General features: G+C 38.3%; 1 protein-coding gene across 1 annotated transcript; it reads left to right on the forward strand.

The window, feature by feature from the left end:
* The first annotated feature begins 33,635 nt into the window (after nucleotides 1-33,635).
* On the forward strand, nucleotides 33,636-198,372 carry cdin1 (CDAN1 interacting nuclease 1). The gene is made up of 13 exons (XM_063006732.1): nucleotides 33,636-33,737; nucleotides 42,388-42,622; nucleotides 60,393-60,510; nucleotides 86,385-86,430; nucleotides 89,396-89,460; nucleotides 92,499-92,559; nucleotides 100,424-100,496; nucleotides 118,416-118,495; nucleotides 122,861-122,910; nucleotides 126,008-126,075; nucleotides 133,270-133,335; nucleotides 133,714-133,819; nucleotides 197,522-198,372. Exons 1-13 carry the CDS (start codon nucleotides 33,636-33,638, stop codon nucleotides 197,649-197,651), a joined length of 1,200 nt encoding a protein of 399 aa, XP_062862802.1. The 3' UTR covers nucleotides 197,652-198,372.
* Nucleotides 198,373-216,569: the final 18,197 nt, after the last annotated feature.

Here is a 216,569-nt window from a genome sequence, read left to right on the forward strand (position 1 = left end):
CCTGCAACCAATTCACCAGCTTATTGTGGAATGTTTCAAAACTGTACAAATTAAATAGTTTGTAAAAAGGGCTAATTACTGTTGAAGATATTAAATTCAACAATATTTGAGGCCCAGAGAAGTTAGTGATGTTTCAGTATGGAGTTGATATATGACTTTCTCAAATATTGTTTATATTTGCAGAATTTGTACAAACTGGTCAGTAAAAGTTAGTAGTAGTAATTTATTTGTATTTTTGATTAAATAAAGGTTAAATAAAGGTTCAAAATTTCTGGAAATGGAGTTTATATTATGCTTATTTGTATTATTATATTTATTGTATTATTATATACTGCATATACCAGGGTGCCAGTCATGAAGCAGAGGCTTCTTGCTTGTGCAACAGCCCCTATGATAATGCAAGCTTACCTGACTTAGTGCCATCTCAATCATGTTTCTAAAGCCTTTATTTTATGAAAGACCTGTTTTTGGTGGTTCTTGAATATGACCCTCGTTGAACAACGTTTCGTTCAACTCCGCCAAAAGTCAATTCAGACTTTTGTTCGTATAAAGTCCATGCAGTCAAACAATCCCTGTTTATATGGACACAGAAGAATCACCAGCTACAATCAAATATAATAACTAACTGGGAAGTAGGTGAATAGGCCACTGTAATGCCAGTGTGTGGCTGGCCAACATTTTATGTGAAGTCAGAAAAGTAGAGAGGGTTCAGGCGGCAAAGGAAATTGTGAACGTCTGGAAAGAAAAGAAAACATGCCACACTGCTTATTTTCTTTCCCCTTAACCTCATCATGTGAATCAGGAGATGAAACTGAAATATTGCTCATGCTGTGGAAGTGACCTTGGACCTAAAACGCCATTCTTACACTCTTTGATCATCATTGTTTCAGTTACACCAAAATCCTGTTGATTTTTAGACATGACAAAAAAAAAAAACCAAAGTCTGTTTTTAGTGCAAAGCCAACTCAAAACCGGACTCTCTCTGGAGCGTCTCAAAAAAACATCAAGTAGATAAGGGCACATGCACAGAACAGAACTGCTCTGTATTCCCTATAGAGGACTTCAAACTGACTGGACAGTCTATCTTGAACATGTCCATAAACTACTGGATGCAGATTTGGAGTGAAACCCAAGCCGAGAGGCAGTACAGCGCTACTCTATAGAGCACTCAGGGGAGAGAGAGCCCGGCTAAAGTATTATCACAGCCAAAGCTCGTTTACTGCCTCAACTCTCACACCGCACACAACAGGACCAGCTCAGTACAACACACACGACATGCAGCACAAATCACATTTACAAACATCTGGCTATTAACATCATCATCCAGCACAACTGAATAAATGCATGATTCTTTTCGGTTTCTTCCGTTTTTATGTCCGATGCCCCTTCTGATACAACGCTACTATTTATCTGGGCTTGGGACTGGCAAATCAGCCCCCAAAGTCTGGATTTAGTGCAAAGCCAGAGCAAAATCAGACTCTAGCCTCTCTGGAGTCCTACATAGACTGGAACTATACTATTTTAATAACACCAATACGACACATTGTTTAGTATAAGGGCGTCACGGTGGCCCTTATACTAAAGCACTGGGTAGCACTGTCGCCTCACAGCAACAAGGTCCTTGGTTCGATTCCCAGGTGGAACAGTCTGGGTCCCTTCTGTGTGGCGCCCTGTCCAGGTTGTTCCTGTTTGCCTTTTGGCTAACAAAATCAATCCACCTCTCAAACTTTGAGATCTTCCACAATTTTTTCTAAACCAAGGCTGACTCTAGCTCTCATTGTCCCTCAACAGACATGTCCTCCCCAATATTCCGATATGTTCCAAATACCCCCCAATATACTCCATATACATATTCCACTCACTAGATATGTGGGATTCATCAGTGTTTCAATCAATTGTTGATATGGCAGGAATGTTCTAGAACTAAACCAATCCCAACCAATCATGGTAGATTTGATCCCCACCAATGTTCAATTCATGGCTACATCCTTGCTGTAGACTCTTATTTATTCTTGATTCTTTATTCTTATTATTGCTCTTGACTGATCCTTAATAATTTAATTACTGTTTAATTCTTACTTTATATTGAGACTACACCTCCTGCACATTCATTCATTCATTCCTTATAACTACACTGTTTGCTACTACAGTTATCTATTATATGTGAAATACAGGAACCATTCAGTTTTAGATGTTGGGTCCATCTATGTACCATCCCCATCCATCAATCTTTCCATTCATTCCTCCATCCATCCATGCATCCATCCATGCATCCATCCATCCATCCATCTATCCGTCCATCCTCCCATCTATCTATCTATCTATCTATCTATCTATCTATCTATCTATCTATCTATCTATCTATCTATCTATCTATCTATCCTCCTGTCTGTCTGTCTGTCTGTCTGTCTTTCCGTCCGTCCGTCCGTCCGTCCGTCCTCCTATCTATCTATCTATCTATCTATCTATCTATCTATCTATCTATCTATCTATCTATCTATCTATCTATCTATCTATCTATCTATCTATCCATCCATCCATCCATCCATCCATCCATCCATCCATCCATCCATCCATCCATCCATCCATCCATCCATCCATCCATCCATCCATCCATCCATCCATCCATCCATCCATCCATCCAAACATTTATTGTCTCCATCCATCTATCTATCCATCCATCCATTTGTCTTAAAAGTATGGCTGAACAAGAATACATGTTGGGAGACAGACACATGTACTTCACCAGGGTACATAAAGTTCTGGACTTACATTATTCACCATACTGTTCCATAATGCATAGTCCAGTGGAAAAGTGCTGGTTCTATTTTTCTGCTCTTCAGAATCCTTACTTTTCAGCAGTTAATACAAAGGAAACACACACACACACACACACACACACACACACACACACACACACAGGTAAGCTGGAAGCTAGCCAAATCTTTGCGCTACTTCAATGGCAACAGTGTAGCCCCAGGGCAAGCTAAACATGATATACCCCTATCAAACCCAGGAGAGCCAAATGAAGGCCAGACTCATCCAGGCCTGAAGCTGGGGTTAATGCTGGGCCTCACCTCCTGCACCATCTCATATCCCCTTTCCAGTACTGTATGAGCTCGAACGTGTGTGTGCACGTGCAGGCGGCCAGGACTCGGAACAGACCGCGGCCTTGCCAGAAGCTGTGTTTTACCCGTCTCACTATCCATTTCATCTACTTTATCTTTTCACACTGTGAGAAGGTTTCCTCTACTTTTCAGAACAGACGCTAGCAAGAGATCCATGATGCGTTTCACCATCTGCTAATTTCTTCCAGTCCCGAAGTCAGACTGATCCTGGGCCTAAGACGTGACCCAGAGCCTCAGCCTTCCGGTTCCAACTTCCATAAATCTTTCTGCCTGAGCCAAACTCAGTGAGATCACCGCTTGACTGCTGCTTAGTGCCGCAAGGGACAAAATCTTTTCCAGTCCTGAGTAAACACAATTCTAAAAAAAACATCAGACCACGCTAATGCTAAAATTAGCAATAAGCTTCTTGGTTGTGATGACCATCTTTGTTTACTACACCAGGCATTTTGAATAAAGTTTGTCTTACTGAATGTTTGAAAAAGGAGTCATCGAACAAACTAAACTAAAGCTGTAGTTATGGTATGCATATACTTTTATTTTAACTTACCACATGGTGCTTACCTCCATGCTAATACATGTTTGTTAAGGTTTCATTTGAGTGTATTAAAAAAGTCATGCAGGACTTCGGATTGTCCGACTAATGTTATGCAGCAGAAACACTAATTATTCAAATGAAAGTTTAATTTATTTATTATTATTATTCATTTATTCATAAAATAAAACTTTTTTCACCCTTTACGTAAACATAGCCCAGCTAAAATACAACCTGACACTGACGTACAATCAGTTTGTGTGCTGGATGCAAGTGAAAATTCATTTATTTATTTCATTTATATATTTAATTCATTTATTTATTTAATTCATTTATATATTAAATTCATTTATTTATTTCACTTATATATTTTTTTCATTTATTTAATTCATTTATATATTTAATTCATTTATATATTTAATTCATTTATATATTTAATTCATTTTTATATTTAATGTATTTATGTATTTATTTCATTTATATATTTAATTCATTTATTTATTTCATTTATTTATTTATTTCATTAATATATTTTTTTCATTTATTTATTTCATTTATATATTTTTCATTTATTTATTTCATTTGTATATTTAAGTCATTTATTTATTTAATTTATATATTTAATTTATTTATTTATTTCATTTATATATTTAATTCATTTATTTTTTTCATTTATATATTTATTTCATTTATTTATTTCATTTATATATTTAATTCATTTATTTTTTCATTTATATATTTAATTCATTTATGCATTTATTTCATTTATATATTTTATTCATTTATTTATTTCATTTATATTTAATTCATTTATTTATTTCATTTATATATTTAATTTATTTATTTCATCATAATCATAATCAGTAATTTCACAGCACAGTCTTCTGATGCAAATTTAAATTCAAACCACATTTATTAATTAATTTGCACTAACAGCATCATCTTATTCAGTTGTGGTAGGCCCATCACCACCCCAAAACACCGGAACTTAAGGTAGGAAACCACCCTGGAAGTCACCTGAGATCTTATATTGGTGGAAGGAGATTAAAGTATGCAGAGAAAACCCATGCTAAACACTGAGGACATCCAAGACTCCTCACAAACAGGACCCACTGACCCATAGCATAGTCAGTGGGATTGCATTAACATGGCACAATAACACACATGTACACACACACACACACACACACACACACTTTCTAAGCCGCTTATCCTAATCAGGGTCGTGGGGTGGGTGCTGGAGCCTATCCCATCTCTCAATGGGTGCAAGACATACAGTAACACCCTGGACAGGTGGCATTCACACCTTAACATACACACACATCTAGGGCAAATGAAGTATCTCCAGTTAACCTGACTGCATGTCTTTGGACTGTGGGAGGAAACCGGAGCTCCCGGAAGAAACCCATGCAGAAATAGGGAGAACATGCAAACTACACACAAAAAGGACCTGAACCGCTCCACCTTGGAATCAAACCTTCTTGCTGTGAGGCGGCAGTGCTACCCACCAAGCCACCACACACTCACACACACAAAATCAAGTACAGCTTTAGTCAGCAAATATGTGTTGTTATCCAGTAGCAGAACTGCTTTGACGTCAGACCGGTCGTTTCTGGTGCAGGACAGTAGATCAAACGTTTAAGTCATATAATAAAATGGACTAATATTAGAAGTGAGGCATAATAAGGATTTACATACAGTATTTTCCAACCAACTTTTAATTAGTCCACAAAAAGTCCCATGGTTCACAGTTATTTGGAAAAATGGATTGGATGATGTGACTGTCTTTTACTTTTGTGTTTTTACTATGTATGGTTGACATTATTTAAAGTCAGTCTTGTCTTTGTGGTTAAGGCAAAGGGTTGAGGGTTCAAGCCACACCACTTTCTAACGGCCGCTGTTTTAAGACTTAATCTTCAGCTGCTTAGGCTGTATCCTGTGTCAGTTGTCCATTGAATTAAATAAAAGTGTCTGCAAAATGCTTACATGTAAGTAGGTTGGCAGTGAGTTAGTATCCCATAAATATATGTACAGTACATTAAACCATTAAATCATTACAAAGCTGCATTAACAGGAGTTCAGTCCTGTTTTTTTAATCATATTTTTATTCATATTTTATTTCTATCTATCTATCTATCTATCTATCTATCTATCTATCTATCTATCTATCTATCTATCTATCTATCTATCTATCTATATATCTATATATATATATATATATATATATATATATATCTATATATATATATATATATATATATATATATATATATATATATATATATATATATATATATATATATATATATATATATATATATACTGATCAGCCATAACATTAAAATCACCTCCTTGTTTCTACACTCACTGTCCTTCAATGTCCTTCACTGTGACTTCAATGGTCAGGACCCTCCCAGGACCACTACAGAGCAGGTATTATTTGGGTGGTGGATCATTCTCAGCACTGCAGTGACACTGACATGGTGGTGGTGTGTTAGTGTGTGTTGTGCTGGTATGAGTGGATCAGACACAGCAGTTCTGATGAAGTTTTTAAACACCTCACTGTCACTGCTGGACTAAGAATAGTCCACCAACCAAAAATATATCCAGCCAACAGCGCCCGATGGGCAGCATCCTGTGACCACTGAAAAAGGTCTAGAAGATGACCAACTCAAACAGCAGCAATAGATGAGCAATCATCTCTGACTCTGATCTACAAGGTGGACCAACTAGGTAGAATTGTCTAATAGAGTGGACAGTGAGTGGACACGGTATTTAAAAACTCCATCAGTGCTGCTGTGTCTGATCCACTCATACCAGCACAACACACACTAACATACCACCACCATGTTATTGTCACTGGAGTGCTGAGAATGATCCACCACCTAAATAATACCTACTCTGTAGTGGTCCTATTGGGGTGAAAAACAGGGTGAAAGCGGTTAAAAAGGTATGTAGAGAAACAGATGGACTACAGTCAGTAATTGTAGAACTACAAAGTGCTTCTATATGGTAAGTAAGGCTGATAAAATAGACAGTGAGTGTAGAAACAAGGAGGTGGTTTTATGGCTGATCAGTGTATATAGGCTTAACAATACAACAATACATGTCCATTCTCACTTCTCTTAGTCTCTTTAGCTAAATAGCTGAAATAGGGATTAACACAGTGCATCGATGCATCATATGCAACCTAAAACAAACTACACGGCTTTTACATCCAAAAAACATCACTGAGCTTAGGATAGCTTCCACTGGAGTCATTCCCTGGCTTTGTACTTCCACAAGTGGTCATATGATCCAATTTCTAGCAAACTGTCATCAATCTAACATACATGTTGTTTAATATATATATGCTCTTGTCATACAGTGCAGGAATTTAATGCACGATGACTGTAGTAACTCCTCGACCAGAGTTTATGTGAGCTGAGGTGGAGTCGGATTCCAAATCTCCTAAGTCTGATGGAGCAGAGAATGTGGAAACAAGCTGAATTGTTTCCATATATTAGTATGTACAGCTTAGTAATATGAGGATGACAAAACTACAGAGGGGTAGAAAAGTAATGAGGCTACGTGGTAATAAAACACGTACATGATGACATAGAAATCTATTCATTCTAACACACACAGGTTAACAAAATATTTAGCAAAAAAGTATTTCTGTTACCAGAGATCCAAGGCAAATAAATTAGTACATTCAAGAGAATCTTGAAGAATATCAGGGTACAGTGTTTTTCATTTACATTTTCGGCATATAGCAGACACTCTTATCCAGAACAACTTACAGAAGTGCAGCCATAGTACACATTACCTTACTTGAGCTTAAGTAGACGACAGTCCAAGGATATAAATCTGCTGAAACCCTGATAGAACCAAATTTTTTATTTTTATTTTTTTTGCAAAAAAATAAACAAGAACATTAGCAGGTAAGAACATGTCAGCTTAAGTGCTTAATAAAGAGGTGGGTTTTTGATCGTGAGGGGTTTTATTAGACCTCAAAGGTAGCTTGGGGCTGCTCCATTTTTGGCTTTGTAGGCTTGCATCAGTGTTTTAAACTGAATGCGTGCAACTACAGGAAACCAGTTTTTCGATAGCTTCAGAACTAGCATTAAAATGACAAAATAAAAACCTGGAATAAATTAATATTAATAGAATGCCTTTATTTTTTGTCATATATACAGTACATGTACAGGTGACATGTACATAAGCAAATACATACGGAGCATGTAAATCTGATTTCAGAGGTGCAGACCTGACACTATTGCAAGTTCAAATCTAAATGACCTTCACAAATTACAAGCTGACATTACTTATCAACTAAATAACCTACAATTTAATAGAGTTTTATTATTCTGTCATTCTGTAATTAATTTATTCTGCTTCAGTAACTGCTTTGTTATGACATGCTTTAAATATGTGTAAGTATGAATGAGTGGCACTTTGATTCGAGTCTTTGATTTGATTTGATTTGATTTGATTTGACTCTCCGGTCCTCAGAAATCTGTGCTGTTTGAACATGGACCTTCCTGGTGGTGCTTAATACCGTTGGGATCCAGAGTTTGAATCCACAGCTGTGCTATCTGCCAGTCGAGGGTCTAAATACATTTACATTTTCGGCATCTAGTGGGTGCGTTTATCCAAATCGACTTACAGTACTTTGACAGCATACTGTCTAATGGCACTCGAATCAGTGTGTTTTCCTGACACAGATCTCAGGTCCAACATGACCTTGTACTACTAGAATTGTTATTTTGTATTTATTAATACTACTAATAATTCTATAAAAATGCAATTGATTAATTCAACACAGCCCTACATTGTGTAGCGCCACATTATGCATCATATTTGCTGGTCATATTCAGGGGTTTCACCTAATCCATGGTACGAGTGTTCAGAAAATGATGATTTGTTGTTTGTTGTGGTCGTCTCTTCCTCTATGTTTAACTGGGACTCTCCGGTCCTCAGAAATCTGTGCTGTTTGAACATGGACCTTCCTGGTGGTGCTTAATACCGTTGGGATCCAGAGTTTGAATCCACAGCTGTGCTATCTGCCAGTCGAGGGTCTAAATACATTTACATTTTCGGCATCTAGTGGGTGCGTTTATCCAAATCGACTTACAGTACTTTGACAGCATACTGTCTAAGCAATTGAGGGTTAAAGGCCTTGCTCAAGGGCCAACAGTGACAACCTGGCAGTGGTGGGGCTTGAACCAGTGACCTTTTGATTACTAGTCCAGTACCTTATCCGCTAGACTACAACTACCCTATACGTGATTGGCTTCGTCTGAGGAGGAATATGGCTGAGGCCCCAAGATGGTTTGGAGTCCTGTTCTGGGTGTGTTGTTGCATTGTGCCCATTCATTCTCTTGCTCAAGGGCCCAACAGTGGCTGCATGGCAGAGCTGGGATTCAAACCCTCAACCTTTCAATTGATAGCCCAAACCTCTACCCACTAGGCTACAACTTCAATACTGTGGTACTGTTTATTTTATTTGTCATATATGCATGTGCAGGTGTAAAATACAATTAAATTATTTTTTTCACATATTCCAGCTTGTTTGGAAGCTGGGGTCAGTGCACAGGGTCAGCCATAGTACGGCCCCACTGGAGCTGAGAGGATTAAGGGCCTTGCTCAAGGGCCCAACAGTGGCTGCATGGAAGAGCTGGGATTCCAACTCTCAACCTTTCAATTGACAGCCCAAAGCTCTACCCACTAGGCTACAATTTCAATATACTCATTTAAAGTGAAACTTATACGAACATATTTACAGTCTCCATTCAGACGTGAGTGCAGTTTGATCAGAGACGGAACTGACGTGCGGCCAGTTTATATCAAATTTGAACGTACAAATCTTTTATGGCCGTTGCGATTACTGTACAGACTGTAGAAGAAGTAGATTACAGAGCAGCACATGTGCATGCCAGTTAATCATGAGCATGACCTTTGTGGTCTGTGGTGAGAGTTTTCTTCTAAGATCCATCTCACCACAGCACAGAGCCTGCATTCTCTCCGCCTTCGTCATCCTGGGTCTGGGGGACAGATGAGGTGGAGTTTCTGTGGCCGGCTGATTGTGAGCGGATCGCTTTTGAAGAACCGTCCAAACTGATGCCTGGCTGGAGCAAAACAAATGTACGGCTGGATTGTAAATGTCCGTTTCTGATATCTTCATCCACGGGCGTTTTCTTAGGGAATGTCTAATACACAGTGCAGTTCTATTGAAATAAGATATTCTAGTAAAAGTTTCACATTTTTATTATTGAGAAATATTTTTATACTAGTATAGAGGACAGCTGTAATACGAGCTCATCAGGGTGTATCTTAGATAACGGCAGAAGAAACAAATGAGAATTTCAATAAATTTTTCTAGCAAGACAGTCTGCACATTCAAAAATTACTCAATTACAACCAAAGATCCTATATCATTTTCATTTTTTAAATTGTCATCAGTGACTTTATTCTGGTCAGGGCTGTGGTGGGTTCAGTTTAACTGGGAAACACTGTGCACAAGGTATGAATATCCTGGACAGGGTGCCAATCCATTGCATTGAGGCAGTGATAGCCTAGTGGCTACCCATCAAAAGATTAAGAGTTTAAATCCCAGCTCTGCCATGAAGCTACTGTTGGGCCCTTGAGCAAGGCCCCTAACCATCTCGATTCCAGGGCTGCCGTACAATGGCTGACCCAGTGCTCTGACTCCAGTTGGGATACACGAAAAAAGAATTTCATTGTACTGTACATCTGTATGTGTATATATTACAAATGAAGACATTCTATACTTCTATTCTTCCGCCCTCCACTTAGATATAGCCAATCAAGTCTGTGTGGACACCCGACCAGCCTATAGCACCTCTGAAATTCAAACCTAAAAGCGTAAAAGACTGCTGCGTGACCCAAAAACCCATGAATGCTTGATTTAATGTTTTTTACTGAAGAGAATGTTTTCAATCAATTCAGTAGTTTTGTTATTTGAAGGTTAACCATTTGATTATTATTATTATTATTATTTCTTGTACTATTTATTTCATCTTGGTGAGGATCAGGATGGGCCTGGTACCAGAAACACCAGTCCATTAAAGCACAATACACATTCACCAACTAACTTAATCCTATGAGCAATTTGGAGCTACATTTTTGGAAAGACTGCCTAGAAAAAACCCACATGTATCCACAGAAAAGATGAGAAATTTCTCTCAGACAGTGACCGGAGTTTACACTTTGGTTACATTCATGACAGGACAGGTAGTGACAGGCTACACATGATTCATCAGTTCAAGTTCAGTGTGTTAAACACAGTCACAGGCAATTTTGTATCTACAGTTTACTTTACATGTTTTTGGACTGTGGGAGGAAACTGGAGCTCCCAGAGGACACCCACACAGACATGGGGAGAACATGCAAACTTCACACAGAGAGGACTCAATCTGCTCCACCTGGGAAGCAAACCAAGTACCTTCTTGTCGTGAGGAGACAGAGCTACCCACCGAGCCGCCCATCACTTTTGTAAGCATAGCATTAAACATATACGTGTAGTTTTAGAGTTATTGGGATCCTTGGCAAAATGGGTAAAAAAAGTCATGAACAAAATATCTTAAAATAAAAGAAAATAATAAATTAAAAATAATATTACACTCACTCACTTTCTGAACCGCTTAACCAATTAGGGTCGCGCGGGGGTCTGGAGACTATCCCAGCTTTTCAATGGGCACAAAACACACAGTGACACCCTGGACGGGGTGCCAGTCCATCGCAGGGCAGACGCACATACACACACACATACACACACCCATTCACCTATAGGGCAATTTAGTGTCTCCAGTTAACCTGACTGCATGTTTTTCGACTGTTGGAGGAATCTGGACATCCCGGAGGAAACCCACGTAGACACGGAGAGAACATGCAAACTCCGCACAGAAAGGACCCGGACTGCCCCGCCTGGGGTTCGAACCCTGGACCTTCCTGCTGTGAGGCGACAGTGCTACCCACAGTGCCACCGTGCCGCTCAAAATAAAATTACATAAAAATTTAATTTAATACATTTTAATAAAATTAAAATAATATTTAATAATAATAATTATTATTTATTACTATTATTATTATTGTCATCATTATTATTAAATACAAATAAGAATAGATATTTTTTATTATATAATAAACTTTGGGACCTATCAAGGCTCCCTGTTTGTTGTTCAAAAATCGTTGTGTACCTGTTATTTGATTCCCTTTAAAAAATGAGAACAGTCAGCCGTGTATGTGCTCAATTAAGTCGTTTAGCAGAAATCCAACAAATAAATCACTTTGTCAATCAATGTTCTCAATAATTAAATGCTGGGCAATAGATTTTCCGTTTGGAGACTGTCGATATGAACGAAATTTATAACTACGGCCAAACAGGAAGTCAATTTTTACTGCAATTCAATTTTCGACTGGAATGTGTTTAATGTGAATATGGCCATAAGCGGAAAATTACAGAGCAAGTGATCTTTTACCTTTTTTTCAGACAGACTGATCAATAAATGAAAGCAAAAGCATTAAAGCCCAGGCAGAAAATTCACATACTGAAAGTAAGACTGACTGTCTATTTAGACCCTTATTTATTATTTGTTTAAACAATTAAATATGATATTGTATTTATTTATTCATTGTCTGTTTTACCACCTGTTTATCCTGGTCAGAGTCGTGGTGGGTCTGATTTATTGGGCGAAAAGTGGGAAAGGCTGCCAGTTTGGTTACATTCATGATGGGGCAGGTAGTTACAGGTTACACATTATTCATCAGTTCAATATGATATCTTTGGACTGTGGGAGGCAACCACAGCTATTGGAATAAACCCATACAGACACGTGACGAACTCCACACAGAGAGAACCTAGACCATTCCATCTGGGAATTAAACTTAGAGCCTTGCTGAGAGGCAACACTTCTACCCACCAAGCCACCATGCTGCCCAGCTTTGGAATGAACTGGAGCATTAATTGAGGCTTTGTTGACCAACATAAGTACCCAGCTAAAAAAATACTCCTTTGACTTTATGTGCACAAATTCCCACAGACGTCTTGGGAGAGTGGCTATCGTTCTAGATAAAAAAAAATCACATAAAGTCCAACAGAACACAACATAACACACCCAGCAGTATGTAATGCAGCGAAATATGTGGAAGTAGGTGTAAAGCTACTGGCAATGCAGCTTGATTGAATTCCGGTGGTCAGACAGTAAGTGTATGTAAGTCAGTGTTAAACATTTCATAGAGCAAACAGTAATGCACAAAGGGTTTGTTTAAAAACCTAGGGAGCTGCCTTGCTGTCTTACTGCCTACATAGGCAGCTGCCTCAGTAGAGAGGATTCTAATACGTCAATGACTTATAAGACAGGTTATTCGAACGCGCTACTTAGACAGCGATTCCATCGGGTTTCGCATTTAGCATCATGCAATTCAAACCAATGGGATGGGGTGGCACAGCGCGCTAGCATGTCAACTAACATCTCCCTTCGTGTACCAAAAACGGATAAATTCACTGACAAGCCCAAACTTGCAAATAAAAACAGTTGTGCAAGTTTATACAAGTTAAAAATCAATAATAATAATAATAATAATAATAATTCAGCCATGGTTTTTTTGTTTTTTTTTTCTGTGAGAGAAGAGCTGCCGCACTGAATGCTGGGATTGCCTTGATCACTAAGGACGTTTCCGATGCTCACTCGTTCTTGAGTCAAAATAACATTGAAATTTTAACTAACTAGTGAGCATATTAAGGAATCTAGGATTTCGAACAGCCTCATACCCGGCAGCGCGCGTAGGATGACATAAAATGCTGTCTATGTAGAGAGCTCACAAGCTTTTTGAACACACCCATAGTCTCTGTCCGAATTCCTCTAGACAGTCAGTATACATAAAGCAGTTAGTAATAAAGCTAAATTGTCATTTTGAAGTGTTGGAGTCGGGACACAGATGTAGATCAGTTGGACGGTACTGCAGGGCTGATTGTGAAATCAGGGTATTTCTGTATCTCTCACTCTGTGTGCTCCTCTTGGGACATCTATTTGAAGAGGTGTAATATTATGATAACTGGGTGATTTACACGGTGCTGCGTCTGAAGTCTCGGCTCTGACAGCTTCATTGCATGTTTTTGTTTGTTCAGATTATTTGCTTTAGCACAAGCACTCGCATGAATCCAAACGTTTGTCATCACCTGCAGTTTGCTGGTTCTTTTAAGGGTGTCATCATCAGTGGTCACAACGTGTGAATTGTAGATAAATCAGGCTGATTTGAGATCAACACTGGGTGTGACGCTCTGGTATCAGTTTTTAAGAACTTTTAATGGCCTTTATTTACAATATGTACTTTGCTTTTTATAATAAGTGCTTATGAATAAACACTTTTTAAACAAAGATGCCCACGTCTGAAGGAGTAAATGGACTGGATGGCACTGATCCAGCCAATATGCTATTTAATGCAGGATAATTGGTTTTACAGTAATAAAAAGACTACTGAATAACTACAGTGTCTGACACGTGTACATGAACTGTACCTGATATTTCTTGTACTTAAACAGGACTCCTAATAAATAAAAATACCCATGTCCAAAAGACTTCAGCTATGATCAGGTTTGCCAGATAAAATCATCTCAAAAAGCAGACCAACGTTATTAAAACATCCTGCTCTCCTTAAAAATGACTAAATGACCTAGTATTTTTTTATTTATAGTCACAAATAAAGAATATTAACTGTTTATGAATAAGCAAAACAATTCAGGTATACAGTATTACAGTAATGTGTAAAGCTAATATTGATTAATGAGATGAAGTGTAACAGCAGAACACCCTGCAGTGCTGCTAGTATGTGTGTATATACAGAATTAGAGTAATTTTGCACCTGTAGCCACCATAAAAAGTTAAAAAGAACAAATTAAGATATAAAATATCTCCTAGCATTATTGCCATCATTGTCTAGCTTACTTTATACCCGCCTTTTGGGAAGCTGAAGAAATTTTGTGTAAACCACCCACTTCTTCAGCTACATCATCAATACAACCCATTTCTCTCTTTTTTTGAAATTTTAGTAGATGCTTTTATCCAAGCAACTTACAATTGTGACCATATGCAATCCAATTAACTAAAAGGATTAGGGGCCTGGTCTGATGGCCCAACAGTGCCAACCTGACAGTAGTGGGAATCAGTTATCTAAATCAGTAAACTAATGCAGTACCTACTACGAGTGACTTCCCACTTGTTTTCATTCTTGTTTTTATTACATGGAGGAAAAGAGCAGTGTGTTGGGGGGCTTTAACAGGTCAGGTGTACTTAGCTTGCAATAGCAATCAAGCAAATTAAAACCTAATTTGATGCCATCAGCCCATTTTCCCATTCCTATGTTATTATCTATCTATCTATCTATCTATCTATCTATCTATCTATCTATCTATCTATCTATCTATCTATCTATCTATCTATCTATCTATCTATCTATCTATCTATCTATCTATCTATCTATCTATCTATCTATCTATCTATCTAAGAATCCATGAAACTGTTGAAAGAAATTGTTCTTTAATAGTTTTATATCATGTACTTAGTGCTTTTTTATACCTCATATTCTCAGTTTTTTTATTATTTAAAATTTGAAATGTATACTACACAAAACATTTACAGTCTTAATAAATATTTCAGAATTGCTGCAGAAAAGATTTTCTGAATGTGTAAGACCTAATGTATGCACTCTTTGAATAAACTGTTACCCTCCTCTCTTACTCATTAGGCACACTCAGCACATCAGTGTTTCTAGTACGATGTGTTACATGACATTTGCAGAGAAAAATGTACGATAGCAATACCATTAAAATGACTAGAGGGTAATGCTAACCCCTCTTCACTTCTTATAACACCTTCATGACAAAGTCCTACAAAGTCCTGTATGCTAGTTTTATTCATAACAAGTTTTTGGAAGAATGCAGGATGAAGAATGCAGTCCACTTTTGTTGCTCATAAATGCAATCACATAATCACGAAGTTCTCAGCGCTGTCAGACAGGTTTTAAACAGTCAAGACCTGCATCTAAGACCCCGTTTTCAATCGTACTAGACACCTCATCGGGAGAGCAGACCGACGGGAGAAGAAAGAGCTGTTGATGGAACGCAGCCATTTTGCTGACCTCGTGGCCCTCCCTTGGAGGAAGGCCGGAGACAGGTAGATATATGGCCGGTTTGTTATTGTGAATTCCAGATCCTGCGATTATCTCAGACTCCACTTCTGGAGTTTTTTAATCTCAGATTCCTTCGTCGGTTCACCCAGGGTGCTGGAGCTGCCTCTCGCTCACCTTTCCCTGACCCACACACTTTTTTTCTACCGTCCTGCAGAAGAAAAAAAAAGCAGAGGAGAAAAAAAAGTACACCTTACAGATTCCAGGGCCGGGCTCGGGTTTCATTTTAATGTCCGTTTACATGTGGGTTCGTTGGCGGGGGGGAAAACAGGGAGGTGGGGAATTCCCCCTCGCAGCCATTAGTTTAACAGATGAGTGCTGATGTCACAGGCCCAGCCGTCGTCGGCTAGCTGACGAGAAGCAGCGGTGTGGCTGGTGCCAAGGAATTGATCTTCTGTGTTGACCCAGGCATCAAAACTTTCAGATGCTTTAAAAACGTGATGGGCAGGACAAACACAAAAGCCCTCTGACCTGAAATAGGCCTAGCGTCTCGACTAGACGAATCAGGGCCGCACTCAGACACAAGTGTGCTGATTGGAAGCAGATAAGGTAAAAATGGGGTGTAGCAGGGGTAATGAGATTCTGCTAGTGTATATTTGGATTAGGTGATTACAAACTCCTCCCACTTCTTCCCCCTCTTTTGCTCTTTTTACCCTCAGGCACCAGAACATGGGACAGGAGGTCAGGACAACACACATTCACATGAGGGCACATTCACATGAGAAGCGACAAAACCGCTTTTGCGCAGGCTGTGCCATTGTTTCCTATGGGGTCTGCCACTTTTACCGCATTGGGCTCACGATTTTTGTGCTTGCCACAGTGCTCAAATCTCACCTAATTAAACTTTGACCCAGTTTGCCACTAACCTATTTAAAGCGCATCTAATGAGCCAAACTGTTTGATATGACGTAGTAAAAGTGACTAGGCATGTTAAAATGTAAACAAAGCTTAACTTGACTTATTGTGTTGGGCCTTAACAATAAGTCACGTTAAGCTTTGTTCACGTTTTGACACACCTAATTCATGGCTGTGAAAATTGCGCCACGAACCGTGAAATTAGCCATTTCCCGTGTATTATGCAATTTTCTGTGAAATATAAAATTTAAGGTTTGTGTTTGGTGATTTAACCTTTTTTATTCACGTAGCATTCAAGTGCCTCACATTCACTGGTCAAGTTGAACTATGACGCGGTCCTAGCAATCCTACGGCAATTCAGTTAGTCAAAATGTCCAAGATGTCAAAGTGTAAAGCAGCTAAAAACACAACTTAGGCTTGAAAAACTCCCAACCAATTCTGTGGACACAGAGAGGGGGTGTGCCAAAACACGTCGGTGAATGTTTTGGCTTTGAGACAAATGCTTTAGGTTAACATTGAACCATTAAGATAGGCTGCGCTGTGTATTATAGCTTCCATTTATTCTATCATTTAATTAATGCGTGTAATTTAATGACTGCAGTGAAATGTGGCACTTTTGTTTAAAAATCTGTGATTTTTGAAAAACGAGGTCCTTGAAATTAAGCACTTAAATTTAGTAGGGCCCTAATTATTGTACTAAATCAACGACTGAGGAATTTCATTAGTAGAGAGAACTTATGAGCAGTAATAATTATATAGAAGAGTGTTCCTATATCATTCTTTTAGTACATTAAACCACACTTTTTTACTGATGGGCGTTTTAGACTCTCTCGGAAAAGCTGATTCTCACAATTTCTCAGAACCTTAAACTATAACACAAGTTTAAAAGTGAAACAGTGAGAAAAATCCAGCTAAACACAGATACATATGGACACTTTAAGAGTGAATTTGATGATTATTCCACACAAATGCAGATTCGACTCATATTCTCACTTTGATAACGTTTTACCACACTGCTCAAACCAAGCGCTGAACAAAGCGTCAGATTGCGCAGAGGCTCGCGGTAAGTGAAGCACAAAACGCTTCCCCTTATAGAGGGCCGTAGCTGAACAAAAGGAAAATAGGTTATGAAAATAGACACAGCTGGCAAGATGCAAAACAATAGGCCAGCTGTTTCTTTTTTGGGGTAATGGTCTTCAGATCCGACTAGACCTGATGAGGTCAGCAGAGTTAGTTCTGCTGTAAAAGTACCAGCAAGATTAAAAGAAAAGATGAATACAATAGCAGAGACTGGGTCAGAATGTCACCTGGTAGTAAAGCAAGTCTGCAGTTTTGGAGATTGTCTCTAAAAAGACTGAACCTTTTTTAGAATAATCAGATAAATCCATATATATATTTAGACATTAAAATATGATCTCTATCTATGTCACTGTTCAATTCCAGAGGTTATTTTTAGGCACTGAAGCTTGCATGAAAGTAGCATAAGGTTGCTCTTTGAGTGGCTGGTGCTAGATTTCAAATATCCTATCAGAATCCTGGATTGTTGTGTAATTAACGTGTTTTCATCGTATGTAGGCAGGCATACACATCTATTTCATATCTATACAACAACCTAATCAATCCTAATGAGAGTCACGGGGGGTGCTGGAGCCTATCCCAGCTCTCAATGGGTGCAAGGCACACAGAAACACCCTCGACAGGGCACCAATCCATCGCAGGCCAGACACACAAACACATTCACACCTTAACACACACACCTAATGGCAGTTTTGTATCTCCAATTAACCTGACTGCATGTCTTTGGGCTGGGGAGGAAACCGGAGCGCCCGGAGGAAACCCACACAGACATGGGGAAAACATGCAAACTCCACACAGAAAGTACCCACAAAGCTCCACCTGGGAATCGAACCCAGGACCTTCTTGCTGTAAGGCGACAGTGCTAACCATCGAGCAACCATGCCGCCCCAACATAAAATACAACATTAAAAAATAATAAATAAAAATAAACACTGCACTCTAACTAATAACTGGAGCTACAGAATGAGTGGTGCATTTATTAGTAAGCAATATTTACTGCAGCAGTGTGCAGTTTCATCATCTGTGCTCTATTTCATACACATACATTAAGATGATGAAATGATGGCAAATCGGTTAATAACATTAATGACTAAGAATTTGATTTGAAAAGCAGTGATGCAGCAACCTCACTGCACCCTGAGCTTTCCATTATCCCGGTGCAATAATTAATGTAAAACCAGATATCACATTTATCTGATGTTTGTACATGTAAACGTGCTCAGTGGTTGAGTATTAAAATGAAATGATTTTTTGATTCTTTTCGTTATTATGTTTTACCACCACGTTATCCTGGTCAGGGTCTTGGCCAGCCCATCCCCACATAGTCAATCATGTCTGTATGTAGACGGGCTAGTACAATATACCTCTGTGCCACCACAGTGCCAGAATCAAATGATGTGCATGCAAAACAAACAAATAAATAATAATGATGATGAGGCAGTGGTAGCTCAGCGGTTAAAGTACAGGACTGGCAACTGGAAGGTTACTGGTTCAAGCCCCACATCTGCCAGTTTGCTGCTGTTGGGCCCTTGTGCAAGGCCCTTAACCCTCAATTGCTTGCAACATATACAACCTCAATTGTAAGTCGCTTTGGATAAAGGCGTCTGCTAAATGCTGAAAATGGAATGGAAATGATGATAATAATTATTATTATATTAGCACTATTATTTTATTATGTTTTTATTATGTTATAATTTTATTATTATTGGCATTATTATTATATTATGTATTATTATTATTATCATTATTAGGATTGTTTTATTAATATTATGATATTATTTATTATTATTAGCATTATAATTATATTTTGTATTATTATTATTTTTAATATTGTTTTGTTGTTGTTGTTATTAATATTATTATTATTTTATTTTATTTCTTCTCATGATTACAACCAAGTAAAGGGTTTAACCTTTCTTATTGCCACAGAGTGGGTGTGTCAGTTTCGGAAAAGATTATTGATTATTTAACATCTATACATCTATGCAGTAATAATGTTTTATGACTGTCATAAAACATATATCTTTTTATTCAGCTGATACACCATATAGCCAAAAGTATGTGAACACCTGACCACAGTATTAATGCTGGAAATCTTATTCAAAAACTCACAGCATTAATTATGAAGTTACCCCACACTTTGACTAAAACACTCAACACTTAATTTTTCTTTAAGATTTTGGAGTGTCTGTGGAAATTTGTGCCCCATTCAATAAAAAAAAGAACGTTTGAGTGGTCAGGCACTAATGCTGGATGAGAAAGCCTGACTTGCAATAAACATTCCAGTTTACCCCAAAGATCGAGGTCAGTGTTGTGTACAGGCTACTGGAGTTCAACCCTACCAAACTTTTAAATTATGTCTGCATGAACCTTGATTTTTTGCAAAGTCAGTGTCGGATTTTGATAGTAGACAGCTGTAAACAATTTACACCCAGTTCGATACCTGCTCTACTTAATACAGCCAACTTTTCAGGATTAAAATATATCCTTAAAAAAATTTCTATTTTCTGCACAAAGCTAGCATGGGTTATCATGTGATTCACATTTTTTTTGGGCATTAGAAGCAATACATTGACATGTTTATGGTCTGTTGGCATATGTATGCTGAGAGGTGTGGGAACATGTTGTCTCCATTCTGTATACACAGGAACAACAGTGCGAGCAAGGCTCCCAGCACACTTCAGTATGTGCATGTGTGGGTATAGCTCTATTGAAAAGTTTGTCAGTGTGACAGCATAACTGGGGTTTTTGACACCGCCTGTCAGCTAAAAATCACGCCCGCTTCTGTCGCCTTCAGCTCTTATCAGCACTCATTCCTTAAGTTTGTGCTCGCAAATATTCTGCCAAATATTACCATCCCTCCTCCATCTGGGGGAGAGTCTGAAAACGTGCAATAATCTCGTTCTGAGTTTTATCTGAAAGCCATCCTTCATTCCAGCGCTCGACGTTCAGGATTTTCATCAGTCACTCGAATGAAAAAGAAGCAGGTTAATGTTTTGATGTTCATCTTCTTGAACGTGAACCAGCATGACAACCATACCGCTCTGATTCTTTTAATATCTCCTCGAATTATTTCATTTCACCTCGGGTTAAACGCTACTGTCACAACATGACTGCATGCGAATTTGCTGCATGCGGGAAACAATGAGGAGGGGGGTGCGGGGGAGGCGTACATGTGTGCTTTAATTGCATTACAAGACAAATATTTAGAAGCATAATACAGGATCGCGGAGGTGCGATTTTACACAGGACGCCCGCATAAAAAAGAAAGGGGAAGAAAGCAGCGTCTCCGATCGGTTTTGGCATATCCGTCGCAACGTCCTATCAGCGAGTTGCAGAGTAACCTGATTTAGGGCTGATTAATTGGATTTGTGGGAGGGACACAAAGGGGTGGAGGGCTCCAGACAAAAACAAAAGGACCAGATTAATCCCTCGTTGTGCCGTGACAGTGGTTAGAAAAGCTGGTCATGAAACAGTTCCTTGGCGAAGAAACGACGGCACAAATAGCATAGAACTGGCTGCCACCGGCAATGCTTTCCCTCCAACTCAGCTTGTCAGGTGTAATCATTTTGTTCAGCTTAATGTTTATGCAAATACACTCAGGGTAGGGTTAGGGTGCTGCTGTGTAGGGTGTTGGGAGGGTGGTAAATGCCTTGCGAGGGTGTTCTATTTTTTTTTTTCAAGCGCTTAAAAATATTTGCACTCTTTTGATGGCTGCCCTGAATATTTCCTGCCTGCATGGGGGTGGTGGAGGTGTGTGTGTGTATGTTGGGGGTTTGTCTTTGCAAACTATGTGTGTATTTTGAGAGCGTATTTTGGCACATGACAGCATTGTTTTCAGCATGGCTCCAAAGAACAAGCTACAGGATTACTACTTTTACACAAATATATATATATATATACATATATATATATACACTGATCAGCAATAACATTAAAACCACCCCCTTGTTTCTACACACACTGTCCATGTTATCAGCTTTACTTACCATATAGAAGCACTTTGTAGTTCTACAATTACTGACTGTAGTCCATCTGTTTCTCTACATACATTTTTTAACACCTCACTGTCACTGCTGAACTGAGAATAGTCCACCAACCAAAAAAATATAAAGTCAACAGCGCCCTGTGGGCAGCATCCTGTGACCACTGATGGTCTAGAAGATGACCAACTCAAACAGCAGCAATAGATGAGTGATCATCTCTGACTTTACATCTACAAGGTGGACCAACTAGGTAGGAGTGTCTAATAGAGTGGACAGTGAGTGGACATGGTATTTAAAAACTCCAGCAGCACTGCTGTGTCTGATCCACTCATAGCAGCACAACACACACTAACACACCACCTCTGCAGTGCTGAGAATCATCCACCACCTAAATAATACCTGCTCTGTAGTGGTCCTGTGGGGGTCCTGACCATTAAAGATCAGGGTGAAAGCAGGCTACAAGGTATGTAGAGAAATAGATGGGCTACAGTCAGTAATTGTGGAACTACAAAGTGCTTCTATATGGTAAATGGAGCTGATGAAAAGGACAGTGAGTGTAGAAACAAGGAGGTGGTTTTAATGTTATGGCTGATCAGTGTATATATATATATACAGTCCTGCTCACCATTATTGGCACTCCTTCATTTTTTGCATAACCTGTACAATATCTTCAGAAATAAATGGAAATGTACCAATTTTATATTATCAGGATTTTTTAATTGGAGGTCCAAAGTAATATAATGAAGAACATTGTTTTTCAGCTTACATGTTGTCATTTTAAAGAAGAAACAGAAATAAACAGCATGTGCAGTAATAAAGGCACCCCTCCTTAATATTTGGTTGCACACCCTTTGGCAGTGATGACAGCCTCCAAACGTTTCTTGTAGCCATCTATAAGCTTCTTGCACTTCTCAGCTGGTATTTTCTCCCACTCTTCCTTTGCAGTTTGTTCGAGCTCTTAAATGTTTCCAGGGTTCTTTTTCCCCAATGACAGATTTCAGCTCACCCCACAGATTTTCAATGGGATTGAGATCAGGACTCATTGCTGGCCATTTTAAAACAGTCCATTTCTTCCTTTTCAACCATTCCTGCGTGCTTTTGGATGTGTGCTTTGGGTCTTTGTCTTGCTGGAGGACCCATGATCTTCGACTCAAACCAAGTTTTCTTACACTGGGTAGGACATTTCGATCCAAAATCTCTTGGTAATTCTCCAATTTCATGATTCCTGTGATACGGTCGAGGCCCCCAGTACCAGACGCAGCAAAACAGCCCCACAGCATTATGGATCATCCACCATGCTTAACTGTAGGTAGGGTGTTATTTTCCTTATACGCTTCATTGCGCCGTCTGTAAACAAACTGTTGGTGTGCATTGCCAAAAAGCTCTATTTTTGTTTCATCGGTCCACAGAACATTTTCCCAGAAGGATTGTGGTTTGTCCAGGTACTCTTTGGCAAAGTTGAGTCATTCCTTTTTATGTCTTTTCTTTAGCAATGGTTTCTTTCTTGGCCTTCGCCGATAAAGCTCTGCTTGGTTTAGTGTGCGCCGTATGGTACTTATTGAAACCATGACCCCAGACTGTTCCAGGTTGGCCTTCAGGTCTTTGGATGTTTGACATGGTGTTTTTTCCACCATTCGCACCAAACTTCGAAGACATCTCTCATCAATTTTCCTCTTCCCTCCACATCCAGGGAGGTTCTTGACTGTTCCATGCTTGGCAAACTTCTTAATAACATTGCGCACTGTTGAAACAGAGATACCAAGGTCTTTGGAGATGGACTTATACCCTTTGGAGGTCTTGTGTTTGCTAATAATAGCACTTCTGATGTCCTCAGACAGCTCCTTAGTCTTCACCATTGTGACAAAGGAACAGGGAATAACATGTGGCTTTTTAAAACACTGAAGTCATCATTCATTGGGTAATTAATGTCACATGGGCACTGACAACTTATCACAGGTGATTCTCATTTGTGATTTAGCACAGGTGAGTCAAAATGTGTTTCCATACTGATTTACTGTAAAGGGTGCCAATACCAGTGCCACAGCAAGCTTTAGGTTTTTCAATTTTTTCTCTCCCATTGTTTTTAGTTTTAAATGTTGTTTATCATTTGCTCTTTTGTATCAAACACAAGTTCCCTATAGAAAAAAGCTGTTACACTTGATTCATTTTTTTCCAGGAGATATTCCACATTATGTACTTAAACTTCATGGGTGCCAATAATGGTGAGCAGGACTGTATATATATATTTGTAAACAAGGTTTGTCTTGTTTGCTACAATTTGCACAGTTAATACACTTTTGTTTGACAGAACTGGGTCAACAATAAAGAATCGTTCGTGCTGAATGATATTTGTGTGTTTTTGCTGTTCCACAACATACATTCACTGTAGTAATAAATAAAAATGTTGCTATAATGACACGTCAAGTCAAAATATAAAAGATAAAATACTGTTCATCCATATATAAATATTTTCTATACATTACAAATCAACATTGTATTTCTTCATGTAAGACTTAGTCCTCCTTAATCCTTAGTTAAATCCTCAAATGCTGCTTAAGTAACATTCAAAATTGCTTAATTGGTTTAACAGGGCTTTTATTTTTCATATTCAGTCCAGTCCACAATAAATAAAAAGCATAACCAGTTCAAAATGAGGAAAACATTTAAGGCATGCAGAAAATTTCAAATAGCCCCAGGTTCCTACACTGAACACCCACCTATCAGACCTTTACTAGCCCATATCTTTTATAGTTAATCACTATCACCATCATTATAGGGCTTTTAAAATCCAACAATACCACCGTCATGGAGGAAGCCCACCGATCACGACATAAAGTCCTAGCCTAGAGGTTTTGTTTTTTTCCATCCCCCTCATGCCAGGCCTAATTTGCTGCCAGGTGCAATAAAGGGATGAAGCGGATGGAAGGCGAGCGACTCTTATCTACAGAGTGATATTCTCAGCCTGGGACTTTTATCACCTTTAAAAAGCTGGCACTCTTTAATGTAGTGCGCTGAGCCTTATTGAGCCGGAGTTAAACGATTCTCTTTCCTTTTGCTGCACGTTCACCCTGCCAAAGCAACAGCATTTAAACTACTTTCTGCACTGAGTCTGACACTTTTAAATTATTGATCATCGTTTCATCTCGCTGGGTGATGTTGATGCCAGGCAGTTATGGGAAATTAAGTCATGAAATAGGTACTAAAAAACGGCTGGGTGCAAAGGCGTCACCTCTGACTGCGTTAAATACAGCGAGTGTCCTATATGATAGTAAGCTCGGTGACAGCTATTTTTTGAGAGAGAAAAGATCTGAAAGAGACAACATTCAAAGCTTACACTGTATATGTGACCTAAAGTTAAAAAACACAAATAAATTTTGCTTGCCTTTGTAAATTTTCCCAAATAAAAAAAGAATAAAAATGTGTATTGCATAGCATATTTAGCTCAGATCACGAGGACAATTAAAGAGGACTGCTTTACACAAAAAGAACATTTCATTTAAATATTAGAATCACACAAGCTGCTAATTATTTCCCCCCAGAGCATGACAAAGGACAGTAGGAAAAATGCAAAGTACGCAATTAAAAGCTTTTTTATGTTTGTTAGCTGGTGTCTGTCTGTCTCATTAGGACCTGGATGGGGCTCTCACTATGCTAAATCCCATTAAGATGACCTTTACTCATTACTCCGGCGTTCCACCGAGCTGACACATTTCTCTTTCTTTCCGAATCATAATGAGGAAGCCGATGTACAGACTAATACCTAATCTGATCAGGGGCCTGGCTGTGCAATTAAAGAGACCTTTTTAAAGTTCACCTCCATTACGAGTCTGAAACGCCGTGAATGATGCCTGGGCCGAGATGGGAACTTAATAACAAACAGGAAGCCATTAATTATTGTCAGTGTTTGTGTGGCTCTGAAATATCCTTCGTACGGAGATGCGCTGCCTCTGACACGCTCAGACTAAAACATATCTTAGTCAATTTAGAAGAAATCATAGACAGGTGGGCTAACTAAATCTAAGAGTGACACATTTGTGAGTTTTCCTTTAAACTGCTAGGAAAAGGCACTTATTACACTGTCAGAAAAGTTGCGGTACAAATCCGGCACCCGTCTGATAGAAAATGATTTTAAATTACAGGGGTGTCAAGCTATGAACATTTTTCACTGTCATATTTACGGATACAGGATTTAATATGCAAGCTGCAGTACCTGAGCTCCAGCACTGTTTCTACAGTTAGGATACACAGCAATATTACATATAGCTTTTTTTTTCTTTCTTTTGAATGCTCCTGTATTTAAGGGTCGCCACAGCGGATTTGGTCCGCCTACCAGATTTGGCATAGTTTTTATGCCAGATGCCCTTCCAGATTCCTATTTTTATCCAGGCTTGGAACTGGCACTGAGAGCGCACTGACAAGTGCACCTCCCAATGGTTGGGCTGTTTGGCCCAAGGAAATAAGCCAATTATGTCTGTGCAAACACCCAACCATCCAAAAAGACTACTGAGATTTGAACCCTGGATCCCCGGATCACAGCATAAAGAGGCTAATGTACTTTACTGCTATGCCACCAGAGCCCCCAATATTAGATACAGCCTACTGTATTCAAACACTCATCACTACACCAACAGAGATGCACAACAAAGCTGAATCCACAACATTTTTCTTCAAATCAGAACTAGACTTCTCATTCAAAAATGCTCATACAAAGGCGCCCAGGTGGCGCAGCGGGATATTCCGCTAGCACACCAGCGCCGAGATTGTGAACTCCTTGGTTCAAAACTCGGAGTTGCCACCGGTCGGCTGGGCACAATCTAGCGGGCATAATTGGCAGTGCCTGCAGCAGACACATCTCTGCTAGGGAGGGATGACCGGACTATGTGTGTGGGGTCTTCAAACACTGCGTAAGGACGCTGATTGGCAGATAGAGAGGCCTGTGCAGAATGCATGGGTGAAAAAGGGTCCGCTAAGGGCTGCACGTGGGTTGGAGGAGGCGTGTGCAGCAATATACCCACCTCGACTGCAATCAGGGATCCCCCAACAGCTGAAGACAAATTGACTATGCTAAATTGGGAGAAAATGGGAGAAAATGCATAAATAAAATAGGTGGAAAAAATGCTCATACAAACAGATTCAATTCTTACTGACACAGGCTTGATCTTACATCAGCAGTGACACACAAACCATGAGATATAAAAGCTCAAACTAAACTTTTTAAAGATATCCTTCATATCCAGGTTTACTCCTATTGATAATTATTCAAATTCTAATATGTGTACTAATGACAGCCTTATTTGGTGCTGAAATATCATATTTATATTCATATCATTCATTTATCTTCATTAAACAGCTCCTAATAAGTCCCAATGTGTCTGAAGCGTGACAGGGCACCAATCCATCACAAGGGAACAAACATTCACTCACTCATTCATACCTGGAAATAATCCACCTGCTGGTGTGTTTTGGGAGGTGGGTTGTGATCCTTGTGGTGTTTGAAATATCTGAACATTTTAATTATCTTACATGTGGGTATGAAAGGAAATTATAGCAGTGTTTTTAAAAGCTTGATATCAATATTTGGATTGGCTTGTTACTGTGTATGTGGAGTTTGACATGTTAGTGAGTGAGTAAGTGATGAGTGTGTGAGTATATGATCCTCTGTGACGGACAAGCACATTGTCTAAGATGTGTTCTCACCTTGTGTCCTGTCTTTCTGGGTTATGCATTGGACAGTTCCTATTGCAATTTATTGCAAATTATACTAAATGGGGTGAAGTTTATTAGCTATTGACTTCCATAAGAATCTATCTATTGATCGATCGATAGATAGATTCTTATGGAAGACAATAGCTAATAAACTTCATTCCATTTAGTATAATTTGCATGTTTACTTTTTATAAATGAAACCCAAGATGTAATATGTTCAAATGACTCAATAATTAGATGATACCATTTATACAGAAGTGTCAAGAAGACAGGACTCAACACTTGGAAAACAAGCATGGACATTTATGGAAAATTATTAGAGTATCTTTTATTGGTGGTCAGGTGGTGCAGAGGTCTATTATGCTGACCCATCCCTGCTGAGATATGGGATTGGAGGTCTACACGATTGGCTATGTCTGAGGGGCAACTGGTCAAGTACCTGTAATAAACTGGCACGCTGTCCAGAGTATTTCAGCAGTGCGTTCCTGGTGGAACCAGACCCACCACCACCCTAAGGATAATGAAAACGGTATTTTGGATTAAATAGTTCTCAACAGTATCATATGCTAGATGTTAAACAAATTCTTACTATAAAAAAGCTACACGCTACTTTGTTGTGCAGGTATTAGCAGGCTACATTTATTTAGAACTAAGAACTAGCCTTTCACTAGGATTTCACAATTAAGCTAGGATATATTAATGCTGTTAAAATGATCCTAGAGGCCATCTGCAGGGAAAAGAAGCACTAATAACATGCCGGTAATCAGATTTGTTCATTATTTATTCTATATTTGTTTGTAGCAAACAGAAGAAACTTTGCAGTAATTACAGTACTTCAGAGGCATTGATTTATTAAATAAATTTGTTGTTGTAGACTTTTTAAGGCTTTGCTTTACAGAAAACAAAAAAGCTATAGAATTAAATGAACGCCTTAGGATGAAAAAGCAGAGCTTTACTGTGCCTGAGGAAATACAGAAATAATTAAAGCTGCTGAAGTTATTAGAATTCCTTCTTATTTGCTACTCATTTAATCCCTGAATTTCATGACCCGATCCTATCATTTGCAACTATTGGTAAAGTGTAAAAAAGAAATTAAGTTTAAGGATTATCTTATTATCTTATCTTATTTTAAGAGGAACGTGTTATTCCTTTAGGTTCTCTTTAAAATACAGCAACTTCAATATCAAAACTATTAAAAGTACAGACTTAGCTATAAGCACTTATGGTCTTTACTATCAGTACTGAACACACAAAACAGAGGAGAGTAATCCCATAAGCATTAAAATATCACGATCGAAAGTGGGCTAAGCTTTTCTCAGCACCCTGATTTCAAACAATGTTGTAAGCTTTGAAGCTGGAGGCCCTGCTGAGGACACAAATGCTTTTAATCAAAATGTCTTCATGCCACACTGCTACCATTCAGTACGGTCCTGTAGACATCATGATGACGTGACAACCAAGACATTTCTCTGATAGCATGCAATAGAAGAAGAAGAATGCCTTTATTTGTCATATTTACGAGGGACCTTCAAACAGTTTCTGCACTTTTATATTTTCATTGGAAACGCTGAGGGGTGAGGAGTAGTAATTGGTCGTGTCTGCGAGACAGAGAGAGCTTATAGTCCGGATTTAGCATCATCTGATTTCCACCTGGGCGGCACGGTGGCTCGGTGGGTAGCACTGTCGCCCCACAGCAAGAAGGTCCTGGGTTCGATCTCCAGACAGGCGGTCCGGGTCCTTTCTGTGTGGAGTTTGTATGTTCTCCCCATGTCTGCGTAGGTTTCCTCCGGGAGCTCCGGTTTCCTCCCACAGTCCAAAAACATGCAGACACTGAATTGCCTTATAGGTGAATGTGTGTGTGTATGTGTGTCTGCCCTGTGATGGACTGGCACCCCGTCCAGGGTGTTACTGTGTGCACTGCACCCACTGAAAAGCTGGGATAGGCTCCACCCCCCCTCCGCAACCCTAATTGGATAAGCGGTTATGAAAGTGAGTGAGTGAGTGATTTCCACCTTTTTGGATGCTCAAAGAAGCTTTAAGGAGAAGAAGATTTTCATGTGATGATGTGAAAGCAGCGGTGCATCAGTGGCTACACGCTCAACCAAAAACATTTTTTGCTGATGGCATTAAAAAGGTGGTACGACGCTGGGAAAATGCATCGGAAGGTGACTATGTAGAAGTGATGTCATTTGTATTTGAAATTCTTAATTCTGTCGCCTCACAGCAATAAGGTCCTTGGCTCAATTCCCAGGTGGGGCGGTCCGGGTCCCTTCTGTGTGGAGTTTGCATGTTCTCCCCGTGTCCCCATGCCAACCAACACTTGTATTTTTTAAATAGAGTTTAAAAAAGTGCAGAAACGTTTTGAAGAACGCTCGTACATATACACATGTACAGTACAATGAAATTCTGGGGTCAGAAAACTGAGTCAGCTATTGTACGGAGCCCCTGGAGCAGACAGGTTTAAGGGCCTTTCTCAAGGGCCCAAAAGGGGCTGCATAGCAAAGGCAGGTTCAGATCTAAACTGACAATCTTCCATATGATATCCCAAAGCTCTACCCACTAGGCTACTACTGTCCCATTATCAGTGTTCCCAATATTAATACTGAACAAAACCTGATGGCATTTAATGAGTTTATTTCCAGTCATAGAGCTCTTATGCACATAAAAGTCACAGTGTTGCTCTACACTAGCGCCGATGCTAAACAACTCGAGGGAACATTCAGAAATCATCTTTGACGTTGCTTCAGCGCGTCCATTTTAAAGCTTCTTTCTTATGTTTATGGTGCAACAAATGAGACAAAACTGTGACCAAATTCTTCACACTTCCTCCTTTCCTCACCTCACGGACCAGTGGGATCAGCAGGCGAGCATCACGGCTGAGTGGAACAGGGGGAACTTTGGCCCTGTGCCGCTTCACCCAACCACAGGTGTTTCCCATTGCTGACTCGGTCCCTCTTCACACACACACACACACACTGAAGAGCAACATTGTTTTAAGTGTGAGGACTGCAGACCCCCTGCAGAAGGCACTGACAGGCCCAGAAGCCCATGTTTATCTGTCTGCATAAAACCACATTGCAGTGTCTACTCCACGCTGCCACGAGGGACGGCACGTGGTTTTAACATCGCCGTGCATTTAGGGGTTTTCCCCACAGCACTAAAAATAAAAACACCCGGACAGGTCTTGACAATCTGGATGGACATGGTGAGGATGCGACACTGCAACAGCGGAATTCCAGCAGAGCTGGTCATACACACAAATGCGTGAAAAACAAAACAAATATGATCATCTTAGTATTACTAAATCATACTGCTGAGATATTTTAGGTTTAGAGTGAACATTACTCAATTACAAAAAAAGATGGGACAGATGGAGACGCAGGAGTCTAATATGCTAGCCCACCACCACTAAGATCCGGGTTCAAATCTATCAACTGGGTTGGCATCTACTAGACATAATTGGCTATGTCTGAGAGAGGGAAAGGCCAAAGTCTCATGATGAATTGGCGCTCTGGGTAATGAACCCACCGTGATGCTATCTTTATTGATTTAAGTTCTGATGATAGCAATGTAAAGCTGTAAGTTAGTGTGCCAAGCCATATTCTCCTAGTGTTGTAACAGCATAGATTTGTAATAGGGAATTACAGGTGCTAGGCTGACCCTCCAGCAGCCCATATTTGTCTCCAAGTTAAAACATGTTGTGCATAATGAAGACATAAACCTGTTGAGCTGCTGTACAATTACAATTGGTGCCCTTAGTTACCAAATCATTACAGAACATTGCTTAAAGAATTGAATAGAATGCCTTTATTTGTCATATATACATACACAGATGTACAGTATGAAATTCTTTTTTCACATATCCCAGCTTGTTTGGAAGCTGGGGTCAGAGCACAGGGTCAGCCATTGTATGGCACCCCTTGAGCCGAGTGGGTTAAGGACCTTGCTCAAGGGCCCAACAGTGGCTGCATGGCAGAGCTGGGATTCAAACTCTCAACCTTTCCATTAATAGCCCAAAGCTCTACCAACTTGACTACCACTGTCCCTAACAGTAAACAGTAATGTTTTAAAGAATAGGTAATGTAACAGAGGCAAAACATGCATCTGTCCCAACTCTTTTAAATTGTGTTGCAGTCATTTAATATAGAATGAGCATTTAAATACAAATAACAAACATTAAATATATTGCCTTTTTGTTGATAGAGAACAGGTCAGTTGGAATTTGCCAATCGTTGTTGTATGTTTTAACTTTTAAATTTTTCTTACTGCCCCAACATTTTTGGAATTTGAATCGTCATCAGTTGTAGTCCCTTTTGCTCTTGCAACCCTTGCCACATGGCCAAAGAGCCACCAACTGCTTCTTAACTTCAGCCAGCAGTAGATTCCTACAGAGAGCTTTAAGGAATCCGAAGGAAATTGTGTTTATATGGGGAAATTGTCTGCCAGCGCTGCAAGGGGGTAACCTGGGGGGATAAGCTAATAATGAGAGTTTGCAATTGTGGAGCTAGGACCTTCTGAAGTTTCTGTAGAATGAATATAGAACGCCTTTATTTGTCATATATATACATATACACATGTACAGTACAATGAAATTCTTTTTTTGTGTATCCCAGCTTGTTTGAAAGCTGGGGTCAGAGCTCAGGGTAAGCCATCGTACGACGCCCCTGAACACAGAAAGGGTTAAGGGCCTTGCTCAAGGGCCCAACAGTGGCTGCATGGCAGAGCTAGGATTCAAACTCTCAACCTCTCAGTTGATAGCCCAAAGCTCTACTCACTATCAAAAGCTTTAATTTTACGCATTGTGCTGCTGCCACATGACTCTAATAATTCTGTGAATGACATGAATAAAGTATAGCTGTTTCTCATAAATTAACCCCTGTCTACACATACACCGATCAACATTAAAACCACCTCCTTGTTTTACACTCACTGTCCATTTTATCAGCATCCACTTACCATTTAGAAGCACTTTGTAGTTCTACAATTACTGACTGTAGACCATCTGTTTCTCTGCATGCTTTGTTAGCCCCTTTCATGCTGTTCTTCAATGGTCAGGACTCTCCCAGGACCACCATAGAGCAGGTATTATTTGGGTGGTGGATCATTCTCAGCACTGCAGTGACACTGACATGGTGGTGGTGTGTTAGTGTGTGTTGTGCTGGTATGAGTGGATAGGACACAGCAGAGCTGATAAAGTTTTTAAACACCTCACTGTCACTGCTGGACTGAGAATAGTCCACCAACCAAAAATATCCAGCCAACAGCGCCCCGTGGGCAGCGTCCTGTGACCACTGATGAAGATCTAGAAGATGACCAACTCAAACAGCAGCAATAGATGAGTGATCGTCTCTGACTTTACATCTACAAGGTGAACCAGCTAGGTAGGAGTGTCTAATAGAGTGGACAGTGAGTGGACACGGTATTTAAAAACTCCAGCAGCGCTGCTGTGTCTGATCCACTCATACCAGCACAACACACACTAGCACACCACCACCATGTCATTGTCACTGCAGTGCTGAGAATCATCCACCACCTAAATAATACCTGCTCTGTGGTGGTCCTGTGGGGGCCCTGACCACTGAAGAACAGGGTGAAAGCAGGCTAAAAAAGTCCCGAAGCAGATGAACTACAGTCAGTAATTGTAGAACTTCAAAGTGCTTCTATATGGTAAGTGGAGCTGATAAAATGGACAGTGAGTGTAGAAACAAGGAGGTGGTTTTAATGTTATGGCTGATCGGTGTATGCCTATATGTTTTGTATATACAGTGCTTAGCCAAACGTACATTGATTAATTCATGGATTTAGTTAATTCTATTGAACCTCATGGACAAGAAACAATAACTGACAAAATTCCTGGATGCTTTTTGTGTTTATAGTTTTAATAGCCCACAAATAACATCATAAACTATGAATCTTTATTAAAAGCTTTTATTTTTTTATTTAAAATGTAAGAAACACAGTTGAGTATCAAAGTTGGCGTCCTAATAATATCTCTAAGACAGCAGTAACTATACCTATAATCAACTAAAGACGAGTCAGCAGCTAATAGCACATTGGAATTACATTTTTGTTTTCTCTGCAGTTTGGGTGAATCATTAGTTCACCCCTGAATGCCTTAAATGTGGATAATTGCAGAACAGCTGTTTGCCTGACCCTAAAACGATGTCAAAGATACAAGTATCCTCGGTCGTCAGCCTGCCCCCGTTTCAGCCTTTACCTTTCAAGCGCATTCGCAACGTATATCCCAACACCTCTGACACGCTGGTGAAAGCGGGAGCGGCTTACTGAGATTGCTAGGTAATTCTGGCCACATGATTGACTTTATGATCGTTTTAGGAGCGCAACGGGTCGTTATGCTTTCAAGCCATGCCAAAAGTTTCCTGTGAAAAAGTGATGTGGAATTAGGAGAGGTGGGCTGGGGGGAATTCAAGCACGATGCAAGACGGGTGTAAAGCTATTCCTCGGTAGACCCTCCTCCGTACACTTTTAATGGCACGGAATTATTGGCCTGGGTGGAAGGCAAACACTGTCTTGGTTTAAAGCGCTAGACGTTGACAGGAGTGACACGGCCATTTTCTCCTGCTCCATTAGTGCAGAGAAAGGCCGGCCCTAGTGCTCTTAAAAGGCCCGAGAACAGCCGCCTGCACATCGCCTCCTTCGCTATTATCCACAGATGGCTGTTATTTTCATATTGACAAATTGGTAAAACTGTCAAAAAATCGGAGCACAAGTGTCACTAGTGTTTTGTATGCTGGGTGTAGTAAAAAAAATCTGGTGTTTCAATGTGTAGTTTTATTTATAATAAATAATAAATATGAAATCTATATTATTTAACAACGTTTTTGATGTGTCATACTAAATACACCGATCAGCCATAACATTAAAACCACCTCCTTGTTTCTACACACACTGTCCACTTTATCAGCTCCACTTACCATATTGAAGCACTTTGTAGTTCTACAATTACTGATTGTAGTCCATCTGTTTCTCTACATACTTTTTTAGCCTGCTTTCACCCTGTTCTTCAATGGTCAGGACTCCCATAGAGCATGTATTATTTGGGTGGTGGATCATTCTCAGCACTGCAGTGACACTGACATGGTAGTGGTGTGTTAGTGTGTTGTGCTGGTATAAGTGGATCAGACACAGCAGTGTGTCCACTCTATTAGACACTCCTACCTAGTTGGTTCACCTTGTAGATGTAAAGTCAGAGACGATCGCTCATCTGTTGCTGTAGTTTGAGTTGGTCATCTTCTAGACCCTCATCAATGGTCACAGGACGCTGCCCACGGGGCGCTGTTGGCTGAATATTTTTGGTTGGTGGACTATTCTCAGTCCAGCAGTGACAGTGAGGTGTTTAAAAACTCCAGCAGCATTACTGTCTTATCCACTCATACCAGCACAACACACACTAACACACCACCACCATGTCAGTGTCACTGCAGTGCTGAGAATGATTCACCACCCAAATAATACCTGCTCTGTAGTGGTCCTGTGGGGGGTCCTGATCATTGAAGAACAGGGTGAAAGCAGGCTAAAAAGTATGTAGATAAAGAAATGGACTACAGTCAGTAATTGTAGAACTACAGAGTGCTTCTATATGGTAAGTGGAGCTGATAAAATGGACAGTGAGTGTAGAAACAAGGAGGTGGTTTTAATGTTATGGCTGATCGGTGTACTGTGTCCTAGTATACAGTATACAACCCATACACAGGTTTTTTGTATTGTTTGAATTTTTAGTGGCCTGCACAGAGCCCTGACCTCAACCCTTGTGAATACCTTTGAAATTAATCAAGAAGTTGATTTTAAGCCAGACCCTGACTTTTAACGGGCACAAATTCCACTAGATACAATTACTAATATTGTATACTGTTGTATTGTATAAGCCTTCCCAATATACATAGTACAGGCTGTTGTTTTCACTCTGGCACATTTTGGCAAGCGAGTCTTTCGTCTGGCTCTCTGACAGACCGGCAGTTCTACACATGGTGCGTTCTGCTACTGTCTAAGGGGACAGTCTTCTGTTGCTTAAATCTTTTTAAGTTCGACTGCAGCATTTCAAGAAGACATCAGTTATGTTTTGCTGAAAACTCTACCTCGAGTCCAAAACCTGGCTCAGTAGTGCCATGACGTCATCTGTGACTATAGATCAGTTCTGCAAAGCCCCGACCTCCAGTTTCCAACTGCTTTCAGAACTCAGAGAGGAAAACTCAAGCTATCCCACAGTAGTGGTGCCCCTGGTGAGGCTAATCCTTCATTATTACACAAAAATGATTAGATACTCCGAAGCTCAATACATTTCCTTTCAGGCTCTGTGACTTGCTAAAAATGCACTTCTTGCTGCTAAGAAGCTTGCTGCTTTTAGTTTGATTTGGTATTTTTCTAATGCGACATTGTACTACTGTATACTGTACAGTGATTTATATTTTACCATATTGCAGATAACGTAAAACCCTCAAAACTGTAAACCAAACACACACAAATAAACAAACAGTGGATCATTCTGGTCTGCACACCTGAATTGGCACAGGGTTTACACCGGATGCCCTTCCTAATTCAACCCTTTGTTTTAATCTGGGCTTGGGACAGGCACTAAGAGTGCATTCACAAGTGCACCTCGCAAAGACTTGTTGTTTTGCCACCAGACACAGCCAATCATGTCTGTGTCATGCCCGACAGGCTGATAGCACTGCCGAGATTTGAACCCCGCATCTCAGTGGATCTGCGCTACCTGAGCTCCACAAAACAAACTGAATGTGAAAAATTGTAATAATACCTGTGATAATAAGTAACATTTATAAAAAGTACACCGACCAGGCATAACATTATGATGGGTGAAGTGAATAACAGATTATCTCTTCATCACGGCACCTGTTAGTGGGTGGGATATATTAGCAAGCAAGTAAACATTTTATCCTCAAAGTTGATGTCTTAAAAGCAGGAAAAATGGGCAAGCGTAAGGATTTGAGTGAGTTTGACAAGGGCCAAATTGTGATGGCTAGACGACTGGGTCAGAGCATCTCCAAAACTGCAGCTCTTGTGGGGTGTTCCCGGTCTGCAGTGGTCAGTATCTATCAAAAGTGCTCCAAGGAAGGAACAGTGGTAAACCGGCGACAGGGTCATGGGCGGCCAAGGCACATTGATGCATGTGGGGAGCGAAGGCTGGCCCATGTGGACCGATCCAACAGAGAGCTACTGTAGCTCAAATTGCTGAAGACGTTAATGCTGGTTCTGATAGAAAGGTGCCAGAATACACAGTGCATCACAGTTGCAGGGCTGTTTTGGCAGCAAAAGGGGGACCAACACAATATTAGGAAGGTGGTTATAATGTTATGCCTGATTAGTCATTTAGGTGTCATTTAAATGATTTAGTATTACAAGCTTTACAAATAATTACATGTAATTTGACATGTAATTTGACCTACTATCTTTATTTTAATTAATAAGAACTTTAATGCACAATTAAAATAAATTCATTAAATTATGTGTAAATGCAAAAATGAATACATGCATTAACTAATACACATTTGCTCCCACTGTTTATCTTTATAAAAGTCATTTAATCAAAATCCCAACAAAATGTATCTTGTTACATATAATACCCACTGAAAATAAACTGAATCATTTGACAATTTATTTTTTAAGTTTTTATCTGTAAGTATTACAAAAATGAATAGAGCTGAAAATGTTCAGATGGCCCTTGTAGGAATAAAAGGAGTCTGTGTATTCTCTGCTGAATGTGAGTGCTGTCATGCAGAATGGTTCAGCAGCACGATCTGTTCAAGCTTGTCTCAGACACAACACATGAAATGGTAATACGAGATTAAGAAGATTATTTAAATTAAGAACTTAATCTTGCGGTGTGGACGTAGCTTAAGCGTATCACAGCTGTGTTATATTCCATACTTACCTCAGATCTTTGGAAACCTTTAACCACAAGAGTACAAAAGCAGATCCTGACACAGTGTTATCAGAATAAACATGGTGAGTAAGAATAGATGGAATAAATTCCAGGTTCAGCTGTCTGTAATTATTTGGTTAGAATTTTCCATTATGTAAACCGATCAAGGGTGGAGTCGGGTACTCATTTAAAAGCAATGTATTTCTGATGACTTTTTTTTCTATTGTACTGTACATCTGTGACCATTAAACACATTGATATCAGAGCTATATTTAGTACAGACCAAGACAACTAGGGAAAATATTTGTTATTCTTTCAGCTGCTTCTGTGTTTTTATGGAGTAATTAATTCAGCACGGGCAACATGGTGGCTCGGTGGGTAGCACTGTCGCCTCACAGCAAGAAGGTCCTGGGTTCGATCCCCAGACAGGGCGGTCCGGGTCCTTCCTGTGTGGAGTCGGCATGTTATCCCCGTGTCTGTGTGGGCTCCAGCACCCCCTGTGACCCTAATTGAATAAGCGGTTAAGATAGTAAGTGTGAGTGAATCAGCAGTGGATCGTTCTGGTTCACATACCTGATTTTACAATGGATGCCTTTCCTGGCACTACAGACCTTATTTTTATCTGGGCATGGGACCAGCACTGAGAATGCACCAACGAGTGCATCTTCAAATGGCTAGGCTGTTCGGCCATTCCACCCCCCACAGACTTACTCAATAATATCTGTTTCGACTGTGCAGATCCCAGTAGTAGTGGGCTAGTGTATTTTACCACCACATCACCCACATACTGTAACTAAATCTGCAAAAATAAATAAATAAATAAAAATGTATAGACTTTTTTCCAATTAGGGGGCTTACAAAATGCTAACTGAATGAAAAGACAAATTTGATTCCAAATTTAATTAATGGAGTTGAGGTCTTGTTCATTGTCTAATACAGAAACTTTGAGAATCCTACCCTGTCACTACCCTCAGTCATTGTTTTTTTTCTGCTTATACACTGATATAATGCTTTAACAATGATGCAGTACATGCAGGATTTGAGCAGGTTGTTTTTTTTCGTTACCAAAAACAAATAATATACAACACATAAAAAGTAAAGCCCACTAAAACAAAAGAGCAAGAAAAAATGTTTTTATTATTGAAGACACTATGTGTACAACTGTGCATATGTCTATGCACGGTGTCTGTGCACAGCTGTCAGATTATGAAATTTCTATGACATTTTATTACAGTACTGGACACATATTGTTATCCAACTAAGCAGTTAAATTGGTTTTCTTGTATTGACTGCATCTCACATTTTGGTTTATAAGTTATGAACAGAGCCTTGTATCATAAGTTAACAATAAACAGTATACCAATTTCAAAATATGCATTTTCAGTATTTCTTTGGTGTATAATTTCATTCTTTTACTCTTTGGCTTGCGGAAGATAATTTGATATAAATTTAAGTTAACAACCGAGTATCATTTTCACCCAACAAAACCCTGTATACGCACTAAATCTCAAGCCTTACATTTCTCTGTTTTACCTAATTTTATTGTTTTTCCTCAGATTTCTATTGTGCTTGTAAATGAAAAAAGGTGAGCAAAATACAGCATGCAAAAGCAGCACTGATTCTTTAATTCAGTTATGATGTACAGTAAAGGCAGCATGACAAGTTTTAGTAAAGCAAGCTGGCTTGTCTTTTTTACAAGCGATGGCTCACTCCTACCTAAGACGGAAAAATTTTGGAGGAGAGAGGTTACCCTGAATGTTGATTCAACATCATTCAGACCTCGGCTGCAATAGGATCCCATCAAAACACGGCCATAGAAGCTTTTGGATTCTTAGTTTTGAATGTACATGGCACATAATATAAATCACTATCACACCCTGGATTTGCAAATGACCACAAGAGATGATGTGGTGACTTTATGTAACTAAATTACAAAATTGTATATTATATATATTATATTTTATATAAATTATATTACATACAAATTATCCATCATACTTAGCCTATCTACAAACTACATTTTGTAGGATCAGATGCCTGCCACAGTCCACACATTTATTTCTGGTCCACACATTTATTTTGAAAGTTTTCTGCATGTCTAAACTGTGAAATGCAAAATAATAAAAATAAATTAAAATAAATAAATAAATAAAATAAAAATTTTAAAAATGCAATCAAGACCAAAAGCCTATTTGCAATGTAAAATCATATTGATGTGTATTGGGTTGCATGTCCACTGAACGAACACTAATTTTACCATGAATTGGCTTGAATCATCAGTAAGTATAAAAAAAAAAATAATAATAATAATAATTTAGCATTTACATAGCATTCATATTTTACAAACTGAATTCATACTTTGAATAGGTATGTATGAATGCAGGGCATTTATATATTTATTATAAATACTTATTATATTATTAATAATATTTAATAATGTACTTAAATGCACCTATTTAGATCAGGGTTTCGGAGTAACAGTAATTTTAATATTTTTAGCAGCAAAAAATCATTTGTAAAGCTAGAGCTTTAAAACATAACATTATTTCAAGCTCTAATTGCCCATTAATAAGAAAAAAGCCCCCCCACACACACACACACAACAATAAAACAAATAAAATAAAAAAAGAAATAAACGAATAAAATAAAAAATGTAACAGTGTTGTGTCTTTATAAAATAAGTATAGAACTCAAGCAGATTCCTCAGGCACATTGATTCCGGGCAGTTTTCTACATAACACACAATTTAAATTTTTTTTAACACATACAGTTTAATTTAACTTATATTAATTCCGATATTACACAGTCTTTATTTGATTATTAATAATAACCAAGACAATAAAAACAAAAAAGACGTTTTTAAGTAGTCAGCTTTAAACCAGCCAGTTAGACACATCCCTAAGTTCCCAAAGAAAGAAAAAAAAAAACATGCAAATTGTGGCCTGTTTTATCTGAGATGAAATCTTGGTTAGCAGTGTGTGCTAAAGGAAAGTGACAGGGCTGCACTCCGAGCCTTGACTGACTTGTCAGTACATCTTGGCTCATTAGGAGATATGATGAATGGGCCACTGCAAGCTAAGTCATTAAATCACTGGGAATCGGGAGTGTACACATGTTTATAATCCGCTATTCAATTAGCAGAGTGAAACAAAAAATGTAAATCAAAAATCTGGAACATGGGCATGTTTAGCTGATCTGAAACGACTAAGAAAAATACTTTTCTCAAAATACTCACATCACATTGTGTTAAACTGACCATTTCTTTATTAATGACTCATGGTAACCAAAACGAAGAAATTCCATTGTGAAAGAACTTAGTCATTCGTTTGTTTTCATCAATGTCCTGCTCTTGGTGGGTATAACAGCATGCAGAGACACTGGTTGCAGAGTACACAGCTTAAACAGAAAGCCACACCAATACATTCACTCCAGGTCACACCAAGCAAATGAAGTGTACCCAGTCCAACTTCTGCATATTATTAAGAGGCTGATATACCTAAAGTGTATACACATGCACACAGATGAATTAAAAAAAAGAAAATCTTCACAGACAGTGCCAAGAGATAAGGACTGAACCCATATCACCAAGACTCATGTTGCTGTGTGACTTTTGGTTTGCACACACGCACGCACGCACACACACACGCACGCACACACACACACACACACTACACTACTATTTTATTTATGCATTTTCTCCCAATTTAGTGTCTGCTAATCAGTGTTCTTACACATCGTTTGAAGACCCCACCCACATAGTCCGGACATCCCACCCTAGCAGAACTATGCCTGCTAGATGGCACCCAGATGACCGGTGGCAACGTCAAGTTTTAAACCGAGGAGTTCAGAATCTCGGTGTTGGTGTGCTAGTGGAATATGTAGGCGCTTGTTTCTCACAAGACTCTGAAGTATGTCTGTGGGAATCTGTGCCCAGATAATAATAATAATGCTGGGCACTGATGTTGGTCAAGAAAGCCACAACTGATATTCCTATTCACTCCAAAGCGTAAAAACACACGCTGCAACGAGAGATGGGGTCTCGAATACATCGTATCGAATCTCAGCTCTGCCTTGCCGGCTGAGGCTGAGCGGCCACATGAACAACGATTGGCCTGTTGTTCAGACTAAGCGGGACTAAGCCAGATATGGGTCTCTCTCTGTCAGACTGGTGCAATTACGACTGCTGGCTGATTAGAGGCGCCTACACAGAGATGAGGAAAGAGTGCTCTTAGGGTGTGTCTCTCCGTACACAACGCTAGGTGGCACAACACTCGTCAATGTGTGGGTGAAAAGATGCATACGGCTTGCTGCCTATGTGTCGGAGGGGGCGTGGGTAGTCTTCGATCTCCTCGGTCAGAGCAGGGATCGGCATAGGCGGAGAGGAAGCATGATGCAATTGGGCAATTAGACGCACTAAAGGGGGAGAAAAAGGGGAGAAAATGCATTAAAAACAAAATAAAAACCCAAGCTTTTCATGTCTGGGGGGGGGGGGCACAGTCATGCTGGAACAGGAAAGAGCCTTCCCTAAACTGTTGCTGTAAAATTGGGTGCATATAATTATATAACTGGCTTATTACACCTGTTAGGAATTGTTGTGGCTGTAACACATGAATTCAAAAACAAGAACAAATGCCCCAAAAGATTTGTCTATATATTAAAGTCAGAAAAAAAAGATGTCCAGACAATTGTCCCAGATGTCCTAAATATGGCTTAATATTATTAATAAAAATAATATTAGTTTTTCACAACTCTGTTATTTAAATAAATGAGTTAAATCCGAAGTACCAGGTGCAAACACAGGTGCTATATTTATGGAAAGGTAAACAGCACATTATTAGGTATTGGAACGACACTCGAGAAAATGCTTTTTAGAGAGGTAATGTCAGCACTTTGGATTTTTTACCTGCCAATACATAGTTCAAATCATTTCTTTATAATAGGTCCATTTAGGATATAACACACTTGGATGTTGCCTATAAAATATACAAAATACATTATAAAAAATGACTAAAGGGACTGGGCATCAGGGGCATTCTCAAGTCGTTGCTCAATTGCAAGAGCTCAGCAGTGCCAAAACTGAAGATTAAGCATGACAGTGACGAGAGGAAAGAGCGACAAGAAGATCCGAGACAGAATAAGAAGACGGAGGAGATTAAATGGAATAGACATAAGGAAAACTGCTTCTTCATCATCAGCATAGTCGTACTCAGGCCGGCCGTAAAAAGTCATTTGGCTTCCCTGGAGACCAGTAATACTTTTCCGTAACTAGCAGTTATAAATCGCACCTGTGCTACAGTATTTCATCTGAGAATCAATGCGCCTTGAAATTCACACCCCAACAAAACAGAAAATTAAATTCAGTTATAAAAATTAACAACGTCTATAACAAGCATTGTAAATGAGCTGTAGTTGTACTTCAGCTGTATGTCCTCACGCATGAACATACAGGCACTGCACTAGTGCATCTATCCACATACTTCGCCCCTGAAAAAGGCAGAATTCAATTGTTTATTATTCCTACAAGAGCTTTCATTAGTGTACGGCACAGTCTGGAAGTTTCAAGCAGGTTCGAAAGTCAAAAATCTGTCCTTCACCTTCCCTGTAAAAACACTATATGGTAAAACTGTATGTGAACATGTCAGCTTTAACTTGCTGGACATCCAATTCCAAAATCATGACCATTAATACCAACCCCACCTCCCGTCCTTGAAACTACAACAGCTTTCACTCTCCTGGGAAGGCTTTCCACATGGTTTTGAAGTGTGTCTGTAGGAATTTGTGTCCAACCAGTCAAAAGAGCATTTGTAAGGTTAGTCATGTTGATGTTGGACTAGAACGCCTGGCTCACAATCAGTCTTTTAATTTAACCCAAATGTGTAATGGAGTTGGGAGCAGGGTCGGTGCAGGCTGGTAAATTTCCTCCACACTATACTCACCGTGTCAAACCACGACTTTATGGATCATGTTGTGCATAAGGGTGCAGTCATGATGTAACAGTAAAAGCCCTTTCAAAGCTGTTGCCATGAGCATTAATTGATTTTATAGAGTTGATTTTATACCTTTCAAAAAATGGGTGTGGCTGAATCACTTGGTGATCACTAGACATAGGGGGAAAAATCACACTCTACTAGCCACTTAGCCACTCACACCTATAGACAATTTACATTGAAAGTAATGACTTCATTAAACATAATGGGGTAAATCAGCTTTACATGCTCAGAATGTATTACATTAACACAACAGCCAAATAATAAGTGTGTAATATACACCGATCAACCATAACATTAAAACCACCTCCTTGTTTCTACACTTACTGGCCATTTTATCAGCTCCACTTACCATATAGAAGCACTTCGTAGTTCAACAATTACTGACTGTAGTCCATCGGTTTCTCTACATACTTTTTTAGACTCTCCCAGGACCACCACAGAGCAGGTATTATTTAGGTGATGGATCATTCTCAGCACTGCAGTGGCACTGACATGGTGGTGGTGTGTTAGTGTGTGTTGTGCTGGTATGAGTGGATCAGACACAGAAGCACTGATTAAGTTTTTAAACACCTCACTGTCACTGCTGGACTGAGAATAGTCCACCAGCCAAATATATCCAGCCAACAGCGCCCCGTGGGCAGCGTCCAGTGTCCACTAATGAAGGTATAGAAGATGACCAACTCAAACAGCAGCAATAGATGAGCGATCGTCTCTGACTTTACATCTACAAGGTGAACCAACTAGGTAGGAGTGTCTAATAGAGTGGACAGTAAGTGGACACGGTATTTAAAAACTCCAGCAGCGCTGCTGTGTCTTATCCACTCATACCAGCACAACACTGAGAATGATCCACCACCTAAATAATACCTGCTCTGTGGTGGTCCTGGGAGAGTCCTGACCATTGAAGAACAGCATGAAAGGGGGTTAACAAAGAATGCAGAGAAACTACAGTGGACTACAGGACTACAGTCATTAATTGTAGAACTACAAAGTGCTTCTATATGGTAAGTGGAGCTGATAAAATGGACAGTGAGTGTAGAAACAAGTAGGTGGTTTTAATGTTATGGCTGATCGGTGTATTATAATATATTGTAATATATTAATCTCCAGGCCACCCAAGAAGAATGGGGGTCCCTGTTGAGTCTGATTCCTCTCAAGGTTTCTTCCTGTAGTTTTAAAGGAGTTTTTCCTTGCCATTTTCGCACTTGGCTTGGGTTTTTTTTGTCTGTTGGTCCTGGATTCTATAAAGTTGCTTTGAAACAATGTATATTATTAAAAGTGCTACTCAAATAAATTTGACTTGACTTGATTTAATAATTGTGTTAATGTATCAGATTATTATTTATATGGCAAGATACACATTTGAATCAAAGTAAGTAATTCAAGTAAGTCATTTTAAGTGTAGAGACTACACACTGTATTTTGCTGCACCTTTAGCTGCCGTGTGGATGTGCTTCTCATTGTAGAATGCAAATCTAAAACTATGCTATAACCAGTGTGGATTAAAAAGGGCTCATAGTCTTTGGAAATGAGATGTTAATCCTTATGACATTTGAACAATGTTAGCTATAGATTTTATTGGCAAAACACGTATACTAATAGTTTGACTGCAAGACTGATTTAACATAAAGAAAAAGTGTACCTTTGACCAACAAACACTGAATATCTGCTTCACACACGTAACATGATTTATACGTTTTTACTCAGTCTGGACCTGCTGTACTGCCAGTACAGAAATATCCAAAAGTTTGAAGCAAGTGTATTAAGAACAGAAGATAGTCAGGAGGAATTAGTGATGGGATTAATTTGTTGCAGGCTATCTGTAGGACTGAAGGCTCGATGCAGTTTCAAACAGCACGTCCGAGGTCAGAGGTGAACGCTAAAAGCCAACCGGTAAACAGAAAAGAAAAGGAGCTTTGCATGGACAAATGGGACGCTAATCCTTATGACGTTTGATCAATCTTCGCTAATTTGGATCTTAAAGACTAAGCAAATATATTAGCCCTTTAAACACTAGCACAGGTGTGAGGTTTTGCCAGAGATCTATGTGAACAGAGCTGTTCACCAGCAAATACAGAAAAAAAATCAGGTCATTAAACCACAATTAATTAATATGTATTACAATAAAAGTCTTTACCACTTAAAATAGTAAGGTAATATTAAATATAAGTATAATAAGTTGTATTTCATTATAATATTGTATATTCACCACTCTAGAAAATATTACATTTATACATACAATTAATTCATATAATTTTACAAATGTTAAAATTATAAAAATATTATAATTATAATCTTACATAATTATAATGTAATAAAATAATTATATATGAGTAATACTTTATATATAATGTACATAAAAAATTTACATTCTAGCAAAATGTTACTTATGTTGCTTGTATATAAATTAAAATATTATGATTATTAACATGACATTATTAAATACATAGATATTACTACATATTTTTATGTTAATATGTTTTATAATGTACTGTTTAAAAAATGATCACATACATTTAAATACACCTTCTTTAACTGTCTCTGTACGCAGCATTGTAATGAATAATGATGGGGATTTTAAATAGTTGAGGTATGAAGGCGAGCATGTCTGGACTCCCATCTGATCGCTCTCCCATGAGGCTTTAGGCAGTAGAGGCCAGCATGCCATCCTCTATACTCCATTTAATTGGTCATTTGACATGAGTGACTTGACTTCACATCCGTGAACTGTCAGTAGACACGGTTAACCCTCTCCATTATTGAGGGCTCTTATAAAATCAGCACAGCAAAGTGGTGAAAAGGATTAATATATAGGAGTTTAATCAATAAAACCAAAATATTTAAGAACATATATTTACAAATTAAAGTAACCTAAAAAAAAATAAAAACTAACCTGGGACTGTTTAATTTAAAACTCTACTCTATTCTATTTGCTCTGCAGAACTGTGGGTGGATATCAGAGCTGCTCCCTTGTACCATTTACACTGGGCTTGTCCAAATAATCATAGGTACATTTTAGCACAATTATCAGCACGCCCTATTCCAATCGTCTGATAACATTCTCGCCTGGGTTTCGACGTGTCACTGGGAGAAAACAATGCCTTATTGACATGAGTTACAGCCCCACAATGGATGCCCAGCATTAGGGTTCCTGTTTTTGTTGACACTGATTAAGCTTCCCATTGAAAGGTAAAACATTTGTGGACACACACACGCATAATTGGACCTTTAGAGCCCTCTGACATGCAATGCAACAAATGTGTGCTTCAAATATTTGAGTTTGATAGCCAGTGGAAACACGGAAACACACACACACACACACGCACGCACGCACGCACGCACACACACACACACACACAGGCAGTAGAGCAGTAAAAGCACCTTTAACCAGGAGAGAAGAGGACGTGACCGCCACTAGGGGACAGTAGCAAGTCACGAAACAGAGAGAGGAGCTTTAAGGGGAAAACTGCAAACAAAAGCCTTTCTTTGTTGCACTCTGAAATAATAAGAGAATACAGAAATAGCTACTTGACTGCTTTGCAAAAGATTTTGACAATGCGCCTGCCCATAATGCACAGAAACGGCTCTGCATTTACATAATCACATGAAATGTAAACCGTAAAGTAATATGGCCGGCACTGAAAAGAAGAAGGTAGAAAAATATCTAGCTTTCCCTGAGGAATTAATATTTCCACTAAAATAGTATTATGCCTTATATACCTACTCACAGCAGTACAGACAAGCATCTTTAAATGATTTTTCCTCTCAGTCGAAACCGTTTATTCTACAGTTCTAGTTTTCAGTGATATAAGCATTCTGCAGTGTACTGGAACTGTATTTACATTTACTGTTTAGTTCCTTGACTTCACTATAAATACTTTTTTAAATATAAACATACATATTTTACAATATAACATACAAAATATATAATATATTACCACAAAAATATTAAAAACAGACCCAATATATTAAACATGGCGTACAGTGTGACATTGTCCTGCCACAGTCGCCACTTTATTCCCACCCGTTTTCGTACTGTCTCTCGAAAACTATTCGTTGTAAATAAATAAATAATTATTATTATTATTTCTTTATTTCTGAAGAGCGCATAAAAGCATTTAAGTACACTAAATCTATTTTTGAAATAATAATAATCTAAAAAAGATAATACAGTAATAAAAGTGTTAAACACCACACGTCACGTGACCTGCTACTTCAGCCAATTTATTCCATACGTTTCATTTATTTTATTTTATTTTTTATTTTATTTCTTTTTTTTATTTAAGTCAAACATAAATACTCTTAAAACACCTTATTTTGAAATTCTCATTTTCAGTCATTTTTATTCCAGTTTCTATTTGCATATACTGTATATTATGCTTATTACAAACATTTATTTATAATGATGAAACTTATGTCTGTTTAAGCACTAAAAGTATTCAAACACGAAATACTAAAATGACTTAAAAAAATAAGTACAGTATTTTATATATCCCAGACGGTTCTCTTGCCACCCTAACACCTTAAAAAATGACAAACTAATGACTTCAATTAAACAAATCTAAAATACATTTGACAAGCAAACATTAAATATCTGTTTGCTCAAACACGGATATTTACATACACACACAAGACATGATTTTTCTCTGAAACTGTTTCCCAACACGTGGCCTAACCAAGAGAGTTAACACCTCATACCTAATCCACCAGATAAACCTGTCAAAAAGATCCAGGGTCCCTATAGCAACAGAGCACATACGCTAAACATGCCTCCTTATCCTGCTATTACAAAAGAATCAGGGCTCTCTACACCAAAGTCTGCCATCATGACCATTGCCATAAAATATATATAGACTAAATATACTAAATAGTAACTATACATAAGCACAACTTAAAATGATTAGAAAAAGAAAGAAAGTTAGGCTTAAATCATGGAACACTGACTTTTTTACACCAGCAGTAAAATATAGTGTAACAACTCATTCAGGCTGTGAAAGAGTATACATAATAATCTGTAGACATAATCTTCAGCTGTTTGCACTTCTCTATCAGAAACATCCCATGTGTGGTTTTCTGATACTCTTGAGTGACATGTGGCTTGCTGGCTGGTTACAGGTTGCCTGTGGTTCAATTAAAATAATTACTATTCTATTATTAGCCCAGATATTTGTGTTATTGTTGTGAAGTGTCAAACACAGGCTCGAGCGGTGAGGTGCTATCAGCAGGAGTGTACAAATACAAACACATTTGTCAGAGTTATTGACCTTTATCTCTCCACTTTCTTGACAGCCTTCTCCAGTTATTGACAATACAAACACACGGGGCAAATCGTAACCTTTCATTTACCAAGGCTTCTCTCCCTCAGCCTCTTTCTCTCCCTCGCTGCCTTTTCACTCGCAATTTGTTTAAATAACACGCCAGACAATGGTACTGTTCATTTCTGCCATTTCTCTTTCTCTCCAAATTTTACTAGATAATGTCATTAGGCAGATACAATGGCGGCTATTCAGCCCCGAGATACGCAGATATTTCACGTCTTCAGTATGGCTTTGACATGGTGACATTAGCACAGAGTGTCTCTGCCCTATTTGTTTGCTTACAATGTCATAAATATATCATGAATGTTGGATCACTTAGCCGAGCCATCCATCCTGCAGTCCTAGCCTCTCCAGCTAACACTCCAACATGTATATTCCAACCTGTATATACACAAAAACTGAGGGCTTGTCATTATAAATCTGATCTTTCCACTGGTACGTACATAAAATCAAACTGAGACTAACTGACGAAAATCTGATCAGGGTGTGTAAAATCTGATATGCTCACTAAGAAGGCACTAAGGAAATTCATGCTTTAATAGGAAGCACCACGCTGCCATATATTCATTTACTGAGCAAAAAATGACAAGCACAATGATGATAAATTACATTCAGAACACTTTAATGATGCTCCTGGAAAATTACCAGGCATTTCTTTCATCGCATCCTCTTGCATTTTGCTGTGAAAAATAGCATACATTAAATATCTGAATCCCCACCAGTCAGATGCTCTCTGGGCACTTCAGAGATGAAAATTAAATTTTAAACAATCCAGACCAGTGTTTGGTGACCACGGTTAATCATCAAGAAACAAAGACATCAAACAATATTTGATAATGAGAAAAATGCCCCCAGGATATTAGCAATGGGGGAGAGAGAAAAAACCCAGCATGAGCTGCCGTGGCAGCAAAGGTAGTGGCAGCCCAGACACCAAGACATACACCCGTATCTCTCTCTTGCTCTCTCTCTCTCTTATTATCTCTTTCTATCTATCTCTATATCCAACACACAGAGACAGAGACAGACACCACATCAATTTTGTGGACTTTATTTTCTGGATTCTGTGTTTTAAGTTTCTTGTGAGATAATTAGAACTCAGTGTGAGAACTTAATGCAGACAGTTTTAAAGGATGCCGCTTCTTTTTAGACCACACACTGCATCCCAACTGGGCCCAATTATTGGTTAAAATGCCACGGTGATCACAGAACATTTATGTTGAATTAAAAAAGGGGAAGAAAAAAAACAAATCAGTTGGTAGATAAAATCTGCAACGTCCACATAGTATTTATTAAATTGTTGTTGAATTATATTTAATTTAAGTGTTTTATTTATCCATTATTAATTTATGAAATGAATGCTTTAATAACCTCCATTACTGTTGAATGTTCCCTAAACAAAATGTAAGGCAAACTCTCACAATAGAGTATTCTTATAGAGAACCTGTATAAACTCATATCTGTATTATAAAATCTCCAAACAATTTTCTAAATCCAAGTCCACAAGCACAACCATTTTTGCTCAATTTATCCGCAGTTAGTCAAAAAATATGCAAACAACTGTACACAAACACATCAAAAATACATACTCAAATAATCTACACTCTACTGTAACATTAGACAATGCTCAACTTCATGTCGCCTTATGTAAACATATCCCATTAAATATGTGCCTTAAATTTGCCAAAACAGTTTTTATATTTACACCCCTTCCTCTTTCTGAATGTGGACTTATCATGTCTGTGTTCGATCAGTGTCAAACTTTATTGACTGTCTCTTATACATGTTAGATCCCAAGCTCTGGGTTTTATAGTAACAAAATTTTAATAATAAATGTGAGAATAAAAAATAAAAATAAACAAAGGGAGTTTTTAAATTGTAGTTTATTGCTTTTTAAATGTAATAGGTTGCATAATTAAAATCTTAGGTCAGCCTTTTATATAGGTCCACATTTAAAATATTGCAAAATAAAATATGATTTTTCACACTGAGATTTATGTGCAATAAAAGCCATTCTGAGATATTTGAACACTGCAGCGTTTACAGTGTAAAAACTAAAAGTGAAACTGAAATGCTGTTATGAATGAAAAATAGGCAGGATAAAATGTAAAATGGTACCATATATTCTCTTACTCTTTCTTTAAGCTTTTTTATGTCAGAGTAATTAGTGCTGAGCAGAATGCTTGCTATTGAGGGCAGGAGTCGAGGGCTGGCCTTTTCTTTCCTCAGAGAGTGTATTACTAGGTTAGACCTGATTGACGCACCGTTAACAGTTTGGAGAAATCTGGGGCCGTTCTGCTGTGCTGCCACCTCACTCATGCAAATGGCACTGGAGCTTCCCTCTGACAATGATTAATGAGCCTGCGCTGCAGTCTTTGTTCCGGCTTTCTCCTATTTAGTATGAAATACAATCCAAAAGAATTATCTAGCCCCGATTAATCCAATAAATTTGTTCTGCATGTTTTTTTTCAGACAATTTACTGTGAAGGAGGGGGACAACGTGACCATGATTACGTTTAATTACTCAGCAACTAATTACAATCATTAAATGCTAATAAAATATGGTTAAAAAGCTGCTTTAAAATTACATTCTTTATGGTGTAAAATATGGCTTAGTAGTGTCACTGATACATTGTCAATAGTCTGATGTCCAGCTAATACTTGAGATTTAGCAGATTTTACCTGTTCAGAGCAATGATTTTTAACAAAACAGAAAATAATTTCTAAATGGAATAAAATAATAAATGTACTTTACTGGGCATACATCACATCACAGTATGTGTACACACGTATAGTATATATGTATACGTATAGTACATAATATACATACATATATTGTTTTTCCTGGTCATGTATTATTTGTCGTTATTATTAGTTGATAATTGTAGATACCTTCCTTTAGTAAACTAAGGCTATAACATAATAATATACGTATATTAAATAACACACATTAAGAAACACATACTATATAAAGTTCATCCCCTTATCAATTTTGTACAGGGTGAACTAATAAAATGCTTCTTCATACTGAGATTATTTTATGTACAATAAATGCCATACTGTGATATTTTAACACTGCAGCGTTTACAGTGTGAAAACGCTTGTAAAGTGAAACTAAAATGCTGTTACAAATAAAAAATAGGCAGGCTAAAATGTTAAATGGTACCATATATTCTCTTACTCTTTCTTTAAGCTTTTTTTTATGTCTGAGTAATTAGTCCTGAGCAGAATGATTGCTTTTGAGGGCAGGAGTCATGTATTATTTGTTATTATTTGTTGATAAGTGTAGATATCTTACTAAAGCTGTAACATTATATTTACTATATAACACACGTTAAGAAATATATACTATAATATAAACTTTACCCGCTTATCAATATTGTACATGGTGATGTATTTTTATTTTTTATTATTATTATTATGAATGAAATATATAGAATTCTGTATGTCACATTTCACATCACATACACACCTTCTTTGTGTAAACACACCATCAATGCAACAAAACAAAGAATATGGTGTCAGTATGGTACCATGAAGTGAACATTGGGGGACCAAATCTACCAGGGTTCTGCCATTCTAAAACATTTCTGTCATATCAACAACTGATGGGAACACTGAGGGATCCTAACATGACACAAAGCTAGTGGGTGCACTCTGTTTATTTATTATAAGTATGTTTGGGGGTGGGAGGGGGTCGGGTTTGATCATATATATATATATATATATATATATATATATTGCCATTATGGCCTTGATATGATGTCCTTTTGCAAATTATATTCATAACTAATCAAGGTAAAATATCAAGTGTTGTATACTTACTGGTTTTAGTATGTTACATTAAAAATATTCAGATAAATAAAACTACAGCTAATTTTTAAGCACCATGACTATAATTTACAATAAAAAGAAAAATCTACGTTTGAATTGCACAAATGACCGCAGAACTAAGCAGAAACCTTGCACCACTCGAACAGAACTTGCTATGATTGCATCAGGGGCGTTAAAGCATAGTAGTGCCATTAGGAGCTCAGTGCTTAGCACTACAATAGTGCAGAGAGCTGCAGAGCAGAGATCACTGAAGCGTCTCCTGGATATCAGAGGAAAACATCCTTTGCAAATTCATCTCCCACTGTGCGCAGGCTTCACAGCTGGTTAACGGCACTGTGTGTACCACTGGCCTGTTTACACACCGCCCCTCTCTCTTTCTTTCTCTTTTCCACCCACACAGCACAGCTTCTCTGTCGAGCTTGCCCCTGAACCCAGCACCTTTGATCCCTGCTTTTAGAGCCATTACATAGCTTTGATTTTTATCTTTTTTTTTTTTAAACCGTCCCAATACGCTGATCCCTTCATGCCCATTACACACACAGCTTCTCCGACCTCTGCTTCTCTGATACCTGGAAGGGGGAAACAGACTCGTTTCTGCCTGACCTCAGCCTTTTCATCCTTTATGCTGCCTTAACACCCCGGATTTTGATCTGCCGTGCTCAGTCCGAGAACAGACAGCCCCAACCGTCACCAAACACAGGATGATGGGTCTTACATTTAGGAATGACATGCCTTGCAGGAGAACGCCTTAAGCATGTAAGACTGTCTTTAAAAAACCTTCAGTACTTCAGATTACTTCAGTACTTTACGACGTTTGTTTTAATTTGCCTGCATTTTTGGTAAATTGTGTCCTGCGGAATTTCACATTTAAAAGAGAACACGTTTCTTACCTTGAACTGCGGCACTGTAATTCAAGCTCTCACGGACAGATTCTTTAGAGGGTGAGAAGTCTAAAGAGAGAGAGAGTAAAAAAAAACACATTAAATACATTATTACAGGAAAAAGACTACTTACACAATAACGTCCCTGCAAAAAAAGTATTGATCCCCCAGAAGGATTTATGACAAACCAGGCCTTAAAATAAAGAAAGCTCAGATCAGTGAGCTACTTAATTAGAGCTGGCTTTCACAGCTTTTTTCCTTCACTCAGCAAGCACTGTACATTCAAACGAAGAAAAAACCTGATTTAAACTCATTTCCTACACAGAATCACAAGGCACAGAAATGGGGCAATTCCCTGCATCATATACAGCATCATGAAATTGTTTACACCGAGGCAAGTCATATTAAAATCATTCAGTCACATTACCTGTACAGAGCACTTCTGCACATTAGCACTGATTCACATTATTGAGCTTCACTCCTGACATAATGCTTATAGGCAGGAAAATATTATACAGTGGAGAAAACACCAAATTATATTATTTTATATTAGTTCTTTGATGAAAGGGTTGTATAGTCTACAATTAGTTTAATTACATTTTCTTTTTAAATATTAAAATATTAGAATATATATTAGAATGGAATATATACTGTACATATATATATACACCGACCATAAAACTGATTATCTCTTCATCACGGCACCTGTTAGTGGGTGGGATGTATTAGGCAGCAAGTGAACATTTTATCCTCAAAGTTGATTTGTTAAAAGCAGAAAAAAATGGGCAAGCGTAAGGATTTGTAGCTTAAATTTGCTGAAGAAGTTAATGATACCACAGCACATCTTCAGGGGTCTAGTGGAGTCCATGCCTTGACAGGTCAGGGCTGTTTTGGCAGCAAAAGGGGGACCAACACAATATTAGGAAGGTGGTCATAATGTTATGCCTAATCGGTATATTATATATATATATATATATTAAAACCACCTCCTTGTTTCTACACTCACTGTCCATTTTATCAGCTCCACTTACCATACAGAAGCACTTTGTAGTTCTACAATTACTGACTGTAGTCCATCTATTTCTCTGCATGCTTTTTTAGCCCCCTTTCATGCTGTTTCATAATGGTCAGGACTCTCCCAGGACCACCGCAGAGTAGGTATTGTTTGGGTGGTGGATCATTCTCAGCACTGCAGTGACACTGACATGGTGGTGGTGTGTTAGTGTGTGTTGTGCTGGTATGAGTGGATCAGACACAGCAGAACAGTCCACCAACCAAAAGTATCCAGCCAACAGCGCCCCGTGGGCAGTATCCTGTGACCACTGCTGAAGGTCTAGATGACCAACTCAAACAGCAGCAATAGATGAGCAATCGTCTCTGACTACATCTACAAACTGGACCAACTAGGTAGGAGTGTCTAATAGAGTGGACAGTGAGTGGACACGGTATTTAAAAACTCCATCAGCGCTGCTGTGTCTGATCCACTCATACCAGCACAACACACACTAACACACCACCACCATGTCAGTGTCACTGCAGAGCTGAGAATGGTCCAACACACAAATAATACATGCTCTGTGGTGGTCCTGACCACTGAAGAACAGGGTGAATGCAGGCTAAAAAAGTATGTAGAAAAATCGATGGACTACAGTCAGTAATTGTAGAACTACAAAGTGCTTCTATATGGTAAGTAGAGCTGGTACAATGGACAGTGAGTGTAGAAACAAGGAGGTGGTTTTAATGTTATGGCTGATCGGTGTATATATATGTGGATTTATTGGGTGTGCAGTACATTAAATACCCTCAGCAGTACTATCGTGTTATACTTCACAAATCAAGCATATGGACACTATTTATGATCTGAACTTTCTGCGTGTTTGGTTAATTAATGATTAGTTAAAGACTGCTATATGTAAGCAAATACATATTACAAAAAAAAACTTATGAAATAGAAAGGTTAACAGTTAAATCATGATAGCATGTTGCCCCTTTCTCCAACATTTGATTAGAGAAATGTAGTTTCTGTAGTTAGTTCAAATAGATTTGAACTAACTACAGTTACTTTTTGTAATGCATTTCTCTAATGCTGTACAAAACTTCAGGCTAATTAACATCTGAATGCCATAGAATAATGAGCGTTAAGTAATTAAAAGTCATTTTAACAGCTATAGGCTAACAGGCTATAATGACACTAACTGCTATCATTAGCCATGGTATTTAGTCAGCATGCGGAGATGCTTTGCATAACTGTTTCATATACTAGAAAATCTCTTGTTTCTTACATATTTTAGAACATTAGTTTAAGACATAACAGATTTTTAAATACACTGAATCTACAACAGGACTGCTTGTATGTAGTAATTTGGTTTTTATTGTTGTGTAGTCTACTGATCCAGCCAACAGCTGTATACAGTTAAACATCTTTGTAGGGTTCTCCACAGCTCCACAGTGAGAACTGCCATGCAGTCGCTGCTCTCACTGGCATGAGCCGATGACCTAAATTGATGACTGGCTGATAGCACTCCAAGGCAGTGGGTCAATTCTATAGGGATATACAATATATGGGGAAGAATGCTTTTTAATAGGGAAGCACACTTTTTGTCAACGATAAGAATTTTGCACTGTTGGACTGATAGTGCCAGTCCTACAACTGTTTACAACATTTTAATTCATTCCTACACATATTCGAGTGCAATGTGTAATGAATAAATGTTAGTGGAACACTAATAACTAATAATGTATCACTTTTATCATTCCTCAATAAATTATTTAAACTAATAGTTTTTTGTTACTAAAAAACTATGCGTTTTTTGCTTCTGGTTGCTCAGGTGTTGTAGCGGTGAAATACCTTAGTGCATAAATTAGATAATTAATTAATTAATTAATGCATTAATAGTCCAAAATTCGAGATTCAAAACTAAACTTAACTGGTGCGATGGACCAGTCAGGCATCTACACTTAAATACTACACTTATAAAATAAGAGTCAGGAAGGGCATCCAACTAAAAAAACAAGTATGTGGACCAGAATGATCAGCTGTGGAGAACCCTACAAATATGGGAGCAGCGCAAATAAAAAAAAACCCACTCAACTCTGTAAAATTCTGGAATATTCTTCTAGCCATAAAATAGCTAGATTCTTAGTTTCCTATAAACATAATTTTTTATGTCAGATTTCATGAGTTTTTAAGGCTATACAGTGGTACCTTGTAACTCAATGTCCCCCAAACTCAAAATCTTTGAAACTCAACGCCCTTCGTCGAGAAATTTGTACCCTTAAACTCAACGTTTTCCTTAAACTCAACAGGTTCAGTTTGTTTTTTAAAAGTGTATTTGTTTTATTTCAAATTAACAATGAACAGTCGTTTTGTTCAGTGCTCAGCTTGAGCGGTGCAGTAAAACGTCATCAAAGTGTGCATATGAGACGAAAATGCATTTGTGTGGAATAACCGCGGATAACCGTGGATTCATTCTAAAAGCGTCCACATATATCAGAATCAGAATCTTTTTATTCGCCAAGTAGCAGATGTACAAGGAATTTCTTTTGGTGCAGGTGTCAACATACATACAAGTTACATACATACATACATATATATCAGTGTTTATCTGGATTTTCCTCACTGTTTCACTTTTAAACTTGTGTTACAGCTCGGGGTTCTGAGAAATTGTAAGAATTAGAATTTAGTGTGTGTTGTGCTGTTATGAGTGGATCAGACACAGCAGCCCTGCTGGAGTTTTTAAATACTATGTCCACTCACTGTCCACTCTATTAGACACTCCTACCTAGACGATCACTCATCTATTGCTGCTGTTTGAGTTGGTCATCTTCTAGACCTTCATCAGTGGTCACAGGATGCTGCCCACGGGGTGCTGTTGGCTGGATATTTTTGGTTGGTGGACTATTCTCAGTCCAGCAGTGACAGTGAGGTGTTTAAAAACTCCAGCAGCGCTGCTGTGTCAGATCTATTTATACCAGCACAACACACACTAACACAACACCACCATGTCAGTGTCACTGCAGTGCTGAGAATGATCCACCACCCAAATAATACCTGCTCTGTAGTGGCCCTGGGAGAGTCCTGACCATTGAAGAACAAAGCATGCAGAGTAACAGATAGACTACAGTCAGTAATTGTAGAACTACAAAGTGCTTTTATATGGTAAATGGAGCTGATAAAATGGACAGTGAGTAGAAACAAGGAGGTGGTTTTAATGTTATGGCTGATATATATAGGGCTCAAGTAAGGTTACATTTAGCAAATAAACCTTAATTGTACATGAACATGAACAAGTTTACTTTAAATCTACTTTAAATCTGTTTATTTTATGTATTTATTTATTTTATTTAATTAGACAGACAAGTATCACCAAAAGTGTCCAAACTTTATCATTAACGTTTCTCTGTGCCTTTTCTATTCAGAAAAAAAATACATTTCGTGTACACTTACCAAATTCGAGTCTGCATGACATATATATTGTAAACTGTTAGTTTGTAATAATTAAATGTAATAATTATTTTGTGTACAATATTAAACATTCACGTCATTAAACTAATCACTAGTTACAGCTGTGTAGCAGGTTCATGTTTCTGTCTAATCAGCTTCGACTATACTTGAGTCTCGCGAGCTCAACCAATCAGCACAGCGTTTTTTCGTGACGACACTGTTTCAACTCTTTCGCGGGAGCTATCCAGGAAGTCATCTACAGTTCTATACCCTGCAGTAACGGTGTTGTGTTTACTGTAAATTGGATGTTGGATAAAAGATGAATCAGATCTGATTGGATCATATAACACTGCTGTGCACTTGTGAAAGGTATATTAATACTTCATTAAAGGATTTTTGCTATTTGCTGTTTGTGGGAAGAACGCTAAACGTGTTTCTGTGGCTGTATTCCAAACGGATTTATATTGTGTATGCAGTGCACTATATCGTGGTTGCAGCAGGTTTACTGTATGTACTATGTAATAAACTACATAGGGAATATAGAACTATTTGAGTTCAGCCCTTGTGATACTGGCTAACGTGTTGAAAACTGATATACGTTGGTGTGGCATAAACAAACGCTATTTGTTTACATTCTGAACAAGCAATAACCACTTAACGAAGTTATTTTATTGTAAAATAGAGTGAGCTGTGCAGTGCGATGTAACATGTAATTATATTCCTATAACACACTCTTTCTTTAGCCAGATTGTAAAGATAGTCAGATATTCAAGTGGAACAGATTAAACATCATCTAAATTGATGTGATCAGTTTAATTGAGTTTATTGCATGGCAAGTAAATGCATTAGAAAAGTAGTCTAGCGGTTAAGGTCCTGGACTAGTAAGCAGAAGGTTGCTGGTTCAAACCCCACCACTGCCAGGTTGCCACTGTTGGGCCCTTGAGCAAGGCCCTCAACCCTCAATTGATTAGGCTGTATAATGTAAGTCGCTTTGGATAAAAGCATCTGCTAAATGCTGAAAATGTAAAAGTAAATTTTCTAAGACCAAGTATCACCCAGATGAAAGCAAAACATCCAATTGTCATCTTACAGGAGAACATGCTCCACGTACACACTTAGCACACTACCTATGTGTGCAATGAGCGTTTACCTTCTATTTTTATTTTTATAAAAGTGAGTGTTTAAAATCATAGTTCGGTGGTGAAGTGGTTGGGCACATCTCCTTTTTGCTTGCAAAGGCTGAGCCTTTGGTGTGTCCTTTTTTATAACCTCATGATTCCCTCACCTGTTACCACTTCACCTGCTGATTGTGGGAAGTTTGTGTTGCAAGCATTAAACTTTTAAATTTGTTAAATTTACAAAATATAGTGAAGTTTGCCAGCTTAAACATGTAAGTAAAAGTCATTTCTTTGTGTTTTTGTCAGTTAAATAAAGCTACAAGAAAATTAACAAATGACAGGTTTTTTTATTGTATTTTATAAAAGGTGTCCCAATTGAACCCAAGAGACTGGAACAGAATAGAGTGATGTTGACTTTCTTGAGGTTATGGGATTTTAAAAAATGTACCAAAGCCAACTGGATCAAAAATATACATTTACATTTTCGGCATTTAGCAGACGCTTTTATCCAAAGTGACTTACATTATTGTGACAGTATACTGTCTAAGCAATTGCTCAAGGGCCCAGGAGTGGCAACCTGGCAGTGGTGGGGCCTGAACCAGCGACCTTTTGATTACTAGTCCAGTACTTCAACCCCTGGGCTACATTTGCCCTTGCATGCATAAAATAACTTGGAAGATTAGATGGCTGATTCCTTGTTAGTGATCTAGTTTGTAATTTGTCTTTGTGCCCATATAAATGGGGCAAGGTTAACTATACCTTTTAAACGGTACATGAATTAGTGATCTCATTCCATGGTTGGAAAGAAAAGCCAAACTATTACCTTTTTATACAGATAGTTGTCTGTAATTCAAGAACCAGCAAAACTGGTTTACCTTAGTGGACAGTGGTAGCTTGGTAGCTAGAGCTTAGGGCTATCAGTTGAAATGTTGGTTTAAATCCTGGCTCTGCCAAGCCTCCACTGTTGGGCTCTTGAAAAGGCTTTTAAACCTTTTGGCTAGAAGGGGCACCGAACAATGGCTGACCCTGCGCTCTGACCCCAGCTTCCTAATGAGCTGGGATATTTATTGTACTGTACATGTGTGTGCATATATGACAGATGAAGGCACTGATTAATTCAGGTAGAAGTTGCTTTAACATGGATGACACTGACTGTAGTTATTCTTGTATCTTGGGAATAAAATCCTCTCAGCAAGGTGATGTTAGGACTTTGTACAACAGCAAATCAATAAACAAAGTTGCTTTACTGTGTGTATTTTTGACCTATCAAATCTTTAGAAAATCCAATTCAGCTGGTCATCATGCACAAACTACACTTACTGTTACTTTAAGACTTAGGGTGCAGTATTATTAATAAAATATGTGATCATTTTAGAAGTTATATTATCCTTAAAATTCCTTCTGTTGAACTGTATTCTTCCCTTTTCTTACTAAAGGTGGACTGCTGAGAAAAATGAAGATTAGTAGAGCAGAATACAGAACAATTGCAAAGTTCATCGAGCAACTTCGGCCGACCCGCCAATGTATGAAGATGCTAAAGGACCGATTCCCCAAGTAAGTGTAAACTCCGTCTTTACTCTGCCATCACTTCCAACCACATGTCAGCTAAAGTAATAGAATTCTGTAACTCCTAACCCTGAAAAAGTATAGAAATATTTGACAGAAGAAATATTTTTCAGTGGTCTGTAGGTGCCCCCTTGACTTCTGTTGTAAAGTATTTAGCTGTCAAAATAGGAAATATGTTTTTGTTGTACAAAACACTTTCAGTTTTTGAAGTGTGAAATGTGTAATGTAGCAGGATGGAATTTCACACACCAGTTGTTTCTTTAGGAAGATCAAAGTCAGTGCATTGAAATGATGACATTGTAGTGGGAAGGTGTGCAGTACTGTATATCACAATTACTAAGATTTAGAAGTTGATTGCACAGAATCATTCATTTACACTTAATTTAATCTTCCTCTAAACAGATTCATTTTGCATTGTAACATTGTCTTTTATTCCCATTGAGTGGTTTCTCATTGTGAAGGAGCTCATTCTGTCATGAGGCAACTATGACAAACCAAGCTCCTCAGAACTCATGTTGCTCTGCATTTTGGGTCTTGCCCCACTCTAAAAGCAAGCATATCTTTATTTTGTGTGATAACGTAAAGCTTGTGGGAAAACCTAGTGAGCTCTCCACATAGACAGCATTTGACATCATCCTATGCACTCTCCCAAGAGAAAGCCTGTCTAAATTCTTAGATACTTGCTTAAAATGCTGCTTACTGAGGCACCTTATTTCTGAGTGATAATCTGACTAAATAACAAGGGGGCATCCTATGTAGGGCTGAAACGATTTCTCGAGAAACTCGAGTAATTCGATTACTAAAAACCATCGATTCAAATTTTTCGCATCGAGGCATCGTTTAATCCATACATTTATATACAGCTCGCGGTGTTTCACGCTTTTGCACGACGCGTTCACGCTGTGGTCAGGTGACGTGAAGAAGCCGAGGGCTGCATCCGAAATCTCACACTTAAACAGTACCTAACACGACTTAAACCGGGTACTTTTCAAGTACACTTCAATGAATTCTACGTTTTTTGGACACGCTCCGCCGTTCAGTATGAAAGTGCGATTTAGGACGCAGCCGAGATTTGATAGCGCGGACTGCAGAATGGAGAGAGAGAGAAAAAAGTGAGGGGCGAACAGAGGAGACTGGACAGAGAAAACCACAGAAAGTTTGAGATCATTTTAAGCTGGAAAAAATTAATTAAAAAATATTAAAACTTTATGTTCTGCATGATCTGTAGCTGAAACCTTTAGTTCTAAAAGTTGCACAAATTAGAGGCTTATGTTTATGTATTATTGTTTATTATTAGTTATGCCTTAGTTTTAGGTTGCCTGTATACATTTTAAAAGTATTTGATGTATTTTTGATGTATTTGTTTTTGCATATCAAAATGTTCTCTTTAAACTGTCCTGTACACAAGGAATAAAAATGTACAGTTTGTTTTGAGAGACGCGTCTTATTTAATCTTATATGTATTTATTTTGTTCTTTATTAAAGCAAAAGTATTTCTTATCCGATTACTCGATTAATCGCTGGAATAATCGATAGAATACTCGATTACAAAATTAATCGATAGTTGCAGCCCTAATCCGATGCTTCCTTAGCAGTGAAGCCAATCCCAGCATTCAACTTTTCTCACAAAAAATTATACATATGGCAGACTGATGCAGAGCAACAAACGCAGTTCTTTTCAAATGTAAATAAATTCTCATTAATTTTTCATTTGTATAAAGTTGTATAAGTATCATTTATTTACAAATTCGGGCTTGTCAGTGACAATTTAACTGGTTTTGGTACGCGGTGGGAATGTTAGCTGTCATGCTAGCGGGTTGTGTCGTCTCAGCCCATTGTTCTGAATGGCCTGAGGCTAACTGTGTCTGAGTAGTGCGTCTAAATAATCTGCCTTATAAATTTGATGTCTTAGTAGAATCCTCTCTACTTAGGTAGCTGCCCAGGTAGGCAGTAGGCAAGAAGCTAGCTCACTAGGTTTTCAGACAGACCCATAATGTCATATAGTTGACTAGCAAAATTGACATAGTTTGTTTAAATGCTTAGTATATAAACTAGGGATGTTTTGATTCAATGAGTTTTGGTATCTGACTGGAATCCTGGATTGATAATAGCTCAGGTTTGACAGATTTATTTTTATGTAGTGTATCTTCCTTTAGCTAATCTCTCCAGTGTTGCTGAGTATCATTCATTAATTTATCTTCAGTAACCGCTCTTTTCTGGTCTGTTGACTCTATTCTGCAGAGACAATGCAGGCTGGACAGAGCAGCAGTGCATCATAGTTCAGCACACTTACATACTTCTTGAACCTAAAGATATTTTGCAGTAGTTTGTCCTCTACGTGCATGTTTTTATATGTGGCTGAAAACTCGCCGGTACTGATACTGATCTGATCCTGACATCCTCTAATTGCAGTCAGTTAAGAAAAACAAGCTCAGTGTTTGATTGGTACATCCTTATTAAAATATGATTAATTGTGCTGCCCTTATTAATGATACTGAGATTCGGACTGGTGCAGCCCTCTTAAGATGTAATTAATTGTGCTGCTATAATTAATGATAATCAGTATCATATTGGTACATCCCTATTAAAATATGATTACATGTGCAGTTTTCATTAATCATACTCTGTAATGAACTGCTGCTTCTCTGATGTAATCTGATTCATTCTGTAGCTCTAGTAAATAATACTCATACAGTATTATTAATAGTGCAGCCCTAATTAATATTACTCACTACCGCATTGGTTCATCCCTAACCCAAATAATGATGATCAGCATTTAAATGGTACGTCCCTGTTAAAAAAGGATTAATTGTGTAGCTCTGATAATGATATCCGATATTGAATTGGTACACTCCTATAAAATATGATTAATTGTGCATCCTTCATTAATCATACTCAGTACATTATGGTTCCTCCCTAATTAGGGAAGTTGTAGCCTAGTGGTTAAGGTACTGGCCTAGTAATCAAAGAGTTGCTGGTTCAAGCCCCACCACTGCCAGGTTGCCACTGTTGGGCCCTTGAGCAAGGCCCTTAACCCTCAATTGCTTAGACAGTATACTGTCACAGTACTGTAAGTCACTTTGGATAAAAGCGTCTGCTAAATGCTGAAAATGTAAATGTAATGTAAAATGTAATTAAGTCTGATTCATTGTGTAGTTCTAGAAATAATACTCATACAATATGATTAATAGTGCAGCTCTGATTAATATTACTCACTATTGAATTGGTACATCCCTGTTAGAATATAATTAATTATGCTGACCCAAACAATAAGAATCAGCATTTAAATGGTACGTCCATGTTAAAAAACATTAATTGTGCAGTTCTGATAATGATCTCTGATATTAAATTGGTACATCCCAATAAAATATGATTAATTGTGCATCCTTCATTAATCATACTCAGTAAATTGTGGTACCTCCCTAATTAAATCTGATTAATCGTCTCGTTCTAGTAAATAATACTCATACAATATGATTCATCGTTCAGCCCTAATTAATATTACTCACTATCAGATTGGTTCATCCCCATTAAAATATAATTAATTATTCTGATCCAAATAATAATAATCAGCATTTAATTAGTACGTCCCTGTTAAAAAGGATTAATTGTGCAGCTCTGATAATAATACTTGATAATGAATTGGTACATCCCAATAAAATAAGATTAATTGTGCATCCTTCATTAATCATACTCATTACATTATGGTACCTACCTAATTAAATATGATTAATTGTGAAGCTCTGATGATGATACTCTATCAGATTGGTACATGATTAATTGTGCAGCTCTGATAATGATACTTAATATCGAATTGGTAAATCCCAATAAAATATGATTAATCATGCGGCTCTGATAATGATACTTGATATTGAATTGGTACATCCCAAAAAAATCTGATTAATTGTGCAGCTCTAATAATAATACTCAATATCAAATTGGTACATCCCAATAAAATCTGATTAATTGTACATCCTTCATTAATCATACTCAGTACATTATGGTACCTCTTTAATTAAATCTGATTAATTGTGAAGCTCTGATAATGATACTCAGTATTGGTTTGGTACATCCCTATTATAATAGAATTAATTGTGCAGGCCTAATTAATGCTGCTTAGTACTGGATTGGTACATCCCTGTTATATTATGATTAACTGTGGATGGGTTCAGTAATTTTGCAGAAACTGTATCCCTGTAGTTACACTTAAGGATCAAAATTTTATATAAGCGGGATAGAAACGTAAGCGTGGACTTTAATGTACTGGTTAGTGCTAGTCACAAAAAACCTTTCTTTGTCTTTTGAACAATTTTAGTTGTCATATATAATGTACACGTGTACAGTACAATGAAATTACCGGTGCAGCTTTCTACACAAAGACTAAAAAACAATGCACAAATATCCCCCCACACAGCTCAATTTTTACCGCAGAAGCACAAGCAATTCTAATGGTTATAACATATTTCCAGAGATCAAGTCACCAGAAAGCCACCATATGCACAGATTCAAAGTCCTGCATTCAAGCCATCAAATCACTAAATATTGACCACCCCATCTTGGAAGAAATACTGCATAAACTGAAAGCACTGGAAGAATCAAATAAAATTCTGAGGTTTTCTTGGATACCAGGCCACAAGGGTATAAGGGGAAATGAGGAAGCAGATATCATAGCCAAAAGAGCAGCAGAACAACCAGTCACACCAATATACATACCACCAACAGACTTAAGACCCCTCATAAGGAGCTATATACAAGAAAAATGGCAAGAGGACTGGGATTTACAAGAAAACAACAAACTCAGGGAAATTCAACAAAGTGTACAACCAAACAAAATTACCTATACTCAGAAGAGGGAGGACCAAGTAGCCTTCACACGATGCAGAATAGGACACTCAAACCTTACACACGGACACCTACTAAAAGAAGAACAGGCCCCAAAGTGCTCTCATTGCTCAATTACTTTAACAATTAAACATATTCTATGTGAATGCGAGTTTTTTACCCAGGACAGAAATCTACACCTAATTGGATCAGATATAAAAGAAATTTTTAGAAAAACGGCTCCTTCTAAGATGTAAAAATTTCTGAAAAGCATAAAACTAAAACATCTTTTGTAATCTCAACCTCTTTAAACATCTTTCGTGTAGTTAAAGTGTTCTGAAAAACATACAAATGGCACGCCATAGAGGTGGCTCTAAATACAGAGCTTATAATGGCGATAAAACACAACTCAAAACAACAATGAAATTATTTTAGGCGCCCCTGGAGTTGAGAGGGTTCCTCAAGGTCCCAACAGTGGCTGCTTGGCAGAGCTTATTCAAACCAACTTAAATTCCTCCATCTTTATATTTGGAGAAAGTCTCTCTGCAGCGGGTTGACACTGACCAGTAGTTTTTGTTGGGTGGAACATTCTTTATTTTGATGACCGCCATATCCCACAGCATACCAAAGGGATGGTGTTACCTGGCTGGGATGGTGTTACCTGCCTTGTTAGATTTGTGCTACATAGTCAGCTATTAGTGTTATAAATGCATTTCTTTTTTTTCTTTTTGTGTTATGGATACTTCAGTAAATTGTCAAAAAGGCAATGTAACAACAATAGTTTAAAAAACTATTTTTATATATTTATTTAGTTTTGAACCTGGCTTTTCCATGCAGTCACCGTTGAACCCTTGAGCAAGGCCCTTAACCCTGTCTGCTCCAGGGGTGCTGTACAATGACTGACCCTGCTCTCTGACCCCAGTTTCCAAATGAGCTGGGATACATGGAGAAAGAAATTCATTGTACTGTAAATGTATATATGTATGTATGACAAATAAAGGCGTTCCATTATTTGTATTCTACTCTATTCTATTATTTTTATTTATTTTTTTATTTTAATTATTTTTCAAGTCACTGTGTAAGCTTGGGATGTTCATACTCTGCACTTATCTCTAGACTGTGTACTCTATTGTATATGGATTGTATAAGCCAGGGTTAATGGCTTTGTTTGTGTGTCTATTTGACAATGAGGGACCACTCTTTATTGAATGTAACACGTGTAATCCCCCAAGGCCTCGGAGGCGGCCCTGTTCCTTTAGAGGTCACTTAGACACTCGCATGAATTGGAAGCATCCTAGTTTCATAGTGCTGTAATCACTGCTCGAATAAGGCACAGGAACCCCCACGGGATGCACAACCTACACTGAACATGCCTTTGTTATTGGCGTCAGCATTTTATAGAATATGATATGTGCGAGGCTGATTCCCCCAGCCAGTTTTTTTTTTTTTTTTTTTCATATCCCATTGTCCTCACAGTCCAGCCTGATGTATGACCTAATTTTCATGTATTTTTGTTGTCCAATAAATCTGTTTTGTTTTAGTCAGCTAATATTTTTAGTTTTTTTTGTATTGTTTTGACTGCAGGAAAAAAAAACTCACTTGGCTGAATGTACATGGTAATAAATGCTTGTGTTAGCAAGCTCTGATTCTATTGTTCGTATTGTTCTGATTTTTAGCAAGGCCCTGCGTTTTAAAAATACGAATGTTATCTTAGAATGTGACAGACATGCACGGCGGTAGTGTTTTTCACAGCCGGCAAAATTATTCTGCTTGTCCAATCAGCTGAGCTGGACTCTGGAGGCTTGGTGATTGGACTGGCAGGAAATCAGGCTCTTAAGACATAACATATCGACTAGGCCATCCATCATCTCTTAGCATGCGCTGAGGCTCGGCAGTGAGAGGCTGTGATTTCCCCCCTCCGCTGTGCCTCAAAGCTCCCGGCCTCAGTCAGTGCAGGAGACGAGACAGGCAGCCGGCCTGAGTTTTTTGGCGATTTAGGGGAACGGCGTGTTCTGTCCTTCATTGCTTCTCGTGCAGCCTGTCCCTGCTAGGGATGCCATGCTTAGAGAATCATGGCGGAGAATCCCTCCAATCTTGCAGCCTATCTAAACATACCTTTTTTTGGCAGGGATGTGCATTTGGTGGTAATATAATAATACATTGCCCTGTCGTGGATTGGCACCATCTTGAGTGAATTACAGGAAAAGCTCTGGACCCACCTCAACCCTGATTATAATAAGTAGTTGCTAAAAATTAATAAATGAATGAAAATTCGTATTTTGTTCTAATATTGACACTAATAATGTTTGCAATTTTGCAACCAGTTATGATTTTTATTTTATTTTAATGTGTATAGCTAATTGCAAAAGTTTCCACGTCCCATTGATTTTTAAATGGCAAATTAAAAAATCTACATTTATTTTCCATAATATCTTAATAAAATGTTTTTAATTATTGTATTTATGCATTCCACCTTTTCTCCAAATCATACATGTCCTCTACTGCTGCAGAGCCCACTACCCTGACCAAGAAGTCCTGTACCCAACACATGCCCCTCCAACACGTGTAGTAGCTAACTGCTTCTTTTCACCAGCACAAGGAGAGTTCATGCAGGGATCAGTATCACCATACAAAGAGATATGCAGTGCTCTCCATTATTCATTATACTGTGAAAGGTGTCTTCAACCAGCCAGCAAAGGTCACACTTGCAGCAGCAGTAAGGAATCCCCTCAGCCACCCTCAGACATAGCCGATAATGTCTGTGTAGGCGCCTGGCCGGCCGATACCAGAGCTGAGATTCAAACTCAAGAGCTTAAAATGTCAGCCGTGGTGGGCTGGTATACTTACTTCTTCCCACCTCTCAAAAACATGTAGAAGGGGCATTGGCTACTAAGGGATTGAGTAAATATGTCAGTGTGTGTTGTCCTGTTCAGAGTGTGTACCTGGGTAGCCTAGGTCCCTCCACAATCCTGACCACGATGACGTAACTGGTGTCACTTAATAAACAAATGATAAATTATAAGGTTTTATTAATATAGCACAATTTTAATCACAACATTGCTTTACATCTAATTTAATCATGCAGTAACAAAACTCACAGACATCATAACAGGCACCACAATGCAAGACGCTTTTAACTCACAATGTTTGCTACCAAAATCCTAAATTACGTATGTAGTCATTGTGGACATCATTAGATCGGATGATCAATTTCCATTTCTGTGGTTGTAGGACAGCCAGAAAATATTTATTTAGTTAGTTATTTGTGTAGGACCAAGGACTTCACCTTTATTTTATGTTAAATAATAAAGTTGTGGGTATTTAATGTGAATAAGTGTTTAAAAAATCCAATTATAAGTTGTTAAGGATTTAAAAAAAAGGCCAAATTCTATTTTACTCTGTATTAACTTTATATTAATACGATTATTTGGTCTGTGCACTGTATAATATATTCAGAATGGGCAAAAGCCTCCTACATTCTTTGTTACTATTTATGTTAATTATTAACATTTTGTGTTCTGTAGCAGTGACATCCATCACTGACTTTTGTGTTGGATTTTGTTTGTTGGTGTTTTTGGTTGGTTGGTTGGTTTGGGTTAGGTTCTTTTGTTGGTTGTCTTTTTGGTTTTTTTTTTTTTTTCTTTTTTGGTTGGTTGTTTCTTTTGGTTGGTTGATTGCTTTGTTTTTTTTGTTTTTTGTTGTTTGTTGGTTTGTTTTTGTTTGTTTTTAGTTGGTTGATTGGTTTGTTTTTTGTTTGTTGGTTGATTAGTTGGTTTGTTTTTTTATTTTTGGTTGGTTTGTGTTTTGGTTGTTTTTTTATTTTTTTTGGTTTGGTTGTTTCTGTTGGTTGGTTTATTTTGGTTTGTTTTTGTTTGTTTGTTTTTTGGTTAGTTGGTTTGTTTTTTATTTTGGTTTGTTTTTAGTTGGTTGATTTGTTTGGTTTTTTTTTTGCTTGTTTGGTTGATTGCTTTGTTTTTTTGTTTTTTGTTGTTTGTTGGTTTGTTTTTGTTTGTTTTTAGTTGGTTGATTGGTTTGTTTTTTGTTTGTTGGTTGATTAGTTGGTTTGTTTTTTTATTTTTGGTTGGTTTGTGTTTTGGTTGTTTTTTTATTTTTTTTGGTTTGGTTGTTTCTGTTGGTTGGTTTATTTTGGTTTGTTTTTGTTTGTTTGTTTTTTGGTTAGTTGGTTTGTTTTTTATTTTGGTTTGTTTTTAGTTGGTTGATTTGTTTGGTTTTTTTTTGCTTGTTTGGTTAGTTGGTTTGTTTTTTATTTTTGGTTGGTTTGTTTTTTGTTGTTTGGTTAGTTGGTTTGTTTTGTATTTTTATTTTTGGTTGGTTGATTGGTTTGTTTTTTGTTTGTTTGTTAACTTAGTTGGTTAGTTGGTTTGTTTTTATTTTTATTTTTTTTGTGGTTGGTTTATTTGTTTGGTTTGTTGTTTGGTTTGTTGGTTGATTAGTTGGTTTGTTTTTTTTATTTTTTATTTTTGGTTGGTTGCTTGGTTTGGGGTTTTTTGGGTTACTAGATTTGCTTGCTCTAAGGTGCACATTTGCTCTCAGCTCCAGTCTTTCTACAGGTTTATAATCATAGCTGGTGAGCTTTAATAAATTACAAGAAGTTATGTGACACCCCACTTTTTAAATAAGACTAAAAATAAAATCTGCTTGGTATCAGCATCACAATACTGGCAATTTAAATCACATTTCCGCTTGGTGCTTGAGTCCTGTCTAGTTGGTATGAGTTTGGCTGTTGTGGGGAGGGTGGGATGCAAAGTCCCTCATCTGTATCACTCACGTAACACAGATGTTGGGAGTCATCTGTCAGCCTGGCCTCTCCTGCCAGGCTGGAGTCGTCCTGAAGGGAAAAGAATTGGACACGGTGCTGTCACTTTTCTCCCAGCTCACAATGGACGTCCATGCAAATCCAGCGCACCTCCTGCCTGGCCGGCCTGTCCTGCCACTACAATGAGACTGGAATTGAAGGTGGGGGGCTGATGGTGGCGTGATGGCCCAGTGGCGGGATGTGACATCAGGCCCGGGCCTTTTCTCCGTCTCCGTGCTGCATATTAGAATTGGAAATGAAAGTGTGCTCTCGGAGAGCTCGGCTGGCTGACTGGGATCGTGTGGGACCACTGTCATTCCCCCTTGGTCTTTGTCCCAAGAGTGAGAGGCCTCCGTTAGCCCTCTGCGCGCTGCTATGAATGAATTTGGGTGTAATGATCACTCCCCTTTTTTTTGACGCCTTTCTCATTTTGCATATGTCTGTTAAGTTTGGCCTGCCGGACTGGAGAGAGAATAGATGGGTGCAGATGCTCCCGTCTTGGATACGTTTTAAACGAGAGAGCGATCACCCCCAACCCCCCCCTCCACACTTTCATCACACGTCCATACACATCCGTACGCAGTCCCCGAACGTTTTCAAATCGGGCCCTAATGTGCCGTTTTCATCAGCGCTGAGGCGGGCTGCAATATGGTGCCAGTGGCTCGCTTGGGGAATATGAATGTTGATTAAGCATGCGCTCAGCCTTTTGAAATTCTGAAGAAGTGTCAGAATAATGGATGTTGAGCAAATGTCAAGCATTTGTTAATTTCTCTGTTATTGGGGGTTTATCTAGTGCACTCTTTGGAGTAAACCCGGGGCCGGTGTTGTTGTGGCATGCGCCATTGATATGCTGATTTTCTTGGCTGCAGACACTTTGTTTTTGATGGTAATGTTCAAGCTGGGCTTTGCAACAGAGGGACTGCTCATTGATTATTTATTGCAGTTATGGTGTTTATCTCTCTATTACATGCCTGTTAATCCAATAGAACTGAATTATACGTTAACCAGTCTCACTATTCTCCTGGTGACTGAAAATTCATGAGACTTTTCTCTTCATTTTTTTTCTAGCCTTAGTATGTTATCATGCAGACAAATTGTGTAATTAAAATCAAGTCAAATTTATTAGTATAGCACTTTTTACATTGCCTCAAGGCAGCTTAACAGAATCCAGGACCGACAGACCAAAAACCCCTGTTGAGCAAGCCAAGGGTGACCGTGTCAAGGAAAAAGTTTCAGACTCAACAGTGACCCATCCTTCTTGGGTGGCCTGGGATTTACACAAATCATACATACACAAAATATACATACTGCGTCTGCGTGGGTGTCCTCCGGAAGCTCGGTTTCCTCACACAGAAACATGCAGTCAGGTTAATTGGAGACACTGAGTTACCCTATAGGTAAATGGGTGTGTGTACGTGTGTGTGTGTCTCTGTGTGTGTGTGTGTGTGTGTGTGTGTCTGCCCTGCAATGGACTGGCGCCCTGTCCAGGGTGTTACTGTGTGCCTTGCGCCCATTGAAAAACTGGGATAGGCTCCAGCACCCCCCGCGAACCTAAATGGATAAGCGGTTAAGACAGTGAGTGAGTGGAAAGTTCAGGATACTTTCGGTTCTTGTCATAGCTAGCAGGAGCAGCATTGTTGGCACAGCAGTCTTGTGGGTAAAGAGCTCAAGTAAAGCTCATTAAGGATGAGATTTAATTGTCATGCTTTTTTTTTACTGCCAATATTATATAACATTTAAATTTGGTAATGGAATGTCCACCCAAACCTTTCTTTTATTCTTTTATGCATTCATCAATTTCACTTTATCTTGGTCACAGTTGCAATAGGTCTGGTACCACCGTGAGACACTGGGTGCTAGGCAGAAATACACCTTGGACACATTTATCCATTTACAGTAGTGTTCAAAATAATAGCAGTCCAACACCATTAACCTGATGAATCACTGTTTTTAGTAGAAGTGATATTTCTACATAGCAAATCATTTACTTGAAAGTGTAGTAGAGTAGTGAAAACAAAACAAACCCAACAATTAGGACATGCATCCCACTCATTCTGAGTAATCGAAGCATTGATTGAAAGGGGGTTGTTCAAAATAATAGCAGTGAGGAGTTCAATTGGTGAAGTCATTCATTCTGCACAAGAACGGGTGGCAGTTTTGGCCCTTATTTAAGGTAGGAGGGTGGCAAATGTTGCACAGGTTGGTCATAGCACATTTCCTTTTGAAATACTGGGGAAAATGAGTTGTTCCAGACATTGTTCTGATAACCAGCATACTTTGATTAAAAAGTTGATTGTAGAGAGAAAAAACATACAGAGAAGTGCAGCAAATTATAAGCTGCTCAGCTAAAATGATCTCAAATGCCTTGAAGTGACAACCAAAACCTGAAAGATACGGAAGGAAGTGTGTAACTACTGTTCAATTGGATCGAAGAATAGCCAAAATAGCAAATACTCAGTCAATGATCACCTCCAGAAAGATCAAGGAACATCTGAAGTTACCAGTGAGTACAGAAGATGATTAAATGAAGCCAATTTACCAGCAAGAACTCCTTGCAAAGTCCCGTTGTTAAGAAAAAGACGTTTCCTGAATGGGTTAACATTTGCCAAGGAACACATTGACTGGTCCAAAGAGAAATGGCTCAACATTTTGTGGACTGGTGAAAGCAAAATTGTTCTATTTCGGTCTAGTGGCCGTAGACAGTATGTCAGACGACCCCCAAGCACTGAATTCAAGCCAAAGTTCACTGTGAAGACAGTAAAGCATGGTGGTACAAAAAGATGATATGGGGATGTGGGGGGTGTTACGCCTATTTATCACATACGAGGGATCATGGATCAGTTTAAATATATCAGAATACTTGAGGAGATCATGTTGCCCTATGTTGAAGAAGAAATGTTCTTAAAATGGGTGTTTCAACATGACAATGACCCAAAACATCTTGGTTACAGACAAACAAGATTGAGGTAATAGAGTGGCCAGCCCAATCCCCTGACTTCAATCCCAGAGAGAACTTGTGGGCTGACGTCTGAAACACGTTTTTTTGAGGCAAAACCCAAAATTGCAGAAGAACTGTGGAATGTAGTCTAATCATCCTGGACTGGAATACCTGTTCAGAGGTGCCAGAAGTTGGTTGACTCCATGCAACACAGATCTCGGAAACAATTGTTATGCCACTAAATATTAGTTCAGTAATTTAAAGTAAAGTGAAACCTCAAAAAAATTTTCAGTTTATAGATACATTTTTTGAGTTTTTAAAGAAAAATGCTGGCACTGCTATTATTTTGAACAGCCTAATATTCATTTTTCTTAATTTTCTGTAAAGGATTGACACAAACTGACTAAATTTTGTTAATGTTTTGATTTAGAATTGAAAGTGTAGTATTTTCAGTGCATTTGCATTTATGGAAATAAAAGTTATTATAATGATTTTGTGCTTTATTCGCTTTTTTAAAATCACTGCTATTTTTTTGAACACCACTGTACATGAGGCCGCACAGGACACACCAAACTCACCTATACCTACCTGCTAAAAGCAGACTGCAAGGACTTAGCACTTAAAAAAGCTCTGCACCCAGGACTCAAGGAAGACAAGCATCAAGGCTCTTCTCTGTACTAGCACCCAAGTGGTGGAACAAACTTCCCTTGTCTGTATGAACATCTGAGTCTCTTGCTGTCTTTAAAAACGATTAAAAACCCACCCCTTTACTAAGCACTTAAGCTGATTTGTACTTACTTACTTACTTACACTCTTATTCATTTCTTGCAAAAAAACAAAAAAACAAACAAAAAAACAAACAAACAACTTGGTTATAACAGGGTTCCAGCAGATTTGTGTTCTTGGACTGATGTCTACTTAAACTAAAGTAAGGTAATGTTTACTGTGGAAGCACTTCTGTAAGTCGCTCTTAATAAGAGTGTCTGCTAAATGGCGAAAATGTAAATGTACACCCTCATAGTCACACAAACACTCTAACCACTACACAAGTAAAAAAGCTAATCGCAGCGGTTAAAAGACGCGCTGCAACCAGGGCTGGATTCTGAGTACCTGGTATCGAATCCAGCTTTGCTTCACCAGTTCGAAGCTGAGTGGCTGTATGAGCAACGATTGGCCGGTTGCTCATATGGGGGGGTGGGACAAAGAACCGGATGTGGGTCTCTCTCTGTCAGAATGCGATTACGTTCTCTGCCAGCTGATTAGAGGTGCCTGCACAAGAGATGAGGGAGGGTGCCCTTAGGGCGTGTCTCTCCGCATGCAACGCTAGGTGGCGCCAAACTCATCAATGTGTGGGTGGCAAAGATGCATCTGGCTGCTGCTCGTGTTTCGGAGGGAATATGGGTTAGCTTCGATCTCCTCGGTCAGGGCAGGGTTCGGCATAGACAGAGAGGGCGCACGATGCAAATTGAACAATTGGATGCGCTAAAGGGGGAAAAAAAAAAAAAAAAAAAAAAGCTAATCGACCCCTTACTCTGATGCTTAAAATCTAAATCTATTATTCAGCCATGATAATAGCCATTAGGGGTGGGTTTATAAAATCGATTTTTCGATTCGAATCGATCTTTATTTGAACGATCCGATATTGATTCATATAAACGCGAGATCGATCTTTTAAATACGCCCATTTTTACGGTGCACACGGAAATCTGTTACCCCCTTTAATTTCGCGTGACCAGCCAGTGTTTTTTCATGCAACGAGATCTGACCTGCACATCAGTTTAGCATGGCAGAAGCTCAAGTTATGACCACTACACAACTTTTTGCACTGATTTTCGCTCGGCATCGGGTCGGTGCTGGATTCGGGAGGAACTCGGTGTTCGCTCTGCGATCAAAACTCGGCTCTCAATCAATGTGAGAAACAGCGAGGGGAAACACAGGGGAGAGGTTGTAAACAGGTGGTGGAGCGCAATATAGTTTCTATCAGAATACATCAGCACACGCGAGTTTTATAGTATTTCTGACCTGATCGTTCTCTATAAAACAAAATATTTATTAACCTCCAACTCACTATAGAACAAGCCATGCTGCTCGTGTTGCCAAATCCACTCAGATTCATTTATTTCATCAGCGCACAAACTTTGATCGCTCGCTACTTGTTGATGTGCATGTTTGGACGTGGTATCATTAAACCTTTCATCACTTCTCACGTGTGTTTTCGTGACAAAACGTAGTTTTGGAGACCAGAGAAGCTCGCCTGTGATTCCCCCTGGTGATAGATGTTGTAGTGTAAAACCCCCCATCGCCGATCAGTCATGTAGTGTGAACATTACAGCGACCAGGTGTTAATCAGAGTGTCGTGTAGTGTAAACTTGGCATAAGCTGTTCAACAGCCAGGTGTATGTTTACATTACATTTACAATGTTGTAGCGTGTCAGACATATAAAATAATAATAAAAAATGAATGTTACTGTTTTCTGTTTTGGATTAATTATTTATGTAAACAAAATACACAAATATTTTTAATAATGAGTGTTCTTTGTACAATTATCACATTCGTTCTCTGAACATCTGTACATATTTAAACAAAACCTGTTAATGTGACTCAAATATGCCTAAATGTGTTGAATCGAAATTGAATTGAAAATCAAATCGAAAATCGAAGATCTAATCGAATCGGGACCTTGTGAATCGGAATGGAATCGATGCAGGAAATTAGTGGCGATACCCAGCCCTAATAGCCATAGCAGCTGACATGGCATTAAAAATTACAAAAACAAACAAACTAACACTTAGGTGCAACTGATGAGTACCCACCGTGTGTGGTCTAAAGAGGGACAAACCGCCGACAGGTTGTTGTGCGGTCGAGACTCATTGAAGCCAAAGGACTGTGACTCAAATTGCACATAATGTGTCAGAACAAGGTGCATCAAACTCCGCTGTGTACGGGCCAGCGTAGTTCCAGGCTGGTCAAAGTGTCTATGCTAATTCCTTCCACCATTGATAGCACCCAAACTGGGCACACAGTAATTAGAACTAGAGTCACAGAAGAAGGTTGACTGGGTTGACCAATCTGGTTTTCTCCAAGATCATGTGAACAGCATGATCTTGGTGGCACTGTCACCTCACAGCAAGAAGGTCCTGGGTTTGATTCCCAGGTGGAATGGTATGGTCCGGGTCCTTTCTGTGTGGAGTTTGCATGTTCTCCCCATGTCTGCGTGGGTTTCCTCCGGGAGCTCCGGTTTCCTCCCACAGTCCAAAGACATGCAAGTGAGATGAATTGGAGATACAAAATTGTCCATGACTGTGTTTGACATTAAAAACTTGTGTAACCAGTAACTACCGTTCCTGTCATTATAGTAACCAAGGTGTAAAACATGACATTAAAATCGTAATAAAATAAATAAATAATGTGTACAGCTGGGTTCTATTTTTGAAATTATATTTAAATTTTTCTGATGTTCTACATTTTTACATTTTATATATTTTTTTGTGTAATATATATTTTGACTATTTTGTAACTAATGTGGCTGAGCAGTCACTAAAGCATTTCACTGCCAGTTGTATTGTGTATGACTATGTATGTGACAAATAAACCTTGATTTGATTTGATTTTGAGAAAGGGATGGCACCAGGCGGCACCGTCGGATGATCTTTGAAACGTACACCAGTTGATTGACCTGCTGGTAATGTCCTGATACCAAATACCACAGAACTCATTCAGATGTCTTATTAAGACTGCTGGTCGACTAGTTGTTTACCAGCACAGTTTAACTATCTTATCCTTGTGTATGTTTATGTTTCCTTTTTGACTGGAATGCTAGTGCTTAGAGGTGATTGGTGTAGAGGTGATAATAACTAGCGACCATCTCCAAGAGCTACTGGCCAGCACTTCGGCATCTTTCTTGTGGAAGACCGTTTGTCTCTGTCTCGTAGTGCAAACAAAAAGTGGATCTGGCAGCTGAGGCTTGTGGTTTGGGTCTGGCCAGCGGAGCACCATGCTGTCAGAAATACACAAGGCTTCATCTCAGAACTGGGATTGTTTATGTGGTCAGGCTGGAGGAAGAAAGCCAATGGTGGACGGAGAAAGTTTTCACTTAGTTTACGAGAGCATGTCTGGAGTCGTCTTAATTTGGTTCGCTCAGAATAGAAGGTTTCCGTAGAATAGCAGCGTTCTGTTATTCTTCGCTAAGATGCTGTGTGTGCATCAGACTGTGAAATAATCTGTTGAAAGCTGTTAAAACGTTTACCTCAGCACGCAAAAATCTTTCAAAACCAAGTGGAGTCAGAAGGAATTAAAACGACTTTCTTAACATTGACACTGTGGGTTGATTGATGCTACAGGTTCGAGACCTATTGGCAGGAGGAAGTTTGTCAAAATCATCAGCGCTGTTCCTCACGATGACAGATGCGGTACTTTTTGAGATGTGGCACATTCCACTCGCTTACACAAGTCTCGGGGAATATGCTGTACTCGGTGTGGTGCAGTTCCACAGCTATTAAGGTACGTTCAGACAGTCAGGAAAGTGATGCGGCAAAACGATCATTTATCATTCATTTTCAATTAGAACTGACGATATCCAGCGATGGGAGGCGGAGTGAACGTTAGCAGTGCAGAGTGGGTGGAGCCGGCATTGAGCAGGAGGTCATTTTATGCTAATTAGGAGCGAATGTGGCGATTACCAATGGGAATTAAGCACTGAGCAAAGCGGTACGTGCATCATCTCCGCCACCATAAAATGCTATGCTCTTTTTTTGGAGGAGGTACTCATTACTAGCACACTGTCCAGGTTGTGTTCTTGGCTTGTGTCAATGATTCCCAGGATTATGAGTGGTCTGGGTTCTTTCTGTGTGGAGTTTGCATGTTCTTCCTGTGTCTGTGTGGGTTTCCTCCGGGAGCTCTGGTTTCCTCCCACAGTCCAAAAACGTGCAAGTGAGATGAATTGCAAAGCGACTTACAGTACTGTGACATTATATTGTCTAAGCAATTGAGGGTTAAAGGTCTTGCTCAAGGGCCCAACAGTGGCAACCTGGCGCAGTGGTAGGGCTTGAACCAGCGACCTTTCGGTTACTAGTCCAGTACTCTAACCGCCAGGCTACAACTGCCCCCACTCCTGTATTAATGCCTTAATTTACACCAGGGCAATTTAGAATATCAAGTTTTGTCTGTCATTGCTTTTCTTTTTTTTGTTTTTGGACAGTTTAAATGAAAGTAGTACTAAACACATAGTGGTTGAATACTTGTTTCTCCTCACTGTAAATATATTAATACACTTAAATTAAAACTTTTGGAGCTATATGACCTTTTGCAGAGAAACCAAGACCCACTGAGCAGCATGCAGGAATGTAGCAAATCTGCTGCTTCCGCACTCCGTGATGTTTCTTAAAGTCCTAAGTTTACGTCCTCTGTGCTGGTGGGATCTGGGACTTTTGAGGATATTAGATGACCGTGTAATACAGTAAAAAAACTAAATGATAAATTGAGCTGTTGGTCTGCTTGCTCTGTAAAATTCCCATTCTTCTGTTTTTATCATCAGGAAATGCACCAGTCAAACATCTGCATTAGCTTTATGCATTACATGTGTCTCTCTTGTCGCTGCCACCACCCCTTACCCTGATTGTGGAGGGCCGACCCTGTCACATTGCTTCTTTTTACCTGGTAGAGGCTGGATGTTGCAGAGCGTGGTATCCAGGCACTGCCATCCGAGATCAGCCACCCCCTGTGCAGGTGTCTCGACCAGTCAGCGGACGTCATAATCAATGTGAGTCAGGTTTTCTCTGAATTTCCGGGTTCACTGCAGTACCACACCCCAAACAGGATGCCAGTGCAACATGGCCAATTATTTCCAACCCCTCAGACAGGGCCAGTTATGTCTGTATGACACCTGACCGGCTAATAGCTCCACTGGAGATTTACATTTACATTTTTAGCATTTAGCAGATGTTTTATTCAAAGCGACTTATGCCAAGTTCACACTACACGACTTTCTGATTTGCTGTGTCGCTGTACAGTTCACACTACACGACTGAATCTCTTGCACTCGGGAGTCTTTTCAGTCGGTGTGTACTTCACACTACACAACTAATTGGCGATAGGGGGTTTCAAAACAAAGAGAAAAAATAAATGAATGAATTGCTTGGATTGCTCTATAGTGAGTTGGCGGTTAATAAATATTTTTGCAATGCAACGTTGGTGTTTTGTAGAGAACGATAAGGTCAGAAATACTGTAAAACTTGTGTGTGTGCCGGTGTATTATGATATAAACTATATTAAGCCCCTGTACAGCCACACTCCTCCCCTGCGTTTCTCCTCACACTGTATCCTGCGTTCTCATTGGCTATTCGACATAGCACTCATTGCCAGTTGTGCCACTCAGATTGAGATATCTGAAATGTTAGAAATCTCGATCCAGTCGGATCGAGTTGTTGAGTAGTTCACGCTTAGCGACTGAGAGCCGAGTTTCGATCGCCGAGCAAACGCAGAGTTGCACCCGAGCCGGCAAATCAAGCGCCGACTAGGCATTACAGTTGTGACAGTATACTGTCTAAGCAATTAAGGGTTAAGGGCTTTGCTCAAGGGCCCAACAGTGACAACCTGACAGTAGTGGGGCTTGAACCAGTGACCTTTTGATTACTAGTCCAGTACCTTAACCACTAGGCTACAACAGGTTTTATTGCTGTGCCACCCCAACATCCTGTGATTCAAATTTTTGCCAACATTTTGGTATTGTCACAACACTAGTCTGAATATGATGGAAACCTTCTTAGCTTCAACAGCACATTGCACATAAGTGCATATGTTAAGTCATATCTATCACAGTTGTGCATTCTCCTCTTCATATGGATGCTATTTGAGCTAAAACAGATGTTTCCCTGCTCTTATCAGCATGCATAATTAGGCTAATCTACATATGTTGAGCATAAAACAAATGTGAAAATTGCTTCCTTTGGTGCAAAATATTGATTTTAACAGAAGAAAGAAAAAAAATCACATACAGTAATGATTTTTAAAAAACCCCTGCATTTAAATAAATCATTTCTGTCTGTCAGCATTGTCCGAAGCCTTTGTTTGAAGCCTGTTCTTGTCCTTATAATAATAATACTGGGAAATACAATTTTTATGCTTCAAATAGAAATAGCGAGCGCTAATTGTTGTGGAAACATATCATAGAAATCATTAGCCAAGTGGCATTCATTTGGTTAATTGCTGTCATTTGTTATTAATAATCATTTGGAAAAAAGGGAAAATTTTGCAGTAATTCTGAAGTACAGTAAAAAAATCCCACTGATTTACCTTGTCAAAGTGTCATAATTAAAATGAATCGCAAATCAGTTTTGACTGAATTTATTATTATTAATAATGCATTAAAATGTTTATCTGGAAATGAATAGAACCTGTTTGAACAAATCTAACTTGTTTAGTCTATGGAAACAATAAATAGACGTCCTGGACCAGCCTAAGTGGGATATTTTAATCAAATTGGCCCTAATGCTATATTCAGCGGCATGCATATTAATGTAATGTCGTAGGTTGTTGAGAAGGGTAATTACGTTCTGAATGATTTTCAAGTCACTGATCTGATTGCAGACCTTCTGTTTTTCTCTGGTTAAAATTATAGGCTAGAGGCGATAGGCTTAACGCTGTTCTGTGACCTTCTAATAGCTGTCTTCATTCTTATTCCACTCAAGTGTTTTCCTAGTTTGCCTGATATTATTGTATATTGTAAATATACTGCTGTTATTGCAGCTATTGGTAATAGTCTTTATTTTGTCTCTAATAGTTCTTCGTTATTGTGGACATTTTAAAATGGTACTTTTTGTGATGCATCTTAAAAAATGCTGGATAAAAAATAATAATAATTGTGTAAAACAGTTTGGAAGAACAGCACAGTGGTTCACTGTATACTCTGTATAATAATTTACTTTTGTTCATTTTGTTCATTTGCTGTGTTCCTGCAGGAAATACTGCACTACAGTGTGTGTATATATATATATATATATATATATATATATATATATATATATATATATATATATATATATATATATATATATATATGAAAAAAATAAATAAAGAACATAATCATTAAAAACACACAAAAAATTTTTTTGGACATGTGTTGGATTGGGCATCAGATCAGGCATTGTGCTGGCAGCAGCAGATTAACTAATTTTTTCATTTATTGTTTGTTTTGTCTATTGTCCGATTTATCCTAGTTCAGGGTCTCTGTGGGTCTGATTAATTAGGCGAAAGGCAGGAAACACCCTGGACAGGTTGCTAGTCCCATGACGGACACAAATAAACACACATGCACATGCAATTTTTGTATCTCCATTTGACCTGACTGCATGTCTTTGAACTTGTGGGAGGAAACCAATGCAAACTCCACACAGAAAGGACCTTGGTCATTGGGCCAGAGAATCGAATCTAGGCTTTTCTTGCTGTGAGGTGACAATGCTACCCACTGCGTTACAATGTTGCCAGTAATGGATTCACAATTGGTCATTTGAAATGACTAAATTTGAAAGAAAATAAAGAGAGATTTACATACACCCTCCAAACACCAAACATTAAGTTATTGTGTAACGTAGCTAAAGCTGAACTTTGCTTCTGTTTTCGACACTAGAGAGTCTTTTAGCTGTAATTTAAAAAGTGTGACGTGGAATTCCCCTGCTGTTTGAAACAGATATGTTTTCACAGATATTTAGGGCAGTTTACCTCCCTTTAAAGTTAACAGGGCAAAGATTTAGCAATTAGGGAGTAATCATGATCATTATGGAGAGTAATCTATTTAAAACCTAACAGATGTCAGATTCAGCGCAGGGGACAGTCACATCTTGAGAATTGAGCGGTAATGTTGTTGAAATGTTCAGGTGCAAGGTTGAAGTTTAGAGGACTTTTTTTTCTATCCCCGTAAGTGTTCGCATGCTGACAGCTGACCGTTTAATGGCCCACTTAATTGCACTGACCCCTCGGCCTGTGCGTATCACTGCAAATGAATCCTCTGTCAGCCTTTTTTTTTTTCTAGAGTCATGCTCACAAGTGTTACTTTTTCCCCTCTATGAATCCTTGCTTGTTGTTGTTCAGCCTCATTTTTGCAGCAAACACCAGGGACACCGTCATGGGTATTTTCTTTCAGTTCTGTTTTATTGTATATTGTTTTTATTGAGTTGATTATCAGTATAATAAGGGGTTATAAATATGCCTGCGTCGAGACTCCTTTCCATTTGACCTTCTCTGGTGTTTTCATGTGTGCATGCTCTGATTGATTGCGTAGAGTCAATATTTCGCGGCAGGTAGGAAACCTGGCTTTTCAGTTTCTATTTACATTCTGTTCTCATGTGACTTATAAAAGAAGTACGTTAAATTTAACTGTCGCATATATTAAAGATACAGTGTGGAAACAAATCCACTAGAGACCAGTACAGTACCTGCGCACGATGAGTTACAACTGTTGGGGAGGAAAAACGCTCAGTGCTTAAATATTTGGGGGTTTTGAGAGTAATATAGAGGTTCAGTGGTAAAAGGGACAACAGCAATGGGTCAACAAGCTGTTCTGGAAGTTTCTCCCCCTCCCCACGGCCAGGTGTTTGACATTGAGCGACGCTGGAGATGAATGTAGCTCATGGCAAACCATGGAATTGACCGACTCCTGGGAGTCCCAGATTCCTGCTGTGAAAGTTTCCATTTTCAAAGCCCACCAGTTTCAGTGGGAATGTTCCACTGTGTCCCAAATGCCAGAACAGTGAGTGTGGAAACTCTGTCTCTCTCTGCCTGAAATTTCCTTCATCACCAGTGCGTTTTACCTTTCCATTACATTATTAGATTGGACTGTTATTGATGAAGTATCCTGAAAACTGCCTCCAGGCTTTCCATAGAGCAAACTTACACTAATTAGCCAAGCTATGTGCTAATGTCACCTGTGCAAGATCATGGTTGTGAAATATTATAGAATGTTGTGGCTACTTTTATTGTTAAGTCAATAAGTGAAAATTTTTTGCCCAAACAAGCAGTTTCAAAGAATGTGAACCCATTATCAAATATAATAAAAAAAACTCTATATACAGATTGTTTTTAATCAATGCCTCAATGTAAAAATATGTCCTATCACTAAGATGCAGAGGTTGCTGGCAGAAATGAGGCAAAAACTAAATTGACTAGTTATCTGGTTTGCTGTGTGAACTTAAAACCTTTATGCTATACTTTATTAGATTTATTTTTGTTCAAAAATAAATAAGTTAATAAAAATTAATTACATTAAATTAATTAGGACTGTGAAATTTCTATTTGTTCTAACATGTTCTAGATGTGCTAGGCTAATTAGGTAGCAGTCTGTTTGCAATTTGCTCCATAAAAATATCGTATATTTTTAAACATTTGTATATTTATTGTGGGTCACTCTATAATTTGGGGTACATTCCATGTCCAATGATAATAATTATATTTATTCTAACTATTTTCTTTAAAAATGTCATATTTTACCTATTAATGGAAAACATGTTGTAATATCACAAAAACATTATGTGCATCCTATGCTTCATTTAACTTGAAATTTGTCATGATGTTCCTAAATGAACAGTTTTTGCTGTGTCTGTTTTTTAAGTTGAGGGTACCTTGGTTTCAAAATAATGAATAAAATCATTAAGGGCAACAACATCTATTTTTTTATTTATTTTAAAAGTTTAAATACCAAAGAAAAATAATATTTTTTAAATTGAGTTTCTCTTTTAAATAATTTAAATATCTTTATTTATTAATGTCCGCAAAAGTTCTGTCAACTATGTTACTAACAGAACTCCACTCAGCAACTCAAAAATGGTTTGTTCTAAAACTATGTGACCAGCATTACATGATATCATTTTTCTCTGTGGAGGGTATATTGAACAAACTGTGGTGAATGTCCTCTTATTTTTTAAAATATTTTATCTATAATAGAACATTGTCAATGAGTATATTAATTGACCGTCAACTATGTTACATACATTGTTATGGTTACAATTTTTTTTATAATTTTAATTCAAACGTATGTTCAAATTAGACATTATTCTGTTCAAGAAATGACATGTGGTCAGCCAGGCAAGGTCTACCACTGAAGTTATGGGTCAAAATAGGGAAATTGTCAACTATGTTACCTGTCCACTAAGTTACCTAGTAGTCTACATCTACTGTCCCTTTAAAATAAAAATAAAAAAAATTAATGTTTAAGCTTTGCAAATAGTGGATATGTTATACTAAAGAATATATTAACTTGAACCACTGATTGTTTTATTGAGAGAGAACATTGTTTTTGTACTTTTTTGGTGATGTGAAATGTACCCCAAATTATAGAATGACCCTGTACATTTTAAAATATTTAGATACTAATTATTAAATTGATTTGATTTCAAATGCTATACAGTAATTTGACAATGCTGTGAAAATATTTCACTTGTTTCTCTCTGAGACTAATACTAAGCTACTATGCTAAGCTAACTAGTAAATAGCTGCCAGTCTGTTTGCTCTTTTTTTAAACATTATATATATGTGTGTATCACATTTGTATATTTATTGTATATTTTATTAGATTTATATATTAATTATTAAATTGCTTTGATTTTGAATTACATGCAGTATTTTAAAAAGACAATGTTTATGAATAAATTTTACTTTTTGCTGACTGAGACTGATACTAAGCTACTATGCTAAGCTAACTAGAAAATGCTGCCAGTTTGTTTTTAAACATTATACTGTATATTTGTGTGTAACACATTTGTGTATTTATTGTTTATTTTAACACATTTGTATACTTATTATTAAATTGCTTTGATTTTAAATGACATGCAGTAATTTGACAATGCTTCACTTATTTCTCCCTCAGACTAATACTAAGCTACTATGCTAAGCTAACTAGGAAATAGCTGCCAGTCTGTTTGCTCTTGTTTTTAAACATGATATATTTGTGTGTAGCACATTTGTACATTTATTGTATATTTTAACATATTTATATAATAATTGTTAAATTGCTTTGATTTTGAATTATATGCCATATTTTAAAAAGACAATGCTGTAAATACGGTACATTTCACTTGTTTCTCTCTGAGACTAATACTAAGCTGCTATGCCAAGGTAACTAGGAAATAGCTGCCAGTCTTTTTGCTCTTTTATTTAAACGTTATATATTTGTAACACATTTGTACTGTATATGTATTGTATATTTATATACACTATTAAATGTATTGATTTTGATTTATATGCAATGTTTTGAAAACACAGTGCTGTAAATACATTTTACTAATACTAATACTAAGCTACTATGCTACGCTAACTAGTAAATAGCTGCCAGTCTGTTTGCTCTTTTATTTAAACATGATATATTTGTGTAACATATATGTATATTTATTGTATATTTTAACATATTTATATACACTAATTATTGTATGCTTTGATTTTAAATGATATGCAATATTTGAAAACTTTTTGCTACCTGAGACTAATAGTAAGCTACTATGCTAAGCTAACGAGGAAATTGCTGCCAGTCTGTTTGCTCTTTTTTAAAACTTTATATATGTTTGTGTGTGGCTTGTGTTTAATAAAAGTGTTAAACATTAAATCGTTTAGCTTAATGTTCTAATGTTTTAATTATTAGGGTTAGCAAGCTGAAATGCTGAGTGAGCTGTTGTGATTACTCGGGTCTGTCTCAAATCACATATTGTGTTAACTATTAGTGCACTTTGGATTAGTCTACTATTATTGTTTGGAAAGGGGTCCTCAATGAACATCACAATGTGGATTGTATTATTAAGGGCACAGTACAGAGAGCATTGGAGAAAGATGACCCATCTGTGCAGCCAACCATCGCAAAGTGATGACAGCATAGTGACGTGATGTTAAGACATCCTGAGCTGTTTGTAATTTTCATATTTATGAATATATTTATAAAGAATAAATGATTTTTAGTCATAAAAGATACTAGATTTGTATTTATTCTTCGTAATGTTTTTCTCAAAGTGCTAAAGACAGATTGGACTGTAGCACTGTGCAGGGGAAACTGCTATGAGATATGGGCGTGCTTTTATTTTTTCTCATTTCACACCATCTTCACTGTCTGTAACCTTACCTCCCTCCCCTCATGACACGTCTTGGCAGGAACCCTTTGTCCGAGATGTTCATCTGGAACAACTTTGCCACACTTGTTTTCATGTTCTTTTAGATTACAGGGCAGCCGGGCTCGCCTTTGAAGCGCCCCTCTTCCTTTGTCTCTGTGCAATGCACTCTGGTAATTAACTTTGTCCTTCTTTTATTTGTTCCAGTCACTCGCAGTCCACTCTTCTGAGCATCTTCTCCCTGGAGTACCAGGTTAGAAGTTTTCTTCCTTTGTGAGGCCTGACAGGTGCCTAATTGAATGATGAATGTCCCCTTATTTCTTTGTAATTGAACTGCCAGCTTTCTGATTGGTTCGGAGGATGCCCCCCCCTTTCCTTCTCTCCCTTACTTGCTCGACAAGGGCCTTGCCTGAGTCTCGGTGGAATCCTGCCAAGCCTTCCCATCCATCTGTCTAATAACATCTAGCCCCTACTTATTTGGTGGACCTGTAATAAATTATGCTAAACCATTATTATTCTGACAATAATAATTTCCCCGTGTAGAGCGGCTCTGTGTGCTAAATGTTTGCTGACTCGCACTGTCACTGCCGCTTTCCCCGCCTGACAGCCGATGATGATAAATGGCCGATGCCGGGAGTGGCAGAAGGCTGCAGAGGCACGAAATGGAGTCATTCATCATCCTCCTGACAGGTGTCACTCAAGCGGCGTGTCCCGCTGGAATTAGATTTTTTTTAAATAAGTAGTTTTTAAGCCAAGCTCATTCCTTCCCCTGGTTAAGATGCCAAGTGAATTAGATGAAATTAGGAATCAAGCGGAAAGTTTTTATCGCTTGTAGATTCATCTCACTGAAAATTAATTGAAGGTTTGAGCCAAGACTCACATTGAACACGTCTTAGCTGCTTTCTCATTCAGAAAAGAGAAAAACGTCCACTTTATTCACTCACCAAGCACTTATTAGGACCACCTATCTACTACGTGCATTCATTATTTCAGAAGATCCACCTTTCATACACACAAACTTTGTCGGTATACAATTACTAACAGTTGCCTAACTATTGCTCTTTACGCTGTTATCAGTTACCACCTCCATTAGACCCCCTACTAGAGTGAACCACTCTCAGCACTGCAATCACACTATCATGGTAATAATATGTATGATATGGGACTGTGTGTTGTTCTGGTATGAGTGTATCATCTACAGCAGTGTTGTTGGGATTTGTAAATACTGTACTGTTTAAATCTACTGGCCTCTTTATTAGAAACACTTAATACCCTAATGTTCTCCTAGCACTATTCCTCTCCCAGCTTTGACACTGAAGTGTTCAAAAATCTCAACAACATTGCTACACCTATATGCAAGTACAACACACTATTATGTTATTACCATATTCATTCTATTGTGCTGAAAAAGGTCCACCACTCATAACATTTGGCCAGTGGGGGTGACTTTGATAAACTGATAAATGGTGTACAGGTGGGTGACTGTGTGTAAAGTCAGTTACTGAATGCGCAAGTTTATCGGTATGGTCGGTGTCTAAAATAATTTATGAATGTATGTACCAGTAAGTTGTACCCAATAAAGTGCTTAATTAGTGTAAAGATTAAACTCAGCATGAGCAGGTTGGACATCTGTTTTCAAAACCATACCGTAGGCATTAATATGGTGTGCCCCCCTCCATCCCTATGTGGCTATAAGAGCCTAAAATGTATTTATATAATTGATTTTAAACACGTGTTGGAAACAAATGTGGCTGAAATGCCTAAAATAACATTATATTAAGTTCAGGTGTTTCAGCCACGCACATTAGAGGATTTAGACGGGGTGTCCTCATAAATATAAAGCATTATATTTATAATAAATTATTTTAACAATTGTTCTGTTCCCACAATAGTGCTGGTTATTAATTGGAAATTATATTATGGACTTAATTGGTCTGGTAAACTAAAAAAAAAAAAAAAAAAGATAGTGAGAGAAAGTATGTTAATATTTTACTCATATTTTTGGCTCTTTTTTTAACAAAATTATCCTAAAAAATAATAATAATGATAGTAATAGCTGTTTTTTTTGTTGTTATTATTATTATTTTATTACGAGTTATATTAAAATAATGATATATTTTCATTTATATGTATATTTTTTGTTAGATATGTGTTTATGTTTATATATGTATACACAGTGTATATATACAGTATATGTATGTATATGTATGTATATATATGTATATATATGTATATACAGTATATACTGTATATATACTGTATATATACGTATATATATACAGTATATCAGTATGTAATCTTGGGCAGATGGAGAAGGTTTATTTGAAAAATTTGTGCTGTTATGAGTGGATCAGACACAGCAGCCCTGCTGGAGTTTTTAAATACTATGTCCACTCACTGTCCACTCTATTAGACACTCCTACCTAGACGATCACTCATCTATTGCTGCTGTTTGAGTTGGTCATCTTCTAGACCTTTATCAGTGGTCACAGGACGCTGCCCACGGGGCGCTGTTGGCTGGATATATTTTTGGTTGGTGGACTATTCTCAGTCCAGCAGTGACAGTGAGGTGTTTAAAAACTTCATTAGCAAGGCTGTGTCCTATCCACTCATACCAGCACAACACACACTAACACACCACCACCATGTCAGTGTCACTGCAGTGCTGAGAATGATCCACCACCTAAATAATACCTGCTCTGTAGTGGTCCTGTGGGGGTCCTGACCATTGAAGAACAGGGTGAAAGCAGTCTTAAAAAAAGTATGTAGAGAAATAGATGGACTACAGTCAGTAATTGTATAACTACAAAGTGCTTAAGTGGAGCTGATAAAATGGACAATGTGTGTAGATACAAGGAGGTGGTTTTAATGTTATGACTGATCGGTGTGTGTGTCTGTGTGAGTAATTTGTTTTTTACCTGCACATTCTCGACATTTTACAAAATGTGTTTATTCAAAGCAACTTACCATCATTGCATAAATACAACATTTTGAGGGTTAAGGGCCTTTGCTCAGGGACCCAACAGTGGCACAGTGGTGTGGCTTGAACCAGTGACCCTCTGATCACCAGTCCAGCACCTTCACTACTGAGCTACCACTGACCTACATGTAATCCGTGTTACCCAAACACACTAGGATATTTTTGTATAAAAAAATGTACCTCAATACTGATAAAATATTTAAAGTAAGTAATGATTCCTCACGCTCCTTTTCTTTAGAAACGAATGAAACGAAGTCTTGCGAAGCATCACGCCCCAGACGTCATTGAAGACTATTACCAGAGGTAGGAATCAGTCCACTCTATCTAATAATAAGTAGATGAGTGTGTACGTGTGAGTGGGTGTGCTTCACTGACAGATATAATCTCCTCTAAACAAATCACCAGACCTTCCAGATCCCCGCTTGCACCTGCTAAGCCTACAAATGAGCACACAGAGCCACACTGCAAAAAAATCGTGCACTTGGACATTTGCCTTCATTGTGCATATGGTGGCCTATTATCTTCATTATTTCTAAGAATTAGAACCAGGCTAAACAAAATGCTTACTTCATTTCAGCCAGTTTGCTCATCACAATTAGTGCAGCATTACAGAAGCATTAGTCTGAAATTGTGGTTTACACTATTGTGTAGAACTTTAAGAAATACATAACGGTCTTAAATGTAACATTTTTAACAGTTTGTGTAGTTTTTTGGATATGTAGTTTAATATATTCTGATAAGATCTGGAACCTTATGACTTTTTTTTTGTTAATTCTGATTATTATTATTATTTTTGTTCATTAATTCAGGGTGACAGTCTATCTTAGTGCATCAAACACTCACACAGAAGGACAATAAGGATAATTAAGGGCAGAGGGAATGCTTTTATTTGTCATATAAACCTATACACATGTACAGTACGTAAAATTCTTTATTTTCATATCCCAGCTTGTTCGGAAGCAGCCATTGTATGCCGCCCCTGGAGCCCAGAGGGTTAAGGGCCTTGCTCAAATGCTCAGCTGTGGCTGTATGACAGATCTGGGATTCGAACGCACAACCTTCTAGTTGCTACCACTGTCACATTGACTCTCGTTCACATTCGGGGCAATTAAGACAAATCGATCTGCCTTTTATTTTTCGGAATTTAAAAGAAATGTATTACTTAACTCTATTACTTACAAAAAACTCACACATCCATATGTAAGAACATACCAAACTCATCAGAGCTAGTGACCGGAGATGAGAATCACATCCAGGTCCTCATAAACCTGGTTCTTAGTGGCTTCCACACCACCTTCTGCTCTAATGTGCCTGATTCCTAAGTCGCTAACACACTTGTGTGGCGTGAGTGGATCAGCACCGCAGTTTCTCCAGTTGAAAATGATCAGCTGCCAGTCACATAATTTACTTTTCAATTGCTAGTTTAAAAAGAGCTGCTTAATGAAGAAAGATAATATTTAATATTTACATTTGAGTGACCAACTAGTGACACATGATGCTTTAGAACCTTGTATAAGGGCCTAAGAATGACAGCTTGAAAGTGCATGACATTCGTTATGTTTTAACATAAAACAATTATGTAAAGTCTTACTGTATAATGCAGAACAAGTACCACACCTTACTATCTACTAGGGATGCACATTTTGCCAATTTGCTTTAATCGATAATTGATTGTTAACTGATAACCAACAAGCATAAGGCATCCTATCAAAATATAAAACACATCACAGAGTTTCATATCAGCATATGAACAGAACCAATTCAACATCATGAATGTAGATTTAGCAAACATACATCATTTGTGAAATTCTTCAAATCACAAAAATCTGATGTGGTCATTGATGGCAAACCAGCAGATAACCCAATCTGCTAATGTGGATCCTGCTGATAACGATGGATGCCTGTATTTCCCTTCTGAATTTAACTATACATAATTATAAAGAAAAATGTCGTTAATAGTTACTTTACTGTTGTTTTTTTTTCCTTATATGGGTAGCATGGTTACTCTAAATCTCAACTCCGATCATGTTTTTTGAAAACAGGCCACTAAATTCTCTCTAGGTGTGAGTGGTTAAGTATGTGATGTTTTGTGTTGCGTCGGCCCCCTGCCCACTGTGTTTTTAACCTTGCACCCAACCTTGCAACCTTGTTACTGGGTTGGGCTTCAGATCCATAGTGACCCTGATCAAGATAAAACAGTTATTAAAAGTAAATGGTTTAAGGAATCTTTGACCTTTATTAAAGATTAAAGATCTTTATTGATTAATCTTTTATTGTTATTCTATTATTATTATTTATTATTATTATTATTACTACTCCGTCTGCGTGGGTTTTCTCCGGGCACTCCGGTTTTCTCCCACAGTCCAAAGACATGCAAGTGAGGTGAATTGAAGGTACAAAATTGTCCATAACTGTGTTCAATATAACCTTGTGAAATAATGAATCTTGGTTAACGAGTAACTACCGTTTCTGTCATGAATGTAACCAAAGTTACAGTGTAAAACATGACGTTAAAATTCAAATAAACAAACATTATTAATATTATTATTATCATTATTATTATTATTATTATTACTGGTATCATTGTTATTATTATTATTATTATATTGTATTATTATTACTATTATTATTATTATCATATCATTATTATCATCATTGTTTTTATTATTATTATTATCATTGTTATTATTATTGTTATTATTATTATTATTCATATTATTGTTATTATTATTATTATTATTTTATTATTATTATTATTATTATTATCATTATTATTTCCGCTACAGGCGGTCATGCTTAAACAATTTCTTTTTTTCATATTAAAATGGGACATCAAATTTTCTGATTGGCCTATTACCGTCCAATTAAAAAGTTTTGCCTAGTAGTATCAAATGACACATCATTAAAAAACTACAAAAGCTTTATTAATGGGAATAAACCTGGGATCTAAATTGGTTAAAATCTATTAACTTGAACATGCTGATACCTGCAGACACCCTCCTTCAAGCCTTTATTAAGCTTGTTTTGCAGAAAATGTGGTTGTAACCCAAAGCTACCAACAGACCTGATGCGCTAGCAGCGTGGGATTCTGGAAGGTTTTGTGGTTTGTGACAGGGAGGAGGCAGAGCCGGCTCGTTTTCTTAATGATCATGCTTGTCTGATTTGAGGAAAGTCTGAGGTTTCTGAGCTCTACCGTTTCAACCTCGCGAAACCCTTAGAGGCCAAAGCCCACGGGACATGAACATGTCTCTGCTGGCCCGTTCTTGTTGTCCTTTCTACTTGTGTGTGTTGACTCTCTCTTTAAGTTCATTATTATATTTTTTTGTGTTGTTATAATGAAGGTACCGTATTGAAGCCAGCAAGCATCCATCAGAGCCTGTCCTGCTCGAGTTAGCCAATGAGGTAATGATGTAAACTCTCTCTCTCTCTCTCTCTCTCTCTTTCTGACTTACTCATTTTCTTTATTCTTTTTTTCTTTCTTTTTACTTTTGTGTATTTTCTTCTCTTTAGCTTTATAGCTAGCTATTTGTTTTTCTTTTGAAGTGCTCTGGCAGGTCTGCCGCACATTTCGGCACAAACACAATTATCCCTGAATACTCCGTGTTTTCAAAGGCTAAATTGGCATTTTAAATTTTCCCCCGGCCTGTTAGTACTTATAAAAATTGGGCAAATGGTCCTACCTATTAACCAATTATTTAATGCAATTAGGCCGTATCCTCCTTCGACAGATGGAAAAATACTTTTTCTGTCATTTTCCTAATTGACATTCATAAATGCTGCATCTGTTTCAAACGAATGATTGACACACGAATGTAATCAGTCAATATTTAGATTTTAGATTACACTTTTATCACTGTTAACGTTTCACGCCAGCTGTTCACATATATTAGTTCTCAGTTCCCATTACTGAAAATATTGATACTGAATTTTTTTTTTTATGATAGTTTTTATACAGGGCTGGACAAAATAACAGAAACACCATTGGATTGATATTTGCCATTAAATAAGATTAAAAACGTCTTATGAAGCAAAATCTAAAATACTTACAGTGAGCACGTTCAACAGAATTCCAAACTGATTGATTATTATTATTATTATTATTTCTGCTACAGTCATGCTTAAACAATTTTTTTTTTTTTTAATTATGAAAATGGGACATTACACGTTCAGATTGGCTTACAAGCATCTAATTAAATAGACTTTGCTAAGTAAATTATTGAAAAACTACAAAAGCTATATTAATGGGAATAAACCTGAGATCTAAATTCTTAAAATCTATTAACTTTAACGTGATGATACCTGCAGACACCCTCCTTCACTCCTAGCACGTTTAACAGAATTCCGAACCGAGGACAAATTGGATGGACAACATCAGCAAAGGGGAACTTACTTCATTTGTGATTGCTGCAAGATTCACATCCACAAAACTTAAACACTGGATTAAATAGGCACCTCCATGACCCAGCCTCAACAAAAACAAATTTCATGAGATGTATAAAGTTCAAATTGACAGCAGAGATGCCATTCAGAAATCTGGCATGTGCCAATTTGTAAAGACACCTCAATAAATAAATACATAAATAAATAAATAAAAATACAGTATAATAATAAAACTAACATTTACAGCATAGATGAACTTATTTTGTTTGTGATTGTTCCAAGTCCCACACCCACAAAACTTAAACACAAGATTAAATAGGCACCTCTGTGACCCAGTCTTAACAAATTTATTAAAATTTATTTAGTCCCTGAAAAAGAACAGTTGCTTACATCAAAGAAATCCCAATTCTATTTTTTGGGGGGCATTTAGTTTATAGTAGTCTTGGGATTTCTTAGATGTAAGCAACTGTTCTTTTTCAGTGACTAAATAAATTTTAGTTTTATTATTAATATGTATTTGTATTTATTTATTTTGTGTACACTCATTTGTTGGGGCATTTAGTTTATAGTAAAGTATACACAAAAAATAATAAATAAAATAAATAAATAAATAAACACTGGGATGAAGTCAGGGCATACCCATGCCCCCCAACTACAAGATTTAAACCACATTAAACTTTTATTAGTAGTTCTCCACCTTCTTTATCCATTAAAGAATGAAAGTCTTCCATTAAGGCTCAAAAGTCCAAAAATACATCCATAAATCATTTAGGGTTCATGTAACAGCATTTACAGATGTTGTTCTAAAAACTAGAGGTGGTGTTACCTTACGTGCAACCATGATTTTACTATATTGTTAATACATTATATATTATTTTACTATATACATGTTTCCATTGCTTTGTTTAGCTCCTGTAGTGATACTTTTAAGTCTTGATGGTACTTGGTGGGCCTAGGTGGGCTGTGTGTTTTGGAAAGGCTTTTCTACTGTAGCATTACATGGTAACACATGACTCAGTTCACACGTTTTGCATTAATAAGAAGGAATGACTGCTCCCCTCGACCAGCCTGTTTCATCGATGCATTCAAGCCAGTCAGCAAATTAACAATTAACGTTTGTTTCCTCTCAAGGTTTAATGGCTAGTGAAAAGACCCTGCAGTGTCTCTAGTGTGTCCCATTAAAAATGTGCTCCCACCTTCCCCATCACAACAGTCTCTTAAAATCCTCCAATAAAACCCAGAATCTGATGTTTACTCTGATAATAACAGTAAGAATCAAGATGAACCGAGTTAATATTCTTTCTGTAATGATCGTGCCTGGCCTCAGATGACCCGTCCCTGCTGAATGCACATTAAACAAGAAATAAAACGTGTGTTCGTTTCATAAAGAGTCAAAATAATAATACGTTTTCCTGTTTTTGTGCATGTACTTATTTACATGCACAAGAGTATTTAGTTCTAGATTCTGTTAGGTTAAAATCTGGACTTTAATTGATCGGACCACTTTAAAGGTTGAAGTCTGTTTACCTTTAACTATTTAGATTTTAGCTTGCTTTTGTATTTTTTTCTGCTACATTACCCAACTTCACCTCAGCTTCATGAGACACATTCTCCTTCAAACTGATCTAATGTACAGTAGAATTCATCATTCCCTTAATAAAAGCAAGTCGTTCAGGTCATGTAGCACTAAAGACAACACATACATAAGGTTTGGAAATCATTTACACACACACACACACACACACACACACACACACACCTAGTGTTATAATGTAATGTCTTTCTATCTATCCATCCATCCATCCATCTACAGTATATATCCTCTATTTACAATGATCCATTACATATATATATATATATTGCCTGGTCTCTTTATTTTTTTAAGTAATAAACACCAACCTTAGCTGAAAATTGGTATAAAAAAGCACATTTAAAGAACAACACAAGAACAGCACTGAGCAATGAGAATTGTTTACCCTTCCTCCATGAATATAACCATGGTGAAATGCGTTAAACAGCTTAATAAATAAATAAAAATAAACCAACCTTAGCTGCGGCTACATTTCTGCAGTTATTTAGGTGTTGTTTATGTTTAGGTGCAGTTATTTAGGCATTTCTAACTTCCTGAATTGGTTGTCATTAAGCCCATGGGAAATTAAAGCCGGCAGACTCTCTGTTACACTCACCAGTGATCTAAGGTTTTTATTTGGTAATGATTGCTCTCAGTATGATTCAGTGGAGTCCTAGTGCTTTAGAGATGCCTTTGTAGCCATTTAAAAAATACATTTTAACTGCTGCTTAGCCATTCAGCACTGTGTTTCTGTAAGTCTTTTAAGGTGTCTGCATGACTTTCACAGTTAGATTAAAGATGAGTACGATTATATTATACATGGCTGGCTGAAGTAAAATCTGGCTTTACTAATTGGCTAAACTGTCTTACCCCAGATGGAGTTGTCCGGTGCATGTTCTCCCTGTGTTTGTGTGGGTTTCTTCCAGGAGCTCCATTTTCCTCCCACAGTACAAAGACATGCAAGTGAGGTGAATTGGAGATACTAAATTGTCCATGACTGTGTTTGACATTTAACTTGAACTGATGAATCTTGTGTAACTAGTGATTACCTGTGCTGCCATGAATGTGACTAAAGTGTGTAAAACATGACATTAAAATCCAAATAAATAAATAAATATTGCTCTCACTGTGGTTCAGTGGAGTCCTGGAGCTTTAAAAATCCTTAGTAACCATTTAAAACGAACACTTTTACAGCTGCTTACCCATTCAGCATCGTGTTTCTGTCAGTCTTTTAAGTTGACTGCCTGACTTTCATGATTAGATTAAAGATGAGTAAGGTTTATATTATACATGGCTGGCTGAAGTCTAATCCCAGGTGGAGTGGTCTGGGTCCTATCTGTGTGGAATTTGCATGTTCTTTCTGCATCTGCATGAGTTTTCATTCGGGAGCTCTGGTTTCCTCCCACAAATACAAAAAGTGAGGTGAATTGGAGATACATAATTGTCCATGACTGTGTTTGACATTAAACTTGTGAACTGATGAATCTTGTGTATCGAGTAACCTGTCCTGTTATGAATGTAACCAAAGGGTGTAAAACATGATGTTAAAATCCTAATAAATTAATGCATAGAAATTAAATCTGGCATTATTAATTAGCTTTACTGTTTTACCAATAAAATATTTTGTAAGGGGTAATATTAGTGTTGGTCTATAATCATTCAGACAGATTTGCAGCATCCAAAGCGATTAGAAAGGGGGGATTTTCCCTAACACAACTCTATTTGGCTGTTTGCTTTAGCAAAAAGAACCCAGTTAAGGTAGTAAATCCCTATAATCAGCGATACTGGTTGTACAATGACTTTTTGCCTTTTGCTGACCACATAAAAAAGTCATTTTGTGCACTGTTATTAGGGGGTTAAGGTGAAATAACTCCTAATTAGTTCACCTTTACAAAGACCTTAATTAATTACTTGGGTCACTTAGGACAAGGGCATGCACTGTAATTTTCTTGTGCATTCCATAATCCTGTGAATGTCCGGAGAGATTCGGGAGATGACCATTAGCATGCTGCAGTTAGTATGTTATGTGACAGCAATACCAAGGTTTTAGCAGACATGTATCTCAAGATAAAGCGTTTTCTTGTGGTTCTAAATGCATTTCTTGAATTGTAAAAATAATAAAAAAAAATTAAATAATGTTAAAAAACAATCATTTAGCCGCTCAGGTGGCGCAGCGGTAAGAACTCGCTGCAACCGGAGCTGGATCTCAAGTACGTTGTATCGAATCCAGCTCTGCCTTACCGGCCAAGGCTGAGCGGCTATATGAACAACGATTGGCCTGTTGTTCGGATGGGCGGGACTAAGGTCGGAAGTGGGTCTCTGTCAGAATGGTGCAATTACGACCTCTGCTGGCTGATTAGAGGCGCCTACACGGAGATGAGAAAGTAGTGCTCTTAGGGTGTGTCTCTCCGCACGCAACGCTAGGTGGCGCAACACTCGTCAATGTTTGGGTGGCAAGATGCATACGGCTTGCTGCTCACGTGTCGGAGGGGCCGTGGGTTAGCTTCGATCTCCTCGGTCAGGGCAGGGATCGGCAGAGGCAGAGAGGATGCGTGATGCAAATTGGGCAATTGGACGCACTAAAGGGGGAGAAAAAGGGGAGAAAATGCATTAAAAAAAACAATCATTTTAATTTTGTGAGGGTGACTTGAATAACTTGTTTCTATGAACTCATGGCTGTTAAAGGCTGCCATACTTTCCACTACAATGTGCACCACTGTGTTTTTATTCCAGCATAATAGCCCTGGGTCCATTTAAATTCTTGTCACCACTATGGCCTCCAGCCTCTCAGAGGCATGGTTTATCTACAGATGATGAATATGGAAAGCGTTTCGGGTTCAGGCATCTGTAAATGCTGCTCAGACATGGCAGGTGAGTGCCGGGGCCCGGCGTTAGAGAGGAGATGGGCTCGTGATTAATATGAAAATTAGGAGAATGCAAGTACCTGAACTAATCAGGCAGTCTTTATTCAGGCCACCCCACCTTGGCTAATGTTGCCATTTTTCAAGTGTCAGTCCTGATGTGGGTTAGTGTGGTGGCTGCGAGCTCCTTATCCAGTCCAGTGATATTTAAATGCGTGTCTGGGTCTGATAGGGAGGAAAAGAGGAAGATAATGGGAAAGAAAAGCCACAATTGTTTGTGGGTTAGAAAAAGAGACCCGCAGGCCAAAGAAGATGAAAGGGTACTCTGACTAAGAAACGGCTAATGAAGATGAATTGCGTTTTCTTATTGTTGTAATAATTATAGACATGTTTGGGCTGTTTTCAGGCTATGTTTTCAATGCAGAATTATGGAGATATTAAGAACCAGCACAAGCACTAAATCTCATCTCAAACGATCTCATCTCAAACGGTCTCATCTCTGGACCGCTTGAAGTGACTCCAGGAAGAATCACAGAGGAGATAAACAATTGCAATTGCACTATACACTGAGCAGCTAATTCACTGCTTGTGCTCTAATTATGCTAACCAGAGGAAGCAATGTGTTTTTGGCAATGGCATTTTTAATGTTAAAAAATACACAGTGAAAAATAACCTAAGGTGTTTAATAAATTAAAAACTCGGGTCTAATCTTACAAAATTATTATTATTTTATTTGCTTTTTCTCTCCTTTTAAATTCATTTAATTCTGTAGATGTTTACAAAAACACTCTTGTTGTTTTGTTCATGGCACTACGCTATACATCTCCCCCAGCTCGGCTTATGCACTAATTATTGTGCGACTACATCGTATTCTCAAAGCACTTCTAGAATCAAGTTATTGAAACCCATTAATTATCCACCGCATCACCTTAGTGCACAGGATATGAGTGAGAAAGTGAAAAGGCAGAGCGAGATGGGCTAGAAAAAAAAAACACAGATGCCTTGCCATTGGTGTCAGCGTCTCCATATAGAAAGCTTTTAAATGAGCCGTAGGTGCTGTGCTTCATGTCAGCCTCAGCCTTGATCTTCTCCTCCTGCTAGAAGTGGAAGAGGCTTCTCAGGTTCTGCCAGCAGCTCCAGCGTTAGCCACGTCTGGACTGCCTCACAGGGCTGGGTGATATGACGGTGTATATACCTTCTCACTATAAAATGTTTGGGATTTGTCTCTGCAGTTTATACCGCTGTAAAAACAGATCATTACAGTCGTGCTGGAAAGTCACACATACGCAAAATAATCTTACACTGACTGTACAGAACAGATTTATATCATTTTTGTGGACAGGAGATTTCTTACACCCAGGCTTTCAAATAATGTTTGTAATTAAAAGGTTCACCAGCTCTGCATTTGTTGACCAAAAAGATTAATTAAAGCCATTATTTCCCTAAAACGTCATGACAAAACATAATATAGTGTAATAGACATTTTTCTCAAGTTTACATACACTTGTAACTCACATACTTTTAATAATAATAATAATAACAATAATAAAATTAATAATAATAACAATAATAATAATAGTTGTAGTAATAGTGTAAATAATGATAATAATAATAACAATAATAGTAGTTGTAGTAATAGTATAAGTAATAATAATAATAGTAATAGTGTAAATAATAATAATAATAGTTGTAGTAATAGTATAACTTATAATAATAATAGTAACAGTATAAATAATAGTAATAGTATAATTAATGATAATAATAATAATAGTTGTAGTAATAGTAGAAATAATAATGACAATAATAATAATAATAATAATGACAATAATAATAATAATAATAAATTCTAGTTATATGGCGCCTTTCACATACCAAAGTAAATATTGGAGGAAAGAGCACGTAACAATATTAGTGAACAGAACACAACAAAGCTAAGGCATACAGAAAGAAGGATCATGTGCAGTAAAGAGAAAAGTTTTTAGTTGATCTTTGAAGGAAAAGATGGAGGAACAGTCGCAAAGAGTTTGTAAAATGAAGCTCCAAAATTTGGGGGCTGTGGAATTGAAAGACCTGCTACCCACAAACGCAAGTCCAAAACGGCGGACAGTATGGATCATTCTAAGCGCTGTAATGATGTCATATGGTAATGACATGGTAGTGAGTATTCTGGTATGGGTGCATCAGGTTCAGCAGTGTTGTTGGGATAATGATACATAGTTAATAGCCCAGTTTCATTTGTTTTCTCCTACAATTTCTGATTGAGGTTTTTAATACTCTTGCTTTGAAATAATTCCTTGTCTTGGTCTCCACTCAGGCTGTTCATGTTTAGATATATATGGTAATTAAATATATGTTACATGTATTACAGACTTGGAGCCCAGAGTACGTGTCACTTCATTGTAGTTAAATCTAAAAGTAAAGTTCTGTAACCAAACTCTGTCATGCTGTCCCTTAGGTGGACCTGTCCCCATCTCTCCTGGCTCGTCTGGTGCTTGAGCGCTTCCTGGAGGAGCACCAGGGTTCAGTTTGTGAGTATGCATGCTGTTTTTGCATCCCAAGCATCTAATATTAAACAGGTCACTGACAGCTGTACCTGCAGTACATGACTGACAGTTAGGTGTTCTACACACCACCTAGCACTTAACTGCTATTTAAGTCAATGCTCGTCCATTTCATCAGTGTTATTTATAACCCCTATTTACCCTCGTCTACCTTTCTGTCCTCCCTCACTCTCTGGGTAATGGAATTAAAGGGAAAGTAAGTGAAAATAGCTTTTTTTTAGGCACTGTGGATAGGCAAGGTAGAGGGATAATGCACTCCTAGTGGGGTATTTGTTTTTATTTCAAGAGGAAGTCAGGCTTTATATTACATTAGGGATGATTATGATGAATCAATAACTGACAAAGAAGTCATTGTTCGAGTAATGCTGTCAGTTAAAAACGTCATTTAAATTCATTTTAATAACTGACACGATTCCAATAAGAGTGCAACTACAGTCTGCAAATGTGGATCTGTATGTAACATTGTTTATTTTAGTTATTCTTTTTTAATTAACAAAATTGATGTGGATATTTTGCATCATTCTTTAGTACAAAGATATAACTCTACTTATCTTGCAATAACAACAGTAATGTTATCAGGAAAAGCTTTAATGTACCGACTACATTCTTATTAATTATAATTAATTTTAGCTCTTGTAAAATACTGTTTGCTAACAGCTACTGTATAAAATCTACATTCTGAAGGCTGAACTGGTTCTGCTCACAGTGTTTGTGCTTATCTTACTGTTCTGCATTACTGCCATGTTTACTACATTATACAGGTTTGCAGTAAATACAGTATAAAGACCTGCTGATATAAAACTCAGTTATGCATTTTATATTTTGATGGGACGCTGTAAGCTGGTCTGTTAACAGTCGACTAATGACATTTGGTTACTGGTTAAAGGAAACTGGCGAAAGTTGCATCCCTATAAGATATATGAGATTTAAAATATATGAAAGAACAGGCAGCTTTACACCACATTGCTATAGTAGCTTAATATTAGCTATTATCACTACACGTTATTAACACTACCCAGATATATGAATACTTTTACATATGCTATCTGTTAATCGATCTAATACACCAGCTAGGCGACTGTTCTTAAACTGCAAAAGAATTTGTCACAATTAGAAGTTCCACAGGTGGGATTTTAGTTCTGACTCTCCAGTTATTAAATAGAAGTTAATCCTACTGTATTTTATATGCCATTGTTTTTACTACTATACACTATTTGTATGGGGTGGCCCAGTAGCTCGGTGGGTAGCACTGTCACCTCACCGCAAAGAACCGTCCTAGGTTTGATTCCCAGGTGGAGCAGTCTGGGTCCTTTTGTGTAGAAGTTTGCATGTTCTCCCTGTGTCTGTGTGGGTTTCCTTCGGTAGCTCCGGTTTCCTCCCACAGTCCAAAGACATGCAAGTGAGGTGAATTGGAGATACAAAATTGTCCATGACTGTGTTTGATATTAAAGCCTTGAATTGATGAAGCTTGTGTAACCAGTAATTACCATTTTTGTCATGAATGTAACCAAAGTGTGTAAAACATGACGTGAAAGTCCTAATAAATAAATATATACATGGTTTGTATATCTTTATAAAATATATGATGGGATAATAGTGCACTACTAGTGATGTCTTTGCTATTCAGACATGCTATGGTGTATGTGGATTGTAACACAGCTGTTTGTCTGTTTGGCTATTTAACTACACACCTTTGTGGCACGGTGGCTCAGTGGGTAGCACTGTCACCTCACCGCAAAAAGGTCCTGGGTTTGATTCCCAGGTGGAGCGGGCTGGGTCCTTTTGTGTAGGAGTTGGCATGTTCTCCCTGTGTCTGCGTGGGTTTCCTTCGGGAGCTCCGGTTTCCTCCCACAGTCCAAATACATGCAAGTGAGGTGAATTGGAGATACAAAATTGTCCATGACTGTGTTTGATATTAAAGACTTGAACTGATGAATCTTGTGTAACCAGTAATTACCATTTTTGTCATGAATGTAACCAAAGTGTGTAAAACATGACGTTAAAATCACCTGGCTCACCTTGGATACAGAAGGGGTTACAGGACAATCTAAACAGCTAAATCTAACTTATGTAATAATAAGAATATTAATATCCCTAGAAGTCTACTCATTCTGGAAAGGCTGGGTCTTGCTGCCAATTAGAGACAACGAGACAACCAATTAGACCAGCCTAACACCAGCTTTTCCAGACAAGTAGACTAGTCCAAACCAGCCAAGACCAGACCACCATCCTTATACTGGTGTAAAGCAGGAATACCTTTCACTGCACTCTTATTGCCTTTCGGCTCATGTTTTCCCTGTTTTGTTTCTTGTACCTTGATGTCAGTAGGGTTTGACATGCTAGTTTTTTTTTTTAGCTTATTTGAATGCATGTGCTGCATAGTCTCCTCTCACACTGTCTCTACCTTCCACTCTCTCTACTTTTTTCTCATTTTCTTCCCCTCTCCTGCTGTCTCCCCTCCCTCCATCTCCCAGTCATTCCATCTTTCAGAGAACACGTATGCACGGTCGTCTGCATGCACCCCGACTCCGTATCAGTCTAGCAGACACGTCTCATCGCTGTAAGAAGCACAGGAGTCGCTGCTTTATGAGAGAAATAACACCGTGTCAAAACTGTGCGCTTTCGATTTAATCAAGAAAGAGATTAAAGTGGATGTGTGTTATTTTCAACTCGGCCACAGCACAGCCATTTGTCAACGTCAAGCCCGTGATTGTGTTGGACCCGCCGTTATCCGCCGCCTGTCAAAATAGTAGTCCTGCTAGCGTGGAGAATGGGGCGGTGTTCCAAAGGCTTTTTCAAGCATGGAAACACTCAGATGATCCAAAGACCTTGGCCAGATATCTTCGGGGGAAACAGCTGTTCTGAGCCACCTTTTATAAGGGAACCAATACTTCTAGGATTAGCATTATGGAATGTGATTGTTGGTTTTGTGATTATTTGATTCCTACCTGATTTATTATTATTGTTATTATTATACTTTTATTCTTTGATTAGTCTTTCAGTAAACAGTAGGGTGGCATGGCATCTCGCCTCACAGCAAGAAGGTCCTGGGTTTGATTCCCAGATGTCTGCGTGGGTTTACTCCGGCTGCTCCGGTTTCCTCTCACAGTCCAAAGACATGCAAGTAAGGTGAATTGGAGATACGAAATTGTCCATGACTGTGTTCGATATAACCTTGTGAACTGATGAATCTTGACGTGAACATGATGAACATGGCGTTAAAATGACGTTAAAATTAAAATAAACAGTAAGCAGTACTCTATTACTCTAATACCTTAAACTGAAGTAAGAAATTTGATAATGGCACCTAGATTTGAGCCAAATAATCAGATTATTCAGTGCATGCATAAATGTATTTTATATTTGTTGAATTGATACAAGGCAGCAATAAATTACACTAGCTCTAGCATACAGACATGATTGGCTATGTCTTGGGATAGGGAGGCTTGTGGCCGAGGCCCTGAGAATGAATTGGTGTCTTGATGAGTTGGGGTGTGTTATTGCACCCAGTGACTGCAGGGAAACTGTACCCATGCAAAACTGTGTGGCATGTATGTACCCAACTTAATAGATACATCTGACAGCCATCCAACATTTTGTTCACCAGTAGGGGAACATCTTGCTACTTAATAAATAGTATGTTCAATTTATATAAACTCTAAGTAGTGTATACCTACCTAATTTATAGCCATGAAAATCACGTCACGGATAGTGAAACGAGCCTTTTTCTGTGCAATAACGTAACTTTGTGTTCAGCTATTGAACATTTTTCATTCACGTAGCATTCAAGTTCCTCACGTTTACTGGTTAATCTGCTCTCTGAGGTGGTTCTAACAATGTACGGCAATTCAGTTAGCAATCGGTTAGTCAACCATTAAGGTAGGCTGTGTTGTGTATTGGAGCTTCAATTTATTTTATCGTTCAATTTATGGCTGCCGTGAAATGTAGCACTTTTCTTTAAAAATCTGTGACATCTGTGATTTTTGAAAAACTCTGTGAAGGTCTGTGAAATGAATCACATTTTTCCGTGAGTGTAGTAGGACCCTATATATATATGTATGTATGTATGTATGTATGTATGTATGTATGTATGTATGTATGTATGTATGTATGTATGTATGTATGTATGTATGTATGTATGTATGTATGTATGTATGTATGTATGTATGTATGTATGTATGTATGTATGTATGTATGTATGTATGTATGTATGTATGTATGTATGTATGTATGTATATATATATATACACATGTTGTTTTAGTTTTACATTTATAGTAACACTGTAAACTGTTAAAGCCTCAGTATGTATCTGGTGGAGAGTGGGGTATTTGGGGACCTCTCTGGCAGTAACATGCTACTGCAGCCACCTCATAAAAGAACGATTTATAATTTCTCCACAATCATTCATCTGATGGATGCAGCTGAGAAATCAAATCACATTGAAATTGTTATTGTAGTCGTTTGTTGTTTTGCTATTACAGTAGAAATAGTAGATGTAATTATAATAACAATTAATATACGATTAATAGACGGTAACCAGACTGACCTCTTATCGACCACTTGCGTGCTGTATAGTGGACTAGTCTTGCTGCTTTTGGCCAGTCAGGATGACTTCTATTTTGACATCAATAGCCTTTCCTCCCCCTTTCCCACCGCTGACCTGGCTGGCCTTGGGCAGTGAAATTCAGCACACACAGGCTGCGCGGTCAGATCTCTGAATCTCCCTGTGTATATATTAGACTTTTGTAATGCATTTCCATTATGAAGCAATGCAAGGATAATTGTCTTTGGTGGCAATTAGCTAACAGGTTTGTTCAGTGGCATTGGCAGACACATTTATCATTCCCTACCCCCACTCGCCTAGACTTCACTTGTATGTGTGTATATGTGTGTCTCTCTCTAACGGACAGCACGGATCAATAGACTTCTATATAAGGGACCTTGCTTCCAAGTCCGTGAGCGACTTACCATTACCCAACACCATTATTTTTATTCCCTTTCTTTCCCTGTTTGCATTTACGAGACATAGAAATTGTACCTTTGGGATGGTGGAATATATACACAATCACTTGGTTAGAATCGATAAAGAGTTTTAAATTGTTTCTCATCTCTTGCTGCCTGTTTGTTGTTCTTGTGTGATTTCCCCAAACTGCTAAATCGCTGTACTAGCAGGCAGGAACCAGGACTGACTGGTCGTGCTTGTAAATAAATCAATGCATTCAAAGCAGTTTTATCGTCTATTGAATATCATATCAACATCCATAATGCTTCTGCTCTGCCAAGAGTGCCATAGAATAGGAGCTTCTGGGAAAAAAAACTAAAACAAAAAAAAACAAAAAAAATAGCAGTTTGTTCATAAAAGCAAACAGCACAGACTACCAGTTATTTCATGAAATATTTGGGTAATGTTAAGCAGTGTAACAGTGCTAATACAGAATAATAATTGATATAATGATTATCAAGTCCCTAGAACCATCCTAAACACAAGATCAGCTAGTTATTTGCTAATAATTATGTTAGCGTACACTTCTCACAGGTACATCTGTGTGAAATTTCAATATCAGTCCTGATTTTATGTTGTCAATTTTTAAGTAGGCTAATTTATTTAATACTAACCAGACCAGTCAACAAATAAATTAATAGCTGATTAGGTGGTGTAGCGGTAAAACACGCTAGCACACCAGAGCTGACATTTTGAACTCATCGGTTTGAAACTCGGCTCTGCCATCCGACTGGGCTTGGCGGCTACATGAACAATGTTTAGTTGTTGTTCATACAGGGAGGGAGCCAGATAGAGACATCATAACTGATGCAATTACGACCTCTTCTGGCTGGTTGATGGTGCCTGCACAGAGTCGAGTGATAATGCATTGTTCAGGGTGTGGCTCTCCATACACAAAGTTGGTCCGCATATGAACTCGCCTAGTGCAGGTGAAAAGATGCAGTCGTGTGTCAGTCTAGCTCTTCTCAATCTGGATTGGAGATCAGCATTGGTAGAGAGGAAGTGTAATGCAATCGGATAATTGGATACAACTAGATTAGGAGGAAAATTGGGATAAATGCAAATTTTTTATATATATATATATATATATATATATATATATATACACAGGGGTTGGACAAAATAACTGAAACACCTGGTTTTAGACCACAATAATTTATTAGTATGGTGTAGGGCCTCCTTTTGCGGCCAATACAGCGTCAATTGGTCTTGGAAATGACATATACAAGTCCTGCACAGTGGTCAGAGGGATTTTAAGCCATTCTTCTTGCAGGATAGTGGCCAGGTCACTACGTGATGCTGGTGGAGGAAAACGTTTCCTGACTCGCTTCTCCAAAACACCCCAAAGTGGCTCAATAATATTTAGATCTGGTGACTGTGCAGGCCTGTTGGATGTGGTTTGTCCTTCTTGGTGGTATGCTGACATTACCCTGGATACCGTGGCTCTTGATACATCACAAAGACTTGCTGTCTTGGTCACAGATGCGCCAGCAAGACGTGCACCAACAATTTGTCCTCTTTTGAACTCTGGTATGTCACCCATAATGCTGTGTGCATTGCAATATTTTGAGCAAAACTGTGCTCTTACCCTGCTAATTGAACCTTCACACTCTGCTCTTACTGGTGCAATGTGCAATTAATGAAGATTGGCCACCAGACTGGTCCAATTTAGCCATGAAACCTCCCACACTAAAATGACAGGTGTTTCAGTTATTTTGTCCAACCCCTGTATATATATATATATATATATATATATATATATATATATATATATATATATATATATATACAGGTATATATATATATACTGTGTAAAATAAAATTATATATATATAGCCTCTTATATCCTAAACAATTTACATGGCAGTATATACTTCCAGTTGTCTTGGTATTCCGATGCTTTTTAGTAAGCAGTGTGTGATTTGAAACAAAGCCTTTTATTACAGTGCTATTACAGTGTATTAGCCCAGATAACTGACAATATACTGATTTACATCACAATAGTTATAAATAGAATAGAGCAAAAATGTATTATGAAAGAAATCTATCTCTATTATTATATTCTTTATTTATGTGGTTTGTGACACAGCACTTGTCGGCTAAAGCAGCGTCTCTACCAGTTTGATGCAGTTTTGCAGCTTGATGCAGTTTTGGAAATTAAATGCAAATGTTTCCTACTGGATCACTTCACACACCGTATACAACAGTTCTATTTTTTTATTATGACCTAGACTGCATTATTCAGAAGATAGTGGGAGTTTGTAATAAGTTAGCTGGATTTGTATAGGAAAGCCTTGATTTGCTAGTGGGTATTGTATTGTATATGGACCGATGTTAAATTGGTATCCAGATCCCCCAATTCAAAGACTTTTACATAAACACAGGATGCAAAATATTATTAAATGTGGAACCATCGAAACTCAGAAGTTTAACATATTGTGCATGCAGAGTCTTGGTTTGGCTGCTTTCAGGATGTCAGTTAGCAGCGTATTTGCGCTCATCGTCTGGAGGACATTGCTGTAACAGCCTTACCTTCAGCGAACTCCTACTTTTACAAGTACCCCTGCACATCTGGTACGGCGTGGATATGGCTTACCATATTGTACTGTAGGGTACCGGGCAGTGGAAAAGGGGCTCAAATTATCCAAAAAGCATCTTACTGAATGTTTGCCTCCATAAATGCTTGTCGGTGTTTAGGTCAGGTGACCATGTAGGACTATGAAGTCCTAGACAGTCAGCACTCCTTGATGTTCTTTGGTCTTGAAGTAGATGTTGCAAAGCTTTGAGGTTTAAATCTGACTTGAAAAACATGTAAAATAGAAGCAGTGTCACTAGTGGTCTCAGACTTTAAGTCCCTTCTGTATATATTATGTTCAGAAGTATTAAATAAGTGTCTGTTAAAATGAAAAGAGCAGTAAGCTATTTAATATCATGAATATTTGACACTGATAATGTCTGTAGGGTAAATCTGTATTAAAAACGTCTTGTGAGATTAGTATAGAAGTTAGCCAGTCTTAAAGACTATATGAAACAGCACTAATGGAGTCATTCCAACTCTTCTTCATTCTCTTTTCTCTTACTGGATCTCTCTCCACCTCCCTCTCGCTCTGTGTGTGCCTGACATGATTTGAAGTGCTGCTAGATTTAGCTACACTTTTTTTAGGAGGCAATTTTGTGAGCTGGTTGACCTTTTCCATTTTCCCAAGGCCTTACATGAGATTAGATCTCTCCTACAGCCTTTCTACCGATGTGATTGGACCAGTTTAAGATTTATCGTTGTATCGTGTTTGGTCACCTGAGCTTTATAGTACTGCAGTAATGGGGTGTCCTCACCGTGCAGTCCGGGCAGAAAAGGGCTGGAGATGTGACGTCGTGCCTGGGCCACCCATCATGATCGGGTTTGCAGTTATCGACAGCTACATGGCGATCAGTAAAACAAACCTGCTTTATCTGTTGCTGAATGTCTATGTTATCTTTTTCTGCCAACATGACCCTGACCAGAATACAGTGCTCTGTAAAAATGAATCTTTTTGGTGTATTTTGGTGGGTAGTGGTTGGTTAGCGCTTAAGGTGCTGAACTAGTGATCAGAAAACTGCCGGTTCAAGCCCCACCACCTCCAAGTTGCCATTGTTAAAACCCTAAGCAAGACCTTTAACCTCAGTTGCGCAAAGTGTTTTCAGTCATAATTGTAAGTCGCTTTGGATAAAAGCTTCTGCTAAATGCTGCAAATGTAAATGTGTTTACAGTACAAGAATGATTTGACAATTTTGTAAAAATTCCCCAAATTATAATAATATTATTCCAGAAAGATTAAAACTGGGTGCAAAGTGGTAATTTATGTTAACATTTACATTACATTTCCATTTACCTTTCCAACTAAATCACACAGTCTCTTCATGTGTTCAAAACTCTGCTGGTCGAGTTCTTTCATATTCTAAAATTCAGCTCATATCACCCCAATTCTTTATTAACAACACTGGCTACCTGTCCCACTTTGTATTCAATTTAAAGTTCTACTGCTAACATACAAATCCCTCAATGGTCTGGCTCCAGTCTATTTATCAGAACTTTTACCACCCCTGTTCAGGGTTTACTCCGGGTGCTCTGGTTTCCTCCCACAGTCCAAAGACATGCAAGTGAGGTGAATTGGATACTAAATTGTCCATGACTGTGTTTGATATAACCTTGTGAACTGATGAACCTTGTGTAACGAGTAACTACCGTTCCTGTCATGAATGTAACCAAAGTGTAAAACATGATGTTAAAATCCTAATAAACAAACAAACAAACAAACCACCCCCATTCTCTTGCACAATCTCTGAAGTCTTCGGGTAATGGTCTCTTAGTGGTTCCAAAATTCAGATGGGTTACTGTTTGTGGCAGATCATTTAGCATTTTGGCACCCAAACTGTGTAATGCGTTACCACAAACACTATCTTTTCTTTCAGTACTTCCTTCCTCCATCTCTGTCCTGAGTGTTTTTCCCCTCACCTTTTAATATGTAAAGTGACCTTATTCTTATTATAATAATTTTACATTTGTGCCATTTAGCGGAAGCTTTTATCCAAAGTGACTTACATTTATGACTCAATACAATTTAAACAGTTGAGGGCCTTGCTCAGGGGCCCAGCAGTGGTAACTTGGCAGTGTTCCAGCTTGACCCAGCAACTTTCTGATTACTAGTCCAGTATCTTAACCGGGTAATACTCTGAATCCATCACGGGGCTTCAGTTGTTATTTTGTAAGCAGGGTTTTTTAGATATAAATGGCTACTAGGGCTGGGCGGTATGACGGTACATTCGGTATACCGTCTTTTGGATTTTTTTAAATACCGCCATACTGTAGCATAGTTAATACAACAGCTGTAGGCTTCAGTAGGCAGCAAATCATATAATATTCCTCTATAGACAGTCAGGAAAGAAGCTATCAGAGCAATGTCTTACGGGGTGGAAATACTTCAGGTCAGTTGCTAAACCAATGTTGTAAGCGAACTGGAAACGGAGATATTTAAAGTCGTCCACTTTTCTACAATAGACCTGTGGTCAAGTTGTACAGTGGAGTTTGCAAACGTGGTTTTATTTGTTAAAGGGAGAGCTAAGGGTAATTGTACAATACTTAGAAATTCAATAAATAAACATACCGTGATATACCGTTAATCTTAAAAAAAATACCGTGATACCATTTTTTGGTCATATCGCCCAGCACTAATGGCTACTGTGAAAAAAAAAAAACTTGACTTTGACTACAGTAACTGAAGTAATATATTGACTTTGTAACTAGCATGCAATGCCCAAAACACATTATCCCAGTTGGGATAAATACACTTAAACATAAACCTAAACATGGTGCCAATCAATCGAAGGGCATCACATGCTGACTCATTTATTTACCCACTCATATTTAGGGGTAAATTCAAAGTAGTCAGTTCATTTTCTGCACAGTATTTTAGAAGGTAGGAGGTAACGACTACTCAATTAAAGACCCATGCAGACATGAGGCGAACATGCAAGCCTTCTTACCATGACCCAAGCTGAGCACCTAGTCTACCCGATGTGCCACAACATTTACTAATACAGGTGGGCTAAGTGAAAAATGTACTGTACTGATTATAGGTGCATAATTAAAATGAAATAGTTGATTGTATAATTATAGGCCATTTTAGGGTTTGATTAATGAGAGCCACATCTTCATTAGAGTAGCCTGTGTGTGTGTGTGTGTGTGTGTGTGTGTGTGTGTGTGTGTGTGTGTGTGTGTGTGTGTGTGTGTGTGTGTGTGTGTGGGTAAGCAGGAGTGTAGCACTCAGCTTGACAAGTATACTAATTACTATTGTGCAGGGGAGCTGGAACGAGGTGCAGTGCTATGAGAGGCTCTGACCCAGACCCGAGCTGCTAGCAACGATTGGGCCGAGGCGGATCAGTTCTGCCCCGCTAACCCTCCCCGAGACCCAACCTGCACCCCCAAGCACCAAGGTGGAGGAAGGCAAAGAGCTCCACTCCGCCTCCCCAGACGGAGCATGCACGAGGATAGATTTAAGAGAAGTAAATTGGAAAATCAAATGAGGGCTTTAGTCAGCCGGGTGAGATTTGCAGAACTGTCCGCCGGGCTCCGAGAGGCTCATCAATCATGTCGCACAAGTAGTCAATTCCTCTAGTATCTGTAAATGTTTTCAGATATTAGCCAATTTATATGCTCCGAGATTCATCATGGAAAATCAGCTTTATCGGGGTGCATTATCAGCGCCCCGTCTCTCCTTTGCACCATGAAGTTTGATGTACGAGCGACTTCTGCGGCTCAATGGGTTGTGAACTGGAAACCCCCTGTCATGCGAAAGGGGATGGGGTGTTAAAAAGAAGGAGGGTTATTTTAATTAATAAACAAACTTGCATAGGAGCTCATCAGTGTCAGAGGCAATAACGATGCTCATCCATTATTGTTTATTACAGTCCTCCCTCAACAAATGTTGCCATCTAATGAGGTTTCTTACATTTTTTTGGTGAGATAATGACTTTTTCATTCTGCTGGAGAGGAGATATGAACGATTGGACTAAGGGGAGAGAAACCGTGCAAGGTTACGCTCATTTCCCCAGCCCCATTCATCATTTTATCAGTTATATATGTGTAATCTAGGTGTAATATTGTAATATATATTTATATTATATATATATTATATATTTATCTACTCTGTAGTTCTACAATTACTGACTGTAGTCCATCTGTTTCTCTGCATGCTTTGTTAGCCCCTTTCCTGCTGTTCTTCAATGGTCAGGACTCTCCCATGACCACTACAGAGCAGGTATTATTTGGGTGGTGGGTCATTCTCAGCACTGCTGTGACACTGACATGGTGCTGGTGTGTTAGTGTGTGTTGTGCTGGTATGAGTGGATCAGACACAGCAGCACTGCTGGAGTTTTTAAACACCTAACTGTCACTGCTGGACTGAGAATAGTCCACCAACCAAAAATATATCCAGCCAACAGCGCCCCATGGGCAGCGTCCTGTGACCACTGATGAAGGTCTAGAAGATGACCAACTCAAACAGCAGCAATAGATGAGCGATCGTCTCTGACTTTACATCTACAAGGTGAACCAACTAGGTAGGAGTGTCTAATAGAGTGGACAGTGAGTGGACACGGTATTTAAAAACTCCAGCAGCGCTGCTGTTTCTTATTCACTCATACCAGCACAACACACACTAACACACCACCACCATGTCATTGTCACTGCAGTGCTGAGAATGACCCACTACCCAAATAATACCTGCTCTGTGATGGTCCTGGGAGAGTCCTGACCATTGAAGAACAGCATGAAAGGGGGCTAACAAGGCATGCAGAGAAACAGATGGACTACAGTCAGTAATTGTAGAACTACAGAGTGCTTCTATATGGTAAGTGGAGCTGATAAAATAAACAGTGAGTGTAGAAACAAGGTGGTTTTAATTTTATGGCTGATCAGTGTATATACACATATATATAATATAATATATTATATATTATATATATATATATATATATATATATATATAAACACAGATTTTGTGTTTATGACCAAGTCCCAGAGGAGGTGGTGATGCCACTTTGTTTTGTATTCTCTCCTGCACACTTCCTCAGATCTCAGATAAGAATACTTCAGTCAGAATTTATGCCACCACAGAACAATTACAATAAATTCGGTGTGTATTTACACTGTTCTGTTGTGTGTTGTGAAATCCCGCTGCAGGGTTTTGTATGGGTGGGAGTTTTTTTTTTTCTTTCTGGGGTGTGTGAGCGTGGATGTGAAAGGCGGAGGCGTATTTAATAAATGTATGCCGATGTTGGAGGCTGCAGTGAAGCGAGGATGTTGGATTCTGTTGTTATTTACTAGGCTGTTGGTTGCAGCGGCGGATCTCGGGCTGCACACGGCATTACGGCCGGTGATAAATGAGCATTAGGCTAAACTCATTTTAAAAGCAGTCTGATTTATTTGCACACCGGCCTTCGGTTTTCATCAGGTCAGATCAGCGCATGGGTTAAACCCTACAATGTCAGCGCCAAGGTCACCGTCCTTTCGACCTTATATCTGAGAAGATAGGCGCTCCTTTTAAATATCATCTTCAGCGCGGAGAAAAAAAAAATGCATCAGCCAAATGAAAAGCTGAAATGCGTCCTGATATGTGGTGTGTGAGGCACCAAAATTTGATGGTGGTCAACCTCCAATTATGACCGCTAGTAAGACAAGAGCTTTAATGGCTGCTGTTTGCCTTTAGGGAGGTTTATTACACAGTACTGTTTTGCAGGAGCAGCGTCAAATCTATAAAACTACCATTAGGAGGGAAAAAAATCAATCAAAATGCCATTAAAGTGGAATAAGTTGCCAATATTGCTGATGTGGTTGCGGCTCCTTTGATTTTCTTTCAGATTATTAGGCACAGTCGAGTAGTGACTTTGTTAAGGGAAACGAGTGTTGTTGGGGAGTAATATGTCTCGTGGCTTCATAAAGTTTGCTGCCTCATATTTCCAGCATTATTGATTATCCATTATCATTTGTCATGAGGTGTCCTAACTCAAGGGGAAAATATAACCCTCGTTCTTCAGTGGTGAGCAGCGCTGGGGCGCAGTATAGATCTGCTTGTGAGGGTACCAATCTCAGAGAAAAATGAGCGGAGAAATGAGGTGCCTCGCAGGCCTGGCCTGGGCTCCGGCGAGGAAGAGGACTGCTGACTAGGCTTTGTTCTGTCTTTCCGCGCGCCGCTACTTCTCTTTTCTCTTTTTAGCAGCGGCAAAAATAGTACCAAGATCACAGCGTACACCTCATATTTGTCATTTTTCCTTTGGGGTTTAGAATGAGACGTGAGAAGCGGCACCTCAGAGGGAGAGAGCAGAAGGTTTATGGGTAATAAAGGTTCATGTTAGAACCCAGTACATGAGGTGGTAAAGAAAAGGAATTCCACCTTATTTTTATTGTCCTTGCTAGTGCATATTTGTCACATTAAATGATTTCAGATTATGTTTATTTGGGGAACAAAAAATTCTGCATTCATGTCACCCTTGTGAAAAATAAATTGCTATCTTGGTTGCTTTATTAACCAGTTCACCAGATTTATCTAAGCCATTGCTGCTAATTGAAAACACTTGCTTAATTTCAGCCAGGTCTGTAAAATATAAATCATCAATGGCAAACAGTCAGCGTGTCAGCTACATATACAGTGGGTCTGTCTGAAAACCTAGTGAGCTGCCTTTTTGCCTGCTGTCTACCTAGGCAACTGCCGAATGCCTAGTTCACACTACACGACTTTTGTCCTGATTTTCGCTCACCGACTGGTCGGAGCTAGATTTGCCGGCTCTGGAGCAACTCGGCGTTCGCTCGGCGATCAAAACTTGGCTCTTAATCGCTATGTGTGAACTACTCAACAACTTGATCCGAGCGGCTCGAAGATAATTATTACAATGATTACTAAATGTAATTATCTAGCTTGCTAAATATCTGGATATGAGTCGGCCGACTGGCAATGAGTATGGTGTCAAACAGCCAATGAGAACGCGAGATACGGGGTGAAGGGAAACGCAGGGGAGGAGTTGTAATAAGGTGGGACAGGGGCATAATATAGTTTATATTAGAATACATCGATACACACACAAGTTTTACAGTATTTCTGACCTTATCGTTCTCTACAAAACATAACACCAACGCTGCATTGCAAAAAATATTTATTAACCTCCAACTCACTATAGAACAATCCATGCTGTTCCCATAGCCAAATCCACTCCGATTCATTTATTTTTCCTACTTGCTTTTACGCTGCACATCAGCGCACAAACGTTGATCGCTCGCTACTTGTTGACATGCATTTTTGGACATGCTATCATTAAACCCCTTATCACTTCTTGCATGATGAAATGTATTTTGGGAGACCAGAGAAGCTCGCCTGCGATTCCAGTTGGTGATAGATGGTGTAGTGTGAAACCCCCTATCACCGATCAGTCGTGTAGTGTGAAAGCCACACCGACTTGAAAGACTCCCGATTACAAGAGATCCACTCGTGTAGTGTGAACTGTACAGCGACCTGACGACTTGGGAAGTCGTGTAGTGTGAACTTGGCATAAGTAGAGAGGATTCTAATAAGACATCAACTTATAGGGCGGATTATTTTAATGCACTACTACTACTAGACAGCGATTACGGTGATTACGTCACAGCAGTTTCGCTCACTAAGCTAACACAATTAGCCTCAGGCCATTTAAACCAATGGGATGAGGCAGCATGGTCCACTAGCATGCCAGCTAACATCTCACGCCATGTACCGAAAACGACAAGCCCGAATTTGTAAATAAACGACACTTGTACACCTTTATACAAATTAAAGTTTGCATGGTGGCTCAATGGATAGCACTGTCGCCACACAGCAAGATGGTCCTGGGTTCGATCCCCAGTGGGGCGGTTTGGGTCCTTTCTGTGTGGAGTTTGCATGTTCTCCCCGTGTCTGTGTGGGTTTCCTCCGGGAGCTCCGGTTTCCTGCCACAGTCCAAAGATATGCAAGTGAGGTGAATTGAAGATACAAAATTGTCCTTAACTGTGTTTGACTTTAAACTGGTGAACTGATGAATCTTGTGTAATGAGTAACTACCGTTCCTGTCATGAACGTAACCAAAGTGTAAAATATGACGTTAAAATCCTAATAAAACAAATATACAAATTAAAAATGAATGAGGATTTATTTACATTTGAAAAGTAATCAGTTCGTTTTTCTGCACCATATTTGTAATTTTTTGTGAAGAAAGTTGTGCCGCACTGAATGTTGGGATTGCCTTCATTTCTAAGGAAGCATCGGATGCTCCCTCGTTATTCAGTCAGATTATAGCTTCGAAATATGGCACCTTAGTAGGCAGCATTTTAAGTGATCTAATAATTTAGACAGCCTCCTTCTTAGGAGCGTGTGTAGAGATAGCTCACTAGATTTCAGACAGACTCATTATGTTGTCTCTTTTTTACCAAAGCTCATTCATTTTTGTCATTTTTTCACTTTTTTTTTTTCAGTGTTGTCACCAGTCACCTTAAATACAAATGGAGAGGAAGAAAAACAAACTCACTTCATATTTAAACAGCACTAATTCATTTATTTATTTATTAGTTCATGGATTGTCTAGGTGGAAAGGTAGGAAACACCCTGGACAGGTCACCAGTCCATCACAGGGCAAACACACACACACACACACACACACATTCACACTTAGGGAAACTGTAGTATCTCCAATTAGCCTGACTGCATGTCTTTGCACTGGAGGAGGAAACCCGCACAGACACTGGGAGAACATGCACTCCACACAGAAAGGCCCTGGACTGCTCCACTTGGCAATCAAAGCCAGGACCTTTTTGCTGTGAGGCTACCCAGCAGTGCTAATTCAAAATTGAATATTTCCTTTTCAACTGGTGTGATGTCTTTGTCCTTCTCAATAACAGGCATTTCAGGCTTTCCAACCAATGCAAAATGACTTCTATTTTTCTTACTGGTCACTAATATTTTACATAGGCTTCCCTGGAAGCAAGTCTCAGATCAGTCCTCTCTCCCGTCTCATCCATCTCTCTTCCTTGGCACCGGCTGCAGATAGAACCATTCCTGAAAGTGTCAGCGCAGCAGCAAGTCTTCCTGACCATATGTATATATCATTAGAATGGTGTGTCTCCACCGTTTCATCACACGCTGATACAATCCATTTAATCTGAATCTGCGTGAAAAATGATTTAGGGATTTTTGCCATTGCGGTAATAGGAAATCAATCCAACAGCTTGCGGCCTTGATTTATAATGTTAGTGGTGCATGAATGGGCTGAGAGATGCAAAATATTCATCCTTCATAACGTAAGGGAGGCATTTATCTATGCAAAATCTCAATCGGCTCCGAGCTTTCACTCAATTGAGTAGCATGAAAGTGCTGCACATATCAAAGTAAGAGGTATAAAAGATGGCATTTGCGTCTAGATCATCACTAACAGCAATATGTTACTGCCATGACCTAGTCAGGTCTGCTTAAAAGGGTTCTTTACTCACTGTCAGTGAAGTTTAGCTTTAAGGACATGTGGCCATGATAAGAATTTTTTTAAATAGTTCAGTAAATATACCACACATAGACCAATCACACATTTTTAAAAACAGTATTATATATGGCAATTTTTATTTATTTATTCCTCCCTCCTGATGCAACCCTCATATTTTTATTTGGGCTTGGGACCGGCACTTTAAGCACACTGACACGTGTCATGTGCACGTCTCAATGGTTAGGCTTTTCAGCCATCCACCCACCCTCGGAAATATCCAATTACATTTTTGTTGGTGCCCATTAGTCGATAGCACAGCTGGGGATTCGAATTCTGGATCTTAGCAGAAGTGGGCTAGTGTATTTTACCGCTTTGCCACCCGAATGCTGGATATACAGTATAAGGGTTCTTCAAAAAAGTTTCTTCACTTTTATAGGAGGAGGAGTGGCAATTGTTTGTGTCTGAGAGAGAGCTTATAGTCTGTATTTAGTGCCATCTGATTTCCACTTTTTTGACCGCTCAAAGAAGCTTTAAGGGGAGGAAGATTTTCATGTGGTGATGATGTGAAAGCAGCACTGCATCAGTGGCTACGCGCTCAACCAAAAACGTTTTTTTTTGCTGATGGCATTAAAATATTGGTATGGCGCTGGGAAAATGCATCAGAAGGTGACTATGTAGTGAAGTGATGTCATTTGTTTTTGAAATTCCTAATAAATAGAGTTAAAAATAGTGTGGACACTTTTTAAAGCATCCTTGCATTTTAAAAGATAAAGATTTGTACACAAACAGTTTTACTCCAGTTTTACATGTTATTTGTACATCAATAATTGCAATACGTTTGAGTAATTTGAGATCTCCCATTCTCTGTCTTCAGCGTCCAAGCAAGTCCTGAAGAGCATGTTACGGGAGCCATCTTCAATTCCAGATGTGCTGTTAGCCAAACATGTGGAACAGGTATGTGTGCTAACTTCCAATGCTTCACGTTTACTGTCAATAATAATAATGTCATAGCAGTGAGTAACTAGTAAGTACTGTTTGATGAAGTGCTCGTTATGTAACCACTTACTGTAAGTTGATAAACGGACATACTGTAGCTTAGCTTACATTTAAATAAGAATCTTGGATGTTGTGATGCTGCTTATTTACCCTGTATGATTCCTATTATGCAGCAATTTTATCAAAACATATTATGAATATTCTGTGGGGCATTACTGTGATTCAATTGTAATGCTTTCTGGGTTCTTTGGAAATAAATGCAATTAAGAGAACGCTAATTAGATAGCACTCTAGGGTAGTAGGAAACTTGGCTGGCCTCCATCAGGCATTAAGAGCAACATTCTTACATTGGAAAAGAGCTTTGAAGAGAACAGAAAGAAAGAGCTAAACGTTGTTATAGTGTTTCCAAAAAAAATGCAGTTACTTATGCAGCTTCTTCACTGATCGACTGTTAACCTTCTATTTTTATGTGATCATTACTAGTCAGTGTAATAATAGTACAATGTTTATAATAAAGGGGCTAATGCTTGTATACATCAGTGTTTAAGTGCATGTTCATGCTAAAATTAAATGTTTTTTAATCAATATTTAGGCGTTCGTACTATTGCAAATAAAGTAAAAAATATCACTATAGGGCCCCATACAACTATAGGGCAGTTGTAGCCTAATGGTTAAGGCACTGGAAGAGTATTTAAAAGGTTGCTGGTTAATGCCCCACCACTGCCAGATTGCCATTGTTGGACCCTTGCGCAAGGCCCTTAGCCCTCAATTGCTCAGACAATATACTGTCACAGTACTGTAAGTCGCTTTGGATAAAAGTGTCTGCTAAATGCTGAAAACGTAAATTTACATTTTCAGCATTTAGCTGACGCATTTATATTATTATTATCTAAGCAATTGAGGTTTAAGGGCCTTGCTCAAGGGCCCAACAGTGGCAGCCTGACAGTGGTGGGGCTTAAACCAGCGACCTTTCGATTACTAGTCCAGTACCATATCCACTAGGCTACAACTGCCCTAACATGTAAATCATGTAAAACATGTAAACAATGAAATATAATTGCTAAAACATGCTCACTCACTCACTGTCTTAACCGCTTATCCAATTAGGGTCACAGGGTGCTGGAGCCTATCCCAGCTTTTCAATGGGTGCAAGGCACACAGTAACACCCTGAACAGTCCATCGCAGGGCAGACACACACACACACACACACACACACCTAAACACACTCATTCACCTATGGGGAAATTCAATGTCTCCAATTAACCTGACGGCATGTTTTTTGGGCTGTGGGAGGAAACCGGAGCTCCCGGAGGAAACCCACACAGTCACGGGGAGAACATGCAAACTCCGCACAGAAAGAACCTGGACCGCCCCTAAAACATGCTAATCAAACCATATACTGAAAAATCGGAATCTGCCAAACCAGATTGACTTGTCTACCACAAGTTTTTACTGCTTACCAATAAACACGTGGTGAATTCTACCACTAAATGTTCTCTTATTATTAAATACATACACTATATGACCAAAAGTAAGTGGACATCAAATGTATAGCCCACAGTATGTTATTATTATTGTCATCATTATTAAGTGTCAAATAAATGGATAGAATTTCTCAGAACATCTTGTCTTCTGTTTGGATCTTCAGGCTTCTTAATGACTTGTTCATTATTCCTTTAATTGTGTCCATCCATCTAGTTGCTGGCCACCCTCTTCCTCTTTTACTTCAACTACTGGAAGAATAATTGTCTTTTCCAATGAATTGGTTGTTCTCATAATGTGTCCACTGTAGGAAAGCTCCAGTTTGGTTATTTGGGCTTGGAGTGAGAGGTTTTATTTTAGGGTTTTATTTGATTAAGGATCCATTTGTTTGTCTTCTGTGCCATCTTTGCCAGCACAAAGTTCAAAAGCACTGATACTCTTCCTGTCCTGAATTTTGTTTTTTTTATTGTCCAGCTTTCACATCCATAAGAAACCACAGAGAAGACTCTAGTCTGGACAATTGTAATCATAGTTTGAAGAGACATATTGTTACATCTGAAGATCTGTTTCCAGTTCTGTTTCCAGTGTCAGTCTGAGTTGTGTAGAGACTCTGTACTAGAACAATAAGATGCTCTTATATTCCCATGTTCCTGAGGACTTTTCATAACAGTGTGTGTTCAACAGAATCGAAAGCTTTGCAATCAATAAAACACATGTTGACTTCTTCTTAAATTCTTTGGCTTTTTCTATGACATAGCTTACATTTGCGATGAGCTCTCGTTTCTCTACTTTTTCTGAATCCAGCTTGCACATCTGGCCGTTCTCTTTCAGTGTAAGACTCTAGTCTGTGTTGAATAATCTTCAGCATCATTTTACTAACTAGTACTAGTGTTATATAAGACGGATTCTTGGATAGTTTGCACACTCCTTCCTGTCTCTCTTTTTTGGTTTCGGGTTATAAACTGACTCCTCGTAATCTGTGGGCCATTCAGTGGTGTCCAGTTTCCTTGGCTTGATTTGGTCATCTCTTTAACCAACATTTCTTCTGAATCTTTAAATATTTCCATTGTGATGTTATTGATTCCTGTGGCTTTATTTTTTGGCAGTGAGCTCAGGGCCTGTCATACTTCATCTTCAAGCCTCGAAGGCTTTTCTGTGTAGCTAACGTGGCTTGGCAACTGATGTCTTGATTGTATCTTCTGTGTATTCTTTTCATATTTGTTTGATTATTATTTGGTCAGTTATGAACTGTCTATGGACGTCCCTAGCATACCAACTTGAGGTTGACATTTATTCCTGATCTCACATAACTTCTGGAATTATCCGATTCAGTGTCTTTATAGATATTGTTTTAGTTCTGGTCCTTGTTCTTCCTTGCAGCTCTCTGGAATTCATGATTTGCCTCCCTGAAAAGATCTTTGAACTTTTTGATTTTGGCCATTCTTCTCTTTTTTTCCTACCCTATAGCTTCCCCATTTTTCATCCTCCAAGGTTTTTCTTTAATAACCACTTTCCATTTTTGTTCTAGCCAAAGCATGTTTGGTTTGCTTTTAATTATGTCCCTTTTTCTTGAAGACAGGTGGTATGTTCTCCAGGTAATATTTTGGTAGCCTGAAGTTGTTTGTAGTCTTGGTTGTTTTGTTTGCTTGAAGAATGTATCACTAATAAAAAGTCATTGTTCTAGCAGAAGTTAGTCATTCTCTGGCTTCATTCCTGTTTCCAAGGCCTGTATTTTTTCTACTTCTGATGTCCGACTTGGGCATTCCAGTCTCCAAATAACCAGCAGGGCATCTTGTTTACAGATCTTGTCAATTTCAGTTTGAATTGAATCGTAAAACTTTTTGATTTCTCTTTGCTGGCAGCTGTTGTTGGGCCATAAACCTGGATGACAGTAATGTTGAATGGTTGTAATCATTCAGTGTTGCGTTCAATACTGACCTTGTTTACATCCTTGTTAATGATTAAAGCTCCATTTCTTCTTTGTTAATCATGACATCACGAGTAGTGGACAGTGTTCTTCTGAGTGAAATTTTCCTCATCCTGTCCAGTTTCCAGCTTTATGACTTTCAGCTTTCCATGATTCATACTCCAGCATTCCAAGTTCTGATTGGAATTTTGTTTATGCAGCTTTTAATTCTTTGTTCTTGCTTGTCAACATCAGTAACTAGGCGTCCAGAAAGCACGGACCTGGCCGTGTCATACACGCACACTGTATTCAGATGAATTGATGTCATTGCCGTGTTCACCTTTGTGATCATCCACCTCTGACAACATCAGACATTGCTACTACTCAATAGAGGTGATAGGTTTAGTGTTGCACCTCTGCTGAGACTTTTCTGCCATGGGAGACCCTGGAAAGAAATCAAACTCCAGGCAGCAAAGCTTTCTGCCTCCTTGATGCGCTCATGTCTTCTCATCTCGACAGAGCACCATACAATGAGAAGGATTTTAAATTATCTGTCTGATTTTTGCCACTTAAGCTGTTATATTGAATTATTATAAGCCACATCATTTAATGCACACATCAGCCAGTTTTAAACATTGAGTACTGAGTAATTAGTTTTTAAATGTATTTGAGTAATCAAGTACAGAATGACTAGAAAGCCAGTAACAGTACACAGTGCATGCTAATGGAATTTCTTATGCAGATGCTTATATCCAGCTTCACTAAATAACCCAGCATCTCATATTTGCTAATAGCATCGTGTAAGCGGCAGCATTAGTGCATGACATGAAGTCGTCTCCAGTCTCGCTTTTCCTTCTCCTATCTGTTTAATGGGTGGACAGGGCCCCTCTCCCACTCTGAGCCCTGCTGTAATATTTCTTACCCTTCTTTTCAGTGCACCATAAATGACTGCTGTTATGGACCACTGGTAGACTGCATCAAACAGTATCCTTTCCCATAAAATTTTAAGCCCAAAGTTGACGAGGAGCTATTCAGCAGGATGAGATGTGTCTGGCTTTACCGGACTTAAAGTTCTGCTCCAGTGGGGCTATGTGTATATATGTATGTACGTATGTATGTATATACTGTATGTATAAGATGCAGGTAAGTAAATGGAAAATCTGACTAGAGGAGCTGAACTTTACAAGGGGAGTCACTTTAAATAATGGTAGGCGTGTACTGATTACTATTTAACATGAGTTTTAATGTGATTGGTTCATTCTTAACAAATCCTCAATTATAACAGGGTGCATAAATGTATGCAACCTTTTTTTTTCATTTTTGTATTTTTCCCCTTTAAATGATTTCAGTTTGTTTTCTTTAATTGAAGGTGGAAATAAATCTGAAGTGATTTATATTTGTCTGGTTTTTTAACCAGCCAGTTTAACAGGGATGTGTAGACACTAGTTCATATAGTGTCATATATATGTATATATATATATGTATAAACACATATCACTCTTCACAAACACTCCTAAAACAATTAAGCATCCCATTTAAACCCATACTATTTTTTGGTGACATAAGCAAACGGGGCATCCCGGAAGGAACCCAGGATATTTATGCAATACAGTGGTACCTTGTAACTCAACTTCCCCTAAACTCAAAATCTTTGAAACTTAATTTCTTCATCTAGATATTTGTACCCTTAAACTAAACGTTTCCCTTAAACTCAATGTGTTCTGTTTGTTTTTTAAAAATTATTTATTTAATTTCAAATGAACAATAACCAGTCGCTTTGCTCAGCGCTCGGCTTGAGTGGTGCAGTAAAACGTCATTAAAGTACGAATATGAGACGAGTCTGCATTTGTGTGGAATGACCGTAAGATTCACTCTGAAAGCGTCCACATGTATCTGTGTTTAGCTGGATTTTCCTCACTGTTTCACTTTTAAACTTATATTATATTTGTGTTATTTTCAGTGTGTAAGTGTCAAAAACAACCCCATTATTTTACATTAGCCTAAAATATAGGACCATGGAACGCAGGTTTCCCATACATCCTTATGGGAACTCAACCCAGAACCAACTGATGTTGAGGTTCAAGGTGCCACTGTATTTATATATAGTTATACTGTATATAACTCAATTCCTTTGAACTATTCACACTGGCCAGAGATCCAGTCCACTCGTCCCTCTAAAATGGCCAATTGTGGCTGTTGGGTACCTGGCCAAACCAGTAGCACCGCTGAGACTTGAAGTTGTGAGCTTGAACTGTCCGTAGTGGTTGTCTGGGAAGTTCCAGAACAGTTAAAGAAAAGTTGTTTGTAATATAATTCACTTTGGAAAGAGGTACTAAGTGCCACAGTGTGAACTGTGAACCACAGTGGAGTCATTATTTTTAGGTTGAGAAAACTAAGAACAGTGGTTAAACAAAAACTGCTCATGCTTACTTTTTTATCATCATATGCAGTTCATGATTCTTACTTTGGTTTCTTGAAATCCTAGTGTTTTGTGACCCTGTAACCTGTTTTTAGCTGTTCTGGATTGTTTTATAGATTATAGCATAGTGTTCCTATATAAACTTTAAGCTAATTGTGAGACTTGTGAGACGTGGTGCTATTGGTCAATATAAGTAGGACTTCTGTATTCTACAGTGCTTGATAATTTGCTAGGCTAGTTTTTTTGAGGTGGTTGTCCAAAGTGTATTTTTACTCATTGTGTTCTGTTTAAGGATATGAAACCATTCAATCTGACAAATATCCATCAACAGGCAACACTTCATAATTTTAATAATACAACTGTATAGGCCTTGTTCTTTTGAGTGTTTATTGGTGATTTATCAGCACCTTGGAGAGTTCATACTGGGTCACCATAACTGTCGTACACCTCTCTGTCTTACAGCCAGTGCTTCTTTTGTAATTATTTGTCCTAAACACACCACATTTATACTACTGGACTAAATCGTAACTGTGACTTTTCACAGCCAAGCTGCCAGTAGTGGGCATGGCCACTTATCAGTACACTGATGCAGTCCCTGTGATCAAAGGACAGGAGACGGACAGTTATGGGCTGTCGAAATCGGGTCATCATCTAAACATTGCACCCATGAGACTAGTCTGTATATGTGTGTGTGCAAGCGAGGTGAAGTTGGTCAGTCTGCAGGCTGTTTAGGGTCAGGCAGCTGGGGACCACGCCTGGCTTCTCTGTTCCTGGCCAGTCAACCCTGTCCTACCCTGCCCTCCATCGTTGTCCCTCCTCTTTACCTCTTTCATACCTCATCCAATGGCATTGTCTATTATTCTGTCTCTTTTCCGCTAAGGGTTTATCATCCCGGCCCACTCGCTCTTCTTCTGGTACTCCACCATGACATCAGAGGACTTGCTCCAGCGCCTGCACCCAGACGCCACCGTAATGACCCGAGCAGTCACTCGTTTCAGTGGCATGTCTCTGTGAAAGGGAACGTGATGTCATTTAGCCGGAGTGAAGCATGAAATCGGATCTGATCTGATAAATTGGAAATGTTAAGCACTTATTAGTGTCGTCAATATCAGCAGTATCACCATGTGTTTTAATTTGACGTTGAGTATTGGTGCGTCATGGTACATATTTGTTATTGGAGTTAGATATTAAAAGTTGTTTTTTTGTTATTATTATTTTTTGCTTTACACTTAATGATTTAATGCATTGTGGCATTTTTCATCATCTTAAATGCAGTCCCAAGTGATTGTGATGTTCATCTCAGATATCATTTAGCTGCTGAATAAGCTCTTGGAAAAAATAAAATAAAAATCACCCACACTTCTATTGATTCTCAACTTTATTGCGGTTGCCACTCCCAAGTGTCCATAATATATTAAAACGCACACACAGTAGTACACTTTTTCCAGTGTTGCCATAGCAACACGGATCCGCAACCTGGCCGTCTCCATAGCAACCCAGCATGCAGGTAAAATGTCCCAATTTCTGAGTCAGATTTGACAAGAAGAGTTGCTTGTCTTTTCTTTCTGTCTGTATTTACAATGGTAAAAGATCACAGATGAATCTGCCGGGTTGGGCAGACTAGAGTACGTGGGTAGAATGTCCTTAACGGTACACCTACAGTTCTATCGGTCAGGAGCACGAGGAGATTCTGAGAGAGAAGCTCAGAGAGAAGAACTTGTCTTTCCTGGGTAAGTCGTTTACCACAAGCATCTTTTCACTTTAAGTTTCTTTACAGTTGAAGTCAATAGTTGATGTAGTCTTGTCATGTGATCTTTGGTTTTTCTGTAACTGGATGATTAAAAAACATATTTCATGGTCCAAAAAGTTGGGTGCTTGACAAATGCAGGTGAAACTGATTTTTATAAGGATTTTATGAAATTCTAATTTTCAATGTCTAAATTGTCCTTAAAAGGTAATGTTCACTTTTCTTTTTCCACCATTTAATAAGCTTTTCTCAAAGAGATGGGGTGGCACGGTGGCTAAGTGGGTAGCATTGTCGCCTCACAGCAAGAAGGTCCTTGGTTTGATCCCCAGGTGGGGCAGTCCGGGTCCTTTCTGTGTGGAGTTTGCATGTTCTCCCCGTGTCTGCGTGGGTTTCCTCCGGTGGCTCCGGTTTCCTCCCACAGTCCAAAGACATCCAAAGATATCTATCTATCCATCCATCCATCCAAGGCTGTTGTTCATTTCCATTCTTTACCTGCAGCTTTTTTCTATTTTATAAAATAATAAAATAATTCTCTGTTTTCTTTTTGTATTGAAATTATGCAGTTTAAAAAAAAAAAATACACAAGGCTGTACCTTCATAAAAGCAATTTAATTTTATTTGAAATGATGTCACACCACAGAACATTTTCATTCCAACACTTAATTTACTGTGATTATTGTTGTATGATTCTTGTGCATTATAAACCTTAGAGTGGAGTAAATGTGTATAAAATTATGCCAAAAGCGTTTATATACAGTTTCAGGTGTTACTGCTTTATTTAATACATTTTTATATATTATACTTCATTTCTATTACCATCACCACAGGAGATTCTGCATGTTTGCCTCACAGGAAAAAAAAAAAAAACAAGAAAAAAATCAACAATCATCAATATTTTTTATTTATGTATAGTAAAACCAAGAGTCATGTAATCCACCAATATAAATCCAGCCTCTGAATTCATGGCAGTGTAAGGGCGACACGGTGGCTAAGTGGGTAGCACTGTCGCTTCACAGCAAGAAGGTCCTGGGTTTGATCCCCAGGTGGGGTCCTTTCTGTGTGAAGTTTGCATGTACTCCCCGTGTCTGCGTGGGTTTCCTCTGGAGGCTCCGGTTTTCGGTTTTCTCCCACAGTCTAAAGAGTCATGCAAGTGAGGTGAATTAAATTGTCCATGACTGTGTTTGATATAACCTTCTGAACTGATGAATCTTGTGTAATGAGTAACTACCGTTCCTGTCATGAATGTAACCAAAGTGTGTAAAGCATGACGTCAAAATCCTAATAAACAAACAAACAAACATGGCAGTGTAAAGCCCACTTGGCTGTGGACAGAAAGATTTGTGTTAAAAGTTTGGAATACATTACAAAAGTTCTTAAATAAACAGCATGAGGTGACTACTGTTTTATGTGTTTTGCAATGCATGCAGCCAAACTTTTCCTGTTTAAATGGGCACAGATTCGTCATTAGCTTTAATTGTAATCCTATAAACAAGGAATTAGGAAGCTATTCATTCTTAACCACTCAATAAACAATGTGAATTATTTTGTATATATTATAACTGACTCAGCATTTTGTAGGAAACCCAAAATTCCACACAACAACCCACACATGTCTTTGCAATGTTCTTGCATCCACTCAATGTAACTCCATGCTTTTTAGGATGTTTCAGAATAAATACAAGACACATACAGATCAGCCTGGTGCCCTCCTCCACCACCCCAGCAAAACACACACACACACACACTCACTCACAGCCTTTAAATCTTTAAGAATGAGTTTGAGTGACCAGGTGTGAAATTCCCTTCCCTATATCCAACAGAAAGATAGAGGGGGTATAGAATTGTCTTTTCCTGTCATTAGGAAGATATCATTTATTCAGTCCTCAAACGCTGACCTTATCCGGGACAGCCGAGAGGACTGTTCTAAAACTGTCAAAGTTTGGGGCACGGAGGTCACCGAGGCAGCCTCACCCGGCTGATAAATGGATTGGAAATAAGCTCCCCTACACTAGGGATGGATCATTAATTTTAATCAACCGTGATGTAAAAAAGCGATGGGCGCTGCATGACGGTGTCAACAGCCTGACAGGTAACGGGAGAGAGACCACACAGCCCAGACCCCCTCGCTGCCCAAGACCTTCAGCCTTCTTCCTCCTCAGCCCATTAGTCGAGCTTGGCTGAAGACGGAGAGGCCGGCCCCTGGAATTGAATGACCTGGTCAGCCTGAGATTTAATGGAGAAATCAGGTGTTCCGCAAATAATGGTCGAAGCGCTCCAGGAGTCAAGGACAATGGCCGAGGTGCGCAGGGGTCACACTTTCGGAGGCTATAATGCCAGCCCTGTCCTTTCTGTTCTTTATGAAGCTCAGTAACCCAGTGCTCTTCATGGCCAGTCTGGTTCAATAGATTTTTGTGCACTGTTTGCAAATACTTGGCAGATGTAATGGGTGGTGGTTTACTTTGTGTGTAAAAACACATACTGCTTAGAATTCAAGCTGAAAAGTTTCACGTTCCACTGCTTTTTCACTTGGCTTTCAAGTAAAAAAATTGTAACTTTAAAGCCAAGTTTTTGCCCATTCTTTACAGTGATATGCTTGTTTTTTTTAAGCATTCCTGCTTTGACCCTTTTAGTGTAACAGCTTGGATGATCACCACCTTTAGATAGATGGATGGATGGATGGGATAGAAAGATGAGATAGAAAGATGAGACATAAAGATAGGAAGAAATAAAAATTAAAGCCCCAGTAGCATTATACAACAAATAATTAACAGTACAGTACAAAACAAAAGCAAACAGAAAAATTAGAACTGAGTAGTTCTTGTACTTTACATAAAATGGATAACTGGTAACTGTAATGACTATGCATGAGGTATAGTTTCAGTATGAAGACTGAATAGTTATTAAATTATTAAATAGCAAAGTGACAATTGCACAATGAGTTGGGCCAATATAGCCATATACAGTGGGGTCAAAAAGTATTTAGTCAGCCACTGATTGTGCAGGTTCTCCTACTTAGAAAGATGAGAGAGGTCTGTAATTTTCATCATAGGTACACTTCAACTATGAGAGACAAAATGAGGGAAAAAAAATCCAGGAAATCACATTGTAGGATTTTTAAAGAATTTATTTGTAAATTATGGTGGAAAATAAGTATTTGGTCACCCACAAACAAGCAAGATTTCTGGCTCTCACAGACCTGTAACTTCTTCTTTAAGAAGCTCTTCTGTCCTCCACTCGTTACCTGTATTAATGGCACCTGTTTGACCTCGTTATCTGTATAAGACACCTGTCCACAGCCTCAAACAGTCAGACTCCAAACTCAACCATGGCCAAGACCAAAGAGCTGTCGAAGGACACCAGGAAGAAAATTGTAGACCTGCACCAGGCTGGGAAGAGTGAATCTACAATAGGCAAGCAGGTTGGTGTGAATAAATCAACTCTGGGAGCAATTGTAAGAAAATGGAAGACATACAAGACCATTGATAATCTCCCTTGGGGTCAAGATCTCATCCCGTGTGGGTCAAAATGATCATGAGAACGGTGAGCAAAAATCCCAGAACTACATGGAGGGACCTGATGAATGACCTGCAGAGAGCTGGGACCAAAGTAACAAAGGCTACGATCAGTAACACACTACGCCGAGAGGGACTCAAATCCTGCAGTGCCAGGCGTGTCCCCCTGCTTAAGCCAGTACATGTCCAGGCCCGTCTGATGTTTGCCAGAGAGCATATGGATGATCCAGAAGAGGATTGGGAGAATATCATGTGGTCAGATGAAACCAAAATGGAACTTTTTGGTAAAAACTCAACTCGTCGTGTTTGGAGGAAGAAGAAAAACCCAAGAACACCATACCTACTGTGAAGCATGGGGGTGGAAACATCATGCTTTGGGGCTGTTTTTCTGCAAAGGGGACAGGACGACTGATCCGTGTTAAGGGAAGAATGAACGGGGCCATGTATCATGAGATTTTAAGCCAAAACCTCCTTCCATCAGTGAGAGCATTGAAGATGGAACGTGGCTGGGTCTTCCAGCATGACAATGATCCCAAACACACCGCTCGGGCAACGAAGGAGTGGCTCCGTAAAAAGCATTTCAAGGTAATGGAGTGGCCTAGCCAGTCTCCAGACCTCAACCCCATAGAAAATTTGTGGAGTCCGTGTTGCCCAGCGACAGCCCCAAAACATCACTGCTCTAGAGGAGATCTGCATGGAAGAATGGACCAAAATACCAGCTACAGTGTGTGCAAACCTGGTGAAGACTTACAGGAAACGTTTGACCTCTGTCATTGCCAACAAAGGTTATGTTACAAAGTATTGAGTTGAACTTCTGTTATTGACCAAATACTTATTTTCCACCATAATTTACAAATGAATTCTTTAAAAATCATAGTTGAAGTGTAGCTATGATGAAAATTACAGACCTCTCTCATCTTTCTAAGTAGGAGAACCTGCACAATCAGTGGCTGACTAAATACTTTTTGGCCCCACTGTATATACAGTGTATCACAAAAGTGAGTACACCCCTCACATTTCTGCAAATATTTCATTATATCTTTTCATGGGACAACACTATAGACATGAAACTTGGATGTAACTTAGAGTAGTCAGTGTACAGCTTGTATAGCAGTGTAGATTTACTGTCTTCTGAAAATAACTCAACACACATCCATTAATGTCTAAATAGCTGGCAACATAAGTGAGTACACCCCACAGTGAACATGTCCAAATTGTGCCCAAATGTGTCGTTGTCCCTCCCTGGTGTCATGTGTCAAGGTCCCAGGTGTGAATGAGGAGCAGGGCTGTTAAATTTGGTGTTTTGGGTACAATTCTCTTATACTGGCCACTGGATATTCAACATGGCACCTCATGGCAAAGAACTCTCTGAGGATGTGAGAAATAGAATTGTTGCTCTCCACAAAGATGGCCTGGGCTATAAGAAGATTGCTAACACCCTGAAACTGAGCTACAGCATGGTGGCCAAGGTCATACAGCGGTTTTCCAGGACAGGTTCCACTCGGAACAGGCTTCGCCAGGGTCGACCAAAGAAGTTGAGTCCACGTGTTCGGCGTCATATCCAGAGGTTGGCTTTAAAAAATAGACACATGAGTGCTGCCAGCATTGCTGCAGAGGTTGAAGACGTGGGAGGTCAGCCTGTCAGTGCTCAGACCATACGCCGCACACTGCATCAACTCGGTCTGCATGGTCGTCATCCCAGAAGGAAGCTGACGCACAAGAAAGCCCGCAAACAGTTTGCTGAAGACAAGCAGTCCAAGAACATGGATTACTGGAATGCCCTGTGGTCTGACGAGACCAAGATAAACTTGTTTGGCTCAGATGGTGTCCAGCATGTGTGGCGGCGCCCTGGTGAGAAGTACCAAGACAACTGTATCTTGCCTACAGTCAAGCATGGTGGTGGTAGCATCATGGTCTTGGGCTGCATGAGTGTTGCTGGCACTGGGGAGCTGCAGTTCATTGAGGGAAACATGAATTCCAACATGTACTGTGACATTCTGAAACAGAGCATGATCCCCTCACTTCGAAAACTGGGCCTCATGGCAGTTTTCCAACAGGATAACGACCCCAAACACAACCTCCAAGATGACAACTGCCTTGCTGAGGAAGCTGAAGGTAAAGGTGATGGACTAAACCCAATTGAGCACCTGTGGCGCATCCTCAAGTGGAAGGTGGAGGAGTTCAAGGTGTCTAACATCAATCAGCTCCGTGATGTCATCATGGAGGAGTGGAAGAGGATTCCAGTAGCAACCTGTGCAGCTCTGGTGAATTCCATGCCCAGGAGGGTTAAGGCAGTGCTGGATAATAATGGTGGTCACACAAAATATTGACACTTTGGGCACAATTTGGACATGTTCACTGTGGGGTGTACTCACTTACGTTGCCAGCCATTTAGACATTAATGGCTGTGTGTTGAGTTTTTTTCAGAAGACAGTAAATCTACACTGCTATACAAGTTGTACACTGACTACTCTAAGTTATATCCAAGTTTTATTTCTATAGTGTTGTCCCATGAAAAGATATAATGAAATATTTGCAGAAATGTGAGGGGTGTACTCACTTTTGTGATACACTGTACATACACATATATACACATGTACATACATATACACATATTTACAAATGCAAATACAAATACATACAGTACATACAGTACAAATACATATACATATACATATATATATATATATATATATATATATATATATGTCGGCCAATGACTTGCAACTTAAAGTGACTCTTGGTGTCACAGTAGCTGTTCTAATGAGTGGCATTCTAGTTGGCTGTCTTAGTTAAGAGGGGCTGACCTATACAGTCTGGTTGTAATTTTAACCTAAAATGAATTGTTATGTTAGCCAAATTTATATTTGGTACCCTTGAGACAGTCCAGATCTTTGCTTCTCTATGATTACATTCCTGACTTGTTTTAGATTTTGTGGAAAGTCTTGTCTATACTAATACACCTAAAAAGGCAATGAAATTTTTTTAACCAATTAAAACAGCTGATCCAAAATATTCTTACCCAATTGTTGACTAAAACAAATTAAATTAGTTGACAGTGAAATCAAGTTGGTATTACAATTAGAGGATATTTCTACGTTTTGTCTTTCCGTTTAAAGGTTTTGGTCTTTTCTTTTAATTTGACATGGATCAACAAAAATATAAACCTTATTTCTGGAAAGGTTAAAAACAAGAGTGTGATTTGTTAATGTTTTATTATTATTATTAATTATTATTATTATTATTATTAATTTTAAACCAGTGTTACATCATCTTTTCTATTATTTATGCTTTATCATTTGGGATACATGTGGATATTTTCACAATCTTGCTTGATGCAGGACTTCAGCTGTTTAACTGTCTGTAGTTGCCATTGTCTAATTCTGCTTATGACGTGCTATACAGTTTTAATAGAAGACGGATCTATATTTTTTACTTCTTTATTTTAAAGCCCTATGGCCTGCCCACTTATACTTTTTTACTAAAGCACTATATTATGTTTCAGGTCAGTGATCAAGAGCCAAGTTGCCTCCATGCTGTTTTATTATTAGTGACCTACTCGAATATAGTAAAGGTCATTTTTGTCACTTAAGTGCCTACTCACTGCTTTTTGTACAATTTGATTAGTACAATTTATTTAATTGCCTTACAATGTTTCCCTTCAGATGAGAATCAGCTACGGGCCAAGGGTTATGACAAGACCCCTGACATTATTCTGGAAGTCCCAATTGGTAAGTTTTTAGAGAATCAGAAATGAAAGTCTGTATTACTACAGTTAGTCAGCATTGACTTTTTTCAGCCTGCAGTTAAACCAGTCACAGCTACAACTGTCAAGCTAATGTTACTGTAATGCTATCCCATGTCTCTTGGTGATTTTTCTTCAAATATGTGCTTTCAAAGCATTCTTTATTAAAATACCACATGTCCCCCTAGGAGAAACAATTCTGCGTGATAAAGTTTGCTTGTGTCAAGTATTATGATAGATTTACACATCCATCGAGGTACTGAGGCTGCGTTCAGAATAGCAGAGCAGACTGAATGCACTTCACACATCGTGATACTTTGACCAAGGTTGATTTATTTTTATGATTTTTTTTGCACACATGTAGCTGTTGAAGGCCACATTGTTCACTGGATTGAGAGCAAGGCCTCGTTTGGGGACGAGCAAAGCCATCGCACCTACCTGAATGAGCAGTTCTGGAGCTACTGGAACAGGTAAGAAGCTCCACAGGCTAGAATTAATTTTCTTATTCTTAATTTTTATTGTCTTAATTTTTTTAATCAAAAACGAATATTGTAATTCAGTGTTTAATCTTTAACCAACCCATCACATACTATATATCAAACAAATTGATTAGGCATAATTTAGTATAGTTTATTAACAACATAGCCATACAGAAAAATGCAAACAATATGTCAACTCCTGACCTTGAACTCATTTCAAAACTATAAGCAGTATTTTGGGGGTGTTTGTGAAAATGTGTGCCTAAGAAGTCAAATGCATCTTAGGCTCCAGCACACTAACTTCATGAAACGTGTCTTTATAAACCTCAGAAAAGAGCCTTTCTCAAATTTTTGTCACATGATTTAAAGCAAAGTGGTGGTGTGTTAGTGTGTGTTGTGCTGGTGTGAGTGGATAAGACACAGCAATGCTGATGTAGTTATTAAACTCCTCACTGTCACTGCTGGACTGAGAATAGTCCACAAACCAAAAATATATCCAGCATCCTGTGACCACTGATGAAGATCTAGAAGATGACCAACTCGAACGGCAGCAAAAGATGAGCGATCGTCTCTGACTTTACATCTACAAGGTGGACCAACTAGGTAGGAGTGTCTAATAGAGTGGACAGTGAGTGGACACGGTATTTAAAAACTCCAGCAGTGCTGCTGTGTCTGATCCACTCATACCAGCGCAACACAAACTAACACACCACCACCATGTCATTGTCACTGCAGTGCTGAGAATGACCCACCACCCAAATAATACCTGCTTTGTGGTGATCCTGTGGGGGTCCTGACCATTGAGGAACAGGGTGAAAGCAGGTTAAAAATTTGAATTGACTTGAATTGAGTGTGGCTAAACCACTGAGCTCCATGAATAAAGGCAGTGTCCACATACTAACCAAATACTATGTATTAGCGTACTACGTATTTGATTTGAAACCGTAACAATGAGTGTATTAATTTTTAGTGGGAACTATTAACTAGAACCCAAAAACAAAGCTTTTCCCGGTGGTGAAAATAATTCACGTACTGCGTTGCTCAATGCTCAATCCAAATCCTATTGGTAATAAGTCACCAATGTTTGGGCTGCCTCTTGTCACCAGCTCTAATTGAAAATGAATGACAACTGGTTGCTTTGTTGCGACACTTCGCTGCCGGTCTGGACATGGGGTAAGTCCTTATGTGTTGGTGCTTGGCCAGGTGTAGTGGGTACAAGTCTTCATCCATCTGTTTGAGAGAACAATATAACTAAATCTACAACCCTGATGCTTTGTAACTTATTGTTAAGACTGGATTCCGAATCAGCCGTCTACAGAATGCCATCATACCCCCCACTCCCCATATAATTGCCTGCCTTAGTCATATCTTTGCCTCGGTGCCTGTGTGTGAGTGTGTGAATGATAAACTGAAAGCTCGGCGTGTCCTTTTAGAGACTCCTGACCATTTTTAAAACAAAAACAAACTGCAGCGGGTCCTCTAAGCAAGTCGTGCGTTTGAGGTCATGTAAACAGCTGTTTTTGGTTTGTGGGAAAGCTATCCTTTCCAAATGATTCATCACTGCTTTGGTGTAACCACATAGTCCGATGAAGAAGTACATGCAGCTTGAAATCATTTTTCACTCCACAGACACACTACATGAGACCGGAACATAATATGTGGATAAAAGAAGTGGGACACCACCAATAGTTTTATCAACTTACAGCAGTGTATTTGTCATTGTCTATTCACTTTTGGCTGATATTTTTTCACTTTTTTGGCCTAACCACTGTAATTTCTTTTGCATTAAAAATAAGGGCCATTCCAGCGAATCAGTGCCATCGGTGTATAAATGTATATGAAAATTTTGTAATTTTATAAACTTCAAAATGCATTTTTTTAATTAAGCATGTTTCATGTATTTACTAATTCTAAGGTAAAAAAAAAAACTCGTTACATTCAGTCCTGATATTTTATTTCATCCAGTTGCTACATGCAAATGGCACCTATTTGGTGAAAAGGCCCATAAAACACATCTCATGTGTGACACCTGAAATATTGGGCCTTCTTTAGGTTTGATTATGACCAAATGCAATCCAAGCTATTAAGGGTTAAGAGTCTTGTCCAAGGACCCAACAGTGAAAACCTGGGGTATTAAGGTATTGGGGTTTAGAACCCTTAACCTTTCAATTACTAGTCTAGTACCAACTGCTGAGCTATCATTGCCTTGTACGATTAGCAATGCCATTGTGATAAACTCTATCTAGTGATTATACACTATATGGCCAGAAGTGTTTGAATATTGACCATGAGCCTGTTGGACATCTTATTCCAAAATCAAGAGTATTAATAAGGAGTCACAGAATTTTTATTGAGCTTGATGTCAGGGCTCTATGCAGGCCACCACCAGAGTTCCTGATTACCAAACTCATTAAACTGTCTTTATGGACGTCACTTTGTGCTCTTGGGCACAGACCAGGATAGGAAGCAGCCTTTTCCTAACCTGTTGCCAAAAAATTGGAAGCATATCATTTGTTTGATCTGAACATAAATGATAATTAAATTCAGCCTGCGTTTTTGTTTGTTATTTATTTCTGCTCATATTTAGTTGTTGTCATGTCCCACTTGCTAGATAACTTCCATCACACAACAGACATTACCAACTTGGGAAGACTCAACATGAAAGCAGTCATCCTTTCTGTGTTATATATAGAGTTAGCCACATCATTTGTTTGAATTGCTGTTAAGATAAGATAAGATAAGATATCCTTTATTTGTCATATATACATATACAGTTGTATAGTACAATGAAATTCTTTCTTCGCATATCCCAGCTTGTTTGGAAGCTGGAGTCAGAGCGCAGGGTCAGCCATCGTACGGCGCCCCTGGAGCAGACAGGGTTAAGGGCCTTGCTCAGCAACCCAACAGTGGCTGCATAGCAGAGCCTGGATTTGAACCGCCAATCTTCCGGTTGATAGCCCAAAGCTCTACCCACTAGGCTACCACTGTCCCTATGAGATGTTGCATTGTTGCAATGTTGCATTGTGAAAAGCTAACCACATTGGGAGTGATGTGCTGACTGTTCTGTGTTTTGCTATTCTCAACCTAAGAAAGAGGACAGCTGTCCATCCTAGTTATGCTTTCTGGGACTTCCGGGTGGGTAGCACTGTCACCTCACAGCAAGAAGGTCCTGGGTTCAATCCCCAGGTGGGATGGTCTAGGTCCTTTCTGTGTGGACTTTGCATGTTCTCCCCATGTCTGCGTGGGTTTCCTCCCACAGTCCAAAGACATACGAGTGAGGTGAATTGGAGATACTAAATTGTTCAAGACTGTTTGAGATTAAAACTTGTGAACTGATGAATCTTGTGTAATGAGTAATTACCGTTTCTGTCATGACTGTAACAAAAATGTAAAACATGACTTTAAAATCCTAATAAACAATAAATAAATAAATTTGGGACTTCCAGCCACAAAGGGCTATAGCATATGTTGCATAATCGGGCAGAACACTTCTAGGTAAACAATAATAGCTTTTAAAATGTCATTTTGACAAGAATTGGGCTCTGTAAGCTAGCTTTAATTTGCTGCTGAACAAATGGACAGTGTCTATGCGTAACGACTGTGTGGCATAAGGGGGTGCTTATAAATCTGTAGAGCTGAAAGGTCATTCCCACTAGCCATGCTGTGGCTGACGTTTGCCTGACACGTTGTGACATGCCCTTGCAGTGCCGCTCAGCTAAAACCTTAGAAACACCGGACAAAGACGGGCACGTGCACCACGTTTGGTCATTCAGCCATTTACACAAACAATACACTTGCTTTCTGCTTTAGTTTTATTAAGGGGCGGCACGGTGGCTCGGTGGGTAGCACTGTCACCTCACAGCAAGAAGGTCCTGGGTTCTATTCCCAGGTGGAGCGGTTCGGTTCCTTTCTGTGTGTAGTTTGCATGTTCTCCTCATGTCTGCGTGGGTTTCCTTTGGAAGCTCTGGATTCCTACCTGTCCTGTCATGAATGTAACCAAAAAGCATAAAACATGACAAGATCCTGATAAAATAAATGAATAAACATTTCGTTAAGTTATACCTGTGCTTTTCAACATTTTTTTTTTTTAAACTGAGCCTTAACGTTGGACACAAGCTGGCATTACTAGCAGCAGGAATGGAATGTCACAGGCAGAGAAAGTGTGGTGACCTGGGGGGCAGTTTAGGCAGGACAATGCAGCCCTAATTTAGCCTAATTGTCTCTTGAATTTTTATTAGACCAGTCCTGCAATGGGTTGGTGCCTTGTCCAGGTTGAATTTCTTCCTTGCACCTATGCTATTAACTGCGATTTAAGAGGAAACGTGTTTTAGTCACTATTGGTACTTTAAGTTTCAATTTAGCATTCTATTGGATTATATTGCTGTTTCCATCCACATACGGTTATTTATTTTATTTATTTATTTTTATTAGTATTTTAATGTCATGTTTTACACACTTTTGGTTACATTCATGACAGGACAGGTAGTTACTGGTTACACAAGATTCATCAGTTCCAGTCTTTAATGTCAAACACACTCATAGACAATTTTGTATCTCCAATTCACCTCACTTGCATGTCTTTGGACTGTTGGAGGAAACCGGAACTTCCGGAGGAAACCCACTTAGCCACCGTGTTGCCTCAGGAACATTTCTTAATACTAGCTCTTATATGTGCCTATAGTTTTGTAATTGGTTGTTCAACAAGCTGACAGTGTCCACATACTTTTTGCCATATACTTAACATATGAGGGTGGCACAGTGGCTCAGTGGGTAGCACTGTCGCCTCACAGCAAGAAGGTCCTGGGTTCGATTCCCAGATGGAGCGGTCCAGGTCCTTTTTGTGTGGAGTTTGCATGTTCTCCCCATGTCTGCGTGGGTTTCCTCCGGGAGCTCCGGTTTCCTACCACAGTCCAAAGACATGCAAGTGAGGTGAATTGGAGACACAAAATTGTCAATGACTGAATTTGACATTAAAACTTGAACTGATGAATCTTGTGTAATGAGTAACTACCGTTCCTGTCATGAATGTAACCAAAGTGTGTAAAACATTAACAATCCTAATAAATAAATTAGCATTTGTGAGGTCACAAGATCTGTGAAGATCTGGCTTGCGTTTTACATTTTAAGTAACCTCAGAGGTGTTTATTGGGGTTGGGGTCAGGGCTCTACAGAACGAACTTATCAAACTATGTCTTTAAGGACCTTCCTTTGTGCTTGTGTACAGTCATGCTGAAACAGGGAAGGGCCTTTTACACACTACTGGCACAGGGGTAATTGCATCTCATTTATTTTATATACTTGATTGTATGTACATTAAATGATCCTGGCATGAATGTAACCAATGTGTTGACATGGCATTAAACCAACCAATGAATGAATGAATATACAAACATTAGTAATTGGTGTGACTAAAACACCTAAATTTAAGGATTGAGGGGTGCCAATTATTAAATGCCATAATCCGAATAGTTATTGCCATATAGTGGATAGTTTGCCAAAGATCAGAAAGACTAGATCACTGATTTAGTTGTTGTATTTTGGTATCAGGGATTGGGATTCTGTCCTCACATCGGTATTAAATTTAATTACACTTTCATACCAGTTCTAGTTCTTACCACTGAACCACTGAAATGAGTGTTGCTTTTGGATTTGGTATTTTTAGTGTCCATGCATGTTATATTTTAGCATCTTGATTTTAGTAACATCTGGGTCTCGGTGAAGATGTTTCTTGAAAAAAATGCAATAAGTGTAACCAAACTGCCAAGAAATACCAGGACTATAATCAACTGGGGTGTGCTATTTTCTCCATTTTATTGGTTTTATTTGGAAATGGCAACAGCTATCCATGCCGGAGAATCTAAAATCACTGGAGGGTGATAGACTTTGAACACTTCTGCTTTTATTAAGCCTCATTACAGGTCTTAAAAAGTCCTCGACCAGAAATTATTGGCGCGGGATCGGGAACATTCCTAGACTATGAGGGATGTTGCGTTTAATGAGACAACACTTGAATAAAAACAGCGTCAGTCAATCAAAAGTGACACATGCCTGAGAACATATCCCTTTTTTTGCTTTTATTCTGTATGATGAGAGGCACAGACCCGGCAGATCTCTGAATAGTCTTTGGGATTCATCAGCGCTGTTTAATCGACTCTTTCAGCAGTGCTTTTAATGATGGATGCTAGGAGTGTGAGGGTACACAAATTTCACAATGTGATGCACGTCATCCTTTGTGCTTCAGGATGTGGTACATTTTCAAGTTAAAATTAACCAGCAGTGTATGTACAGATGGGTGACGGCTTCAGTGAGTCTTGGTATACTGTACTGATGGGTTGGAACATAATTTTTTTTCTTTTCCTGGGTTTTGTTTTGATGCTAGTGAGAGAGTTTAAGCACATCAGCACATTTTAGTAATGTATGTGCTTGACTGGGTTAAGGTCTGGTTACTGTCAATATCAGGGCATGGGATTTACATCATTTTTATACTTATTGTACCATTTGGGCGGCACGATGGCTCAGTGGGTAGCATTGTCGCCTCACAGCAAGAAGGTCCTGGGTTTGATTTCCAGGTGGAGCGGTCCGGATTCTTTCTGTAAGGAGTTTGCATGTTCTACCCGTGTCTGTGTGGGTTTCCTCCAGGTGCTCCGGTTTCTTCCCACAGTCCAAATACATGCAAGTGAGGTGAATTGGAGACACTAAATTGTCCTTGACTGAGTTTGACTTTAAAAGACTTGAACTGATGAATCTTGTGTAACCAGGAATTACCTGCCCTGTCATGAATGTAACCAAAGTGTGTAAAACATGACATTAAAATCTTAATAAATAAATAAATATTGCACCATTTAGCCAAGCCTTGGTGCTTGTGGAAGGGGGCTTGTCCTCCTAAAAGGTACAACTTTGATCAAATTGGAAAAGTTGCGTCATATTTATTGGGTGATCAATGACTTGCATTTGACAAATGGACCATATCCATGCCAGCAAAATGCTCCCCACAATAATTACCAGACCCCCTACTGTACTGACTCATCTTTGTAGAGTTCTGCCAATTTATTTATGTATTTTTTGTGTAGAAGGGTTAGTGCAATGCGTACTTTATTCTGGCTGTACTATTCTGGTAGATTGTCCTACAGTATTTACCCTTCAACAGGGTTTGGCTGAATGGCCAATCTTAGATGGTTGCTTTGTGTACTAGAAAGAGAAAATGTTCAAGAGTTTAAGATAGGCTTTACTGTCATTTCAGCTATATACAAGTACATATTGAAATGAAACAATGTTCCTCCAGGACCAGGGTGCAACATAGAACAAAAGTGCAATACAGTACAATACACAGTCTAAGGAGAATAGAAAGTCACTCTGAACAGAGCTCTTGTATATGTAAATACTACTTTAATAGGTTGTTCATTATGGATGTTGAATGATAAATGAGATTCTCAGTCAACCTAAACAACAGTTCCACTTCTGGAACCGTTTTCCTTTTTCTTCCATATTGCATTAAAGCTCGAGTGTCAATTATAAAATGAGCACTTTAAACCACAATTTACAACATTATTTACTGATGTCTGTCTCATAGATCTTTGCTCATATGTTACTGTTTTAATTAAAACACTAGCCAGTCAAGCGCCTAGTCTTTGTGACTAAAGTTTTTGCTGTATGTATGGCAATAATCAGCCCTCTCAGATCTTAGATTTTTGTCATCTTGTTCCAAAATCAAGGTCAGCTAGACGTGCTAGGCTTTTTCAAATATAACACTGAGCATGTTTGAATGTTAGTTGCTTAATTGCACAATGGATTACAACTGTCACAAAGCATCTGCATTTATTTATTAGGGTTTTTAATCAAATGTATTATTTAAATATAGGGTGAATTCAAGTACAGTGGGTCACCTTGCATTAAAAGTGGTTCAGTTTACTTAAATTCCTTAAAAGAAAAATAATGACTTAAAATGTGGATGGATGGATGGACACGTATTGCACAACCATACAATATAGAAAAAAAAACAATAAGGGAGGGATATAAAGGGGTACTGCTATATACAATATGGAGTAAAAGACAGTATAATGTAAAGTATCAATATACACATTTATTATTACCATTATCACCACTATTATCATCATTATTACCATTACTTTCACTACATTATTAATAACAATAATAATAATAATAATAACAATGACAATAACAAAATGTGACAGCAAATCTGGGGTCTAGAAAATAAAGTGAGGTCAGTATATGAGTGGTTTAAGTTCTATGAAAAACAACCCTAATCAGTCCAACAACATTAGGTCTGGCTTCCTCAACTGTGAAGAGACTCATTGTAGAGTCTGATGGCAGAGGGTAAAAAAGACCTCACATGCCGCTTTTTAGCACAGCGTAACTGTTTTAGCCGGTTGCTAAACACACTGTGCCTTCACTGTTGAGTATTAGTACTAATACTGCAGTATTAGTAAGGTGTCAGGCTACCAAAGGCACCAGAACAGTTGCATTGATGATGATGGGGTACAACTCTTTACCCATATTTCTACTAAACTGTGGCTTTAAATCTGTTCTTATGCAAGTATCTAGAGTTCACCTCTATTACTGTTAGTAGTCTTATTCAGCCAGCAAACCAACCCAGCTTTGCAGATATTTAAACCCCCAAAAAGTTGGGACATTTTGTAAAATGCAGGAAAATTCTCTTGATTATTTATTTAACTGACAAAAGTCAAAAAGACAAATTCTGAAATGAATTCCTGCAAAACAGAAAAAAGCTCATAGAAGGCTCAATGCTACATAGCAGTAATTGCCAACATTTGCCAACATTGCCAATTTGAGGGGGTTAAATAATTCTTCTTTTATATTTGTTAATGGAAAATGGTGGAACCAGTGTATCCGAATCACAGGGTACAATGCAGCAGCACATCCTGGGCACGACGACAATCCATCACAAGAATATTTGGATTTCACAGTTTTGTAACACAGAGTGAATTGGTATTACACAAGAATCCACCACTTTGTTTTAAACCTCATGATAGAATTCTAAATCAGTACAAAAAGGTGAATTATAAAACGGATAGTTCCGGTCCTAAAATCTGATTGGCTGAGCCGCGTTCGAAGCCGTTGTAAAATCCCCGATAAACGCACACCTAGGACCACCTCACATCATTCCATATTAATATTCGCGGAAGAATGCTTTATTGTAAGTTTATACACGATAAATACATTTATGAATTAAACATTGTTGTATTTATTATATTTTTTGTTGACCGCCGTTTTATAAAAGCAATAAGCCACTCGAGACCATGCATTACTGTTATGATTTTAGCACGGGGAAAGAAGTTTTAGGCACTCCGCTTCGCGTCGTGCCAAAAACGTCATCCCCGTGCTAAAATCACAGTAATGCACGGCCTCTCGTGGCTTATTGCTTTATCCTTCTGTAAAAACAGTGAAATCCAGCTGTCATGTCTGGGGTGTGTTACTGCAGTGTACCCAGTGTTTTGGATACACTGGTTCCACCATTTTTCATTAATAAATATGAAAGAAAATATTGCTATGAGCAGCTATGAGCCTTCTATGGTATTTTTATTGATTGTATTTGTATTGATGCATTAACATTTTCAGCATTTAGCAGACGCTTTTATCCAAAGTAACTTACAGTACAATACTGTGACAGTGTAATTGAAGGTTACGGGTCTTGCTTCAACAGTGGCAATCTGGCAGTGGTGGGGCTTGAACCAGCAACCTTTCTTTTACTAGTCCAGTGCCTTAACCGCTAGGCTATAACTGCCCTATTATGCCTTATTATCACCCTATTTTCCAAAGTTTATAAGATTCTCTGAACTGATGGAGTTTAAAAATATTAACTAGGCTATGCAAGCACCTGGGCCTTTCATTTATTTTCATTTATGTTCCCTTGAATTATATGTAATGCCCCTGTACATTTAAAATACACTTCATGGCTCAAATCTATGTTTTGCTAGCTGTATTTAACCTAGAACGTGAACCGTAACATTACACCCATAACAGATGAACTCAGAGTGGATTTAACGTTCAGATTTCGATATAAAGACGTCATGTATATGACATTAAGGAACCCTCACATCAGCATTCAGCAGCGACTTCAGGCTGGCGTATGTCGGGAGCTGACAGAGCCCATGTCGTCATGTTTATGGGCTGCCTCGCCCGATAAACTTTGCCCTGTCAAAAAATGTCAGCCCCTTCAAAGCCCACCTTTTAGAGCTCCCTTGTAATTTTTAATTGACATTTACATTTGACATTTTGAATGCGCTCTCCCATTGTTAGGCCTGCTTCGTGGGCCGAGCCGTTGGAAACCACACACGCACGCTCGCACACACGCACCGCGCTGCCCACCGAACTGATGTCAATGCAATGAGAGTGATCGGCTGACATCACCAGGGCTTTCTCTTCTAATTCGCTGTATGGTCTGATGTGGAGGCAAGTGGCCTTCGTAGACTGGCATATTCATCCGTTCTGTAGGGGGGAAAAATAACAGCGAGCCTCTGAAAAGCATGTTTCCTTTTGAGTGACCTTCTAGAGATGACAGTCACTTATTTAATTACCACAGCGCCTGTGAGTGACGGCTACGCTGATTAGCTTATTTATATTCTCTAGCTTTAAACTAACATTAGAACTTGCAGCTATGGTAATTATTCTTGCTTATTTTAAAGTATTGCAATAAAATAAGTAATTAAGGAGTATTTTTTTTAAAGTATTTCTTACCCAACTAATTCAGTCCCTTAACAAATATATTCAGCATCTAAACAAAAGCTTTGCCAAAACACAAACCTCGTAATACACCATCCTTAGTGGAGTGAGGGGTAATGATGCTTGCATATGAAGGCTGCAGATGAAGCAAGGGAAGGAAAGAGGAGAAAAAAAAGCCTGTTCAGGCTCACTGACTGGATGTGATGGCGAAGAAGCCATTGGTTTCATCTTCCCATCAATCTTAGCCGCTGGTTTTGCATTGCCAGGCAGCCGTGTGATGGATGTGCTGATAATTGAGTTATCCATCTCACCCAACTATCAGAGTTGGATAAAAATTATTCACCTGATGGTGAATATTAAGCACATTATAATCCTCGTGTGTGGTTTAGAAGAAGTGGGTATAGTTAAACACAGCATGTAATGAAATGCAGTTCCAGGCTAACGCTCAGCAGTATAGCTCTGAGTCTGGCTCTAGATGGCTGTAGGACTATCTGTGAACAGAAACTGATGCAAATTGAATATGATGCTATTTCTGTTTTGTTTTGGTCTATTTATGAAATATTCAGTAGTGGACAAGATCTTCCATTTATGAAATAATCTTTATTAATTCATTCATTGTCTGTTTTACCACCGCTTTATTCTGTTAAGGGTCACGGCGAGTCTGATTCACTGAGCGAAAGACAGGAAACACCCCAGACAGGTTGCCAGTCCATTACAGGGGAGACACACATAGGAATCGAACCCAGGACATTCTTGCTGTGAGGCAACAGTGCTACCAGTCACTTGGCCGCTTACTAAAATATCTTTATTAACTGGTCTTTTTTAAATTTTTATTTATTTGTATATTTTTATTTACTTATTTTATGTATTATTTTCCTTTAGATGGGGGTACTCATGTTTTTATATTTTGGTTTATAAGTGTATATTTTGGCTTGTGTTTTGGCTTTAATTTATTTTTGGGCTTTAATTTGTTCAGCTCATTATTGAAATGCTGTACTGTTTTTTAGGGGTCACCACAGTGGATCATTCTGGTCCTCATAACCGATTTGGCACTGTTTTTACGTTAAATGCTCTTTTTTTTTTGCATGCCCCTTCCTACCTTATTTTTATCTGAGCTTGGGACCAGCCTTAAGAGTGCCAAAAGTGACAAATGCCACTCGTAATGGCTAGGCTGTTTAGCCTTTCCCCTACCCTCAGACATAGCCAATTATGTTTGTGTTGATGCCTGACACAATAAAAGAGAAATTCCTAAGTATTTATTTGAATTTCAAGCATATTTATACTACTCATGTAACACGGAAACTTTCCAGGAAACTAAATTTGTATATAATCAAGGCCTATGTAAAACCTTTATGGATTGGCTGTTTTCTGCAAAAATGATTTAATATATTGATCTGTGGTATCAGTGTTATAGAAACTGGCATTAATTTAGGGATATAAATATAGACAAGAACATATCTGATGAAAGATAACTGGCCATCTTAAATGCATTGACAACACCCTAGAACTTCAGTTACGTCCATCATAAGAATTGAAGAAAATATAAAATAAATTACACGGTCTGCTTAGGATGCCCTTCTAATACAAGTGAACTAGAGGTTCACTTTGGTTGGAGTGGCTGATGAGTTGCACAAATCAGATAGATAGATATATAGACAGACAGACAGACAGACAGACAGACAGACAGACAGACAGACAGACAGACAGACAGACAGCATAGTCTTGATAGTGACTCGGTGGGGTACGATGTTCCGGCACACTGAAGAGGTGTTATACAGTGTGATCGTTGTTGGTACGAAAGATCTATTCACAAGTCAGTGGCTATGTTAATAAACCATGAGTCCCAAAACAGACCTTTGTACCTTTGTCCATAATTTTCTTTTTCAAAAAATGTACATTTCAGGCCGCTCAGGTGGCGCAGCGGTAAAACACGCTAGCACACCAGAGCTGGGACATCAAATACATAGTATCAAATCTTAGCTCTTCCACATGTCTGGGCTGGGCGGCCACATGAACAACGATTGGCTGTTTAGGGTGGGATGAGCCGGACCAGGGTTCGAGTCGAGTCGAGGAATAATGCTGATCAGGGTGTGGCTCTACGTACACAAGGCTGATCTGCATATGAACTCGCCTCATGTAGGTGAAGAGAGGCAGTCGGTACTGTGCACGTGTCGGAAGGGACGTGTGTCAGTTGTGAAGCTCCTTAATCAGCAGTGGAGGGTTGTATCGGTAGAGACGAAGCATGATGCAATCAGGATAATTGGATACGACTAGATTAGGGGAAACAAAGTGATTATTATATTGCCCACCATAGATTAGTGTATAGCTACAATATTTTGTAAAATATTGAGGCAGTTGTAGCCTAGTGGTTAAGGTACTGGACTAGTAATCAAAGAGTTGCTGGTTCAAGCCCCACCACTGCCAGGTTGTCACTGTTAGGTCCTTGAGCAAGACCCTAAACCCTCAATCACTTAGACAATATACTGTCACAGTACTGTGTCACTTTGGTTTGCTTGCTACTATCTGAACGTTCATTTTAATTTATTTGTAGATTTTTATACTATTTGATGAGAACATGCAAGTATTTGCACTATAAAATGGTTTTAATAAGCCAGCCCAGTAATAAGAACATGGTTATCACTGTATATCCCTTTATCATAAGCAATTCTTCTATATTTGAATAAAATAATTGAACATCCCACAGAATGAACAAAGGTTAAGCTTTAATAGTAATGCTTGTTATTCTTCCTGTGTAAGAGGTGAAAGGGTCTTTATTGCAAATGAGCCGGCCTGGCCGTGTGTCGCGGCCTAGAGGTAATCAGCCGTACGCTGCGTGTGCTGCAGACGTGTCAAAGCTAAAATGTTAGCACTCCTAATGGAGGCTTGAAAAGGTTAGATCTGATAAAAAGCTGTCAGAGGTTGACAAAAATGATTTATGGCAATATAATGGGACAATATGGCTCATTTCTTTCTCATATGAAAAGGGGTTAAGACTTTTTGGGTTTGTCATATACATCATGCTGCTTGGTCATGCGGGTGGAGCCGGGACGTTCGTGTGCTAGCTACGTTGTTCTGTTTTTGGTTAGTGGATTTAGCTGTATAAGAGTGGTCTCATCTAATGAATGCTGGGAGTGCACATTAGCAATCGGACAGATAATAGGTCAGAAATAACAGTGTTTAATCTAGCTGTATGGTGTAGTGGACTGCATGTAGAAAAGCTTTTTAATCATGCACTGTTTGAATTAAAATATTTACTTTGTATCTCACATGTAAAGCTTTTTATAGTTGAACTCTTTTGTTGACATTCCTTTACTCACAAAGTTCCTGACCAGTTTTAGCTTTTTCAATTATTTTTCTTTATTCTTTATGGTGTAGATTTTAATAGAGAAAGCAAATGCTAATTCTGTTTTAGTCTTTGCTAGTCAATCAGATAGGCCTGACATGGAATTATTTTTTTAATACAATTATGTGGACAGTGTGCTCATTTTAATGGAAATGTCCATCAACCATCTTTTAAATATAATGCAGTTCCTTCTACAAGCCGTGTGTGTGTGTGTGTGTGTGTGTGTGTGTGTGTGTGTGTGTGTGTGTGTGTGTGTGTGTGTGTGTGTGTGTTCCCTACACAAAGACATACACATATTCTACCTTAAAACTAACTGAAATATGTTCTTTCATGATTTACTTTACACACATATGGTATTTGGATGTCTTTCTGTTTTTCACTTTTATCAGTAAAACAAATCTGGTCTTATTCAAAGGTTTGAACACTCTGGTCAAAGTCCCTGGATTGTTGATTATTCTTACATTTACATTTTCGGCATTTAGTAGACGCTTTTATCCAAAGCGACTTACAGTACTGTGACAGTGTACAATCTAAGCAATTTAGGGTTAAGGGCCTTGCTCATGGGCCCAACAGTACTTAACCGCTAGGCTACCACTGCTTACTGAAAAAAGTCAGCATGTTTTAAATAAATAATGCTTTATCACAAAAAATAAACAATGTGTTGCAGTAAGGGCGGATTCAATATCTTGTTTAGCTTTTTTGTTGGGTTGTTTAATTCATTCTTGTGTGTGTTTTATTTACTTGTTTATGCTGGTCAGGGTGTGGCATGTATGGGTTTCCCTGGGCGCAATCCCATCGCTGGGCCTTGGAGGCATCTGTATATGTAGATGCCTAACCGGCTGATAGCACCTCTAGGGATTCAAACCGTGTATCCCAGCAGTAGTGGGCTAGTGTATTTGTACCACCACACAAGTGCCTATTAAATATATATGCAATATGTAAATGTGTTATTTACAGAGTACGTATTACATTTATTACCAAGAAACAAAACACACAATTTGACCAGGAGAGTCCAAACTAATAATAATGTAAATTTTATATATTTATATATATATATATATATATATATATATATATAGACAGTGTATCACAAAAGTGAGTACACCCCTCACATTTCTGCAGATATTTAAGTATATCTTTTCATGGGACAACACTGACAATATGACACTTTGACACAATGAAAAGTAGTCTGTGTGCAGCTTATATAACAGTGTAAATTTGTTCTTCCCTCAAAATAACTCAATATACAGCCATTAATGTCTAAACCACTGGCAACAAAAGTGAGTACACCCCTAAGAGACTACACCCCTAAATGTCCAAATTGAGCACTGCTTGTCATTTTCCCTCCAAAATGTCATGTGACTCGCTAGTGTTACTAGGTCTCGGGTGTGCATAGGGAGCAGGTGTGTTCAATTTAGTAGTACAGCTCTCACACTCTCTCATACTGGTCACTGAAAGTTCCAACATGGCACCTCATGGCAAAGAACTCTCTGAGGATCTTAAAAGACGAATTGTTGCGCTACATGAAGATGGCCAAGGCTACAAGAAGATTGCCAACACCCTGAAACTGAGCTGCAGCACAGTGGCCAAGATCATCCAGCGTTTTAAAAGAGCAGGGTCCACTCAGAACAGACCTCGCGTTGGTCGTCCAAAGAAGCTGAGTGCACGTGCTCAGCGTCACATCCAACTGCTGTCTTTGAAAGAGAGGCGCAGGAGTGCTGTCAGCATTGCTGCAGAGATTGAAAAGGTGGGGGGTCAGCCTGTCAGTGCTCAGACCATACGCCGCACACTACATCAAATTGGTCTGCATGGCTGTCACCCCAGAAGGAAGCCTCTTCTGAAGTCTCTACACAAGAAAGCCCGCAAACAGTTTGCTGAAGACATGTCAACAAAGGACATGGATTACTGGAACCATGTCCTATGGTCTGATGAGACCAAGATTAATTTGTTTGGTTCAGATGGTCTCAAGCATGTGTGGCGGCAATCAGGTGAGGAGTACAAAGATAAGTGTGTCATGCCTACAGTCAAGCATGGTGGTGGGAATGCCATGGCCTGGGGCTGCATGAGTGCAGCAGGTGTTGGGGAGTTACATTTCATTGAGGGACACATGAACTCCAATATGTACTGTGAAATACTGAAGCAGAGCATGATCCCCTCCCTCCGGAAACTGGGTCGCAGGGCAGTGTTCCAGCATGATAATGACCCCAAACACACCTCTAAGACGACCACTGCTTTATTGAAGAGGCTGAGGGTAAAGGTGATGGACTGGCCAAGCATGTCTCCAGACCTAAACCCAATAGAACATCTTTGGGGCATCCTCAAGCGGAAGGTGGAGGAGCGCAAAGTCTCGAATATCCGCCAGCTCCGTGATGTCGTCATGGAGGAGTGGAAAAGCATTCCAGTGGCAACCTGTGAAGCTCTGGTAAACTCCATGCCCAGGAGAGTTAAGGCAGTTCTGGGAAATAATGGTGGCCACACAAAATATTGACACTTCAGGAACTTTCACTAAGGGGTGTACTCACTTTTGTTGCCGGTGGTTTAGACATTAATGGCTGTATATTGAGTTATTTTGAGGGAAGAATAAATTTACACTGTTATTGAAGCTGCACACAGACTACTTTTCATTGTGTCAAAGTGTCATTTTGTCAGTGTTGTCCCATGAAAAGATATACTTAAATATCTGCAGAAATGTGAGGGGTGTACTCACTTTTGTGATACACTGTATATATATATATATATATATATATATATATATATATATATATATATATATATATATATATATATATATATATATAGCAGACACTTTTATCCATAGCAACTTACAGTTGTGACAGTATACAATCTAAGCAATTGAGGGTTAAGGCCCCAGCAGTGGCAACCTGGCTGTGGTGGGGCTTACTGGTACAGTACCTTAACCACTAGGCTACAGCTGCCCAAACTATTTACTTCACTTCCTACACTTAAGTAAGCAACATTTGAGTTGGCCAAAAGTATGTGGACATCTGACCATTACATTATCAGGCTTCCAAAAACATAGGAATTATAATTGTTGTTGTTTTTTTTCTCATCTAAAACAGCCTCCACTCTTCTGTTAGTTCTTTTTGCAAGTTTTTCAGATGGTGTGACTGTGGACATTTCATCCAAAGAGCACTGATGTACAAGAAGGTCTGGCAATCAAGTGATATTTTAATTCATCCCAAAGGTGACAAGTAGGCCTAGCATTGAGGTCAGTGCTCAGTGCAAGTTTTTAAGTGTTCCTTTACACCAGATTCATGCTCGATCAGGGAAAGGCCTTGGCTACATTGTTGCCACAAGGTTGAAAGCTTATAATTATATTCGTATATTTATATTTTTAAATGGCCATAGGTGTAGCTAAAACTCATGTACTTATGTAAATGGAATGTGTGTTGTCTTACTTCTGAGCATAAAATGTACGTACATTACTATTTAGAATGAATTTGCAGTTGTATGTGGGTGGTGAATTTGTACTGATATTGGTATTGTGTTGGGGTGGAAGGGGGGTTAGTGGGTTGTTAGAATAGTGGAGTATTGCCCCACAGAAGCGAATCAGCAGGACTGTACAGATTGATTGTGTCACCTCGGAGAGAGATTCCCGTCCCTACTGTTCTGTCTTTACTGATCCCAATGAGGCTGGACATCACTAGGCCAACCCTGAGGACAATGTCCAAGTACACATACTCATTCTGCTGAAAAACAAACCTACAGGCGTTTTTAACCAGTCCCTGACTGTGAGACATTATTAAAACATTATTTATGTGTTTGCATTACATATGAGCTTTTGAGTTGCAATGTGAGTGTTTTTTTCTGGCAATATTTCCATCCCTTTGCCTTGATCATATTCCATCTAGTATTTTCTTCCATGCAGAATATGACTAGTTCTTATACCCAATATCTTAAACCGTATATATTTCCCCTAATTCTCCTGGATGCCGGCTGCGTGCCACACAGACCACTTTGTGACAGTTTAATCATTAAGAGCTCTAGAGAACTAAAGCTGACAGGAGATGATTTTAAGAAATTCCTTTTGGAATACGTGACCCTGGGCACATGACATTTACCAGCACGATGTACCCAAATGCAAGATGTATGACAGGCGACTCGGAATACTAATGGCCAGTGACAAGGTGGTTTCATGCTTTGCGGATTTCAATGCATATTTAGGCGCATTGTTTAACGCTCGGCGCATGTAATCCGGGCATTTCCACCTCCCGTCGGCTGCAGGATTTAGCTCCCGCTAAGCCTTCATTTCACTTATTTATTCTGGAGGGCTTGTGCCGGTGCATTATACAAATTTGCCATTTAAAGTTGAGGTTAAGAGCAGCTTTGACGCACAGGAGGCGCGGCGGAAACGAGCAATAGGACGCAAAGAGGCACCCGGGTGCAATTTCTGAAGTCTCTATCTGACACTCGAAAAGAACGCCTCAAGTAATTGGGAGCGAGAACATGCCATCACAATGAATTCCTGTTTAGTTATGGAACTCGGTGTTTTTGTATCTCCCAGATCTTTCCGATTTTGAGATTTATGGTGTTGGAGGTAAAGAAGCATATGCAGGAGTTTAAACCGCCCCTCTTCCTGAATCATTTTTTTTTCCTCTGTTCTTTTTATCTCAACCCTTTCATTGACCTTCTGGGTTTCATTCCAGGCAGAAGTCAGCAACATTTGTCATCCTGGTGAGATCTTGTCTGGGGGCACACACAGAGCACAGCGACTTTATTAAAATGGTTCTTTGTACTACCCCATCTAACGGGGGAATTTTGATGGCTGAAATGGTTTGAGCATGCGCCCATCTTTCACCCCAAATATATTTGGAACGGTAAAATGGCAAACACAAGAGGGGACAGGCTCTGTTTTTCTGGCTCAAAGGGATCCTTTGAATGAGGGCTGGAGCTCACACTTTTATTGTAACTGACTGACATGTCAACTTGCATCAAAAATGTGGAAAAGAGTGTTTTTCTTTTAGGTGTGTGAGGGTTATTTTTTGTTTTCCGTGAAGAAAATAAATGTGCTTTTAATATCTAAAACAATGAAGAGAAAAAAGCGGCAAATAAATATATTTTAAGTTGCTTAGCTTGTATTTATTCACTTTTAAATTTACAATGCAGGGCAAACTAGTTTACCTGAACGAAATTTTTGACACACTATATACACCGATCAGCCATAACATTAAAACCACCTCCTTGTTTCTACACTCACTGTCCATTTTATCAGCTCCACTTACCATGCAGAAGCACTTTGTAGTTCTACAATTACTGACTGTAGTCCATCTTTTTCTCTACATACTGTTTTAGCCTGCTTTCACCCTGTTCTTCAATGGTCAGGACCCCCATAGGGCTCCCACAGAGTAGGTATTATTTAAATGGTGGATCATTCTCAGCACTGCAGTGACACTGACATGGTGGTGGTGTGTTAGTGTGTGTTGTGCTGGTATGAGTCGATCAGACACAGCAGCGCTGCTGGAGTTTTTAAACACCTCATTGTCACTGCTGAACTGAGAATAGTCCACCAACCAAAAATATCCAGCCAACAGCACCCGGTGGGCAGCATCCTGTGACCACTGATGAAGGTCTAGAAGATGACCAACTCAAACAGCAGCAATAGATGAGCGATTGTCTCTGACTTCTGACATCTACAAGGTGGACCAACTAGGTAGGAGTGTCTAATAGAGTGGACAGTGAGTGGACACAGTATTTAAAAACTCCATCAGCACTGCTGTGTCTGATACACTCACACCAGCACAACACACACTAACACACCACCACCATGTCAGTGTCACTGCAGTGCTGAGAATGATCCACCACCTAAATAATACCTGTTCTGTGGTGGTCCTGACCATTGAAGAACAGGGTGAAAGCAGTTTACAAAGTATGTAGAGAAATATACGGACTACAGGCAGTAATTGTAGAACTACAAAGTGCAAGTGGAGCTAATAAAATGGACAGTGAGTGTAGAAACAAAGAGGTGGTTTTAACGTTATGGCTGATCAGTGTATATTTGTAATATCCAAAACCTCTATATCATTTTCCTTTCCAACATCAGGTTTCATATCTACAATTCTGTAAAACAGTTACCCCTTTTTAACTTTTACTTAATATAAGTCACGCTGACGAATTTTAGAACTTTAACCAAGAATAACATCACTCATTTGAATACCTAATGAATAATTATTAAACCTTTTGCAAACAAGCAAATTAGACTTTTTGGACAATAATATGTGTGTTGTTTCTGGTGAAAAGCATTTAATAGTTGAAACATTGTATTAAAGTCAGCAAAGATGCCAGTGGTTATGTGATGATGTGTGGTGTGCTCTGCAGTTTAGGACCTGGAACTAGGAACTATGTATCTGTGAGCTTATTCTGAGGTGTACTTTGGTTATGTAGCCAGGTAATGCTCCAAAATACAAATTCACATCTAAATGGCTATGTGTGTTACAATTATTACATTAAAAAAACGCAAAGAAGAGGCATTTCAAGTTTAGTGCTAATTCCTCACTGATGCCTGCAAAAGTTGGGACTGAAGCAATGTAGGATAGCTGAATAGGTAACAACTCAAAGTCAAGTCAAATGTATTTGCACTGGGTTTTTAGTGCACATTGTCTCAAAGCAACTTTACAGATTCCAGGTCCAAAAACCCCTGATAAGCAAACCAAGGGCAATAGTGGCAAAGAAAATCTCCCTTAAAATTTCAAGTAAGAAAACCATGAAAGGAAACAGGACTCAACAGGACCCATCCTCTTTGGGTGGCCTAGATAATGGAGTTTATTGGAATTTGTTTAAATATACTAGATATGTATTAATACAATTATTTTCAACAAAATGTGTAGCAAGTGAAAAGCATTAATAATTTAATCAGAGTTTATTATTTGTTGGTTAGAATAAAGTCTGTTGGTGAGTGGTGGACATTGTGAGTGCAGTCATCACAGCCTTGAACCTGTAGGCTTCAGTTTCAGGTTGTTTAGTGGTTTTACATCGGAGCCATCTCAGAGTAAACACAGTAGTTTGATACATACAAAATCATATTACAATGTCAACAGTGCAGATTATAGCACAAGACTCCCCCACCCCCACCCCCAACTGTTTCAGCTTAACTAAAAGAGAGAACTTACCTGGTTTGTAAGGACTAATCAAAAGCTTGAGTATTTTTTTTATCTTGAATGTCAATACAGAGATGATAGAGTATAAGATAATATAATTAAACTTTATAGTTCTACTTAGCACTCAAGCTGCTGCATTTTGTACCAACTGGAGTAAACACTGGTCACTTGGTCACTGCTTCTACATCAGTCACTGCATCAGTCGATCACTGCATCTACAAATACATGCCAACTTCTCAAAGCAGAAACCATATTTCAACAACATCCAGAAATGCTTGGATGTTCAAGCTCATCTGAGATGGTTTGTCATGTCAATCATTTACTTTCTTTTATACAGATGTTGTGTTTTCCAGGACTATTGCAAAGAACAACCGCCAGTGACTGCTATTGTATGAGGTAGTGTTAGTGCCGATGGCAGGGCTAACATGTGTATCCTATAAGTCACCATTAGGGTGGCACAGTGGCTCGGTGGGTAGCACTGTCGCCTCACAGCAAGTAGGTCCTGTGTCGATTCCCAGGTGAAATGGTCTGGGTCATTTCTGTGTGAATTTTGCATGTTCTCCCCGCGTGTGTGTGTGTGTTTCCTCCGGGAGCTCCGGTTTCCACCCACAGTCCAAAGACATGCGGTCAGGTTAATTGGAGATACAAAATTGTCCATGACTGTGTTAGACATTAAAGACTTGAACTGATAAATCTTGTGTAACCAGTGATTACCTGTCCTGTCATGAACGTAACCAACATGACGTTAAAATTCTAATAAATAAATAAATAAAGTCACCATTAACAAGTGCTGTGTTTAAACACAGTGCCCTCCTAGAAAGAGAGTGCAGGTGCTAGACAGGCCTGCCTGCAGTTCATACTCTTAGAAATATGTAGTTAACTACGAAGCGCAATATACAACACTGGAGATCCAGACTGCAAAAAAGTGTGACAAAAATTTAACAACCACAAGTATTGGTGTCCTCTAGGGCTGCAACTATCGATTATTTTGTAATCGAGTATTCTATCGATTATTCCAGCGATTAATTGAGTAATCGGATAAGAAATACTTTTGCTTTAATAAAGAGCAAAAATAAACACATATAAGATTAAATAAGACGCGTCTCTTAAAACAAACTTCATTTTTATTCCTTGCATACAGGACAGTTTAAAGAGAACATTTTTGAAATGCAAAAACAAATACATCAAAAAATAAATCAAATTACCTTTAAAATGTATACAGGCAACCTAAAACTAAGGCATAAATAATAATAAACAATAATACATGAACATTGCCTCGAATTTGTGCAACTTTCAGAACTAAATGTTTCAGCTACAGCTCACACATACCATAAACCTTTAATATTTAGTTGGGAGGTTTTGTGGTATTTGTAGGAGGTTCTGTCAGGATTGTATCTGTCAGATGAGGTAGATTTGGTGTTTGTGTACGTGCGTGTTTGCCTAAGTCTTCAAAAAAGCCTGTGGTGGTTGCAATAAAGAAAAAAGGGTCTCCTGTTTGCTATTTTCTGTCTTTCTATATTTTGCAGTCCGCGCTATCAAATCTGGGCTGCGTCCTAAATCGCTACGTTCACACTGAACAGTACGCAGAAGCGGCGAGCGTGTCCAAATACGTAGTATTCATTAAACTGTACGCGAAAAGTACCCGGTTTAAGTCCTGTTAAGTAGTGTTTAAGTATGAGATTCCGGACGCAGCCCTCGGCTTCTTCACGGATTAAACGATGCCTCGATTTTCTCGAGGAATCGTTTCAGCCCTAGTGTCCTCATTTATCAGATTACAGGATGTTCTTGAAAGGAAGGGTGATGGAACACAGTGGTAAACATGGCCATGTGCCAACTTTTTTGGAACATTTTACAGGCATTAAATTCAGAATAAGGACATATTTTAAAAAATTACAATAAAAGTGAATATTTGAAACAGTAAATCTTAAATGTGTATTATATTTAATCAAACACAAGTCAAAAAGGACTTGCAAATCATTGGTGTCTGGGTTTTTGTCTCTGCTTGTATATATAACCTTACTGGAATTAAAACTCTGACATGGGAAAGTTATAGTGTTGGAACTGCTTGACGTCTTTCTTAGCAGTAACAAGCATATCCTGAATAGTGAAGTCGAGTAAAACAAGTCTCTGTTGACATAAGTGCTGCAAATCAGAACAGAAATATGATTGTTTGCATGACCCTCAGATGCCCTGGACTGTTTAAACTAAGTAAGAGATACTATTTCTGTCACAGTTGATATTTAAGTGGACTGGAACGTTATGCTTTAATATTATTACCTCATTTACTTCATACATTTGTTTTTAATATTTCTGTAATGCCCAATTCCTTGTCCTCGAGTCCAACACAATAAGCCACTCTATGAATCTTTTCAGAAGGTAACATGTGATTTTTTGAGACATGTACAGCTGCATTCATTTTCAACCGTCTGAACTGCCAAAGTGGAGCATGAAATATTTGAAGGGAATGACTCTCGTGCTGGGCTCGTGTAAAGATCGGGCAATTGTAGACACGGGGTTAAGAAGAGCGCTGGAGCATGAGGCTGCCGCCTGGCTCGAGGACGGCCCCGCCACCTTTTAAAGTAGCCAAGTGAATGGAAACAATCTGGCCTTTTGTTCGTCAGTAACCCAGCGTGCCACTGACATTTGGTCTGAAGCAATAGCTCTGCTCTGAGAGCCTTTTTGTGTATTAAATAGTCAGAAAAAAGGGACTTATTTTGTGGTTTCCTCTTTATGCCATTGCAAGCATGTGATTGCTTTTGGAGAGCGATTAGCTTTTTTAGGCTGGCGGCTGTTCCGGTACATTGATATTTATGAGGGGGCAGATACATGGTGCTCTTCATTTTTTTGTGGATCCTTTGAGGGTGGATTGTTTTGCCAAGGCTTTGTTGATTTTTTTTTTTTTTTTTTTTTTTGCTTGCCTGTAACTCATCTAAACATCTGTGAGGTCAAAATTTTTAACTTCAATAACAGTGTACTGAATGTATGCTTTTTTCAGGATCAAAGCACTAGTCACAAGTTTTAAGCTTGACAGGCAATTTTGGTCAAGGTTTAGTCTTTTGTGAAAACAGTAGTATTAGTCGTAGATTTTGGTCGTTTGGTCAGTTTCTTAAAATAGAAGGTGTTGACATCATATGGTATTAGCATCTTAAATAAAGCAAAATCACTTCACTAATGCAATTTATGTTATGATGGCAAAGAAGTCCTGGTATGTTCTCATCAGGGGGAACAGCAAATAAGGTTGGGAATCCCAGACGAGCCCCCAATGTATGTTATGAGGTTTAAGATCTTGGGGTAATATAAAACCACAATTATGAAAATAGCATCTAGAGTTTATTGAAATGTACTTAAAAGTATTATTTTTCTCTTTAGGAAATAACAATATGCTCTAAAATGCTCTAAAACATGGACAAATTTGTTGGTACCCTTCCATTAAAAAAGAAGATCCCATAGTTAATAATCCATAGTTCAATTCATAGTTAATAATAGACTTTGCGTTTGATTTTTGATTCAACAAAATATTTTAAATAATAAAACAAATGACAAAGCATGGACGAAATGATAAACTAAAAATAATGGATTTCTGTAGCTCTAAATAAGACTTCTGCACCTATCAACAGGTAGTTTGGCTCACTCTTTCTGAGCCAACTGCTCTAGCTGTCTCAGGTTTGAATTGTGTCCTCTCCAGATTGCATGTTTCAGCTCATTCCATCATTATTTAATATGATTCAGATCAGGGCTCGCAGAAGGACATTTCAGAATAGTGTTTTGGTCTGAACCATTCTTAAGTGCTTTAAGCTGTGTGTTTTGGGTCATTCTTCTTTCAATGGACTCATTTTGCTCCAAAATACTTTAATAGTCTTGAGATTAATCAGTCCCAGATGCAGAAAAGCAGCCCCAAAACATAATTGAGCCTCCTCTATTGTCACAGTAGCTATGGTGCTCTTTTCTTTGGAACACTTTTTTTCTCTGTGAACTTAAAGCTGATGTTCCTGCCAAAAAGCTCCAGTTTTCCCTCATCTGTCCAAAGAACATTCTCACAGAAGTATTGTGGCTTGTCAATATACATTTTAGCAAATTTCAGTCTGGCTGACTAGACAAAACATCACGACCACCACCAAAAAATGTAAATAACAATGTCAGTTTTGTATCATTTGTGCATGTCACAGTCAGGGATATATTAAAAGTTGTGTTGATGGTAGTTAGTCATAGTATACATGTTGAATGCAGCATTAAGATATGAGTGTGTGAAAGGGCCAAATCATTATGGCCACAGGACTGGGTTAAATCAGCTCTCAGCAAAAAGTGCTTACAGGCAGGTACACATCTACAGTGGTCAGTGGAAAGACAAGCCATGAACCGCCTACAAGTTGTTGGGCGGCCAAGCCAAACTGATGCCAAAGGACATCATGCTATGGCATCTGGTATGGACCAACAGAAGGGCTACTTTGGCTTAAATTACAAACAGTTTTAATACTAGTGATGAGGTGAATGTGTCACAACACATGGTACATTGAACCTTTCTGTGTACAGGGTTACATAGTCTCAGACCAGTCAACACACCCATGATAACTTCAGTACACTGTGGAAAGCAACTACAATGGGCTCACCGGTTTTGGAAGTGAACAAGAGAATAATGGAAGAAGGTTGACCGGCTGTTTTTTCTTTATTAGTGTGTCTGTAACGAGGTTAACAAGGTTCATAAGGGCATTTTAACTAGTTTGATAATTTCTCTGTTTGGGGTAGGGGCAACATCATATTTATTTCTATGGTTTACAAGTGGAATGTCCATTAAGGCCATAGTCAGGTGTCATACTTTTAGCTACACAGTTATATGCTGCTATATTTATTTCATCACTTTAGGGCAATCACTTGGCTTTACAGTTGGTTTCACAACTGCAGATGTGAGACATGGACATGAAATAGAGGGCATCTACAGCATTCCTCCTTCAATACCACAGTCTCTTGCTTAGCCTTGTCCTTTTCCTACCCATCTTGCTCTGGCTCCTCTTAGCTCTGGACCAGACCATCAATTACAACGGGTCGCCATCATGTCATCCTAATCGAGGAGCAGATGTTGGCTTGTTTCGACAGTCTTCATCAGGGGAACACACTGGCGCAGAGGATTGGCTCTGTGCTACAGTATCCATAAACGTCACGGTGGGGTTATTCAGTCAAGACGGGTTGTTATACGGTGACCTCGTCGGACTTGATGGCGGTGTGAAGGTCTGAGGTTGATTTGTTTCTCTAAAGTGCCTTTGAGAGTTTCGGTAATCCAAGCAAACAGGGGGTTTATAAAGTGAGCTAGCCTTACGAGCAGAGGGCCTGTATATATCACAATTAGCAACCTCATGCTAAGTATCTATAAACAGGTCTCCAGAAAAACAAACATGTCATGGTATACAAATCACGTTCTGGACTGCACTCAGCATTAAGGGAAATCTGGTCTGGATTTGGTTTGCAGGCCAAGAGCCATTTGCTCTCTGATCATTAGTTAGAGGGTTTAGTTTTTAATTTGGCATGTAAATTATTCCTAAATTTTCTCATTTTAAAAGTTTTTTTAAATGTGTTTAGAAGTTTTAGAAGCACGTTGTATATATCACACTAACACATCTAAGCAGTGGTGTTCAAACTGCCGGGCACAGGGGTACATTATTAAACAACATAGTAATTATAATAGCAATGATAGTAACTATAATAATAATAATAATAGCAATAATAATATTTTATCATTTATTATTATTATCATTTATTATTATTATTATTATAGCACTTTCATTTTCACAGTGATCTCTTAAGTGATTTGCCTTAATAAGATAATAAAATAATAAAAAATAATAATAATTCAAATAACTATAATAATAATAATAATATTTTATCATTATTTTTTTTGTTATTATTATTATTATTATTATTATTATAATGGTTATTATTGTTATTATTTATTATTATTATTATTATTATAGCACTTTCATTTTTACAGCGATATCTCAAGTGATTTGCACTAATAATAATATTATTAATATTAATAAAATAACAATAATAATAATAATAATTTAGCATTTTTATTATTATTATTATTATTGTCATAGTTATTATTGCTATCATTATTATTATTATAGTTTTTATTGCTTTTATTATTATTATAGTTATTATAGTTTTTATTATTGCTGTTATTATTATAGTTATTATTATTATTATAGTTATTATTGTTATAGTTTTTATTATTGCTATTATTATTAGAGTTATTATTATTATTATTATTATTATTATAGTTATTATTATTATTATTATAGTTATTATTATTATAGTTTTTATAACTGCTATTATTATTAGTTAGAGCACTTTAATTTTCACAGCAATATCTCAAGTGATTTGCCCTAAGTCTCAATAAAACACATTAATCAGTCTAAAGTCATTAAATAAGTAACTATTCATTTATAAAATACTGCTAATTCAGATTAATTTCCCATCCAACCTGTTATTTCTCAATAGTGTGAAAATTATTTCTTTAACTAATAATTTGATAGAATTCACAATGTAAATTGGGGGGGGGGGACTCTTCTTACCTCCCTACAATTCAGGTTTAGGTTTCAGGTCGTTCTTGTGCTTCTCGGTTGCCTCGTTGCTTAAACATAGCTAACCTCGTAGCTATTAGTCACAGCTTAATCAGAGACAGATGAGAACTGGAGGACTGACCTTTGATTTCACTCATCCATTCAAACTAATGTTTGATATCTGTCAGGTCAGCATATTCTTTCTGTCACACACACACAGCATATGTATAATCAGTTTTAAGCACTCGGCTCCTTCAGATGAATGGCAGGAGGCTTCAAAGGCTCACTTGTGGCTTTTGTTCTTTTTTTTATTTTTGTACAGTAGGTGAAGTGGAGGGATTCTGTATCCAGCTCTGTTTTATAATGGAACAAATAAAATTGTCCTATTGCATTACCGTACTGAATCATAGTAGTAGATTTTCTTGAACCTTTGATTAAACCTCTTCCTTGGCCTGTTTCCTATACTAAACTAGATGTTGTACTCAAATATCTGAAATGAACCACATAAACACCAATGCTTTTGACCATAATAAGACACCTATTTATGTGTGAATTAAATGAATGTATGGATCCTAAGCTAAGTTCTTCAAATTTACAGAAGAGACCATCATTTAGTCATGGAATTGTCCATACAATAAATTTTAGCCGTAAGTATTTGACCAGCCCAGGTGATTGAGTTCAGGTTTTGTACCAAAAGGTGACATATTATTAGAGTTTTTTATGAGGAAGAAGATCCACAACACACTTCCAGAACTCAATCAGTGATGCATCATAAGTTTGTTTTACACAATTATTATTCCAGTGATTTATTTTATAGCATTTGTAAACAAGTCTGTCAAAACAGTAAGTTTCAGCCAGCATGCGTGTTGGTTTCTTTGTCACTGTGCTGAGTCTTTGACCAGCCCAGGTGTCAATATGGATATTAGTAAAGTTTAGATAAATATAAAGAAATGATAATAAACCAGACAAAGAAGTTCTTCATGCTTCCATGTCTTAACACCAGTCCTGCATTATCAGTTCAGTTCACGCATGAAACCACGTGCTTACTTTAAAAAGCTGCTAACCACAATGCATTGATTTGAAATCAACTACATAATAGTGTCGATCTTAAAACCTGCTGCTAGTCTGGATTACCTAAAGTTGAGTTCCAACATGATTAAACCATTAGGAACTCAAAAATGACCCTTATTTTGCATCAGCTATAATGTGAGATTCAAGTTGTGTTGCAACTATAGTGAAAACTAAGGAGACATCACAAAAGCTGAGAAAGGAGATTATTTATTTGCAGCAAAGTGCAATGGGTATAAGAAGAATTTAGAGACCTTAAACTTTCTTAGAGACACCATTGGGAGTATTGCACAAAAGTTCCAAACTTATGGCGCAGCAACAATCTTGTCTGGCTGTTTGAGGAAACCTCTCATCCATATGCCTTAACAATCTGGACAAAGGAGAAACAAAGTGTTACTGAAAAATGTTTGCAGGGTGACTCGATGAAGGCTGGGACAAATAAGTCAGTGACAACCATAAGAAGACCACTTAATAACCAAGTACTTAATGGGTGGCCTATATGACACTTCACTCTAAACCAAGAAGGGCAGAAATGGTCGACTGGAATAAGCCAGAAGGAATTTGTATAGGAGATTTGGATATGAGTTCTGGGACACAGTTCTATGAAGTGATCAGGATGCATTGTGGGACAATCCACCTCACAACATATAGAGCTGAAAGACCTGCTGGTAATGTCCTGGTACCAGATATCACGAGACCCTGGGTCGCGACTTTTGGGTGGGTTGTGAGCCAAAAAAAATGGGTTGCAGAGAAAAATAATAATAATAATGAAATTAATTCATTTTAACAGGCACATAAACACAAAATGAACTTTTACATGAACACCCCTTGTGGAGGCTTTACGTTACATCTTGTAAACCACAGTGGGATCAGATTGGCACCAATCTTTATGAATTAAGTATATATTTTTTTGTATTTTGTTTGGATGCTTATTGTTTGTGTTGCCTGGGTCATGGTAAAAATCATGGTCCTAATGTTTTGGCCTGTTAGTGTATGTTTGAATATCCTTAATTATATTATTTTATATTATTCTTTGTGCTAGTGCTAATATGGCTTATGTTAAGGGGGGTCTGATGGTCTCTAGTCTCTGTGACAGTTCCCCCTTTCACAAGGTATAGCCTTTACAGTCAGCAGAGCTCAACTTAGTTATAATGTATTTGTCCGGTGTGTTTGTGAGTGCTCTTTATTACCGTTACAACACCAATAAAGGGAGATGTATGGAATCTGTGACAAGGTGTGTTGAGACTCCTCTGGCAGTTCGTCTTGGCTTAACACCATACTCAAACACTGATAGTAGGTATTTGGTACACAGTTTGTTGCCTTTCTGGATATATCTATGACCCCTATGACCCCTTGCTGGAACTGATCACTGGGTCTATTAAACATAATGATTTTGTAACACTATGCTTATTGCAGTGTGTTTTTATATGATCTGGGGTTTTTATTTTATTTTATGCTGAATCGCCAAGAAAATGAAGTTGTCTAGTGAAAGTTCCTTGATAGATACTAGCACTTCACTTTCAGCACAGCTGTGTCTAGCTGATGCCAGCTTACTGTCCTCCCTGACTGCTCGAATTCTCTTCCACTGTGATCGTAATAAATGTGAAAACTATTAACTTTAGACAGAGTTTGGAAACTCCGAAAATCCTCTTTCTTTGTAAGACATGTTGGTCGTCTGTCAAAGCTAACCTGTCAAAACTATACGCATCGTGTGTTTCTTCAAAAGTGTTCATGAAGTGTTTCGTCATAACGTCCCGAGCCTGCGCTGTTAATTCGAATCATATTGGAAAGTACGCTGCCCTGATTGCATTTGCACTGTGGAAGCCAGAGGACTGCACCTCGCCTAATTTGGCGATGATGGGGTTTAGCCAACTCAATCCGCGGAGCTGCTGACAGTCCGCAGTCTCTCCCGAGTACCTGTAAGGGCTCAGCTGTGGTCAGAAAGGATGACCGCTTCTGTTTTAAGCCGTCATTATGGTTTGAATCAGATAAGGCATAAACTCCTTTGAGTAAGATTGCGAAACATTTGGCTTTAGCTGTCTGAGTAAAACCAAACACTCTGACCGAAACTGTCAGGCGGATTTTTCTCTGCCGTCATTTTTTCAGATCACATCCCGGGGTTCATGGGAAACTTTCTGCAGAGGTTACCTGCGCCCGTCCCAGCAATGGAAACAGACGTCACGGCCGAGGAGAATGTTTTTGCAACTAGTTGAAATATTACCAGCGCTGTCAAATGTCATTTCGAATTAAATTGCAAGCATATTTTCATCCGAATTCTATGAACTGACTTTCGAAAGAGTCGAGTGGATAGAAAGGGGTCACGGATACTGATGTTTAGCGTCATGTTTGGTCTGCTTTTTCATTTTGATGCCACCGTATGAAAAGTTGTAGTCCGAAAAAAAGGAAAGCAGACAGGATGAATGAGAAACTCCTGTAAGGTCTTAGCATGTTAAGTGCCGTAATCTCCCTGAAGCGTTCAGTCCCTTTTTCCTGTCGGCCCTCCTCTCAACTTCAACCTCCAACCCCTCCCTTCATGTATCACTGCAAATGAAGGCAGGCCATGGCGGCCTTACATGCACGCCTTAAAGCTCCAGGATCTTTTTTTCTCCTCTCTCTCTCTCTCTCTCTCTCTCTCTCTCCCCTCCGGTATTGTATGACCCCACGTCCCTCCACTCCTCCTCTTGTTGCTTTCTGCTCTCCCAGGCAGACCCGCACAGGGCCAGGGTGTAAACACAGACTCCTATCGGCCCTCCACTCATAATGACTGTTTTAACAGCGCAGGAGGAGGAGGAATATACATTGTAAATTGTGTTTGACAGTGTAGGCCTAGTGATTTCAGCCTAGCTTGTCTTTAGTTATTACTCAGACTTCCTCTCGGCGCTGATAAGGACCGCCCCGCTGAATATACCAAGGTGCGCACCGCTCCTTATCGCTCAGATTGATTTAGGGCAAACCTTCAGTGACAGAGGTCATTGTGCACTAAAGTTATCCATCAATGAAGCGTTTGATTTCTGCCCGTGTCTGTCTCCAGACTGTCTGTGCCTAGGTGGGGTGTGGTCCACGGGGACTTGGGACACTTACAAAGGGCACAGGATGTCTGCGTGCATCATAATAACTGAGGACGTACGTCTGAGTATTGCCAAGGTCTCAAGTGCGTCTGTTGTGGGGCAAATTTACCAGTGGTTGTATTTTTCACTAGCATTTTACAATAACAGCTTTAGCCTGGTCAAGGTTGTGCTGGATCCAATCCCTACCTGGAAACACTGGACGCAAGATAGAAAAAGACTCTAGATATGGGCATGTCCATAGTTGTGTTTAAACCTCAGCAGTTATCCATCAATGAAGCGTTTGATTTCTGCCCGTGTCTGTCTCCAGACTGTCTGTGCCTGGGTGGGGTGTGGTCCACGGGGACTTGGGACACTTACAAAGGGCACAGGATGTCTGCGTGCATCATAATAACTGAGGACGTACGGCTGAGTATTGCCAGTGTCTTAAGTATGACTGTTGTGGGTCAAATTTGCCAGTGGTCATTTTCTTGTAGCTGTTTCATCCTGGTCAAGATGGTTCTGGATCCAAATCCAGTGGTAGCATAGTGGGTAAGGCTTAAGGCTATCAACTAAAAAGGTTGAGAGTTGAGAATTCAAATCCCAGCTCTGCCATGCAGCCACTGTTGGGCCCTTGAGCAAGGCCCTTAACCCTCTTTGCTCCAGGGGTGCTGTACATTGACTGACCCTGCGCTCTGACCCCAGCTTACAAAACAAGGTGGTATACGCAAATAAAGATTTTTATGTACTGTACATCTGTTTATGTATATATGACAAATAAAGGCGTTCTATTCTGTTCTACTCAGAAACACTGGACGCAAGATAGAAAAAAACTCTAGATATGGGCGTGTGCATAGCTGTGTTTAAAACTCAGCAGTTATCCATCAATGAAGCGTTTGATTTCTGCCGGTCTCTGTCTCCAGACTGTCTGTGCCTAGGTGGGGTGTGGTCCACAGTGACTTGGGACACCAACAAAAGGGCACAGGATGTCTGCGTGCATCATAATAACTGAGGACGTACGGCTGAGTATTGCCAGTGTCTCATGTGTGTCTGTTGTGGGTCAAATTTGCCAGTGGTTGTATTTTCCATCTTCTTTTTTTATTTAACTGTTACATCCTGGTCAAGATGGTTTTGGATCCACTGGACACAAGATAGAAAAAGACTCTAGATATGGACATGTCCATAGCTGTGTTTAAACCTCAGCAGTTATCTATCAATGAAGCATTTGATTTCTGCCCGTGTCGGTCTCCAGATTGTCTGTGCTTAGGTGGGGTGTGGTCCACAGGGACTTGGGACACTTACAAAGGGCACAGGATACCTGCGTGCATCATAATACCTGAGGATGTACGGCTGAGTATTGCCAAGGTCTCAAGTGCGTCTGTTGTGGGTCAAATTTTCCAGTGGTTGTATTTTCCATCTTCTTTTTTTATTTAACTGTTACATCCTGGTCAAGATGGTTCTGGATCCACTGGACACAAGATAGAAAAGGACTCTAGATAAGGACACATCCATAGCTGTGTTTAAACCTCAGCGCCCTCTTTTTTGTAAAGTGTCCTGTTTTTTTCCCCTCACAAATTCCAGTTACCTTAAGCAAATAACTCATAGATCATTTGTAGACAGTGCCTGTCAGTGAGCAGACATTTGGCTCATCCTATGTGAAATATTTTCCAAATATCCTCAAGTCACTCATTTTCTGGAATAACCCCAGTGGTGCTAATGAGTCTTACTGAAAAAGGAATTTAGATCTAATTCTCTGTGTCAGTACTTTTCCAGTCTGAAAAAAATCCACTGTTTTGTCAGTCCCTGTGTGCTTATGTGCTTACCACACAATCCAGTTTCTTTTACGTCCCAAAAACATGCTTATTGGTGTTCAGACTGCTCTAAATTGCCCCTGTATGTAAATCATTTTGTTAATAGCACCCTCAAGTTCTCAATTACTTGTTTGCTGTCTAAAATAACCAAGTTGCCCCTCATCTCTGCAAGTGTGCACTTAAAGGAGGGCAAAATGCCCTTGATGTGCAAGCACACATCACATACCTCTCGGTAAAGGTTTGGTGATTCGTAAGTGGCACTATATAACTAATCTGTCATTATCATTCCTTCATTATATTGGTTTACACTGTTAGTGCCATTGTAAGTGATGTAATTTCCTGCTCGTGCTATAACTAAAGCACAGCGCTAATTCACACATAGCCAATCGCAACAACTAGACGACTACATGTCTTTGATTTTTAGTTTGGTGTATAAATAGAAAAAAAATAAATCACAGGCAAAGACTGAGTGGATTTAGTTTGCTTAAGGATTACAGATCAACATGAGTCCAGTGATCTGTGAGAAGTTTGGCTTGTTTAAGGTCTGCATAGAGTTTCAGTCTAGCAGTAGCTGAACTGGCTGCTTTAAATTGCCCCTAAGTGAGACCCTGATTATGATTAAGTGGTTAATAGCAATATAAAAATAACAGAATATTCAAAAGATTGGAAATGGGATTTGGATAAAAAGGAATGAAACAGATTTGATGAGACCCTAGTGGTGTCTAGAGATGAACTGGCACCACATTTAGGGTGTGATCTCACCTTGAGACCAGTCCTCCTTATAATAGCTTTGGATCATTGCTACCCCGGCCGACACGGAGTGGTTACTTCAGAATAATGGATTGAATGCCTTTATTGCTGTTCATATCCATGCAGTTGTCTGTCTATCTATCTGTCTGTCTATCTATCTGTCTGTCTGTCTCTCTGTCTGTCTATACCTTTTTGCTATCAATTGGAAGGCCATGGGTTTGAATCTGAGCCTTTAAGCAAGGCCCAGATTAATAAATGAACAAGGCCTTGATTTTTGTTCATGTCCAGGTAGTGGTAACCAAGTGGGTGGAGCTTGGCACTATAAATCAGAAGGTTGATGGTTTGAATCTGAGCCTTTAAGCAAAGCCCAGATTAATAAATAAATGAGGCCTTTATTGCTGCTCATATCCAGGCAGTGGTACCCAAGTGGGTGGAGCTTTGCACTATAGATCAGAAGGTTGTTGGTTTGAATTTGAGCCTTTGAGCATAGTCCAGATTAATGAATGCACGTGGTCTAGATTGCTGTTCATATCCAGGCAGTGGTAACCAAGTGGGTGGAGCTTTGCACTGTCAATCAGACGGTTGTTGGTTTGAATTTAAGCCTTTTACGAAAGGTCCAGATTAATAAATGAACAAGGCTTTGATTGCTGTTCATATCCAGGCAGTGGTAACCAAGTGGGTGGAGCTTTGCACTGTCAATCAGACGGTTGTTGGTTTGAATCTGTACCTTTGAGCAAGGCCCAGATTAATGAATAAATGAGGCCTTGATTACTGTTACTATAGATCAGAAGGTTGTTGGTTTGAATTTGAGCCTTTAACCAAGGTCCAGATTAATGAACGAACGAAGCCTTGATTGCTGTTCATATCCATGCAATGGGAACCAAGTAGGTAGACCTTTTTGCTATCAGTCAGATGGTTGTGGGTTTGAATCTGAGCCTTTAAGCAAAGCCCAGATGAATGAATGAATGAATAAGGCCTTGATTATTGTTCATATCCAGGCAGTGGTAACCAAGTGGGTAGAGCTTTTTGCTATCAATCGGATGGTCATGGGTTTGAATCTGAGCCTTTAAGTAAGGCCCATATTAATAAATGAACAAGGCTTTGAATTTTGATGTCCAGGCAGTGGTAACCAAGTGGTGGAGCTTTGCACTGTCGATCAGAAGGTTGTTGGTTTGAATTTGAGGTTTTGAGCAAGGCCCAGATTAACGAATGAATAAGGCCTTGATTGCTGTTCAAATCCATGCAGTGGTAACCAAGTGGTTGGGGCTTTGCACTGTCGATCAGAAGGTTGTTGGTTTGAATTTGAGGTTTTGAGCAAGGCCCAGATTAATAAATGAACAAGGCCTTGATTTTTGATTATGTCTAGGTAGTGGTAACTAAGTGGGTATAGAGCTTTGCACTATTGATCAGAAGGTTGTTGGTTTGAATTTGAGGTTTTGAGCATAGTCCAGATTAATAAATGAACAAGGCCTTGATTTTTGTTCATATCCAGGCAGTGGTAACTAAGTAGGTATAGAGTTTTGCACTATCGATCAGAAGGTTGTGGGTTTTAATCTGAGCTTTTGAGCCAGGTCTAGATTATTGAATAAATGAGGCTTTGATTGCTGTTTATATCAAGGTAGTGGTAACTAAGTGGGCATAGAGCTTTGCACTATTTACATTACATTTACATTTTAGGCATTTAGCAGATGCTTTTTGCACTGTTGATCAGGGTGGTGGGTTTGAATCCAGGCCCTTATTGAAGGCCCTTAACCTTTACAGCTTTAGAGACTCCATACAATGGCTGCCCTTAAGTTCTGACCCCAGCTTCCAAACAAGCTGGGATGTGCAGAAAAAAAATCATTTCAAATTACTGTACTGTAAGTGTACAAAGTATGTACATATAATTAAATAAATGTGTTTAATAATTTCATTTTGTCTTAATTGATATCCTTTGGTTTAAAGTTTACTTAATGTACATATTTTTTTCTTTGCTTTATTACTTAATGTGCAGAATAGCTGGACCTGGGTGAAAATTTTTATTTTTGTAGGCAAATGCTTCTTATATTTAAACCAGTAAGTGCTGTCTCTATGATGAAGCAGAGGTGGCAATATGTTTGTGTGAAGTTCCTGACTCCTACGCTTGTTATGTATGGCTCAAGTAATTACAACTCAGTCTGTAATCAAAACTGTGTCAGCTAGTCAGAAAATCCAGGATTTATACACTGGATTGTGGTTAAATGCAAGCTAGCTTAAAGCATTTTATGGTGCTCTTCTTGCATTATATTTATATTTTTCTCAAGCTTTTTTCCAAAACGTGTCAGATCCCATTACACAAATTCGGATACGCTAAATTACAGAGGAAGGTGCTTATACGGAATACGTTATAACCCCCCCAGTTTGCTGAGGGTTCGCTTGTTCCGGGGAAATGTATGTCTTTAACTCTGAAGTTGTCTTGGATTTTCTTGGCGTCGGAAGATGATGTGGTTTTGCAATTCAAATATTTGCTCCTTCTCCTTTCCGACGCAAAGCCGCTTTGAAGCTGGGAAGTTCTCTCATCAGCGATGACAGTGTGAGTGTGCGGCGTGACAGCACACCAGGCAGCGCTGCTCTCCTTCCTAGAGCGTATTTTAAGTGCTGCGGAAACACCGAATCACAAATGCATGCAAATGTCTGCATGTTCCGCATGTGAATATTTTGATGCGTGTGCTTGCATATTCAGGTAGAGGATGTGCAGATAAACAGCATTAATCAAGGCTACTTAATATGGCCGGTGCGTTGAGCTCATAAACAAACACGCTGTCAGGCCCCGAAGTTTCAACACTTTCTGCTTCATGGTAATGAAAGAACTGGGTACTTTTTTTTTAATGGGTGTTTTAGATGCACCCAGGGAGGGAGTGCGCCTTTTCAGAGGTGTCATGGCTTGAAGCACTCTTGATTCCCCCTCTAATTAAGCTTCTTCCACTTCGGTCACTTCATCACACACAATAGGCTTCTTTTGCTTTTGCTTTTTTAACCCTGATCTGCTAGAGTGGCTTTTCAGTCAATGCTCAAAAACAAATTGCCTTTTTGAGGGCCTGGGTGAGACAGGAAAATACCCCCCAACCACACACACACACACACACACAAATCTTTTATTTCCATATGTGTGGAAGTTTAGAAAATTTCCTAACAAATTTTGAGCTAATATAACACGTCCTGTGATAAACTGGCACCCTGTTCAGTGGAAATTTCTGCTTTAAGGCCAGTATTTTTTGGAAGCCTCCAGACCCTAACTAGGTGGGTAATGCAGATAAATGAATGAGTATAAAAATAATGTGAAATAAATAGTTGTTTAGATAGCGTGGCAGTGTTTTTGTGACTTTTGTGAGCACTTTAAAATTGGCCTTGACCAAATCCATCAGCGCTGCTGTGTCTGATCCACTCATACCAGCACAACACACACTAACACACCACCACCATGTCATTGTCACTGCAGTGCTGAGAATGACCCACCACCCAAATAATACCTACTCTGCAGTGGTCCTGGGAGAGTCCTGACCATTAAAGAACAGCATGGGTCTAACAAAGCATGCAAAGAAACAGATGGACTACAGTCAGTAATTGTAGAACTACAAAGTGCTCCTACAGTGTATCACAAAAGTGAGTACACCCCTCACATTTCTGCAGATATTTAAGTATATCTTTTCATGGGACAACACTGACAAAATGACACTTTGACACAATGAAAAGTAGTCTGTGTGCAGCTTATATAACAGTGTAAATTTATTCTTCCCTCAAAATAACTCAATATACAGCCATTAATGTCTAAACCACCGGCAACAAAAGTGAGTACACCCCTAAGAGACTACACCCCTAAATGTCCAAATTGAGCACTGCTTGTCATTTTTACTCCAAAATGTCATGTGATTTGTTAGTGTTACTAGGTTTTAGGTGTGCATAGGGAGCAGGTGTGTTCAATTTAATAGTACAGCTCTCACACTCTCTCATACTGGTCACTGAAAGTTCCAACATGGCACCTCATGGCAAAGATCTCTCTGAGGATCTTAAAAGACGAATTGTTGCGCTACATGAAGATGGCCAAGGCTACAAGAAGATTGCCAACACCCTGAAACTGAGCTGCAGCACAGTGGCCAAGATCATCCAGCGTTTTAAAAGAGCAGGGTCCACTCAGAACAGACCTCGCGTTGGTCGTCCAAAGAAGCTGAGTGCACGTGCTCAGCGTCACATCCAACTGCTGTCTTTGAAAGATAGGGCAGGAGTGCTGTCAGCATTGCTGCAGAGATTGAAAAGGTGGGGGGTCAGCCTGTCAGTGCTCAGACCATATGCCGCACACTACATCAAATTGGTCTGCATGGCTGTGACCCCAGAAGGAAGCCTTTTCTGAAGTCTCTACACAAGAAAGCCCGCAAACAGTTTGCTGAAGACATGTCAACAAAGGACATGGATTACTGGAACCATGTCCTATGGTCTGATGAGACCAAGATTAATTTGTTTGGTTCAGATGGTCTCAAGCATGTGTGGCGGCAATCAGGTGAGGAGTACAAAGATAAGTGTGTCATGCCTACAGTCAAGCATGGTGGTGGGAATGCCATGGTCTGGGGCTGCATGAGTGCAGCAGGTGTTGGGGAGTTACATTTCATTGAGGGACACATGAACTCCAATATGTACTGTGAAATACTGAAGCAGAGCATGATCCCCTCCCTCCGGAAACTGGGTCGCAGGGCAGTGTTCCAGCATGATAATGACCCCAAACACACCTCCAAGATGACCACTGCTTTATTGAAGAGGCTTAGGGTAAAGGTGATGGACTGGCCAAGCATGTCTCCAGACCTAAACCCAATAGAACATCTTTGGGGCATCCTCAAGCGGAAGGTGGAGGAGCGCAAAATCTCGAATATCCGCCAGCTCCGTGATGTCGTCATGGAGGAGTGGAAAAGCATTCCAGTGGCAACCTGTGAAGCTCTGGTAAACTCCATGCCCAGGAGAGTTAAGGCAGTTCTGGGAAATAATGGTAGCCACACAAAATATTGACACTTCAGGAACTTTCACTAAGGGGTGTACTCACTTTTGTTGCCGGTGGTTTAGACATTAATGGCTGTATATTGAGTTATTTTGAGGGAAGAATACATTTACACTGTTATATAAGCTGCACACAGACTACTTTTCATTGTGTCAGAGTGTCATTTTGTCAGTGTTGTCCCATGAAAAGATATACTTAAATATCTGCAGAAATGTGAGGGGTGTACTCACTTTTGTGATACACTGTATATGGTAAGTGAAGCCGATAAAATGGACAGAAACAAGAGGTGGTTTAAATGTTATGACTAATCGGTGTGTATATTATAATACATATATTGTTTACACTGCTGGCAACAGGGGTTCGAATCCCGGGCTGGGCTCACAAAAACAGAAGGCACATGTCATTACCTGAATCTAGCCATTTGGGGACACATAACAGTGCACCTTTAGTGCAGGTCTCAAGCCCAGGAGGGTATACATACATATACACAGATTAGGCATAACATTATGACCACCTTCCTAATATTGTGTTGGCCTTCTTTTTGCTGCCAAAACAGCCCTCACTCGTCGAGGCATGGACTCCACAAGACCCCTGAAGGTGTGCTGTGGTATCTGGCACCAAGATGTTACTATCAGATCTTTTAACTTTAGGCTATAGTAGCTGCCCATTTTTCCTGCTTCTGACACATCAACTGTGAGGATAAAATGTTTACTTGCTTCATAATATATCCCACCCACTAACAGGTGCCGTGATAAAGAGATAATCAGTGCTATTCACTTCACCTGTCAGTGGTCATAATGTTATGCCTAGTTGGTGTATATGTGTGTGTGTATCTGTATAGTATTCCTGTTTGGTGTTACAGTAAAATGAGCTGCAGGATGAGGCAGCAAATAGGAATGTTTACATTTGTACATGTAAATACTGCAAGTGTACTCAAGAGGACTCAAGTCAATCGATGGGTTTTTAGTTTAGTAAAAACAAAACATCATTACCAATAGACAAAACTCACATCTGTTCACATTGGAAGAGTTAGCAGATCATACTGAGCCTTAAAAGATTTGTGTTCCTATTTTTTTTCTGCTTTAAGTGCTACTTTGTCCTGACAAAGACAAATATACTGCATGTTGACTTCTTATAGAAGCCTTCAAACATACCACCGTCCTTCTCCAAACATAAAGAATATATAGGATAATTAAAAATTGTCATCGCGACAAGAACCCCCTGCTCTCCAAAGCCTATAATTTAATCCTTTTTATACTTCCTCTATTCTTTTTTTGCCTCTCAACAGCAATTAATCTCATTTTTAGAACAATTTCACCCCACTCCTGAAGTCAGGCAGAGTCCCCTGTTTTGTTCCTATTTGGCTTGGTTCCTGTGCATAGTCATTAAAGGTCCAATTAATGTCACCCTTTAGCTGAAGAGTGCTCATTTTTATTGGGAAGCTGACAGTCAGCTCCATGAGTGCCGCAGTGTAATATGCATTAATTGCCCTGTAACACTGGTAATTACCAGTTCTTCAAGCCTCTCAGTAAACTGTCATGCCCAGACAAGACTGCTTTGAAATAGATTACTCATTAGGGAGACCTGCCCTGTTTTCCAAAGGGGCTCACTGTGTTGGCACAAAAAATGATTCTGGTGCTGAACAAATAGTTGCCAAAAGCAATTTCCTATTACAACTTCCCATGTGATGGGCCTTCTCTCCTTTTCTTTCACCCTTTTTTTTCTTTTTTGCTGTCTGAGTCGTCACTTGGGGTGGGGGTCAGGAGCAGAGACAGGGGTCCACCACGGATCTGTCCCTTCTCCTATAATCGGCTTTGACGAGCACAACACCGGCTCTTATCAGACACCTGCTCTCTAGAGCTACACAGCAGAGACTACCGGGTTTGAGTTACGATTTTTCAGCTTCATTCAAGGAATTGTATTTAATTATACACACATGCAAATAATTCATGTTAAAAACGAATTAAAAACTGAAAACATTTCTGCAAATATTACACACGTGTATTGTGTGTGCAGCCATAACTATGACACCTCTGCTTTAAACCTACACATAAAGCTAAATAGTTTGGTACAACCATTCTAACATGACTATTTTAAAATAGCATTATAATCATGCATTTTTACTCAGTACTTTTATAAACATAATATTATCTGGCACAGTATCACAGCAAGTGGGTACCACACAGCTTTAGGGTCACAGGGACCAGCTAATCCAGTTTTCTCCTGCCTTTTAAAGTCAAACATGGAGATGTATTGGCTACTAAATGGCCCCTAGGTCTGTGGTAATGAATAGGTCAGTGTGATGTCCTGCAGTTCTCCAAGTGACTTTAGTCTAGGTTCTGTAGTTAAAGAACCTTTTTTTTTTTTACCGTGATCATGGACATAGGACTTGAATTTGCTTATGAGTAGCAGATTAATGTTTCATGTGTAGTGAATCATAGAAATTAGAGAAATGAATTTGTTTGCAAATTGTAGGATCTGAAATATAGATAAATATTTGTCATCATATGTACTGTATATATATATATATGTGTGTGTGTGTGTGTGTGTATATATATATATATATATATATATATTTAGATATATATATATGGAAAGCAAATGTATTTTTTCTTTTATAATTTAATTTTATATATGATAAACAGAAAGAATTTTTAATAATATATACATACATACATATTCTTTTCCATTACACACAAAACCATTAATGTGTGCAAAAATAACAGACTTATAATAAATACCAATAAAATCTAAAAAAAAAAAATTATATTTAAATTTAAATTAAATATTTTTTTTCTCCCACACTTACTACATTTGCTATAAAATTGTATCTGGGCAAAGATCAAGTACAATAAATTAAAGTAGTAAGATAAAGATAAAAGACAATTTTGTAAAAGGAATGATACTATGGATCTTTAATAGTTTAATCACACTGACATTTATTATCTGTACTTTTTTTATTGACAGAATACTTAAACTGACTATATTACTTATGTAGTATGATGTGTATACTCCTATATTTTCAAATCAAGGACCCAAATCAAATAATTATAATAAACAGACTTACCAGGGTGTTTTAAACTGTGCAGGTGTAGCCTAGTGGTTAAGGTACTGGACTAGTAATCAGAAGGTTGCTGGTTCAAACCCCACCACTTCCAGGTTGCTGCTGCTGGGCCCTTGAGCAAGGCCCTTAACCCTCAATTGCTTAGACAGTACACTGTCACAGTACTGTAAGTCGCTTTAAATAACGGCGTCAGCTAAATGTCGAAAATGTAAATGTAAACTGGTTGATAACTGATGCCACAACCTTAATGTATCTGTTGCTGTAAGGTCATTTATACAGATTTATTGTTCTACTTAAACTGCACATTTATAAAGTTGAATTGTTGAATATTGTTAAATTAGCTGTTTTGCTTTAGCTGATTCGGTTTCTATCCATGAAACCAACTACAAAATCAGGTTTTAGTTCTTAGAGACTGGAATCAACAATTTGACTATTCATGGGACTGTATTTGAGCCAGTCTGTTTAGTATCTATGTAATGCACAATTAGTAGTTGTATTATTAATTGTAATCTAACTGTATAAAGATATTTAAAAAGCCAATCGACAACTGTGTTGTTAAACTTATAAGCTGTTTATTTAAGAAAATATTGCCACTACAGTCTTGTTACCAAGAAATGTAGTTCAACTGCTTATAATGATGCTACTACACGACACTACAATACTGCATATTACAATAAATTTACATCCCACCACTGTTTCTGATGAATAACTTATTACACACACACACACACACACACAATGCCACCCACATTTGTTTTATCTCTCTTAAAGCACCTGCTTCAGGCAATCTGTTCCCACTCCCTTTAAATGAATTTTGTCACAGGCTTTCAGATTCTCACCGGGCGATGTGCTAATAAAAGGAGATGGTACAATTTAAAGTGACCAGGTAGCACAGAGTACCACACAGCTGAGCATGCTGGGACACCGGGAGACAAAGGGGAAGCCGAGCGTTTCGTCACTGATAAACCCATTACCCTTCTCATTAACGCACACACACACACACTTTGGTCCTCTGCCTTTGTGTGCATTGGTGTGTGTGTGTGTTTATCTGTTTGCATTGGCCAGGCACTTATCAAATTGTTTATGACATGACTAATTAGGCTAATTGAAGACATTAAGATTACCTGTCAACTATGTGTATCCAAACTCCACATCTGGCTGACAACTAGTGACAAGCGAGGGACCCCGTAGCATCAGTCATGATGGCATTTTCCCAAGCCATAATAGGGACAATGGGGGCCCACTCTAATTTGACGTGGACAGGCTTCTAAGGACGAAGGGGTTGACTAAATCGAGTGTGTGTGGCGACGGGGGAGGGGTCAGGTCCATCCAGGCGATTCTGATGGAGAGATGAGGCAATTTAAGGCGAAAAGTGAAAGCTTTTTTAAGAGTACAGGAACATCAGAACAAGAAAAATGGTTGCCATCCTTGATAAAGCACAATATGATGCTAAACAAAAGAAAAAGAACCTAAAATAATTAGGAGGGCATGATGTTTAAAGTAAATAACATCTGTATAACTAGAGGTTCAGGGCCTGTGGGATTCAAATAAAATAATACATTAAAATGATTTTGAAAGTCATGTACTCTGTTCTGTGATGTTGGATGAGCAGTATTGTGGAAACAGGAAATAACTGGCTTTACTTGTCCCAGAGTAATTATGCATTATATCACACAACACGCACTCCACATATTGGCAAAAGTATTTGGACATCTGACCATGAATTTGTTGGAGATCCCATTTTAAAAACTAATAGTATTGAAATAGAGTGACCTATATGTGTTGTTTTCAGCTATAACAGCCTCTCTTCTGAGTAGGCCTCCTGTCTGTGGGAATTTGTGCCTATTCAGTCAAAAGAGCATTTGTATAACTGGGTACTGATGATGATCAAGAAAGCTTCAATTGATGTCCCGGTTCATTCTAAAGTTGTTCAGTGGGGCTGAGGTCACGGTTCTGTGCAGGTCACTGGAGTTTCTTTACACTGAAATGTTCTTCATGTTTTTATAGAGCTGGAACAGAAAAGGGCCTTCCTTAAACTGTTGCTGCAAAGTTGGAAACATATAATTCTCTTTCATATAATTGATTTATTACACCTGTTAGCAATTGTTGTGGCTAAAACACATGAATTCAAATATAAGGAGAGGTGTCCAGTGTGTATGTGTGTATATAGATTATTAGTTGCTGATATTTTATAATAATGTCTATATTTTTATTGTTATAAGACATCTTTTAAAAATAATACATCACTGACAGTCACTGCCTGTAACCTGTGAGTCCATGATTGGCATCTCCAGGTACTTTGGTTTTCTCTTTCTTCAAGAACATGTCAGTAGCTCCAGTGAATGTGTGAGGGTGTGATGCCCTGCTATAGATTGCTATCTTGTCCAAGGTGCGTTTCTGCCTTGCGCCTAATATTTCTAGTTGTACAGTCCTGACCAGATTAATGTAAAAATAAATGATGATAAGGTTATTTAAAGTGAAAATTGTATATATCTGTGTGTATAGTAAAATGCTACAACCAATTTTGCGTGTATGGAGACAGTCAGTGCATATTTATATTTATATAATAATATATATCAGTTTTACTTTACAGGTTTGGGTTTTGATTTCTTTACCACCACACCAGTTGATTTGTTATTATTAAATAAAAGCACTGTCTTAGGTAATAGCGTAAAATTGAGGAAGCCCCATCACTTAAGCTTTTACAAGCTACAGGTGTGAATTCTGGTTCATTTTGCCGCTGCTTAGCAAGTTCTGTTCCTCATGCTTAGCATTTCCATCCATCTTTACACAAGCGATCTTCAAAAAGTTTCTGCACTTTTATATTTTGGTTGGAAACGGTGAGGGCGGGAGGAGCAGTAATTGGTTGTATGAGAGACTGAGAGAGCTTATAGTCCGGATTCAGCACCATCTGATTTCCACCTTTTTGGACAATCAAGTAAGCTTTAAGTGGAAGAAGATTTTCATCTGATGATGATGTATAAGCAGCGGTGCATCAGTGGAAACACGCTCAACAAAAAACATTTTTGCTGATGGCATTAAAAACTTGGTACCATGCTGGGAAAAATGCATTGGAAGGTGACTATGTAGAAAAGTGATGTCATTTGTTTTTGAAATTCTTAATGCATAAATAGAGTTAAAAATAGTGCGGAAACATTTTGAAGAACCCTCGTATTTACCAAATACAGGCATGTTTAAATGCTCTTTTTCAGATTTTACTGCATGTTCTGTGTCCTGGTCATGATTTTAAATTATTATTCCTAGTTAATTTTTAATTACTGTAAAATGACTGATCACAGTGAAGTCTTTTTACTGACCTTGAGCCAGTACATAAAGCTACCAGTGTGCACTCGGCTCAGATCAGCCTTGGTTCACTCAGCACCTGTAAAGCACTGGTTCATGCTGGTTGTAAGTCAGACTGGTGTCCTGCTGCTGCTTTTTTAGGGGGGGTTGCACTAATGTCCCAGCACCCCTTCACCCCTCAGCACCCATGCAGTACTGAACAAAGTGATGTGGTGTCATCCACAGATCAGTGGCATCAGACCGGCAGCTCCTCCTGTTTGTTTCCTTTGAAAAACGGGGTTAAACTGTCAGAGCGGCGGTCCATAAGCTCAGTGCCCTTAATGCCCCCCCACCTACCTCCCATACGAGTGAAAATCAATACCACATTGCCTAAGGACCAGTGTTTGGCGTCAGCCTGACCCCGGCACGTTATCCTTCAGTTCTTCTGTTACATGTTTCGGAATATTTAACTTTCAGTCGGATCCCTCGGCTAATTAGTGCGTGCAGTCCACACAGAGGAGACTCGCTGGTGTTTTTGAAGCCCCGCAGTGCTGGGAGGGTGAATAGCTAAAGATCTGGTCACCGGGGTCCTACTTTTGTTTGCTTTGTAAATTTTTTAAGATGACAATGAAATTTGATTTGTACTTTAAATTATCTGAGAAATATCTTGTCCCCGGGATGACAGCGGCGTGCAGCGCTTCATCTGATATTATTTTCATTGGTGTGAGGTCAGACTGCACACTGAGAACTAAAATTATTCCGAATAATAATAAGATTTTAGGATTTTTATCTTTATTGGTAATAATTCTAGACCTGTGTGATATTAGGGCTGTTGTGGTAATGGTAATTTCAGGACACTGTCAGTTAAGACATATTAATACTGTCATTGTGACAGATTTAACTCTCATTAATTAACCTTTTTGACCAGTTTAACTTAATTACCTGACAGTTAGACATGTTGCATCTCTTTGTACTTATAATAGCATATTTAAGATGCAGTCCCTCAGGATTGTCACGTACCAGTGTGAAGCCTCCTGTCCACTGTCATTCAATGTGTCTGCACGCTCAATAAAAGTTTTCTAATAACTCCACTTTGCAGATAATTACATTGTATTAATATCATATACCAACAATTTCTAATCAATTATGAAAGTGGCGATGCTTAATAAAAGCCTTAATGCGACATGACATTACGTGAGCAAGATCGTAGAACTCTAGACAGTTCCTAATAGTAGATGCCAATCTTGGGGTAAGTTAGGATCTTCTGGTTGTACAAGTATACGTAGGTGTGCATGTGTGTGTGTGTGTGTGTGTGTGTGTCGGCTCCGTATACCACCCACAAACTCCAGAGTCCCATGCCGAGCCAACTGGTTAGTGATGGGGCTAAATGACACTCTGGCCCTTGTATGTCCCCATGGGGCTAAAATTACCCCCAAGAATGTAAACATGGGGCTGAGTTAGCACAAGTCTTTCTGTGTCCACCCCCACTCCATCCCCCAAACCCTCAAATCAACTCCAAATCCACTCCATTAGATACGGACAGAATCAAGCCCTGTTTCTGACCTTTAGCCTTTTTTAACCAGTCCACTCGATGGCTGCAGTGTGATTATTATTGGTCAGTGAACAGCAGATCGTACATTATGTCTGTCTGAGGGTTAAGAACCGTTTTCTTTTTTTCTGTCCTTGTTGTTTCTGCACCGAGGTGGCTGGAGTTACAATTCATTACAGCTGCTGAATAGCTGTAAGCAATAAGGGCTGAAGGTAAAGTTCAGACGCTGTGGTGCTGACATGTTGATTTAGAGGCGGTAACACCACTGTGCACTTCCAAAGGTTTGCCACTTGGATGGAAGCCAGCTCCGTTTTCACACTGGACTTTCCTTCCGTGGCTGAGCTGGTTTAAGGGCCTGTCTATCAGGGTGGTTTTTTGAGGAACTTTTTGTGTCCGAGAGCCAAGTTTCACATTTATAAGGAACAAGAATAATTTATTCTGCTCAGTCTCATCTTAGGTGGTTTACTTGCTTGATTGTGAGCTTGACTTTCCAGACACCAACACCAAAATACCTGAGCCTTTAGATGAACCATTTTATGTCACATAAATGGTTCAGCGTTATGTCCAGTTGCTGATTTGTGCCCCATCGTCCAATAATATCCAGCATTAAGAAATTGTCAGCAATCATAATTATTATCAAAGCATTATTATTAGTCTTGTCTTGTAAGCTAGAACCCTGTCCCACAGTATATCTACTGAATGAATTTAAACGCCTGTTCCTGTTAAACGCCTCTCATTATTGGACCATTGCCAGTCAAGAAGTTTACAAATCAGTTCACCAACCATCAAAAAATAATAAATATAATAATATTTATTATTAAACATGTCTAATTCTTTCCTTTTGCATCGTCAATTTCCAGCACATGCACAACCTCCATGATGACCATAGAGCTGCAACACACCCAGAATAACATGCTTTACATTTTTACATTTACCAGACACCTTCATCCAAAGCAACTTACAGTAGTGTGACAGTGTACAGTCTGAGCAAATTAAGGGTTAAGGACTTTGCTCAAGGGCCCAACAGCAGCAACCTGGTTTGAACCAGCAACCTTTTGATTACTAGTCCAGTACCTTAACCACTAGGCTACAACTGCCCTACAACTGCTTTAGTCCAAGTGTTTCTCCACTGCTTGTGTTAGCGCCTCAACTGAACAGTAGAAGACAGTCTGCATTTTTTAATTAAATTATTAATCACATTTATACCTGTACGTATTGTGTTTAGTCTGCAAAGTATGTTCACTCTATGATGGGAGCATCCCAATTTGAGCATTTAAGATCAGGTCCTTCTGGCCAGTGCCAGTAAAGAAGTTAACAAATCAGTTCACCAACCACCAAAAATAATTATTATAATAGTAATAATAATTATTATTAAACATGTCCAATTCTTTCCTATTGCACTATTGATTTTCATCACATACACAACCTCCATGATGACCATAGAGCTATAACACACCAAGAGAAACAATCTTTCAAGTGCTTCTCCACTTCTTGTGTCAGCGATTGGACAGATGAAGACAGTCTGCATTTTTTTATTAAATTTTATATATATATATATATATATGTCACATTTATACCTGTACGTGTTGTGTTTATTCCACACAGTACGTTCACACTATGGTGGGAGCATCCAAATTTGAGCATTTGAGATCAGGTCATTCTGGCCAGTACCAGTAAAGAAGTTAACAAATCAGTTCACCAACCACCAAAAATAATAACAATAATAATTATTAAACATGTCTAATTCTTTCCTACTGCACTGTCGATTTTCACTACATGTACAACTTCCATGATGGGCATAGAGCTGTAACACACCTAGAGAAACATGCTTTAGTCCAAGTGTTCCTCACCGCTCGTGTCAGCGCTTAGACTGGACTGTAGGAGACTGTAGGTGATGCCTCTGAATGTTTAACGCAGCATGTTAGACTGCTGCAGTTGTAGCTTAGTGGTTAAAATATCAGACTAGTAATCAGAAGGTTGCCGGTTTAAGCCCGACCACTGTCAGGTTGCCACTGTTGGGCCCTTGAGCAAGACCCCTAACCCTTAATTGCTTAGATTATATACTGTCACAACTGTAAGTCGCTGCTAAGTGCCGAAAATGTAAATGCTGCGGCATCTGAGTGTCTACTCAGCTGTAATTTAGCGCTGATATTTTATATTATGATCATTTATATTTAAGGCATTTAGCCGACCCTTTTCTCCAAAATGATTTACAGTTATCACTAAATACAATACAAGTAACAGAGTTAAGGGCAGTGGCAACTTGGCGATTACTAGTCCAGTATCTTAACCGCTGAGCTACCACTGCTCAGTAATGATCAGTAATGGTTGTTCTGTTATGTCGGTTACTGTTTCTCAAAGCCTGTAAATGGCCTGTAAAGCCATTTAATTACATTAATTATACATTAATACCTGTACATATGATGTTTAGTCCACAAGGTCTGTTTATTCTCTGGTGGGAGCGTCCAAATTTGAGCATTTGAGATCAGGTCATCAGCCGTTAGACACCAGATCTGTATCCCCTGCAGCCTGAGAGACGCAGACTTGTTTATCTGAATGGAACACGTCTCCTGCAGGTCTCTAAGCACCAGAGATGCTGGACACTCCAGCACAGAGGCGCCTGGGCCGACCTAACAAGACCCGGCTTAGGTTACACTCCAAACTGTTGTTGATTACCTCCACTGTTGCAGAGGGGCTCATCATAAATTGGAAACACATTAGCAGGCAGGGTTAAGGGCAGGATTAGGACATGTCTTGTGGTAAAGCTCATTCGAAAACAAAATGGATGCCATTGTTGAGGATTTGTTCCTTTTCCCCAGGAGAGATTTGATCATTATTGACGGGAGCTGCTGGGAGTTAAGGATAACAGGTTAAAGGAACTTGTATCCCCTTGACGCTGTCGCAGAAGTCCCAGTGATGCTCATCACCGTGCTAACTTTTCCCTCGTCATGCTGCAAAGAAGCCTGTTAATCAGCATAACACAGCCTCATCAGCAAATTACCATCAGAGGCAAAAACCTTCTTAAAACCTGCATTTATGCTTTATTCATAAATGTTTCACTCCTTACATTGATGCACTTTGACCTGGGGATCAAGTAGTAAATTTCTGCAATGGGGTAAAGCATGACCATTGATTGACGATTGATTGATAGACAAATCCGAATTTTAAATGTAAGGTACAGCCAGATATATTTTGTATATATATGTTTTTTACCTGTTTATTATTGAACCCTGAAAATGAATGCATTTAAATTATTCTGTCATCATATATACACATCACTTTGAACAACTTATAAGCATAAATATGTACATACTGAAATTAAACAATTCACTGAAATATTTTTAATCCTTACAAATAAAAAGGAAATATAAGCAAACACACTAAAAGTTAACTCTAATTAATGGAAATTTTTAATACAGTTTAAAAACTCTATGAATTAAAGCTATTTTGAAAACAATAACACTGGAAAAACCTCAGCTAATAAACAAGCTCATGTGTTGGAAATGTAAATCTCACCATATCCGGTGCATGTGTAATTTGATCAATGTCACCGCATGTAGCAGAACCTGCATAGCAAACGTGTGAACGAGTGCAACTCAGTAAATTACCTTAGTAAAGCTACATCTGTGAACGGCACCAAGCATGGAAGCACTACTGGTAACCCAGTGAGAGGTTTACTGTGCTTGAATAAACCTGGTAAATAAAAAATGGTTTATTAATAATCTGTTTGTGCTTATATTTTGCTCATTTTTAAACATTAGCTCTTTGATAATTGATTCATCTAGAATTTGATTAATGATTTAAGCTTTAATGGAGAGCAGCAGTTTGGGTGATACAGAACAGACCACTCCTGAAGATATGCTGAACTCCAGGTCACCTGACACTTGATCCAGAGCAAGGGTGAGCTCAATCCTCAGAGGAACCCAATCACAGGCGCATTTGAACTAGGGGGATTTCTGCCGTGTAAAGGTGCACTGACTGATCTGAGGAGATTTTATCAGAACATCATGACATGAGAGTGACATGCACCTTCCCCCCAAGCTTTCTCGCTGACAGACTATGAACCGGCTTGCCTGTTTGTTTGTTTTTGCCATGTAGCCAAAGCGTGCGGGCACGTGTCGGATTAAGTCAGAATGTGACGTTACTGATCTTAACTGTGATTGTTACAGCTTAACGATGCTCCATGTAAAATAAAAAAAAATCAGTTTTTGATCTTATTCTTGGGCTTGATTTTAACCAAGACCAAATGCATAATGCATGTCACATTATTTAGTGAGTTTTAGGTACTGGAACATCTGGATTGCTGCTTCTTATTGGAGTATTTGTCTGAGATGCCAAACACCTTTTAGATCTGAATTAATCGCAGACTCACTTGTGGTTGGCAGGTGAAACTTTTTCCACATGGAAGAGCTATTGGCACTGTAGTAGTTTGCTGGAACCAGTCAAACTGGTGCTTCTCATAGGTAACATTGTGTTTTTGTTTATTATTGTGTCTTATTTTGTTTCTTGTTTGTAAAGTGGATGTTTATTATTCTAAAGTGGTTTCAGGTGGTGAATGGATCTGATTTATTATCACAGTTATGTGGAATGGCATTGAAGATGGCATTACCGCCTTGAACTATGTGTTTGTGTCTTGTTTTGTGTCTAAAAAGAATTTTTGCACTGGTTGGTGTTGCTTTTCTATGAGTGGAAAAACAAGAATAAATTCATACAGACACATACACGATGAATTGATGAATTGGAAATTGAACCTAGGTTTCAAGATCTTTAAGCTGTATAGCACCACCTCTGCCTCTTGTGCTGCTTGCTTCTTCTTCTTTTTTTTTGTTTTTTTTTGTTTGTTTGTTTTTGTTTGTTTGTTTGTTTGTTTTTGTCATGTAGCCAAAGTATGTAGGCACGTGTCGGATTAAGTCAGAATGTGACGTTACTGATCTTAACTGTGATTGTTACAGCTTAACGATGCTCCATGAAAATGAAAAATATCAGTTTTTGATCTCATTCTTGGGCACTCTGGATTGCTGCTTCTTATTGGAGTATTTGTCTTAGGTGCCAAACACCTTTTAGATCTGAATTAATCGCAGACTCACTTGTGGTTGGCAGGTGAAACTTTTTCCACATGGAAGAGCTGTTGGCACTGTAGTAGTTTACTAGAACCAGTCACACTGGTGCTTCACGTGATTACCATTGTGCTGTTGTTTATTGTGGTTTCTTTTTTTGTTTCTTGTTTGTAAAGTCAGTGTTTCGAATGGATTTGCTTCATGATCACAGTTTGCTGGAACCAGTCACACTGGTGCTTCACATGATTAACATTGTGTTTTTTTTATTGTTGTGTCTTATTTTGTTTCCTGTTTGTAAAGTGGATGTTTATTATTCTAAAGTGGTTTCAGGTGGTGAGTGGATCTGATTCATTATCAGAATTATGTAGAATGGCATTTAAGATGGCATTACCACATTGAAATATGCATTTGTGTCTCCTTTTTCTTGTCTAAAAAGAATTTTTGCACTGGATGGTGTTGCTGTTCTCCATGAGTGAAAAAAACAAGAATAAATCCACACAGAGTATTTGTCTAAGATGCCAAACACCTTTTAGATCTGAATTAATCGCAGACTCACTTGTGGTTGGCAGGTGAAACTTTTTCCACATGGAAGATCTGTTGTCACTGTAGTAGTTTGCCGGAACCAGTCACACTGATGCTTCACGTGTTACCATTGTGCCGTTGTTTATTGTGGTTATTGTGGGGGTTTTTTTGTTTCTTGTTTGTAAAGTCAATGTTTGATCAAATGGATTTGCTTCATGATCACAGTTTAATGCTGTGGGGTGCCTTATGTAGAATGGCATTTAAGATAGCATTACCACCTTGAAGTATGCATTTGTCGTCTTTTTTGTTTCTACAATCTTTTTGCACTGGTCGGTGTTGCTGTTCTCCATAAGTAAAAAACAAGAATAAATCCACACAGACACATACAGTACATGGATGAATTGGAAACAAATATTGAACCTTTTTTTTTTTTTTTTTTTTTTTTTTTTTTTTTTTTTTTTAGAACAGGTCATCCATGGCTTTTTTTAATTGACCCAGTCTCCCTTGCTTTTCATTGTCATTTCAAAGGAAATTAGGTGCCTAAAACTAGAAATTTTTACCACCTTGAACTATGCAATTGTGTTTTTTTTGTGTGTGTCTAAAAAGAATTTTTGCACTGGTTGGTGTTGCTGTTCTATGAGTAAAAAACAAGAATAAATCCACACAGACACGATGATGAATTGGATATTAAACCTAGGTTTCAGGATTCTTAAGCTGTGTAGCACCACTTCTACCTCATGTGTCTTGTGCTGCTTTCTTTTTTTTTGCACTGGTTGGTGTTGCTGTTCTATGAGTGGAAAAAAGAATAAATCCACACAGACTTATACACGGACAAATTGGAAACAAGGATTGAACCTAGATTTAAGGATCCTTAAGCTGTGTAGCACCACCTCTACCTCCTTTTTTTTATATTTTTAGAACAGGTCATCCCTGGCCTTTTTAATTGACCTGTTGGAATTGGGTAATGTCTCCCTTGCTTTTCACCCTGTCATTTCAAAGGAAATTAAGTGCCTAAAACTAGAAGTGCCATCTCCTTACTCATTATCACAGACGGACCAGGCGTTTATTGGATCTCACCTCGCCAATAGCACAGCAGTCATTAATACATGTGCAGAAGATAATGAGAGCTGTGCAGTTTTACGCAATTATAGCCACATGCCGGATGAGGGTGAAGGTCCTTACCTTGGCGCATTAATGAGGTTATCAATATGTGCGCTGACCAGGGCCTTGGCTGCTCCTGGCACGGTCGGGCTGACTGAGTCGGAGCCAGGATGTAAGAACCCAAGGCAGTTCTTGTCTTCAGGGTCACGCTGGTGCAAGAGATTTGTGAATAAAATGTCGTTTTTAGTCCCTATTTAATCAACCCGATTGTATTGACATGCCATGCCTGTGGGTGTAAATTTCACCTCCAGCCCGCCATCAAACAAGGAGCAAGCAGGGGCGTCTGCATCACACGGTCACTACGTCCTATTCTGGATCCCCATCATCGATGATGGGGGAACAAGAGGACATAAAAACGTCTTTAAAAATTACACCTGGACAAGGTCGCAATCTTTATGGCGGTCTGTTCAAGCTTAATTACACGGCTTGTGTGAGGAGCTTATTTGAAGGCCGAGCATTGGCCGTCACAGCCTTGTGTTTGTGTTTTACATACCTGGAAGAATTAAATGCTCCCAACACAATAAGAGCAGAGAGGAAGTTAATGGCAGGCTGTTTGGCGGCTTGCGATATTTATGATGAGCGAACCAGGACACAATTCTTGTTTACCGTCTTTGGGGTTCTGTGCAGACGAGGCCATACCTCTTTAAATATCCTGTTTGTGTGGAAGCTTTTTGTTATCACTGTGTGGTTGTATCCAGGGCCCCAGGCTCGGTGAGTAAAGCATGCGAGACGGAGGTTCTGCGCTGATATCGCCTCGCTTGCAGCCTTGAGGTGCCCCCCGCCCCCTATCACCCAGTTCAAGCCCTATAAATAAACACCAATTAATCACCAGCCGAAAGCCAGGCTAGGCCAGACCGAAGCTGTGGCAGCACAAACCCTAGTCACTCGCTCTTTTTCTTTTATCTACATTTTGTCAACACGGATTGTGGGACAGGCTGGTGGTGCCGTGGAAAACAAGACTAGAACTTGAACTGAAAACGTCAGGTCAGAAGTCTCCTGTGATCAGAAAGTGTGCGCTAAATTAAAGACTAGATAAAAATAAACAATATGTAACACATACAAGTGCTAAAAGTATCATGCTATAAGAGTCCAGGTAATGTAAACAGTACTTAAATATCCCAACAACACTGCTGTACCTGATACACTCATACCAGAACAACTCACACTTCCATGGCTTTACTGTTTGTTTATTTATTTATTTATTAGGATTTTAACGTCATGTTTTACACAATTTGGTTACATTCATGACATAAACGGTAGTTACTCATTACACAAGATTCATCAGTTCACAAGTTTAATGTCAAACACAGTCATGGACAATTTTGTATCTCCAATTCACCTGACTGCCGACATGGGGAGAACATGCAAACTCCACCCCGAAAGGACCCTGACTGCTCCACCTGGGAATCAAACATTCTTGCTGTGAGGCGACAGTGCTACCCGCTTAGCCACCTTGCCGTCCTTGTCTTTACCATGTTAGTGCCATTGCAGTGCTGAGAGCGCTTCACTACCCAAACGTCATTAGGTCAGTGGGGTTCCTGCTGGAGTCACTTTTAATTAAAATATGGTACAGGGAGCGACAGCAAATCTACAAAGCAACAAATGACCTACAGTCGATAGATGTGAACTTAAAATATTATATCTGTATGGTATGTGTAGCTTATTAAATAATCGATAAATGTGCATACCATATAGGTATAACTAAAGTGCTCATTCTATGTTATTATTTATAAAAATTTTCCCTACATCCCTACTAATACTGGATAGATTTTAAAACAGCCTCTATTTTTAATTTTTATTAAGGCCCTACATAATTCACGGTCGTGAAAATCACGTCACGGACCGTGAAATGAGCCGTTCCCCATGTAATATTTAATTTGCTGTGAAATTCAAAATTTAAGGTTTGTGTTTCAATCCTACGGCAATTCAGTTAGCAATCGGTTAGTCAAAATGTCCAAGATCTCGAAGTCTAAGGCAGCTAAAAACACTACTTAGGTAACTGAGTTTGAAAAACTCTAAACCGATCATGTGGACGCAGAGGGGGGTGTCAAAACATAGACGAGACTTTACATTCAACTATGTTTACATTCATCTTTTGGGGTAGACTGTGATGTGTATTGTAGCTTCCATTTACTCTATCATTTATTTTTTTGTGTTATTTAATAACTTAAATGAGCCTTAAAATTAGGCACTTTTCTGTATCTATGATATCTGTGATTTAAAATTTACTCGTGAATTTAGTACGGCCCTAGTTATGACTAAAACTGTGAAGTCAAACTATTTTCATAGCCTTGATGTGCAGGTATAGATAAGCTTTGTTTTCAGATTCTCAGTCAACTTGCTTAGAGCTTGTTAGCTGTTAGTCTAATCAACATCTGGCTATTTGCAGGGGTCATTGTTTTTTGCCAACAAGTTATATGACAAAATATATAATGTGTGTGTGTGAGTATGTCCCTTCTATAGAAAAATAAAACATGTCTTGTATTATGGGGCAGATATGAATGAAAATCTAATTATGGTTTGTGTAGTTTGTTGTACACCTATTAAACAATCTAAAAATGACTGTATAAGTAAACCAAAACCATTAAAACATCTCTTGTAGACCAGTCTAGTTCATTCCTAGTTGTTTTGTTGTGCTGCGTTTCTATAAATACAAACCAGAAACTTTAGATCTTTGGTTTCACTTCAGCCTCCAAAAGTTTCGGCCTTCTGATGAAAAGGTATTCTGGGGAAGATGCTAAATGGTGCTTGGGAGAGCTGGAGACAACGCCGCGGAGGGCTGTAATTAGTTATTTAATTACGCTGCGATTACATGTGTGCATGGAGAGGGGGGATGAGGCTGCGCTAATGGCAGCTTACTCTCTCAGCACCTCCATTTGGGTTTTTGTTCTTAAGTGCTGCGCTCTCATTAAGCTGCCGTTTTAAGCAGCATGGCACCTGCTTCGAAATCGAACGCAGGCCGCTCGTTACGGCTAATAGTAGCGTGTCTGCCAGCGGCGCTCTCCACGGCACGCCACTTACTCCGCCCGCCAAAGCTAGCACGCTCCAAATTAGCTACATTTCACAAACAATTTCACCAACTCGTTACGCAGTTAGATGTTTATTGGAAGATCACCGACTTCCCCCGAGCATGGCGGGTGCCAGCTTAAGGTGAGGGAGCGCTGGCCTGCATAATAGACCACAATTATGATCGGACCCTTGTGTCCTTCGCCACCTTATTTATGGAAACCTTTCATTTGAGTTTTTTTATTATTTATTTTGACATGGTCATGAGCCTCTCTCCTTAACCTGAGACCCCTTGAGGGTTTTTCCTTTACCTCCTCCCTTTTCGGTGCCGTTGTGTCGCCCTTTTCAGGGTCCCTGCGGTGTTGATTTTATTCATTCAAAATAGAATTCAAACTTCAATTATTTCCTCACGTTGCAGCCTTGGTGACACTACTCCCCAGAGTTTAACATTTTTGCTTGTTTCATTTTGTGCCCGGCCACCACTGACAAGCCAGGGACATGATGTATCGTACACTTCCAGCTTATCTGTTGATGCACAGTTTTAACCTTTTCCGAAGGTTGCCTTTCGCACTTTCAGCACTACCCCCCCCCCCCCCCCCATTTACCCTATTCCTACCCCCTCACTGTCTGAACATACCAGTACATGCTGATGCTCAATAAAAGTATATCTTAACCTCTTGCCAAAGTTATCTAATGTAAATGTTTAGATTTGGTTTCCATAACATTTCCATAAAAGAGCAGCCATACAGTGATGAAGGGGAATATGGGATTTTTTTTTTCAGGATAGGGAGAGGGATGGAGGGGATGAAATGTATTCTGTAGACTTCACTGCTGAATGGCTCAGCTATGTGTGACTTTGTGGTGAACTTGTAGTGCATCTCTTTTTCTCTCTCTCTCTCTTTCTCTCTCTCTCTCTCTCTCTCTCTCTCTCTTCAGGGATGTTCGTTTTGGCCTGTTTGCCAAGAGATACTGAACTGTAAATCACAGCCTGTAAAACAGGGAGTTCAGGGTTGCAGTTATATGAACAAAAAAAAAAAAATCAGCCCAAATGTTTTTGTCACATAGATGTTTTTCTCAACCTGATATTTGTATAAAATTTAACCCATAATTCTAAGACAATGTATACAGTGGTACCTTGTAACTTGATGTGACGTCCCCTAAACTCGAAATTTTTCAAACTCGACACTCTTCTTGGAGACATTTTTACCCTTAAACTGGGCGCCTTCCTTAAATTCAACTTGTTCAGCCTTTTTTTTAAATTATTTATTTATTTTTAATATAACAATGATCAGCCACTTTGATCAGCGCTCGGCTTGAGTGGTGCAGTAATACAACATTAAAGTGCGAATATGAGACAAATCTGCATTTGTGTGGAATAACCATCGAATTCACTTTGAAAGCGTCCACATGTATTTGTGTTTAGCTGGATTTTCCTCACTGTTTTACTTATAAACTTGTGTTATAGCTCTGGGTTCTAAGAAATTGTGAGAGTTTTTCCGAGTCTAAAACACTTCTTGTAAAAAAAACAAAAAATAAAGCTTAAAGTGAATTCATGTATTAAAAGAACGACACAGGAATGATTAAAAACTTCTCTTACTTATTGTTGCTCAAAAGTTCTCTCCACTAATGAAATTCCTCACTTGTTGTTTTAGTACAATAAGTCACAGTAAGTTCTGTGCACCGCCACAAAACTTAACGTGAAAAAAACGGTCTCATGTGAATGCGCCTTTACTGAACGGAATACGTTATTCCAAGATCAAACATCTCCACAATTAAGAAGCATAAGGAAACAATAAAGAAGTAAAGTGCAGGTTTTATTGCATTTTTATATTAATTTTTAACTGTTTTTTAATTGTATTTCAGTGTTTTTATATGATATTTGTGTTATTTTCAGTGTATAAGTGTCAAAAACAACCCCATCATGCAAGTTTACTGGACCATGGAATGCATTAACAGGTTTTCCATATGGGAAAAAATACCTTGAAACTCAACACCTTTTTAAACTTGACACCCCTTCTAGAACCAATTGAAGTCGAGTTTCAAGGTACCACTGTATTTTAGGTAGTAAACAGTAGCAACTATTTAAAATATGACTTTTACTGGTTAAGAAATAATACTTGGTTAAGACACATTCGGCAGCTTCTACCATCAGGAGTCTTTTAAGATAAAGATAAAGTTTTGCACAACATAATATGTTCCTGATCCAACCACTGAACTTTTTAATTTACAAAATCCATGCTTCTCTTTTTGATTCTTCACTGTTTAGAATTGTCGAATTTATTTAAAGTAGTTTTTCAGACAGTCTTTGCCGTACTGATAGACCTTACAAATAAATTGGCTATTTATTCTTGTGAACTAATTAAAAGCCTTAAATAATTTATTGTCTATTTTATCACCGCTTTATCTTGGTCAAAGTTACAGTGGGTCTGATTTATTAGGTGAAAGGTAGGAAACACCCCAGACAGGTCGGCAGCCCATCACAGGGCAATCACACACACACACACACACACACACACACACACACACACACACACACACACACACACACACACACTTGAATTAACCTGACTGAATGTCTTTGGAATCTGGGAGGAAACCGGAGCTCCCGGAGGAAACCCACACAACCACAGAGAGAACATGCAAACTCCACATAGAAGGGACCCCAGCCAGGGAATCGAACGCAGGCCCTTCTTGCTGTGAGGCGAAAGCGCTACCCACTGTGCCACCTAATTGAAAACAGCTCTGATCTGCAAATTTCATAGAAATGTTTTAATCTGTTTGTTCCTTTGATTTGATATAAAATGCACTGTTTATAGATAAACTGAAAAAATAACCTTACTTTTACTAAATATTCAAACGTGCATATAGTAAGAGCTTTTAGGAGGCTAAATATTTTTCCATGCTGCCTTCTCCACACAACTACTGAGGTTTTACTTTTCTCTATTTACACAGATCAGTTGCCCTGACATGTCCGCCACGGGTTAAACCGTCTGTTATTTATAGCTACAACAACATTTAGCAATCAGGAAGGGTAGACAAGGACGAGGATGATGAAGATTAAAATAATTATAGTGTAGATCAGGATGCCGATAATGTTCTGAATGTGCTGATGGAGGTGTGTGGAGGTAAACGCGGTGCAGTAGTCATGGCTCCAGTGCTGACAGAGACATGCCGTGATTGATGACACTTGGAGATTTATGAACTGTTCCTGAGAGGCTGAACTTCCTGTCAGGACGCATAGCCCGTCAGGCGGCTTCCTGTCTGACTCAGTAGGAACATCTAAGCACCATTTATTATCTCTGGTCACTAAATAATTTGAATCTGTGTGTCTCTGCTCTTTTGTGAAAAAGAACTGTACCTCAGAAATCGTTTTGTTTTAAGAACTAGCTGCACTTTATCATAGATGACGAGACACTCGCCTTTTTACTTTGGAAGAAAGTTGTGAAATGTGAATTATTGCATGTTAAATAAAAAGAAAATAGAAATAGTTAAATGAAAACAAGCATAAAATGTCCTAACTGTAATGCACCTGGCTATTCATTCTGGAAGTTGTTGGAACTTTACAGGGAGGATGGGAAATCATTCTTCTGTAAGGCTTTTTTTTTATTATTATGTCTGTCTAAAAACCTAGTGAGCTGCCTTGCTGCCAACTGCCTACCTAGGCAGCTGCCTAAGCAGAGAGGATTCTGATCTGATCTGATTTTGATCTAACTTTAAAATATCAGCTGTCCCCGCCTACCACTGCAGTTTTAGCTTATTAAGCCAACCTAGTTACCCCTATTTATTCTTGTGAACTAATCGTAAACATTTATTAATTCATTGTCTGTTTTACCATCACTTTATCTTGGTCAGGGTCGCAGTTTGTCTGATTTATTAGGTGAAAGGTAGGTGAACACCCCAGACAGGCCAGGAGCCCATCACAGAACAATTAATTCTGGAAGTTGTTGGAACTTTACAGGGAGGATGGGATGTCATGACCCCCTGCCCATCGGTCGCTTGCGTCCAGTTTGTTGGTTCAAGACCAGCATGGTTATGAGAACCTGTGATTTTGCAATGTAAAACCACCAAACTGTCCAGGATCTTAGCACCAGCACTGGCACCATGCCGGCAGAAAAGTGCCCTTAGTGACTCCTTGTGCCATGCAGGTGTAACATTCTCAACGTTGACAAGACCATTAGGACAGAAATGTTTCATCATATTGATTGGGTAATTAGTCATAATAAAAACAGAGCATTGTAGGGTTCAAGCATCCATGCATGTACTGTCCTCTTGGTGTATGCCTCACATGCACCTAACCACTTGTTAAGAATATGGTTAAGGGTCTCTCAGCTCATCCTATATTACCATTTTTGGTCATCTAAAGAACGATTGCCCTTCAGTTTTTCTTTATATGTAGCACTAATCCTTTTATATTGTAGTTATCACATGTGCATTCATCTTAGTAATGATGAGTTTATGCACTGCAATCCTACCACTATCCTTTCTTTTAGCAGTGGTGGATAGATTGTTCATGCAAACACATGCTGATCAAATCCTGCATCAACATCATCAGTAACCTCAGTTTTTTTCCTCTTTCATTTCTTACCCATCATTACAGAAATGCTTTTATTACCTGTGTAAGTTCAGTGGTATAAATACATATAAAGTTACTAGTATTACAGAAAAGTGTATCTAAATATCATAAACTTTTCTCAGCAAATAGTTGAGTGATGTTATTTATAGCTTTCCAGAAGCAAAACATGAGCCAAGACAGAATAACTCTAGTTTAAGTGTCTGTGTGAATGAAACAGCCGGACAGGACTGGACTGGACTGCGCTGCTTCACTTGCTTGGTTCAGGTCTGGCTTTTCCTCGTCTGCACTAATCCTCAGCCGTGTTCCTCCTCAGATTTGTTATTGTTGAAGCTTGATTGTAAAGTGATCCTGCTTATGTATCTGCTGATCTTATCAGAGCGACGACTTTTCTTTTATATTCTTAGTCATGTTTCCTATCTGGGTGGATCAAAAAGAGAGTATGCAGTTTTATTTCTGCATTTTCATTTTATTTTTATTTTTTGGCATTTATCCAATTGCCTTCTGTGTCATTGCTCATATAAAAGCTTTATGTTTACCCAACCTAAATTTTTTTGTACAATGGTCAGATAGAACATGCAGTTTTTGTCTGTTTATGTGCATTATTTTTATTTAAAAGAAACTTGATGCATGTGTGACGTACATCACATATTGTAGAAAGCCTTTTTTATAAACATGTGTCTACATGTATATGCTGATAAAATCCATTATTTAAAAAAGTCATTAGTTTTGATATGATTTTTATGTCTTTTGGTAAATATTACATCTTTAATTATAAGATTCTGATTTCATCAACAATCTTTTTTTTTGGGGTGGGGGGGGGGGGGGGGGGGGGTTATTGTTACATTTGTACTGTTTAGGCTTGTTCATTGCTTATTCATCATCATTCATTTTGTTTGTTCTTTATTCTGGCAACCCACTCCCACACATTCATTCATTCACTTACACCAATGGCAGATTGGAAAGGCCAGTCCAACTTTTACCAAAGATGGTGACCAGAGGAAAAGATCAAATCCTGGTGTTATTCCCCCACCCAACATATTTTTTCACTAGTAGAAAATGGTGATAATTTTCTAGTTACTAAAAATAAAGTGATTGGTGTATAAAATAAAGTAGTTTTAAATTATGAAATTAATACTAATACTTGTACAGATTCCGAAATGCATTTCATATCCATTTTTATATCCCAGTCCTGGAAATCCGGTAGTTTTCGCACTTTTTTTATTTTATTTATTAAGAATTTTAAAAACAAATGACATCAGTTTTCTACATGTTTACCTTCCGATGCATTTTTCCCATTGTTGTACCAACTTTCATCAGCAAAAAATGTTTTTGATTGACAGCATAGCCACTGATGCACCGCTGCTTTCACATCATCACATAAAAATCTTCTTCCCCTTAAAGCTTCTTTAAGCAGTCCAAAAATGAGAAAATCAGATGGCGCTAAATCCAGACTATAAGCTCTCTCAGTCCCTCAGACACGACCAATTACTACTCCTCCCACCCTCACCGTTTCCAATGAAAATGTAAAAGTGCCGAAACTTTTTGAAGATCCCTTGTACATATTATCCTTTTTTTTATAAACGGTGTAAATCACGATAAAAGTTTCCATACGATCTGATACTAAATATTGGTATCAAGACTAATACTTGCCCTAACTGAATCAGTATAAAAAAAAAAACTCTATCGCAACATATTCCATGCTGCGAACACGTTTCCAGGCATAAAGCAGAGGATTCACACAATGATGCAAATGTGCAGTATGTATTTCCTGTTAATGAAAATATGTCCCTTCAAGTTAACCTAGGCTTCACCTTCAGCTGTTGTGTTAGAACTAGTCTGGGCGGTGGTGATTTAGGTGCTGGAATATTTCTGAGGGTTCCTGCCTCACCAAGATAAGTTGCTTTGGATACAAATGTCTGCCAAATGCAGAAAAGATTTGCAGTTTTATTTAGATTTATTTCATGATAATGTTGGGAATTGTTTGGCCACCTTAAATCAGGAACCCTGATAACCATCTTACTGTTTTAAAACTTTAACTGAAACCTATTTTAAAACTAATATTTGTTATTAAACTAAATTCACTATTTCCAGGTTTGGCCCGGGTCTCGTCATCTACTGGTACGGCTTCATAGCAGAACTGGACTGTCAGCGGGACAGAGGAATCTTGCTTAAAGACTGCTTCCCCTCAGACATCGTGACTCTGTGCCATGGCCCGGAGTAGTGCTGACGCTAAAGCCCAGGGTGATACCGGGGGCTAAACCAGGGAGCCACAGGGACATTTGCTGGAAGAGACGTGAATCCGGAAGCAATTTAGTTTTCCTGCTGCGTGAAACTACTGGCAAGCATCTGTTTTGAACTCCAGCTGAACTCCCAGGGATTAGGGTTGTGATTGTACCTCTGGGCAATATCACTCTAGGAAGCCTGGGCTGGGCCTGCATCTCCTGGGTCTTGAGGAAGACTGTCTTATCGCTGCCCTTTTCCTTGTCACAATGCCCCCACTTGCACTTCCGAGGCTACATGGAGGTGATCTCTGTTATCCACTTTCTCTTTGTCTTTGATAGGGGTGCGGTCCCATAGGGTCTCCTCTGACCTTTTCCTCTTTGCTATTTTTGATTTGGAACATTTCACAGGTTTGCCACATGCCAAGTGGGTTTTAAGTGATGGATTTAAGGTGGTTATATTTTATTTATTTTATTTTGTGCTACCTTAAATATACAATTAAAGTGACGGCAGAAATCTTCAACTTTCAGATGTATTTCTTCTAGTAGTGATTAAGGGTCGCTGTAGATTTCAAGAATAAAGTTATCACATGTAAAGTAAAAAAGTTATAAGTTCTGATTTTACAAGAACAAAATTGTAATATTTCAAGAATGCAGTGGTATATCAAAATTACTATTATAATCTAAAAGGAAAGAAATCAAAAAGTTTCGACATATGGGGGGGAACATTGCTTTAAAATAAATCTAAAAATAAGTAAAATAAGAATTAAAAACAGGTGTACAGTTAGGAAAATTTTCTCTCTAAAATAAAGACAATTTTACAATCATTTAATTCAATATTATAATATTAATAATTCTTTGCCATTGATTTGCCAGTAGATGAAATATTTCTTTTTTTTTTTATTAATACTAACACACAATTTTAACACAAGTGTTTCCTCTCTGCCTTTGTCATAATATAATGATTTTTATATACTGTAATATATTTCTATATAGTGATGAAAGAATATGAGAATATACTGTATGATATAAAATAAATTATGACTTTAATTCTTGTAATATCAGAATGTACAATGTTTGTTTTTTTATATGACTTCTTGTGCTATTAACTTGCACAATTTTGCTTTATTCTACTTTCTTAAACTATACTTGGCGGCACGGTGGCTAAGTGGGTAGCACTGTCACCTCACAGCAAGAAGGTCCTGGGTTCGATCCCCAGGTGGGGTGGTCCGGGTCCTTTCTGTGTGGAGTTTGCATGTTCTGCCCATGTCAGTATGGGTTTACTCCGGGTGTTTTGGTTTCCTCCCACAGTCCAAAGACGTGCAAGTGAGGTGAATTGCAGATACTAAATTGTCCATGACTGTGTTTGACATTAAACCTTGATCTGATGAATCTTGTGTAACAAGTAACTACAGTGTCTGTCATGAATGTAACTAAAGTGTATAAGGTGATGTTAAAATCCAAATAAATAAACAAACTTAAAATATACTTTATTCATATAAATCAAAAAGTGCAACTTTTATACATACATTATATGATACAATTATATTATTATTATTAAAACCAAAAGTTTCTTCTTTTTCCTAATAAATGGCTTCTCAAAACGTTATTTGCTTATTCTTATATTAATAAAGGATTTTCTTGCTATCTGAACTTTCTCAGAATTGTATGGCTTTATTGTTTATATAACACATTGTAGTTTTTTTTTTTAAATATTACAATATATTTGGTCATATCCACTTAATCAATTTGTATTTCTGTCTTTACTGCTGCTGACTCCACTCTTGACTGAAGAGCACTGCGACTAACCGTGACTGCTTCTTTTTACCTGCACGAGTTGGGTTCATATGTGTCAATTATGCGGGCGCCATCGATCAGCCAGTAGAGGTCGTAATTGTTACGATATTGAGGAATCCCTACGTTCCTCCCTCTCTCAGACCAGGTAATCATTGTCCGTGTTGGCACCTTGAGATGCGAACTTGCCAGGTCGAGATGTCAGCAATGGTGGGCTAACATGCTTTACCGCTGCACCACCTATCTGCTGTATATTGTGTCATTGTAAAATGTATTTATTTTTGTCCTGAAATATTATCTTTATTCCTGTGATAACAGAATATCCAACTTTTTGGATTATTACTTTGTTAATAACCATATATATATTTTTTTATATTTAGACTTTATTCTTATAACTTAATATTTTATTTCTGTATAAAACTATAAAAGCTACATTTTTTCTTTTACTATTTCCCCCTAGTGGCTTTGAAATTTCACTTTAAAAATTGTAGCTTTGTACGGCAGTTTAAGTTAAAAACAAGTTGAGTGAGATTTTCTGGTTCCAATTAAACAAACACATTTAGTGTTTAGAGTGAGATAAAGAAACACTTCGTTCTGAATGCAGTCACACTACAGGGCGGTGAGCTTGACGTTCTCTAAGCCTCCTTCTGTGTGCTGTCTGGATGAAAGACGAGACCGGGCCTCGGAGCTGCAGTACCACAGTGAGATACGAGCGAGATCAAGAGCTTTCCTCTCTCTCCTGCGCTCGGTGTTAATCAGGCCCAGACCTGCTCGTCTTGGGATGGAGTGCACTGAAGCTTTACCCATCCCTGACCCCTCTCCCTTGCCCCCTCATGCTCCTTCTGTCCCGTCCGCCCCTCGGAGCACGTAGCGCTCCTCCGTCCCGCGTGGGCCTCGCCGCTCTACTTTTCAATGGCAGTAAAGTGCTACATGATTTGTTACCCTTAAACCCCTAACCCTAAAGCAGCCCCCTCTCCATTCAGACCTTAAGATCCCAGGGTCAGAGAAGGGTCATGGGACGGCCATGATTTCCTCTGTTGGGCCCGTTTCTTCAAACGGTACAAAACAACAGCCCCCCAGCGTCCAGTTAACCGAATCTTATTGCAGTACCATGGAATGCTTCGACACTATTTTACAGCTCCTGTTGGAACCAAAAAAACTAGCTTTATAAAAAAAAGAGAGCAAATGCAACATGGAATAAAGTAGAAAAAATGGTAAACCGTAGATTCATGTCCTCTTAGGTTTCACGCCTTCCTGCCATTGTTTATAAGATGGCGGGTGCACAAAAGAGGAGCTCGGGTCAACCTCTATAAATTAGTTTCTGCACACAATGAAAACCAAATACTACTTTTTTTACCCTTGCTACAAAGGAAGGGCAGATATGAAATAAAGCTACCGAGATTTCCATGATGCAATTTTAGATTTCTAATAAATGAATCTGGAGCCGTGCATCATTATGTTTTCATAGCCAGCATCCAGTATCCAGTTTTAGATTCATTGTTCTTGTCACAACAGTCTCTTTTCTAAGTGCTGTCCAAATAAGGGCCTCTCAAGTCGGCTGTGTCCTAACGTTCTTTTCCAGTGCTCTGATTGAGGTTCACTATTTCAAGTACCTTGCATCAGACTTACACTCTTGCCATCACGTTCTTACGGATCAACACAATCAAAAGTGTCATTATGACTAGACTGATCTTCACTTGTAGGAAATTATCGTGTTATAGTCTGTTACAGGGCTATGCAACAGGTCAGCCAACTGATTATAATGGAGAGGGTTATTGACCTGCAACAAGTTTAGAAAAAAAGCTAAATGGACACAAAAAGCAGGGCCACTTTTGCAGGACGTTTTCATGGTTTCATCATAAACAATGTTTTAATTATATAATATTAATATAATATTATAATAAAACAATATTTGTTCTTTAATGGGCCAAACTTGCTATTCAAATTGAGAAAACCACCTAACCTACTTAAATAATACATTCTAAATGAAAAGTCTGACCCTCTTCCATTTTTTTACTACAGACATCAAAAAATTGTTTTCTACTCAATCTAATATTTTGATTTGTGTAGCTACAAATGCAGAATTAGTGCATTTATATGTTATTTACATTATGAAAAAGGGAAACAAATTGGCCACAAAAAAACTTCTATAAATTGTCTCCCATATGAATTCTGAAAAAAAAAAAATGTAGTAAAATTTATACAATATGAGGCTGATTAGGTAGCGTGTCAGTAAATTACATTTGCCCACTACTGCTGGGATCCAGGGTTCAAATCCACAGCATATACAGATGTACGAGATCATGAATTTCATATCTAAATAATTAAATATATATATATATATATATATATATATATATATATATATATATATATATATATATATATGCAGTATGTGTAAATATTGCTCTTACAGCTTTTAAATAGAATAATCAATTTTAAAAATTTGAAAATGTCAGATAGCCAGGGGTGAATTACAGCATAGACAAGTCCAATACCTAGTAATCAGGACCCTCTAGTTCATCCAGAAAATGACAGTTCGTTGTTTTGTATGAATTAATTTGGGTGGGCTCATAGATCTAACTGAACTTCATTTATATTAGTAGATTACTGTATGTATCACTATTTCATTGTTGTTACTTGGTGACAGGGTTAACTTAGTGCCATGCTTACAGGTTAGTCTAAACGTGTGTGACGTCCAAAAACCAGTTCTCCTAAAAATTCTGCATGCCACACCAGTCCTGTTTAAAAGACTGAGCGCTTTTCCAGTGATAAACACAAACAGTTTGTCATCATCTGCTAGTAGAATGGAGGAAATACGTATGTGAGCATTCCAGAGGTTCACACAAAATATGACCTAGGAGCCACTTTAGGATCAGCTTAATCCACCATTGCAGGCAGTACCACCATTAATAATAATATTTTATAATATTACATACATTTACCATTACAGAAAATGTTGTGGCTATTTTGCACTATTTTATTTTTCTTTTTTTTTTAAATGGAATGTTCAACAAGCTTATGTTCAAATACGTTTGGCCATTTATCATACTTGGAAAGACACTGTATAGCCACAAGTATGTGGACACAAAACCCATTGCTAACAGGTGGATAAAATGAATTTTCAAAATTAAATTCATCCAACTTTATGGCAACTGTTTGGAGAAGGCTCTTTCCTTTCCCAGCATGACTTTTCAGCCCCATGCACAAAATGAGGTCCATAAAGTCATGCTTTGATGAGTTTGGTGTAGAGAAACTTAAGTGGCCTCCATAGAGCCCTCACTAAACACCTTTGGGATGAATTGGGGTGTTAATTGTGAACCAGGACTTATTGTCCAACACCAAGGCCTGTTCTAACGACTGCTTTTTGACTGAGTGGGCATATATTACAACAGACACACTCCAAAATCATGTAAAAAGCCTTCCAAATCAATGGTTGTTTAAGTTAAATAAGGGAGACGACAACTTATTAATGCCTATGATTTTTAAATAGACACTTTTTGCTATTGAACTATAACTATATATAACATATAACTATATTATAATATATAAACTATATTTAATGGATAGTCCAAATTAACTTCAGGTGAGCTTTTAGTCGATTCTTCATGTCATGTATTTGTTAAATTCTTTTAAAGAAAAAAATACATATTAGGACAACAACCTGATCACAGAATATGTAATACTGAAGGGTGCAGTGTTTTCTCACAGGCACACAAAGCTCCACTTGAACAACATGCCAAGGACTTGCCATCCACAGTGAATTGTTCCTATTAATGTAGAAACAAGCTTCCCATAATGGGCTACAGCAGTGCTCAGCATGCTCTCAGAATTACTGACGAGTAAAAAAGCAACAAGATCTCTTAGAGCCGCAGACTGGCCAAAAGTCCATAGAAAGCATGTTCTAAAAGCTAGAGGAGAAAAAGCCATCATGCTTTTTTTTCTTGTTTTTATTTATACAGAAAGTAAAAGTGACGTACGATGTATAAGATGAATACAAACCTAGTCATGAAGTTGCTAAAGCACATCTCTCACAGCTCAGGAATAAATCTTGCTTTACCCTTTATTAAGTCATACTTCTTTATACACTTACTACATCCGTAAAACATCCAGTGATCCTCTTGTGTAGTTGTACTCCTGAGGATGGATTTATTTCACAACTGTCATTTGATAGCCTCAGTTTGAAAATGAAAATGCAGTCTAGGTTTTTTAGAAAAACACGATGTGAATAAAACCACACAGACGTCCTTCAGAAGAAAATAGATGCAGATTTTCATTACAATCAGATAGAATGTACTGTATGGGGAGGCACAAAACGGCGTTTGGACTGCCGTTGGCCGTGGTTGTAAGCACTGTGCGCAGCTGTGTGCACTCTACCATTAACATATCTATCTTTCACTGGTGCGGCAGGTGTGATCACGAGCTGCTGTAGATTTAGTTCGGATCCAGTGTAAAACTCACACGCAGGAAGTGATCTGGCCTCGCGTTCCTTTGTAACAATTAGCTAGATTTCTGTGATCTGCTTCCAAGGCTGGGAAAGAATTGAGATACAGTTCCACTACTGTCAGAATAAACTGCAGAAATTCATACCAGGTTATGGTCAGATTTTAGGACCAGGGTTGTGTAGTTTAGGTTTGAGTTTCATATCTTTCACGTGCTGGTTTTAGCTGTTCTGACCTTGCTAGCTTGAGATACAAATCACTTTTTAGCTGATATTTTTGCAGGTTTAAAAACTTATATAAAAATATACATATAATGCACTATACACATACAGTAGTGTTAAAAAAAATAGCAGTGATTTTAAAAAAGTGAATAAAGCACAAAATCATTCTAATAACTTTTATTTCCATGAATGCAAATGCACTGAAAATACTACACTTTTAATTCTAAATCAAAACATTAACAACATTTAGCCAGTTTGTGTTCATCCTTTACAGAAAATTAAGAAAAATGAATATTAGGCTGTTCAAAATAATAGCAGTGCCAGCATTTTTCTTTAAAAACTCAAAAAATGTATCTATAAACTGAAAATTTTGAGGTTTCACTTTAGTTTAAATTACTGAACGAATATTTAGTGGCATTACAATTGTTTCCGAGATCTGTGTTGCATGGAGTCGACCAACTTCTGGCACCTCTGAACAGGTATTCCAGTCCAGGATGATTAGACTACATTCCACAGTTCTTCTGCAATTTTGGGTTTTGCCTCAAAAGAACGCATTTCAGATGTCAGAACACAAGTTCTCTCTGGGATTGAGGTCAGTGGATTGGGCTGGTCACTCTATTACCTCAATCTTGTTTGTCTGTAACCAAGATGTTTTGGGTCATTGTCATGTTGAAACACCCATTTTAAGGACATTTCTTCTTCGACATAGGGCAACATGATCTCCTCAAGTATTCTGATATATTTAAATTGATCCATGATCCCTCGTATGTGATAACTAGGCGTAACACCATGGTATGAAAAACATCCCCATATCATCATTTTGTACCACCATGCTTTACTGTCTTCACAGTGAACTTTGGCTTGAATTCAGTGCTCAAGGGGCGTCAGACATACTGTCTACGGCCACTAGACCAAAAAAATACAATTTTGCTTTCACCAGTCCACAAATGTAGAGCCATTTCTCTTTGGACCAGTTAATGTGTTCCTTGGCAAATTTGAACCCATTCAGGAAACGTCTTTTTCTTAACAACGAGACTTAAAGGTAAATTGGCTTCACTTAATCATCTTCTGTACTCACTGGTAACTTCAGATGTTCCTTGATCTTTCTGGAGGTGATCATTGGCTGAGTATTTGCCATTTTGGCTATTCTTCGATCCAATTGAACAGTAGTTCCACGCTTCCTTCCGTATCTTTCAGATTTTAGTTGTCACTTCAAGACATTTGAGATCATTTTAGCTGAGCAGCCAATAATTTGCTGCACTTCTCTGTATGTTTTTTCCCTCTACAATCAACTTTTTAATCAAAGTACTCTGTTCATCAGAACAATGTCTGGAACAACCCATTTTACCCAGTATTTCAAAAGGAAATGTGCTATGACCAACCTGTGCAACATTTGCCACCCTCCTACCTTAAATAAGGGCCAAAATTGACACCCGTTCTTGTGCAGAATGAATGATTTCACCAATTGAACTCCTCACTGCTATTATTTTTAACAACCCCCTTTCAATCAATGCTTCGATTACTCAGAATGAGCGGCATGCATGTCCTAATTGTTGGGTTTGTTTTGTTTTCACTACTCTACTACACTTTCAAGTAAATTTTTTGCTATATAGAAACATCACTTCTACTAAAAACAGTGATTTATCAGGTCAATGGTGTTGGACTGCTATTTTTTTGAACACCACTGTATTCTATCTTCTACTGTCGAACCGTGTTTGCAGCAAACATTTCTTCATGAATGTTGTTCATATATTTAGATTTCTCCAGATGTCATAAAGCACAACTGATAAACAAATATCAGTGGGTGGTATATTACATCATTAAAAAGACCACTGTTGACCTTTGGGGTGCAGTGATGATGTCAACTGCCCTTCCACAAATATCACAGGATGGTTATTTTTAGGATTTGGTAAAGTTGCTTTTGTCTTTCATGTCAGTATCCTGTCTGTAAATTAAAACATGTCATGGGTTACTTCACTGACATTTTCTGGGTGGTGTAATCATACACAGTTCTAAAGAAATATCAGTTCCTAATTACTGCTAAAATGCACATCATTGCACATCTATTCTATTGTAAATCATTTTTTAAAGAAAATAAACTTAAAAACTTATTTTCAAGCAATTTGTGGAACTGAAGATAGTCTGCATAGTTTCTGGGATAGATTTAAGAAGTAAACGTTAATGAAGAGCAGAATTAAAGGTACAGGTATGAGTTAAAGGTACACTATGACTAGTGACATGGTAGATCTTGAAACTAAATACAGAGGACATTGTTGTCTTAGTTTAGTCATAAATCTAGATGTCATACTGCCTGATATGTTTGATTTATTTGCTTGACAGTTACAATTTAAGTAATGGCCCTTCAGCTTTGAACATGTATGCATGATAGTAAAAAAAATCAAAACACAAAGCAATGAGTATGTAATTTAACAATGGGGCAGTTGTAGCCTAGTGGTTAAGGTACTGGATTAGTAATCAAAAGGTTGCCAATTCAAGCCCCACCTCTGTCAGGTTGTCACTGCTGGGCCCTTGAGCAAGGCCCTTAACCCTCAATTGCTTAGATTGTATACTGTCACAACTGTAAGTCGCTTTGGATGAAAGCATCTGCTAAATGCTAAAAATGTAAATGTAATGTGATTTTAATGTTGCATAGAGGAAATATAATATACAACCAAACTGGTGTACCATACCCTCAAGTTCCCCGTTGTGAGTGAGCTCTTCTGATGAGAGCTGTCACCTCCTTGTTGTATGAAACAAATGTTCCTGCATGATAGTCAGACTGTTTGTCTGAGTGTGTTTGCATGTATCCACACACTTAACCCTGGCTTCCCAAAACACCGCCAGACCCACCAATCCCGCTGCTAGTGAGGGCTTAACCCTGCGGGCTGTTCAGACGCTCACTCAAGTATCCTTCACTTTCGCCAAAACAAGCCCAATGATCATTTATCAACGTGGACTAAATCACATGGCATACTTTTAACACGGAGTCGAGCCAGCGCTGCGTTACATGCGGCCCCTGCTTCAGTTCAGAGATGTTTGAAAGGCAGATGTGATTGGTTAGTTCATTAAATTGTTGCCAGTGGCAACATAATATTTTTGTGTAGAAGTAGGAGGCTAGCATGCTTTTATGAGGAGAGGGAAAAAGGTGGTCAGTGATAAGCCATCCCTCTTATTAGGAAATATTTTGTTTGGTTGTGCTGTGGTGAGTAATAAAGTGATCTACTGAAGTAGTTTCTGCTATTCAGTGCTATGTTAAGCAAAACTCTAAAATTAAAACTTTATCATTAAAACATTAAGACTTCAATTTTTTTTATACTTGTGCTAAAAAAAATGTCATTTTCATAAACAGCTTTATCTTGGTCAGTGTTGCGGGAGGCCCGGTTCTATGAAATTGTTGGCCCATGGTGTGAAAACAGCTTGGACAGGAGTTAATCTTTTTTATAATTTTTTATTTATTTATTTATTTATTTTTATTTTATTTTAATTGTTCACTGTTACGACAAAATTTGTTTAAACTGTTTGTATTAAGTGCTGTTAATTTACATTATTTAAAGTTTATCATTACAGTTATTATTAAATTATTAAATCAAAGTTACAAATAATTAAATTACTAATCATGATCTTATTTTTAAACTATATATTTAAATCTCAAAGATTAAATGAATAAAGACAAAAACAAAAATACAAATATAAAAATTAATGAATATAAAAAGAATAAATGAATATGTAATAAAAACATCATTATTGTAATCTAATCTAATTTGCCATCAGTCATGCTAATATAAATCCATAAACAAATGTATGTTTAATGATAAAGCTCTAAAGAACTACTAATAGGTCAGGTTTAACAAGCACTATTCCTAACATGCCTTAACTAAGGCTCCTCTATTAAAGGGTTATACTGCTTTAGGGCGTCAGTAATTATTCAGATTTGATCATTTCAGAATAACAGGAGGAGATAAACCATTTAAAAACATTTTGAACATATTTTAATAAAAAATTCCCTCCCTATATTTTTATTATTAATGTCTGGGACAATAAACTAAGCAGAAAGGTAGACCTATAATTAAATTTATAATAAACCAGTTCACTTTGACAGCTTCCTGTCTCCAGGTGTGTCTCAGCACACACCCTTGTTTTATCATTAGATTTCGACATTAACTTCACTTGACTATTTTCTGACTTGTTGGCCAGTGTACAGATAAGATATGCACTGTAAATGGTTGAACTAAGCTTATCTGAGTATTAACGATGGTGCTGAGGATTAATTACAGTGTTGAGAAAGCAGATGTGTAGTGATTCACTCAGTTTATGAAGGATGGATGACTTTTGATGTGCTCCATGCTGCTAGCCTGAACCTGTGAGCTGTCTCATGTCGTAGTTTGGGCCTCTCTGGTTGCTATTTATTGCAGTGAGCTGTCCGGATAGGCTAAATAAGCTCTTGACACCAGCTATTGGTTTTCAGCACCAGCATTTCCACCTGCTAACTACATTCTCACCATCTCTGCTCCTGTAGCTGCATAAACCACACCGTGACAGAAAAAAGCCCACAGTGTCCACTGTCCCTGGTGGAAGCTGTCAAAATGCATTTCCTCCACAGTATATGCTTAAAATTGCTATTCATAAATAATAAGTACTGTAAATGTATAGTGAGGGTTTGACTTGATGTGAGACTGGGCTTTTTTTTAACATAGTAAGTCATGTGAAATTAAAACAGAACATGATAAATACTGTAAGTCTATAGAAGTACAGTGTATAGGTATATGTGCTGTATGTGCTAATGTTTTAAATTCTAGAAAAATCGTGTGTGTGAGCAAGAGAGAGGAAGCAACTGCACTGACTGTATGTACACACCGAGGACTTTTTAATCTATTAAATGACTATTTAATATGCAAGTCTGACCTGTTTTACATCATCAGCTCTGTTACCAATAAACGTATAATAGGACTGATAGTAACAGAACTGAAGTAGAAAGCAGAGTTGTTAAGCGACAAGGTGCCCATGCAGCAACAAACATAAAGTGCTTTCAGTATTTCATTTATAAAAGCAGCAGAAAATATGCATTTAAACTAACAAAGCAATAATTAAATCTGAAATTATTAAATCTGAATAATAGACAGAAACAATAGACAGAAAGTCCACCATCATTTTTACAATTCAGAAATAATGAATTATGAAGGAAAACAAATTACATAATACATAATAATAAAGGCACTAACAGTAATGGGGTTGATGTAGGATTTGGGTTTCAATGCATTATTCTATTAAATACTTTTTTTAAGGAAAAATGGAAAATATATGATTATTGTTGTATTATTTAAATTGGTTACAAAATTAATTAATAGAAATATAAAGGTTAGTTGATAATATAACATTGCTTAATTTTACCTAACTTTAAAAAATAAAGATATTACTGAGGTGATTTCTTAATGTTTTAAGAGGTATGTTCTGTTTTATCTGTTGTGTAGTTGATAACACTAATTTTGGAAGGATTACACAAGTAATGTCTTAATGTTTTTGGTTTATCTGTTGTACAGTTGACACAATGTACAATTTGGTACAATTACACAAGCATAGTATTTTTAGGTATTATTTAGGCGTTATTTAGGTATTGTGTGTTGTGGTGTTTTTACTGAAAGTATTTGTAGTGGTTTAATAAGTTATGGTTGAGAATATGAATAAAAGGTGGTTCAGGACTTTAAAGTTTTTAAGCTTCCACGTGTTTCCTTTTTAAACGCGTGTTTTGAAACGCATTTATAGCAGAAAATGTACCCCTAAATGTACTCATACCTACTAGCACCCCCATTACCTCCAGCTCACGGTTTTACTAAAGGAATCGTAGAGGATCCACCAGATAACGAGTAAATAACCTGCGCCGTTTTATTAACTGTTCTATAACATGCTGTTAACAATATTACATTATTTTACAATTAGTTACAAAGTAAAGCAAAAATGCAGACGAGAACAATAATAATAATAATTTTAACAATAAAGGTTTTTTGTACTTTGCATTTTTATTTATTATTTACAACGAACAGTTGGGTATAAATGATGTAACAAAACAAAAAAAAAGTATTTAACGTCCAATAAAATGCTGTTTTTCTTTTATAGTTATTCTGTAATTAAAAACCTGTACACATTAGAAATAAAAAAAAATTAAGAATATTTTTTAATAATCGGAGCCGTTATTTTATTTTAATATTTATATATTTACTGAATTTATTTACACATGTATTTATTTCATTATTTTAACGATAAAATGTTTTTATACCACTACTATAACAAAGAAGTGCTAATAATGCACTTATAAATGTTTTTTTAATACAAATTATATTTTTATTTATTGGCAATTAATTTTCAGTAACATTAACAACAATATAATAGGCAATATAATTAATAATAAACGCAAATACTTTTAATGTTTTTAACCCATGAAATTGTATTTAATTTATTTTTATTTACTATTAAGTATTAGAAGGTGACAATAGTAAATGGTATAGGTAGAATACGTTTTATAGTCATAGCATTGTACACTTTTTTAAACACTAACAATGGAGAATTAGTAGCGCAAGAATAAATAAATAATAACTAATAAACATTTCTAGGTATAAATACGTTAGAATATATTCTTTATTTATTTATTAAAACGATTGGAAGAATCTGGTCCTCATGCATGTACACGTTAATATGTGTACCCGTTTTCAGCGTCTGTACCATTTATTTTGTTTGGGAAAAATCAGGAGTGTTAGCTGCCATCCGAGAAGATAATGGTTACTGATCCCATTCTTTCAGTCATAATGTTCAAGTGGGTTGAGATTAATGACGGGCTGCTTACTGTAGCTCACTGCAGGGAGGGGAGCACTCTCTCACACACTCTCTCACACACTCTCTCACATACTCTCTCACATACTCTCTCTCACACACGCTCTCCCTCTCTCTTTCTAACACTCGTTCCCACTCTTCTCTCTCTCACGCTCTCTCTCACACACTTTCTCTCACTTTCTTTCTCTCTTTTACTGTGACTCTTATAACTCTTATGAATAGGCTCTTATAACCATCGCTAAAGTCTTATTTTTCTTTCTGACCATTCACATCAACATTTGAACAGATCATAGTGCTGCAGAATAACTTCAACACGTCACACTGTGCCTAAAACAAAATAAGTTCATGATATTTACCTCACACATCACACACACGCACACACTAGTATATTACCAGTTATCTCTAAATAAAATATATTTTATGATGTTTAAGTAAATAAATGTGGTGAACACCAGTATACAAACTGAACACAAACACTTGTTACTTTACTCCTCTGGTTTCTCACACTAGTGCTCACAAATTCTGTTTTTACCTAAATTACATTTTCTCAGACTGAGTACAAAATATATTAATCTTTATGATTAAAGTTGATGCAGAAATACAAACCATTTTTTACACTTTTTTATTCTTATTGTAATTTTTCCATTGGTGGGTAAAATAACTTTTGTCTCATTATTAAATAAATATTAAAACACACCTAAAACCATACTTTAATATACATTAGTTATATAGTTTAGGGATTGTTTATTAAGAAATGTTTATTTAAAGTATTTTAGTGTTTGTGCTAGTGTTATGGTTTATACAGATTAAAGTGGATGATATATGATAATAATCATTCGTTCAATCATCCATTCATTTATATTAAATGATCGCTTCGTGCTGTTCGCGGTCGCGGTGGGTTCTTTGATCTGGAAACACTTTTAAATTTTGCCCAATCCATCTCAACAAACTACTTTAAATTTAAAACCAACGTGTACTACAGCTTTGATAAGATTTGGTGTTTCATAGTGTATAGCCTGCATACAGTTACATTCTCCTCCAGAAGGGGTCGCCATAATAGTACTGAGCTCTCACTCCCTCTCTCAACATTTTCTCTTATTTACACTTCATGTAAAATATCTCATGTCTCACTTTGCTGTTTTTTAATACAAAAAACTTTTAAAAGTTACTTTTTATTAAAAAACAAGAAAATTATCTGTATTCTGTGTCTATAAATTTTTAATGTTCTTCAAACCTTAAGGCGCAGTTATTTTAGGTTGATAATTGGTCTGAACTGCGTTTAATATTCCACTCACAATATTCATTTGATTTCTATCTGTTTTTAAGTCCAATTTGATTATTTATGTGTTTGATTATGTGTTTTAAGCTGCCCGCTGACTGTTTGTCGGCTTCTGTTGAGTGTTGAAGCTTCAGGACCCAACTGAACATAAAAATTTCTCTATCAGGTTTTAGAAAAGTCAAGTTCCTCTGACAAGCATCGGAAGGAAATCCACCCAAATTCATCAGATCTACTGAACACACAAAACACACAAAAATACACAATACTGTACTGGTTCCAAACCTGCTATACAGTAGTACTACAGAGAAATGCGAGCTATACAGAGACCAGTTCAGTCCACTCTTCTGAGTTCATATTACATCAGATCTGAACTGTAACCCTGTAACTGCGATGCTGATAAGACTGATTTTATAATAGTCGGTTTTATTGAGTCTAGGTTTTTATCTAGTAATGGTGCAACTGTCTGTCTGCTTCTTCTACCCACATTTTTTTACAGTCAAACAAGATCATAATATAAAACCAAATTAAATTAATAAAAAAAAATTACAACAACATCAACAACATCAACAACATCAACACTTCATTATATGAATTTAAGTATTGCGTCACAAAGTTGATCGCACCTGATTTTTGTGGTGTAGTCACAAGGCTATTCTTTGTTTTAATAAATGGTCGTTTTTGAGCTGGCTTATTTTATTGTGTTAGGTTTAAAGGGTTTAAAACTTGGTCGTATGTATGAAATATTATTAAATCATTTTACAGTGTCTTCTGCAGTGTGAACAAAAAAGTAAATATCCTTATAATATGGGGAATCATCATAATCACTTTTGGACCACAGAACAATTTATGGGTGGTTAAATAGTCTTCATGTTTAAATCTTGTCTAAAATGTGTTTATAGGTTACAAATGGAACAAATAATAAATTGAGATTATATATTACTTGGTGACAATACGTAAATTGAAAAATTATATATACTTATGTAAAATATATGTATTATGGTAGTGCTAGAATATATTTTCTTTTGTATTATAAATAAGTATTTAATGCATGTAAACACAACACACTGGATGCTCTGAACACTCTCATAAACCATTCTTCGTGAGTAAATAGAAGTTGGCATTAAACACCGCTGAGAATTTAAGTGGAAACGCGTTAGTAACATTCCTGCAGGGAATAAATTGCTGACAATTAAAACACACAGACACACACAAAAAGACACGCACGCGCATGCGCATTTTTCATGTAGGAGAGATGTAGTTATTTTCAATATTTTTATATAAATCCCAGCTGCGTTGGGGCAACACCTAGCAGATTTTGGAAAGCAGTGGTATTTAATAAAAAGCCAAAATTAAAGCAAAAAAAAAACGGCTCATGTCATTTCTGTTATCTAATGTGTGAATGGACAGCAGCAGCATCTGGCTTGTTGAATGCACATGCAACCAGCAAAAAAGAAATTGGCTTCAGCATACAAGTCCAGAGCTGAATTCAGCCAGAAGTCCGTTTTTGTAATAACAAAAGAAAACGGGTGAAGAAAGAAAGCAACAACCTCCCGTTGTGGAGAGACTTTAGCTTGGTTTATAATAAAGCATTTTTCTCCCCCCTGCGCTTTATTGATCAGTCACTCTGAGCTAATGTAATTATCCTCATCAATAGGGGAGTGCAGGGGGAATCATTATGAGCCTGACAGTGATAAATGATCACCGAAATGTGGCCTTTTCTCTAAGGAGACCCCCTCCCCACACACACACACACACACACACACACACACACACACATACACAGAACGGCACACTAACACCTTATGGCAAAAGGAGAGGGCAGCAAACACATTTTGTTAGAAATTCGTATGGCAATTTGTAAATAAGGTAAAATAAAATGAACAAACTGTGCATTATAAGTAGTTCTGCAAATAAACAGGTAGATTTAAAGCAAAAACAAACAAAAATCAAAACGCACAATTTGATTAGCTAGAAAAGTTGATTTTATATTTGAAAATTATATTTATTTTAATATAAAAAGCAGTAAAAAATAGTTTACACTATTTAGCTGCAGCAAATGCGACCTACAGTTTTATTATTAAATTAAATCAAATGATATGAGTGAATTTCACTTTTTAATTTTTAAGCAACAAAGAAGGAATAGTTGTGCGCAAAGCTGTGTGTTACTGAAGACCTGAATGCGCAGAAAATCTTTAGTTCAGCGCACATAATTCAGCAGATTCAGTAATTCAGCACTTATATTCGCTCAGGTTTAACTGTGCATTAATGCACCGCTTTTGTGCAGTTTGCGGTGCCGCTTGTTTATTGTGGCCCTGTTATGCAGTGTGTGTGTGTGTGTGTGTGTGTGTGTGTGTGTGTGTGTGTGTGTGTGGAGGAAGGGGGGTGTATTCGAGGCTCTGGCACAGAGGAGATGGAGGGTTGGGGTTGCTCGGCTCGCCTGGATCATCCATCATTCCTGTCAGCCTGAATCGGCAACGAGCAGCAGCAAAGCCAATCTACCTCCTGTCTGCCCACAAAAGAACAGCAGAAAGAAAAAAAAACTATTAATATTAAAATTCACCTCCTCACAATAATCCGTGTTTTCCTCTGTGCATCTGTTCAGCTCAGGGAGTTTTGGCTCAAAATATTCTGCTCAGCTATTCTAAAACTGGAAATTATTTACTTTTATTTACTCTGTAATTTACAGAATTATTTTATACATCACTAAACACATTCATGCACCATTCATAAGTACAATAAATGAAACAAAATAAAAATAAAAGTTGTTTGCGTGAATGAAATAAACAATGAAAAATGAGTTGTGATTTATTTAAAGCTCTCTTAAACATTTTGAACGAGGTTTTACTTTTTATATTTAAACGTTTGTACTTGATCATTAACTGAACTGGCCTGTCATTAGTCGCTGGTCATTAGCGGTCAGTGCTGAATGTCCGAGCTTCTGTCCAGAAACAGTAAAGAAGCGAAACCAGCAGCCTGGTCATCACTACATGTAAAAACGGCATTTAATAATGATTTTAATACTATATTTCACTTCAAATGTAGACATTTTTATTTTCTATAAACGAACAGTTACAATGCACCCCTGAAATCAAGCAAACGTTAAAACGCAATAAAAACTAAAAACAACGGACAGAAAAAAGAAAAACTAAAGATTTTATTATTGCTTATTATTTTGCTATTATTGGACACACATTGTTCATCGTCATAATAACATACTGTTATTATTATTATTATTATTATTATTATCATTATTATTATTATTATTATTATTATCATTATTATTATTATTATTATTATTATTATTAGATGTAGTAGTAGTGTTGTTGGTGTTGATTTTAAAAAAATAAAAATACGTAGCAGAATAGGGTAATGCTATATGATAATACGCAACGATAGGGTAACAGAACTAATGCGAACCTAATCACATCAATTATTATTATTTATTACAGTTATTATTATACTTTTATTATCAGCATTATTATTATTATTATTGTTTTAGTATTATTTCTAGCTATTTATGAATATTACTTTTTGTATAAATATTATAAAATTATATTTATGTTATTCTTATTTCAACAGGAACTACAACAACAAATAATAATAATAATGCTACTAATAATAATATCAACGATAATAACAGCTATAATTATAATCATTATAATTTTAATAATTTTTATTATTATAATTTAAAAGTATGTATGATAGGTTTTTGTATTATAGCTACCATTACACTTATAAAACAAATTTAATTAAATCGCTATTACACATTTTATGATTTTAAATTGTGTATAATTGTAACTATTCCAATTCAATAATAACATAATAATAATAATAATAATAATAATAACGCGGTAGTTGTGGTTGTGTTGATACAGCTGTTGTAATTAAATAATAACTATGGATAACAATAATAATAATAATAATAATAATAAGAATAAGAATAAGAATAAGAATAATAATTAGAATAAGAATAATACCTATGTATAAATGGAATGGATGTACGTATGACTAATAAGCGAAAAACAAAACAATCAGATGTTTGGTAAAATCTTTAGTAAAGTGAAAATCTTTACGTTGAGGGTTTAAGTGTATGCGTGATTGAATGCGTCAATGAAAATAATTGAATGTGTGAATAAGTCAGTGATTGTGTATGTGAATAAATGAATGAGTGTTGTTGGGTTTGCAGTCGTGAGACGTAAAGGAACAGTGCCAGTGGTAAAGCAGGGCAATGATGCAGCGCTCCATGAGCGCATAACCAGCAGGGGGCGCCTTACTTTACTGCAACGCACACACACACACACACACACACACACACACACGCTCACGCATGTTTACACGATCAACAGGAGAAACCACTACCAC

The sequence above is a fragment of the Trichomycterus rosablanca genome, chromosome 13 (assembly GCF_030014385.1).
Source record: "Trichomycterus rosablanca isolate fTriRos1 chromosome 13, fTriRos1.hap1, whole genome shotgun sequence".
Lineage (NCBI taxonomy): Eukaryota > Metazoa > Chordata > Actinopteri > Siluriformes > Trichomycteridae > Trichomycterus > Trichomycterus rosablanca.

Excerpts from the sequence above, each read along its gene's own strand:
- cdin1 (XM_063006732.1), top strand. The coding sequence starts at position 33,636 with ATGTCAAAGATACAAGTATCCTCGGTCGTCAGCCTGCCCCCGTTTCAG. Across the intron at positions 133,336-133,713 it reads TATTCTGGAAGTCCCAATTG|CTGTTGAAGGCCACATTGTT; the intron begins GTAAGTTTTTAG and ends GCACACATGTAG. Across the intron at positions 133,820-197,521 it reads TTCTGGAGCTACTGGAACAG|GTTTGGCCCGGGTCTCGTCA; the intron begins GTAAGAAGCTCC and ends CACTATTTCCAG.